Source organism: Lissotriton helveticus, assembly GCF_964261635.1.
Source record: "Lissotriton helveticus chromosome 1_1 unlocalized genomic scaffold, aLisHel1.1 SUPER_1_unloc_6, whole genome shotgun sequence".
Classification (NCBI taxonomy): domain Eukaryota; kingdom Metazoa; phylum Chordata; class Amphibia; order Caudata; family Salamandridae; genus Lissotriton; species Lissotriton helveticus.
Genome location: NW_027611703.1, coordinates 481,579 through 769,936, shown reverse-complemented (window position 1 = coordinate 769,936; position 288,358 = coordinate 481,579). Strand labels below are relative to the sequence as shown.

The 288,358-nt window shown below is 46.7% G+C and overlaps 2 protein-coding genes across 6 annotated transcripts; one reads left to right on the top strand and one right to left on the bottom strand.

Annotated features, from left to right (window-relative positions):
• The first annotated feature begins 76,032 nt into the window (after nucleotides 1-76,032).
• Nucleotides 76,033-268,684, top strand: LOC144806274 (uncharacterized). The gene is given in 7 exon segments (XM_078672667.1): nucleotides 76,033-77,968; nucleotides 77,970-78,066; nucleotides 196,500-197,302; nucleotides 198,532-199,298; nucleotides 210,051-210,115; nucleotides 265,485-265,869; nucleotides 265,872-268,684. Coding segments are annotated over 7 exon segments (5,094 nt in total). The 5' UTR covers nucleotides 76,033-76,832; the 3' UTR covers nucleotides 267,713-268,684.
• LOC144806292 (uncharacterized) lies at nucleotides 114,627-185,236 on the bottom strand. Of its 5 annotated transcripts, none has more exons than XM_078672685.1 (5): nucleotides 183,907-185,236; nucleotides 159,978-160,047; nucleotides 142,953-143,015; nucleotides 124,670-124,835; nucleotides 114,627-124,574 (listed from the first exon to the last, which is right to left on the bottom strand). In XM_078672685.1, exon 5 carries the CDS (start codon nucleotides 123,535-123,537, stop codon nucleotides 122,158-122,160), a length of 1,380 nt encoding a protein of 459 aa, XP_078528811.1. In that variant the 5' UTR covers nucleotides 123,538-124,574; nucleotides 124,670-124,835; nucleotides 142,953-143,015; nucleotides 159,978-160,047; nucleotides 183,907-185,236; the 3' UTR covers nucleotides 114,627-122,157. The 5 variants fall into 5 exon arrangements, with proteins under 5 accessions (XP_078528811.1, XP_078528814.1, XP_078528810.1 ...); XM_078672688.1 differs by having other exon boundaries at nucleotides 184,417-185,236; XM_078672684.1 differs by lacking the exon at nucleotides 183,907-185,236 and adding an exon at nucleotides 181,566-181,659.
• Nucleotides 268,685-288,358: the final 19,674 nt, after the last annotated feature.

Here is a 288,358-nt window from a genome sequence, read left to right as displayed (position 1 = left end):
AAGGGGGGACTCCAACGGCGGCCATTGTTGATTTAGAGCCTGGAGGGGCTCAGGGGGCAGTTCGAGTTGCTCTGCAAAGCCCACGAGAGGCTCAAGGCGCCAGATTTGTGTCAGAGCCACGGAGGCTCTAGGGGGGCATTTGTAATTAGGAGCCCCGAGGCTCCAGGGCCCCATTCTTGTGTTTAGAGCCCAGAGAGGCTCTTGAGGGCCAAGTCAGTGGCGAAGAGCCTGCGAGGCTCCCAAGTTGGCCCCCCTCATTGTCTACACAGCTGCCCAGCACTTCTTGGGCAGCTGCCATGTTTAGGCCACTGACATTGGGACACAGGGCGTCCTAGCCCCAACAAGGTCAGTTGGCCTATGGACAGTCACAGGTGGTGACCTATGCGAGTTGGCGCAATTGTTCTTTCGCTGCAGCTCTGAATGTGTTGTTTATGCATCATGTGCCTTGTTCCTTACACCTCTGAATGTATGTTATGCATCATGTGTTATGTGCTTATACCCCTACAGGTATTGTGATACTTAGGTGGTTGTTCTTGCTAGTACAGGTGGTGCTAGTGAGGTCCTAGTTCCCTGCACGACATTCTCCTAAGGTGGTTAGGGTTGCGTAGGTGGTACTTACCTATTACCAGTAGTTACTGGTTGTGTGCTACATTTTCTAATTTGTGCTACAGTGATTATTATTCTAAGTTCTAAAAGTGCTGAGTCCTGACAGTGGTCCAGGTGGCCCTGTCTTGTACATATCCCCTGTAAATTCTGCCCGTGCCTGTTGGCACATTGTAAAGTGTGTGTTTTCATTTAATGTGTTTTGGTGTAATACAAAGGCTATTTTTATATATAATCTTGTGTGGAGTTTCCTTTGTCGTGGGCCTTGGGTGTTGTTGCTGGGGTGCGAGCGCAAACACTTAACCTACATAGCCTCCGAGTTTAGCCTTGCCGCTCGCGCCACGTTACCTTGAGGGTGAGCAGGGGTTATCTTGGCGTGTAACTCCCTTGCCCTGACTTGGGAGTGGTGGTCTCTGACTGACTTTGGCGGAAGCCCTGGCCAGCCAGGGATCCCATTTCTAACAACCAACATGTCATAGACTTTGGAACCCAAAACCAGTTGGGAAACTCGGGTAGCTGCTTTTCAAAGACACTACAGTAGTGAACACACTTGGATAAACAATAACTAGCATTCAAATCATACATTTTAAATTATTTTTGGATTAAAACATTGAGTGAATAATTATACTATTAATGTTATCCCAGTTCTTAGTTCTAATATTCAAGGAGTAAGTTTTCATTACCTTACTCTATACTCCTACAAAAAAAAACTCGAGGTTATAGAAACTTGGGGACCCGAGTGTTCTTTCTATTTTCATCAGGTTGCCTTTATCCCATAGTTTTTTTACCAACTCACTAATATTCAAAGTGTTGACGTGTTTCGAACCCAACCCTTCAGAGTTCTCCCCAGGACCATGAACTGGGTGACACTGTAAATAAAAAAAGGGACATGGTGAGCTGCATGAATGTGGTGGAAAATTTGTTTCCTGTAAAATTCCCAAGAGAATGGCCTTCAAGCCATTGAAATATATCTGGAAACAAGACCAAAACCACATTTCGTCCTGACTGAATTTATCATTGATTTGGCAAGACTGGCCTGAAGGAAAAATCAAAGGGACTGGGATGAGATGTTCCTTCACCCCAGAGCTGGCGGTTCAAGGACAATTTTGTCTACAATAACAATATCTGTAGACACCATGTCATAAGCTGGCATCAATACAGAAATATAGCTAAACAACAGGAGAGTCAGGTTCAGTAGGCCACTCCTTTACCCCTATAAATTATGTAACAACAACATAAGAGTGACTAAAGGTGCAATGATAATATTTTCAAATAGCAACCATCAAAAATAAGATCAATAAAAAGCAGGAGGGTGTGGACAGGTGTGAGAACAGAGGAGAACATACTTACCTGAGAAACATGTCTTATAAGAATCGTTTTCTACCAAATACTAATTTGTTCAATGTCACTCTTATGCTGATGTTACATCAATACATAGATGACATTCTTTGCATCTGGACAGGAGAGGAACACTCCCTTGACCAGTTTTTCAATTGGCTGAATAACAGCTCTCCCGACATCAAGTTCAGTATGACCAAAAGTAAGAAATCTATCATATTCTTAAATGTAGAAATGCTGGGCATTCAAAGACAGATAATAGCAGCTTTGCACCGCAAGCCAACTGACAGGTGTTAGAAATGAGGGTATTTAGTTGGCAGAGGTAGGTACCTTTGTCTAAATAGGAACCCTTGATTCTAGTCAGGGTAAGGGGATACACTCCAAAAAAAAACCCTGCTCACCCCCTTGGGGTAGCTTGGCATGAGCAGACAGGCTTATCTCAGAGGCAGTGTGTAAAGCATTTGTGAACACATACAGTAATACAGTCAAAACACTACAAATGGACACCACATCAGTTTAGAAAAATGGCAAATCTGTATCTAAACCAACAAGACCATATACGATAAAATCCAACATACAATACTCTTGAAAAATAGTCCTTGTGCAAAATAACCTTTAAATTGCAGGAAAATCAATAAAACACAGTTCGTCTGACTCAGTAGCTTCTCCTGAGACTACCGCAATATTGAATACGACAAAGTCTAACAATTCCAGCTGACTGCATCAATACGATTCAGAAAAGGGGGTGGTGATGGACAGAGTATCTGGGCTTGATCCATCACCGTTTTTTAGCTCACTGCACCATCCCAGTTCAGAAACTGGCTATATGCAAATTAGTCTGTCCCTGGCAACGGCTGAAATGCCAGAAACCGGTCCCCGGAAGCTTGTTTCCTTTCCAGTAAAGAATTGGCTTGGTAGTTTGGTCTACCATGTTCCCAATGATGCACGGGGCATGGGACAGACTAATTTGCATATAGCCAGGTTCTGAACTGGGATGGTGCAGTGAGCTAAAAAACGGTGATGGATCAAGCCCTGATCTGTTGACTGGGTATGAGTGTTCTGATTAACTCAGATGCTCTGCCCATCACCACCCCCTTTTTGAATCGTTTTGGCCACCACAAATGTGGAAGGGTATGCTCTGATGTGAGTCCCTTGCTCACTGCACCATCAGGATTCAAGCAAGCCGGGCCGAAGACGGCTGTAAAGCCAGAAACCGGTCCCCGGAAGCTTGTTTCCTTTCCAGTAAAGAATTGGCTTGGTAGTTTGGTCTGCCCTGTTCCCATGATGCACTGGGCCAGGGACAGACTAATTTGCATATAGCCAGGTTCTGAACTGGGATGGTGCAGTGAGCTAAAAAAACGGTGATGGATCAAGCCCTGATCTGTTGACTGGGTATGAGTGTTCTGATTAACTCAGATGCTCTGTCCATCACCACCCCCTTTTTGAATCGTTTTGGCCACCACAAGTGTGGAAGGGTATGCTCAGATGTGAGTCCCTTGCTCACTGCACCATCAGGATTCATGCAAGCAGGGCCGAAGACGGCTGTAATGCCAGAAACCGGTCCCTGGAAGCTTGTTTCTTTTCCAGTAAAGAATTGGCTTGGTAGTTTGGTCTGCCCTGTTCCCATGATGCACTGGGCCAGGGACAGACTAATTTGCATATAGCCAGGTTCTGAACTGGGATGGTGCAGTGTGCTAAAAAACGGTGATGGATCAAGCCCTGATCTGTTGACTGGGTTTGAGTGTTCTGATTAACTCAGATGCTCTGTCCATCACCACCCCCTTTTTGAATTGCATCGATACGAGCCAGTTAACGCGTCAACAGACTCGGACACAGTACCTTTCTTGTTGTGACAAATACGTCAGTGCGAGACGGTCGGGGCAAATGTTGTGGTCGCGTTGTGAAGCGGAGCATTGCGGTGGGCGATGTCCTCATGATTCGGTGCAGGCAGTGGCTTATTGACGTAGTCTGGGAGACCAGGGCTTCGTTTGAAGGATGAGACGGTGCTCGCTGCGGTGCTGGCAGGTCACAGTGCGGCGACAAAACCGGTCAATGTTCGGGTCGGGTAGCAACGGAGTCAATGACGTCCTTGCAGCTTGTAGCAAAGCTTTGCGGAGTGCGCTTCCCTCACAATACGGTGCAAGAAGTGGCTCGTTGACGGAGCCAGTGAGACCCGGGCTGCGTTGTTAAGCGAATCGTTGCTCTTGGCGGGGCTTTCAGTACACGGGATCCTGCGACAGACTTGGGGACGGAGTCGGTTACGCTTTTCTTCTGTGGAGACAATCGGAGACAGTTTCCACGGATGTGGTGAGGACTTTGCTGTTCATGTGGCCACTAGAACTGGGGGCAAGCTCAGTTTCAAGCCCTTGGAGGTCTTCTTCAAGTAGGTGACAAAGCAAGCAGAAAAGTCCTTCTTCTCCTTTCCTTGGCAGCAAGTAGCCACTGCAGGCCAACCCCAGACAGCAAACAGCACAGGGTCAGTATTCCTCCTCAGCTTCTCCAGCTCTTCTCCTTGGCAAAGGTTCTCTTGAGTTCCCAGAAGTGATCTAAAAGTCTGGGATCTGGGCCCCTCTTTTGATATACAAAAATCCATTGTTCTCTGAAGGCAGAGAGTGTCTGTACCCAGCCAGAACCAGTTCTGTCCTCACTGGTGCAGCTTCCTGGCAGGAGGTGGAGACGGCATTGTTGAAGGCAGACCAGGCCCATTCAGATGAAAGGAAATCTCTCCCCCCTACTCCAAATGCAGCCCAGGTCTATTCAGCCCAGCCCTGACACATCAGACGTCTGGAGCCACTGCCCCTCTCCAGCCCCTGTCATCCAAAAGCCAGACATGCAATACACAACCCTAGCAGAGGCATACTGGATGGTTAGGCAAGAAAATACCTACTTACTAAATGTGGTATGTTCAAAAACAGAATGTAACAAGCATTGTCATAGCCAATAGGTCTCACTTTTGGGCCCTTCTAAGTATTTAGTTATGCAGCCCAATATCCTTGTTGCAACAACATTAACCGTTGCGTGGCTAAACACTTATAAGGTCCCAAAGCGAGATCAAACAGGGCAATCTGAGCCCTTTCATAAGGCCCAGGCATGTGGTCCTTCAATGTGCAATTCTGAACAGGAACATCTGGTAAGCCACTCTTCAAAGTGCAGGGGGAGGGTGAAACACAAATAATGCAGGCGAGGTCACAAAAGAAGCAACAGTAGATGAACAAACCCTGTCTGCGTTTGACTTTTACACTGATGCATTTAAAGGACACCTTCGCCCCCACCACCCTTGACTGTGCTGTGCCCAGAGAAGCGTGTGTGCCTTCTTTGTAATAGGATGCACTGTCCTTGCCGCCCTTTTTGAAAGGTTTAACGTGGTGCAAACAGGGAAAGTCCGCCCTATGCATAGTACTGCCCCCAGATAACCAAAAAAAGTGACCCACATTTGCAAATATGGCAGTTTTGAACTGGGACAGACATGTTGTATAGGTGTTTTGCAAGGTATGGGAAAATGCATGGATTCTATCTTGTTGCAGGAAATATTTGTGGTAATATTATAGAAATTCCAACAGTAAAACCTGGAGCCAGCAGACCATAAAACAGGCATACAGACATCCTAAAAGATCGGTTCATACCCATATCTATCAGATCAGTCCCTCTGGCACTGCCTGATTTGATTACCCTATAGTCCACCCCGACCCTAGTTATATACATAATAATGCAAAATTCCCCCAAAAATTGGTAGAATTATGCGAACTGCAGTGGCCAACATTTGGCGCCACATTTCAGTGTGAATGTGTCCTCCCGTCCAAGAATAGTACAGAGGCACAAGTGCCACAAACAAAAGTCACTCGTTGCCTGTGCCTGTGCCGTTCCTGTGCTTCCATGGTAAAATTGAGCCATAAGGGTGGAACTTCGTCTAACAAGCAATTTATGAAATTACGCAAAACTACGCCAGCGTAATGGGAATTTCGGTTTGGCCTAGCGTTCTACACCACTCAAAGTAAACTTTTCAATCATCAATTAGTTGGAGTGCTTTAGGGTACTTTAAGAAAGAGGCTAAAATACTTTCTTCTCTGGGGGCAGAAAGGGACGGCAGGGCTGGGGCTCCGCAGGTATCTTCTTCCCACAGTGCGACGTGAAACCCTGACTGTTTGACGGGGTGAGAAGTGGTGGGAGATGGTCTGGGTGCACTAATGATTCCAAAGCATGGATGGAAGCGCCGTCTGCGGCTGTGGGCCTTCCGTCGGATTACTTTCCATTTCTGCGCCTCTTCTCTGGTTTATGCGTGGAGAGGGTGCTGGGAGTTTAGGAAGTCTGCTCATTCTGCTTGTCGCATACACCTTCTACTACTCTGAGGATACATTCGTTTTCACTGTGTTCCAATCTTGTTGGATTAGGATGACATTATTTTAAGGCTGCGCTTTACTGCATCACACGCCACGTCGTGGCCTCCGGCCTTTGCATCGCTATCAAAGGGACTGCCTGATGTTGGCAGCTGCTGTTGATGATACAACCAGCTGTGGGGTCAGTTGGCCTCCTTGTGCAGGGCGCAGGAAGAGGCCTAAAGGCCACGACTGTGAAGTTTGGGCAAGCCAGCCACACCGGGAGCTTTCACACTCTGCTCTCCATTTCTAGAATTAAACCGAGCATTCAACTCGCTGAGCTACATCGCCAGAATGACGTCAAGATTTCCCAACTGGGAGCAGAGTGAAGAACTATAGAGCCGACAAAGAAAATGAACACTACCCTGTTAAATGTGACAACACGCAACTCTACGTCATGTTAAGCCAATGCGCTCGAAACACACCGACCGAGATAGAAGGCTGAAAGTAAACATCACTCTTTGCAAATGAAATCAAATAAACGGGGGGTTTTCTGCTAAAACTGAGATCCTGAGCAGCCACACTGGATGTATGACGTTAGAACGCATACTTTTACCACGCATACCTTTACAACGCATTTTTTACAACGCAGGATCCATTACAACGAAATACCATTACAACGCATTTTTTTACAACGCAGATACCTTTACAACGCATACCATTACAACGTAAGTATTGGTAAGTATATAATTTATTTTAAAGTGTAAGTAATTAATTTTTTTATAATTTAATTAAATTTAATTTTAATTTAATTTTATTTATAATCTAAACTTACCCTAAAAATACCCATTTACCCCAAAACCCAAACCTAGTCCTGAACCCTAAAAATACCCCTTTACCCAAAAACCCAAACCTAGCCCTGAACCCTAAAAATACCCCTTTACCCAAAAATCCAAACCTAGCCCTGAACCCTAAAAATACCCTTTATCCAAAAACCCAAACCTAGCCCTGAACCCTAAAAATACCCCTTTACCCAAAAACCCAAACCTAGCCCTGAACCCTAAAAATACCCCTTTACCCAAAAACCCAAACCTAGCCCTGAACCCTAAAAATACCCCTTTACCCAAAAACCCAAACCTAACCCTGAACCCTAAAAATACCCCTTTACCCAAAAACCCAAACCTAGCCCTGAAACCTAAAAATACCTCTTTACCCAAAAACCCAAACCTAGCCCTGAACCCTAAAAATACACCTTTACCCAAAAACCCAAACCTAGCCCTGAACCCTAAAAATACCCCTTTACCCAAAAACCCAAACCTAACCCTTAACCCTTAAAATACCCCTTTATTTTACTAAATGCGTTGTAAAAGTACATGTGTTGTAAAAGTACTTGCGTTGTAAAAGTACTTGCGTTGTAATAGTATCCGTTGTAAAGGTATTCGTGGTAAAAGTTTTTGCGTTGTAAAAAATGCGTGGTAATGGTATTGCGTGGTAAAAAATGCGTGGTAAAGGTTACATACCAGCCACACTTAATTATCAAAGCCCTGTTCTGTCGAGTCTGCTAAAGAAAGCAAAAGAAATGCGAGCAGCGCTTCAAAGGGATGGGCTAAAAGGGAGGGGGGAATGCAAGGAGCACCGGAGCCTTAATGAGCATCAGGAATGCCATATGGCACCTCTGCTCAAGCATGTGCCCGAGCACATGCACTGCAAGCTGTAGCCAGCAGCATTTTTTGGGTTGCATTTTCTGAAGCCCTTCTTACATGAGGTCTGGCCAGACCATCGCAAGCAATGGGTCAGGCTCGACCTAAAAATCACCCTCACTAAAAGATGTATTTTAACATTCTGAGTTCAGGCATACTAAACTTTATTTTCCCACCTTGTTCTCAGGGTCAGTTATGTTCATAGGATGTTATAAACATACTCCCCATTCAGTCCTATGGGAACAGGTAGCCTTGCAATTAACACTGGGCATAGCACTACGCATCGCTCACGGAGCATGTATAGTTCGTATTACTATGCACTACGCAAAATGCACGTAGCAAATAACACGTAGTGTAGCAGCAATATCAACAATACCCACAAATGCTGTGATAAAGCAACTTTACATGCTAGAAAGCATACACCCAATTCATAAAAATGAACTGTGAATGAAAATATTAGGCAATGAGAGAGGTGATGATTTTGAGTTCCCCCTAACCTAGAGGGAAAACCAAGCAGATGCCTTAAACACAAAGAGCATATCATACTGGTGAACGATTCAGTGGTGGTCCCTTCCTCCTGAGACCACCCCAAGCACAGTTATGGGCAAAAATACCAAACCAAAGGCCTTGCAAAGCATTATGGAACGAGATTAGCAGTGGGCAGTGACTATTATAGGGGTCGACGTCTCTCCTATCTCTTTAGATGTTTTCTTATTGGTCTCTACGACCGTGTAGTCATATGATCCCTCAGCGATGTTGTCCTCTTCGTTGCTGGAGAGGCACAGTTCCCGAAGCGACGGAGGTTGGCCTTTGCCTTGCATGTTGTAGTTGGCTCTTCTCTGCCTCTCTCTAACCCCGAGAGTCTTCGGGGTGAAGACGGAGCAGGCGTTGCAATCCTTGCTCTCGTGGTTGACGGGCAGGCAGAGGTTGCAAACCAGGTGCTGGTCCTTCTGCGCGTATTTGTGGTGGCAATTACGGCAGAATTTAAAAGGGGTTTTGTCCATTGCTGCGCTCAGGGGGCCCCCTGTGTGCGCATCCTCAGTTGGACGTCGAAGTTCTCGAAGATCTCCTCCTTCTTCGTCGTCCCGGCTCACTGGTCTTGTTTCTCGATTGTTAGACCTGACACCCTTGGCGTGGTTTTCCCCCATCTTTTTACCTCTGTCTCCTGTATTTTTGATGCTGTGCTGGATTTCGTTTTTGCTGGTTTAGATGCTTTGGACACTCTGCCACTGCTGATCAGTGCCAGAGTGTAAGTGTTCCCTATGTAAATTGTCATATTGATTGGGTATACCTGATTGGCATATTTGTTTCACCATGAAGTCCCTAGTAAAGTGCACTGTGTGTGCCAGGGCTGGTGATGACAGATGCTACTAGTGGGCCTGCAGCGCAGATTGCGCCACCCACATAAGTAGCCCTAAAATGGTGTCTCAGGCCTGCCAGCGCAGTGCCTGGGTGCAGTCAGTTGTCATATTGCTACTGATATTCTGAATCCTGTGTTAAGTTAGCGTAGGCTCATTTAATGTTTAAATGCCATTTTTCCTTTTGCTGCTTCTGCACACGTTACACAATTGTTGATTTAGCTCTCAACCTAGTAGTTTACTTGAGAATAATATGTTATTGCTTTCAAATCAGCTTTGCTTAATAAATAATGTCTGTACAGTGAGTGCTGAAGCTACAAGGATAACAAGACACAGATTGTTGTGAGAACTGATCTCCGCACCTCCATAGACATAACATAAGTGCAGCTCCTGCCAAATTCTGGCTTTGGGCGCGTTTTATATTGCAATGATCAGAGCACATACACACACTTGGTGCGGTTTGCATGCAGAGAGCTGTTGGGAGCAGATGTGATCTCTTCATACTAGGATCTCCAGGTATGGGCCCGCCCTGCTAAAAACCCAAAGAGACCTTCTTATATATTAACCCCTTCGGGGCTAATGACGAGCTGGGCTCGTCATCGCGCTTACCTGTCCTGCGCGGATGACAAGGCCAGCTCGTCATCAGCCCCACCCTCGGGGGAAGCGCTGGCGCTCCCCCCGAGGCTCTCTGATCCTCGTTGTTTTGCTGGGGGCGGCAGTGGAAGAGCTTCCGCTGCCGCCCCCGCCCCCCCCCATGGTAATCCCTGATGACGTCAGCGCGCACAGCGCGCGCTGACATCATCAGGGATTCCCAGCGCTCAGGAAGCCATTTGCTTCCTGACCGCGCTGGAAGAAGGTAGGTTTCTCGAGGCTGGCGGGGGTTTGGGGGCAGCGAAGAGGCATCAGGGGAGAGGAAAGAGATTTTCCTTTCCCCTGATGTCTCTTTGCAGGGCATTTCTGCCTCACGATCGCGCACAGCGTCGCGATTGTGCGGCGGAAATGCCCCCACTAGACACCAGGGATATACTTTTAGTTTTTAGGAAGTGACCCCTTGGGCAAGGGTCGCTTCCAGGCTGGCTGGCAATATGTTTTCGTTTTTCTGCCCCCCCTGGGGGGAAATCGGCCCGTTTTTTCGGCCGTTTTGCCCCCAGGGGGGGCAGAAATTCCCCACTAGCACCAGGGATATTGATTTTTGCCAAGATGGCGGCCATTGATTTTGTTTACGTTTTTCTGTCCCCCCTGGGGGCAAATCGGCCCGTTTTTTTTGCCGTTTTGCCCCCAGGGGGGACAGAAAATGCCCACTAGACACCAGGGATGTAATTTTAGTTTTTAGGAAGCGACCCCTTGGGCAAGGGTCGCTTCCAGGCGGGGTCTGAGTATGTTTTCGTTTTTCTGCCCCCCCTGGGGGGAAATCGGCCCGTTTTTCGGCCGTTTTGCCCCCAGGGGGGGCAGAAATTACCCACTAGAACCAGGGATTTTTGTTGGGGCAATGTGTTTGTTTTGGGAAGCGACCCCTTGGGTAAGGGTCGCTTCCAGGTGGACATGATTGTGTTTTTGTTTTTCTGTCCACCCTGGGGGCAAATCGGCCTGTTTTTTTTGCCGTTTTGCCCCCAGGGGGGGGCGGAAAATGCCCACTAACACAAAGTTTTTAGGAAGCGACCCCTTGGGCATGTTTGCTGGTGGTGTGTGTGGGGAGTGGTACTTGGCTGGCGGTGTGTGTGGAGTGGTACTTGGCTGTCGGTGTGCGCTGAGTGGTGTTTGGCTGGCGGTGTGCGTGGAGGGGTACTTGGCTATCTATGCACAGAGTGGTGCTTGGCTGGCGGTGTGTGTGGAGTGGCGCTTGGCTGGTGGTGTGTGTAGAGTGGTACTTGGCTGTCTGTGCACGGAGTGGTGCTTGGCTGGCGGTGTGTGTGGAGTGGTACTTGGCTGTCGGTGTGCGCTGAGTGGTGTTTGGCTGGCGGTGTGCGTGGAGGGGTACTTGGCTCTCTATGCACGGAGTGGTGCTTGGCTGGCGGTGTGTGTGGAGTGGCGCTTGGCTGGTGGTGTGTGTAGAGTGGTACTTGGCTGTCTGTGCACGGAGTGGTGCTTGGCTGGCGGTGTGTGTGGAGTGGCGCTTGGCTGGTGGTGTGCGTGGAGTGCTACTTTGCTGTCTGTGCACGGAGTGCTGCTTGGCTGGTGGTGTGTGTGGAGTGGCGCTTGGCTGGTGGTGTGCGTGGAGTGCTACTTTGCTGTCTGTGCACGGAGTGCTGCTTGGCTGGTGGTGTGTGTGGAGTGGCGCTTGGCTGGTGGTGTGCGTGGAGTGCTACTTTGCTGTCTGTGCACGGAGTGCTGCTTGGCTGGCGGTGTGTGTGGAGTGGCGCTTGGCTGGTGGTGTGCGTGGAGTGCTACTTTGCTGTCTGTGCACGGAGTGCTGCTTGGCTGGCGGTGTGTGTGGAGTGGCGCTTGGCTGGTGGTGTGCGTGGAGTGCTACTTTGCTGTCTGTGCACGGAGTGCTGCTTGGCTGGCGGTGTGTGTGGAGTGGCGCTTGGCTGGCGGTGTGTGTGGAGTGGCGCTTGGCTGGATGGTGCTTGGCTGGCGGTGAGTGGTGCTTGGCTGGTGGTGCTTGTGGAGTGGCGCTTGGCAGGTGGTGTGCGTGGAGTGCTACTTTGCTGTCTGTGCACGGAGTGGTGCTTGGCTGGCGGTGTGTGTGGAGTGGCGCTTGGCTGTTAGTGTGCGTGGAGTGCTACTTTGCTGTCTGTGCACGGAGTGCTGCTTGGCTGGCGGTGTGTGTGGAGTGGCGCTTGGCTGGTGGTGTGCGTGGAGTGCTACTTTGCTGTCTGTGCACGGAGTGCTGCTTGGCTGGCGGTGTGTGTGGAGTGGCGCTTGGCTGGTGGTGTGCGTGGAGTGCTACTTTGCTGTCTGTGCACGGAGTGCTGCTTGGCTGGCGGTGTGTGTGGAGTGGCGCTTGGCTGGCGGTGTGTGTGGAGTGGCGCTTGGCTGGATGGTGCTTGGCTGGCGGTGAGTGGTGCTTGGCTGGTGGTGCTTGTGGAGTGGCGCCTGGCAGGTGGTGTGCGTGGAGTGCTACTTTGCTGTCTGTGCACGGAGTGGTGCTTGGCTGGCGGTGTGTGTGGAGTGGCGCTTGGATGTTAGTGTGCGTGGAGTGCTACTTTGCTGTCTGTGCACGGAGTGCTGCTTGGCTGGCGGTGTGTGTGGAGTGGCGCTTGGCTGGTGGTGTGCGTGGAGTGCTACTTTGCTGTCTGTGCACGGAGTGCTGCTTGGCTGGCGGTGTGTGTGGAGTGGCGCTTGGCTGGTGGTGTGCGTGGAGTGCTACTTTGCTGTCTGTGCACGGAGTGCTGCTTGGCTGGCGGTGTGTGTGGAGTGGCGCTTGGCTGGTGGTGTGCGTGGAGTGCTACTTTGCTGTCTGTGCACGGAGTGCTGCTTGGCTGGCGGTGTGTGTGGAGTGGCGCTTGGCTGGTGGTGTGCGTGGAGTGCTACTTTGCTGTCGGTGCACGGAGTGCTGCTTGGCGGGCGGTGTGTGTGGAGTGGCGCTTGGCTGGTGGTGTGCGTGGAGTGCTACTTTGCTGTCTGCACGGAGTGCTGCTTGGCTGGCGGTGTGTGTGGAGTGCTGCTTGGCTGGCGGTGTGTGTGGAGTGGCGCTTGGCTGGTGGTGTGCGTGGAGTGCTACTTTGCTGTCTGTGCACGGAGTGCTGCTTGGCTGGCGGTGTGTGTGGAGTGGCGCTTGGCTGGTGGTGTGCGTGGAGTGCTACTTTGCTGTCTGTGCACGGAGTGCTGCTTGGCTGGAGGTGTGTGTTGAGTGGCGCTTGGCTGGTGGTGTGCGTGGAGTGCTGCTTGGCTGGAGGTGTGTGTTGAGTGGCGCTTGGCTGGTGGTGTGCGTGGAGTGCTACTTTGCTGTCTGTGCACGGAGTGCTGCTTGGCTGGCGGTGTGTGTGGAGTGGCGCTTGGCTGGTGTTGTGCTGGAGTGCTACTTTGCTGTCTGTGCACGGAGTGCTGCTTGGCTGGCGGTGTGTGTGGAGTGGTGTTTGGCTGGCGGTGTGTGGGGAGTGGTGTTTGGCTGGCGGTGTGTGGGGAGTGGTACTTGGCTGGATGGTGTGCGTGGAGTGGTACTTGGCTGTCGGTGTGCGCTGAGTGGGGTTTGGCTGGCGGTGTGCATGGTCTGGTGCTTGGATGGTGGTGTGGGTGGACTGGAACTCTGCTGGCGGTGTGTGAGTAGTTACTTTCTGTTGGTCACTACACACACTGCTAGTTGAGTGACACTCTACGCAGTCCATCATTTTCTGTAGTTGCTATGTCAGATATGTGGGCGTGTGAAAGTGATGGGCGGCTGGCGGTGTGAATGTTTTGTATGTGTCACACGTACAAAAGGTGTATGAATGTCCTTACTGCCCCTGTGTGATATGGGTACTGGTAGTAGCAAAAGACTGACTGGCACCAAAGTGGTCCGGCACTTTAAAAAAATTCAAAAAATTATCCAGTGTCTTGATGTTAAACCTCATCTAATCTCATTTGGTCTAAGCCCTAATTGATGGCCCATCTGGCCGAATTTTAATTTGGGGGGCAAATTTGTGTGTTGTTTTTTTAATTGTTATATTGTTTGTGAAATGTGGTAGTAATTTTTTTTTCTTCTCTATTTTTGTCTTGTTCCAGGCTTTTGCTGTTTGGATTGTTGTAGGTTGCGTGTCTGTTTGCAGCTTGTGTAGTTGCTTGTGCTTGGTAAGTGAATGTATTTTGTACTACTTCTCCTTGATGTTTGTCTTTTTGAAAAAGGTTGTACTTCTAGCAGTTTGTGTGGCTCTGTGTTTTTTTTTTCAGCATTAGTGTTTGATGTGCACTTTGTTTTCTATTGTCATTTCTTTTTTTCTTTCTAGTGGGATTTCATTTCTTTTCGCTGTGTCTCAACAGAGTAGGTGCTGGTGAGTGTAGCTATATTTTGTAAGAGTGAAATTGTTTTGGATTGTATTTATCTTTTAGTGAAAGCCTTACCTTGTTTACTTCTTACTTTGCACAGTGTAGGTTGTTGTTCACTTGTGTGTGCAGTCTTCTTGCTTTGTAAGGATAATGGCTAGTCGCAGGATTACTGCTCAGCAGGTTCTTGGTTTGCTTTTTGAGTCTTCCTCGGACCATGGTTCAGAGTCTGAGTCCGATTCGGACTCCCAGGAAGCGGCAGAAGATTCAGGCAGTGAGTTTTCTCTTCGCATGGAATCATCATCATCGGATGATGACTCTTCTTCTAGTGCTGATGAAGGGCCTATGGTACAGGAGGACATTGTGTTGCCGGTAGTGGGCCAAGAGGCACCTGTGCTGCTGCCTAGGGCCGCAAGGTTTCCTTTCTTTTTACGTCGGCAAGAGGCATGTGGGCTGGAGCCTGCACCCAAAAGGCTTCACATTGCTGTGGTGCGCAAAGGGGCATCTGGTGCTTTTCGTCTTCCTGCTCGTGTAGTGCAGCAAGAGGCATCTGGGGCTGTTAGGCTTCCCATTGGTGTAGAGCGGCAAGAGGCATCTGGGCCTGCTGGGTTTCCCGGTGGTGTAGTGCAGCAAGAAGCATCTCAGGCTGCTGGGCTTCCCGTTGGTGTAGTGCAGGAAGAGCCCTCTGGGGATGCTACGTCTTCTGTTGGTGTTGTGTAGCCAGAAGTATCTGTGGCTGTTAGGCTTCCCGTTGGAGAACAGCAGCAAGATGTTTCGGTGCTGCAGGCTGGGGTGGCTGCTCCCCCCGTTGATAGGGATGGCCTCTGGGTTCCCCCTGGCTTGGTGCAGCCGGCATTGCCAGAGTTCACTGGTGTTCCTGGGTGTAGAGTGAATACAGAGAATTTTCTGCCAATTAATTTTTTTCAGTTGTTTTTTGACGATGTGTTTTTGCAAGAGATTGTTGAGCAAACCAATTTATATGCAGAACAATATTTGAGGGCCAACAGTGCCAGCCTTAAGCCCTATTGTAGAGCAATCCGGTGGACTCCCACCAATGTTGAAGAGATGAAGAAGTTTCTGGGATTAACTTTTTTGATGGGCTTGATAAGGAAGTCATCAATTACTTCATATTGGTCCACTAGTCCCTTGATGGTAACAGCTATATTTCCAGCAGTCATAAGTCGTGATCGGTATACGCTTCTTCTTCGGATGATGCATTTTGCTGATAATAGTTTAGCGTTGTCACGCGATCACCCTGATTGTGACCGTTTGTTTAAAATTCGGCCTGTCCTTGATCACTTTGTTGATCGTTTTTCTGAGATTTTTGTCCCTGGTAAAGAAATTGCAGTGGATGAGTCTTTGGTGTTGTTCAAGGGCCGCTTGGTTTTTAGGCAATACATTCCTAGTAAGAGGTCACGCTATGGAATCAAACTGTATATGCTGTGTGACAGTGAGACTGGATATGTCTACAATTTCAGGGTGTACACTGGTAAGGAGTCCCGCATTAACCCTCCTGGTTGTCCTTCTACTTTTGGAGTAACTGAGAAAATTGTGTGGGAACTAGGTAGAGGATTATTTAACAAAGGCCATCATTTATATGTAGATAACTTCTACACTGGTGTGCAGTTGTTCAAGGAGTTGGCCAAAGTGGGCACTGTTGCTTGTGGCACAATGCGCAGTAACCGTAAAGGTTTCCCAAAGGAACTTGTTTGCAAAAGGCTTGTGCGGGGACAGTCTACGGCATTGCGATGTGGGGAGCTTTTAGCTGTGAAGTATTCAGACAAGAGAGATGTGTACATGCTGACTACTATCCACGATGAAAGTACTGTACCTGTGCCTGTTTGGGGTCAGGGTGCTGAAGTGCGCAAACCTGTGTGCATTCTAGCTTACAATAAGTTCATGGGTGGTGTTGACAGAGTAGATCAGAGGTTGGAACCTTATGCTGCTCTTCGAAAGGCTTACGTTTGGTACAAGAAGTTGGCTATCCATCTGTTCCACTTGGCATCATTTAATGCTTTCGTTGTGTACCAGAAGTCTTGTCCTGGGACGAAGATGACTTTTCTTAAGTTTCAGGAGTCTATAATAGGCAGCCTTGTACTTGTGCAGCAGGCAAGTGTTCCTAGATTTGGAGTGGTGGAGGAAGTGGCTAGATTGCAAGATCGCCACTTTCCTGAATCTATTCCTTCCACTACTGCTAGAGACTTTCCGACTAGAAGATGCAGAGTCTGTTGGCGAAGAGGCGTGCGGAAGGAGTCTCGTATATACTGTCCTGACTGTCCTTCTAAGCCTGCATTGTGTATGTCAGCTTGTTTTAAATCGTACCACACGCAAAAGAACTATTTGGAGTTTGATTGAGCTGTAAAGTGAATTGCTTGGTCTGCATTCTGTAAAACATTTTTAGTTTGTTTCAAGGATTGGCATTAGTGCAAAGTTTTTATTTTAAGAATTTGTGTTACCTGATTTGTAGGTATTTCCATTTGTTTAGTGCTATTTTCAAAAAAAGAATTCTAAATGTGTTTGTGGTTTGTGCCGGCTGGTGCTTGGCTGGCGGTGTGTGTGGAGTGGCGCTTGGCTGGTGGTGTTCGTGGAGTGGTACTTGGCTGTCTGTGCATGGAGTGGTGCTTGGCTGGCGGTGTGTGTGGAGTGGTGCTTGGCTGGCGGTGTGTGTGGAGTGGTGCTTGGCTGGCGGTGTGTGTGGAGTGGTGCTTGGCTGGCGGTGTGTGTGGAGTGGTGCTTGGCTGGCGGTGTGTGTGGAGTGGTGCTTGGCTGGCGGTGTGTGTGGAGTGGTGCTTGGCTGGCGGTGTGTGTGGAGTGGTGCTTGGCTGTCTGTGCACGGAGTGGTGCTTTGCTGGCGGTGTGTGTGGAGTGGCGCTTGGCTGGTGGTGTTCGTGGAGTGGTACTTGGCTGTCTGTGCATGGAGTGGTGCTTGGCTGGGGGTGTGTGTGGAGTGGTGCTTGGCTGGCGGTGTGTGTGGAGTGGTGCTTGGCTGGCAGTGTGTGTGGAGTGGTGCTTTGCTGGCGGTGTGTGTGGAGTGGCGCTTGGCTGGTGTTGTTCGTGGAGTGGTGCTTGGCTGTCTGTGCATGGAGTGGTGCTTGGCTGGCGGTGTGTGTGGAGTGCTGCTTGGCTGGCGGTGTGTGTGGAGTGGTGCTTGGCTGGCAGTGTGTGTGGAATGGTGCTTGGCTGGCAGTGTGTGTGGAGTGGCGCTTGGCTGGTGGTGTTTGTGGAGTGGTACTTGGCTGGAGGGTGTGCGTGGAGCGGTGTTTAGCTGTCTGTGCACGGAGTGGTGCTTGGCTGGCGGTGTGCGTGGAGAGGCGCTTGGCTGGTGGTGTGCGCTGAGTGTTTGGCTGGCGGTGTGCATGGTCTGGTGCTTGGCTGGTGGTGTGGGTGGACTGGCGCTCGGCTGGCGGTGTGTGAGTAGTTACTTTCTGTTGGTCACTGCACACACTGCTTGTTGAGTGACACTCCACGCAGTCCATCAATTTGTGTAGTTCCAGTGTCAGAAATGTGGGCGTGTGAAAGTGATGGGCCCTTGAATGGCGCTGTTTGCTGGTGTGAGTGTTGAAATTTGATGGGTCCGCGGCTGGCGTTGTGAATGTTTTGAATGTGTCACACGTACGAAAGGTGTATGAATGGCCTGTAAAGAGGTTGGTGCCTTGACGTGGCTTTACAGCTCACGAGCTGTGAGTCAGTGGTTCAGTTTATCATACTTGCAATTATACACAGTGTATTTCATTTTTGTGAAATTACTTGCGTATACAATTGTATGTACTGAATCATCACTCACCCTCGTGCCAAATCAAACCAGTATGTGTGTGTGCTTGCGGATTAGATGGGTGTGCAGTAATAATTGTTTTTTTTTCTCTTTCTGCATTAGGGTGTACCTTGTCCCTTATTGTGATTGTTGTAATGTGTTGCTTTTATTCCAGATGGTGTCAGTGGTCTTGTTTGTATCAGGTATGAAAGGTGCGTGAATGGCCTGTAAAATGGTTGGGGCCTTGTCGTGGCTTTACAGCTCACGAGTTGCGAGTCACTGGTTCGGTTTTTATGCATTTATTTATTGACAGAGCATTTCATTTTTTTGAAATATCTTGTTAATAAAATTTTATATACTGAACCATCACTTGCCCTCGTGCCAAATCCAACCTGTATGTGTGTGTCTTTGAGGAATAGATAGCCGTGCTTGAATGTTTGACTTTTGAGTAACTCTGTTAAGGTGAGGTACCCTTTTACTCGGGAGAACAAGGGGAACGCTGGGTGGTAGGACATTTTTGCCGGCACGGCGATCCCACGGCAAAATTTTAGGAAAAGTGCTATTTTTACCTAATTAAGGTTTGCAAGGAGTTCTGGGTAGGAAAACATTGGGGGACCCATGCATGCCATACCTCCCTGGACTCCCCCGGGTGTCTACTTTTCAGAAATGTGTGGGTTTGGTAGGTTTCCCTAGATGGCTGTCTCGCACGGGGCCAGAAACCCAGGTAACCCCTCTTGCAAAAGCTGGAGAATTCATGTCCACCAGCTTTTGCAAGAGGGGTTACCCGGGTTTTTGGCCCCGTGCGAGACAGCCATCTAGGGAAACCTACCAAACCCACACATTTCTGAAAAGTAGACACCCGGGGGCTTCCAAGGAGGTATGGCTTGCGTGGATCCTCCAACGTTCCTTTACCCAGAATCCCTTGCAAACCTCATTTTTTGCTTGGAAAAAATCCGTTTTTTCACACGTTTTAGTGTGGGCAAGCGTGGCATCACTGGGCTCACACAAATTACCTCCCACCCAGCGTTCCCCAAGGTCTCCCGATAAAAATGGTACCTCACTTGCGTGGTTAGGCATAGCGGCTGCTTTAGGAAAAGGCCCAATTCATACTGTGGAGACGAAAACATTACCTTTAGCCAAATAATCTTATTTTTTGAGGGGGTTACCTGAGCTTTTGGCCCGGGGCTTGGCAGGCATCTTTGGAAACTACCAAACCCAAACAGTTCTGAGAACTAGACACCCGGGGGAGTCCAGGGTGGTATGGCATGCGTGGGTCCCCCAATATTTTCCTACCCAGAAACCCCTGCAAACCTGAAATTTTGGTCCAAAAACCCACTTTTCCATACTTTTTTGGGTGGGATCTCGCTGCCGGAACAAATGTCCTACCACCCAGCGTTTCCCTTGTTCTCCCGAGTAAAATGATACCTCACTTGTGTGGGTGGGCCAAAGGCAAGTGACTTAGGCTGGGGTGCTTAATTTGTAAAACGTAAATGTGAGTAAAAACTACTTTTTTCAAAATTCATTTTTGGGGTGTTCTGCTTTGGGGCACCCACACAAGTGAGGTATCCTTTTACTCGGGAGAACAAGGGGAACGCAGGGTGGTACGACTTTTTTGCCGGCACGGCGATCCCACGCCAAAAAGTTTGGAAAAGGGCAATTTTTACCTAATTTTAAGGTTTGCAGAGAGTTCTGGGTAGGAAAACATTGGGGGACCCATGCATGCCATACCTCCCTGGACTCCCCCAGGTGTCTAGTTTTCAGAACTGTTTGGGTTTGCTACTTTGCAAAGAATACCACCGAGCCCCGGGCCACAAATTCAGATCCCCCCCCCCAAAATCAAGGTAGTTTTGCAATAAGGTAATGTAAATTCACCACCGTACGATTTGAACCGTTTCCTGTTGCAGCCACTATGTCTATCCACGCAAGTGAGGTACCGTTTTTTTAGGGAGACCTGGGGGCACGCTGGGTGAGTGGAAATTTGTTGCTCCACGCAGATTCCAGAACTTTCCACCACAGAAATGTGAGGAAAATGTGTTTTTTTGGTCAAATTTTTATGTTTGTAAGGGATTCTGGGTAACAAAACCTGGGGGTAGGCAGACGAGTCACCCCATCCTGAATTCCCCTGGGTGTCTAGTTTTCAGAAATGTATAGGTTTGCTAGGTTTCCCTAGGTGCTGGCAGAGCTACGGCGCAAAAACAAAAGGTAGTCTTTTTGTCCGAATCGTGCAAAATTTCACTGGGAAATTGAGGTGCGACCATGCTGCGTTTTGCGCTGTTTCATGTCGCAGCCACTATGCCTACCCATGCAAGTGAGGTACCATTTTTTTCAGGAGACCTGGGGGCACGCTGGGTGGGTGGAAATTTGTTGATCCACGCAGATTCCAGAACTTTCCACCACAGAAATGTGAGGAAAATGTGTTTTTTTGGTCAAATTTTTATGTTTGTAAGGGATTCTGGGTAACAAAACCTGGGGGTAGGCAGACGAGTCACCCCATCCTGAATTGCCCTGGGTGTCTAGTTTTCAGAAATGTATAGGTTTGCTAGGTTTCCCTAGGTGCTGGCAGAGCTACGGCGCAAAAACAAAAGGTAGTCTTTTTGTCCGAATCGTGCTAAATTTCACTGGGAAATTGAGGTGCGACCATGCTGCGTTTTGCGCTGTTTCATGTCGCAGCCACTATGCCTACCCATGCAAGTGAGGTACCATTTTTTTCGGGAGACCTGGGGGCACGCTGCGTGGGTGGAAATTTGTTGATCCACGCAGATTCCAGAACTTTCCACCACAGAAATGTGAGGAAAATGTGTTTTTTTGGTCAAATTTTTTTGTTTGAAAGGGATTCTGGGTAACAAAACCTGGGGGTAGGCAGACGAGTCACCCCATCCTGAATTGCCCTGGGTGTCTAGTTTTCAGAAATGTATAGGTTTGCTAGGTTTCCCTAGGTGCTGGCAGAGCTACGGCGCAAAAACAAAAAGTAGTCTTTTTGTCCGAATCGTGCAAAATTTCACTGGGAAATTGAGGTGCGACCATGCTGCGTTTTGCGCTGTTTCATGTCGTAGCCACTATGCCTACCCACGCAAGTGAGGTACCATTTTTTTCGGGAGACCTGGGGGCACACTGGGTGGATGGAAATTTGTTGATCCACGCAGATTCCAGAACTTTCCACCACAGAAATGTGAGGAAAATGTGTTTTTTTGGTCAAATTTTTATGTTTGTAAGGGATTCTGGGTAACAAAACCTGGGGGTAGGCAGACGAGTCACCCCATCCTGAATTGCCCTGGGTGTCTGGTTTTCAGAAATGTATAGGTTTGCTAGGTTTCCCTAGGTGCTGGCAGAGCTACGGCGCAAAAACAAAAGGTAGTCTTTTTGTCCGAATCGTGCAAAATTTCACTGGGAAATTGAGGTGCGACCATGCTGCGTTTTGCGCTGTTTCATGTCGCAGCCGCTATGCCTACCCACGCAAGTGAGGTACCATTTTTTTCGGGAGACCTGGGGGCACGCTGGGTGGGTGGAAATTTGTTGATCCATGCAGATTCCAGAACTTTCCACCACAGAAATGTGAGGAAAATGTGTTTTTTTGGTCAAATTTTTATGTTTGTAAGGGATTCTGGGTAACAAAACCTGGGGGTAGGCAGACGAGTCACCCCATCCTGAATTGCCCTGGGTGTCTAGTTTTCAGAAATGTATAGGTTTGCTAGGTTTCCCTAGGTGCTGGCAGAGCTACGGCGTAAAAACAAAAGGTAGTCTTTTTGTCCGAATCGTGCTAAATTTCACTGGGAAATTGAGGTGCGACCATGCTGCGTTTTGCGCTGTTTCATGTCGCAGCCACTATGCCTACCCACGCAAGTGAGGTACCATTTTTTTCGGGAGACCTGGGGGCACACTGGGTGCATGGAAATTTGTTGATCCACGCAGATTCCAGAACTTTCCACCACAGAAATGTGAGGAAAATGTGTTTTTTTGGTCAAATGTTTTTGTTTGAAAGGGATTCTGGGTAACAAAACCTGGGGGTAGGCAGACGAGTCACCCCATCCTGAATTGCCCTCGGTGTCTAGTTTTCAGAAATGTATAGGTTTGCTAGGTTTCCCTAGGTGCTGGCAGAGCTACGGCGCAAAAACAAAAGGTAGTCTTTTTGTCCGAATCGTGCAAAATTTCACTGGGAAATTGAGGTGCGTCCATGCTGCGTTTTGCGCTGTTTCATGTCGCAGCCACTATGCCTACCCACGCAAGTGAGGTACCATTTTTTTTGGGAGACCTGGGGGCACACTGGGTGGATGGAAATTTGTTGATCCACGCAGATTCCAGAACTTTCCACCACAGAAATGTGAGGAAAATGTGTTTTTTTGGTTAAATATTTTTGTTTGAAAGGGATTCTGGGTAACAAAACCTGGGGGTAGGCAGACGAGTCACCCCATCCTGAATTGCCCTGGGTGTCTAGTTTTCAGAAATGTATAGGTTTGCTAGGTTTCCCTAGGTGCTGGCAGAGCTACGGCGCAAAAACAAAAGGTAGTCTTTTTGTCCGAATCGTGCTAAATTTCACTGGGAAATTGAGGTGCGACCATGCTGCGTTTTGCGCTGTTTCATGTCGCAGCCACTATGCCTACCCACGCAAGTGAGGTACCATTTTTTTCGGGAGACCTGGGGGCACACTGGATGGATGGAAATTTGTTGATCCACGCAGATTCCAGAACTTTCCACCACAGAAATGTGAGGAAAATGTGTTTTTTTGGTCAAATTTTTTTGTTTGAAAGGGATTCTGAGTAACAAAACCTGGGGGTAGGCAGACGAGTAACCCCATCCTGAATTGCCCTGGGTGTCTAGTTTTCAGAAATGTATAGGTTTGCTAGGTTTCCCTAGGTGCTGGCAGAGCTACGGCGCAAAAACAAAAGGTAGTCTTTTTGTCCGAATCGTGCAAAATTTCACTGGGAAATTGAGGTGCGTCCATGCTGCGTTTTGCGCTGTTTCATGTCGCAGCCACTATGCCTACCCACGCAAGTGAGGTACCATTTTTTTTGGGAGACCTGGGGGCACACTGGGTGGATGGAAATTTGTTGATCCACGCAGATTCCAGAACTTTCCACCACAGAAATGTGAGGAAAATGTGTTTTTTTGGTTAAATATTTTTGTTTGAAAGGGATTCTGGGTAACAAAACCTGAGGGTAGGCAGACGAGTCACCCCATCCTGAATTGCCCTGGGTGTCTAGTTTTCAGAAATGTATAGGTTTGCTAGGTTTCCCTAGGTGCTGGCAGAGCTACGGCGCAAAAACAAAAGGTAGTCTTTTTGTCCGAATCGTGCTAAATTTCACTGGGAAATTGAGGTGCGACCATGCTGCGTTTTGCGCTGTTTCATGTCGCAGCCACTATGCCTACCCACGCAAGTGAGGTACCATTTTTTTCGGGAGACCTGGGGGCACACTGGATGGATGGAAATTTGTTGATCCACGCAGATTCCAGAACTTTCCACCACAGAAATGTGAGGAAAATGTGTTTTTTTGGTCAAATTTTTTTGTTTGAAAGGGATTCTGAGTAACAAAACCTGGGGGTAGGCAGACGAGTAACCCCATCCTGAATTGCCCTGGGTGTCTAGTTTTCAGAAATGTATAGGTTTGCTAGGTTTCCCTAGGTGCTGGCAGAGCTACGGCGCAAAAACAAAAGGTAGTATTTTTGTCCAAATCGTGCAAAATTTCACTGGGAAATTGAGGTGCGACCATGCTGCGTTTTGCGCTGTTTCATGTCGCAGCCACTATGCCTACCCACGCAAGTGGGGTACCATTTTTTTCGGGAGACCTGGGGGCACGCTGGGTGGGTGGAAATTTGTTGATCCACGCAGATTCCAGAACTTTCCACCACAGAAATGCGAGGAAAATGTGTTTTTTTGGTCAAATTTTTTTGTTTGAAAGGGATTCTGGGTAACAAAACCTGGGGGTAGGCAGACGAGTCACCCCATCCTGAATTGCCCTGGTTGTCTAGTTTTCAAAAATGTATAGGGTTGCTAGGTTTCCCTAGGTGCTGGCAGAGCTACGGCGCAAAAACAAAAGGTAGTCTTTTTGTCCGAATCGTGCTAAATTTCACTGGGAAATTGAGATGCGACCATGCTGCGTTTTGCGCGGTTTCATGTCGCAGCCACTATGCCTACCCACGCAAGTGAGGTACCATTTTTTTCGGGAGACCTAGGGGCACGCTGGGTGGGTGGAAATTTGTTGATCCACGCAGATTCCAGAACTTTCCACCACAGAAATGTGAGGAAAATGTGTTTTTTTGGTCAAATATTTTTGTTTGAAAGGGATTCTGGGTAACAAAACCTGGGGGTAGGCAGACGAGTCACCCCATCCTGAATTGCCCTGGTTGTCTAGTTTTCAGAAATGTATAGGTTTGCTAGGTTTCCCTAGGTGCTGGCAGAGCTACGGCGCAAAAACAAAAGGTAGTCTTTTTGTCCGAATCGTGCAAAATTTCACTGGGAAATTGAGGTGCGACCATGCTGCGTTTTGCGCTGTTTCATGTCGCAGCCACTATGCCTACCCACGCAAGTGAGGTACCATTTTTTTCGGGAGACCTGGGGGCACACTGGGTGGATGGAAATTTGTTGATCCACGCAGATTCCAGAACTTTCCACCACAGAAATGTGAGGAAAATGTGTTTTTTTGGTTACATTTTTTTGTTTGAAAGGGATTCTGGGTAACAAAACCTGGGGGTAGGCAGACGAGTCACCCCATCCTGAATTGCCCTGGGTGTCTCAGAAATGTATAGGTTTGCTAGGTTTCCCTAGGTGCTGGCAGAGCTACGGCGCAAAAACAAAAGGTAGTCTTTTTGTCCGAATCGTGCAAAATTTCACTGGGAAATTGAGGTGCGACCATGCTGCGTTTTGCGCTGTTTCATGTCGCAGCCACTATGCCTACCCACGCAAGTGAGGTACCATTTTTTTCGGGAGACCTGGGGGCACGCTGGGTGGGTGGAAATTTGTTGATCCATGCAGATTCCAGAACTTTCCACCACAGAAATGTGAGGAAAATGTGTTTTTTTGGTCAAATTTTTATGTTTGTAAGGGATTCTGGGTAACAAAACCTGGGGGTAGGCAGACGAGTCACCCCATCCTGAATTGCCCTGGGTGTCTAGTTTTCAGAAATGTATAGGTTTGCTAGGTTTCCCTAGGTGCTGGCAGAGCTACGGCGTAAAAACAAAAGGTAGTCTTTTTGTCCGAATCGTGCTAAATTTCACTGGGAAATTGAGGTGCGACCATGCTGCGTTTTGCGCTGTTTCATGTCGCAGCCACTATGCCTACCCACGCAAGTGAGGTACCATTTTTTTCAGGAGACCTGGGGGCACACTGGGTGCATGGAAATTTGTTGATCCACGCAGATTCCAGAACTTTCCACCACAGAAATGTGAGGAAAATGTTTTTTTGGTCAAATTTTTTTGTTTGAAAGGGATTCTGGGTAACAAAACCTGGGGGTAGGCAGACGAGTCACCCCATCCTGAATTGCCCTCGGTGTCTAGTTTTCAGAAATGTATAGGTTTGCTAGGTTTCCCTAGGTGCTGGCAGAGCTACGGCGCAAAAACAAAAGGTAGTCTTTTTGTCCGAATCGTGCAAAATTTCACTGGGAAATTGAGGTGCGTCCATGCTGCGTTTTGCGCTGTTTCATGTCGCAGCCACTATGCCTACCCACGCAAGTGAGGTACCATTTTTTTTGGGAGACCTGGGGGCACACTGGGTGGATGGAAATTTGTTGATCCACGCAGATTCCAGAACTTTCCACCACAGAAATGTGAGGAAAATGTGTTTTTTTGGTTAAATATTTTTGTTTGAAAGGGATTCTGGGTAACAAAACCTGGGGGTAGGCAGACGAGTCACCCCATCCTGAATTGCCCTGGGTGTCTAGTTTTCAGAAATGTATAGGTTTGCTAGGTTTCCCTAGGTGCTGGCAGAGCTACGGCGCAAAAACAAAAGGTAGTCTTTTTGTCCGAATCGTGCTAAATTTCACTGGGAAATTGAGGTGCGACCATGCTGCGTTTTGCGCTGTTTCATGTCGCAGCCACTATGCCTACCCACGCAAGTGAGGTACCATTTTTTTCGGGAGACCTGGGGGCACACTGGATGGATGGAAATTTGTTGATCCACGCAGATTCCAGAACTTTCCACCACAGAAATGTGAGGAAAATGTGTTTTTTTGGTCAAATTTTTTTGTTTGAAAGGGATTCTGGGTAACAAAACCTGGGGGTAGGCAGACGAGTAACCCCATCCTGAATTGCCCTGGGTGTCTAGTTTTCAGAAATGTATAGGTTTGCTAGGTTTCCCTAGGTGCTGGCAGAGCTACGGCGCAAAAACAAAAGGTAGTATTTTTGTCCAAATCGTGCAAAATTTCACTGGGAAATTGAGGTGCGACCATGCTGCGTTTTGCGCTGTTTCATGTCGCAGCCACTATGCCTACCCACGCAAGTGGGGTACCATTTTTTTCGGGAGACCTGGGGGCACGCTGGGTGGGTGGAAATTTGTTGATCCACGCAGATTCCAGAACTTTCCACCACAGAAATGTGAGGAAAATGTGTTTTTTTTGGTCAAATTTTTTTGTTTGAAAGGGATTCTGGGTAACAAAACCTGGGGGTAGGCAGACGAGTCACCCCATCCTGAATTGCACTGGTTGTCTAGTTTTCAAAAATGTATAGGGTTGCTAGGTTTCCCTAGGTGCTGGCAGAGCTACGGCGCAAAAACAAAAGGTAGTCTTTTTGTCCGAATCGTGCTGAATTTCACTGGGAAATTGAGATGCGACCATGCTGCGTTTTGCGCGGTTTCATGTCGCAGCCACTATGCCTACCCACGCAAGTGAGGTACCATTTTTTTCGGGAGACCTAGGGGCACGCTGGGTGGGTGGAAATTTGTTGATCCACGCAGATTCCAGAACTTTCCACCACAGAAATGTGAGGAAAATGTGTTTTTTTGGTCAAATATTTATGTTTGCAAGGGATTCTGGGTAACAAAACCTGGGGGTAGGCAGACGAGTCACCCCATCCTGAATTGCCCTGGGTGTCTAGTTTTCAAAAATGTATAGGTTTGCTAGGTTTCCCTAGGTGCTGGTTGAGCTACGGCTCAAAAACAAAAGGTAGTCTCTTTGTCCAAAGAGCTTAAGATTTCACTGGGAAATTGAGGAGCGACCACGTTGCATTTTGTGCCGTTTCCCGTCGTAGGCACAAGGCCGACCCACACAAGTGAGGTACCATTGTTTTCGGGAGACCTGGGGGCACGCTGGGTGGGTGGAAAGTTGTTGATCCACGCAGATTCCAGAACTTTCCACCACAGAAATGTGAGGAAAATGTGTTTTTTTTGTCAAAATCTGAGCTTTGCAAGGGATTCTGGGTAACAAAACCTGGTGGTAGGCAGTCGAGTCATCCCATCCTGAATTCCCCTGGGTGTCTACTTTTCAAAAATGTATAGGTTTGCTAGGTTTCCCTAGGTGCCGGAAGAACTAGGGTGCAAAAACTACAGGTAGGCACTTTGCCAAAAAAGGGTCAATTTGTAACTGCAAAATTTAGGTGTGAGCACGTTGCATTTTGCGCCGTTTCCTGTCGCAGGCACAAGGCCGACCCACACAAGTGAGGTACCGTTTTTATCGGGACACTTGGGGTAATTCAGATTTGTAAATCAACTGTTATTACCAATTGAGCTTTCTTGCATTTCTCCCTTTGAAGGAAAGATATTGTGTAGAAAAAAAAACTTTATGAAAAATGACCAATAATTCTCATGCTAGTATGAGTATTCCCAACTTTGAAAATGTGCAATTATATACTGTTTCTGAACTCTATAATTTGTACCCAATTCATACATACATAGGTGTCTTTCATGCAGATTATTCCATGTGTACATTTTCCAAGACAAAGTGCACTATACCCAGTAAATGAAAAAATACCATTGCAAGTTGCTGCTCAGTTTTAGGATCTGGGTTCGTCGGGTTCTTGGTGAAACTACAAGTCCCATATATCCCCACAACCAGGAAGGTCTAACGGATGTAACGGTATATTGCTTTCCAAGAGCTGTCAAAATTAGAGAAAGTTATAGGTGAAAACGTTAAGACAAAAGGCCGTTGTTTTCAACAAATTTTCAAATATTCCAATATCTAACTGTTAGTTTCTATAACGAAACCTTCATGGATTTAGACAAATTACCCCTTTCTGAATTCAGAATTTTGTCTATTTTTCGGAAATGTAAAGCTTTCCAGGATCCATTATTGCTTTCAAACTCATTTCTACCATTAACTGGAAGGAGGTGGAAAGCTCTAAAAATAGCAAAAATAGGCTATGTCCCAGAAAAATGCCAAAACTGAGTAAAAAATTTCGGTTCTCTGACAAAACACTGTCATTCCCTAAAAGCTGAGAAAATGGAGAATTCAGCCCCACAAACCCTTTTTTGATACCATATTCAGGGAAAAAGCCAGAGGCTTTCATTTGCAGCCCGTTTTTCCCATTTTTCTGAAAAAAACAAAAAAAACACTATATTTTGGTTAATTTCTGGGACCCCTCCAAGGGAATCCACAAACCCTGGGCGCCTTTAGAATCCCCATGATGTTGGAAGAAAAGGACGCAAATTTGGCGCGGATCCCTTATGTGGTCAAAAAGTTACAAGGGCCTAAGCGCGCACTACCCCAAAACACCAAAAAAAGCCTTAGCACAGGAGGGGGAAAAGGCCTAGCAGCGAAGGGGTTAATATAATATACCATTTAGGTAGGGTGAGAATTATGTGTGTGTAGCACTTATTCATTTCAGCATAATAACATGCTGTCACCGTTTGCTTTTTATGGACTAGTAACTATGCTGGTAACTTTGCTTCTGATAATATGTTTCCTTGTATTATCTAAGATACTGCGTTTGAGACAACGGCATTAGTAAATAAATATTTCAAATGTGCACGTGTCCTCATTACTCCACGTTCTGGATTGAAATGATTGTATAACAAAAGAGTGCTCATGTGTTCCACGTAACCTGAGGTATTGTGAGTTCATGTTCTGGTTTGTCTAAGCATTGGATGTTCTATTATGTCCAATGAGACACTGTAGCTAGCTCGGTAAGGGGTTTTTGTGGGTACTGAGGTGAGTTTTGGGTCACCCTAATTCGCGAGGTTCCAATCCTCTGTGCACAGTTCTGTGGGAGAACAGAAACCCTGCGACATGGTGCCCAATGTTGTCGGTAGTCTTATATCATGACACTTGAGTAGTTTATCATTCAATCTTTAACCCATTCACTGTCATTTCCGGAGAACGGTGGTGTCGGAAAAAAACCTACCTGTTATTTCTATAGGTCTTTTCAAGCTTGAATCTTTCTAAAACGGTTTCTTTGAATTACTACCCAGTTGTGCTACAAGGTTTACTTTGTTTTTCTGTGGTTCCGGTGTTATCATGGCACAAGCTGTGGACATCCCGCAACATAGTCGCATTGCGGTGCGTAACCATTTGCAGGCTTTCCAAGTCCCAGTGGATGGCTTGGCTGTGATTTTGGTGGTGTCTGCGGATCCGGCGTACCCGTTCGAACTGTTTTATTCATGGGTAACGTTTCCGGCTCTTGACGCAAATTCTGGTGTTTACCACACCTACACCCCCTCACCTGTACCGGCTGAATATACTCCGTACAGGGCACTGGAAATACCTATTGATCATTGGCAGCATCGCGTTTGGTTTGGTGGCGCCCTACCCCACTCATTGTCCGCTGCGAGGTTATTTCCTTTGTCCATTCCAGGCACTAATTGGCCTGCTTTGGCTGGATTTACTCCTCATCCTCAACACGGCAATTGTACCTTGGCGGAGGTTCACAGACTACATGTTGTCTCGATTGACGTGATTCGTGCATTAGTGCAATACATAGCTCGACATCTCCCGGGTGGACCCCCGGGGGGTCCGGCTGTCCGTACGGAACATGGCGGTTTAAAGCTCAATCCGGTGATGGTCAATTCAGTTTTTGGTCAACGCCCAGATGATCGGGATGAGTTCCCATTCTGGCTTGACGAGAAGTTTGACCAGCTGGAAGCTGTGTTTCCGAATTCTACTCCTGCTGATAAACATCGAATGTTGACGATTACTTTGCCTAAGGATTTAACTCCTGAACCCGTTGACTGTGAAAGTTGGGGGAAAACTTTTGCGGCTGTTTATGCGCGGTGTTTCGGCACCCCTTCAATGGCTGTACTGCCTACGATCATTAAACGTGTTCAGGATGATCACGGACCGGAAGCAGCGGTTGAGTTGGGTATGCGCCTGTGTGGCTCTTTTGAGATTGTTAGCGATCTCATACTCTCCAATGTTAAAGGGGATGCAGTGAGCTTTCAGGTGTCTAATGCTTTGGCAGCAATACCCGAGGCCGAAAGACCCCGCCAGTTGGCAAAGATTGGTCGCACAAGTAAGGGTCTGAAATATTTTGCAGTTAAGGAGAAGAAACAACCACAAGGACAATCTGCTGTGGCAGAGGTCCAACCCAAGTCCAAGAAACGAAATTGGCCTAAGAAACAGAATCAGGGGAAGCAACAAAAGCAGACTCAGGAGTCTTATCCTGCACCACAAGTTTCTGCTCCGACAGAGAGAGTTTATGAATTGCGCGATCGCACGACAATTAAATCACCTGATCGATTTCAGGTTTCTGATCAACGCTCTCCTCGTTCCTTTCAGGACTCATCGGCCCCGAAGACCGGTGGAGGAGGAGGCGGTAGAGGACGTGGTGGCCAACAAGGACGTGGCCAGCCCCGCCAGACAGAAGGCGCAGGCAAGCAGGAAGACTCTACGCCAAAAAGACCGCAGTTTGCAAAAAAGAAAGTCGCGGCTTTAACAGCTCATCAATATGCCACAGATAGTGAGAACGCGGCTTCGGAATCTGACGTGGGCTCTGACCTTGCTGGACAGCGCGGCGGAGATTACCATAGTGAGAGAGGCCCTGCGTCCACTACTGAGGGTGACAGCGACTGACGTTTATGTTGTGATTGAAACAGCTGACACGAGAGTGGCTCCCCCTGATAGACTTTTTGTAATCGTCCTGTTAATAGAAGGAGACATACAACGCACTATTAAAGGGGTATTTTGGGAAAACCTTTCATCTACGTATGACATTTTGCTTTCGGAGGCTGACTGGCCCCCACCTTTTGTGCTCGCAGCTCCGCGAGGGGAGGAGGTGATCCTCCTCAGTTTCGCGAACGCTGTCTCTAAGGAGCATGCGCAACATTTTGCAGAAGAGTGGGCTCTGGCACTCGCACCGGCTCTGTACCGCAACCAGTGTGGATGGGATAGATTGTCCCCGTGCCACGAAATTCCGTTGCGGTCTCAGCCGCAGCCTCAACCTCAATATCCCATTCGGCGAGAAGCAAAGGCTTCCGTCGCAGCGATCCTTGAACAATTGGAATATCAGGGTGTAATTGAAACGTGTGTGTCTCCGATGAATAACCCCGTTTTTACGGTTACCAAGCCTGACGGGTCTTATCGTTTGGTTTTGGATTACCGGCATTTAAACTCGCATTGCCGTAACTGTGCAGTACAGAATACTCACGGCTCTGCCTTAGTGGATAGTCTAGTGCGTAAGCATTTTAAAACAACGCTTGACATTTCCAACGGTTTTTATGCCCACAGATTGGATAGCTTCAGCTCCCAATGGACCAGTTTTACAAGCGCTGGAGTGCAAAAACAATTCCGGCATCTCCCAATGGGCTATAAGAATAGTCCAGGTATATTTACCGCCCGCATAGTCTCTCTCCTGGAGAGAATCGACCCAGATGCTTGTTCGTATGTGGATCACATATATCTCACTGACGACGAGATTTGGGAGCATCTGTGTCGTGTTAATTCTATTATTTGTAACTTTGCAGATATGGGTTACAAATTTAACTTTGCAAAATCGCACATTGCTGAGTACACAGTGTTGTTCCTCGGTTATGAGCTGAACAATGAAGGTAGAGGTTTGGCTCCTCACTTCTTGGAGAAATGCGCACAGCTGCGCGCTCCAACAACACTAAAAAAATTACAGTCTTTACTGGGCTTTTTAAATTTCGGGAGGACATACATTCCGGAATATGCCCAGCGTATCAAGCATTTGTATGCTTTGATACAACCAACTTTTTCCAAGTCATGCTGGCTGCCTGAGCACTCAGCCATTTTGCAATCTTTGCAGGCTGATCTGCTAGCTTCTAAATTTCTACTGACTTGTGATAACCACACTAACCTGGTGATAATAATTATTCCTGGGACGGTGGGTTTCACGTACCTGACTTTTAATGAAGGAGACACAGTACCTATTGCTTACAAGTCACACTTGTACACTTCAGCTGAAATGCGATTTTCCACTGTGGAAAAGGTTTTAACAGCTGTGCAGATGGCGATTCTTAAAGAACGTTCGCTGTCACAGGGAAAACGCATGTTGGTTGTTACACCATGCCCTCACTTGGAGGCAGTTACAAAAGCGAGTGTACCAAATTCGAAAGCTTTGCACCCTCGGTGGATTCAATGGGCTGCTTCCTTGACGTCCACGGATGTCACGTTTATTTTTGACGCCTCATTGCGGTCGCAGGAGTACTTGCAGTATGAATTCGTTCATCCTGCTCCTCTACAAATGCGACCTTTGGAGGATTTCCATTGCATCATTTACACTGATGGTTCGGCGCAGGTTGCGCATGGCTCTAAACACGCCTACGTTTCCGCATGCGCCATTGTGGTCAGTGCCATGGTGAACGATGAGTTCAAGTCCAGGGTAGTACAATCGCAGACTCTAGGGGACTGCACCGCACAATTGGCGGAGCTTCGTGCTCTCTTACTAGCGTTGGAGTACGCAGATCCATGTGTGACGACTCTTATTGTAAGTGATTCTTACTACTGTGTACAATCTTACAATGAAAACTTGTTCTTTTGGATTCAAAATGACTTTCGTGATTCCAAGGGTAGCACAATAAAACACAAGAAGATCTGTGTTCGAGTGGCAGAGCTTAAGGCGCAATTGCCGCTTGTTTTTGTGATTCATACTCTAGGCCACCAGCGTGTAGGAGTCCACGCTGTCGGTAACTCGCTTGCTGATGAGGCGGCGAAATTAGCAGTATCTAAGTATTTAGTTGCAGCAGTTACACGGTCCAAAAGTAAGATTGATAATGATATCTTGGCGGCAGTGGCTGCCACTGAGAAGGGAGGTAAACATCCTGCGGGGTTCCATTCAAAGTACACATACCACTTAAGTCCCGAAAAAGTTCCTTTTGTGACAATACCTGAAGTTGGTGAACGCTTGATTCCCAACTCGGATCGCAGGTCTGCCTCGATTACAGCGGCTCATGAAGGCGTGGCGTCTGCGCATGCGGGCGTCTCGGCCACTGTAACTCAATTACAACAGCGTTTCTGGTGGCGGGGACTGTACAAACAGATGCGCGAATATGTCCTTCAATGTGACATATGCCAGCAGACTAAGCCTTCTACTGCTGCACGTCCGCCACAGACACAGTTGTACATATCGAATAAACCACTAGGTTGTGTTTATTTGGATCACTGCGGTCCTTTTTCCTCTGACACTGCGTATAAGTACATCTTAGTAGCAGTTGATTCATGCACACGCTTTGTATGGGTATGGCCCCATCGCAGCGCTGATTCACGGACTGTCATCAGGGATTTGCGTGTCTTTGTGGGAATTTTTGCCTGTGGTACCTTCCATTCGGATCAGGGTCCTGCTTTCGCCTCTTAGGCGTACAAGGATGCCATGACTTCGATGGGGTCCGAGTCAAGTTTTCGTCTCCCTACAGACCTGAGGGTAATAGTGTAGTGGAACGAATGAACCGCGACTTAAAGCAATCTTTGACAGCCCGGGTTATAGGCACTGGCAGAAACTGGCTGACCCACCTCAATGGCGTGCAGCGTGCTCTTAATAATCTCCCTAGAAGGTCTCTGGGTGGGCGGACCCCATACGAAATGCTCTTTGGCATCAAGATGTACGTCCCTGACCTTGACGGTCTACACTGTGTGGTTCGCGCCACTTCCTTTGACGCAGATGAACATTGCAATGTTTTACAGAATCTACAAAAGACCAGAGACAGTCTTGCAAAGGAACATTTGCCCTCCACATCGGATGTTGTGCTGCAGATCCCGGTAGTTGGCTGGCTACCCCAAGTTGGAGAACTGGTTCGTGAGAAGATCGACAACAAGAAAGAATTTGGTCCTTCCTATCGAGCTCCAGTCCCAGTACTTGGCATGAAGGGTACAAGAACAGTCATTTTACCCCCTCTTCCAGGTCGTAAAGAAAACAGGTTCATCTCCATTGACAATGTCAAGGTACACAAAATGGCCGATTCTTCTTAGTATGACACCAGCAGTATCCTGTCCTTCTATGGTGAGAAATTCTGTGTTGGCTACTACATCGAATCCTGAACCTGCTGTGGCCATCAAATTACCTGCACTTTCCAGTCCTTTATTAAGTACTTTGCCTGGCACAGACCATGATGATATCGATTACACTTATCCCACTGACTTATCGATGCCTGACCTACAAGCCCGTTTGGCCACTGAATCGAGATTTTCATTTGACTCTGTTTCCCTTGCTTCAAAGAAAGCCTCACGATTTGCTGTTTATACCACGTTGTTTAAAAAACATTTTTTAATTCCCCTTTGGACATACATTTGGCTGACTCTTTTTTCAGTTTATCTTTTTATGTCAATTGGTTTTGTGTTTTCTTTTTTCCGGCTCATCAATGGACACTATGTCGAGGAAAGAACATGCATTACACATCTCAATGGAACTTTGGCCCCACTTTCCTCGTCACATTCAGCACACAGGCTGAGAAGAGACTTGACATTTGTTAACATCACTGCCTGGCCAGTCCTTGATGGTATTGTGTGGGATGCAGTTAGATTTCAAATTCATGGTCCTACAGAAGTCGTTAATGTTCCTAATGTCCTTTGAGTGAATATGGGGGATGTGGTGAAACAAAACATACGTTCTGATGACTGGGATGTTCATGCAGTAGAAAGTTTGTTTTCTGATTTGAAATACTATGCTGCCTTTGATGCTGAGGATTTATATTTAGAATCCGCTAATTATGGTGATTTGTTTTGCTTCCAACATTTTGGCAATCACTACTTACACAAAACATCTTCCAGGAGGAATTCTGTTAATTTTACACAGTGGGAACATTGCCCAGCACCAAAACAGGGCAGTTCTGAAACTTTTTTGAAAAAGTACACTTATTTCACTGACTTTAATCAGTCCAGTCCCGAGTCCTTTTATTTCAAAATTGCGAAGAGGCCAATGTCCAAGGTTAGACTTACCGATACTAAATTATTGTATTCAAAGTCCTTCCTTGATCAGTTAGTTACTGGAGGCTACGAACTATGGAAGGAAACAATTGACCTTAAATCAGTTTGGGGTTCAAAAGCCTGGCAGGTACAAGGCATAGAGGCTTTGCACCTTGCATGTCTCATCCCGAATCATATATTGTTTTTGAATGAAACAATTTCCCAAACCACTTGCTTTGGATTGGCTACTTCTAAAAAATTAAATACCCCTACCATCCCAGATTTGGAAGAATATAATGGTTGGAATAATGTTACTCAATTGTCCATTATTGAATTGCAGGCCCTTTTTCTTAATTCTTCCTTTAACATATCCAGTTTGGACCAAAGGGTTGGTTGCTTTGGCACCCTAGTGCTGATTCTTGTCAACACCATTTTTTGGGTTTATCTGATGGTTTTACAAAGGTAAGATCGGATCCCCGTTTTGACATGGTCCACACTGTCACTACTTATTCTGTGGGCAAGTTATGTCAGAATTGGCTGAAACATTCTACTTTACCTACAGTTAAAAGTCATCTTTCTAAACTGAATGAAGATGTAGATTTGAATGATTTCATAAAAGGCCCAGCTAGCGGTAGGTCAAAAAGGTGGATATATGCTATTTACAATGAAATCTGGAAAACATCACAGGTTGAGGCTGCGACACGCCTTAGAGCAATTGATCAGGCTAATCTTGAGAAAGTGCTTGCAGTAGTTGATAATAGTATTAACATGCTTTCATCCCGCATTTACACATTAGATAATATTGTGTCCTCAGTTGTGGATATTGTACAGGATGAGGTATCAGTGTTGTACCATGGCCAAAATCAATTGCGTTCAATCATGAAATTTGCGTGGACCTTGCAAACTTTGAAAGCTGGCAAGGTGTCATGGACGTACATGAACGTTTCATCTCTCTTTGCCCCTTTTAATTTGACTGACAAGCAGCGCTTGCTTTCCATTCGTGATGCATATTTTTCTATGTTGCATATTGAAAGATTAAAGTCATTGCCTTTTTCTGTGGTGGAAGCCACTGCTGCAACGTGGCTCATCCACGGTTTAATAACGCTGCCTTTTGCTTTGTATAAATTCACTAATTGTATGAGATATGTGGCCATTGGTCGTTATGAACCTTTAGGTTGCAGTTTCCTTCATGAGGTTTGGTCCCTTCCATATACTTACAGATGTCTGAAAGATGAACAAGAGGTTTATCTGAATGGGGAGGAGTGTACAGAGACACCGGAACATTCATTAATGTGTAGACACATACAATTACACGGTTCATGTAACCAAGACCGACCAAATTTAGCTTGTGTTTTAAAAGGCACCCCGGTTCCTGCTATCGTCCCCACGTTTACCTTATTGGGGAACGGTAGTTATTTACTTTTAAATAATGAAGATTGTTGTGGGTTAATAAAAGGTGTTCCTTATGTGGTAACTGTAACTGAACGTGTAGTTTGCTGCAGAAATGTTCTATACCCACCCACACATGAAAATAGGGAGGCTCTATTAACAAAAACACACTCAGTAGAAACTAATTCAGAACAACAGACTGAAATATTAGCATTGAAAATGGCGCTAGATAATGCGGATCGCGAATTCCCGACACTTATAGTGTCAGATTCATATTACTGCGTCAAATCATATAACAGCGATTTACAGACATGGATTCAAAACGGTTACAAAGATGACACAGGTGCAACAATAAAGCAAAAACTGCTTTGGGAACAAATAGTTCTGTTACAAAAAGAACTACCAAAGACTCACGTGACACACTCACTGAGTCATCAGCGTGATGGCGTTCACGTTGCAGGGAATTCATTGGCTGAAACAGCCACAGCGGTAGCAACTAATTCGGCTTCCGTAGTTCGAAAAAAGCGTACATTAAAATATGTTGACGGTGAAACAGTACTGGCGGTGAAAACGTCATTAAAAGGCGACTGCTCAGCGCTACCGATCAACTATCCACTCAATTATACACACATAATCGATGCAAACTCCGTCCCTTTTGCTCGAATCCCTGGAGTGGGGGATAGAGTGATTCCAAACATGGACAGGAGAAACTTGTTAATCGCAGACGCACATATGGGTGAGGGTCTCAGACACCTCAAACTAAAAGATTCTCTGGAAGAATTACAATCAAGGTACTGGTGGCCAGGCATGAGCCTGCATCACACCATGTTTGTAAAAAACTGCCCAAACTGCAACAGAAATCGCAGTGGGGAGAGAAACAGTGTAATACCTCGTCGTTTCACTCCAGAAAAAATCAAGAGTAAAAAGCAAGGATTGCGATTAACATATACAGGCTAGTTTCCACTTATAATGTAGATCACCAGCACTCGGCTGACGTCTGGACTGTTATACAAAGATTTGCGAGTCTAAATGGCATATACGCTAAGAGCATGCTACGTTTGATCATTGTTTTCACTCTAGCCTTCCAGCCTGATGGGAAACATGACCAAATGAGCATAGCACAGCGGGAATCTTCTCACTTCCTTCCTGAGGGATACGGGATGGTGTAAAGAAAAAACCAAGGCATAAAGCAATCTATAACGGAAAGGATATTAGGTTCGGGAGCTGGGTGGGTCAAACATCTAATAAGTGTCCAACGTAGTCTAAATAACTTGCCAAGAAATTCTCTGAAGGGATTCAGTCCGTACGAATTATTATTTGGAACTAGGATGTTAATCTCTGACCTTGACAGTCAAACTTCAGTGGTGAAGGAAAAAAGCTTTGATATCAAAGACCGTTTGGCTATTTTACAGGACTTAAATGAAACAAGAAAAGACCTGAGCAACATAAAGTTGAAACAACAGCCAACAACCACTGAAGAACCACCACCTGTCCCAGCAAGACCTGTCTGGATTCCAAAAGTCGGGGATCTAGTCAGAGAAAAGATCGCGGTAAAGAAGGAATTTGGGCCTTCTTACAGAAAAGCAGTTCCTGTCTTGTCTGTCAACGGGACAAGATCAGTTGTACTACCGCCACTTGCTGGTAAAAAGGAGAACCGAGTTGTATCCATCGACCTGGTAAAACCACAATCATGTGGCCGATAACAAATAGTAGGCCAAGTGGACTCCCAATAAGTAGCAGAACACCAAGGTTTGCTACCAGTACAGAGGTTCTAACAAAGAGGTTAATCACTTTCGAAACGCCTACAGAAGAACAACAAGGACTATGCAACAATGCAATGGAACTTAGACCTCTGAAAACCCAAATAAAAACATTTAGCAGAGACACACCAATCTACAATGAAGTACCAAATGATAATGCAAGAAACATTAATCCTGAAGCAATTGGAACTATTGACAGAACTGCATCCGGCTACTTCATAAACTTCGATGATTCCTCTGAAGGCTTCACTGAATCAAAGACACAGCCATCATCAAAAACCTTTAAAGATAAAGCTAAAGAACTTTTGAAACAACTGAAAGAAACATATCTGATTTCTCCATGGATCGAATTTTGGGTGGGTTTTGGTGCATTTATCCTCATACTTTGGCTCATCATGATACTAACATTGGGACGCTTCATTGAGGGAAAATATGCTAAAATGGACACAGCAAGTCAGAATATCAACTTGATCCTCAAACCACACACGTCGAGAAAAGAGAACTTTCTTCAGCCAACTTCACAGCCAATCCTATACCGGGTGGGGTAGCATGGGACAACACAGACTACGAAATCTATGGTCCGGTTGAAATCCTGAAATATCCACACCAAATTAAGATCTCTTTGAGTGACTTTGTAAAACCAAGCTCATTTGCTGATGATTGGGACTTCGAAAGCATTAATAATATGATGTCTGACTTAGTAATGTCTGCTAAATTTACCAAACATGATTATTTGCAGGGTTCGACAAATTATGATAGTATGTACTGTTATAACCACTATGCTAACCATTTTTTACATAGATCGGCACAACCTAGAAATGTTTTAAATTATAATCAATGGGAACATTGTGCAACCCCTCCAAAAGGAAGCTCAAGAACCGTTTACGACAAATATTCATACTTTTCAGGTTTTAACATAAGTAATGCTGAAACATTTTATTTCAAATTGTCAAATAAGACAGGGACAAAGACCATGATAACCAACACAAAATTGATATATTCAGACTCATTCTTTGAACAAATGAATACTTTTGGTTTTGATTATTGGGACAAAAATGTTGAATTGAAAAGTGTTTGGGGCACAAAAGAATGGCAAGTACAGGGTATAGAATCTTTGTTTAGAGCCTGCATGATCCCAGAACATATTATATTTTTAAATGACACTGTTCAACAAACCACCTGTCTTGGCTTAGCCAAAATCAAAGACTTAAATAAATCGTCTATTCCAAAACCAACAATGAACAGCAATAGTTCTACAGAAGAAGAGATAGACGTAAATTATGTATTAAACCAAAACAGAACAAATCCAGATTGGAAACAGTGGTTGATCTGGCCCACAGATACCAATAACTGTCAAGACAGATTCCTGAACAAAACACAGGGGTTCAAAATGACCAGGCCAGACCCTAGATATCCTCAAAGACAACACCCAGGGATAATAACCACCTACAGTGTGGGCAAATTATGCCTTCAATGGCTACAAACTTCCACACTGGCAGAAATTAAGCAACGCCTAACTTTACTTACTGATGGTGCTGACTTGCGTGATTTCACTATGGGACCACGCAAACAGCGTCAAAAGCGTTTCATAGCAGCCTCTGTATATGCAGCATACAATGAGGCCTGGAAGGTTACTCAAATTGAAACAGCAGAGAGAATACGGGAAATTGACCGTATTAATTTGGAAAAATCACTTTCTGTAGTGGACAATGGGTTAATGACTCTGTCCTCCAGAATTTTTTCTTTGGACAGCATTGTGTCTTCAGCAATCGACATATTATCGCAAGACTTACTGTTATTACAACACGGTCAGTCCCAATTGCGTTCTATTGTACAGCTTGGCTGGACGTTACAAAATCTGCACTCAGGCTATGTGCCTTGGCGTTTAATCAACACAACGTCACTATTCTATATCTTTAACCTTACTGATAGACAAATCAGTATGGCCCAAAAGGGAGCTGATTATACAATCCTGAGCATTGAGAAACTTGAGAGATTACCAGTGACAATGTCAGAACGACCTGTCAGTGAATGGATAATTCATGGGATAATAAATATTCCAATATCAACCTTCAGGTTTCAATACTGCCAAAAATATATACAGGCTGGCATGTACTAAAAATTGGGAAAAGGGTACATAAAAACAACATGGAACCTGCCCTATTCGCATGCATGTGTCAGTAATAAAGGACAGAAAGTGTTTCTTAGTGGCAATAATTGTGCAATGTCACTAAGCGGTACACTTCAGTGTAACGGAATTAGTTTGCATGGAGCCTGTGAAGGGAACTCAAATAACCTTTCATGTCACCAGCAAGGCGCACCTGCAACAGAGATTGAACCATTCTTTCAAAGACTCTATAATGGGAGTTACATTCTAATTGTAGATCGCAGATGTTGTAGTCTTATGCCCGGGACTCCTTATCTCGTAACTACGACTGCGAAGGTCAAGTGCTGTGGACACTCATTGTTCCCCAGCTCCTTTCCAGACAGGGAGGCAAGGGCATGGCCCAACTTGAAAATTACTTCTATTCGAATAGATACTTTAAGCAGAATGAAAACAGTGCTTCTTCAGACGCCGACAAGGCTCACGTCATCAAAAGAAACGTATGATCTCCAAGTCGCAAGGACGACTGCAGAGATACATTCATTGTTATCAACTAATTCCCCCATACATTTCGCAGAAATCCTGAATGAAATCTTAAATATTTCTGATACCAGCGGAGTCTCAAAAGTATTTAAGACAGTATTTTCGATGGCATTAACACCATTCAAAGCCATACTGGGTATTTTTCCAGATTTCGTCCATTCGATTTTTGGCGGACTTCCCCTCATTTTAGGACTGATTGCAGGAATCCTATTCCTAGTCCTTATATTTCGTTATGGCAAACCATGTCACAGACAGAACACCTGCGACAAGGGAAGAAACAATCCTAGCCATTGGATACCGGGACCGGATATCAAAAATCCTGGGACTATCCCGGCTTAGAGACCTGAACATGACTTGGTTTCTATCATTTCGACCAATGTGGCAACGATGTGTTTTACCTGTATTAAGGTGCCTGCTATGCGGAGAAGAATGCGTGTGAGACACCTGTCTGACGCTACAATCGGATGCGCCAATGGATGCAGAAACATTGTTGAGTCCAATCAAGGCTCACGCTTTGTGCTGCCCTCAAAGGCTACCAATCCTGATGACGGCATTCGTGGAAGCTTCACCACTACGATTAAGGGGTTGTGAAGTACAAGATGAAAGCAGCATCGATCAGGTACGACCTTCTGTCAGCAATCCAAATCAGAATGTCAATGGAGACAATCATGCGCACGAATGCATGGTTACACCTATTTCCGAGTTAGTGGAACTCTCCCAGGAAGCTGTTGACAACTTTTTCGAAAGCCTAAATGATATGATGTTCTCACCAGAACAGAAATAGCGACTTTTGAGCAAGCTCGTACACGGCGTTCCCTGAATTTGGCCTTCAACTTTAATAATAAAGTCACATGAACAAATTTCCCTCCAGTTCACGGACAGCAAATTTTTCAGCAGCCCCAAAATATTTTTGCATATTTTTCGGGACACTATCTTCTGCTTAAAGTAAGAACTATTCTTAGAGAACTAAGATTTCTTAATTTAGATAGCTTATAGACATTAGCTGCCCACTGGCATGTTCATAGTTATTATTATTCTGTGATGAAATGGTCTCGAACTTTTTTTCTGTATTAAGAGCCATTTCATGTGTAAATTTTCATATACAAAATAGCAATAATGTATACAAATGCGTGATTACTTTAGCATTATTCTACAGCTTGAGTGCATACTATACATATGACTGCATTTTTTCCGTATATTTGATAATTTCAAAATGCATTTATGTATTTTGGGGTGGTAAGGTATACACAATACTCTACAGTATGTTTTACTATGCATAGATTAGTAAATATGACCATAGTTAACGTGGAGTGGGTGTGATGTATTCCTATAGGTTCTGTATCGATCCCCCTATTCCTGACCCTATTCTGGTTAGCAAACTAACAAGTTAACTAGCAGTCAGCCCATGAGGCAGAAAACCCCCATGATGCAGGAACCGTTATCTGATAAAGCCACACTACGGCACAGGAACGTGTTATCTGATTAGGTCATAACGCTTGCCATCTAATTAGACAAGCGATATTCCTCCAGCCCCTGATAAGGCATACGGAGTTCTCATAACAAATCAAACCTATGACAGACCTGGGAAAAACCCTGCGGCCATTGTTTTGATTTCACCGAGAACTTCAGCAAAAGAATGTGCTAACGACCTGGTCGTATGACATCCTTATTGACGTATCTATGTCCATCCTTACGTCAATCTCGGCACCTTAAAGGTATAAATATTACCGATATTGCCCTATGCAAAGACACGCGGTGGTGACGAGGACGGAGCAGCCAGACTTGCCGAAGCCCAGAGCAGAGCAGACCCCGCTGGCGCAGCCCCGCCTTCTTGACGCGCTGAAATCGAGCAGCTGCCCATTTCTCCTGCCGAGAAATCCAGCTCCGGCGTTTCCGGGTAGCCCTCGCAGGCAGCCTGGAATATCGAGACCAGAGACGAGAGATACCATCCCTCATTCATCCTAAACTTCCAGGTACAGAACTGAATAACCCCTCGCAGAGAATTCTTTAGTCAGTCACTTGGCAAAAACAAACTTAACTTAAACTGTAACTTTCTATTCCCGCCCACGTATTAGACTTAGGTCAGGTACACGGGGTAGGCGTATCTAGAAACACCAGTTGAGTACGTTTAGTCAAATGTATATGTGTATGTAATATATTTTATTCATTTTAAACCTTCATATGGCTTAGAAACCATATCAATGTTTTTACAGTATTATTTTATACTTCTGCTTTTAATGTATGCACTTTACTTAACTATAAGTATTGCAATAATATCGATCCATTTCTCTTGTACGAGAAAAGAGACTGATCAATAAATAACATCTTTTTATTGAACACGCCCGTCTCTTCCTTTTCTCTACAATCTGATGAGACTAAGAATGCACGTACTGACTGAGTAAAATAAATTGCCTTTTGTTCACACGACTCTCGAGATACACTCTTGATTAGGGGAGAGCAAAGTTGTCATGTTCTATGGTTGTCAGAAACTAAATCCCTTCTTGTCTAATCAGGGAAGTTAATTCCTTCCTGAACATTCGAGAAAGTTTCTAGTGAACTCTGAGCCAGCTGGCAAACCCAAAACTTTAAGTCTAATATCGACAGTAGTAGACCTAGTTAACGTCTGGTCTAGGCCTATACTATTGAAGGTATTATTCCAATGCGCAGAGCCTATTGGGATAATAGGAACTACACTACACCATGTGACCGCGCATCCCAACCTTGAGAGCTGAGTTCAGCGGCATGAGCAGAATAAGGGCTCTTTTGTCCCAAAAAGAAGTGGCCTTGCGTTCGGCTCGTGAAACCTTCGTGCTTCACATTGCCAACACCCGTACAGAGGTTCAGGCCCTTTTAAATACTGATTTACCTTTACATTTCAGCGAGATGGTTCATTCTATCTTTAACGCGTCCTCCACAAATGGCCTGGCACATTTTTTTAAAATAGTTAGCAGTGGTCTCGTGACTTCCTTTGAAAAGATTTTTGGAGTCATTCCTGCTTTCTTTCATTCCATTTTTTCGAGTTTGTTTGGTGGATTCCCGGTTTTACTAGCATTAGCGGCAGGCGCTCTAGTTATTTTATGTTTCTTTAAATATGGATGCCCTTCCTGTGCAAGGCGCCGCCCAGCCCCTTCTGACGCTGTTTCGCAACCGGATGCTTGAATATTATGGCACACTGCCGCTCGCGACTTTAAGCACGGCATATGGATTATCGTTTTGATTTTCCTACTTCACCTTTGTCCAGCCTGTTTTTCATTGCCTGAGCTGTGATTTTGATTGGGCCATTGATTTGTGTCTCTGCGGACCGGTTTCTCCTGACGTCGATTTTAATCAGCTGATGAGTCCTATCACTGCTCACGAGTTGGTTTGTCCTGCGAAAGGATTATGGCCTTAGCAGCGATGCATGGACTAATGGGTCCCTGGAACGTATTCGCAGCAGCGCATGATTTCCTGGCACTAAGCTTTCTGGAAAACCCACCGAGTTGTCCTCTGATGGTGATAGAGGCTCCGGTACTAGAGGAACACGTATGTTCTTTTCCACTTTTAAATTGGATGGCTGAACTATTTTCGGATGAAGACGGTGATTTCATGTTAGAGGCTGTTGCTGCTTATTTGCATACACAGTCATACCCTAGACACTTTTGGAACTTCCGACCTGAATGGCATGCTGACAACTAGCCTTTCTTTAAATTTTTTTTTTTTTTGGGAAAAATTATATTAACGTTCTTAACTTACCAAGACTATTGGCTTGAACAGATATGACTTTTTACTGTTCTAGAAAAAAAACATTTCTCTTCAAAATGTTGCCATTTTCTCATCGAGTTGTTAAAATACAATGAGCTCGTATGTTATTGAACTCTGCTCTCATGAGATGGCCCTTCTGTTATCTTATCTTGTCCGTACTCGGATCATGGGGGGGTGTCATATTGCTACTGATATTATGAATCCTGTGTTAAGTTAGCGTAGGCTCATTTAATGTTTAAACGCCATTTTTCCTTTTGCTGCTTCTGCACACGTTACACAATTGTTGATTTAGCTTTCACCCTAGTAGTTTACTTGAGAATAATATGTTATTGCTTTCAAATCAGCTTTGCTTAATAAATAATGTCTGTACAGTGAGTGCTAAAGCTACAAGGATAACAAGACACAGATTGTTGTGAGAACTGATCTCCGCACCTCCATAGACATAACATAAGTGCAGCTCCTGCCAAATTCTGGCTTTGGGCGCGTTTTATATTGCAATGATCAGAGCACATACACACACTTGGTGCGGTTTGCATGCAGAGAGCTGTTGGGAGCAGATCTGATCTCTTCATACTAGGATCCAGGTATGGGCCCGCCCTGCTAAAAACCCAAAGAGACCTTCTTGTATGTTAATATAATATACCATTTAGGTAGGGTGAGAATTATGTGTGTGTAGCACTTATTCATTTCAGCATAATAACATGCTGTCACCGTTTGCTTTTTATGGACTAGTAACTATGCTGGTAACTTTGCTTCTGATAATATGTTTCCTTGTATTATCTAAGATACTGCGTTTGAGACAACGCCATTAGTAAATAAATATTTCAAATGTGCATGTGTCCTCATTACTCCACGTTCTGGATTGAAATGATTGTATAACGAAAGAGTGCTCATGTGTTCCACGTAACCTGAGGTATTGTGAGTTCATGTTCTGGTTTGTCTAAGCATTGGATGTTCTAATATGTCCAATGAGACACTGTAGCTAGCTCGGTAAGGGGTTTTTTGGGTACTGAGGTGAGTTTTGGGTCACCCTAATTCGCCGAGGTTCCAATCCTTTGTGCACAGTTCTGTGGGAGAACAGAAACCCTGCGACACAGTGGACTGCCATGTCCGCCTGGCCAGTGTCCCCACTGGCTGGGCCTAACCCTTCCCTGTCTGTACACATCAGTCACCCCTAGGGAAGGCTCAAGGTACCCCCCTGGGCAGGGTGCAGTGTATGGGTAAGGTAGAGCATGTACTAGTGCAGGTCACATGCTCTGGTAGTGAGCAGCAGCCATTTTGGGTGCTCACTGCGGTAAGGTTATCTTGCTCCATAGAATAACATGGGGAGGCTGGTCCCAATGGATACCAGCCTATCTTCTCATAGGAACAAGATGGGACATAAGTGATTGAAATCCCGGAACTCAGAATTTAATAACACATCTTTTAGTGAAGGTTGTTTTTAAATTCTGTGTTTGAGAATAGTACTTTTAGAAAGTGGCTGTTCTCTTGTCTAACCTTTCTGTGTGCCTGGGCCTGCTTGTGGATTGACTGGTTTGAGGATGACAGGGGCTGCTGAGCCCCCAGGAGGTTGTCTGAGTCAGCCCGTGGATGAAAGGCTGCATCTGCTGCCAGGGAAGTGGGAGGAGATAGCACCTGATAGTGAATAGGGCTGTGCCTGCCTGACCACAATGCTGGCTCCACCTCCCGCTGGGCGACTGTCACCTCTGTCCCTGATACTGCGAGAAAGAAGGAAGTCAGGAAAGCCCCAGTGCTCCAGCAACACCCAGAACTGGTTTAGGCCGGGCTCAAGGCCCACTTGCACAAAGACTTCAAAGGACTTCAAAGACTTTTAGGGGCATAAGAGAAGGACTCCTGACTACAGAAAATTAGATTCTACAATCAAGAGGAACCTCTACTGGAAGAAGGACCGCTGGAGAACTGAAGGAAGATTGCCTTGCTGTGTGCTCTAAGGGCTAACCTGTTCTGCTGTTCAACTAAAAGCTGAGAAGAAGAAAGGGACTTTGCTGTGTGCTGTGACCCTGCCTGCTTGAACCAACAAGACTTTGCTGTGTGCTGTGTCTTCAACTTGAATCTCCAAGGGCCTGAGAAGATCTGGCCTCCTGTTCCTGGAACCCAGGTTTAAAAGGTTCCTAAAGAAACTGAAGACGCTGTGAAGATCGTGCTGTTTTTACTGACTGTGGGATTTATGCCCAGCTATTGATCGTGGGCAGAGATCGGTGTGCTCATCGGCACATACTCTGTGCAAGGCTGGGGTCCGCGGTGCCTCCCTTCGTGAGCTCTGCCTGAAAACGATCCTGTGGCTGGGAGGGCGGTCTCATTGTGACCTGTGCCCTTGTAAATCCCTTGCCGCCTGATCATCGCCGCGGCCCGGGGGCCAGAAATACCCTCTAAAGATTGCCGCGCTCCCATTGGCCGAAGGAGCGAAGCCCCCTCACTAACGCCGCGACAGGATTGGCCCGTGCGCCGCAGCGTCATCGCTGTTGCCGTGTTGTGGTTGGCTAGCCAAAGGAGCGTCATCGCAGGCCTGCCCCGGGAGCCGCGCTGCCATTGGCTGACTCCCGGGCGTGTGTGGAGGCTTGCCAGGAACGCCGCGACCGGATTGGTCCACGGCGTCATCTGCGTGAGGGAGCTGTGTTAGCACACCGCAGCCGGGGAAGATCGACCCGACCTCGCCGAGGGAGCGCCGTGAGTGCCCCCCCTGCCCCCGGCCTGCCTGTCCCTGCTCGGAGCACCGAGCTAGCTCCCCGCCGCTCCTCGAGGATCAGAGAGCGGGCGGAGGGCTGCTGGGACCGGCCGGGGCTGGGAGCGAGTGTGCTCTGTGCGGCGCGGTGCGCCTGAAGTCACCCGGGGTGCGAGGCTACGCTGATCGGCATAGAGGAGTCCCAGAGATAACTGGTGAGGCGCGCTTGCAGCGCTTGGGGCTCATTACTCCTAAAGGCTGATTTTGGGATAACTCAGCACAATGGCATTAATTCAACCACTCGTTTTTGGGGCAAATATGAGATAAGTCGGTATCAGCATTTTTAGATACTGATTTAAGAGACTTGAGACAATTAGTGCTATAAAAACTTCCTAATGACAACTGCAACCATTAAGATTAAGTGCAACATATTCCTGAAGAAGTGATTATCGTGTATTGTTGATTTTTACTGCTGCAACTAGATAAAGTTATATTTTTTATATATACTTACCTGTGTGGTGTGCGGCAGCAGGCTGCAGACCAGGCAGCAGGCCGGGGGTCCAAGGAACATTTGATTTACTGGGAGGATGACTTACTTTATAGTGAGCCTAAGTTCGCTGAGCCCGGTGCAGCCCGTGTGCTGGTGGTACCCAAGCGCTTCAGGAACTTCCTACTGGGTCTGGCTCATGACGTGCCTCTTGCAGGACATCTGGGGCAAGACAAGACCTATCACAGGCTTGTCACCCATTTCTACTGGCCCCAGATGAAGAAGCACGTCTTTACCTTTTGTAAGTCTTGCCAAACTTATCAGGCCAGTGGCAAGAGCGGAGGGAAGTGCGTGGCACCCCTCCAACCCTTTCCTGTGGTGAGCACCCCTTTTGAGCGGGTGAACATTGACATCCTGGGGCCCCTGGACCCCAAGACAGCCTTAGGCGACAGGTTTATCCTGGTCTTGGTGGACCATGCCACCCGGTACCCGGAAGCAATCCCGCCCAGGACAGTCACAGCCCCCGTGGTGGGCCGTGCCTTGATGGGAATCTTTTCCCGTGTGGGGTTCCCCAGAGAGGTGGTCTACGACAGAGGGACAAACTTCATCGCTAGGTACATGAAGTCTCTGTGGGAGGAGTGTGGGGTGACAAATAAGTTCACCACTCCTTACCATCCTCAAGGAAATGGGTTGGTTGAAAGATTCAACCGCACACTCAAGGGCATGATTATGGGCCTGGAAGAGCCCATGAGGCGGAAATGGGACGTCTTGTTACCAGGCCCGTTGTTTGCCTACAGGGAGGTGCCTCAGAAATCCTTAGGGTTCAGTCCCTTTGAGTTGGTGTATGACCACCCTGTCAGAGGACCTCTCACTCCGGTGAAGGAGGGGTGGGAGAAATCCCGTGGGAAAACCCCTCAGGATGTGTTCAGCTATGTGCTGGCCATTCGCAACCAGACCAAGCGCTTTAGGAAGCTCGCTCAAGAGAACCTGGAGGCTAGCCAGGAGGAAATGAAGAGATGGTATGACCAGAACACTTCTCTGGTTGAGTTCCACCCTGGTCAGAAAGTGTGGGTGATGGCGCCGGTGGAGCCTTGTAAGCTACGTGACAAGTGGTCCGGGCCATATGAGGTGGTGGAGCGCAAGAGCGAGGTTACCTACTTGGTTAACCTGAAGACTCCCAGGCAGCCCCTGAGAGTGCTGCATGTGAACCGCCTCAAACCCCACTTTGAGAGGTCTGAAGTGACTATGCTCATGGCTACAGATGCTGGAGGGGATGAGGAGAGTGATCCTCTCCCTGACCTCCTGGCAGTCAAGGAGCAAGATGGGTCAGTGGGTAGTGTGGTTCTCTCGCCCACCCTGACCCCAGAGCAGCAGAAGGACTGTCGCCAAGTCTTGGGTCAGTTCGCCCCCCTGTTCTCCCTGACCCCAGGTGTCACCAAATGGTGCGTCCACGATGTGGACACTGGAGATAGTCTGCCTGTGAAACAGAAGTTTTACAGGGTGGCTGACAAGGTCAGAGCTAGCATCAAGGAAGAAGTTTCCAAGATGTTGGCACTAGGGGTAATTGAGCCCTCCAGCAGCCCCTGGGCTAGCCCAGTGGTCTTGGTGCCTAAGAAATCTGCTACCCCCGGTGGCCCCCCAGAACTCCGGTTCTGCGTGGACTACCGTGGGCTCAATGCGGTCACCAAGACTGACGCGCACCCCATCCCCAGAGCTGATGGGCTGGTGGATCGGTTGGGAGCTGCCCAGTACCTGAGCACCTTTGATTTGACTTCAGGGTACTGGCAGATTGCCTTAACTGAGGGGGCCAAGGAGAGGTCAGCATTTTCAACGCCAGAGGGGCACTTCCAGTTCCGTGTCATGCCCTTTGGGGATAAAAATGCCCCTGCCACATTTCAGAGACTAGTCAACCAGGTACTGGCAGGGCTGGAGCAATTCAGCGCGGCATACCTGGATGACATTGCTGTGTTCAGCTCCACTTGGGAGGAACACCTGCAACACCTCTCTGAAGTGTTGAAGGCTCTGCAGAAGGCAGGCCTCACTATCAAGGCCAGTAAATGCCAGATAGGGCAGGGATCAGTGGTGTACTTGGGACACCAGGTGGGGAGCGGCCAGGTGGCGCCCATACAGGCAAAGATTGATACCATTCTGGCTTGGAAACCCCCCAAGACCCAGACTGTGGTGAGAGCCTTTCTAGGTCTCACCGGGTATTACAGACGGTTTGTCAAAGGATATGGCACCATTGTAGCCCCTTTGACAGAGCTGACATCTAGAAATCAGCCCAGGAAAGTGAATTGGACTGAGGCCTGTCAAACTGCTTTTGACACCCTCAAAGCTGCCATGTGCACAGCACCGGTGCTTAAGGCACCTGACTTTTCCAGTGAGTTCATTGTGCAAACTGACGCTTCAGAGCAAGGCGTGGGAGCAGTACTCTCACAAATCAACGATGAGGGCGGAGACCAACCAGTGGCTTTCATTAGTAGGAGGCTACTCCCCAGGGAACAGAGATGGAGTGCCATTGAAAGAGAAGCTTTTGCTGTGGTCTGGGCTCTGAAGAAGCTGAGGCCCTACCTGTTTGGGACTCACTTCCGTGTTCAGACCGACCACAGGCCCCTCAGATGGTTGATGCAGATGAGGGGTGAGAATCCAAAACTGTTGAGGTGGTCCATTTCCCTACAGGGGATGGACTTTATGGTGGAGCACCGCCCTGGTACAGAACACGCCAATGCTGATGGTCTGTCCAGATTCTTCCGCCTTAGTGAAGAGGACTCCCAAGAGGTTGGGTAGTTCTCCCCACTTTCAGTTGGAGGGGACATGTGTTAGACCTGACACCCTTGGCATGGTTTTCCCCCATCTTTTTGCCTCTGTCTCCTGTATTTTTTGATGCTGTGCTGGATTTCGTTTTTGCTGATTTAGATGCTTTGGACACTCTGCCACTGCTGATCAGTGCCAGAGTGTAAGTGCTCCCTATGTAAATTGTCATATTGATTGGGTATACCTGATTGGCATATTTGTTTCACCATGAAGTCCCTAGTAAAGTGCACTGTGTGTGCCAGGGCTGGTGATGACAGATGCTACTAGTGGGCCTGCAGCGCAGATTGCGCCACCCACATGAGTAGCCCTAAAATGGTGTCTCAGGCCTGCCAGCGCAGTGCCTGTGCGCAGTCAGTGGACTGCCATGTCCGCCTGGCCAGTGCCCCCACTGGCTGGGCCTAACCCTTCCCTGTCTGTGCACATCAGTCACCCCTATGGAAGGCTCAAGGTACACCCCCCCCCTGGGCAGGGTGCAGTGTATGGTTAAGGTAGAGCATGTACTAGTGAAGGTCACATGCTCTGGTAGTGAGCAGCAGCCATTTTGGGTGCTCACTGCTGTAAGGTTATCTTGCTCCATAGAATAACATGGGGGAGGCTGGTCCCAATGGATACCAGCCTATCTTCTCATAGGAACAAGATGGGACATAAGTGATTGATATCCCTGAACTCAGAATTTAATAACACATCTTTTAGTAAAGGTTGTTTTTAAATTCTGTGTTTGAGAATAGTACTTTTAGAAAGTGCCTGTTCTCTTGTCTAACCTTTCTGTGTGCCTGGGCCTGCTTGTGGATTGACTGTCTGGTTTGAGGGTGACAGGGGCTGCAGAGCCCCCAGGAGGTTGTCTGAGTCAGCCCGTGGATGAAAGGCTGCATCTGCTGCAAGGGAAGTGGGAGGAGATAACACCTGGGAGTGAATAGGGCTGTGCCTGCCTGACCACAATGCTGGCTCCACCTCCCCACTGGGCGACTGTCACCTCTGTCCCTGATACTGAAAGAAAGAAGGAAGCCAGGAAAGCCCCAGTGCTCCAGTAACGCCCAGAACTGGTTTAGACCGGGCTCAGGGCCCACTTGCACAAAGACTTCAAAGGAACTTCAAAGACTTTTTGGGGTATACGAGAAGGACCCCTGACAACAGGAAATTAGATTCTACAATCAAGAGGAACCTCTGCTGGAAGAAGGACTGCTGGAGAACTGAAGGAAGATTGTCTTGCTGTGTGCTCTAAGGGCTGACCTGTTCTGCTGACCAACTGAAGCTGAGGAGAAGAGGAACTTTGCTGTGTGCTGTGACCCTGCTTACCTGATCTCCAAGAGACTTTGCTGTGTGCTGTGTCTCCTAAACTGAATCTCCAAGGGCCTGAGAAGAGCTGGCCTCCTGTTTGGAACCCAGGATTAAAAGGTTCCTAAGCTTTGCCAAGAACTGCTGAGGAGATCGTGTGGTGTTCAGCCCCAGCGTGTGTTTCTAATTGCCAGCTGTGAGGAACGATCGCTGTGCTCATCGGCACAGATTCAGGGAGAGGAGAGGCCTGCAGTGTTTCCCTGCATCCAGGATCCCCCCTGTCGATCTGCTGGTTAGAAACTGTCTCACCGCGACCTGTGGCCCCGAAAATCTCTTGCCGCCAAATCACCGTCGCGGCCCGGGGCCAGGAACACCCTACGAAGTTGCCGTTCGTGACCAGGAGCTGCAGCGGTGAAGATCGAAGCCGCCGCGCTCCCATTGGCCCAACGAGATAAGCCCCTCCAGTAACGCCGCGATGGGACTGGCCCAGCGCCGCCGCGTCACCGCTGAGGCCGCACACTGATTGGCTGCCGGCTCAGCATCATCAAGGGGGCTGGACCCGGGAGCCGTGCTGTCATTGGCTGACTTCCAGGTGCTCACGGAGGCTCGTCTGCCGAGCCGCGACGTGATTAGGCCGCTGCGTGGAGTCGACGCCTGAAGCCGGCGGGAGCTGTGTGCCGATTACCGAAGCCGGGAAGGAGTGCTTGACCTCGCCGTGGGAACCGCAGAAGTGATCTCTGCCCCTGGCCTGCCGTCCCCGCTTGGAGAGCCGAGTTAGCTCCCCGCCGCTTCCTGGAGTTCTGAGAGCGGGCGGAGAACTGCCGGGACCGGCTGGGGCTAGCGGGAGTCTGCTCCAATCAGCGCGAAGGCGCTAGTAACCACCGGTGAGGCGCGCTCGCATTGGCTGGGGCCTCACTAGTTCAAAGGCCTAATTGAAAAGTTATTAACACGCTGGCATTGCTTTAGATACTTGTTTTAAGAGCTGATTTGAGACAAGTCAGGAGCATTATTTTTTTTCCACTGAGTTAAGAGACTAGAGACTATTCTTATACATAAGAACTTCCTAATTGCGAGTAACCATTATGATTAAGTGCAACCTTTTCTTCAAAGAAGCAACCATTGTGTATTGTTGAGTTTTACTTGATGCAATTAGATAAAGTTATATTTTTTATATATACTTACCTGTGTGGTCTCAGTTTGTGGTGGATTGGGGATTATTGTTGTGTTAAGTGCATTTATTATACACATTTCTTTAGGGATAAGCCTGTCTGCTCGTGCCAAGCTACCTAGAGGGTGAGCAGGGGTTAACTACTGTGTGTAATTCTTCACCCTGACTAGAAGCAAGGGTCCCTACTTGGTCTAAGGTACTTACCTCTGCCAATTAGAGACCCCCAGATCGAACAACACCAGAATGCAAAATACCAACACTTCGCATCCAGGTAACCAGGGGAACGATCCCAGGGGACTGCCCTATGGATAAGCTGGTCAAAAACATTTGCCTACGCTTTTCCCCCGATACCACTGATACACAGGGTACTCAACAAGTACAGGACCAGCAACATGACACTGATCCTGGTGGCACCACAGTGGCCAAGGCAGACCTGGTACTCACAAATAATGGAAATGGCACAGGGACCACCCCACAAGTTCGGGAAAAGAAAAGACTTATTCTCCATGCAAAATGGATAAGTACTACACCCAGAACCAGAGATCCTCAGCCTAGCGGCATGGCTCCTGAAGACATAGAGTTTGCACACCTAAGGTTACCTGAGAGCGACCTGCGGGTGCTACCAGAGGCAAGGAGACCTAGCACACGAAGGTGCTATGTGGCAAAGTGGAAGAGGTTCACACAATGGTGCAGCAAGAAGAAACTACACAAGAAGATAAGAGAATCAACAGTGCTAAGATACCTCACGCACCTGCTGAAAGCAAAACTAAGTTCATCCTCGGAAGAGTACACCTAGCAGCGATAGTAGCCTACACAAGAGGAGAGACAAGAAAGAACTTCTTTACATCACAAGTAGTAAAGAGATTCCTGGAAGGGGCAAAAAGGATTGCACCACCTAAGAGGATGCCGCCACCGGCATGGAACCTTAATTTAGTCCTAACAGAGCTTATGAAAGTGCCCTTTGAACCCATCCATAAGGCCTCCCTACAAATGCTGGCAATGAAGACAGCCTTTCTGGTGGCTATCACCTCGCTGCGCAGGGTAAGCGAACTGCAAGCGTTGACACTGCAGGAATCCTACATTCAAATACACAATAATAGGGTGGTAATGAGAACTGACCCACACTTTATGCCAAAGGTGGTGTCTAGGTTCCACATGAACCAGACAGTACAAATACCAAGCTTCTTTCAGAAACCGTTCACAATGGCAGAGAGGGCACTGCACACTCTGGATGCTAGAAGAGCAGTAATGCATTACATGGAAAGAACTAAGGAGCACAGGAAGACAAATCAGTTCTTTGTGTCCTTCGCAAGCAGTTTCCTGGGTAGACCAGCAACAAAGGAACCATCGCTCGATGGATCGCAGAAACTATACAATTCTGCCACAAACAGGCAGGCCAAGAACTAGCAGAGGGGCACGAGCCTACTCTACCAGGAAGAAGGGAGCAGCAATAACCTTCCTGGATAACACACCCATTCAAGACATATGCCTGGCGGCAACATGGGCTTCAGTGCACACGTTCACTAAGCACTACTGTGTGGATATACAAATGAACAAGGAAGCACAAGTAGGACAGAAGGTTATTCAACATATATTCAACAACCAACGCTCATCTTCCACCCAGCCGCCACAAACATAACAAACCGCTACAAAGTCTATGCACAGCACAGTGAATCCTGAAAGATTCACGCTGCAAAATGAATAGTATCTTACCTGTCAGTGTAGTTTTGCAGCTTGAAGATCTTTCTGGATTCACCACCCACCTCCGCCAGAAAGATGAGGCAGGAGAAGAAGGTGGAAATAAAAAGGACTATATACAAACAGACAGCTAAATAGACAAAGCGGCAAAAATCATTTACTTGGAGGAAAAACTAGAAAACATTGCCAAAGGATTCACAAGCAGAACACAAAAACAAGAAATAAGAATCCGAAGATGGCGCCCAAAGGTGGGAGCTTCCGCAGGAAGCATGCCAACGTCACAGGAAGTACACCAAAAGGTGGGACGTCGACTCTCACCTGGGCTATGAAAAATAACAAAAAGACTACGATGCCGGACTCAACCACTAGACCACGGAATAATGCACAGCATAGTGAATCCAGAAAGATCTTCAAGCTGCAAAACTTCACCGACAGGTAAGAAACTATTTTTCTCTGCTCCATTGCTATCTTTAGCAATTTGTTGGTGGCCTTTATCAAAATTTTGGGCAAATATCACAATCCTTACAGCTGCATAATCAGTTCATCTGAAAGGAATTTATGTTGTTTGCGCTCTATTACATCCTTTTCATGGGTCTTGAGGTGTTCTTCAATTGGCTTAAGTATTTTCTTAACGCCTTCCTGATCTATTTCTTTCTCAAATTCATCCATTATGCCCTTGATTTTAGTTGTTAAATCTGTATGCTCTATCCATGCACTCTTGATCAGGATTCTGAGTATTTTCTGTCCAATCCTTCAGTAGCTCAGGTCTAGGATTTGCCAATGTGGGGATTATAAAGTTTCTCAGGCCTCTCGTTATTCTGTTTACATCCAGGTAATTTTGAAGTGATGTGGCTTCCCACCATTGACTGATTTCCCTTTTCCTAATTTTTTCCAGTGTAATTCCTCGTTGTTTCAAAGTGCCGGTTGGGCCATCAGCATCACTTATATCGGCGGCGCCGTCTCGTCTCACAGCTGACTTCAATTTAAAGATTCTATGAGTTGATGCTTCGCGTTTCTTTAACGCAGTATATGCCATGTGTATTGCATATACTGCGTGGCGTAGGTGTAAATACCTAACGCACCTTAGTCACTGCAGGTTAGATCCCTTCTGTGTGTCGCCGACCCCCGTGTGCGAGACAATGCACGCAATGTATGTATATATAAAACACTAGCTGTCACCAGTAGGTAGTTATCGTTAGGACCTAGTTTCCGTATCATTTTTTTTTTGTTTTGCTAATAACTTTGGCTCCATTTGACGAGTCTACAAAAGTTTTAAAGCTAGTTTACTATTCAATTCAGCTGCTGTCTGGAAAGCTTCGGGGGTCATTCGTCAGTAGAGGCCGAGAAAAAGGGCGGTCCCAAAATGCCTTTTCCCCATGCAATTTCCCATAGGGTTTTAGACATGACTACAGCCCAGACTGCTGAACAATATTACACCAAATTTGGCAGCAAGCTAGAGCTTGTTCCAGAAAGTTCTCATTTTGTAATTTGGTGCAAATCCATTGATTAGTCTTTAAATAATTAAAAAGAAAAAGATTTAGCAGCATGACCGTCTCGCGGCAGCACCTTGCAGCTCTCTCCTCCATGGTCAGCGGACAGCCCCGCTTCAGCCATGCTTCAGCCCCTGGGCCCCCTCTACATGCGGAGCTGCATGGGAGCCCCCAGGTAATTGTTGCACTTTGCATCCGGGTCTGCATGTGCTTATGGCAGAGCACGGATAGGGCACTGGGGCTGGCACTCTCAATAACCATATGCTTATTGGGAAGTACTTATTTGTGGTGCATGTGAACAGAGGTGAAAGGTGCCTGCTGCTTTTAGGGCTTGCAGTGACCTCTCTGCTCTGTTAGATCCGCTGTCCGAGTGCAAAGTAAATCCCTGCGTGGACAGGGTCAACGAACTGACAGGAGCGCAGTGTACGCTTCCTAGCAACCAAACTGACGACGTGGGCCACGTAGCGGTGCATGCACATCCCACAAACACAGAGGTTAGCATCCCACACCTAATCTTTGTGCTGACACACACAGGAACGAAAAAAAGTAATGAACAGTGCATGTTTCCTAGGCATCTAGGATCTGGGTAGTCACATATGGTTGGCTGTGACATTTCTGCTATAACTAGCAGTAGCTCCTTAATCATGCATGCATTACTAAACCGTGCATTCTCTCAATATGTTTTATTATTTGTTATAAAAGTCAAGCTCATTTCTTTTACTGTACCCTTGTGCATACTGCAGTACCTTGCATGCTCACTGTACTTTGCTGTCGTACACACTCCTGAGCAATACATGGTTCCTTGAGTGCAATTTTGCGCCGTGGCGAGCCACGCGCCCCTATACACCACTATTGTGACCACTCTGCTGAGCATTGCATGCTTCCAGTCACTTCTATGCACTGTAATTGGGCAATCACTGCTGAGCCAAACATGCTTCGTACACTGGGTAGTTGTACACACTGCTGAACCACGCGTGCTTCATCTTCATTTCAGTTGTGCCCACACTGATGAGCCGTGAATAATTTCTATATGGCACAATTGCGCACGCCCTTTGCGGCGCCTTTCTTAACCAGGCATTCTTATGATACTGTGCAGTTGTGCACACTGCTGAGCTGTGCCCTCAATGCATCCTATAGCCTACCGTGCAGCAATCTCTCTTGCCTTGCATGCTTCGTTTATGGTGCAGTTGTGCATAGTGTTCGGCTGTAAATGCTTACCGTGAAAATAATGTTTGCATACTGCTGAGCCATGCTTTCTTTTTACACAGTACAATGGTACACACACTTTAGTACCATACATGCTTTATATAGACTGCTGTGCTGCATGAGTATAAAGTTACGCCTTACATGCTTCCTATATGGTGCAGTTCTGCACACTGTTAACTCCTACCTGGTTTGCTGTACAGGTCAGTTGTGCACATTACAACACAATACAATTGTGCACACTGTTGCGCCATCCAGCTTTCAACTGCTGTGCATGTAGTTTCACACACACACACACTGCCACACCTTGTATGGTACTGATACAGCGCAGTTGTGCACAAGACTGTTGAGCTATGCTTGCTGTGTTTGTATCCTCTACAGCACAACTGTGTGTGCACACAGACGAGCCATGCACAAATTTTACACTATAAGTGTGTGCATGCATGCACAGAAATCGCCTCTCATTCTTCCTACATAGAGTATATTTGTGATGCTAGAATCCTGCTGGCTGCATGCAATGCAACAGTGTGATAGTGCATACTGCTGAGCCACACATCCTTCAGATACATTTGTGCTCTGATTGCTGAGTCATGCATGCCTCTTAAGGGTTTTTACAGACAGGCTGCTGAGCCATGCATTCTTCAGAGATATTTGTGCTCTGATTGCTGTGTCATGCATGCCTCCTAAGCGTTTTTGCAGACAGGCTGCTGAGTCGTTGCATTCTTCAGATATATTTGTGCTCTGATTGCTGCGTCATGCATGCCTCTTAATGGTTTTTACAGACAGGCTGCTGAGCCATGCATTCTTCAGATATATTTGTGCTCTGATTGCTGCGTCATGCATGCCTCTTAAGGGTTTTTGCAGACAGGCTGCTGAGTCATGCATTCTTCAGATATATTTGTGCTCTGATTGCTGTGTCATGCATGCCTCTTCAGGGTTTTTGCAGACAGGCTGCTGAGCCGTGCATCCTTCAGATATATGCACAACAAAAAATGGTCCAGCACACTTAAGTAGAACAGTGACAAAACTTGTATGTACATTCAAACGACCAATACCAAACACTTTAGAAAAAACAACGCCAAGTAGGATATAAAATACTTGTTGAGACACATGCTTTAATATTGTTCCTCAAAAAAAGAAAAAAAACACTGGAATTGATGCAAAATTACCTCTATGTTACAAGATCTGTTTCGCCCTGAAGAAGTCTGTGAAGGACGAAATGCGTTGGCAATGGCTACAGCATTTTTTATGAAGAAACAATAAAGAATGAACTTCTACAAGATCACTGATTCAGTCGTTTGAATGTACATACAAGTTTTGTCACTGTTCTACTTAAGTGTGCTGGACCATTTTTTGTTGTGCTTATATGTAAGGACATTTTTCATGTCTTTGGAGATTTAGGGGATTTTGAATCTCTGGTCCGTGGCACCTAAAAATCTTTGTATAAATATAGGACTTAAGATAGGTGCAATCTGTCTTAACCCCAATCCCCTGTAGCGCTTACTGAATTCTTCAGATATATGTGTGCTCTGATTGCTGCGTCATGCATGCCTCTTAAGGGTTTTTGCAGACAGACTGCTGAGCCATGCATTCATCAGATATATTTGTGCTCTGATTGCTGAGTCATGCATGCCTCTTAAAGGTTTTAGCAGACAGACTGCTGAGCCATGCATTCTTCAGATACACTTGTGCTCTGATTGCTGAGTCACGCATGCCTCTTTAGGGTTTTTGCAGACAGACTGCTGAGCCATGGATTCTTCAGATACACTTGTGCTCTGATTGCTGAGTCATGCATGCCTCTTCAGGCTTTTTGCAGACAGACTGCTGAGCAATGCATCCTTCAGATGTATTTGTGCTCTGATTGCTGCATCATGGAGGCCTCTTAAGGGTTTTTGCAAACAGACTGCTGAGCCATGCATCCTTCAGATATATTTGTGCTCTGATTGCTGTGTCATGCATGGCTCTTAAGGGTATTTGCAGGCAGACTACTGAGCCATGCATTCTTCAGATATATTTCTGCTCTGATTTCTGCATCATGCATGCCTCTTAAGGGTTTTTGCAGACAGACTGCTGAGCCATGCATTCTTCAGATACACTTGTGCTCTGATTGCTGAGTCATGCATGCCTCTTCAGCGTTTTTCCAGACAGACTGCTGAGCCATGCATTCTTCAGATATATTTCTGCTCTGATTGCTGCTTCATGCATGGCTCTTAAGGGTTATTGCAGGCAGACTGCTGGGCCATGCATTCTTCAGATATATTTCTGCTCTGATTTCTGCGTCATGCATGCCTCTTCAGGGTTTTTGCAAACAGACAGCTGAGCCATGCATTCTTCAGGTACACTTGTGCTCTTATTGCTGAGTCATGCATGCCTCTTCAGGGTTTTTGCAGACAGACTGCTGGGCCATGCATCCTTCAGATATATTTGTGCTCTGATTGCTGAGTCATGAATGCCTCTTTAGGGTTGTTGCAGACAGACTGCTGAGCCACGCATTCTTCAGATACACTTGTGCTCTGATTGCTGAGTCATGCATACCTCTTCAGGGTTTTTGCAGACAGACTGCTGAGCCATGCATTCTTCAGTCCCTGCACAATACTGTACTGCGCTAGCATTATCCAGTGCTTTCACACAAAGGGTGCAATTCGGGCCAATGTAGGCGGCGCATGTACCGATTTGACAAAGACATTCACCCACTCACAACGGTGCTAGAATCGCCTCTAAGCTTGGATGGTGCTTGCATTGCTTTTGTTGCAGTTTATCCAAGGGTGTTGCTCGCACCGGGACATGAGACAGGGCATTGTTTGTTGTGTGCTCCTGGAAGCCTTCAGTGGTATCCAGGAATAGATAACCACTTATTGCTTTGATTCTTCCTTCGAGACCTAGTGTATGCAATATTAATTATACATTAACAATAATAATAACAATAACTGAAATTAGTCTAATAACTGCAACAACAACACAAAGAGAGCTCAGTTTACACATCCTCCCATTCTGAACACACAATACTTTTTAAGTGCATTTTTTCGCCTAATAAGACTGACATTTTCGACACTGCTCCTATTTCTGGCCCCTTATCTGTTCTTCTTGTCCTTCTATTGAAGGGCAAGAAGAAAAGATAATGGGACCAGAAAACAAGCTAATGTTTATGCCTGGCATTCTCCTGGTTTTCCTCGTTTACCCTCTTCACTTTTCCATGTTCCTGTTCGCCTTATTATTGTTAGTATTATTATTTATTAAATTTGTAAGGTGCAACGGCTACCCAAAATAGGTTTCCCGGCGCCTGGACGAAGCAAAATACAGAGGAGTAGTGATGAAAGACGTTACTGGTCAAACAACCAGGTCTTTAAAGATTTGCGGAAGCTGGCATAGATGGTTTCTTTGCCAATAGTGATCAGGAGGGTGTTCCAGAGCATTGGGCAAAGATAAGAAAAGGACCGGCCACCCATCCTAGCAAGATTAAACCTCAGGACCGTAAAATGTTCAAGAGTGGCAGAACGAAGGTGGCATGTAGGGATGTAAGGCTGAGCAAGAGGCTGCAAGTATTGTGGAACGGAACCCCATTTGATCTTAAACATGTAGCTGAGAGCTTCGAATTTTATGCGGTTTTCCACTCTGAGCCATTACAGATCACGGAGATGGCCAGAAATGGAAGTGGAACTAGGGACTCTGCAAAGAAGTCTAGCTGCAGAGTTTTTTTACCAGCTGCAGTCTACGGGTCGCAGCCTTATTTGCGCCCAGAAAGAGGACATTCCCATAGTCCAGCCGTGATGTGATAAGGGCATGGACCACAGTTTTCTGGGTGGCATTAGGTAGCATCCAAAGGATATTCCCAAGCCATTTTAAGATGGTGAAGCAAACAGCTGTGACCTTGACTGCATGAAATGCATGGACAGGGAGTCATCGATGTGAACAGCAAAGTTACGGACATGGTTGGAAGGACGCGGAGGTGCACCTATCTCAGCGGGCCAGTGAAGCGGACCCCATAGATTTTTCTCCTTCCCAAGGATAAGGATCTCTGTTTTTTCCCCGTTTAGTTTCACATAGTTCTGGTTCATCCATGCTGCAATCCACCTGAGACCCAGCTGAAGACAGGATGTGGAGTAGGCGTCAGAGTGTGAAAGTGAAAAGATGATCTGAGAATCATCAACGTAAGTAAAAAGGGTCAGACCGGTCTGTTCTGCAATGTCTTTTTTTGCAAGGCTTTCGCAATAGCTTGATGTCTCTGTAACGTTGTATGAACTGAAAAGGATTTATAGAGCAGATAGCAGTTAGTCTTAAACAGGGAAAAAAAGATGGAAATAGAAATTCCATGCTATCAAGCCCTGAAAGCATCCATGACAGAATAGTAAGTCAGGTTTTAAGGCCTTACGACATGGGGTGTGAGCCTGAAGACTGGAGATGGAACGGAGAAGGGAGTTCCATAGCTTGAATATGGCCGCAGAAAAGGCGCTGGACTCCCCAACTTGCTTTTTGGTATTTAGGAACAATTACAAAATTTTGACTTGAGGATTGAAGCTGTCTGGAGGGAATATATCATTGAAACATGTCTTTAATATCTCCAGGCCCAGTGTTATGCAGTGCCTTGTGAACAATGCATAAAGTTTGATTGTAACAGGTTTGTCACAGGTAGCCAATTGAGCTTCAGAGTCTCTGCCAAAACTGATTGAGATTTAGGAATATCAAGAATCAATCTTGCCGCCGCATTTTGGACCAGCTGCAGTTTGGCTCTTACAGTCTTGTTGATAGCCAAGTGGAGCTCATTGCAGTAGTCTAACCTGGATGAGATCAGTGCCCAAGCCACTTGCTTATGTTTCGGGAGGGAAATGTAAGGATCTCTCCTTCTCCAGGTGCCCTTTCTTTTCCTTCCCTCGCACTTCTTCTTCCTGGCTTTCCCTCTCTCTCGTATCTTTATTGCTGTTCCTCGTTTCCGTCTTGTCACCCCCACTGCCCTTCCGGCCCATTGAATACGGACCACGAGGGTTTCAGGAGGAACTATGGCCGGTGAAGGCGACTTCTGTGTTCTGTCCTTGTGTATAGTTAAAGCTCTGTTATTATTATTATTATTATTATTATTAATGCAGTTTATAAAGCGCACGGCTACCTCCGACGGAGGTGTCCCAGAGCAAACAGCAGCAGCAACGGCATGACCAGGTGATTAGGTGGGCTTAAGAAATGTTTTCAATGCTTTCCTGAACAATCGTTCCGACTTGGCCTTCCGAAGATGTTCTGGCATAGAATCCCATAGCAAGGCTGTTCTTACAGAGAAAGCTCGTCCACCAGTCCAAGTTTCCTAAAACGCGGAGTCACCAGTAACTCCTGGTGGTTTGACCATAGGACCCTCGTTTGATACTATTTCCGAAGTCTTTGCGTAAGGTATTGTGGACCAGAGCCTCTGATTGCTCTGTAAGCCACAGTCAACGCCTTAAACTCAATTCGTCTTTTGACAGGCAGCCAATGTAGGCTTCGGAGATGTGGCGAGATATGGTGGCGGAATGGCACGTTCCTAATTAGCCTTGTTGCCTCATTTTGTATAGTCTGCAGTTTCCTGATTAGATAATCTGGCATACCCAAGTACAGACTATTTGCATAGTCCATCTGTGAGATGACTAATGCATGGACCACTGACTTTCTACATTCCATCGACAGAAGATGTAAAAATCTTCTCAAGGGTTTCAACTTCCAAAAACATGTAGAAGAGACCTGGCAGATCTGAGATTTGCCAGTTAGATTGGAATCAAACCTAAACCCAAGGTTCCTAGCTGATGTAGCCGGAGAAGGTGGAGGATTTAGCTCTTAAGGCCACCAAAGGTCAGGCTTGGGAGGAGAGGCTTGATTAAAAAAAATGACCTCTGTTTTATCTGCATTTAACTTTATGCAGCTATCAGCATACACCGCTTAACATTTATAAATACAGATTTTGAGTGTTCCCTGAAGGAGAACACAGCTGAGTGTCATCAGCATATCATATGACCTTTCCCCCCTAGTTGTTCAATGATTGGAGCTAAAGGGGCCAGAGATACATTAAAGCGAGTAGGGCTCAAGGCTGAGCCCTGCGGGATTCCACAAACTGAGGGGCTGGAAGACGACACGTGTGGTCGTAGGAACACTTTTTGGGACCGTCCCTCCAAGAAGGAGCGGAACCAACTCAAGGTAGTCCCCGACACTCCCAGGAGCGCAAGTCTTTCCAGGAGGATCTGGTGTGCCACAGTATCGAATGCTGCAGACAAGTCCAGCAGCGCCAACATCGCACAGCTACCCTGGTCCACCATTTCCCTTATAGTTTCTACCACTTCAAGCAAGGCCGTCTCAGTCCTCAATCCCGACTGAGAGTCATGCAGAAGATTGTGAGACTCTAAGAATTCGGCCAGTTGTTTTTGAACTTCCTTCTCAAGTATCTTAGCCGGTGGAGAGAGAAGTGAAATAGGTCTACAATTCTTTAGGTCTGCTGGGTCTGCATCTTCTTTCTTCAGGATTGGTTGTTCAAAAGCAGTTTTCTACCTTGCAGGATAGATGCCTTCTTTCAGAGAAGAATTCCAGATAAAATTAAGGAGGGGGTTCAGCCTGAAAGCAAGAAGTTTATAAAACCTAGGTGGGCAGGGATCAGCTGTTGAGCCAGACTTAAGTTTATAAAGTTCCAGCATAGAGGCTTCTTGGCTAAAGGGCGAAATTCCGACCTGCTCTCCACATGCTGGATCGAAGGCACTGTCTTGACTGAGAGACTTGCTGGAACAATCTTGGGGAAAGAAGAGTAGATAGTCTGAATTTTGTCCTGGAAGAAACTAGTTAACTCTTCACATAGACTAGCTGAAGGGGCAATCGTGCTCTTTAAGGCTTGTGGCTTCAGAAATCCCTGCACAATCTTAAAAACGTCTCTTGAAGAGTTGTCTGAGGCTTTTATTTGATCTGCGAAAAATTCCATCAGAGTATTGCGGTTTAGCCTGTGGAATCTTTTTAATGCTATTCTATATGTGTTCTTAGCCTCTAGGTCATACTTTTTCCGTCATAGACGCTCAAGTCGCTTACATAGGCTTTTTTCCTGGCGGAGTTCGAGTGAAAACCATGGAGCTGAAGTTTTTTTCCTAGCCGGTTTTGAGGTTTTGATGGGGGCTACTTTATCAAGGGCTGAGATAATCCAATCATCAAAGGCAGACGCATCTTGATTGGGATGTCGTATAAGTAATGGGAACGTTTCCTGTAATTCTGGACCCATACGCTTGGGTGTAACCTTCCTCCAATTTCTTCTCTCTTCAGCCTCCATACTGGACTGATTAGTGCAGACTAAACTAGTGAGGGTAAAGGGAACTAAATAATGATCCGTCCAGGTCATCGGTAAAGGATCTAGCACTTTCATGGTATGGTCGTTGGAGAAAATCAGATCCAACGTGTGGCCGCCTGCGTGGGTAGGTGCAGTCACCATTTGTGCTAGATTTAGCCCGTTGAGAGTGACAGCCAGTTGGAGGGCCATGCCATTGGACAGTTATCCTTATCCATATGGACACTGAAGGCCCCAAGAACTAGGAAATTAGAGTATTTTAAGGGAAATCTGCAATCATATCAAACAACTCCGTCCAATGAGAGGGCAGGGAGTCTGGGGGTCTGTAGAGGAACAGGCCCGCATAAGAGAAAGTAGGAGAGAATCTAATACTAAAGGAGATTGCCTCTAAAGATCCTGCCAACTCAATTTATTTTTACGAGAATTCCCAATCCTTTCTAAGTATTACTGCCAGCCCACCCCTGCCTGTTACCAGCACGATTAGCTGTTAATCAATCATAGCATTTGTAAAGCGCGCTACTCACCCGGGAGGGTCTCAAGGCGCTGGGGGGGAGTGGTCCGTTACTGCTCAAAAAGTCCGGTCTTGAGTTGCTTCCTGAAGGCGAGACGGTCCTTGGTTCACGGAAGGTGGGTGGGGAGGGAGTTCCATGACTTGGCTGCCAGGTAGGAGAAGGATCTTCCTCCGGCGGTGGCTCTGCGGATGCGTGGAACGGTGGCGAGGGCGAGGTTGGTTGATCGTAGCAGGCGGGTGGGCGTGTAGAAGGTCAGTCGGTTGTTGAGGTACCTGGGGCCCAGGTCGTTGAGAGCTTTGTGTGCGTGGGTGAGAAGTCTGAACGTGATCCTCTTGTTGACGGGGAGCCAGTGCAGATCTCTAAGGTGGCTGGAGATGTGGCTGTGTCTGGGGATGTCCAGGACGAGTCGTGCGGAGACGTTCTGGATGCGTTGGAGCCTTTTCTGAAGTTTGGCTGTGGTTCCGGCGTAGAGGGTGTTTCCGTAGTCGAGTCGGCTGGTGACGAGTGCCTGGGTGACCGTCTTCCTGGTTTCGGTGGGGATCCATCGGAAGATCTTACGGAGCATGCGCAGGGTGTTGAAGCATGATGATGAGACGGCGTTGATTTGTCTGGTCATCGAGAGGGAGGAGTCCAGGATGAAGCCCAGGTTGCGTGCGTGGTCCGTTGACTTGGGAGTGGAGCCCAGGGCGGGGGCCACCAGGAGTCATCCCAGGCAGAGGGTGATGATCCCAGGATGAGGACTTCCGTCTTGTCTGAGTTCAGTTTCAGGCGGCTGTTCTTCATCCAGTCGGCGACATCTTTCATCCTTTCGTGTAGGCTGGTTCTGGCGGTGGCGGGGTCGTTGGTCAGGGAGAGGATCAGCTGGGTGTCGTCGGCATAGGAGATGATGTTGAGGTTGTGTTGGTGTGCGATGGCTGCGAGGGGGCTCAAGTAGATGTTGAAGAGAGTGGGGCTGAGTGATGATCACTGTGGTACGCCGCAGATGACTTCAGTGGCCTCTGATCTGAACGGGGGAGGCGGACTCTCTGGGTTATTCCGGTGAGAAACAAGATGATCCATTCCAGTGCCTTTTCTTGGATTCCGGTGTTGTTGAGGCGCTGCATTAGGGTGCGGTGGCAGACAGTGTCGAATGCAGGTTTCCGTGAGGAAGGCGACGTCTGGTGATGTTGTATCGAGCAGGTTCCAGAGTTCGACGGCGTGTCTGTGGACGGAGTGGGTGTTGAGCAGGATGCACTTGAGGTGGTTGCTGCTGGTGCTCGCTTTGGCGTGTGCGGTGCAGGTCCGGAGGCAGCTGTATGTGCAGGCTTGGCAGGTGAAGGGTCCGTGGGTGAGTTTCGGGGTGGCTCGGTAGCAGGCAGGTGTTCGGCCGGCGTTGAGAGCGTGGAGGGTGGCAGCGTCGTATGTTCGTCGGGCGCATTGGCATTGTCGTGATCCAGGTGCTGGGCGCGGTCCAGGCGCGGATGGGCGTAGACGGGCTTGCCTTTGGCGCGCCCTGCTGCACGTGATCGCTGCGCGTACGTGCGTACTCTATGGAGAGTGGGGGGGTGGAGCGAGGGAGGAGTAGCTGGGAGGCGGGAGCGTGGTGGCGAGTGGGGAGGGGAGCGGTGAACAGAAGGAAACGGGGGTGGGGCCGTGGGGGAGCAGCGGCAGGGAGCGGGGAGGAACAGCGGGAGAAAACGGCGGTAGAAGCACAAAAAGAATCAGGGGCACAACAGTGGAAGCAACGAAAACGAAATCAGGGGCACAACAGTGGACGCGAAATACAGATACAAATACAAATACTGGCACAACAGTGAAGCAAATACAATTACTGGCAGCGGAGACCGGGCACACTCAGGATGGGCCACGCGGCAGGTGGAGCGACCGGCTCTGACGAGGTCAGGTCAGTCACCATAATATAACCATCCGAAATGGCCAGACCTACATCGGGCTTGGAACTTTCTTTTAACCAAGTTTCGATTAAAAACATGGCATCCCAAGAGTTAGCTTCGAGATTGAGCCAAATCTCGTCTGCATGTTTTGGCAGGGATCTGCAGTTGATTAAGCAGGCCTACATGTGAAACCACGGTATCTGTGGATGTACTATAGATGGCTACGGCGAAGCTGCAGCCATGCTCCTACTACCATCCTTCCCTTGCCATCTCTCCAAAGAAAAAGCGCAGTAATCACATTGTGGCCTCAGGTCATCGTTCCTTTCAGGTCGTTCAGTGATCTCTGTCAAGGGGCTGTTGTGGACGGATGTGATCATGTCTGTGATCCTTGAATACTAATCTAGCAGGCAGTAGCCCCTCTTGGGACATGGTCATCTTGTCTGCCCAGTGGGCTAAACAGTAGCAGGTATCAGAGCTTCCTGCCTCTTACCGACCCACTGTGTGTCGTAAGTTATTGCGTCGCTATCCCTAATCCCTGGCCATGCAAGATCGGGCTGAAGATTTAGTGGGAACGGCACCCCCAGAGCACTAGGACAAGTTAGGCTCCCATCCTGTGTGCCCCTGTAGAGACCCTAGAACTTGGAATTCTACTTCATTCCCTAACCGGTGCCAAAATCTGCCATGCCAGCAGGGGCGCAGCATCCAGGGGTGATATTTGGGGTGTTACATCTCACTAGTAAATGTATTTCAGCTAAATAGTTGGGCACAGGTACTTACAGTCGGGTATGGTGAGATGTCGGTCGCATTTCGACAGGAGTTTTTATATACACATCGACACAGACGTGCGCACACACTTTTCACTTTCTGTTTTGAAAGTCTTCAATAATGTTGGTTGTATTACAAAATAACGTGTTTTCTGTCACTCCGCATGTGTCTCCTTTCCATTGCCCCGTTAGCCCCTCTCATGCACCCTGCTTGTCGTATAATGTGTTTTAACATCATATATATGCTGTCTCCATTCATGGAAAATCTGCAGCTCACCCCCTTCAATTTTACTGCCCAATCTATGCTCCTGTCTGCCAGTGTCTCGGTATTACCTATTTACTTCAGTGTCAATGAGGTGTGTGCTGGTTTACGTGTGTGAGTGTCTTTTAGCCTGTGTGTTTGTTTATGTGTGCATGTTCGTGTGCATCTATTTGAATATCTGTTTGTGGGTGTTATGTTTTTCTATTTGTATTTATGTGTTTATGGGTTGTTAGGTGTCTGCGTGTTCATGTGTTGTGGTTGTGTTTGAGGATCAGTGCATCTCTTTATATGTGTATTTCTTTGTGGGAGCACTCTTTCTGCCTTTCTCAATGTAGATTACAGTAAATTACATTAGCACACACTCAATTTTCTATGTATTGAAAATCAATTAGTAGGATACCATTTTCAGTGTAAAAACTGTACTTGTAAATTATTATTTTTATCTGAAACACAGATTGTTTATCCTCCACTCCACCTTTTAAACACAACACGTAAACTAGAGGCATAGCTTCCATTGGTGCAGCAGGTGCAGTGGCACCAGGGCCCATTGAACCCTAATTATTGCTGTATTTCACAGTTCAAACAGGGACCAAAGACGGCATTTCTTTCCTTTCCTTTCACTTGGGCCCCTGACACACTGGCTACTGCCGTCATCTAGCCTTGCTGGATGCTGTATGAAAGAGTGAAGACCCTTTGGATATTGATCTACTCATGAAATACACCTGCTTTAGAGTTGGAAATGATTATCAGCCCCTCAGTGGCGGGAAGTTCCATCGGGGAGCATGGCAGTGCCTAACAGAACTGAATGTGAACACAGCTAATTACAAGAGGCTGTAGGTGCATTACAGGTGCCTGTATATTCTAGGCCAGGTCATAACGTTGGGAAAACTTTATGAGAAACGGCGATCTCCCATATGTGCTGCAAACAAGTACACTATCCCGCCAAGATATTAAGGCATAAAGAGCCTTGTTCCTTGGGGAAGTTTACTTGCGAACCATAGAGACTCGAAGAGAGAGATAGAGAGAGAGATAGCTAGAAAGATATTTTCACTGAAATAAGCAAAGGTTACAAGGACGATATGGGTAGGAAATAGCATAAAAAACCCTTTACCGGCAGGGCCATTTTTGTAAATCTTTCATTATTCGTGGTCAAGGCATATGCATGGTAAAGACTTGCGCGGTAACAGTGGTACGTGGTCAAGGCACAAGCATGGTAAAGACTTGTGCGGTAAAGGTGGTATGTGGTCAAGGCACATGCATGTTAAAGACTTGCGCGGTAATGGTGGTGCGTGGTCAAGGCATATGCATGGTAAAGACTTGCGTGGTAACGGTGGTACGTGGTCAAGGCATATGCATGGTAAAGACTTGCGCGGTAATGGTGGTACGTGGTCAAGGCACATGCATGGTAAAGACTTGCGCGGTAAAGGTGGTACGTGGTGAAGGCACATGCATGGTAAAGACTTGCGCGGTAAAGGTGGTATGTGGTCAAGGCACATGCATGGTAAAGACTTGCGCTGTAAAGGTTGTGCGTGGTCAAGGCACATGCATGGTAAAGACTTTCGTGGTAAAGGTGGTGCGTGGTAAAGGCATATGCATGGTAAAGACTTGTGTGGTAAAGGTGTTACGTGGTCAAGGCATATGCTTAGTAAAGACTTGTGTGGTAAAGGTGTTACGTGGTCAAGGCATATGCATAGTAAAGACTTGCGTGATAAAGGTGTTACGTGGTCAAGGCACATGCATGGTAAAGACTTGCGTGGTAATGGTGGTACGTGGTCAAGGCACATGCATGGTAAAGACTTGCGTGATAAAGGTGTTACGTTGTCAAGGCACATGCATGGTAAAGACTTGCGCGGTAAAGGTGGTACGTGGTCAAGGCGCATGCATGGTAAAGACTTGCGTGGTAAAGGTGGTGCGTGGTAAAGGCACATGCATGGTAAAGACTTGCGCAGTAAAGGTGGTACGTGGTCAAGGCGCATGCATGGTAAAGACTTGCGTGGTAAAGGTGGTGCGTGGTAAAGGCACATGCATGGTAAAGACTTGCGTGGTAAAGGTGGTACGTGGTCAAGGCGCATGCATGGTAAAGACTTGCGTGGTAAAGGTGGTGCGTGGTAAAGGCACATGCATGGTAAAGACGTGCACGGTAAAGGTGGTGCGTGGTAAAGGCACATGCATGGTAAAGACTTGTGCGGTAAAGGTGGTATGTGGTCAAAGCACATGCATGGTAAAGACTTGCGCGATATAGGTGGAACGTGGTAAAGGCACATGCACGGTAAAGACTTGCGCGGTAAAGGTGGCACGTGGTAAAGGCATATGCATGGTAAATACTTGTGTGGTAAAGGTGTTACGTGGTCAAGGCACATGCATGGTAAAGACTTGCGTGGTAAAGGTGGTATGTGGTCAAGGCATATGCATGGTAAAGACTTGCGTGGTAAAGGTGTTACGTGGTCAAGGCACATGAATGGTAAAGACTTGCGCGGTAAAGGTGTTACGTGGTCAAGGCACATGCATGGTAAAGATTTGCGTGGTAAAGGTGTTACGTGGTCAAGGCACATGCATGGTAAAGACTTGCGCGGTAAAGGTGGTATGTGGTCAAGGCATATGCATGGTAAAGACTTGCGTGGTAAAGGTGGTACGTGGTCAAGGCACATGCATGGTAAAGACTTGCGTGGTAAAGGTGGTATGTGGTCAAGGCACATGCACGGTAAAGACTTGCGTGGTAAAGGTGGTACGTGGTCAAGTGACATGCATGGTAAAGATTTGCGTGGTAAAGGTGTTACGTGGTAAAGGCACATGCATGGTAAAGACTTGCGTGGTAAAGGTGGTACGTGGTCAAGGCACATGCATGGTAAAGATTTGCGTGGTAAAGGTGGTACGTGGTCAAGGCATATGCATGGTAAAGACTTGTGTGGTAAAGGTGGTATGTGGTCAAGGCACATGCATGGTAAAGACTTGCGCGGTAAAGGTGGTGCGTGGTCAAGGCACATGCATGGTAAAGACTTGCGTGGTAAAGGTGGTACGTGGTCAAGGCACATGCATGGTAAAGACTTGCGCGGTAAAGGTGTTACGTGGTAAAGGCACATGCATGGTAAAGACTTGCGCAGTAAAGGTGGTACGTGGTCAAGGCGCATGCATGGTAAAGACTTGCGCGGTAAAGGTGGTGCGTGGTAAAGGCACATGCATGGTAAAGACTTGCGTGGTAAAGGTGGTATGTGGTCAAGGCATATGTATGGTAAAAACTTGCGTGGTAAAGGTGTTACGTGGTCAAGGCACATGCATGGTAAAGACTTGAGTGGTAAAGGTGGTACGTGGTCAAGGCACATGCATGGTAAAGACTTGCATGGTAAAGGTGCTACGTCGTCAAGGCACATGCATGGTAAAGACTTGCGCGGTAAAGGTGGTGCGTGGTAAAGGCACATGCATGGTAAAGACTTGCGCGGTAAAGGTGGGTCGTGGTCAAGGCATATGCATGGTAAAGACTTGCGCGGTAAAGGTGGTACGTGGTCAAGGCACATGCATGGTAAAGACTTGCGTGGTAAAGGTGGTGTGTGGTCAAGGCACATGCATGGTAAAGACTTGCGCGGTAAAGGTGGTACGTGGTCAAGGCACATGCATGGTAAAGACTTGCGCGGTAAAGGTGGTGCGTGGTCAAGGCACCTGCATTGGTAAAGACTTGCGTGGTAAAGGTGGTGCGTGGTAAAGGCACATGCATGGTAAAGACTTGCGCGGTAAAGGTGGTATGTGGTCAAGGTACATGCATGGTAAAGACTTGCGCGGTAAAGGTGGTGCGTGGTCAAGGCACATGCATGGTAAAGACTTGCGCGGTAAAGGTGGTGCGAGGTCAAGGCACATGCATGGTAAAGACTAGCGTGGTAAAGGTGTTGCGTGGTCAAGGCACATGCATGGTAAAGACTTGCCTGGTAAAGGTGGTACGTGGTCAAGGCACATGCATGGTAAAGACTTGCACGGTAAAGGTGGTACGTGGTCAAGGCACATGCATGGTAAAGACTTGCGCGGTAAAGGTGGTACGTGGTCAAGCACATGCATGGTAAAGACTTGCATGGTAAAGGTGTTACGTGGTCAAGGCACATGAATGGTAAAGACTTGCGCGGTAAAGGTGTTACGTGGTAAAGGCACATGAATGGTAAAGGCTTGCGTGGTAAAGGTGGTGCGTGGTCAAGGCACATGCATGGTAAAGACTTGCGTGGTAAAGGTGGTATGTGGTCAAAGCACATGCATGGTAAAGACTTGCGCGGTAAAGGTGGTGCGTGGTCAAGGCACATGCATGGTAAAGACTTGCGTGGTAAAGTGGTGCGTGGCCAATGCACATGCATGGTAAAGACTTGCGTGGTAAAGGTGGTACGTGGTCAAGGCATATGCATGGTAAAGACTTGCGTGGTAAAGGCATTTGTTGGAATGTATAACATTATAATTAGTCTATTCCTGCACTATCCCTTGACTTGAAACTAAACCCTGGGCCTTGATAAACTGGACACAGACAGCCCAAAAAAAAAGTGTAAAAGCACATGTAGTGGGAATGTCATGTCACATTGTCATCACATGCCATTTCCCCAGTGCATTGTACCATTTCCCCAGTTGTGTCCGGATAAATGGTGCTATGAACAGTATAGCGCTACTCGCCACCACGTTTAGAGGGTGATCCATTTCTCTTCCTACCCTGGAAGGGGAGTTACTCGAGCATTTTGTTGAAGTGAAACTCTAACTGTTTCCAGTGTCATAAAGAGTCTGATTGGCATCTGTGAATGCTCATTTACTCACAAGTTAGCGGTCATTCACAAACTGACAAGGCGAAGCATGCGAGCGCTACCTTTACTAGTGTGTGATTCTACACATGCAAAACATGTACACCTGGCAGCGATCATCTGACGAGTTTTGTTTTCTAACCTTGTTGAAAGAGCTGCTTAGTCCTCAAAACTCCAACTCTTTGAGCATAAATAAGATACGCTGTCAACAACTCTTCTGGGGACACAGACAAGCTCACTGACACCAAGAGAGAAACAGTAATAACGCTTATTCACCGGCCCTGGAAAACCCCCTAGTCCTGCTCATCATACAGACCCATCTCCCTCCTAAACGCTCATGCTAAACTATTCACAGGCATTCTGGCACACAACTTAGTCAGTTCATAATGGCCTTATGATTGCAAGCCTCAGCAGTGGTGAGATAATACTGTGCCGTTAATGCAATGGATGCTTTCCAACACTGAGAAGACACTGGACACAATGTCCGCCAAGGGCCCGATTTATATTTAGGTGGATGGTTTATTCTGTCATAAATGTGGCAGGTGTCCCGTCCACCCTATTAAAAGTGCATTATATCCTGTGTCAGTTGCAATAAAGCAGACGGGTTCTGTCATGTTTGAGGCAATAACCTCTCCAATAAACTCAGAATCAGGCCCCATGTCTGCAGCAAGTGATGAAGAAGGAGCAAGAGCCAGCATTATAGGAAGAGGGCCTAGGAGCAGATATAGTCCCAGAGGCACTGAATCACCTACCAGTTCACTTCCTCTGTTTATACCTCATTTGTACCTACCTTTGCGCCTGCTCTGTTTGTACCTCATAGGTACCTATGTGTGCACCTCATCTGTTTATACCTCACAAGCACTCACCTGTGCACCTTCTCTGTTTATAGCTCATAGGCCCCTTCCTGTGCACCTCCTCGGTTTGTATCTCCCAGGTGAGCTTCTGAAATGAAGCTTGTGAGCACCGTACTGCCAACCACGGCCTCTTCTCTATCAGGCCATTATCTGCTTCGGCTGTGTGCATGCTTCAAGTGTGTCCCCTGCCTCAGCTAACAATGAACCCTGTAGAGTGAGTACACAGACCGAGGGGAGTAGGGCGCTGAAGGACATGGAATGAGGTAAACCTGGATAAAAGAAATATGAGATGGGAGAAATGAGACTTCACCTGTGGACAGCAGACACCTCCTCTCGCTCTACCAAAGCCCTGTTGAGTCACAAAGCATTGTGGCCTTCAGACAGACAACAATGAGTCAAATATCTTGTAAAACTAGAAAAGGGAAAACAATTATTAATATGCACACATCTGTTGGATGTTTGATATTTCAGATAAATTATTGGTTGTGATGGATTCTCTATACATAACTGATATCATTAAATAATAAATGTCATGAATTAATGTTTGTTTGCCATATCTGTGTGCGCAATATAAAGGCGGGCCATTGAAATCAGCCCCTCATTCTGTTTCACAGAAAACCCTGGAAGGATCTGCTGATTGAAATACAACAGGATCTTAACTTTACCTACTTTAGGAAGAACTAAAGAATTACTTTTTAAGTTGTCTTTCAGGGCAGAATCAGTCAATAGTTCAAGGGAGATGGATATATATTACGCTGATAGAAAATCCACCTCAACTCGGGATAATGCTCCAGTCTTACAGGTTATAAGGATCCAGAAATGATTGAGCCAGGAGGGCTGTAAAATGTGTTGAAGGTGACTTAGGGCCTTATTACGAGTGTGGCGGTCTTCCAATGGGACTACCACAGCGGAGGTACCAGGCAGACTGCCAAGCCCATTGAGAGCCCGCCGCCGGATTATGACCTAAATCCAGGGTGGGTGGGCGGTGCAGCAGCGGTCTCGCGGCGGCTGTATTAGGCTCATTGGAGAGCCTAAACAGCATATAACCAACTTAAGAGTGCCTGCGGCACATTCCTGCACCATGTCATGCATGCCACACTGTGCAGGAACAAGGGTGCAATTCCATGGGGTGGCACAACATGTGCCCCCCGCATGCAACCCCAGGAGCAGAATCGGCCGGGGCCCTGTGAGGGCCTCCTTACCTGCATGTCCTTTATCCTTTTCATGGTGGGGTCCCCGCCAGGAAAGGGCAGCGGATATGCAGACCGTAATATGCTCGGCGATGTCGGCATTGGCACTGCCAACATATTCAGGGTGTTTGCAGACTGCCTCCACAGCGGGATCCTTGATCCTGGCGGGGGGGCGGTCCCACCACCACAATTATAATACGCCGATCAGTCTGCCAGGATGGTGGGATTTGGACCGCAACCCTGAGTACGGCGATCATTAGGGCCGTCGCACTCATAGAAAGACTCTTAATGAGCTGCAAGGTAAAGGCAGGAGTTGGCATTTGAGCTGATCCAGTGTGAACAGGAAAGCATTGTGGAAAAAGGTGTCTGGAGTTACCTCTGTCATATATACTTCCTAAAGAGCTACCTTTGTTATACACTTTCTGAAGAGCTACCTTTGTTATACACTTCCAAAAGAGTTACCTTGGTTAAATACTTCCTGAAGAGTTACCTTTGTTATACACTTCCTGAAGAGTTACCTTGGTTAAATACTTCCTGAAGAGTTACCTTGGTTAAATACTTCCTGAAGAGTTACCCTTGTTATACACTTCCTGAAGAGTTACCTTTGTTATACACTTCCTGAAGGGCTACCTTTGGTAGATACTTCCTGAAACTGAATTAACGGTAGCGCTTCCTGATTCCTCTCTTTTTCCACAATCTGTTCTGGTTAATTGAAATCTTGTCCATGTGTATCTACCCAAAACTGTACCTGTAGCACATGAGTGCTCTGTAGCTGTCCTTTTGTTAGTAATTTACTCTGGAACATTGGTAAATCACTGCCTTTTCAGAAGTAAATAAGATGTGACATGTTCAACCGCAGTTTTAATGAAATATCCATGTATGGTAACATGTTCCTTACTAAATTTCAAATATGGTAGAAAAGAGATGTCTTATCCAGCTGGTTAAATATTGTGTATTCACATTGTATTACATTTGCATTTAGTAATATTAAATTTCTTTACTTCCAACAGAAAATAAGCCTTAAATGCACGGATTGATTATGAATAATGAAGATAACACATAAAACCTGCAAAAATTATCAAAAATAAGGAGCTCCAAAAACATCAGTGAAATCAGAGGCAGAGGACAGATCCAGGAAGAAGCAGTCAAAGGCAATTCAGTGAGTGTCCGAGTCTGAGATCTGCACCTCGACACCCCAAGACGAAGAAATGACCTCAACAAAATTAAGGCAACAAAACTGACAAACCACCTGCTGTATAAACAAGCGTCCAACACCAGCTTTGATCATGAGGCCGGTATGAGAGTTGGAGGAAGGTCTCGTGTCTATTTGGGATCCATAGCTTGGAACAAACTCCCTCTTCAGCTTTGAGCTGTTAGTAACATGATAATGTTTAAAAAAAGGTTGACAACTTGGCTTTTTGTCCATGTTGAAAACAAACAGATTTGCTTTCTTTTCTGACCTGTGCTTTGCCCCGGGACACTCTTTGGAGTAGCTGTACACATTACAAGTCGCTTCATTATCATGATATTGCTAGAGCAGTGCTTCGCTATCTAAACTGGCAACAGATCACCATTCAGTGCTCTCAGTGTATTGCAAACACTTTCTAGCCAAACCGCAGGCACCAGGGAAAAGCACAATGAAGTGGAGCCTAACAACTAAGGCTAAAGGAAAGCGGAGTTCTGCTCTCTGAAGTACAGAGTATTGTCCCAATTTGCACCTACCGGAAGGAAGATTAAGCTTTACCCGCAAGCATGCAAAGCCCTTATCCAATCTAAAGATGCAATCACCCACAAGGAAGTCTTACTGATATTATGAATGTGGCAGGTATTTAGTGACTCTTGTATATTATTGTTAAATCGGAAATCAAGCGTCCAAAATAAATCAAGTGGTTTATTAACTATGCTGACCCTTCAGGAAACACGGTCAGGAGAAAAATTGTGCAATTGCACTGAATATGTCAAGAACTTTAGCCAATTAGAAACCATAAAAGAGCATCAGCGAATACAAACATGGGAAAAACCATACCATTGCACTGAATGTGTGAAGAGCTTCAGTCAGTTAACAGACCTCCGAAGACATCAGCGAACACACACAGGGGAAAAACCATACCATTGCAATGAATGTGTGAAGAGCTTCAGTCAGTTATCACATCTCCAAAGACATCAGCGAATACACACAGGGGAAAAACCATACCATTGCAATGAATGTGTAAAGAGCTTTAGTCAGATATCAAACCTCCACACACATCAGAGAATCCACACAGGGGAAAAATCCTACCGTTGCAAGGAATGTGTGCAGAGCTTCAGTCTGTTAGCACATCTCCAAACACATCAGCGAATACACACAGGGGAAAAACCATACCATTGCAGTGAATGTGTGAAGAGCTTCAATCAGATTTCACAGCTACACACACATCAGAGAATACACACAGGGGAAAAACCATACCAGTGCAGTGAATGTGTGAAGAGCTTCCGTCAGTTAGCAGACCTCCAAACACATCAGAGAACACACACAGGGGAAAAACCATACCAGTGCAGTGAATGTGTGAAGAGCTTCAGTCACATTACATATCTCCGCACACATCAGAGAATACACACAGGGGAAAAACCATACCAGTGCAGTGAATGTGTGAAGAGCTTCAGTCACATTACAAATCTCCACACACATCAGAGAATACACACAGGGGAAAAACCATACCAGTGCAGTGAATGTGTGAAGAGCTTCAGTCAAATGACACACCTCCACACACATCAGAGAATACACACAGGGGAAAAACCATACCAGTGCAGTGAATGTGTAAAGAGCTTCAGTCGGTTAACAAGCCTCCGGAGACATCAGCGAATACACACTGGGGAAAAACCTTACCATTGCAGTGAATGTGGAAGTAGTTTTACTTACTCTTCAATATTAAGAAATCATCAGCGAGCTCACAAAGGGGAAAAGAATCTTTTAAATCCTAAGCAAGCATCAGCGAACACACGCAGAAGAAAAGCCATTCAAGCGCAGTGAATGTGTGAAGAAATGTAGTCAATTATCAAGCCTATGTAGACATCAGCTTACACACACTCTGTAAATACCATACAACTGTAGTGAGTGTAGAAGTACCTTTAGGAAATCTTTTGCATTAAGGATTCATCCATTAATGCTCACAGAGAAAAATCCTTTCAGGTGCAGTGAATGTGTGAATATCTTCTGTCAGTTACTAAACCCACAAATACATCAACTAACACACACAGAGTAAAAATGGGCATTGCAATGAATGTCAGAAGTGATTTTGTTAATTGCAAACACACCTGGGGTAAACCTTACAAGTGTACTAAAAGTGTGAAAAGCGTTTATCAATTTCTAATCCTACATAGACTCAGCAAACACACACCTTCATTTAACTCACTTAGAAATAATCCTAGAGATGCAGTGAATTCAAAAAGAACTTAAGAACATTAACAATAATATTGACTCATCTGAGGACATAGACAGGAGCAGAACAGTGCCGTTATTGTGAGATGAAGGAATTACAGGAACAAGTATATAATTATGTGGGTTATTCAAATACCAGATGAATGAAGACTCGACTAGAAGAAATGAAGAAAACCAAAGATGTGTAGAATATTAAAAGTGTCTGTTCCCAGTGATTGTTCACTTCGGTACACATAGAAAAAACAACGTGATATAACAGGAAATCCACTCGGAGACTAGCTCAATGTGGAATGAAAGAAAAGAAACACTGGTGGCTTTTATTTGGCGATGAAGAGTTACAAAGAAAAACATCCAAGTGTTCCTGTTCATGCTACCTGTAAAAGTGTAGGGATGAATATGATTCTGCCTGCACACATTGCTATATTAGCATAAGTGAGTTAGTTGCGAAAACGCCATTTTGCTGCTTTTGCACATGACACTACATGTCTCTGTTTTTACAAAGACAAACTGCTTGCTTTTCCTTCACATGAGAATGATCTGTTTTTCACATCTCTAGACTCACACTGCGACCTCAAGTCTGCACAAAGTGTTCAAGGTTTAAATAACAATGTATGCTGTTGATGCAGGTTGATCGGCCCACGCTCTAGACACAACACGAACACAGCTTCTCATTTCTGAAACTCAGGTGCTTTTAATATTGCATTGCATGCATGAGACTGGCACTTGGAAAAAAACTTTCAATCAACAAAGAACTGTGCTGAGCTGGGATGTGATTCACTTCACCTGACTTTGGAGGTATGCGGTCCCCGTTTTAACCTAGAGATCCTCTATTATTATAATACCTAGCAAGGGGAGGGTAGTACACAAGGCGCTATAGACCTGGTTCCACTATCATTATAATATGATTTCTCCCTTTGTATTTTATGGAATTGTAACAATGATGATTGTATTGATTTTTTGCATATTTTTACTTATGTTAGCAAAGATACTGCATCTTAGAGCACGTAGTTGAAATAAACATTTTAAACTATACCTTGTCTCTGATTACTCACATTGTGGACATTTATGAGAATAAAAATGAAAGAGTGTTCTTGATTCCCACTATTCCTGAGAGGTCCCAAAGTCACTTGTTCTGGGTTGTCTAATCATTGGTAGCTTTGCTGTAGTACGGAGAATGAATGAGACACTGATGCTAGTTGGATAGGGGTTCTGGGCACTGAGGTGGGTTTTTGGTACACCACAATACACTGAGGTCCTGGTTTCCTGCGCATAGTTCTGTGCATGAGCAAAATCCCCGCAACATGGCGCCCAATGTCTTGATTAGTGCTTGTATCTGTCCACAATACCCTCACCACTGTTTCCGGTTAACAGGCGTGACGGATTAACCTACCTATACGAATGTGTTATAGGGTAATTCAAGCTTGAGATTTATAAAAAAGGTTCACGTTTTGAATAACTACCCTTTTTGTGCTGCAATTTATATAAATAGTTTTTCTTCTCTATATGCTTATGTGTGATATTGATATAGCTCAGCATAGTCAGGCAGCTCTCCGGCATCATCTGACGCAGTTTGGGTACCAGACGATGGTATGTCTGTTATCTTTGTGGTGAGTGCTGATTCGGCGTTCCCCTTTGAGCTTTTCTACTCTTGGGTCACGTTTCCTGCAATAAATGATCACACAGCGATTCCTATGAACTATACTCCATATAGGACACAAGAGATTCCAATTTCGGCATGGCAGCATCGTGTTTTGTTTAATGGCACCCTCCCCCACTCCATAACGCCGGTTCGGTTAGGTCCCTTGTCAATTCCTGGGGCCACTTTGCCAGTCTTAGCCGGGTTCACACCATATCCACGTTATCTCAATGCCCCGATTGACGACTTGTGTCAACTTTATACCTCTTTTGTTGGGGTACATAGGGCTTTAGTTCATTATGTTTCTTGCAGCGCAACAAGTTGGACCGGCCGGGATGCCAAATAGTCCCGTCATGGTTAATTAGGTTAATTCGGTAATGGGAAAGCACCTCCAAACTAAGTACGAAATGCCTTATTGGCTTGCTGAGAAATTTGACCAACTGGAAGCAGTGTTTCCTAATACCACTCCTGTGGAAAAACACAGGATTCTCACAATTAGCTTGCAGAAAGACTTATTGCCAGAGGTAACAGATTGTGAGAATTGGGGTAAAGTATTTACAGCAGTATATGCAAAGTGTTTCGGCATGCCGTCTATGACTGTCTTGCCCTCTGTGATCAAGCGTGTTCAGGATGAGCACAGTCCGGAGGCGGCTGTCAAGTTGAGAATGAGGCTCTTTGGAGTGTTTGATGTAGTTGCTGATCTCATCTTTCGTAATGTAAAGGGAGATGCAGTTAACTTTCAGGTGTTGAATGCTTTGCGCCTTGTCCCAGACGTCGTCAAACCCCGAGCGTTACCGAGAATTATTGCGGAGGCTTATAAGACCATTGGTCGCAATAGTTTGGATGTTAAGCCTTTTGCTAAAACGGCAACTCAACCGCAGACTCAGATGGCAAAGTCTACTAAAGACGACCATCCAAATTTTCCAAAACAGAATTGGAAGAATAAAAAACAGAGGAAGCAGCAATAGAAACAGGGATCACGTCCGGCGTCGCCGATACCAGTGTCTACTGAGCGTACTTATGATTTGTGCGACCACACAAGAATTAGGTCTCCTGATAGATTTCAGGTACCTGAGCAACGTTCTCGTCGTTCTTCAGAGGAAACATCGGGCACGCAAGCCGGTGGCGGAGAACACGGCAGGGGTCGGGGTGTCCCAGAAGGACGTGAGCGGCCCCGCCCCTCTGATGGTAAAGGCAAGCAGGACAACTTGCCACGTTAACGCCTTCATTTTCAGAAAAAGAAAGTTGCTGCATTAACCGTAAGGTATGCCACGGCGAGTGAGAACATAGCTTCGGAACCTGACATGGACATTAATGCTGCTCGACAGCGCAGCGGAGGTTACAATAGTGCGGCAAGCACTGCGGCCATATCTGAAGGCGACAGCAACTGATACTTTTATCAATCAATCAGAGTACTTGTAAAGCGCTCTACTTACCCGTGAGGGTGTCATGGGTTCTTATGCCATTGCAAGTTAATCCCTTTAATTATGCATGTTCTCGTATTGTGTGACAAGTACTGTTTATTGTGTGGCAAGTACTGCTAGTGATTCATTTGTAGCTAGCAATGTTTGTTGGTACATTTTCTTGCAGCTTGCAATGATTGTTACTGTTCAAGTTATATGCACGTGTAGAACTGAATACAAGAGCCTTTTCACTCTCACGTTTTGAACGGTTTCCTGAATACACGTGAGCAGGTGAAGGAACGCCCAAGCAAAGACTATAAATACCCTGCCCTCGCTCACAGTGATGCTTCGCTTCGTGCAACAGCATCACCGTGAGTGTTCCTGTTTGGCATCTGAGACCCGTCTGATTCAGTCCCTTTCTTTTGGTTCCGCTTCCCTCCCGTCTGGAATTCCTCCCGCTAGCTTCTGTTCCCGATTCCCTTAGAAAACCTCAGTTCCCGTATTCCCTTTAAAAACTTACCTTCCCCTTTTGTGATTCCTTCGTCGTCCTCCGATCTCCGAAAGGCACTGGAGGTTTCAGTTCCCTCGATCTTCAGTTCCGGTTGAGCCTTCTCTCGTCGATCTGATTTCCTGTGTAAAGAAGTAAGAGATCTGGTTACCAAGCAACTCAGGATCAAAAGACAAGCAATGGTAAAGACAAGCTTCTTATTTGTAAAAGACCTGAGAGCTGGAAAATCATTTTCTTGATAGTAAAACGGATTTTTGGAACTTGGCATATATTTAAAGCAAGTTTATTTTCAATTGTCATTTCTTATGAACATAGTTGATGGACAAATCAATATAGAAAATTGTTATTGACATTTCATCAGAGACAATAACTGTTTTATAAAAAAAAACCTAAACAGTGTTTTGAAGATTCTTTAAGTCATTTGTATTCAATGTATAATTTGGCATAGGAGAATTCATATGCAGGACAGAATTCGTATACAGGACAGATGTTAAACTTCCTAAAAGGAGGATATTGTTGTTGTTTATTTTTTTGTCTTTTATTCTCAGAATCCCTTTTAAGGAAAGCAGCACACACTTGTCAGGTAGGCCACGTTTGGTGTGAAATTGAATACTAAATCAAACACCAACCATTAACCAATGATTGCTGATATCTTGGTGCATTGTGTTGATTATTCATTTTATTTGCGTATTGACCTTTAAGGCATTAACCCAGAAGTATTGAAACCTTCACAGATATAGGTATGTAATAGTAATTTTAGCATTATTTCAAAAGAAAAGCAAAGTGTTATTTTGAGACTTGAAGGATCGTTGTTATTTTGTGAAGATACGAATGAACCTGAAGTCTTGAACACTTCAAAGAGAAACCGAGCTGCCATCTCAGGAAGAGATCCAGTGTTGTTTGTCTTGTTTCTCTATCCACTTCCCCTTTCCCTTGTGGATTACACAGTTGTGCAAGTGATTAACTCCTTGATGACTGATTAGTTCATAGGGGGGTTGGGAGCGTGCATCTCCAAGAAGGAAACAACAGGAACCTCGTGTGTGAACGCTTGACAGAGGGTCTCAAGGCACTTGGTGAGGGGGGTACTGCTACTGCTCGAAGAGCCAGGTCTTGAGGAGTCTTCTGAAGACGAGTAGGTCTTGGGTCTGCCCTATGTGGGTAGGGAGGGTGTTCCAGGTCTTGGCGGCGAGGTAGGAAAAGGATCTGCTGCCATAGGTCATACGTTGGATGCGGGGGACAGCAGCGAGAGCGAGGCTGGCGGAGCGGAGCTAGTGGGTGGGGGTTGGAAGCTGAGTCTGCTGTTCAAGTAGGCTGGTCTGGCGTTGTGGAGTGCTTTGTGTGCGTGGGTGAGGAGCTTGAAGGTGATCCTCTTGTCAACGGGGAGCCAGTGTACGTCTCTCAGGTGGGGGGTGATGTGGCTGCGGCAGGGACGTTGACGATCAGTCAGGTGGAGGCGTTTTGGATGCGTTGTAGTCGTCGTAGGTGTTTGGCTGGGATTCCTGCGTAGAGTGCGATGCCGTAGTCCAGTCTTGTGCTGATGAGGGTCTGTGTCACCGTTCTTCTTGTTTTGGTCAGGATCCACTTGTATATCCTGCGGAGCATGCAGAGGGTGTTGTAGCAGGAGGAGGAGACAGCGTTGACCTGCTTTGACATGGAGAGGTTGGAGTTGAGGATGAATCCTAGGTTGCGTGCATGGTCAGTGGGTGTTGGTGCTGTTCCCAGTGTGGTCGACCACCAGGAGTCATCCCAGCCTAAGGGGGTGGGTCCTAGGATGAGAACCTCCATCTTGTCCGAGTTCAGCTTCAGATGGCTGCTCCTCATCCAGTCGGCGACGGCCTTCATTCCCTCGTGGAGGTTGGTTTTGGCGGGGTGTGCGTCCTTGGTGAGAGAGAGGATGAGCTGGGTGTCGTTGTGGCGTAGGAGATGATGTTGAGGTTGTGATGGCGGGCCACTTGTGTGAGGGGGGCCATGTAGACATTGAACAGCATCGGGCTGAGAGATGAGCACTGGGGGACGCTACAGATGATGTCGGTGGCTTCAGATCGGAAGGGTGGGACTCGGACGCTCTGGGTTCTGCCAGAGAGGAAGGACGTGGTCCAGTCAAGGGCCTTTTCTTGGATTCCGGCTTCTAGGGTGCGTGTCTTTAGAGTCCGATGGCAGACCGTGTCGAAGGCAGCTGACAGGTCCAGGAGGATGAGGGCTGATGTTTCGCCATTGTCTAGTTGGCGCCTGATGTCATCTGTGGCGGCGATGAGGGCTGTCTCGTGCTGTGGTTTCGTCTGAATCCGGACTGGGATGGGTCCAAGATGTTGTTGTCTTCCAGGTGGTGGGTCAGTTGCATGTTGACGATTTTCTCGATGACCTATGCCAGGAACGGGAGCAGTGAGATGGACTGGAAGTTCTTGAGGTCCTTGGGGTCCGCCTTGGGCTTCTTGAGGAGGGCGTTGATTTTGGCGTGCTTCCAGCTTTCCGGGAATGTCGCTGTTTCGAAGGAGATATTGATGACCTTCAGTAGTTGGGGTGTGATGGCTGCGTCTGCTTTGTTGAATACGTGGTGTGGGCACGGGTCTGACAGAGATCCTGAGTGGATGGAGTTCATGGCCTTGCTTGTCTCGATGTCGTTGACGTTGGACCAGGAGGTCAGGCGGTTGAAACTAGTAGTTTTCACAGGGGAGGTGGAGTCTGGCATAGTCAGCGTGGTTGTGGTGTTGAAGCTGTCGTGGATGTCAGCGATCTTGCGGTGGAAGAAGATGGCTAGTGAGTCGCACAGTTCTTGTGAGGGCGGGATGTCGTTGGCGTTGGCGCTGGGGTTGGAGAGTTCCTTTGTGATGCTGAAGAGCTCCTTGCTGTCGTGTGCGTTGTTATCCAAGCGGTCTTTGAAGGAGGATCTCTTGGCTAATCTGATGAGGTGGTGATGTCTGCGGGTGGCGTCCTTGTGGGCTGCGTGGCTGTCCGGTGTGTGTTCATGGAGCCATATCTTCTCCAGTTTCCGGCATGCGCGTTTGGAGGTATGGAGCTTGACGGTGAACCAGGTGGCTCTCTTGGTAGTGTGGCTGTTGGAGGGTTTCTTGAGCGGGGCGAGGGAGTTGGCGCAGTCGTCGATCCACTGTCTGAGGTTGCTGGCTTCGCCGTCTGGGTTGGTGTGGACGGCGGGTGGGTTCTGGGCGAGGGTGGTGATCAGCTGGTCATAGGTGACTTTGCTCTAGCAGCGACGAGGCAGCTGTTGGGTGCGGTGGTGCGTGGTTGGTTTCTTGAAGGTGAAATGGATGCAGCGGTGGTCGGTCCAGTGGAGTTCGGTGGTGTGGTCGAAGTCGACGTGGGTGCCTGTGGAGAAGACAGGGTCCGGCGTGTGGCCGGCTGCATGGGTGGGTGCGGTGACAAGTTGTCTGAGGCCAAGGTTGGCGAGGTTGTCGATCAGGGTGACGGAGTTGGCGTCGTTGTCACAGTGGAAACTACTGACACTAGGTGGCTCCCCCTGACAGACTATATGATATAGTTCTTTTAATAGAAGGAGACATCCAACGTGTAATAAAAGGGATTTTTTGGGAACATTTGACCTCTACATATGACATTCTATTAACTGAGGCAGACTGGCCCCTGCTTTTCGTTTTGGCCGCTCCAAGAGGGGATGAGATGACCCACCCTAGTTTTCTGCACACCGTGCCCAAGGAGCAGTCAACAGAACTTTGCAGAAGAGTGGGCTCTGGTGCTTGCACCTGTGTTGTACCTTAGTCAAGTCGGGTGGGATAAACTTTCTCCCAGACACGATATTCCATTGCAGTCTATGCCACAGTCACAACCCCAATATCCCATGCGGCGAGAGGCTAAAGCTCCTGATGCGGAAATCCTTGAACAATTAGAATATGAAGGTTTGATTGAGACATGTGTGTCACCCATGAATAATCCTTGCTTCACTGTTACCAAACCTGATGGGTCGTACTGCCTGGTTTTGGATTATTGACATTTAAATTCACATTGTCGTACATGTGCGGTACAGAGCACCCACAGTTCAGCTCTCGTTGACAGTCTGGTGCGAAAAAGATTTAAGACCACACTAGACATATCGAATGGCTTTTTTAGTCATAACCTGTCCTCTGTTAGTAGTCAATGGACAGCGTTCACTTGTGGCGGCAAACAAAAACAATTTAAAAGATTGGCTATGGGCTATACAAACAGCCCAGGCGTCTTTGCCGCAGGTGTCGTCTCTTTGTTAGATGGCATTGTTCCTGATGCGTACTCGTACATTGATGATATTTATCTCATGGATGACAAATTAGGGCCGCATCTGTGTTGCAATGACCACATCATAGTTATGTTTGCGGGCTTTGGTTATAAATGTAACTTTGCAAAGTCACACATTGCGGAGTACATAGTGTTGTTCCTGGGCTATGAGCTCAACAATGAAGTTAGAAGTCTGGCACCTCACTTCCTAGAGAAATGCGCATGTTTACGGTCTCCTGCAACTCTGAAAAAACTACAATCCTTGCAGGGATTTTTGAATTTCGGGCGTATTTATACTCCCGATTATGCCCAGCGTATCAAACCGATATATGCTTTGATACAACCAACTTTTACCAAGTCATGTTGGCTGCCTGAACATTCAGCTATTCTGCCATTTTTGCAATCTGATCTTCTTGAATCTAAGTACTTATTGACTCATGATAACCACACTAACCTACTAACCTGGTAATAAGAATTGTGCCTGGTGCCGTGGGTTTCACGTACTTGACGTTTAATGAAGGAGACACAATTCCTATCGCTTACAAGTCACACTTGTACACTTCGGCTGAAAAGCGATTTTCTTCTGTCGGGAAAGTTTTGACAGCTGTACAGATGGCGATTCTAAAAGAGAGAGCGCTGTCACAAGGAAAACGCATGTTGGTTGTTACACCTTATCCTGCATCTGAAGCAGTGATGAAAGCCAGTGTACCAAATTCGAAAGTTATATATCCTAATTGGATACAATGGGCAACTTCGTTGACATCTCCGGATGTCACATTTATCTTTGACCCCTCATTGCAAACTCAGGAGTTCTTACAGTATGAGTTTGTTCATCCTGCTCCTCTGTCCATGCGCACACTTGAGGATTACCATTGTATCATTTAGTCTGACGGTTCAGCGCAACCGGCGATAGGATCTAAGTATTCTTATTCATTGGCCTGCGCAACCGTGGCTGGTACCATGGTGAATGGAGAATTCAAGTCTGATGTCGTGCACATGCAGACATTAGGTGACTGAGTGAGGGTCAGGAGTGAGTGAGGGCCAGGTCAGAAGTGAGAGTCAGGATTGAGTGAGGGTCAGGAGTGAGTGAGGGCCAGGTCAGGAGTGAGTGAGGGCCAGGTCAGGAGTGAGAGTCAGGATTGAGTGAGGGTCAGGATTGAGTGAGGGTCAGGATTGAGTGAGGGTCAGGAGTGAGTGAGGGCCAGGTCAGGAGTGAGTGAGGGCCAGGTCAGGAGTGAGAGTCAGGATTGAGTGAGGGTCAGGAGTGAGTGAGGGCCAGGTCAGGAGTGAGTGAGGGCCAGGTCAGGAGTGAGAATCAGGATTGAGTGAGGGTCAGGCTTGAGTGAGGGTCAGGAGTGAGTAAGGGCCAGGTCAGGAGTGAGAGTCAGGATTGAGTTTGGGTCAGGAGTGAGTTGCTCACGATTGTCACTTTTGTCTCATGTAATGAAGTGTTTGCTTTTGTAACATGCTGGCGTGTAATCTTCTCCTCATGCTTCAGTTCTGTTCCTATTGTGAAGTGTTGGGTCAGTGAGCCCTGCACACCAGGTCTGCCGGAGTGATAGAGGGGGTCTCGGGGATCTCAGGACGCAGGACTGTGGCTCTCAGCTGCATTCACCGCCTGACACCTCTGCACACGCGCTCTCTGCGTGAACATACTTCAGGCCTCATCTTGTTGCATCAGTCTTGTAAACACTCAGTTGCTAAGACTCATTGGATTGAGTGAGGGTCAGGAGTGAGTGAGGGTCAGGAGTGAGTGAGGGTCAGGAGTGAGTGAGGGCCAAAAGTGAGTGAGGGCCAGGTCACGAGTGAGTGAGGGGGTCTAGGGGCTCGCGGGGGTCTCAGGACACAGGACTGTGGCTCTCAGCTGCATTCACCGCCTGACACCTCTGCACACGCGCTCTCTGTGTGAACATACTTCAGGCCTCATCTTGTTGCATCAGCCTTGTAAACTAAACACTCAGTTGCTGAGACTCATTGGATTGAGTGAGGGTCAGGAGTGAGTGAGGGTCAAGAGTGAGTGAGGGCCAAGAGTGAGTGAGGGCCAGGTCAGGAGTGAGTGAGGGGGTCTCGGGGGTCTCAGGACGCAGGACTGTGACTCTCAGCTGCATTCACCGCCTGACACCTCTGCACACGCGCTCTCTGTGTGAACATACTTCAGGCCTCATCTTGTTGCATCAGTCTCTCTTGTAAACACTCAGTTCCTGAGACTCGTTGGATTATAGTGAACACCTGGTGCAGGTGACTTCTGCCTGTTATTCCCAAGACGTGACTGTGTTACCCTCTGTGGCCCCATAAAACATGAGGACGTTACAAGGAGCCCTGCCTCACCGCACCCGCTGCTACAACAACCATCCTCTCGGCGGCGTAGCTAGGGGGGGCTGTCCGCCCCAGGCGGCACAGTTGAGGGGGGCCGCGCTGCACTCGAGGGCCGTTGGGGTGGCATTTATCATTTATTTGGTGACACTCAGTGACAGTAGTGTCACTGTCCCCAAAAAAATGAAAAATTCCGCCGCAACCAGTGTTGCCAGATTGGGTTATTTTTCCCCCGCACAAATGGGAATAATGTTACGAGAGAAAAACGCATAAATAAAATCAATAAACCGAAGCACGCATGCGCACAGTGAGTGACACTCGCAGAGTGTGCAGCCAGATGGGGAAGCACGAATACACAGGCAGAACCTACCTGCATGAATCGACACCCCTCTGATGTAGGGGGTGTACAAAACGACGGGGTTGGAAATATAGTTAGAACACCGGCCCAGACAAGATTAATCTGCGACCGGAAGTACTGTCTTCGCTCTGCACATGCGCAGTGATGACGCACGGTCATGCGCATGCGCAGTTATGAGACGCGAGCGTGTTCTCGGAGTCGGTGGTTGTTATTTATACAATGGCGCACATTCCTTTCTGAGGCACCGCGCAGTGTGATTAATCTGCGACCGGAAGTAGTGTCTTCGCTCCCCACATGCGCAGTGATGACGCGCGGTCCTGCGCATGCGCAGTTATGAGACGCGACTGTGTTCTTGGAGTCGGTGGTTCCAATCGCGCACATTCCTCTCTTAGGCACCGGCAGTGTTCAGCCTCTTCATTTCTGAGGCCTGCAGCCTGAACTATAACATTTCAATGGATTCAATGTACTTATGAATAGGAATCCAATTCAGCTGCCAAATGTGTGACACTCATGGTGGCACTTTCTGAATTTACAAAAACCATCGAATGAAGTGCATTGGAAGAAAAAATATCAGAAATTTCTATATTTTGAACAATGAGAAGCTCTAAACATATTTTGAAAATGATGGGAAACGACTGAAAAGAAAGGTCACTAACTTACAACCTCTTTGTAATATAACTACATTTATAAACTAATTGCGGCAAAGAAGACACAAGAGAAGGAAGTTTGATGGGGCTGAGAGACACTTGAGAAGGAAGTTTGTCAAGCTAAGCATGTGTCTCACAGACACTTGCTTAGCTTGACAAGACCTCACTCATGGATCAACACTGTGCAGCAGACAAAATTTCGGGCACAAGACACGAAGCGCTCACGCATTCCCGGATACTGTGCCGACCCCTTCATTGAGTCCGAGTCCAGTGTGGTGCGAGACTGTGCTAGAGTGGAGCGTCCTTCATGAGAGTCGGAGATTGCGCACAAAGGCGCTCTCCTCTCATTTTCCGCCTCCTGTCATCCGGCCTCACCTCCCATCAGAACCATCATCCACACAGGTATTTGGGTGTCTCGAGAGAGTCGGAGACTGCGCATAAAGGCGCTCTCCTCTCTAGGCGCCCTACAGCTTCTTTGTCTTAATGATTGGGGAAAGTCTTCTCCTATAACGGATTAAACTCCATCCTTAGGAGTGTACTAGCTGTATGGTGTGCATGGTACTCAAGTACATCCCAGCAGAGTCTTCTAGGTACATCCTGGTTTTGCTTCCTGTAAGTATGAAGGGCATAGGTTTCGCTCTGCTTACTTGTATAGTGTGAGATTGTGGCCCTACTCATTCTGCTCTTGCTTTCTCATACATACAGGGATCCCAGAGGGTGCTCCAAAGAAAGCTACCAACTCCTGTGACGGAACAGGATACCTTTTGTTATTTTATCCCATTCCCTTTTTCCCCTGGGATACTTCTCTACCCATAGTGTGGTACTACATTGTGGTGAGAGTACTGTTTAAGGGACATTGGGAACTACTCTTCACGGCATTGTTCCTGCTGGCCGTACCTAAGGTTAGTGGCGTTTTATTCTTGGCGCTGCTGACACCCCTGACAGGGGGGAAAGTTTGTGGGGGGGTTGTTGTTTTTTTCCAGGCATTGTCTGTACTGCATTTCGGGCACGCGGTGGCTGCGTGGGACGTGGACTACGGCATGATGGGTTATTTCGCCTTACATGGGGCATAAATTCCTGAGTTGGAATGTGAGAGGGCTGGGTACATGCACCAAGAGATATTGGATTCTGTCCTCCGTTCGCAGGCACAAGGTTTCGATAGCGTGCCTCCAGGAAACTCACCTCACGGATGATGGGGCTCAAAAACTGGGGAGAAAATGACGGGGACAGGTTTTCCACTCTTCCTTTTCTACATATGCCAGGGGGGTCCTAGTGTGGGTAGCCCCGGAGTCAAGTAGTAAGTAAGTAAGTATTTATTTGTTGATTAATTAAAATCATTACAATTAAGAAAAGATAAAAACAACCAAATAAAACAAGCATATACAGTGGTAGTTAACCATTCCATCAAGATATTCATACATTACGCAAATAATTAAAATACATTGGACTTACTAAAATGCTTTATAATTGCCCCAAAAACTATTATAGCAGCATTTACATAAAATGACTTGTGTTGGCAGATACCGATATTAGCTGTAATTCATATAAGAACAATAATAAAATACAACATTATTACATTACACAACAATTAAAATACATAAGACTTACTAAAAGTGCCTTATAAATACTCCAAGAACTAATATAGCAGCATTTACATAAAGTGACTTTTGTTAGCAGTTTCAATTGGATATGCAAAATTTGACTATATTCCATATGCAAGCAATACGAAGAAGTGCAATATGCATGACTATATTAAAATATACTCCTAGTCCATTAAGCTAAATTAACACTTTGCATCCAATGATCCTTAAATTATGTTCCTTTACATATTTTATATCGCAATACAGTTATTTATCCGTTCTACTCCCTTGAGTTTCTTCTCTGCAATAATAATAAACTTAACAAAAAGATAAGTAAGTTTAATATTCTCTCCACTCAAACAGGTAATAATTGCTTGTCTACATGTTCTAATTCCTAATTCATTAAAGATCGATTTTAAGATGGATTTCCGAGCGTCTGCCAATGCTAGGCATAAGGTTACTATATGGATTATTGTTTCATCCCTTTGCCTACAAAGCCTGCAAATGCTTGATGGCCATTGATTTTCCCATTTTGGTATGCCATCCTTTGTCGGATATCTTCCCAACCTTAAGTACATACATTTATTCTTGAACCTTGGTTTTAAGTGATATGCTAAATAGGGTTGAGGCATCAGTTTACCAAAGGAATTAGCAATTGACCAGAAATGATTTATTTTCCTTAATTCTTTTTTGTCAGCGATGGCCGTTAATAGTGCGGCCATTTGATTCATTTCTTTTTTTAAAACTACTTTACTCCTCATTTCATTTTCCAAATTAGTGCAATCAAAATTAAATAAGCATTCAGTTAGGTAGAGCTGCCAGTTTTTTTAATATTCTCCTTCTGATATTTCGAGCCAACAAAGCTTTGCTAAAGATCTTTCCTCCGAGCAGGCTAATGATATTAAGGACTTCAGAAATGCCGATTGACGTGCCACAAATTGGTTTTTCAATCCAAATTCCAATCTTATGTTTGCACGACTGATATATTTAGGAATTTTAAAAACAGCTTTATAAGTTCTAATTTCTATGTAATCGAGCACTTTAGCGTCTTTACCCCGAAAGATGAGTGAGCAGTAGTCCAAAGATGGAATTAACTTTGCTCTCACCACCTTCATCAAATGTTCATAATTAGGGCATAATAATTAGTCTCTTAGTTTCCTGAAGGCAAATGCAAGAGAACAACCCTTGGCTTCAAGGTTATTAAAATGTTGTCTAAATTTTAGGCCGTCATCAAACGTAATCCCAAGGTATTCATAAGATTTCACGTTTTCAATTACCAGGCCGTTGAAATTCCACTCTTTAGTCCTGTTTACCTTTTCCCATAGTCATTATTTTTGTCTTTTTTGTATTAATTGTTAGTCCATTTAGTGTAACATAGCCATTAAAAGAGTCAATTAACCTTTTTAACCCAATTTCTGTTTGGCTCAATAAAATGGTATCATCTGCATATTGCAGGTACTTAATTTCTTGACTCTGAATAAAAGGCGAATGTTAATTACTATCTTTAAAATGGGCTGGCAAGCCCCGGAGTCCTGTTTGCTGTCCAGTTTGTGGGGGCTGACATCCATGGGGGGTACCTGCTCCTTAGAGCTAAGCTAGATGGCAGGGATGTCGCCATACTGAACTCCTACGCCCCGAATACTGATGACCCAGCCTTTTTTCAGTCCCTGCAGGAGGCGCTGGTCCCGGAACTGGAGGTACCGTTGCTTTGGTTTGGGGACTTTAATTGCGTTCTTGACAGGTTCCTACCCTGTGCAGGCACGAAGCTACGAATGACAGCAAAACTCCGGGAGGTCATGGGGAATATAGGAGCTCAAGATATCTGGTGCCAGAGGCACCCGACTCAAAAAGTATACACCTGCTTTTCCCCCACTCACAACACACATAGTCGTTTGGACAAGGTCTTAATTGCAAACCCAGAGGCCACCATGTCACTTGAGGTTACCCATCAGGCACAATTCCTTTCCCCTGTGGCATGTGAGGTGAATTGGGGGCCCCGGTGTGTCGTCCCTGGACCTGGAGGTTACCGACAGAATTCTTGAGGACTAGGTAGTTAAGCACCACATAGATACTGCTATTGCTGACTACGTGGACCTTAACTGCGGGGGGGTAGATCTCTCACTGGCCACGAAATGGGATGCCCTAAAAGCCGTGCTGAAGGGGCGAGCATGAACCTAACCTATGGGGTCCAGAAGCAGCTCCAACGAGAGGTAAAGGAGGCGGAAAGCCGCCTCTTAGACCTGCAGACCTCTGAGACCCATGACACTATAATGAGCGCGGGGGAGCATGACGCCCGGACACGCATCCACGATAATATGGTTAGGCTCAATAAATATACCCTCACACAATATAGGTAGCATCTTCATAGGGAGGGGGATAAATCCGGTCGACTCTTGGCCTGTATTCTTCGACGGGAGAGGGCCCCGGAGAGAATTGTGGCCCTGCACGGCCTACGGGGGGCTTAGTCCACTCAGAAGTGGGACTGCTGTGGGTCCTTCGGTCACATCTCCAGCGGGTGTTCGCTACGACCCCGTTGTTATTGAGACGTCTTATCTCGCTTACCTTCGGTAATTGGCCCTGCAGTCTCAACCCTAAGCTGGTGCAGGAGGACCTCGATGAAATCTAACACTGGGTGAGGTGTGCGCCGCTTTGCGGCACCTGCCGAAGGCCAAGTCCCCGGGGTGTGACGGATTCCCTGCTGAGTTTTATCAGGCCTTTGAGGGTACACTCCCCAAACTCCTACTGCAGGTTTATCTTGACGTGTTTGAGAGTGGGACTCTTCCACCGAGCATGACGCTGCGGGAAATATGCATGATCCTGAAGCCGGGGGGGGGGATGCCCACGAGCCTTCCTCGTATCGCCCGATCACGATGATCAATACGGATGTTAAAATCTTGTGTAAGCTTCTAGCCATGCGCTTAGCGCCGTACATGACTCACCTGGTCCATGAGAACCAGTGCGGTTTCATACCGGGACGTAATATGGCTATGAATCTGCGGAGGCTGAATCACATTCTACACGAGGTGCAGGGTCGGGAAGAGCAGATGGCATTGGTATCCATTGACCTCACCAAAGAGTTTGACACGGTCGATTGGGATTATCTTCTTGAGGTCCTCCGTACCATGGGGCTAGGCCCCAATTTCTGTCGCTGGATTTGCATCTTATATACAGCCCCTTGCGTCAGGGTGAAACTGGGGGGCGTGCAATCCGAGATATGTTGGCTGGCACGGGGTACTCGCCAGGGCTGTCTTAGATGTGTCGACTGCCATAAGTCCCTGATCTTTCCACTGGCGTGGTTGGATTCGGTACCCCTGGGAGACCTACCAGACCTCGGGCTGCGCTAGGAACATAAAAGACTCCGTTATCTTGGTATACGGGTGGCCCCGATGGACGCGCAGGCGTTAGTCCAGAATGTCGATCGTATAATCGCGTCCTTACAGCAGTCGGTGTCTTTCTGGAATTCTTTACCACTCTCGTTAATGTGAAGACTGGCCGTCGCCAAGATGGTGATGCTCCCTAGGACGTTGTATGTCCTTCAGAATTTACTGTGTCCGCTTCCACCACGAGTCTTCCGCACTCTCAATACGCTTCTCACGTCCCTGCTTTGGGCGTGCCGACGCAGTAGAGTGGCTCTTCATACCATTGTTTGCAGCTACGAGGAGGGGGGCCTTGACGCCCCGCGCTTTCATCTATATTATTATGCGGCCCAGTTACAACATGCAGCCTGTTGGTTTACAGACGCTGACAACTGGGTGATACGCCTCCTCTCTGGTAGGGTACATATCCAGGCGCTGCAGGTGGCCCTGATGCAAGATAGGGGGCAGACACGTCCCTTCCTTATGTTGTGCGACATACAGCCGCTATATGGCTGTGGTTTGTTGAGAGAACCCTACGGAGAGCACACTTTCACAGGGAGCTCCGATTTGGATATTGGCCCCCTTCATCGATATGGAGCAATATATGTCCTTTCATTCCTGGAGGAAGGGTGGCTGCGAAGTTCTGGCTGACCTTTACCCTAATAAGTCCTTCATTACCTATGAGCAGGCTGAGGAGACTTTTGGCATTGGACAAGGGTAGTAGCTACACTTCGAGGGACTCCAGGGGGTGGCGAAGGTCACCTGGTCCCAGTACCCGGATGCTCCACCACTGACCAACACCATGGACATCCTTCTTTCCTGCGGCAAGGGGCGTAGGCTGATTTCACTTCTCTATAAGACCATGAAATAGGATTCAACCCCCCCCCCGGTGCCACTGTCCCGGGCAGCATGGGAGGCGGATCTCGGCGCTCCGCTAGACCAGTGACAGTGGATGCGCATAGGTTACCTCGCACGCAAGGTCTCATGCAACGCAAGGTTTAAACTCACGCACTTCAACTTTTTACACTGCACCTACCTAACCTCAGTGTCTCTGAAGCGTATCTCAGAGGATAGGGGAGACGGATGCCCTAGATGTAATGCTGAGAAGGCGGGCTTCCTGCACTTAGCCTGGGACTGCCCTTTGGTTCGGCGATTCTTGGTGGGGGTGGTGGAGCGAATAGTCGCAGCGACAGGCCTTAGGATGGCACTCGAGCACCTGCATTGTCTGCTTGCACTGGTCCGGAATCCCAAGAAAAAGAAATTTCCTATAAACTCCTACAATTAATGTTGGTGTGCGCAAGGCGCAGGGTAGAGATCACTTGGATGGGGCAGAGGGCCTCGGAGGTCTCCACCTGGCTTAGAGATGTGCGGGAGTGGTCCCTGGCTGAGGAAACTCACATGCAATTCACTCTGAGGGATGAGAAGCTGCAGGACGACTTAATGGCCTGGCGCGTTATGTGTGCGTCGGGCTAGCAAAAGAGGAGCTCTCCTCATATGACACAACCGACAGTGAGAGTGGTGGGTGGGGCACACCCTTTGGGTTTGGATCTGATGGGGAGCAGGGGGGTGGATCTCAGTGATATTCATCATCTGTATCAGAAATGTGCCTGGTTTCTTCTCATGACACTATTATTATATGCTTTTGTATCCCTTACCCATATGTCAGTTCCCTCTCTGTTTCCGCCTGTCGCCCTAAGTGCCGCTAATGAGGTCGTCGATCTGCGTACATACACTGAATAGATGCCAGTTGTGTGTTATTGTTTTTAAGATGTATAAACTGAAAAATAAAGTTAAAAAAATGATATATCTCTACTACTGTCTAACGGTTGTTACAGCTCATATATTCTATACGAGAAAAACAACTGTTCAATACATTCTTAATGAAACGCCCAGACTGTTTATTCTGTGTATCTCTGAGACAGACTAAGTGAACACGAGTGACTGAGCGAAAAGTAGTATATTGTTTCCATGATTCTGAGGGATCAGGGTTGTCATGCTCTGAGGTTGCCAGAAACTATTCTCTCCCTGATAAGAGGAGACTCTAGCGGCACTGTGAGCTAGCTAATACAAATAAGGCTAAGATACCCGGTGGGGGTGTACAGAATCAGTCTGCCACCAGACCCACAGCTTATGTTATCCAAACGCGCAGATCCTCTATAGGACATATAGGATCTAAACGACAGCGTCAATGTCTGCTAACGACAAGTACATAAAAAAGGTGAATCATTAATGTTTACATTTTAACAATTTGCATTAAGGCAGTTCTGGTCAGCACGAGCACTGCCCAACTGAGTTGGAAAAAGAGACTTAGCAAACTCTTCGAGAAGCTTTTTATGAAGTTGAGGTTTCACAGTTGCACACATACAATTCCCCCTTTCTCTCCCTGTCAGCTAAGGGTACCCAGAGCACCTCTCTCCCCTTTACCTGAGCTGTCCTTGTTTTCAGCTCTGGTAGTTTGAGTGCTTCTTGTCTTTAATAGCTGTTTTTGCTGCGTTCTATGAGCTTTGACAGCAGTTTAATAAGCATTTGCATAGCCAATAGGTCTCGCCTTTGAGGCTTTATAAGTGTTTAGCCATGCAACCGTTGAGGTTGTTGCACCAAGGATATTGTGCTGCATAACTAAATACTTATAAGGTCCCAAAAGCGAGATCATGACCCATCAAGTCAACGCTGTCTCCTCCTTCTTCAACACCCTGCGCATGCTCCACAAGATCTACAGATGCATCCCCATCGAAACAAGAAGGATGGTCACCCAAGCCCTCGTCAGCAGAAGGCTGGACTACGGCAATGCCCTCTATGCGGGAACCACGGCCAAACTCCAGAAAAGACTCCAACACATATAAAACGCCTCCGCACGCCTCACCCTCAGAAACCCTCGCCAAAGCAACATCACCGCCCACCTCAGAGACCTGGACTGGCTCTCGGTCCACAAGAGGATTACCTTCGAGCGACTCACCCATGCTCACAAAGCACTCCACAATGCTGGACCAGCATAACTTAACGAACGGCCCACCTTCTACACCCCGAACCGCCAGCTTTGCTCCGCTGACCTCGCCTCCGTCCCATACATCCACCAAACGAACACCAGCGGCAGATCATTCTCCCACCATACAGCCAAGACATGGAACACCCTCCCCATCCACATGCGTCAGACCCAAGAACGACTGACTTTCAGGAGACCCCTCAAGACCTGGCTGTTCGATCAGTAGCTGCAACATCCCCCCCCCGCCCCTTTCAGTGCATTGAGACCTTCACGGGTGAGTAGCGAGCTTTACAAATGTTTTGAGTGAATGAAATGAGATTCAGTTCAGCCCTGCTCCAGCTTACCATTTCTGTACTTAGCTCCTCATCAAACAAAGTAAAATGACAAAAGACCGCGAGTAAAATGCGAATGTTAAAAAGAAAGCCTGGAATTCTTGAATGTGATCCATTCTTGTAATCAAAGGCAAATATGGGGACCAGGTGGCTGTTTTGAATGAAATCATTAGCAGTCTCTGCGAAATTGAACCAGATAGGAGTTTGTTCTGAGCCAGTGACCGTGAAAAATGTCAGGCACTCAGCTCCTATATCCGGTGGCTTCATCTCAGCAAACAAAATTAAAGGTCCGTTGGGGAAGGAAGGAAAACACGTTAGGACAGGAAACCATTCTCATTATCATTTTACAAAAAAGTGCCTCACACATCAAGGCTTTTGTTATTAAAAAACAATCCACAATTCCATTGGTGTTTATTATTTATGGTCCTCTTATGTCAGACAGCAGACAAAATGTGCATAATTTAATCGCTCCAATCCCAGTGAGTATCAAGTGCTGAGATGAACAGAGAAAAAAGAGAAAAAAAGTAACACGCACAAAAAACACAGGACACTGAAACCTGGAAGGTTCAACACAAAATGATCCTGGGTTGTATGTAGTGATTATATTCTGGTGTTGTCAGAGCTGGTCAGGAGGCTTCCCAGAGACAAAAACACCCCAGAGGGCTGCGAATACCAAGACAAGAGTTCGCATCTTACAGACCGCCAGGAGAAGAGGCGCGGGGTGAGGAGTTAAAACCCCTAAATCCCGACTTTGTAGAACAAGGATATATTGCACATGACTTCCCTTTCCCTAACCGAACACTAGCTGTATGCTCTGAAATACAGTGGTGGTTAACCACGGGGGCGGCGTACAGAATCCCTTATTACAGCCTCACAACAGCTGGACTCCACCATATGGGCGCTGCCAAAGCACTAGCCTTAAGTGTTTGGAAAGAAAATACAGCGCCTTGTCTCGGAGTGCTCGTACACCACTCTGTGTACATGCCATGGCAATCTCCCCTGCTTTAGGTATTTATATCTCAGACGCTCTCTAGTGGCCTGGGTGTTTCAGCGCTTTACAAAACCCAAAAGAAAATCTGTATTAACTCCCTATATGTAAGACAGTGAGGCTACCGTTACAGAGCTCTTGATCTAGACCCAGGGTAAGGAAATAACCCAAAAACTCTCTATGGACCACCAAAGGCCACCTTACCATCTGCAATATACAGTTGACCACCTTCGTGCAAAGAGCGCTATATATCCAGGCCCCCTCACACAAGAACATAAACACAAAGTCCAGTACATGGTGGTATCACTCTGCAGCGTGTGAATGGCGGCGGGGGGACGGTGCAACGGCAGGAGCTGCAGCAGCATAAGACAGGGACTGTGAGCACCAGTGGGTGGCGGCGCTGTGCAGGTGAAGAGAGTGGGAGCCGGAAGCAGTCTTCAAGCAGCACGGGTCCCCATACGCCTGATGCGCGCCCTACACCGCTGACCCAATATCTGTGACGGTGGCGGGCGAGTGCAGGCACGTGAAATAAACAAGTGGGAGGGGTGGAGGGAGTGCGTCGAGAGCAGGGACTGGGGCAGGCAGGTTGGCGATCTAAAAGGTGCTGTCCGTGACAGCGGTGGGTAACTGCAGGCCCACGAAATAAACAAGTGGGAGGTGTGGGGGGAGAGTGCACAGGATGGAAGTGACACCCTTGGAATGCATCGTAACGCGCGCCGGCGAAATAAATAGGTGTGCGGGGTTGAGGGAGTGTACAGGCAAATGTAAGCAAGCGTGGCCATGTTAATTACAAACATATGGCCCCTGCGCGCCGCTGCTCACTCCGGCAAGGTGGATGCCCCCACATGCACGAGTGTGTGGAAAAGTGCAGACCGATTTCTAAAGGTCATTTCCTAGGCAGCGCATTCGCGCTGCCTAGGCGAGACCTAAAAAATGAAAATAGGGGGGCATAGGCATGAAAGGAAAGCAAAGCAGGGACTGAGGGAGCAGGAGCTAAGTCTGAACAGGTCTATTGCGAAAAACACCAGGCAGGGTCTGATATGGAAGGCAACACTGTGTGTTCTGCAAGGGAAATCGGGGTGCTTTAGACAGGATGGGCTGTTAATTGCCTGACACTGCTAGGTAGTATGCAGAATCGGCTGGGAAGCATCACAATCAGATAAAAATACATTTCTAATAACACATGCTAAAGCTTAAGCTGAATATTTAGAGGACAGAGACACAACCAGGCGTCCTCCAATTGGAGCAGTTAGCTTATTGACTAAATGAAGATCTTTACTAAGGTGCATGAGCCATCCACGAACCATGTTCTTTGTTTCCTTTCGCTCGCACAGAACGACTTTACATGCATTCTGAAATTAATTAACCCCTTCAAGTGCAGGCCTTGCTGTTCTGTACACTTTTGAGAAGTGCCCTGGGGAAATGCTGAATGTAAGCCATGGTCAGTCTGGCTGGAGTCCAAGGGTTGCAGAGACAGTGCCAGAGGCAGACCCTTGGCAGGCATGGGGTCGCAGCTGCGACCTCTGGCGCCCCCTTAATGAGGTCCATGCGCTTGCGTTGTGCCTGTAAAATCTTTTGCATTTAAAAAAAAATCTTAAAAGTCTCCATTACTTACTATATGCTGGCTCCCACGTCACTTTTCTTAATTTGATTTGGCAATTTACAAATGCTTGAAGGCGTCAAGGCTCTAATGTGTTTAGTCTACTGGAGGGCAAGAGCATCATTCCTGACCTAAAGGACATTATAATAATCCACATTTGTAAAGCGCACAATCACCCGTAAGGGTCTCTAGGCGCTGGGGGCCGTCGGGAAGATTAAGCAAGCTATTGCCCAGAGTCACATGGTGCTGGGCTAACCTGCCGCCGGAGCCGGGGATCGAACCCTGATCCCCAGATTCCAGCGTCAGTCGCCCTGGCCGCGGCGCCACACCTCTCCCACATTACATTACATACATTACAAGGTAACAGCCAGGTCTTCAGAGCCTTGCGGAAAGGAAAATGGGTTTCCAGGCAGAAGGCGATGTACTGAGGGAGAGTATTCCAAAGCTTAGATGCAGCCGTAGCAAAAGCTCTCCCTCCCCATCTTGCTCCAGACGTCTAGGAATAATCAAGAGAATATTTCCAGCAGAACGCAACTGTCTAGAATTGACATACTGTTGAAAGAGATGCTTAACTCCCTTAGGGCCTGAATTGTGAAGTGCTTTATGGACAATGCATAAGGCCTTGAAGGCAATACGTTTCGTGGCTGGAAGCCAATGCAGTTTCCGAATAGCAGCAGAGACTGAAATATATTTAGGAAGATCAAAAACGAGTCTTGCTGCAGCATTCTGGACAAGCTGCAACTTGTCAATGGCTGTCTTACTAATGTCCAGAGAGAGCGCGTTGCAGTGATCCATCCTGGACATAATCAGTGCCACAGCCTCTTGTTTACACACAGGAAAAGAAAGAAATGGAAACATCTTCCTAACGGATTGACCTGAAGATTAAGGATCAGATTGTTATCAACGAGGACGCAATGATTTTTTGCAAAGTCAACAGCGCTGGGATGTTGCCCCAGCATTTCTGGCCACCAAGAATGGGTCCAAATAGATTGTTGGTTACCAATGATCAAATCCTCGGTTTTATCCCCATTCAGTCGAAGGTAGTCAGAGGTGCTTACCATTGGCTGTCTCCCACATGGCTCCCAAATCACTCATTCCCTTGCTTCCTATTGGTCAGCGCCTCCTCCTCGACCCCATCTTCCTTCTGGCCTTCGTGCTTTCGTTGCGCCGTCGACCCTGATAAAAGTACTGCTACTGGTGGCCAGTGTCCTTCCACTGCAGTCACTCTCGCTTAACTTTTCAACATACACTCTTATTGTTGAGTGCATGTCTCTGCAGTCCATCTTCTTCACCCCCACGTGCTGCTGTTTTTTTTTTTAACCCTCTTCCCGTCTTTCGCTCAAAAGTTAAGTGTCCCACTGCAGATATATGGGTGTTCAGTCCCCGTGGGGGCACAAACTGCCTGTCGGCATATGTATGAATTGGATGTTTGCTTATCCCGCACAATGGTCTTACTGCTTACACCAAAAGACTGGTGCCAGTAAGATAAGAACGTCATGCGTATTCTAGGCCGTGTATCTATATTGACGTACCAGGCAATTGAAGATCAATTGGGAGCTTACTTTCTCTGAGAGGTTAAGACATTTTCTTTATTTTTAGACAAAGCAGCACTGGCAGGGCTGTGCTACTCTGTTCTCCGAGCCCTGCTATCTGTGCCACATCCAAGTGGTTACACCCAGTGCCTTTGTTTTGGGTGGTTTACAATGATACCTCTACAATATACATGTTTATACTGATAGGTTATGAAATCAATCACCGAATTGTACTGAAACGGTGCATAAATCAATTTTATCTTTAAGGCATCTTTCGATCTTGCAAGTTGCCCACCAATGTTGTGTCTATTTATAAACAATGGCCATCTCGACTCTGAGGGACTAAGATTCCCATAAACAAGGTTACATCAAGCTGGCAAAGTAAGAGGAGGGATGGCTGCTATGAGCTCTGAAACCCAGCACCCTCTTTCTTCCGCTTAAGTGAAGGCGGGCGGGAGAAGCATGCTGTCCATATCCTTACAATTGGGCTGACATGTCCCTTTTTTCCCCACCATTTTTAAGTTTTCCATGTTTTAGTTCCAGTTCCTAAGCAATGCTTGTCCGGACCCGATTATCAACTTAAATATATTGTTATTGCTATTCATGAAGACGGAACTTATAATGGGGCATTTAGATACATTTGTAATCCATGTGTTAGGTGAAACAATATTATTAGAACAGTTCTTTAAGCACAAATGCAGGGCGTGAGAGCTGCAACGCACTCAAGAACAATTATCCCCAGAATGCAAATTAAGGAAAAGGCATAATATTTGGATTTTCGTACAGTGGTAGCATTGTTTTGTTTAGAGTACACATTTTGCTAATTAAAGGGAAATAGGGGAAACTTTGTATTGCACTTTGTTGCATCCGTGTTCTTTGGTGGTTTATTTCCCACATTTTATTTGTCCTTCTCCTCCCACCACCCACGACGGGAAACATTCTTTACAACGCAACTTTTACCATGCAGTGCCTTTACGTCGCAACTATTACAACACATGTCATTACAACGCATTGTGCTGGGGGGCGCTCTAGGATAGGGAATAGATTTAATTTACTATCCAACACCTTCCCTACTATCCACGGGGACTGGAGTTGGAATAGTAAATTAAACTATTCACTATCCAGCACCCCTAAGCGCTATGAGTTGTAACAGCATGCGTTGTAAAAACATGCGTTGTAATGTCATACATCCCACACGACAGCTTGGGAACTTTTCTGGGTCACACAAGATGTTTGGGACTGTTCCCAATCATCTTCTCCTTACCTCCTATCACATGCCCGGTCCTTAACCCATCTCGAAAGGGTGTTATAGCTCATCCATGATCAGATATCGGCAGTGAGTCATCCAATCACAGGACCCGCATGCACTAGAGCTGCGCGTGTCTTACCAGAATAAACCAGTGATCAGGGAAGTAGCACCTTCTCGCCCACAGCACCTTCCAGGCAGGAGGGGCAATAAGGAGCTGTTTGCACTCTTCTGCTTCACAGACAGACAAACAGATGTCCCTCTGCATCCCATTTGGTGAAGAGTTTTCCCTGGGCCTGTGATCAGAGTGACCATTAAGGGTTTTCACCCTTAAACTCCTCTAAGGGTTTAAACACATAAACTCTTTCGTTAGTTTAAGTTATTGTTTGTTATGTTTTTGTCATTGCAGTAAAAAGACACCATAACATTTTTCTCTGTGCTTTACTAAACACCTGTTTAAATTAATAAACTGACTGTGTCTACTTCTGTTTTATGAACTGTAAGTGTTCCAAACCTTTAGGCCTGTTGCCCCTCCTAGTTTATTGACCTTGGAGATACTTGTGTTTGTACAGGGCATTATCAAGCCAAAGGAGAATCTCTGGATTCTTTAAAACAGCTGATCACAGTTGCAGACACCTTATATATCACTGTTTTGCAAGCCAACGCTCTATATGTAGCAGTAACCTTTTTTCAGGATCACTGACATTTGTTTTTTTTTTATTCCTAAAGTAGAAACCCACACAGTGTTTTTTTCTTTACTTGAAGCTGCTTTGCACAACAGCTGCACTGCTGTGCAACATGTCTAAAAGCATTGATAAATCCAATAGATCTTGCTTAGGCAAAACCTATTGGCTTTGCCGTTGCTTGTTTAGTAAGCTTTCACTCGCCCCTCTTTTTTATTTTTGTATTATTAAATCGTTTTTATTTGCATTGAACAAGTTAACAATCCTGCCATGCTAGACAGACAGGTTCAGTTTACCCCGTTTACCGCGTCGGAATGTCCGTCGTGGTGCGGGCATTCCATTGAGCGGGCAGGGTGGCGGCGGCCAACGGTCGCGAGCAACACCCGCGAGTTAGTGCCGACGGAGCACGGAACGGGTTAATTAGCATTACATCAGCAGTTGAAACATCAGTCAAGCAAATGTAGATTTCGCCTATGAGGAACTCACTTCCCTCGCCCCTCTTTGACATGTTTTCTTGTGTAATACTGTTAAGAGAACAGACTCTCCTTACATGATTGGTTTAGTGGGGGGTGATCTGACCCGGCCTTCATGCTTGAGCTGCACACGCTGCCACTGACTGACATCCAATCCATACTTTATGGGGACCGCATTCCATCCCGACTGCCGGACATGACGCGTTCAGTGCTCCTTGCCTGGCGGGCGGCGCTGCGGCACACAAGTTGACCCGGTGCACCCCCCTCTGGCACAGCACCTGGCTTACGGAGGTGAGTGGCCTACAGGGCTTTCGCTCCTGGGATCTTACCGGATCTCTCAGCTGGGCGATGTGTGGGCGAATGACCATATGGCGTTCCTTTGCGGACCTTCGGACCCGGTATTCCCTGCACCAGTTCCAATTCTACAAATATTTGCAGCTGCGTCACGCCCTCCACGTACACCTCTCTGAGGGCACACGCATCCCTGAGCACAACCCGCCTGAGGCACAGATCATGCTTGGGGACCTGGGGAAGGTGGAAGTCTCCCGCATCTACTGCACACTAATTAATGATACCCAGACCACGCTCGACCGACTCCGACATCAATGGGTGGGAACTCTGGATGAAGTGGATTGGCGTGATGCCCTGATGGCCCCAGGACTATCACTCATTCCACCAGACTTCGCTTGGTCCAGCTATACTACCTGCACGCCACCTACTTGACCCCAGCCCGCCTTCCTCAGGCTGGACTCTGCCCCTCCCCTGCATGCACCAGGTACGGACATGATCCCGCAGACTTCTTCCACATGGTGTGGGCTTGTCCCAAATTGTCGCGGTTCTGGGGTGACATTGAAGAAGAGCTTACGGAGGTGCTGGGTTGGGTAGTCCCCCATGATCCTCGACATGAACTTGTGGGGATTACGGATGGGCTGGACGGATCCAGGAATGAAAAACTGTTTCTCACAACTGCATTAGCTGTGGCTAAAAGGGACATAGCTGCCTCTTGGATATGTCCGGAATCTCCGAGTGTTGGACGATGGCGGAGCGGGGTTGACTGGTGAGCCGCGCAGGAGAAAACATTGTATGAAACACGTGGTTGTCCTAGGAAATATCGCAGGGTGTGGGGGAAGTGGCTGGGGGGACGGATTTAGATTTATGGAAATGTTTACTTATACTATTTTGTAACCTGCCAGATTTGTACATCGAGAAAGTCTTACCTTTTGTATATACTTATGCTTTTATGCATTGTAATATGTGGCTGAATTTGTGTGTGAAAACAATAAAAATAGTTTATCAAAATAAGAGAACAGAAAAATACAAGGGACAGAGACAGTGGTCATGGATCCCCAATGTTGTCTTACACTTCCAGTTACCACAACAGTACAGCATGGCAGGATGAGATACCATTCGTTTGCATTCCCTTCTACCCCTTCATTATGTTCAATTTCTTCTCTGCTTGTAGCCTTATTCGTCCATTAGGAGAAAAACATTTTTGGTTGACTAGACTGACTACCTGTCTTTTAAAATGTTGTCAACCAACAATTTTCCCAAAGGCATTGTGGGAGGGAAATATGGCTTTCATGATTTGGTTCTTCCGTGAATTTTGCTTTTTATTTGGGTGTTAGGATATTGTTACGGTTTTATAAATCAATAATATAGATGAACACAATTCCAAAAGGGTAAGGAGTGGGGGCTGCGAGACAAGCATATGCTACTGGCAGGATCAACCAGGTAATGGTTGTCTCAAAGATGAAGCCATGCACGTGTAAGTACACACGGCCAGGACAGTGAAACTGCGAATGGCTCATTAAATCAGTTATGGTTCCTTTGATCGCTCCATCTGTTACTTGGATAACTGTGGTAAATTTAGAGCTAATACATGCCGATGAGCGCTGACCTCCCGGGATGCGTGCATTTATCAGACCAAGACCCATTCGGCTTTCAAAACTTTTCATGTTGGTGACACACCTTTTTGTGAAAAAAATTTCAGGGACACGGTAACGCGAGGAAGTGCAGCAAGCGAGCCCGAACCACCTATGGTGGGTTCAGGCCCCACACCCCACACACACCCCACACAACCCCCCACACATACCACCCCACAGACAAACCATCCCACACACACACACCCCATACAACCCCCCCACACACACCCCACACATACCCATACACCCCCTTACCCACCCCACACAACCCGCCCCACACAACCCACCCCACACAGACACACCCCACACACACAACCCCCCCCACACACACAACCCGCCCCCCACACACAACCCCCCCCACACACCCCCCCCCCCACACACACAACCCCCCCACACACAACCCCACACACACACACAACGCCACACACACACACACAAAAATGCAAGTGTCTGTCTGTAACACAACTGGTGCTCAGGTAAAGCGCTCTGATACCTTTGGCTCTAGTTTGCTCAACAAAAAAAGTTTGGCAAAAGCTGCATGGTAAAGCGTAAAGGATGTTTTCTACCATTATTTATTAATGTAATTGCTTTCTTAGAATTACTCCTTGAGGACCCCCCTTTCTCCCTCCCCCCAATCATACTTCTGCAGATGTCATCTAAAGCTCAGCCTCTTTTAGGCAATCTTTTATTCCCTTCAGTCCATCAGGGGTTAAAACATCTGAAATAGCAAGCAAGTATGAAACCACGGCATGACAATCCGTGGTTTCATCCTGCCTTCCACACTTGCTCAAACTGTGTGATCTTCAGCAAATCCTTTCATCTTATTCTCTGTCCATCAACACCTTTCCCTACACAGGCTAGGAAGTGCTTAGAAACACGAATTGGACGCCGAATGCTGACCCGGATGTAGCTTTTCTGCCTAACGTCTGGCTTTATCTGCAGGAGTGACACCTCCACTTTCATTGGCTTGATAATATTAATGTAGAGTGTTGAGCCAGGTTAACAACACGTTCTGATACACATGGTGACGGACTGAGTTCAGCAGCCACGTCCACGCTGGACCATCCTGCAGGAGATGCATCATGTGGTGCGTGAATTATTGCTCATAGGTGACTGACTAAGAGAAAGTAGATTAGTGCCTGTAAAAGCCATCTTCTGCATGCGTGGGTGACCCCACGCTGCTTCCACACTGGCTCGGTCAGTTTATGCACGTCCCCCCACCCTGCCCACACATGACATGCTATGGGGGCACTCTACATGCCCCTCACTGGCCATGATTGACCAACCCTGGCTGCCCTTTCAGGAGGGGTGAGGCGGGCAGCAGCACTGTATGGGCAATGACCCCAGAGTGTCCTTACAGGAGGACAGGTGGGGGGGGATTAGCAGTGAACGTGTCATGAGTGACCCCAAGGCTGCCCTTATAGGAGGGATGAGACGGGACCCTGTATGTGTTCAGTGGTCATGAGTGCCCGGAGGGTTGCCTTATATGGGAGATGAGGTGGGCATCAAAGGGTTTCAGCCCCCACCCCCATTGGCATCAATGGGTCATCCCCCTCACCCCCCCCGTCATGTGTGGCAGCCCGGGACCGCTCACAGCCGCACCCGAGCACTTCACAGGTCATTAAAGACCTTGCGCATTTTAATAGGGATTTGTTGTTGTTTCACCCCTTCTAAGAGCCCCTGCAGCTCGACTCTGCCGATTCCCGGCAGAAGTCATCTCATCGCGCGACACACCTACGGCTGGGGCGCGACACAGTAATGTGTCGCACCACACAGTTTGGAAAGCTGTGCTCTAGATAACCTCGGGCGGATCGCACGTCCCCGTAATTTGGAGCAAAAAATTCTTCAAGAAGGTGCGCCTAAAGGTCCTGAAAAATACGCTAGAAATCTGGTGCAAAGTAAGGACTAGGTGCGAGATAGGGTACTATTCAGACCATGCCCCATTTGGGATTCCCCGGGGACTCCTCTTTGTCTTAACCCCGTCGCTGCTCATGACGAGCTCAGCTCGTCATGAAGTACACTGGTCGCGTGCTTATGACGAGCTGAGCTCGTCATGAACAATGGGAAATATCGATTTGCAGCACAGGAGGAAAATATCCTGTAGCATTGAAGGTGTTAAAGATGGTTTGGGTGCCCCTATTAGGGAGGCTGGAGTCTCCATTTGGTCAGATCTGGGGGGTACCAATGGGATGTATTCGGGGGAAATACTTAAAGCTAAGATAGGCCCTGAGTTCTCCAAATTTAAGTTTCTACAACTGAAATCATGGTTTGAGGCAGAGAGCGGGGGTATAATGGGAGATTGGGAAACTGAGAATCTCTTTATGTCAGAACATCAGATTAAGAGATAGGTATCAATTCGGTACAGGAAAATGGTTGAAGCAGACGACAAAGACATTCCATCGCAGGCCTTGGTGTGGAGGCAATCTCCCTTTCAATCCATAATAGAGGAATTATTAGAGCCTTCCTTAAATCTTTTATACAAATATACTAAATCCGCCAATCTAAAGAAAAGCCATTTCTTTGTAACTAATCGTATCTATTATACCCCAGCTAAAATAGCAAAGTTTGCCCCAATACCCGAGCCGAAATGTTATAGATGCCTGGCCCCTAAAGCAAACGATATCCATGGTTTCTTTTAATGTGAAAAATTGGTAACATTTTGGGAAGGGATCAGAGGCTACCTGCGCAGGATTTTTGCTACCAACATCATGGTTAATGGGACTCTAGTCTTTTTTGCTGATGACCGCCTATCAACAAAAAACTTGGCTGTAAGAGATAGAGGATATTACTGTGTCTGATCCTATTAGCGCGCAGGGAGATCTGCCTGAAATGGAAAGACCCTAACCCCCCAAGAACGGAGGAATGGCTGAATTCTGCATTTGCAATGGCTCGCCTTGATTTAGCCAGTGTTGGTAACACCTTAAATAGCCTCTGGCAACCCCTTATCACCATGGGCAGAGAGCTGAGACTGTGTAGATACTGAAGTGCGAAGGCTCCCAGTCCTATGATTACACCTTAAACTCCAGTATAAGGAGTTGGTCTGGGGACCTAAGCATCCGCAGTTGGCCGGAGGGAGCCAAGGTCCACGACAACGGCTGTAACACTCTGCAAATGCTTAAAGGTGAGATGAGGACAAAAAAAAAGGAGTGGGGGCTGCAGCTTCTTGGTCTTGACAGGTGTAGTAATGGATTCCTTTTTCTCTCCACAGGTTTCTTGATGGATGGTGCCACTGGCAGTCTCCTCCCAAAACAAGCATTTGCAATGCAATAGGTCTCGCATTATTAACGTTTGAGCTATTGGCATTGGTAAATAATGCAACACCAATAGCTCAAACTTTAATAATGCGAGACCTATTGCATTGCAAATGCTTGTTTTAAATGTGAATAAAATGTTAATGTGGGTTAAAGAGCGACTGTGTGAATTAAGTTGACGAAAGCCTGCAGTTTTGGAGTTCTTCACAAACACTGCCATGTAATTCAGTATTGCATTACTTCACACCCCACCAATTGCTTCTGTTGTGCTATGGCTGTATGTCATGTGTGCATCTGCTAAATATTCACTGCCATTATTTCGCAGTGAAATTAAAAAATACACAAATAGGAAAAAAAAGCCAAACACGGGTACCAAATGTGGAGAGGGCTTTTAGTCAGCGTCGCTCTGTCCAGCACATCAGACTTACCATCACAAAAACGCACACAGTACGAACACAAGCAGCACACATTCCAACCTTGATGTCATGTTTACTCACAGCAAATTGCAGTTAGCAGGAGCATAGATAGTGTTTTCGTATCACACCTCAAGCCTTGAAAATGTACATCCAGGCTAAGCACATCGACAATATCAACCAAGCTGCTAGAAAACATTTTCTTTTTTTTTTTAAACAGAAATGCTGGAGCATTAATCCCAGATATTTGAGATAAACAGCCACTGAATAACCCTATTCCATTCAGAATCGCTGCCTATAAATGAAATTTTAAGTGGTTATCATAGTGATCTGGCCCTCCTGGACATATCTTGCAGTGCTACAGAAGGGTTTATCGAGGTCTACACTTCCCTCCTTAATAAATGGTGCATCAGGTATGTGGACCAACCGGAGACGCCAGCTGACATTATGAAAGAGGCTCCGCCTCAAAGCGTTCTCCATATATTCAAACACCTACTTGAGGCAGGCTTCCCGGACACTAAATGCCAATGTAGCTTCCAAGTAAGTTGTGATATGTTTATTTTTTTTAATCCTAAACAGAGCTACAATAGGTAACCTGCAACTCCATTTAAAATTGAGCCTTTTGCGGTGCATGCTAATCACCTGATCCAGGCAAGCAACTAATAAGTGAGCCAGAGCTAACTTTGAGGGACAGTGGCACGCGGTTTACCCGCTCTCTCCTATTCGTCATGCAAAAGCACTTACACAACCGTCATACCGAGAAGAATTAGACACAAGATGAGACAGACAGCTTTGTGGTTGTACACAAAGAAAAAACGTGGATTGAGGACTTAAAAGCTCTTATGGAAGAGCATTCCAGAGTCTCACCCCTTTACTAAAACCAGCAGTAAGAGTGTGAGGTTCACAGGCAGCGTAAAAGGCAAGGCAAGAGTGGCAACCCAGCGGGCAGCCATGAACACCCACCCAAATTCGATGGATATGAGGTAGAAAGACCCCAGTGGGGCACACCAGAACTCAATGGCGAGGGCACCAGGCATGGCGCTCACCTATGTCGTGAGGGTCGGAGCAGCAGCCAGGGCCAAGAAAGACCCAAACAAGAGCCCAGGAGAGGAGCAAGGCCCGTTACGATCACCACCTCACGGAGATCCGCACTAATCAGCTCGGCGGTCAGGCTTGTGTAGCCAGAGAGTGCCGGGCAGCACAGATGCAGGACTGGTCAGGAATAATACCCAACAGCCAAGCCACGACAGGCAAAGGCAGTAGGAGGTACTTCCTACACTGATGCACCCCTGCCTCGTCCAGGATGCATCATTGTAGTAGCTCCAGCAAGCAGGGTGCTCCGGAAAGCTAGAGCGGGTGGGGCGGGTGATCCAACACGCTCCGTCTCGGCCCACCTTAGTCCTGTGTCAGCTGAGGCGTTATAGCAGGTAGCTTGGCACCCAGTGGGGATCAGCAACAAGGCTTGGTGGTCGGCATAGAAGTTCCAAGCTGGACTTTCTGGACTGGCTAGAGTGGGTGGGCGGGAGACACAACAAGCTCCAACAGACCCCAACCTTGTCTGGTAGCGGCGTAGGCGGTGCAGCAAGTGGCATGGCGACCAAGATGGGGGTCTGCACAGGACCCTGTGGCCGGGGTGGGTGCAAATCCTGCTCAGCCCAAACTGCCTTAGAAATGGGTGAGCATAGAAGAAGGGGGTACTTCGCTCTCGTCGGGAGCGCGGGAGGCAAGGAGGAGGGGTGTTGCCTCCAGTGATGGAGAGACAAAGCAGCGTTTAGCCGTCACAACCCCGGAAGAGAGCAATACCAGGGTCGGTCGGAGGGAAGAGGACGAGATCTCCACCAAAGAAAGATCGAGGTCCGAGGTCGTCATGATGACGTTGGATACTCAGTCATGGGGCCATGGGAGGGGACAAAAGTGAAACACAACAGGAAATTCAATGAAGAAGAAGCGCGAGCGCGCGCCACTGTAAGGCATGTGTTTCTATTATCGCGCCCGTGTGTGCACGCTAATAGAAACCACATGACTGTCTATTGGTGTCTATTACGCACACCAAGCGCGTAATAGACACCAATAGGCCGTGGGCGGAGCAACGCGCCCGCCTTTGGCCAATTGCGTGCAGTCTTTTATAAAAAGACGCACGCAAAGGCCAATGGGGTAGCACTAAACAAAAAAGCACACACACAAGCGTTTTACAGTCCAAAGTGACAGCTGAAACCCCCTTTTTCGATTACAAAATGCCTAAAAATAGGGACAATGCAAGGTGTAAGCTGCTCTATTTTTTACTATTTTCTCCCGTCACCAGGTCACCCACGATGAAGGATTCCAAACACTCTGTGTCTCTTTTCTCTCTGGTAGGAGTGTCATGGTGCACCGGTGGGAGTGCCCAAGGTTATTAAGAAGTTCACAGATAATGATGCGCCCCACCTTGCTCAGAGCTCTCCTGAGCTGCTGTGGGCTGCAGCAGTATCTTTGGCAATGTCTACCATTCGGTGGCGAACCACACATAGTGGATCTCTTCTGCCTTGCTGCGGTCCTGCCGATTCTTCTCCTCCAGTGTATGTTGGGGGGTAAAGAGTTCCATAGTTTGGCTGCTTGAACAGAGAAGGATGTGCCACCCATGTTTTTTTCTGGTATCTTAAGATTTTGAGGCAAGATGCCCCTTTAGAGCAGAGGTTCCTTTGTTGAATGTGTTTGGTGATTTTATTCCTAATGAAGAGCGGTCCCATTCCATGTACTGCTTTGTGGGTGATACAAAGTAGCTTGAATGTGTATCTTCTGGCAACCGGTTACCAATGCAGGGCTTTCAAGGCAGGTGAGATGTGGTCTCCCGGTTTGATATGCAAGAGTAGTCTGGCAGCCGAGTTCTGAATCCGTTGTAGTCTTTTCATGGTCGTTAAATGTGATCAAGTCCTTGGGCGAGGACAACTAGGGGCCTACAACTTCTTCTTAATTCTTTTGCCCTTTTTATGAAGGACTTGAACCTTTCGTTTAATCATTCCAATTCGTTCATTTTTGCAGGTGGGACCTCGTAAAGCTAAGCAGTTCACCTTTCGTCAATACCGAAGACCAATGTTTTCTCATCTTTAGGAGTTGTGTAACGATTCCTTGAGTTGGTGCCCTTTACTGACTTGCAAGAAAGGGGATATAGTGAAAGCTTTTGCAGCTGTTCTTAACTTTGCCAGCAGAGTGGAAGGGAAGCCAATAGGGGCTCTTTTGAAGATATATGAAGCCAAATATATCTCAAAGGTTAGTTATGGGAGTGAGATATGCGGTCACATTGGGGTAGGGGCAGTGCAAAGTGCTGAAAACTCTTTCCTGCGACGTGCCCTTTCTGTCCAACAAAGCAACCCATTTTATGTTGTGCACGAAGAGTTGGGGATTTCTTTCCTCTCAGATGTACTGGCTTTCCGTCCCCTGTCTAATTGGCTTAATATTTGGGCTTATTAACCCCTCCCATGCTCATGACAAGCTCAGCTCGTTATGAGCCACGGTTCCCGTGTGCTCATGACGAGCGGAGCTCGTCACGGCCGTTAGAATGCTCACACGCGGGGATTATTCCCCTGCTGTGCTGAGCGTTCTATTGAAACGGGCGTGGCCGTGACAAGCTCAGCTCGTCATGAGCACACAAGAACCGTGGCTTTTGACGAGGTGAGCTCGTCATGAGCACCGGGGCACTGTGCGCGCCCCTCCCCTCCCCCAGCACAGCAGGGGAATATGCCCCGCAGCCAAGGGGTTAAGAAAATACACTTGCAAAGATGTCCTACGGGAATGCCTTTCACTTGACCATGTCTCAAGCATCCGATGGCTCCAGTATATAAGAGTTGGTCTCTCCAGGGTAGGTAGAAACTATTTGCTAACCATGAGCGCATATGTAAGAGGGACCTTTCTCTGGTCAAAGAGTGTTTTTTAAGAATGAGCTGCTGTGAAAGAGAGGGAAATGAGCTGTGTAAGTCTAGTGTGCGTAAGTACATTGTGTTAAAAACTGTACCAACCACCGAACCTTATCTTCTAGGGCTTAAAAGCATCCATGATCGCTTTCTATTGACCCTGTTTCGGGCCAACCTCTTCCATTACCTCTTGGCACACCCTCGTGGCTCCCACAGAGGCCTGTGCCTCATGCCCTGTGGCTGCAACGGTGAGTCTCCCCAGGACATGATGCACTTTTTAAGGTTTTGTAGTTTTTATGCAGTCCCTAGAAAGTTATTTATTATTCCCATTCTCAAAAAGCGGGTTTTAAGAGGGTGAAACCAGCTCTGATCTTTTAATAACTGCTCTAATGACACTGTTTTGCATATGCTTAACTTTTTAAGGGTCGCTATTAGACTCAGGTCAAGCTGCGATTAACTTCTGTACTGTAATTCATGAATTTTCATCTTGTGTTCTGACTAACTTGGACATATTATATTTTTTCAATCTGTAACTTGGAAAATGTTTTATCATTTTATGTATGACTTTTATGGTTTTCTTTTATAAAACCGAATAAAGTTTGTTGATAATAATCACTAGGGGATTCATTTACAGGGTAGCATGGTATCCCTCACAATAACTCCAGGAGTCACAGTTGGCACTATGTACATAAGTTGTTCCCCCCTACTTCCAACCTTACATATACCCCCAATCACCTGTTCAAACCTCTCCCTGCTGATGCCTATGTGGTCCTCCGTCATCCCGCAGACCATATTTTTGGCCCCTTTGAAACTGCCCATACAATAAAACTGCTGCAGTTGTAAATACATATCAACTACCATTTGTTGTGTTTGAAACATTTTATTGAATAATAAGATCTAATAATCATAAGCTGATTATTAAAGCAAAACAATCAGTTTCTATACACATGAGACAAAAGTTGTACATAAATATCAACATACTGTAACACAGCAAAGTTATGTAGAGCACAATTCTTAATTTTGGGCAATCTTTAAAGTTCAACAATAGAAACGTTCATGAAAAACAGGAAAGGAACGAAGGTGGGATACAGTGGTTTCATTAATGTAATGCTTCCTACATATAGAAAACCAAATTCTAAATATTTTCCTTAAGCAATAAAGTCCGCACATTAAAATACTAAGAAATATATTGAACAATGAACATTTCATGAGTAATTAGAATTCAATTTGAATATTTTAACCTCCTCAGCATTATTTGACTCATGATTACAACCTGAATGCTTTCTGGAAAGGAACCACCTCATGGGGTTCAAAATCACATCTTTTGCAACAATAGGATTAAAATGATAAACTTAAATTTAAATTCAATTTACTGATTTAGGCCTTTTTGGAGATCAACAATTTTAAATATATACAAAATCCACACGCTTTTGCTAAATTGTCACCTAAACTTGAATTCAATCCACCTTTTGATTAAACATTTCCCATTCCAGCAAGCATCACAGAACCACTTGATGTTATCTTCCTAATTAGTGATAATGTTTCGGATGGCAACAATAATAAATATGTTTAGAATGTTACCTCCGAAAGCAAAAACATGCCATTTCTGAATCATGGTGCACAATAAAATGTAGGAACAGAAAGGCATCTTTAGGTGTACCATTCATTAAGGTTTGACCAGGCTTGACACTAGAATTCCTGAACTTTTGGATTTAAATGTCATATTTTAAAAGAGTTCAAACAGACCCAGCACGAGCTCCGTGAAAAATAGAAGATGACTGAATTGTACTTAGAGAAAATGTGCTAAGTAATCTATTGATGTAAAATACAGTGGTCAGGCAATGCTTGTGGATCTAATCTATTCAGATTTTAACTCCATAGTTTGTTCAATAAGTTGACTGAGCATAATACTTGAAGGTCCATCCCTCAGATCAGTTCTATTACAGTTTTAGTTGCAATAACACTAATAGAGATCATTGATAAATAGATTTTAAAAGCCATGGGTGGGATTGACCGTTGCTCTAAATCTAGATTATTGTCAGCAATAGAAACCAGTACAAACAGATCAAATCTGAAAGGATTGAATATGTTTATTATAGTGGTTTGGAGTAAACTCAGAAGACACACATTGTTCCTGAAACTCAGAAAATGTATCTACAGATTATGATTACATCCTATTTTATGTCCAGAGACTGCTTTAGCTGCTTTCCTGTTTATGTGACAACATTTGCAAATATATTTAACAAAACATTAAAGCTGGATGTCAGAAATTCTGTCTTTAAGTATTGTATAAGAGTTATGTGTGATGGTTTTTATTTGATCTGAAGCAACACTAACACTAAATAGGTACGTGCACTGGTTATCATTCAACTAACATTATTAGTAAACTTAATTTGAAGGAAATTGAGAAAAAATGGCCTCATGTACCAAGGGTTTTATTGTTTAAAAAATCCACTGGTTCGATAATTCACAGAGTTTGTAAATGCTAACCCCCTTTTTTAAATGTACTAAGCCCATTTAACAATTCAGAATTTGGAAGGGAAATGTTAATAGTGTCCCTTCTGAATATTTAATACATTCTTAAGGTATGTATTAAGCTTTGAAACCATATTTGGGCTGAAAACAGTAACAGGAGTTAGTAACCCAAGAGGACATTTGTAAATTTGAAAGTAAAATGGTGTGCATTAAAAAATGTCTTTATTTAAAAGCAATCACAGACACAGTAATGTGCTGACTCTACAAGCAACCACTTTTACCAAATGGATTATTAGTGCATGAACTTCAGTATTTCCTATATTGCTAATATTTTTGTAATGTTGTGTAAATATTTGTTCCTGTTATTTCCCATTTCAATATTGTCATGAAATGTACCTATTCTTTTTGTCAAACATATTGAAATATCTTTATCACAATTTTTGGGGCATTCTAAAAAGTGTTTTCACTCTCTAACTTGAAGCTTCCTAAGGAAAATACTGATGCGCAGTTCCTGGTTTCTCACTAAACAAGCACAATATTGATTTGAGATAGGTGGTTATTGTAGTCATACGCACTAGGGGTTAGTTAAAAAAAATATATATATAGAACTTCCTTTATCTTTAGAAATAATAAGTGCATAAGTTTATGTTCCATAATTTCAGATAATTTACAGCTAAAGATATCAGATAAAGATCCCCTAATTTCGTATATCTTGTGGTATCAAACATCTGCTAGAATTAACAGACTTCTCTTCTAGAAAAATCCAGGTTTGAGAAGGTATTAAATGCGATTATCAACTTTCTGTTATTTTAACACATTTTCTCAGTGCACAGAGTATTTTCCCAAATAGATCACAACATTTCATGCAATGGTCAGTGCTTGAACGTACAATGAAGGGGTAAAAATGTATTTCTACCACAATCAAGAAACCCTTGGGTCTCTGAGGATTACTGTTTCAAATGAAGACCTAGCTAAGATGAAATATCCCTTTAAAAGGACGATTTCCCTCACCCACCATAGTTGGCATGCTTCCTTATTGGGAATCGCCATGCACCGGGATACAACCCCCTCACCGAGAGGGAGGAGTTCAGGCATGTTTTGTCGAAACGAAAGATATACTAAATCCCAAAATAATGAGCTCAGGGTAGTGTGGGCAGCAGAGTGAAAGTTAAAACTTGCTAAAGGGTATGTGGTTTCGATTATTTGTACGCCCCTGGGCCAGGATTAAAAACAGGGAACTGTGGGAGATATGCACTGTTAGAGTCAATAAGAGTACAACATGTTTCAGCCTATTAACCCTCCAAAGAGGTGTTTGCGGCATTCTTCAGGACTTAATCAAAAGTTCTGCTGCTCAATTACTAACAAGCATTGGCATAGCCAATAGGTCTCGCCTTTGAGGCCTTATAAGTGTTTAGTCATGCAGATCCAGCAACAATGTAAAATAATTTCTATTAAAAAAAGAAGACTATAAACTAAGCTAGATGTGACTTTGTAACTGGTTAATCGAACATTTCTGGAGGTTTAGTATATATAAACAACTCCTTTTTTCTATGGTGTGTCATAAAATTGATGCTCTTAATTTTGGTAAAAGTACATAATGTCAAAAAATTCAATACTGCTTTTAAATCAATTTACTTTTGAAAGCTTGAAGTGAAAGACAATTCTAAGTAGCATTTGCTTATGAGTAGACGCTAATGACTATTTCCGGATGACAATGTAATTAGCATTTTTTGTATAAGCTGTGTTAAAAGTATGGGTAGGGAAAATGGCTATTTTGGCCAAAGGCTCCCCTTTCTATATGCATGCTAGTTCTAATTTGTACACAGAATCACAAGTTTTTATGTGGTACACTGTAATGCTAGATGAATCGATTTTACCCTTATGATAAGCAAGGGATGACGATGAACCGTTTTTTCGTCCCTGGTTTTAAACGGATTCATGTTGGAGCAGACGAGGTGTTGGTTGACTTTGCCTCAGAAAATGGTTGTTTCCCGCGTGCTGCTTTCATGCGACTTAAATCCCTTCAGTGGAAGAGGCGGCTGCATGCCTGCAGATATGGCCAGATCAGTACTTGGCTGTTTCGGTTCTCCAGTTGGGCTAGAATAGAAGCTGGTAAGGGCAGGGGCTTAGCTTCCTATTAGTGCAGCAGGTGCGGTGGCACCAGGTCCCAGATGCCTTAAAGGCCCACTGATAACTGCTGTTTGTCACAGTTCAAACAGAGGCCTAAGGGGCCCACAGAACAATGATTATTGCTGTTTTCCACAATCCAAACAGAGGGCAGGGGTCACATTTCCTTTCTTACCTTGGGACCCAGGGCACACTGGCTAGGCCACTGGTTAAGGATGCAGAGGAGAAGAGGTGGCAAGATAGATGGATTATTTAAACAGCTCAACAATGACTTCTTGCCTGGGTATTAAAGTATTCATCGCAATTAAAGACTGAAGCAGGAATAAATCTCATAATAAAGGCCTATGTACAAATGCAGCTCGATCAGACAGGTCGGGAAGGCCTAATGGCTTTGAACTTGATAAAGCCATATTAATCACTGGTCTTGAAATACAAATGGCAGCATTAGGCACGCAGAGGTGTACTCTACGTAATCTCATTATGTTCAGGGTACGGGAGGGTGTTTAGGGAATAAAGCACATTGACAAAAACATTTCCGCCACCTTAGATATTCAATCTTCCTTGTCCTACCCTAGTATACAAGTAGTACCACATTCTTTGTATACCTGAATTAAATAGGCACCGAAAATGTACCATATTTAAAGACCCAGTTCAGAATTACATGGAAGGTGCACTGTCCCAGACTACACAATGGTGCAGTCTTCGGCGGGTGCTGTCATCCCACACAGGGGGGAGTACACCAGATTATGCTGGAAAAAGCATCTGGTGCCCCAACGTAGGCGCAGTTGTAAACCACCAGTCTGCTTACATAGTAAAGCGCCTGGCAGCTATGAGATGAGGTGGCACGTTTCCCCTGCAGGTGGTTGGGGTCTGTCACCATCCTGTCAGGTGGGGGTACACAATCAGTGCGTCTCCTTACTGCTTGTCTCCCTCGGCCACGCAATTTCATCACAGATCTCGTCCCCTTTTGGCTACAGTAGGGTTTTTCAATACTGCCAGCTTCGGACCCTGCTGCAAACCCAACAGGTCTCCCCGTTCTTTCATGGCCATGGCACATAAAGGCAACGTCCAGGACATCATGCCACTGCGTGACCTGCCTATACAACTGGTGCAGCTGCAAAACCTCTTTGTGTCCTGCCAGACACTGACTCACCCTATTGTAGGCAGTATCCAACATATTCTCCAATGAATTAGATTGGGCCAGTGGCAGACCCATCTCCCTATTCCACCCAGACTTAACAGTGGTGACGGATGTATCACTTCTGGGATGGGAAGGCCATATGGGAGACATAAATTAGGGAACCCTCGTCAGCGGCAGAGACCCAACTCCACATCAAGCTGTTGGAGTGGCGAGCATTTCACTTGGCGGTGAAGGTCTTCCGGCCCACCATCACCGGAGGGCTGGTGCAGCTTCTCACAGACAAGACAGTCAATGACGATGGTCTCATTAGGAAGTGTCACATTTGAACTTGTTTGACAGCGAGCCGAGGATTCACCTGCTGCAGTTGTTTGGTCTGACGAACGGGCGCTGGAACTGCTTAGTTGAATTTGACTTCCTCCCAGGACGCTGCCCCGAGATACAGAAGAATCCTTACTGGGTTGTATTGAATATAGTTGAGAAGTATATTGGAGAGGCGGGGATCTACCATCCTGATGAGACCATGGTAATTAACTGGAACAGTCGAAATATTAACTATACAGGGACAATTTCATATAAATTAAGTCTTCCAAGAATCGCCTTTGCTTAACTTGTATTGTACGAAAGTATTTTCAGCCCTGTTATTGTGAACAAAATGTGGATCGGACTGTTTTATCATCATATCACTTTCATCTTGAGCACTGCGCAGTCATCGCTCAATGATTTTATATATACACTTGCTGCTGAGAATACAATTAGAATTTTTGGAAATGAAAAGGCCTCATCTGAATTCTAATCATGATAAAAATTGTGAATTAATATCTGCCCAGGGCCTGCATATGTGATACAGACCTGTGAGATAATGAACTCACAGACCCCTGTATTTGTTCACAGTGCACATGGGAAGTGCTTCTATGCGTCTACGCTTGTCACTTCTGGAGCAGGATGATGTCGACACTGAGCTGCATGATGTCTCCTACTGCGTGCAGCAGGACTGCTTTAAAGTTTGAGGGTCCAGTCTGGCGTGTGGGGAATATTCACAAGGTGAGGAATCTGCAGGTAAAGGAGTATCCATCAGAAAGAGCGTTACCAAAGGCAAGTAACTGGTTTGTTATGTTTTCCTGCTGTTGTATATTATCTAATTCTGGGTGGTGAACTCAGCGGAGCTCGCAGGGTTCCTAAAAACTCTGCTCCATGGAGCGTAGCAAGGTTTTTTTCAATGCTCACGCTCTTTAACGTCATGTGCTGGAGCAAGGCAAATCCACCACCTGATGAGATTTTTCCTTGCTCGAGCTCGCCAAGGTCTAGTTGGCGAGCAAAATCAACCTCCTGCCGAGATTTCTCAAAGTTGGTCGTCGGATTTCTCAATGCAAGTGGTCGCGGCAGGTCACAACCACTCGCGTTGAGATCCCTTCCTTCGCATTAACAAAGCTGCAGCTCAAGTAGAAGCTGCTGCACCCTCTTACGCTGCACATGATGCCTTTCGCGATTATTTTTACTGGGCGGGACAAACACCCCTGGATCAAAATAACCAAGAAGGGCATGACCCTAACGCACTCCGCTGCTCGTGGAACTCTGAGTAGAGCGCCAGAGTTTTTTTGTCACTTCGCTGAGTTCTTCATTGAGGAACTCCACCTAAGCTTAATCTTATCATGAAAATATAGATATCAGTCATATGTTAAGAAACAAGGGTGAGTAGAAACATTTTGGGTGGAGTAAAATTGAAAACATTAATATTGTGATTTTTGTGGGCAATTAGTTGATTTTTGCAAGCACTAACACTTCTCTGTGTCAAGTAAAGACCTTCATGAGTTTTGTAACTTTCAAATACTCAAATTGCGGATTTTATTGCAATTAAAAAAATTTCAAGGCCTGAAATTTCTTTGGAGGTTGCATGCGGGCAACCTAAGTTATCCTGCAAGAGTTTCTTGATGAATCCTATTGCAACTACAATATGTGCTCTCTCATGCAAAGTCAGGTTGTTAGAAGCTTTTCTGCAACTCAAGATACGCCTTACTTTTCACCTGGTTTGGACGCATTTTTCATGTTTAGTGAGGTCTCCTTTCTGAGTATAACGTTTCTGGCTTTCCCCTCCTGTATAAGGCTTTAGTCCAGTGTGAATTCTCTCAAATGAAGTGACATTGTATTCAAGACTAAACCTTATCTGACATTCAGAACACACATAAGGCTTTTTTCTCCCCTGTGAGTTCGCTCATGACAAGTGAGAAGTAATTTGTAGCCAAATCTTTGCTTGAATTTCGAGCACTCATAAGGTTTTTCCCCAGTATGGGGTCTATCATGAAGCAGACAGTCTTTCAGATTCAAGCTTTTATGGCATAATGATTTTCTCCAGTGTGGAGCTTCTCATGGTGAGATAGCGTTTTTCTCTGCAGCTTTTCTGGCATTCAGAGCACTCATAAGGTTTTCATCAGTATGGAGTTGATTATGGGTAGCGAGGCTGTGCCTATCAAATAGGAATTTCTGGCATTCACCGCATTGGTAATGTTTTTCTCCTCTGTGCGTCTGCTCATGTAGAGTGAGGTTGTGTTTAAAATTGATGCTTTTCTGGCATTCGGAGCACTGAATTATTTTTATGGTTTGTTTTCTTATGGCGCTTGTAACCATCTCTACCTCTGAATCTTTTCTGACATTTAGAGCACTGATAATTTTTTTTCTCCAGTGTGGATTCTCACATGTGCAGTGAGATTAGATTTACAGCTGAAATATTTTTGACATTCGGAGCACTGATAAGGTTTTTCCCCAGTGTGGATTCTTATATGCTGAGTGAGACTGCTTTTGTCACTGAAACATTTCTGGCATTTAGAGCACTGATAAGGTTTTTCCCCAGTGTGGATTCTTATATGCTGAGTGAGATCGATTTTTTCACTGAAACATTTCTGGCATTCAGAGCACTGATAAGGTTTTTCCCCAGTGTGGGTTCTTATATGCTGAGTGAGACTGCTTTTGTCACTGAAACATTTATGGAATTCAGAGCACTGATAAGGTTTTTCCCCAGTGTGGATTCTTATATGCTGAGTGAGATTGCTTTTTACATTGAAACATTTCTGACATTCAGAGCATGGATAAGGTTGTTCACCTGTGTGGGTTATTGTATGTTGAGAAAGACTGCTTCTGTCTCGGAAATTTTTCTGGCATTCAAAGCACTGAAAAGGTTTTTCCCCAGTGTGGAATCTCAAATGTGCAGTTAAAAGTGATTTAAGTTTGAAATGTTTTGGGCATTCAGAGCACTGATAAGGGTTTTCCCCAGTGTGGATTCTTGTATGTTCAGTGAGTCTGATTTTGTAACTGAAACATTTCTGGCATTCAGAGCACTGAAAAGGTTTATACCCAGTGTGGGTTCTTGTATGCCGAACGAGCCTGCTTTGGTCAATGAAACATTTCTTGCATTCAGAGCACTGAAAAGATTTTTCCCCAGTGTGGGTTCTTATATGTTCAGTGAGTCTGATTTTGTAACTGAAACATTTCTGGCATTCAGAGCACTGAAAAGGTTTATACCCAGTGTGGGTTCTTATATGCCGAGTGAGACAGCTTTGGTCACTGAAACATTTCTGGCATTCAGAGCACTGGTAAGGTTTTTCCCCAGTGTGGGTCCTTGTATGTAGAGTGAGTCCTTTTTTGTCACTGAAACATTTCTGGCATTCAGTGCACTGATAAGGTTTTTCCACAGAGTGGGTTAATGCATGTCGAAATAGGCTTGGTTTGTTACAAAACCTTTCCTGGCATTCAGAGCACTGATAAGGTTTATCCCCAGAGTGGATTCTCATATGTTCAGTGAGATAAGATTTACGGCTGAAACTTTTTTGGCATTCAGCGCACTGGTAAGGTTTTTCCACAGAGTGGGTTAATGCATGTCGATATAGACTCGGTTTGATACTAAACCTTTTCTGGCACACAGAGCACTGATAAGGTTTTTCCCCAGTGTGGATTCTCATATGCTTAGTGAGATAAGATTTACGGCTGAAACTTGTTTGGCATACTTTGCACTGAGAGTGGTTTTCCTCAGTGTGCATTCTGTCAAATTCTGTGAGATGAGATTTATGGCTGTATCTTTTTTGGCACGAGTAACTTTTTTCCCCAACTTAGGTTATTTTGCTTCGATTGAGGCGGTTTTGAACACTGAATTTGTTCTCACAGTCTATGTTTTTATAAGGTGTATACTTAGAGTTAATATCTCTATTTAGTTTTCTCTTGCTTATATGCCACGGTAAGAGTGAACCCGATTTTAGAGTCAGGCTTGTTTATATAATGTTCAGCATTTATCTCTAAAATAAATTGTGTGTAATCTTCTTAACACTTGAATTGAGCAAAATATGTCTGGAAGCAGCCCTGTAACACCTGTCGAAATGTTTCTAGCAGATAATAGTCTTTAGGTTATAGCCTCTCCGGCAGCAACTTATTTTGTGACTGAAGATTTTCTCAAATTTATTTGTATAGGTTCTTAGCAATGCAGTGATAAGGTGTTAGTCTGATATTCAATAATTAAACTGATAAGTACCTTTTTGCACTGACGTAATGGCAGTAACTGAGGGCATTAGAAAGTGCACAGTACTATTGTGGATCACCAGTTGCAGAACATCGGTTCCTTTTACCCTTTCTTTGTTTGGTGTAAGGTTAAGATTTGTAGTTCTGAAGACGAGGATGTATTTACATTACCTATAGCGCAACTGTGCTCATTTAATCGATTTTTATCTTTAACAGTTTTACATATCACTCACGCACAACAGATAATGTTGAGGCGATTTACATAGAATTACAGAACAGTACACAATAAAAAGGAAACAATCTGAGATGGTTATGAACACAATAAAGTGGTGAATTTTTAAGGTTTTCGCAAGAGTGAGCAGAGTGGGTCAAGGTGTCATATCCCGAGGCAGATAGTCTCAAACTTGCGTAACTGGTTAAAAACGGTTGTTGAACAAAGGTGATTTTCCAATCTTTCGGCTGTCAACGTGTCAGCTTCGAAGTCTTCTCTCAGCGTCTTTTCTTTGATGGTCTGCAGAAGAAACCTTTTGTTATAACTTTCTTTTATGCAGTGTGTGCTTCCTCTCTGGAATTACATGATGTTTTAGATGAACGTTATTCTGTGCACAGATATGGCTTTGCTCTGGGTTAATGAAATGCTAAATTAGAGACTTCACTTACATTATAGTCCTTGCCTCAGCTCCCATTTACTTGCCACACCTAGATTCTGGAAATTGTTTAAACGTAGAATTCTGGATGTCCTTCAGTTTTTCAAAATAATCCTTATGGCACTGACTTCCGTTGCCTGGTGCTAAATCTTGCTTTCTTCGTCAGTAATTTCAATCACCTATAGTATTAAAATTAAATAGTTAATACATGAAAATCTCCAAAAATATAATTTACAAGCCAGATCAATGCAGAGTTGCAGAATTTTGAAAATGTTGAGCTGTTTTTCAGACAGAGCAAAGTGTAGAATGGTAGCTTGAGAGTACTTGGATGTAGGAGTGAGTATTTATAGAATTTTCAACATTTTATTAAGCTCACAAAGGATACATGCACCCTATGGACTTGTATTATAGAATCCCAAAGGCAGAAATTAAAGTCAAATGCACTGGCACCAAACAGATATTTAAAAAAGGATACTATTAATTAATTTTTAATGTCGATTTCTGGGACGGGAATTTCCCCTCCATGGATAACATGCATTTTCCCCTGCCTGAGTTACCACCTACTTGTATCTGGTATCCTGACTTTTGAGCTCTGGCCTCTGCCGCACGCAAATCTATTGTGTATTGCGAGGACTATGCCTAGACATATCCCTCAACTATGGTTCAGAGTATGAATCAAGGGCAATGAAATTAAGGAGCACTTTCAAGTGCTCATTTTATTCCACCTGATTATCAGTTGTTAGGTGTTTCTGCACCTGGATGTACCGGGTGTAGAAAAACAGGACACCATTTTTTTCCAGACAGGAAAATTAGACGGGAAAGACGCACAAGACTCTGGATGCATAAGAAGCAGCCAAGACTTATGCTGTTTTTTTTACAAACTGGGGGAAACACACAATTCTTCCCTTTGTTAGACATTTCTTTACCCTTCCCTCCCCTGATTCACCCATAGCCCCCCCACCAACAACATGCATATATCTACCACCTGCTTAAATCAAGTGGTAAATAAAAGCCCCAAAACATTATGAAATAATGAATGGCATGTGGTTTAACAGGCAGAAGAATCTGTTCCTTGTGGCAACTCCCCAGTCAATGGCGTCAAACTGATAATTGCACATTACTGGGATAAATATACCACAAAACAATTACATGAGATTTTGCTGCCACCCCAGTATTGTGCAACTTCTAACAAGGGACTATGAGAGGTCTTGGACCGGTCTTGTGACCTGGAGGGTCACACCAAGTGTGCCCTTGTTTAAGGCAGAGGACTGTCATGGGTTTAACAGCTAGAGCGGTGGTGGCAATGCACCCTGTTGTAAGGATCAATAGCCTGATGAGATCTTTGCATCATGGTCAGTGGAGTGGCTTCCTACTGACACACCCATGTAATGCTCCATTTCTATACCTGTGCCCAGACTTTGCCCTAACATCAAGGGCGTGTTTAGGGTGTTGGTGTGCGTAGCATAAATGCAATGTGAGAGTGTGACAGAGTAAACAGCATCTCCTGCCTGCCAGTTGTGTACACAAGTGGGACCATCTATCCCTCTTTTATACCCTAGTTCAAAGTCCTCTGTTACCAAGGAATAAAGTGCTCTACAAAGTATAGCCTCTTCCCCTCTAGGGGCATTTAGGAGTATCATGAATATAGTATAGGTGCAGTTCTGTCACTCCAGTCACCCCAATTAGTATATGCTCGGTCGTAGGCGCCTTATCCTTCCACAGGATGAGTCAGTCTTGTCTGGGTCTCTTTCCTGTTTCCGGATACTTGAATGGCACGCCTGAACACTCGAGAGAGCAGTGACCCACCAGCAGGCTAAGGGACAACGTTGGGATGACTCTTTCTTTGATGCCACACAAAGCACAAAATTATAAATATTTGTGTTTTAGTTCGTTTGCATAGGAAAACAGTGCAACAGAATAGACTAAAAAGACAATGGCATCCCTCATTAACTCGGAAGATTGTAAAGATGCTTTCAGCATACCATCTAACAAATGGCAAGGATCTCCTACAGGAAATCACTTCAGCTCGGGTATCAATTTTGACAGGTCATCACACAACATTTTCATATACGTAGCTGAATCACTGCAAATACAAACAACATCTTTGTTGGAAAGAACCTTTTTTGCAAAGCATTGCAAGTGACACTGCGTTCCATGTTTTTCAAAAGTCTGGTGTCATGTTTTCACTACTATCCTAGATGTTTGGTGATAGCTCTCTTTATACATATACCTGTCACTATACCTTGCATTGAATGTTCAAAGCCGGAGGTGTTGGCAATTCACCTACTATCAATAGTGACCCACTAGATACTGTGGGCTGATGTATTGAGGATTTTTACCCATTCTCTGTGGATAAATGTGATGACACATATTAGGAAAGATTGTTATGAAACCAGCCATTTTACCTATCAGTGAAAGCAACCAAAATATCAAATAAGATTTTGAGATTTCCTGACTCTCTACAGTTTATAAAATAATCAAACGAGACCTAAAACATGCTTCTAAACCCTGCATCTTTAGACCAAAGACCACAAAACTATAAAATGCAAAAGGAAGAAGAAACAATATTTTAGTGGCATCCCTAAACCACAAGACTCAAACAGAATAATGTTAGCCCAGTCTTTCTTACTGCTAATCTTGTATAACAAAGTTACATTGTATTGGCCCCTTCAGGATGAAAAAGAATTACTCTTACACTCTCTTTTTCCGTTCTTTTAATGGCATTTTGTTTGTGGTTGTGCAGGTCTTTTTTCAGTGTTTATATGTTTTCACTGGTGATGGATATTTCTCTTTCAGTGGGGTTTTATCAGTTATTATAGGTTTAAACCTATAACCCCACAGCCTAAACATGTGTAAAGAGCAAAGGAGACAAGGAACATCCCTGTCGGACGGCAAAGACTCGGTAGACTGTATTATTGACGCGCATGCTCGCTAGAGGAGCCACATACAAGAGCTTAACAGCAGCGCCACTGGTTCAGAAAAGGAATGACCCCAATTAAATTTGTCCTGAAGGTGTAACCATATCCACGGCTAAAACACCGAAACGCGTCGACGCTCTACGTTTATAGAATCCAAGTAAAGCCTGGGGGTTTCCATAAGTACCCCAATTTAGGACATTGGAAGCCTCACACAAGTGGTTTAAAGGCTTTTGGATCTGATTATCCTGTAGCAACATTAGTTGATGTATTGAAAATAGGGGGTTTACTTGCCTGTTATTTACAATTAGTCCTGTGTGATTAGGTTGTGATAAATGTTTTTCATGCACACTGTATAATTTTATTATATTGATGAATGCTTTATTAACTTTCACTGTAAACTATGAGATGTTTTTATTTACTGTCTTTCAGGAAAACAGTTTTTTCTGAAATTTTAACATTGAGCTTGGTTCCTTATGTTAAGGAAAACACCATGTTAAGTAAGAGAATTTTTTAATAAAGAAAGAGTGTAAACGTTACATTTTAGTTTGTGGACAAATTCTTAAAAAATACAATTAAGTCATAGTCAGGTGTCAATGAGGTTAGATAACTAATTTCCAATAGTTAATCCAGGGATATTTCTTTTGACTTTGATTGTCAGCAAAGGAATCCCCTATTGCAGTGTTTCCCAAACTGTGGTCCTTGACACATTCCCAGGGGGTCCGCAGGCAGCAGTTTTAAAAGCACTGCAAAGTTTCCTGTATCATTACCAGTTTTCGAGCAAGAATAAAAGTGTCAAGATAACACCAGTGATTAATGTACCTGCAGGAGAGAGATTAGAGTTTTGTCCAGTGGCATCTTTAACTTATCTAATGTAGCACAGAGGGTTAATATGCCTACTGCAAAGAATGTGCACCATGCATTAAAAAAAATGTCATGTGCATAGGTCAGTCGGTTACTTACTGCTTTTGTCAGTAACTAATTTTTCTTCCCAGATTATCATACCCTGGTGCATAGTAAGGTTTTCATTTACTATTCTTTAAAAGCGAATAAAATTCAATACGTAATGATAAAGGTGTTGTAGACTGCACCATTGTTTCCCAAAATCTTTTGGGGGAGAGCCTTACAAAGCCCCCTCTGTAGTGGCCAGACTCATTCACTGCATTTGGTATGCACCGTATGGGACTGGTCTGAAAACATTTTCTAGGGCTGATTTTGGTTTCCAGTCTGGCCCCAGCAGGAGCAGGAGCCTCGTACTGCAAAATAAAACCAGCCATTTAAAAGTTAGTCACTGGGATGCAGCACTAATCTCCTGATTAAATTATTTTGTTTTTTGCAAATTCTTTCAATATAATTTATTAAGAGGGATATTTACAACAGAAGTGGAGGAGCGTGTCATTAGCCTCCTTGGCTTAACGACACGCTCTGCCACTTCTGAAAAGCAGGGATGCACCATAATTACAAGAATATGGTGCAGCCTGGGTTTCCCCTGCGCTGGTGCTATATTTAGCCGGGTAGCGCCAATGCAGGCACCCTTGCACCATAGTGCAAGGGCATCTGTGTGCAGGGGATTTCATTTCATTTCATTCATTCATTTTTCCTCGTTTCACCAAGTTAAGACCAGGTGTTTCGTGGTTTTAATTTTGGCGCAGTCTCCTTACGCTGCCCCTGTAAATGGGAGGCAGCGTAAAAATCAGTGGAGAAGTGTGGCTCACTGGTTAGAAGAGGCAGACCCGGACGCTGAGATCAGACCCGGGACCAGGGTTCAATTCCCGACGCAGCAGGGTCATGAGCCCAAAATGTCCACGGACTCGGTAATTCTCGCTTCAGTGCCTACTCGAATCACAGGTTCACACTCTGCAACTCTGGGCAATAGCTTGCTTAATCTCCACTATGGCCCCCCGCGGCGGGATGCCTGGCTTTCACCTTGGGGATACCCAGTAGGGGCTATCTCACAGGGAAAAACCAGGACGGGTTCCCAATGCAAAGCGCTTTGAGACCTGGTGGTGATATTGCGCTATATAAAAACCCATCCATCCATCCAATGGGTGTTGCAGTGGAACGCCCACCGCAACGCCCACCTCTTTCACGCTAACTATTGTATGAAAGGGGGCGTTATTTGCAAGGCAGCGTTAAGCCATGGTAAGTGCCTCGACGCTGCCTTATAAATAAGGCGAAGCCCCTATCGCCATGGGAACATCACAAAAAGTGACATTCCCGTGGGGATAGGGGCTTGTAATTATGTGTGCACATGTGTGTTTATTCTGTGCGAATTAATGTTTGAAATTTAAATTCTACAAATTGCTTGGGGGTCCCCGGCTTCCAGTGGTGATTTAATGGGGTCCCCAGGAGTCAAAAGTTTGGGACTCACTGCCCTATTGCATATGGTACTCCATTAAGGTGTCGGAGATTTAAGCGCGTTCCCTGGTGTGGCATAAAGCCCGTTTGATCAGGATGAACCACTGTTGCAATTACTGTCCGCAGGTAGATCGCCAGGGCGTTCGCAAGGACCTTAGTCTCAATATTAAGCGGGGAGATAGGTCTATAAGACCCAAACTCAGTTGCTGGTTCGTCCTTTTTAGGATGACCGCCACCTCAGATGTTCTTTTGTCCTCCGGGAGACACCCTAATTTTCAGGAAGTCTGAAACATACTCTTGAGGTACTCCCTGATTTTATCCATCATGCTTTTATAAAATTCTAACGGGAGCTCATCAGGCCCCGTCGCTTGCCCTGTTTGCAAGTTTCCTATTGGCTTATTTATTTAGTCTACTGTCAGGTCCTGGTCTAGTGCGTCTCAGTCCTCATTTGTAAACATTGGCAGGGTCAGGTCTTTCAGGAAGTCTCTCCCAGTATTTCTGTCCCCTTGTTGTCAGTGTCCTTAATGATCCATTTCCGTCCTTTATCTCGTCTCTCTAACCATGTAAGCAACTCATTGGCTTTATCACCGACATCATAGAGACAATGCTGGGTAGCCAGCGCATGAGTGCACGCTATTTTTCATTAGTGCTCTTAATATGTGCTGCTTCAGTTGATGGTGTAATGGGAGAGAAACTGATTCCCCACTTGCTAGGCTGTGGGGTTTTAGGTTTAAACCTATAATAACTGATAAAACCCCACTGAAAGAGAAATAGCCCTCACCAGTGTAAACATATAAACACTGAAAAGACACCTTAACTACCACAAACTAAATGCCATTCAAAGAAAGGAAAAGTGTGAAAGAGTAATTTTTTTTCTTCCTGAAGGGGGAAATACAATGTAACTTTGTTATACAAGCTAGCAGCAAGAAAGACTGGGCTAACATTATTCTGCTTGAGTTTTGATGTTTAGGGATGCCACTAAAATATTGTTTCTTCTTCCTTTTGCTTTTTTCAGTTTTGTGGTATTTGGTCTAAAGATGCATGGTTTAGAAGCATGTTTTAGGTCTCATTTAATTATTTTATAAACTCTAGAGCATCAGGAAATATCAAAATCATATTTGATATTTTGGCTGTTTAATTCTTTCACTGAGTAAAATGGCTGGTTTCATAAGAATCTTTCCTAATACATGTCATCACATTTACCCACAGAGAATGGGTAAAAACCCTTAATACATCAGCCCGCAGTTGTTTCTAGTGGGTCAGTATTGATAGTAGGTGAATTGCCAACACCTCAGGCTTTAAACACTCAATACAAGGTATATTGACAAGTATATATATTAAGAGTGCTATCACCAAGCATCTGGGATAGTGGTTAAAACATGACACCAGACTTTTGGAAAAACAAGGAACGCAGCGTCACTTGGAATGCTCTGCAAAAAAGGTTCTTTCCTAGTTCAACAAAGATTGGAATGATAGTGTTTGCATTTGAAGTGATTCAGCTACGTATATGAAAAAGTTGTGTGATGACCTGTCAAAATTGATACCCGAGCTGAACTGTTTTCCTGTAGAAGATCCTTGCCACTTGTTAGATGGTATGCTGAAAGCATCTTTACAATTTCAGAGTTAATGAGGGACGCTTTTGACTTTTGAATCCATCCCGTACTACTTGAGAGTAGGCTAGGTGACACCATTAGGTACTTTGGCAGTGCAACATGTTCCATGTTAGAGAGCATGCCACTTGGTAAGCAAACCAATGTTGAAGAGCAATTCAGGAACGTTTATTCTACAATGTATGAGAAATGGCTTGCAATAATGCATAGAAATGTCCCTTCACCACCAATTGCATTTGAAGTCAATGAAACCTCACTGTGGTACTCTGTACACGTTCTAGATCCTTCAGTAAAGGGGAATTTCCTCCGTAGTTGCAAAAGTGCTGCTTCATTTTTAACCGCTTCAATAACTCTGAGGGCAAAAGCCCCCAGCTCAATGCAAATGTTGCAGAACCTGCCCTGAGAATCGCAATCTTCAAGCACACCAGTATTGGCATGGAAATCTATGTCAGTGGCCAGAGTTAGAAAATTGTGTACCGGCTGTTTTGGCGTTGCCCGCCTCAAGTACCAATGTTGAGAGGGCCTTTTCACAGATACAAGTTTAAATGGGAAGGAAAGAGCGAGCATGCATGACCGAAGACTCATGGAAGAAGTATTGTATGGTGTACTACGATAAGTTTAATTTGCAAAAATGTTGACCTTATATACACTATACATACACTGTCTATATACCATGTTCTATCAGTGCAGAAAGCAAGCAATAATAAAAGCAAACGTTCCATAAACACCGGAAAAACACTTTTTCTTTTGTTTTCAGTGGCGCGAAAATGTGTAGCCACTGATAACAACTGTTTTTGAAGGTATTGAAATCTCTGAAAAAAAAACCTCCAGAATTTACCAAAAATAGAAACTGAAAACAAGAAAGCCTAGGAATGTCTGTGTCCCTGGTAGTTCCTGATGCGTGAGGTGTGCAAGCTCGAGTTTGGTATGTGCGGACTCGTGTGACTGAATGCTGCGCAATGATGTGTGCGGCGTGAATGTGTCTAGTGTGGAAGTGCCACTTCTAGACATGGGTGTGCGTGCGCAGTGAATGTGCTGGCACGTGATTGGCTGGAGCTGGCTGGCGAGCCTGGCTCCAGGAGTCTGGATGGGTCTGCCCCGTAGGTGAATGGAGAAATTAGCATGCTGATGTGAGGGAGGGGTGCACCTGGGTCCTGAATAGGGCTGAGCTTTCCTCACAAAATGCTGGCTCCACCCCCTGTGGTGCGTCTAATGTCCCTAGCCCTGCCAGTGAATAGAGTGAGGGGCTGAGCACATCAAGAGTGCTCACAAACCAGCTGCGACTGGTTTATCCCCTCACCCTGAAGTCAGACAAAGGAATACTGTGTATAAAAAGGGGCTGTGTCCCCTTACATGCTGTTCTCTTCTTGGATCCTGTTGCTGAGGGGGGCTGCTGCTGGGCGCGAGGAGGACCGCCACTAGGGAGTGCCTCCCTGCCTAGGAGGACCCTGTGAGCTGGCTCTGGGCCCAGCCTTGCCCCCCCACACCCTGAGAGACTCTTGCTGAACTTTGGGGGCCTGAACTTTGCCCTTTAGCACCTGGGAGCGCTTTATTTTTCTCTAAGCGCCTGGGAGCGCTGTATTCAATAGCGCCTGGGAGCGCTTTATCTTTTCTGCTCTGCTAGCGCTGGGGAGCGCTTCAAGGGCTAGGGCCGGTGCCAATCCGGCCTTCCTAGCTTGTTGTGGCCGAGCTGAGCGGCACGGGTGCCCACCCCGCTCATTGCCGCATTTGTTGCTGCCCCCACCCCCCCGGACGGGAGCTCGCTCCGTGTCACGGGGAAAGAATTGCCGCCGCCGCCCGGCCGGAAGTCGGGCAGGCCGGGGGCGGGACAACAGGACGACCGGAAGCCCAGGCGGGAGCCTACCCCGCACTGGGATGTGTGTGAAGAGGGGTCCGGAGCCTCGGAGGCTCTCCGCCAAAACCCGTCTCCTAGCAGGGCTCTCCCGAGGACAGAAAGAGTCCTGCCACCACACAAAGGAGCCCGGCGAGGAGGAGCTGACGCCACGAGTTGTGGAGAAGTGAGGCTCACTGGTTAGAGGCGGCAGACCCGTAAGCAGAGAACGGCCCGGGACCAGGGTTCGATTCCTGACGCGGCAGGGTCGTGGACCAGGGTCAGCGGACTCGATAATTCTCGCCTTGGTGCCTACTCTAGTCAGAAACCACACTCGGCAACTCTGGGCATCAGCTTGCCTCATCTTCACAACGGCCCCCCCAGACTGCCGGGGATGCTTGGTCGCACCTTAGAGATACCCATCAGGGACCATCTCTCAGGGTGAGCCAGGACGGGTTCCCCAGCGGTCGAAGCGTGGAGATACTCCTCCGGGAGTCGATTCCTAGCGCTATATAAACCCGCAATTAAATTAAATTAAATTAAACGAGGAGCCGCCGCCTCCCAGACAGCCGGTGAGTGCGGGCGTCCCCGGGGTCGCTCCTCCACTCGATGCAGTTCCCTGGGCCGATACTTTGACGAGGCGTGAGGAGCTCAAGAGCCTTTTTAGGCGGCCGAGCCCCCCGAGTCAAGCGGGGGCAGTTGTGGTATGCGCAGAGCGGCCCCGGTTGGCAGCGGCCCGCTCCCACGCTGGTTGGTGCAAGTATTCACTTGTGACAAGCAGGGACCCTCTCCTCTAAGTCAGGGCGAAGGATGACCCCTTAGAATCACCCTTGCTCACCCTCTAGGTGCGTGGCATGAGCAGCCAAGGCTTTTCTCCAGGGGTTGTTAGTTAAGCATTTGTAATAACACACACAGTAAACATACCAATCCCCCCACAAATGGACACCAGGCTGTAGTTATATAAAAATAAGTTCTCTTTATGTAAAAATATATATGGAGCCAAGTATTTATCACAAGACCATCAATAACTCTTTTCTTAGCCACAAGGTTGTAAATAGGCAAGTGTTCTCTCTGTTTTAATGGCTGCTTCCTTTAAAAAGGTGTTCTCTTTGGTTTCCAGGTACTCTAGGCCAGTCTTAGGTCAGCTGGGCGCTTCGTAGCGCTTCTAGGCGCTCTGAACGGGAGAAATCGGCACACCCTGTTAAGGCTCACGCATCTAGCGTGAGCACCCGTACGCGGCATACAGTTCACTTAATACACTATGGAGCGTACAGTCAGGCAGTTCCTATGCGAAGCGTACGGCTTTGAAAATGAAGGGCACGGAGCGTACAGGCTTGCAATGAAAGGTACGCAGCGCTCAGCAAGACAGTTCATATGCGAAGGGTACAGGGTGAAATGCTTCAGTTCGCGGCGTACAGTCTCCTCATGGCTACACGGAGCGGATGGCGAACGGGGAAATAAAACGTTGCGGGCCCCGAGCCAGGTGTGAACGAGACGTACCTTGGGGTTAATCTTTGTGAAGGCGGGTGCGGGCGCACAGCTGCTTTTTAATGAAGGGCGAGGCGGCGTCCGGGGCTCCCGAAGCTTCAAGGAGTTTGGTCACTGGGTCTGGTGTGGACGTCAGGCGGGAGCGTGGGGGGGGCACACCAGCGGGCCTCTGACGGCGGTGATGCAGCGATTTCCCTCAGCGGGAGAAGAGCGGCTCGGCGGAGCGGGGCTCTCCCTCGGTGGGGACGGGGAAACACAGTTCGATCACGGCCTCGAGGAGGGGCTAGGGGGCACCAAAAAGTCACGGCAGCGAGCCTCCCAAGGCGAGGTGACCCGGCTATTTCCCTCAGACAGGAGAGAGCGGCTCGACGGAGCGGGGCTCTTCCTCGGCAGGGACGGGGAAACACAGTTTGGTCACGGCCTCAAGGAGGGGCTGGGGGCACCAAAGGTCACGGCTCCGGCGGGGCAGAAGTCCTTGCAATTTACCGGCAGATGAGCAGAGAGCAGGTTGAGCCAGATGGTTCTGTGGCTCAGGGCAGGGGGCAAGCTCAGACAAGCCCTTGGAGAAAGTTTCTAACACAAATCAGCAAAGTCTTTTCAGCAAGTCTTTTCCTCTCCTTCCTCAGCAAGGCAAGCAGCAGGCCAGTCCTTCCAGCGTCTTCTTCTCCTTCTAGTTGGGCAGAGGTTCTTTGTGGGAAACAGGATTCTGATTTACAAGGAGCAGGGCTCCTACTTTTATACAGCATTTTCTTTGTTCTCACAGGCCAGGGGGGCCTCTGCATAACTTCATTCAGTCTCTGAGCACTTTGTGGGTGTACTCTGGTTTCTGCTTTCAGTGTGAGGGGCAGGCACATCAGACGCTACACAGGAGGTGGAGCCAGCATTGTGTGGACAGGGGCAGCCAGGAGTACCTTGTTGACAGTGCTTCGCCCTTCCTGGGCCAGGTGTCGGCTGAGTCATCAGTCGCTCCCCAGGGGGCGGAGCCAGCATTGTGGTGGCAGAGCACAGCCCTATTCAGAGTCCAGGGGCACTCCCACCTCCCACCAAGGTGTCATCCTGGCATTCACCACCTGTCATCCCCCTGCCCTGTCACTCACATAACCCAGACAGTCAGATACACATCCTAGCAGAGGCGGGCTGAAATGGTTAGGCAAGCAAATGCTAACTTTCTAAAAGTAGCATTTGCAAACACAGGATATTAAAATAAACTTTACTAAAAGAAGTATTTTATTATTCTGAGTTCAGGCATACTAAACTTTATTTTCTACCATGTTCCCTGAGCCTGCTGGGATTATAGAGTGGAATAATTCCAGCAGCCCATCTTGGCCTAAGAGAACAGGTAGCCTTACAATAGTGAAAAACTAATTTGGCTGTAATTCACTATTAGGACATGCCACACTTATCAGAGCATGTCCTACCTTACACTCACAATGCACCCTGCCCTTGGGCCTACCATAGGGGTGACTAATATGAAGTTAAGGGAAGGTTTAGAGGCTGGCAAGCGTGTGCACTTGCCCAGCCAGCATGACAGTACCCGACTGCACGCAGGTTCTGCAGTGGCAGACCCTAGACACATTTTAAAAGGCTGCTTCTGTGGGTGGCACAACCAGCGCTGCAGGCCCACTAGCAGTATTGGCATTTATAAGCCCTGGCACTCCTGGTGCACTTTACTGGGGACTGACAGTAAACCCAATGAACCAATCAGGAATATCAATCACAGTTATACTTTACATAGGGAGTACTTGCACTGCGGCACGGATTGGCCGTGGTGCAGTGCCCTGAGCAGCGGACACCAGCAAAAACATCTGAGGCACATCAGCAAAAAGTGGAAGGGAAACTCACGCCAAGGTGCCAGGTCTAACACGAGCATTGTGCCTAGAGTCCAGAGGGACTCCCACGCGAGAGGCTCAAAGTGCCACATCTGTTTTCCAAGCCCACGAGAGGCTCAAGGCGCCATTTGTTCTCGAGTCCCCAGAGGGGGGGACTCCACCTATCAGGGGGCAATTTGTTTGCTTGGAGCCCACGAGTGGCTGAAGAAGGCCCCATTGATCTAGAGCCCAGAGAGGCTCAGGGGGCACATTGTTGACGAGCCCCGAAAGGCTTGTGGCGGCATATTTATTTGGCACACCCTGAGAGGATCTTAGGGCCACATTTGTTCTCGAGTCCCCCGAGTGGGACTCCAACGTGTGGGGCATATTTGTTTTAGAGCCTACAAGGCTCAGGTGACATTCAGTGATTACGAGTCCCCAGAGGGGGGATTCCAACCCCGTGGACCTTGTTATCAGAGTCCACGAGGGACTCCCACGAAGCAGCCTGTGTTCAGGGCCCACGTGGCTCACACCTCGTTTTGGGGGCACAGTTGTTTATTTCAGAGCTCCCTTGTTTCCACAGCTGCCCAGCACTTAGTGGGCAGCTGCTACGTTTAGGCCCCCCTGACTTTGAGAGACAGGGCTTCCTAGCCCTAGAGAGGCCAGTTGGCCTAAGGACTGCCACAGGTTGTGGCTAATGTGATTTATGCGCAATTGTTCTTTCTAACACCGCTGAATGTATGTTATGCATCATGTGTTTTTCTCCTACACCTCTGAATGTTGTGATGCATCATGTGTAATATTCCTATGTCTTTACCCCTAAATGTATGCTGATACTTAGGTGGTTGTTTTCTCCTAGTACAGGTGTTGCTAGTTAGGTCCTGGTTCCCTGCGTAATATTCTCTTAAGGTGGTAAGGGTTGCGTAGGTGGTACTTACCTTACCAGTAGTTACTGGTTGTGTGCTCTATGTTTCATTTTTGTCCTACAGTGATCATTATTCAAAATTATACAAGTGCATATTCCTGACAGTGGTCCCTGTGGCCCTGTCGTGTACATATCCCCAAAATTCTGCCCGTGTTTGTTGGCACATTGCAAAGTGTGTGTTTTTAGGTCAAAGCCTGGCGTTCACTGCGCAAGCAGTGTCGCGCAGGTGAGAAATTTTGATCTCCAGTATGGGGCTTTAACCCGCCTCTTCTTCCATTGGCTAGCTCCATAAATGGAGGCTAGCCATTGGAAGAGAGATGTGGCAATCATTCTCAGAGCAGATTCGTGGGCGTTCCGGTGTTTTTTTTTAAGCTCCGCCCCCTGTGCCTCGTCATGAAGAGATGGGTGTTTCCCTTTTTTTTTTGTTCATGATGTTTGCGGCCGCCATTTTTTTCATGAAGCTTGGGCGGGCGGGTCGTAATTCCAGTCACTGTACAAACGCACCGCACTGAGTGACTTCCCGCTCTGTGGCTGCGCCCAGCTGCTTTTGGCCCTTTAAACTCCTGAAAGCTTGTTAATCCCGCTGTGGCCAGGCCCTGCACGGCCGCTCCCCTCCCCTCCCAATTGGTGACACCGCCCGGGCGAGTGGCGCAGCCCGCACCGGCCCGAGCCCTGCTCTGTAACTGGAGATAGACGGACTGAGCGCTGCTGCCGCCTCTCCCCGGCTACTGGACACTGTAGCGGGGCTCCTCTTATCTTTGCCCCCTGGCTGGTAGTAGCTTTTACGTTAATGCACAGAGGTTGGCCACGCTGGATTCTCGGGCATCCGGACTACAAGGTTTACATAACACGCTCTACTCCAACAGACAGCGCCTACTCTCTTGCCAGCTTCGGAAAGCAGAAATCGGGAACTTTTCAAAATAAGCGAAATAGAATACAGTTATGTTGATAGTGGATAGTATTACTTTTTTTTAGAGAATAAAGAAGTTCTCCGGCACAATAGCGCCCATTGTTTACATAACATGTACAAATCGGCATTTAGTTTGTTTTTGAGCTCGCGGTGCTCTCAGGATCACGCAATGTGTAGAAGTGGGGGAGCCGAGATTGTAGCTTTTCCATTACTTGTTTTTCTAATGGCACCTGTGGGGCAGTTTCTGTGGGTGCCATCGCGGTTATTTTGGTCAGCCAGGGGGCATCTGGTTGTGTAATGCTTCTGTGAACCTAGATAAGAAGATGCATCGGACTGGCCACAGAGGTGCGGGCTTGGGCAGAGCTGGGGCTGCCTCCTCAGGGGCCACACCAACGGCCGCCTCGACCTCCTCTGCTACGGGCATTTCTGGCGGGCCACGGTCCTCTCTTTACTGGTAGAGTGAGTCAGTCGGCTTATGAGGATGTGGAACAGGAACTCATTATCTCACGTTTTCCAGTACAATGCTAAAATAGCTCATTTTTATTTTAGCATTCTTGGATTTGTAGTCCTGTTTCCCCTACAATTAAAATCAAGACTACGTGTCCCAGAATGCAAAGCAAATCCAGGATTCGCTCATCTAGTCATGCAAGAACTCAAGAAATTTGAGATCTCAATTTGTGTAAATGACCTACAAAGACGTTTATATAAGAACCATTTTGGACAATTTTACTCCCTACGATTATACTCGCAACAAAAACAGGAAGTCCATAGTTTGTCAGATATGCGAGGGGGGAGGTGGGGTGTGCGAGAAGGTGCTCAGATTCACGAGAGGAAAGAAAGCGCCGCACGGTGCCTTTACTGGCACCTCCGCCATCCGCGGGGCGCCCCTTGAATCCATCACACGGTGCTGTTAAAAGGCGTCACGCGTGAGCTTCTGCATGTTTTCTATGGTGCAGGGTCCAAAGAGGCTCCACATGCAAGCTCCAGTCACGTGACATTGGGTGGTATTGCTAGCCCTAGGTGTTGTATTCGAGGATGGTGTGTTGAGCGAGTGAGGTTTGCAGATTTGGTTAAATTATTGTTTAGTGCCCGATACCGGCGCCTAAACTACATGCGTATAGCAACTTGTGACCCCCCCCCTTCACCTGCATGTGTGTTGTTACTTCTCCCTATGCCAGTGTTTGTGACTCAACGACGATGGAGTCAGCCTGAAAGCAGACGTGTGCTGCCCTCACTGTTCCGATCTTACCTTCCTATCTTGGAGGGGCGGGTTAGATGATCAGGCTGCACCTCTTTTCCGACTGCAGACCTCCTAAGAATCTTGCAAAATACTGACTGCTGACAAAATGCAGTGGCTAGCCTTTTATTCAATGTGTTAAAAAAATGCACCCGATAGACATGTTTCAAGGATCACGGCTAGAGTCAGGGCACTTGCAGGTTATGTATTTTTATGAAAGCAAGAGCTCTGATTGTTCAATTTTCCCAATTTGTTTTTAAAAGTTGCTGTTATTTCCTGTTTCGCATAATACCTCTGCTGTCCTTGGGCATTTTGCTTTTCACCTGCATTGCAGTCGCACGCAAGCCACGTCTGGAGAATGGAATGTAAACAAACCAACCCATTAGTATGTAAAAATGGATCTCTTTAAATGCAGTGTGTGTGTGTGTGTCATGCATGTGATCCACATTGAACTCATCTTATGTTTCCTATCCTAGCTTATTGAGTGATACTCGCTTACTGCCAGCCGGGCCAAACCGCACTTGTGTCTTTAGACACGGTGGAAGCATGAAGGGCCTGGATCCGGCGTGCAGCTACTAGGTGTGTGTGTAGTGATGAATTCAAAGGGCTGTGTGTGGTGCTGATCGTGGTAAATTGTTGCAGTTCATTTAAGCGATGATGAGATGGGAACGCAGTGTTTGCCAGAGAGATGCAAAGCAGCAGCCAGAGCAAGGCAGCTGTATTCTAATTCAACCTCAGCCATTCCGGTGTTATGAGGCAGCGCCGTAATATGCATTTTTGTACCCCCTTCCCCCAAGCCTGGTTTTGCATTATTGCCCCTCCACCTCACGCCTTGTCGCATCAGTGTCCCACCCCACACTCCCCCGGCATGGTTTTGCATCAGTCCCCCCACACCCAACCCCCGCCTGGTTTTGCCTTAGTGCCCTGCCCCACCCTACGCCTGGTTTTGCATCAGTGCCTCTGCCTCCCCTCCATCACGGCTGGTTTTGCATCAGAGATTTGTGTCTACTTTTCTTTCCTGAAACGACACTCATTTATGAGAGACAGAGTCCAACCCTATAGTATTGTTTTAACGCTGACAGGTGCATGTGCATGTTTAAGTTATTTTACTTTAACTCACACGTTAAAATGTATTCTGATTCCAAATATAACTGCAGAATGTTTCCTTCACAACATTATCCTTTGCAAAGGGGCCTCTGTGTGATATCTGTACAACAACAAAAAAGTCACCCAAGGCAGTCTAAGGGTCACCAATCTGAAAGGTATATAGGCTGAAAATGCGCAGAAAGGAAATATCCAAACCCAAAAATAAAATAAATATACCCAGACGTAACGGAAAGGAAAGATGTGACTTTCACCTAGATGTGATGAAAAGTCAGCTTGAAGGAACTGGGAAATACTCAGGGTTGTACAAAGAGGCATACCCTTCCTCATTTGAAAGAACGAATGTCACTGTGAGCACCTCAGAGCAAGATTTGTGTGAGTCGTCCAAATATGAAGCGAATTTCAATAATCTTAATGGAAGCAAGTGTTAGAGCTGGCAGCAGTCATCTTTTGGCAGGAGAGTATGTGGGAGATGTTTCAATTATATGGTTTGCTCGGGCGAGGAAGTGTGTCTTGAATGATCACATACTAAAAGGGTCTTGTGTGTGCGTACTGTAATCCACGCAAGTTGCGTGTTGGGAGCAATTCAATTAGGCCGATAGCAATTTGTATAGTTGGTAGGCATTGACGAGCAGAGTAAATTAGTGGTCATGCACGGAAAAGATTACAAAGTTTGAGACCAATAAGTTTATTCATAAGACTAATAATAATAAGACTATTTTGATGCAACTCGAAAAATTTTGCACACCATGGTAATTTACATTTGGATTCAAAGGTAAGTGAAAGTGATCGGACGGAGGCAGAGGGGAAAGCACGGGAAATAGAAATAAGCAACTTAATGACCTGTGACGGAGGAGACAGATGGCGGCTGCGCGCGTGAAGGCTCGTGTGAACGCAAGCGTGTGGCCAACCAGTAGCACTTTGAAAACTCACCTACTAAATGTCTCTCCGAACAGCACATGCGCTAGCTCAGCGAGACCTAAAAAGTGTGTTACAGGCGACCAGGTGTCTCTTGCCCCTGACTTCTGAGGACGTAATGGTCCATAGTTAGCAGCAGCAACATTGCAAAGTGTCAAAAGCCTGATTTAGAGTTTGCTGGCCGGGTTACTCAGACACACACATGACGGATATCCTGGCCGCCGCATTACTAGCACCACTGAATATAAATATGGGAGCCTGGTTTCTTTAGTACTTTCTATTTCTCTTGTTTTTATTATCTTTATTTTACTCCTATTGCTTTTTCTGTTTCTCTCTTTCTGGTTTATCTTTCTTTAATTTCTTAATTTAAGAATGCTTAGCCTCCTAAAGCATTTTATTTATTCATTTGTATTTTTTCTTTCCTGTCATCGGGAGAACTGACAACAACAAGAAATCCTGAGATCTACAACATTATTTGAAAAGTGTGGAAAAACCACTACCAGCTAATTCATCCAGTAAGAAAAGATAAACAAGGTGAAACAGAACTAGTGACTAAGCCCAACAGCCCTAACTTTTGGGCATTTCCCTTTTTTTCCCTCACTCACCCAAGGGTGACATGCTTCATCATTTGAGATTCTCCTCCCAGAGGAAAAACCTAGTTCCTCTGGGGGCTACAACCCCCTTTCTGAAAATTAGGAGCTCAGGGATGTTTTGTTAATGGAGTTGGATATACTAAATCTACAAATGAAGAGCTAGTGGTGTGAATGAGGGTGCAGCGCAAAATAATACAATTGTGAGGAAGTGCAATTAAAACTGGCTCAAAAAACGCTAAAAAAGCCTTTATTGTGAGGCGTTCTTGGCCAGGATTAAAAAAGCAGTGCACCAGCAGTATAAATTACAAACCGCGATGGTGAAGGAGAACTAGTTGGTCAACATGTTTTAGCCATTCTGTCTAAGAGGAGGCTAGGCTTTCTTCAGAACCTGTGATGCTGCTGCGACCAAAAGTGAAAGTGAGTGTGAGAACGTAAAAGGATAGAGGGACAAAGAAATTTTTGTCTTAGTGTGCCTGTTTCATAAAGAAAAATACCTATAACCAAACAAACAACATTGTTAATGTCATGATCATGGGTATAATAGATGTACAGTTGTGTTTCACACATGAAAAAGAGAAAGAACAAAGGAATTGACTCACCCGTAATTACTAGGTAAGTTACCGCACCTCTACCTGGCAACCGCTCAGAAAAGGGGCACTGCTCTAAAAAAAAAGTGGTGGTAAACAATTTGTGAGAATCATGTCTTTTTATCACAAGGGGATGTACCAAATGTAACAGTCACCTTAAAAAGCAAGTGTATAAGGAGCTATACTTGAAAGAGGGAGACTAACACGGTAAAAAAGAAGAACAAGCATTTACCATGCAATAGGTCTCGGGTTAATTAAGTTTGAGCTATTGGCATTGCTAAATATTGCAACACCATCTGCAACAAAAGTCTATAAATTGTAGGCCAAAAAAATGTGTATTTATTTTTGTAGCAATGGTGGCATGCTGCGCTTTAGATGAATATGTTTAAAAGTTAAGTGCGCCATACTGCGATTGCTACAATAGGTAATTGTGGATGTGATAACAATTGATGTGTGCACTGATGCTGGTGGTGTGTGTGCCTGGTAGAAGTGTGCACTGCCGGCTGGTGGTGTGTGCGCCTTGTAAAAGCGTGCACTGACGGCTGGAGGTTTGTGTGCCTGGTGAAAGCGTGCACTGACGGCTGGTGGCGTGTGCCTGGTGAAAGCGTGCACTGACGGCTTGTGGGGTGTGTGTGTGTGTGTGCCTGGCGAAAGAGTGCACTGACAGCTGGTGGTGTGTGTCTGATGAAAGCGTGCACTGACAGCTGGTGGTGTGTGTGTGTGTGCCTGGTGAAAGCATGCACTGACGGCCGGTGGTGTTTGGGCCCGGTAAAAGCATGCACTGATGGCTGGTGGTGTTTGGGCCAGGTAAAAACGTGCACTGACGGCTGGTTGTGTTTGTGCCCGGTAAAAGCGTGCACTGACGACTGATGGTATCTGTGCTTGGTGAAAGTGTAAACTGACGGTGTGGTTGTGTGTGTGGTTGTGTGTGTGGTTGTATGTGTGGTTGTATGTGTGGTTGTATGTGTAGTTGTGGTTGTGTGTGTGGTTGTGTGTAGTTGTGTGTGTGGTTGTGGGTAATTGTGTGTGTGTGGTTGTGTGTGGTTGTGAGTGTGTGGTTGTGTGTGTGTGTGTGGTTGTGTGTGGTTGTTTGTGTGTGGTTGTTTGTGTGTGGTTGTGTCTGTGTGTGGCTGTATGTGTGTGGTTGTGTGTTTGGTTGCAGTTGTGGTTGTGTGTGTGTAAGTGGTTGTGTGTGGCTGTGTGGTTGTGGTTGTGTGTGGCTGTGTGTGGTGTTGTGTGTGGGGTTGTGTGTGGGGTTGTTTGTGAGTGTGTGTGTGGTTGAGTGTGGTTATGTGTGTGCGGTTGTGCGCCTTGAGCTGGGAATCCTTTTAAATAAAAGGAGAGGCACGTGCACTAGTGCAGTATGCGCCTCTGGGTATGCACACAGACACACCCATACAAACACACTCTCGCATCACATACACACAAACACACATACAGACTGTGCTGGGGCAGGGCACATTTGCAGAAAGTATGGACACATGTCAACCTATCGGTTTTTTCTTTGGGAGTACTAGGTTCCAATAAAGCTTCTCGATTGTTATTTAAAGCCTGTTTAGAGGACTTCTTCACTAACTTCTTCGGATACTGTCTCTCCTGCAGTTGTTTTGTTAGCTGGGAAGCATGTTCCTGATATTTATACGGGGACGAACAATTCCTCCTTAAACGCAAAAGCTGTCCAAATGAAGATTATCACGCAATGCTTGAGGATGAAGACTATCATACATCAAGAGGAAGTTTCTGACCATGAGCTTTTTATAAAGTTCAGTACTCAGACCTCCCTCCCAGGGTGAAATCAAGACATCCAAGAAAGGTAAGCAGTTGTTTAACCAAGTTTTGAACTCAATGAGACATGTGTATGTGCTGCGCCAGACTATAAAGACATTGTCAATATACCTTTTCCACACACGTATGTGGTCTCTGTATGGATTATTTATACTGAAGATGTGTTCCTGCTCAAACAAATGAACATACAAATTGGCCAGGCTGGGAGCAAAAATGCTCCCCTTTGAAGTACCATACACCTGGAGGAACAGTTGTTCTTCAAATTGGAAGAAATGTTCTTTCATAGCTAATCTGGCACAGTTGATAATGAAGGAGACCAGCGTAGTAGAGTTTGGAGGATTATCCAGCAGAAGGGCCTCAACGGCAGTGAGAGTTTCATCTTGTGGAATGCACGTATAGAATGACTCCACATCGAAGGAAACAATGTAATCCTCTTCAATATCGAAACTGAGATCACTCACCAGGGTAAGGACATCTTTAGTATCTTTCAAATAGGTGGGCATCTTCTCCACAAAAGGCCGCAGAAAAAAACTGCGATAGAGGTTCTAAAAGTGATCCTAGGCACAGATATGCTTACTAGTAGGATCTTTTGAATTCTGCATGAACCTATTACTAATGGTCCTAGTTGTAGATGTCCTTTAGAAGTTAAATATAGGTTTCTGATGTGAGTTAGGGTGGGTATGTGTGAGAATGTGTATGAGAGAGAGTGTGTGTCAGTGTCTGTCTGTCTGTGTCTGAGTGTGTGTGAGTACTTGAGCGTAGAAAGACGGCTCTCAATATAGTATACCAAAAAGAGGTATAGTGTGCAGAGTCCAGTGGGAGAGCAGTTAGAAGTATCTGAGGGGAGTGTTAAGCATGTGTTGTAGACACAGTGGCAATAAATGACACAATAAATGGCATACACTGTTGTACACACAGTGGCAATAAATGGCACACACTCAATGAATAAATCAATTTATGAAATGACACTTGGTTAGATTTATTTTGCGGAACCACAGAATTTCATCTTACGTAAATATGTTTTGCAATAGAAATACTGTTCAATATAAAAAGTGAACAATTAGTACAATTTCCAGACTTTGCAATGATAACCTATAGGGTGAAGCAAACATTCAACATACGTATAAGCACCATCTACTTACAAGACCATTCTTCGGAAGTTAAGGTCAGTATTGGACAAGGTTCAGTTCAGAACCAACAGTGCACCACCAGCGGCACGTGGGCGCCCAGGTGCAAGTCCAAGGTTAGAAACCCCATACAAACTAAGGGGGACTGGGGCAATCGGACAGAGGATGCTTACAGGTATGTAACAGCGGCTTGGGGGAACTAGTCTCTGGTGGTTGAGGCCAACATTGACATGGCCCACAGCAGCACCATGACTACACCACACCACCAGCGGCACAGGGACGTCCGGGTGCAGGATGCCAACACAGCATCAAAGACAGGCTAAAGTGGAAAAGGTCTGCAGGCTCAGGCCAGTCGAAAGAAACCAAAAGCTGTAATGGTAAGTTTTGATTCTCGGGGACGTAACAACACTTTTTGTCCTCTTCACCAAAGCCCAGGACGGATGGTTGCAGGGGTGCCTTTTTGGTGTCAGAAAAGGCATACCAGAGCAGGTCACGGTTGAGTGGGTCTCCTTGCAGAGGCTGCAGGTAATGTTGAGGAGTCCAGAAGAGGTCAGCTCATGGTGGACTCTTGCTCTAGACTGACTGGAGGCGATCCTCTAGAAAGGAGCTAATCCAGCTAAGGGCTGAGGCGTGAATGCCAGCCTATTTGACGCGATCCACCAAGATACCATGGTCGACCGTGTCAAAGGCAGCCGAGAGATCCAACAGCACCAAGGCGTGAGGAGTACCCCTGTCAGCCTTCTCTTGCAGGGAGTCCAATAACACCAGAATTACGGTGGGCAGGCCGAAACCCAGCTTGTTGTGAGTCGAGATAGTTGGATTGTTCAATAAAATTGGGCACTCACTTCACCACATGAGCCTGCAGTACCTTTGCCAGGTACGGGAGCAAGGAGATTGGGTGGTAAATCAACAGGATCTGGTGGTCTGCCCTTGATTTCTTCAGAAGGGGAACCACAATTGCCTCTTTAAAGGCCTTAGGGACACAACCCTAGAATAGGGCCTCATTCAGAAGAGAGAAGGCTGGACCCGGGAGGCCGGTGAAGGTTTCTTTTAGGACGTGTGGTGGGCAGCAGCCCGTAGGGGGTCCAGATTTTACTTTAGACAAAAGGTCCAAAAACACCTGTGTACAGTAGTTCTCTGCAATCTTCTCTGCTGGTGCAGATCGGTAGTGCCTGGCTCTTCTTAGGTCATCAGGAACTGAAGTTCAGGGACTGGGGATGCCATCTAAAAACTAGGGCGTTACAAGGAAGTGACATGTAGTGTCCAATGGGCCCTTTGCCTGGGTATCTAGGCTCTCTAACATGCCCACCTTATGTGAGAGAAGGACACATTCCTAGCCCTAACTGGACAAGTCCCACCATCTTCATGATGATGGGCACTGAAAAGTGTACTTGACCTAGCCTCCAGCCTCGAGGGGTGGAGTTGGCAGAGGGGGGCCTATTCTATCAAAGGTTTACCGCCTTTCCTGCCACCAACAAGGGGGAGAGGACAGGATGGAGGCCAGCTCCTTCGAACAGGAGAGGCTGGGGTCGCATTACAAAGGAGGCAAGACCTTTGAAGCTCCCCACCACGGATGGCTCTTCCTGTCCAGGGCAGACGTGAACACCTCCACCCAGAAAAGGCATTGTTCTCAGCCTCAGAGTACGCAGGCACTCTCCCCTAAGGTCAGAACACACTCTGGTGGTAGCAGGCTGGCTCAGGCCAGTCAATGACCACACTAAGGATTGGTAGGTTTCAGGGGACCCCTCTAACGGGCCATCTGTGTGCAATTTGTAATAAAATTGACACTGGAATCAGTGCAAGTTTATTACGTTGAGATGCTTGGTGCCAAACATCACATATTTCAGTGAAGCCATCATGGAGCTGGCGAACTCATAATGACGAGTGTCCAGCCTATGTACGTACTATGACTTCCCTGGTCACTTACAATATCCAGGAATTGACCAGGATATTGCAGGGGCATCAGGGGCATTTCATGCAGATATGCCCTCACAGGGAGAAGAGGATGTGGTGCAGCATCCAGAGCTGCTGACTCGGGAACTGGGGATCTGGGTTCGAGTGTCTGCTTCAGCGCAACAACCTGTGATTCTGGGCAAATCACTTTATCTCACTGTGCCCATAGACAGCGTCTGGAAACCCTTGCGGGTGATGAGCCGCACTATATGAATCTGCGAACTTTAAATTTAACTCACTGCCTGAGATATGAGAAGACACCCCTCTAGCAGTGTTCATGGGTATGGCACACAGGTCGGCTCTTCAGTTTTGTCTGCACTGAGACACTCAGGCTGCTGTGGCAGTATGCATGTGCTTGGTGAGGGATCCCTTAGGGACCCTCTTTAACCACAAGGAATTTGGTACCCGGGGTAACTCTTACTAGGAACTTATATGTGAGCTAAAGGGGTGCCAATTGTGGAAATGACGGGAACAGTTTAGGGAAGGAGATCTGGCACAGGGGGCCTGGTTGGCAGGGACTCTGTGCACTTCCAGTCGAAAGCACAATATTTTTCAGGCAAAAAGTGGGGTCTAACAATGCCCAAAAGAGGCACGTGTATTCATGACACCCTCCCCCCACAAATGAAAGAGGATGAGACTAACCTTCCTCTACAGAGTCTTCGTCGTCCTCTTGGTGGACAATGTGAGTAATACAGGGATACAGGGCCTGGCCCTTACGTGGCTTACGTCTTTCCAAGTGGATCACACTCAAGCTGTACGCTTTGCCCAATTCTCTATCTCTAAAGTCAAATTGACTAGTGGGGTGCCGCAGGGCCCCTCCCTGTCACCGAACCTTTTCAATCTGTATCTGTATCCTCTAATTCAATCCTTAGGCTAAAGAAGAGTATGCACTTTCAACTACGCAGATGATCCTCAACTGATCTTGGAAATCGACAAGTCTGCAGCCTCCGTTAGTAACTTTCAAACTACCATGTGACATACTGGTAGTTGGATGAACAGTAACCACCTGAATTTAAACCCAGACAAAACTGAAATGATCCTAATTGGTGGGTCCTGGAACTCTAATTTTTGGACGACTTAGTTGGGAAACCCCACCCCTACCATCTAGATAAACTAAAAGCCTTGGCGTCACAATTGACTACGATCTGTCTATGAAATCCCAGATTGGGACGGTGGTCTCTAACTGCTTTTTTCAGCTCTGGAAGATCAGGAAGATGAACATAAGTTACTTACCTGTAAACTGTGGTTCTCCAATATTGGTATCTTTGATAGATTCACATGCTTGAATCATTCCCCGTCGTCGAAGTGCGAGTCCCACGGTACATAGAATAAATAGCAATATAGCAATAGCATAGCTAAAAGAACAATAGGAAGCATTGTAACATAGAAGTTAATCGGAAAAAATGTGTCACTTTAATAACTTGTCCAAGTCATTAAATATGGTCCAAACTCCAGCCAATCAGGCAACAGCACCCTCTGGAACCTTATACTTAGAGGCTCAGGCTCTCAGATTTTCAAGCACAAGTGTAGCATAAGAGCCAAGGAGAAGAGGGGAGCCTCTGAGGGAAGGTGGGTGGGTTGCATGTGAATCTATGAAAGATACCAATACTGGAGAACCACAGTTTTCAGGTAAGTAACTTATATTCTTCTCCAGTATTGGGGTATCTTTCATAGATGCACATGCTTGAATCAGAGTAGACAGCAGTAATTCGAGAATTGAGCATTAGTAAACCATAAGTACATTGTAAACAGAGTACGAGAGAATACATATACGTATATTACAGTATAGCAGTAAACATGGGCACATCTGCAAAAGCAGAAATATATACATATATACAATGTGTGCAGGAGGAGGTAAGAAACAGAGTCTCACCTTACTTAAAAAGAATATGTAGCACCGCTTGCCCCACAGCAGTGTCAGCATTGTTGGCAGCTTCCAGACAGTAGTGCTTGGTCGCAGCTCTGCAAATCTGATGAAGAGGCACACCAGCAAAGAGAGCAGTAGAAGAGGAGACTGCTCTAGTAGAGTGCGCTTTAATCGTTGCTTGAAGTGTCTTGCCTGCTTGCTGATGGCAAAAGGAAATTGCACTAGATATCCGACCTGCAATAGTCTGCTTAGCAACTGGAGGTTCTTTATGCATCCTGACGTAGGCTATAAAGAGCTGATCAGTTTTACGGATACTGGTTGTTCTTTGCAAATAAAATTTCAAACATCTCTTAACATCTAGAGAATGTAAAGTCTTTTCTGCTGGAGACTGTGGATTAGGGAAAAAAGTCTTTAAGATGACCGGCTCATTTCATTGGAAATCAGATGGAATTTTAGGAATAAAGGCCGGATTAGTGTGGAGCACCACAGGGTATTTGGTGAATTGAAGAAAAGGTGGTTTGATAGTAAAAGCCTGTATCTTACTGCCTCGCTGAGCCGAAGTAAGAGCTAAAAGCAGCAATGTCTTCCAGGAGATTAATTTCAGATCAACCCTATGAAAGGGCTCAAAAGGGGACTTCATGAGTTGTGCCAACAAAATGTTCAGATGCCAAGGAGGAGGCGGGCGTCAAATTGGGGGGAACATCCGAAATAAGCCTTTGAATTTTTTTTGAATAATTCTTGAAGAATAAAGAGAATTGGAGCCATCCTGCCAGAATCTGTAGATTGCGGACAGAAAAACCTTCAGAGTAGAGTGAGAGAGGCCTGATTTTGCTCATGATTGATTGATTGATTGAATAAAATTTATATCGCGCAAAACAATAACCCGAAGGCATCAAGGCGCCTACCAAACTTGATCAAAACAGTGACTTACTACAGATACGCTTGCACAAAGAGGTATGTTTTTAGAGCCTTTTTAAAAGTTTGGAGAGTAGGCAGGGATCTTATTTCCAAAGGGAGGGCATTCCACCACTTCGGCGCAAGAGTGGAAAAAGCCCTACCTCCCCATTTCACTTTCATGAAGCGGGGAACAGATAGCAGGAGTTTGCTCGAAGACCGCAGGTACCTTACAGGAATGTACCTAAACAGGATAGATCCAACACCGGTACGATTATTTCTAGCCAAAGCCCTGTAGGTCATACTCAAAATCTTAAAGTGGATGCGAGACTCAACAGGAAGCCAATGCAACCGCTTTCTAGCCGCTGTGACTGAAGTACATCTCGGAAGATCTAGAACAAATCTGGCAGCGGCATTTTGGACCACCTGTAAGCGCTGCAGCAGGGCCTTATTTATGCCCGCATACAGCGCATTACAGTAGTCCATCCTGGAACCAATAAGGGCAACAGCAAGTTGTTTCCTCGCCTGCAAGGATAAATAGTGCCTAATCTTCCTTAGGACATGAATAATGCCCCAGCAGGAGGAGATGGTACGACTAACCTGTTTGCCCATATCAAGGGAAGGGTCAATCACCACTCCGAGATTTTTTGCGGAGGAGGTAGGGGTGGGACAGACACCTAATGAATCTGGCCACCAACACGATGACCAGATGTCCTCTTTCCCTCCGAACACCATCACCTCAGTCTTCTCTCCGTTTAGTTTAAGCGTATTCAAGATCATCCATTGACCGACTGCCTCCATACAAGATCTAAAATTGGAGGCAGTCTGAGTGCTAGCCTGGGAGAGAGAGACGAGGATCTGAGTGTCATCCGCATAGGAGACTATCTCCATCCCATAAGAACTAATAAGCCTGGCAAGAGGGGTCACGTAGATGTTGAATAGGGTCGGACTAAGTGCCGATCCCTGAGGGACCCCCCATTGCACAGGATGGGATGGAGATAGGAATTCCCCCAGCTTCACTCTTTGAACTCGATGAGTGAGAAAGGATGTGAGAAGATCCAAGGCAGTGCCTCGTACACCAATCTCATTGTACGAAAAAAGGCAGAAGCTGCTCTGGCGTAGAGGAACAGGGTGAACAATTGAAGCTTCACACTAAAGACAGAACCGTTTCCACTTGAGTTTGTAGGTTTTGATAGTGGAGGGTGCTCTAGTGTTAGTGAGGACCACCCTGCAGTTGGAGGAATAATCAAATTGGCAAACTCATAGTGTGCAGGCGCCAGGCTGCCAATCGCAGAGAAGTTGGATCCAGATGGCAGATCATGCCGTGGTTCATAGTAAGAATATTCGAAATTGGGCGCAGCCAAATTGGATTGCACTCTGACAGGAGGAGGAGCTCTGTAAACCAGAATTGGTGAGGCCATTTGGGGGCTATGAAACGAATACGGCAGGGTTCTTTCGCATTTTCCAAAGCACCGTTGGGACTAGAGGAATCGGTGGTAAAGCGTAAGCATACATTTTTGAACAGTTCATAAAAAACGTATTCCAGCACGATTCTGGGTGGGGAAGCCAACTTGCATAGAATGGGCATTTGCGCTTCAGGTTGGTCGCAAATAAATCCAGATTGGGGCGTCCGCAAAGCTGAAAGATGCGGTCCAGCGTCGGCTGATGAAGTTCCCACTTGTGGTTTGACGAGACCGACCTGCTCAGGATGTCCGCTAGAAGTTGAACACTCCCGGAACATGGGCTGCTGTTAAAGTGATCAGATGTTGAATCGCCCTATCCCAAATTTGCTGAGCTTGTAGGGATAGCAAAGTGGATCTTGTGCCCCCTTGTTTGTTCACATAATGCATGCTTGTTGTGTTGTACATTCGGATCAACATTGAAGCTCCTTGAATGAAGGTGCAAAAGGACTTCAGAGCCAGGAATATCACCAGGAACTCCAAAAGGTTTAAGTGCCAAGTTGGTGGGTGTCCCATTTCCCCGTGACTGTGAGGACTTGAAGATGCGCTCCCCACCCTTCGAGGGAGGCGTCTGTCGTGAGGATGAAACTTGGAGCATCCACTACAAACAAACAGCCTGCTGAGATGTTAGGTATGCAAGTCCACCATAGCAATGCTCTTCGTATCTGGGACGTGATGTTGATGACATTGTCGAAGGACGCGGAGACTTGTTGCCACTCGTTGTCGAGTTCCTCCTTTAAGGGTCTCATTTTGAGGCGACAGTTGCGAATTAGGGGATTAGGGGAAGACAGCATCCCCAGAAGCGATTTGAACTGTTGAACAGAAACTTACTATTTTGTGCGCAGGAGAGTTGCCAGTTTGGAAATCCGCTGTTGCCTTCCGTTTGAGACAAAAGCCCTTGTTTGCTGTGTGTCTATGATGACCCCCAGATGGGCAGGTGGAGGAACTCTGGGGGGAGAATTTGAAGGAATTTCACAAATTTCAGAGTGTGGCCTCTGGACACTATGTCCAAAACCCATCTGTTAGAAGGGGCGATCCTAGAGGGCCAGGTTAGTCTCTCCCGACCACTCCGTGAACCACTTCTCCCACAAATAATGCTGAGTCTTAACGTGAGGTCCTCTCCGGGGAGGACTTCGAGTCAAGGATCGTACACACTGAGTTCACACCCCACTTATGAACAGACACCACACTGTTGCTTTCAATAAGTAAGTTCTTTATCAACAATAGAGATTTAGGCAAAATGTGATCGAGGGATCGTAAAGTCTCAGTGATGAGGAAGAGGGAAGCGGTACAGTCTCAATCTTTAGGCCAGCACAAAGCGTACCATGCGCACAGCTCTCAATCCTCGAGCCGGGGGATACGGAAGATGGCGACCGTACTGGCTGTTCTACTCACTTCTTCTCGAACCCGGTCGTATTGGTAGCGTCGATGGTCCAGCCGGACCAGAGTACTCCTTGAGCCGCGACGAGGTCAGCAGGGCTCGATTCGGAGTGAACAGAGTGTCTGTCAGTTCTTGAGGAGCCGCAAACATGTCAGCAGGGCTCAGGTTGTTCAACGAATGTTCTTTAGAGTTCAAGGATGAGCCGCAACGAGGTCAGCAGGGCTCCGAGGTTCCAGTTCCTTCTTCATGAGGATGAGCCGCGACAGAGTCAGCAGGGCTCGATAAGTTCCAGGTTTCCGGTCTTCTCCCCAAGGGTTGAGCCGCGATCAGATCAGCAGGGCTCTCTTGTCTAGGATACAACTGCCCGCTAGTTCTTGGACGAGCCTTGATATAGCGCAGTGCCCCTTTGATGTCCGGACCCTTGCAGGTGGGGATCCCTTGCCTCAGGGCTGGGCGTTGGAGGGTTCTGCTGGCTCTTTGATCCTTTAGAAGATGTGCCCGGGGATTCCCAGACGCCCAGCAGGGTCTTGAGCCAGTTCTCGGGGAGGCCAAAGGTGTGATCGAAACCAGCCCACAGGGGAAGGCCAGAGGTGTGAGAGAAACCAGTCTCCCAGGGGAGGCCGGAGGTGCAATCAAAACTCCTTGTCTTATCTCACTCAGGAAGCCCTCTACCCCCCAGCCGGGCATGGCGCGTCTGAAGCCTAAGTTTCGCAGGGCCTTATAATCAGGTATCAATAAATACTGGGAACTGCTGTTATATTTCCTCTGACGTCAAGACTGGTTAAAAGCTACTTCTTTTCAGCAAGAAGTACAAACAAAGATTATTGACATGCCTTACGACGGCGAATTACGTTTTGGCCAGCACATTGATGACGACCGCCGGGCAATAAAGAAAGACACTGACCCAGCAAGTGCTCTCGGAACTCTACAGTTTAAAAAGCCGCCCTTTGGTGGTGCGAGGGGTCGTGTCTCCACTTTTTTTTGGGGAGGTTACAACCAATACCGGCAGGACCAACCCTTTCAAGGCCAACTGCGCTACTCCTCCTCCCTGGACCAGCAGTCATTTCGACAACCGCAGGCTGTTTCTTACAAGCAGTACAGAGGGAAATCCTCCTTCACAGGTAGAGATTCCTCAAAAAAGCAATGATCACTGCCAACCGCTCTTCCCATCAATCCGACCAAATTTGGACGGCGGATCTCCCATTTCTTCTCCAATTAATCCACAATAATCAATCAATCAATCAATCATGCCATTTGTATAGCGCACTACTCACCCGGGAGGGTCTCAAGGCGCTTGGGGGGAGGGGTATGCTACTGCTCGAACAGCCAGGTCTTGAGTTGTTTCCTGAAGGCGAGATGGTCCTGGGTCAGACGAAGGTGGATGGGGAGGGAGTTCCAAGTCTTGGCAGCCAGGTAAGAGAAGGATCTTCCTCCGGCGGTGGCTCTTCGGATGAGTGGTACGGCTGCGAGGGCGAGGCTGGTGGATCGTAGCTGGCGGGTGGGCGTGTAGAAGGTCAGGCGGTCGTTGAGGTACTTGGGGCCCAGGTCGTGGAGAGACTTGTGTGCGTGGGTGAGGAGCCGGAACGTGATCCTCTTGTCGACGGGGAGCCAGTGCAGGTTCCTCAGGTGGCTGGAGATGTGGCTGCGTCGGGGGACATCCAGGATGAGTCGGGCGGAGGCGTTCTGGATGCGCTGGAGTCTTTTCTGTAGCTTGGCTGTGGTTCCGGCTTAGAGGGCGTTTCCGTAGTCCAGTCGGCTGGTGACGAGTGCCTGGGTGACAGTCTTCCTGGTCTCGGTCGGGATCCAGCGGAAGATCTTGCGAAGCATACGCAGGGTGTTGAAGCACGATGAGGAGACGGTGTTGACTTGTCTGGTCATCGAAAGGGAGGGGTCCAGGATGAAGCCCAGGTTGCGTGCGTGCGTGGTCGGTTGGCTTGGGTGCAGTGCCCAGGGCTGGGGGCCACCAGGAGTCGTCCCAGGCATAGGGCGAAGATCCCAGGATGAGGACTTCCGTCTTGTCCGAGTTCAGTTTCAGGCGGCTGTCCTTCATCCACTCGGCGACGTCTTTCATCCCTTCGTGTAGGCAGGTTCTGGCGGTGTCGGGGTCTCTGGTGAGGGAGAGGATCAACTGGGTGTCGTCGGCGTAAGAGATGATGTTGAGGTTGTGCTGGCGTGCGATGGCTGCGAGAGGTTTCATGTAGATGTTGAAGAGGGTGGGGCTGAGTGAAGATCCTTGCGGGACGCCGCAGCTGACTTTGGTGGCCTCGGAGCAAAACGGGGGGAGGCGGACTCTTTGTGTTCTTCCGGCGAGGAACGAGATGATCCACTCCAGTGCCTTCTCTTGGATACCGATGTTGCTGAGGCGCTGGACTAGGGTGCGGGGGCAGACCGTGTCGAACGCAGCGGAGAGGTCCAGGAGGATGAGGGCCACTGTTTCCCCCTTGTCGAGCAGGGTCCGGATGTCGTCGGTGGCTGCGATGAGGGCGGTCTCGGTGCTGTGGTTGACTCTGAAGCCGGACTGCGAGGGGTCGAGGGATCCGTTCGTCTCGAGGAAGGCGGTCAGCTGTCTGTTGACTATCTTCTCGATGACTTTAGCAGGAAAAGGGAGGAGTGAGATGGGGCGGAAGTTTTTGAGATCGGTGGGGTCCGCTGTAGGTTTCTTCAGGAGGGCGCTGATCTCGGCGTGCTTCCAGCTCTCGGGGAAGGTGGCGGTGTTGAAGGAGCCGATGATGATGTTCCGGAGTTGGGGTGCGATGGTGGAGTCGGCCTTGTTGAAGACGTGGTGTGGGCAGGGGTCGGTCGGTGATCCGGAGTGGATGGTGTTCATCGTGCGGGCTGTGTCTTCGGTGGTCACCGTGGTCCAGGTGCGAAGGGTGGCGGTGGGGGGTGTTGGTTCGACGGTTGGGTGCGTGGGTGGGGCGCCGAAGCTGTTGTGGATGTCGCCGATCTTGCGGTGGAAGAACGAGGCGAGGGAGTCTCAGAGGTCTTGTGACGGAGTGATGTCGTTGGTGCCGGTGCTGGGGTTGGAGAACTCCTTGACGATAGTGAAGAGCTCTTTGCTGTCGTGGGCGTTGTTGTCCAGTCGTTCCTTCAGGGATTTCTTCTTGGTGGTGTGGATGAGCTGGTGGTGCTTGCGGGTAGCGTGTTTGAGGGCGGGCATGTTGTCGGTGGTCCGGTCGAGGAGCCAGGCTTTCTCGAGGGTGCGGCAGGTCTTCTTGGAGTCCTTGAGGTCGTCGGTGAACCAGGATGCCTTCTTGCTTCTTGGTCTGCTGGGAGGGTTCTTTAGTGGTGCAAGGTCGTCGGCGCAGGCGGTCAGCCACTGTGTGAAGTTGCGGGCTGCTTCGTTGGGGTCCGTTGTGTTGGCGGGTGGGCTCTGGCTGAGGGAGGTGGTGAGCTGGTCTGCGGTGATCTTGCTCCAATTCCTGTGAGGTACCTGTTGCGGGTGGTGGTGGGTCGTGGATCTTTTGAAGCTGAAGTGGACGCAGCTGTGGTCGGTCCAGTGGAGTCCGGTGGCGTGGCTGAAGGTGATGTACTTGCTGGAAGAGAAGACGGGATCAAGCGTGTGGCCGGCGTAGTGGGTGGGGGTGTTGACCAGTTGCTTGAGTCCGAGGTTGGCGAGGTTTTCCAGCAGGGCGGTGGTGTTGCGGTCCTTGTTGTTCTCCAGGTGGAAGTTGAGGTCCCCGAGGAGGATGTAGTCAGTGGACGGGAGGGCGTGCGGGCTGATGAAGTCTGTGATGTCTTCGCTGAATTGTGTGCGTGGTCCCGGGGGTCCTACAGATATACAGTAACTACAGATCGATGGTGTTGGACCTGGCCTCGTGGCGTGGTTCCCCCATTCCTCTGCACCCCGATAGCCTAGCCCCGCACCCAGAAACCCCTGGTCGTCCCGTCCCCTGTCCGCCCCGCTCCCTACTCGACCCTACCACCAGACGACCATCTCCGCATTCCGCCATCCCTCCCCGGTACCGGGCGCCCAGAACCTGCATCAACCTACAGGGCCCCCGTCGCCATTACCCCTCCCGAGGTCCCTGACTCCCTAGGCCTTTCGTTGGATCCCCACCGAAACCAGGAAAACAGTCACACAGGCCTTCGTCACCAGCCGTCTGGACTACGGAAACACCCTCTACTCGGGAACCACAGCCAAGATCCTGAAGAGACTGCAGTGCATCCAGAATGCCTCAGCACGACTCATCCTGAACATCCCCCGCCGCAGCCACATCTCTACCCACCTGAGAGACCTGCACTGGCTCCCAGTCAACAAGAGGATCACGTTCCGACTCCTCACCCACGCTCACAAGGCTCTCCACGACACAGGCCCGAAATACCTCAACAGCCGCCTCACCTTCTACACACCCACCCGCCAGCTCCGTTCCGCCAGCCTCGCCCCCGCATCCGTCCCTCGAGTTCGGAAGTCCACCATCAGAGGAAGATCCTTCTCCTACCTGGCGGGGGACGCTACTGCTCGAACAGCCAGGTCGTGAGTTGTTTCCTGAAGGAAAGATGGTCCAGGGTCTTCCGTAGGTGAATGGGGAGGGAGTTCCATGTCTTGGCCGCCAGGTAGGAGAAGGACAAGGAGCCTTGTGAGCGTGGGTATGGCATGTATGTCTGCAACATGGCACTGTTTTAAAAGCAAAAAAAATGCTTTTGAAAGGGTTTTCATTATTTATCACCAACTTCTAGTTGGTGGTAAATAACGACTTCTTAAACCCCTGTAGCACTGATTTAAGTCCAACCTACATGTCAAAATACATATTCGGTAATTTTACAGAGTCGGTATTTTACCGAATCAGTAAAATTACCGATTCTGTATTTTAACATGCCCCTACATCCCAAAATCAAAATACCGGTCGGTAACGGCCGAAATCGTCCGTTACCGACCGGTATCTGCCTTCCTACATCTGGCCCACAGTCTCTAGCTGCAGCTAATATCAAGTGCACATACTTTCAAGATATCATCTGATGACTACAGTCTCACCCACATCCTTCATCTAACTTAAACTCCCCACTAAGCCCACTTATCATTCACGCCACACTCTCTACCACTGACCTTACTTCATACTTTCCTCTAAGATCACCACTTTGGGGAACACGCTGCTACTTCACTTACTGCCCCTCATCTCTCTTGTATCTCTTTGCTGAACACTCTCACTTTAATTCTTTTTTTTTCACCTATAGAACCGATTGCAATTCTCAAATCAGCCAATCCATCTTGCACACCATCTGACCTCTTCATGGGCATGAATGTTAAACACCTTTTTGGATACAATTCTTAGCTGAACCTCACTACTAAATCTCTCCAGCTTAACTAATATCTATTCACTGCTTCAAAACTACTATTGTATTATCCCTTCTCAAAATCCTACTTGCGACGGTTTCTCACATGGCTCAGTTAGACCCAGGGAGAAACGCTGCCATTTTAACATGGACACGTTCGACAAAGTTGCCTTTTCTTTCACATGATGACTTTTGACGCATTTGCATCTGTGAAAGTGAAGGATTCGTTTCCATGAAAACTACTTTGCTTACGAATTCCACTTCGTAAGAACACTATCACTACACCTTGACCAACTCATAAGGTCTGAACATACATTGTGCAGATGGGACGGTTTGTTATTCGTCCATGAGGCGAAGCAGCTATCAATAGATCATGGACAAAGGCGGCCTGACTAAGGTCTCGGCCTGGGAACAAGAATGCTTTTTGCTATCAATAAACAAGCATTTCTAGGTTGGGGTAGAGGAGCACTTGCTGTCATTGCAAGGTCACTCCCTGCTAAAACCTCAACTCAGCTGCTTGCCAATCACTCTGCGAGGAGGGATGTCTAACCTGTGAGCAAAACGGGTGTCAGGAAGGCCCTGTAGTAGACGAGGGGTTAGAGGATAAAGAGTGCCATGCCATCCCTTCATATCCCCTCCTATATTCACAGTCCCCTGTTACAGTTGGCCGTTTTGCTGCCAGCATGAAGTGGAGAGAGGGGAATCGGCAGGAGGCCCCTATAAGCCAGAGATGAGGACAGATTTCAGACGATACATGATTCAAGAAGGCGGGGCGGAGAGCCGGTCGGGTAGGTCAGTAGTTGGTCCAGCTACACGCAGCAAGGGAGCGCGAGGCAGAGAAACCAGCGAGGAAGACTAGAAAGACGGAGAAGACCTAACAACCTTCCGAGAGAGAGAACCGGAGCCCAGGGGAGGTCACAGTTTGTCCGCAAACGGAACACCCGAACCTGGCGGAGGAGGGAAAGCTGAAGCAGAAGGAGACCAGACCTCAATGAAGGACGCGTAGTCACTACGCCACGGCCCGGAGGGACGTGGCTCTTCCAGGTGCATGGGCGTCTAAAGGGGTTTTGGAAAGGGGCTCAGTCAGAGAGGGATGGGAGGGGAGGCAGAGGGGTGAAAGGGACCCAGGGAAAAGGAAATAAGTGAGACGGAAAAGAAAGACAAGAGCAGAAATCATTGGCTACTCTTTTTCTTTTTTGTTACTCCAACCTCTACCCCCTTCCTTCACATTTATGCATAGCTATTATTTATCCTTCACATCCTCCCTTGACTAAACCATAAAGCAAAAACACTTACCTGAGCCTTTTCCTTCTGTCCGAGGGACGACGGTGGCCGAGGCTCACCTAAGGGACTGAAGTGGAAGATTCTGTGGGAAAGAAGAATACAAAAGAGACAATCAATTACTGTGATTTCCTGTAATACTAAAAAAAAGTGCATACTAAGAAATTATTCTATGCACTGTGCTCCTTCTTGACCGACTCTTCTACATACTTGGTGTAGAATGTGGGCATAATTCCATTCGTCCAAGATAATGGAAAGCCTAATACAACAACTAATTCGTGGTCAAGAAAAATTAGAATGGGCCAGAGAGAGACAGATGACGACGGCCCAAGTGGCTTCGCTCATCCAGCAGGTTGAATGCATACATAAGGTTGCTGACGGTCCAACGCACTCAACCACGAGCCAACAGAGCCACCAAGGGGTACATGCAGGGCACCCCAACATATCCCTCCAGAAATATCAACCGGGCGAGGACCCGGATGTCTTCCTTACGAATTCCGAAAGGGCTGCCCGAGCTGTGGATGGCCGGAGGGGAAGTGGCCTTTCTTTTTACCACCGCTATTGACAGGGAGGCCCAGGCTGTGTACCAGGTGGCTAACCCCACAGGAAACACTCCTTACAAGGACATTAAGATTGTCATATTGGACCATTTGGGAATGGATCCCTAAGCATATCGGTCAAGATTCAGAAAGGAACGAGTTAACCCTGCAGATAACCCAAAGACAATATTTTTAAAGTTAAAGGCGGCTGCGGATACATGGTTAAGACCCCAAGAGAACAGCAAGGAACAAATATTGGTGGTCATTTATCTGGAGCAGTTTCTTGAGGCCTTACCAACACCCACACAGAGGTGGCTATGTCAACAGCCACATCTCTCTGTGGATCAAGCTGTGGAGATGGCATCGTCCTTTGCTCGGGCCCAACCAAAGACACTAGCTTTTGAACCTGATAGGTCCTCACGGTATTAATTATATCAATGAGAGGGAACGATGGGCTATGAAGGTCCAACATACAGGCCCACAAACTAGTGTAACAAGATTAGTATGAAGTTCCTGAGGGGGAATAGTAGAGAAAGAAAGGGGAGCAGGTGGAAACTAGGTATGTATTGCGAGGATCAGTGAACCCCAATGTCAGTGCAAAACCAAACAGGGAGGAAGGGTTCCTCCTATTCTGAAAAAGACCCTCACACACCCAACAAGCCTGTGTCTTGCTTCATCATTGGGCCTGCTCCTACTCGGGTCGGCGGTGCAATACCCGATCAGGCACCCTGAAAGGGGCCTACTTAGCGGAGATCCCAGACTGGAAGGAGCGACGGGGTAGGCTACACGCTGCCTGGACTGGTGTAACCGACACTACTCTATAAGATCTCCAGGCCCATAGGAATGAATGGGGAGGCATTCCTTATTACTGATTCGGTAAATACCAAATCGGTAATAACTAATATTACCGAATCAGTAAAATTTACTGATTGTTTACCTACATTCTATTTACTGATTCCTAAATAGAGAATCGGTAAAATTCGGTACTTAGGAATCGGTAAATAGAAATAACCTACATCTAGCCCTAAATGGGAAATTGGCTACTATTCTGATTTTACACCTACATAGGACTCCCCGGGGACACCGCCCTGCCTTCAAGATGGTTTAGCTGGCCCCATTAAGAGAGCGGGAATTTCCATATGGTCTGATCTGGGGGATGTAAACGGAATCCATCTGTGGGAATTCTTAAGAGCCAAGATAGGTTCTAGTTTCTCAAAGTTTAATTACCTACTACTTAAATCTTGGTTTGAGGCAGACAATGGGGGCATAAGAGGCATCTCGGATATAGAGATCCTCTTTCAATCTGTCCAGCCATTCAAGAAAGAAATTTCCATCTGGTATAAAAAAGCTTTTGGATGCAAATGATGTAGGAATTCCACCACAGTCATCGTCTTAGAACCAATCCCCCTTCGAATCCATGATGGGTGACCACCTAGAATCATCTTTAAAACTATTGTATAGGTTTATTAAACGAGCTAGTCTTAAGAAAAATCACTTTTTTGTCACTAACCGCATTTATTATACACCCGCCAGAATTGCTAAATTCGCCCACTTCCTGAGCCAAAATGTCCCAGATGCATGGCACCTAAAGCCAATCATATCCATATGTTCTACGAGTGCCCCGAGTTAGAGCGGTTTTGGAAGGGGGTACCTAAAGCCAATCATATCCATATGTTCTACGAGTGCCCCGAGTTAGAGCTGTTTTGGAAGGGGGCACCTAAAGCCAATCATATCCATATGTTGCACGAGTGCCCCGAGTTAGAGCGGTTTTGGAAGGGGGTACCTAAAGCCAATCATATCCATATGTTCTACGAGTGCCCCGAGTTAGAGCTGCTTTGGAAGGGGGCACCTAAAGCCAATGATATCCATATGTTCTACGAGTGCCCCGAGTTAGAGCGGTATTGGAAGGGGGCACCTAAAGCCAATCATATCCATATGTTCTACGAGTGCCCCGAGTTAGAGCTGCTTTGGAAGGGGGCACCTAAAGCCAATGATATCCATATGTTCTACGAGTGCCCCGAGTTAGAGCTGCTTTGGAAGGGGGCACCTAAAGCCAATGATATCCATATGTTCTACGTGTGCCCCGAGTTAGAGCTGCTTTGGAAGGGGGCACCTAAAGCCAATGATATCCATATGTTCTACGAGTGCCCCGAGTTAGAGCTGCTTTGGAAGGGGGCACCTAAAGCCAATCATATCCATATGTTCTACGAGTGCCCCGAGTTAGAGCGGTTTTGGAAGGGGGTAGGAGACTATCTGCGCAACATCTTCAAAGTTAACATTGAGGTTAATGGTTCATTGGTGTTTTTCGTTAATGACGGTCTTTCCACAGCAGACTTAACACAGACACACAGAGGGTTGTTGTTATGTCTGATTTTGCTTGCCCGCAAGGAAATATGTATAAAATGGAAAGATCCCCACCCTCCTAAAACAGAAGATTGGCTAAAATCCTCACTTGCAATGGCTCGCCTTGAACCTGCAGGAACCAGTGATAGATCAACGAATATTTGGCAACCTTTTATCACCATGGGCCGAGACTTGAGATTATTATGACATCTAAGGTAAAAATCAGCTGGTCCTATGATTAATTACAACAAAACCCCCAAAAAAGGGGCTGGTCGGGTGACCTAAGCAAGTGCAGGAAGCCTAAGGGTGCCCAGTTCGAAATTGATGGCTTTGAAAGATCGGCAGCAGCTTATTGATGAGATAAGGACAACAAAAAAAAAAGTATCATAAACATGTCACATATATGCAATTTCTCACACCTCGGGATCATAACATAACATCTGTTAGTGCAGGTGTGTCCAACACAGGCCCTAGAAGACTGGATCCAGACATATTTTCAGGATATGTGCATGAGCTAGATATATAAATAATTAATTAATATAGCAAATTGGCAAGGTCCTGGCTCTACTTGGTCGCCAGGGGCTATTAAAACATTCAAAAATATTGAGCAGAGTTTAAGAGCTGTCGTGCAGCCTCATGGGAAGTCCAAATCTGCAAACAGTTCTTTTAAATGTCAGCACTTCTCTAGTTGAAGTTTTGCAAGAGATACTTTACATAATCCGCACCATGTGCAACGCCCTCTCCATGTTTTGTTTGCCGCGCTGGCAGACCCACTGTCTGTATCAACAAACGAATACTGCACAGAGGTATAATCACAAGGATGACGTCACTAAAAAATACAGGCTGGCCCGTTGCTATGCTTTCACACTGCACGCAGATTTTAGCAGCAGTTGCCTGACCAACATAACGCTCGACCATCCTGTTACATGACCTCCCCCAGCACTGCGTTTCCATCTCCTATTACACGTACCCACTCATTCCCTGCCCATTACTCGCTAACATGCTGCAGCTAATTCTTGGCATTAGGCAGACTTCACTTACCTACTTCCTTGTGCAGAGGGTCCAACGAGGCACGGCAGAGCACGGTGGCCAGCAAACACGCTGTTGCAATATCCCACATTGTGTGCGCGGCGCCCCTGGCACCTCATTACGGCACACCAGGGTGCCGCGGTGCACAGTTTGGGAACTGCTGGCCTAAGGTAATGCAAGACCAGGCTCGCTTGATTTTATCCCCAAGCTCATTTACATTCCAGGATAGTACCCTCAACGGGAGACCGGATGGTCGGGAGGCCTGTGCCTGGGGATCCCCGTCACTACTCTCCGAATTTGTGTGAATCATAAGCATCCTTGAAGTTTAGCACTCCTTGGGCTCTATGTAATGCAGTTTTCATTATGTCTCCAGGTCTAAATCCTGTTAAAGCACCTTTTGTCAAACGTCCTCCTGAAACTAAAACTAAAACAATTAACTGTGCCCAACCCGGTGTTGTGGCGTCTTGGGCGTTTTCAATTCTGTGAGCGTGATGGAAGATTTAGGACCTTTTGCTGACGGGGCCCCGATATACAGGTAAATGTTGTGGACTATTATAAAATAGTTATCTGAACTATACAGTAAGAGCATTTGGTGGAGAGAAATGAGGAGATAATTTCTGGATATTTTGTACTGTAGGAAGCGAGCTGTAGGAATTAGTTATGCGACCCTCAGCTTGCCGACAGAACGAGAGAACGTTGGTGGCTGCTCTGACCAGTATTAATAGCGTGATTTCGCAGGTATGCCTGACTGGTATGTGTTTTACATGTGTTGTGTGAAATGAAACAACCTAGGCACTATGGTGTAACAAAATTGTAAACCAAAGGAGTAACAGAGAGGTTGGACTGCACAGGAATCAGTTTCTAACATTTATTGATAATCATATTAAAAAACAGACTAAACTTAGGACAAGTTTATCTGGATTAAAACTTCAAAAAAATACATCACAATACATAAATTTTAAAACAAAAAATGAATCAATTATCAATATATACAATGTCAATAAAGCAAGAAAAAGTTACAAATATAAAAAGTGGCATAAATATTGTTTCTCGACGCGCGTTTCGGCGACCAGCGCCTTCTTCTGGAGTAGCCACAGTATGTTCTAAAAATAAAAAAAATGAATTTATTATCTAAAACCTAAATTGGAAAAAATATACATAAGTAAATCCAGTCCATGGAGAAAGTTCATAGAGACAAAGGTCAAACTTGGACATGAGGCCCTTAAAAACACAGTTCATGAAAACAGGGATAAGATTAGGACAGGATGTCCTTAAGGTCTATTTCAATTGTTGGAGGGGCGGAAGATTTCAGAACCAGTTCCTAGGTTTTAATACATGATAATAATTTTAATCTCATTGTATCATTGTGTATTAATCACTTACTAGACAGTCACTTGGATAAATGTCTTCAACTGATCAAAATTGGAATGGTTTAAGTGCACAATGATATAATGAGATTAAAATTATTATCATGTATCCCTATTTTCATGAACTGTGTTTTTAAGGGCCTCATGTCCAAGTTTGACCTTTGTCTCTATGAACTTTCTCCATGAACTGGGTTTCCTCCCCAGTTCTGAAATGTACAAGGAAATGGAAAACCCGTTTAAGGGTTTATATCGCTGATGTATAATTGTCTAACACAAGAGGTTACGAGGTTGTTACAGGTTCAGGTTATTTTTATGTTATAATTCAATGTATTTACTTATGTATATTTTTCCAATTTAGGTTTTAAATAATAAATTCATTTTTTTAATTTTTAGAACATACTGTGGCTACTCCAGAAGAAGGCGCTGGTCGCCGAAACGCGCGTCGAGAAACAATATTTATGCCACTTTTTATATTTGTAACTTTTTCTTGCTTTATTGACATTGTATATATTGATAATTGATTCATTTTTTGTTTTAAAATTTATGTATTGTGATGTATTTTTTTGAAGTTTTAATCCAGATAAACTTGTCCTAAGTTTAGTCTGTTTTTTAATATGATTATCAATAAATGTTAGAAACTGATTCCTGTGCAGTCCAACCTCTCTGTTACTCCTTTGGTTTACAATTTTGTTACACCATAGTGCCTAGGTTGTTTCATTTCACTCATTTTTCCCTGACCTAGGACTGGTTCATTCGTTCCTTCAGGGGGTCCTTGATACTTAATCACATTTTTACATGTGTTGTACCACACTCGAGGTAGAATCAGATACAGGATGAAGCTTTGTGATGAATGACTCCTGCCTCCCCTTTTTCATTATCACTTTAGGATTAGAGTTGTTTTAGGATTCGGCCGATGTGGGTATCTCTGTACCCCCGAAGTATAAATTTGTCTGTGAACTCGAGAGTGAAGTCTTCACTCCAGGTACTTCTTTGGCTGCCCTTTGGTTTAAGTACCTTTTCTATGCCCCCGTGTGTCATTGGGTTTAACACCGACTTGGTGGTAATTGCACCATACACCCAGGCTTGGGTGGATATTTGAGTGGATGAGTGTAGAGTTTTGCTTCACGTGTGGCACCATCTTGATCCACTCCCCTTTTTTGGCTCTTTCTGATCTCACGTGGTCTCTTGACTTTCTGAGCACTGCATGGGCACTGATGGGATAGGGAGATTTTTTCGGGTAGAATAGAATGTATAGTTATGCTTTTTTCATTATAATTGTAGATATGGTTATACCCTTGTCCTGATGAAGCCGAAAGAAATGATTGGCTGAAACGCGTCGACAAACATATGAGGAGTCGCATTAATTAGAATTTTGCCTTAGAGTAAGGGCGCCTATAGAGTAATGAGACAAGCGGTGTTATACCTCAGGCGTGCAGGGGACCTCCTCAGAGTGTATTGCTCAGAGTAAGGAGTGTACATTCATTTTGGATATAATTAGGTATTGTATATGTAGTATATATTGTGTATATGTATTGTGTTATATACGTAATTGTTATGTATATGTGATTTTCAGTATTTGATCATGTCCTGTATATATTATGTTTAATGTATGAGTAATTGATGTTTTGTACTCAGCCCGTCATATGACACATGTATTTGTTAGAATCATGTATATGTAGATTTTCAAAATACTAAAAAACGTCAGGGTAATTGATGGTACCATGAACAAAAATAAATGATTGATTGGTCCTTCCGTACTATTTTTCTTTGCTATACATCTTTGATGTTATATGCCCAGGTATGGGGGGTGATTTGGGCATACCCCTTTTATTGTTGTTGTTTTTAAAAAAAAGACAGCACGCAATTGGCCCCAGGTGGGGGCATTGCTCCGCTCATGGCCTATTGGTGGCTGTTACGCGCAGCAGCGGCATCTGGTTTAAATTATAAACATCTGTTTATAATTAGCACACGTTCGCTTTGCTGCCAGCCTCCCTTGCCCCCGCTCCTCTGTGCTGCGGGCGCACAATGGTTTCGATTCCGTGCTTGTTAATGTACCTTCGATATCCCCTTTCACCCTTCCCTCCTAGCTGCCTCCTATAGTCCCATACTGAGACATTAAATAAGTAGATGTGATAGGACTTATTTCAGAAAATGAACTGGTGTACTGTCGCTATGTAATGTTGTACATGTTTTTGTGAATGGACTCAATTGTTTGCAATTATTTTTCTCACATTTTGGTGTTTTTATATTTTTTTTAAGTGTTTATTGATTTGAATGTCTTGTAGTGTTTTAAATTTGGACATTTTTGAAAATCACAAATGTGTAAAAATATATGATGTAAATAGATGATGATGACAAATATAAGTACCTAAGAATTAACTTGTTCAGGTACTGAGTCTGCCAAAATAACAAGCATTTGCAATGCAATAGGTCTCGTAATAGGAAAGTTTGAGCTATTGGTATTGTAAATGACAATTTTTTTATTTAGGTTTTGTTTTTGAAAATAGCTAAATTAATAGCTTTGTCATTTACCATGCCAATAGTTATAACTTTCGCAAATGTGACACCTATAGCATTTGTAATGCAATATGTGTTGTATGTACGTGACTTACATGTATTGATATTACAAATAACAATGGTTTTTTTTTTTTTTTAATAATTAATACTTTTTTTTTTTTAAACAAATTTTTATTGTTGCTCTGGGCGAATCATTTGAGAATATAGAGGGACACGGGCTGGCGTCAACATTCAGCCAGTATCCGTCAGTATCGCAACTTTTCTTTTGCTATTAGGATTATTGATATATCAAAAACGACAGTGCAGTTTCAACCAAAGCTAGTGACGAATGTCAATAAGTAAGAAAAAAACATCCCCCCAAAAAACAGCTCCTACCATGCCTGCACCCCCCACCCCAAGATTTGTCTATCATATGCTGTGAAAGTTACATCCATCGGAGAAAAAACAGGGTCCCACAGTAATACATTTAACAGGCCCAAGCTCCGTCTCCACCTTTGGGGGAATATCAAACATCAAGTATAACAAAGTCCACCTTCAGACCCCCTGTGTGTTCACTCTAGTCCGTGGTATTGCCTCCACTTTGACCACACCCTTCGGAACTTTTTGGGGCAACCCCTGGCTTTATATGTCACTCTCTCGGCCGCCATATAGAGGTCAAGCCCTCTCCTCCATTCCTCCAAGTCTGGCGGTTCGGCCACTCCCCAGCGTCGAGCAATGTCTCTCTTGGCCACTACCAGTGCCAGCACCAGGAATATGGTCAGAGGGCGGGCCAAGTCGACTTCGGTCGTCAACCCCAACAGAGCTAGTTTTGGGTCACGTGGTAAAGTAGTACCCAGGACTTCATCCAATTCCCCGAATATGTCCTCCCAGTATTCCTGTATGATTGCACAGCCCCAAAGTATGTGGTAGAAGTTCCCCTCCGGCTGGTGGCATCTAAGGCATGCAGTGTCCAGGGCCTTCCCCATTCGGTATAGTCGCACCCTGTCGTAGTAAGCTCTATGCAACACCTTCAACTGTATGAGACGGAGTCTGGACTTAATCGCCACCTCACGCGGGTGCATAAGGACCATCTCCCAGTCCAGGTCCTCCATCTCCCCCGTGTCTGCCTCCCATTTGTTTCTCAGGTCCTGTAGGGTTCCCAGTGTGTTGTTGGTTAGCGTTCTGTACGTGAGGGACACCGCTCCCCTTCCTATTTGCTCTTGCAATAACCTACCCTCTAAAGGGGCGTACTCTGGGATGTCTGCCAACACGATGTTCTGCGCCCTCCAAGCGTGCCTTAGCCGTGTGTATTTGTAGTACTGAGTGTTATGTAGGCCAAAGTCTCCCTGTAAGGCTTGGAATGTTTTCAGTTCACCCCTGGCAATCACGTCCCCTATGTTCGAAATGCCGATGTCATCCCACTGCCGAAAGCCTGTCAGTTTGTTAAGTTCACCCAACCACCTACAATGCCATAGTGGCGTCTGTCGAGTGGGTCGTTTGTCCCATCCCATGCGTTTGGTTGCCTTAATCCATGCAGTCAACGTGATTCTGGTAGCAGGCAGAAGGTGCTTCCCCCTCGGACCTCCGTATAAATAGTAGAGAATGTTCGTGTGAGACCATTTTGAACGTTCTAGTGCATAAGTGGGGTGATCAATAGCTGCATGCAGCCATTCATTTATTGGGGCAAGGTGTTCCGCCCAATAATACGCCTCCAGGTTGGGGAGGGAGATCCCTCCACTGTACTGGTGGCGTTGCAGTGTGGCCAAGGCTATTCTTGGGTGCTTCCCCAACCATAAGAACGCTCGTAGTTCCGCGTGGATTTTAGGCAGGGTCACAGGAGGGAGCGGGTAATATTCGTTCTGCAGCGCATAGAGGAATTTTGGAAGCAGAACCATTTTATATAGCGCTGCGCGCCCTAATAGGGTGAGCGGGAGGTGCCTCCACCGGTCCATCTCTAATTTCGCACTTGCCATGATGCGGGTCACGTTATTATGAAGGGAAAGTGTCTCGTCTAGCGTAATAAACACCCCCAGATACTGAAATCCCTCGGTTGTGTGAATGAGGAGTTCCGGCAGGCACTCCCCTCGCTCTCGGCCCTGTGGGTCATAGAGAATCGATTTATGCCAATTAATGGTATGACCCGCTCTGGCTCCGAAGTCATCCAGCTCTTTGAACAGGGCCGGGATCGTGGCATCCGGCTCCGTCACAAACAGCAGGACGTCGTCCGCGTATAGCGAGATTTTTTCCTGTGTGGCTTCCGAGTCCCCCCAGGTGAACCCCCTAATACCCTGGTTCTGTCGGATCCGGATAGCTAGTATTTCTATCGTCAATGTGAATAGAAGGGGGGACAGTGGGCACCCCTGGCGTGTTCCCCTGTTGATGTGGAATTCGTGGGACAGTCGTCCATTTTTAATAATTAATACTTAAATAAAAGTTATTGTAATTTATAATGGCAAAAGCTTAAACTTTTGTAAATAACATTTGTGAAGATTATGTTCAGTGTATTTTATTGTGACGAAAATCCAAGAACATATGTCAAATATTAACATCTTTTTGTTACATTTGTAATAAAGCTTGAAACATTGAGATAACATATTTGAACCAGTTGTTGTTGAATGGTTGCACAGATTGATGCTGTGGTGGAGATCAGTGATGTTGTGGTGCCACTGAGTGATGCTGTGGTGGTGCTGAGTGATGCTGTATGCTATGCTATGTTTCATTTTGCTATCCTATGTTTTGTTTTGTTATGCTATGCTATGCTGTTTTGTTATGCTATGCTATGTTTTGTTATGCTATGCTATACTATGTTTTGTTATGCTATGCTATGCTCTGCTTTGTTATGCTATGCTATGTTTTGCTCTGCTATGCTTTGTTATGCTATGTTTTGCTCTGCTATGCTTTGTTATGCTATGCTATGTTTTGTTGTGTTTTATTATGCTATGCTTTGTTTTGCTATGCTATGTTTTGCTATGCTATGCTATGTTTTGTTGTGTTGGTATGCTATGCTGTGTTTTGCTATGCTATTATGTTTTGTTCAGCCATGCTATGTTTTGTTTTGTTAAGCTATGCTGTTTTGTTGTGTTTTGTTATGCTATGTTTTGTTATGCTATGCTATGTTTTGTTTTTCTATCCTATGCTTTCTTTTGTTATGCTATGCTATGTTTAGTTTTGCTATCCTATGCTTTGTTTTGTTATGCTATGCTATGTTTTGTTGTGTTTTGCTATGCTTTGTTGTGTTTTGCTAGGCTATGCTATGCTATGTTTTGTTATGTTTTGCTCTGCTATGCTTTGTTATGCTATGTTTTGTTATGTTATGTTTTGTTATGCTATGTTTTGTTGTGCTATGTTATTTTTTATTATGCTATGCTTTGTTTTGCTATGCTATGTTTTGTTATGCTATGCTATGTTTTGCTGTGTTTGGTATGCTATGTTTAGTTTTGCTATCCTATGCTTTGTTTTGTTATGCTATGCTATGTTTTGTTGTGTTTTGTTATGCTATGCTATGTTGTGTTTTGCTAGGCTATGCTTTGTTATGCTATGCTATGTTTTGTTATGCTATGTTTTGCTCTGTTATGCTTTGTTATGCTGTTTTGTTATGCTATGCTTTGTTATTTTTTATTATGCTATGCTTTGTTTTGCTATGCTATGTTTTGTTATGCTATGCTATGTTATACTGTGTTTGGTATGCTATGCTGTGTTTTGCTATGCTATTATATGTTTTGTTATGTTTTGTTAAACCATGCTATGTTTTGTTGTGTTTTGTTAAGCTATGCTGTTTTGTTGTGTTTTGCTATGCTATGCTTTGTTATGCTATGCTATGTTTTGTTATGCTATGCAATATTTTGTTGTGTTTTATTATGCTATGCTTTGTTTTGCTATGCTATGTTTTGTTATGCTATGGTTTGGTATGCTATACTATGCTATGTTTTGTTATGCTATGCTAAGCTTTGTTTTGTTATGCTATGCTATGTTGTGTTTTGTTATGCTAAGTTATGGTATGTTTTGATATGCTTTGTTATGCTATGTTTTGTTATGTATGCTGTGTTTTGTTATACTATGCTTTGTGTTTTGCTATGTTTTGTTATGCAATGCTTTGTTTTGTTATGCTGTTTTATCTTATGATATGTTTTGCTGTGTATTGTTATGCTATGTTTTGTTTTGCTATGCTTTGTTATGTTTTGTTATGCTATGTTTTGTTATGCTATGCTATGCTTTGTTGTGTTTTGCTATGCTATTTCTTGTTTTGTTATGCTAGGTTTGGTTTTGCTATCCTATGCTTTTTTTGTTATGCTATGCTGTGTTTTGCTATGCTATGCTAGGTTTTGTTATGCTATGCTGGTGAGGGTGTGTGAGGGTGTGTGAGGGTGAGTGAGGGTGTGTGAGGGTTAGGGGGTGTGAGGGTGAGAGGGTCGTGAGGGTGAGTGAGGGTTTGAGGGTGAGGGGGTGCGAGGGTGAGGGGTGTGAGGGCGAGGGGTGTGAGGGTGAGGGGGTGTGAGGGTGAGGGTGTGTGAGGGTGAGTGGGTGTGTGAGGGAGTGTGAGGGTGAGTGAGGGGTGTGAGGGTGAGTGAGGGGGTGTGAGGGTGAGGGGGTATGAGGGTGAGGGTGTGTGAGGGTGAGAGGGTCGTGAGGGTGAGTGAGGGTGGGTGTGAGGGTGAGGGGTGTGAGGGTGAGGGGGTGTGAGGGTGAGGGGGTGTGAGGGTGAGTGGGTGTGAGGGTGAGGGGGTGTGAAGGTGTGTGAGGGTGAGTGAGGGTGAGTGAGGGGGTGTGAGGGGGTGTGAGGGTGAGAGGGGTGAGGGGGTGTGCGGGTGAGGGTGTGAGGGTGACTGAGGGTGTGAAGGTATGGGTGTGTGAGGGTGAGGGGGTGTGAGGGTGAGGGGGTGTGAGGGTGAGGGGGTGTGAGGGTGGGTGAGGGTGAGAGGGTTGTGAGGGGGGTGAGGGTGAGTGGGGGTGAGGGGGTGTGAGGGTGGGTGAGGGTGTGAGGGTGAGTGAGGGTGTGTGAGGATGAGGGGGTGAGGGTGAGGGGGTGTGATGGTGAGGGGGTGTGAGGGTGAGGGGGTGTGAGGGTGGGTGAGGGTGAGTGAGGGGGTGTGAGGGTGAATGAGGGTGAGAGGGGTGAGGGGGTGTGAGGGTGACTGAGGGTGAGGGTGTGAAGGTATGGGTGTGTGAGGGTGAGGGGGTGAGGGGGTGTGAGGGTGAGGGTGAGAGGGTTGTGAGGGGGGTGAGGGTGTGTGAGGATGTTGGGGTGAGGGTGAGTGAGGGGGAGGGGGTGTGAGGGTGGGTGAGGGTGTGAGGGTGGGTGAGGGTGAGTGAGGGTGTGTGAGGATGAGGGGGTGAGAGTGAGTGAGGGTGAGGGGGTGTGAGGGTGAGGGGGTGTGAGGGTGAGGGGGTGTGAGGGTGGGTGAGGGTGAGGGGGTGTGAGGGTGAGGGGTGTGAGGGTGAGGGGTGTGAGGGTGAGGGCTGGAGATGGAACGCCGCCCCCAGCAGAGGAGCCAAGATTTGCTGTAAAACACCATAAAATATATTAAAAAAATAAAAATAAATATAAAACTAACAAGGGCTGCATTGCTAGCCCGTTTGCAAGGCAGTTGTCTTTCCTCTCTTTGCGAGCTTGCCCTTCCGGTTCATTGTGCCCTTGGTGAGGGGGGAGGGGCGGGGCTGTCCGCGCGGGAGACGGAACCTGAAAGCCACCGAGACAGCAGCGCTATAATGTTTCATAAAAGAAGGCCACATGAATCACCCCTGGGGAGCCGGAGTGGGAACGGGATGAGGTCAGCGCACAACAGGCCTTTTAACCTTGAACATTGCATCCTGAGGTGGAGACAGACACGTTTATACTATCTTGTTGCCAGAGCCTTTCAGAAGGAAGAACAATTTCAATAAAATCCCCCGTTTTGTTGTGTAAGCATTATACAATAGCCAGATTGCTGGTGCCTCCTGCTGCTGGCGCGCACATTTCTTTAAAATATGCTTTGGGGGCTGAAAGACATTTTTTTTTTTGGTATGATTGTCGTCTTTACCGAGTTGCTTTTTCTGGCCGAGAGTCACATGGGTATTGTCTGATGCTGGGGTGACTGGCAATTCAGAGCAGCTAGCGAACAAAGGCTACTTGGGTTGTAATCACAAGCTCTAAAATGGCTCATCATTCTCTGTGACATTCGCATGTCATAGTTTCCTATCTATGTGTGGCTGGTACAGCCTTTCATCCGCTTAAGGTCGATAACATGAATACTTTTTTTTTGGTATGATTGTCGTCTTTACCGAGTTGCTTTTTCTGGCCGAGAGTCACATGGGTATTGTCTGATGCATCGTGGTTGCCTCATAAATGATATCTCAGCGAATTCATGGCTGTTTGTAGCAAAAGGAGATATCCTGATTCTTGCGAAAGAAAAGAACAAGTCCTTAATAAAAATAAGAAGTGGGCAAAGAGGTGTCACGAGGGAGACGGGAGAGGAAGGAAGAAGAGGGAACGTGGAGGGAAAGTGAATGCAGCAGGGGGCGGAGCGGAGCCCTTTGAAGCACGGCCGCCGTGAAAGAAGTGTGTGTTAATTAGGGGGAGGAGAAGTGAGGCCGAGTGCGCTGGGGAAGCAACAGATGGCTTTATTTGAAGCTCTCGGAGGCAGGCGGCTCAGATAAAAGCGCGGTCACGAGAACTCATGCACTCGTTGAAATCCGCTTTGGTTAAAGTTTTTGGGTTCACCGTAATAGGTCTACGAGACCTAAAAAGCAGCCACGTAAAATCGAGACCAGGTTCCTTGTTTTTGATTAGATAATATAGTCCCCGAAGCACCTCATCCCGGTAGAAAGCCTCAAAACAACTACGATGCCAACGCCACTGTAACAGCTCAAGCCACAATAAGTCACATCGGGGGCAGGTATAGCACGAAGGGGCTATCATGCCCAGGTCACACAGGCCATCCCCTACAGGGGAGGATATCCCTTCTAAGTGAGGAGCGCGATTATTAACCGCAACCTCCATTACTCATCAGTCCTTCCTCAAAAGCCACCCTACGGCGCAATTTTATATCAATGGAACAGCTAGCTCTGCTGCCACTTGAGCAAACCCAAACAAATTTGTTTCGGCTGTTAAGCTAATCTAAGAAGCGGGTTGCATTTTCCAAGATGCCATGCCAGATAATGAAGACATCATCTTTGTATTTGTACCACAGACGTAGCTCCTATGTAAAGGAGGTTATTATTCCATTTGTCTTGTTGTTCGAATCGATGTACATAGAGACAGGCTATGCTAGGCGTGAAAGTGCTTCCCATGGAAGTTCCATGTAATTGTGAGTAGATGGTATCTTTAAATTAAAGAAGTACCTTGTTAGGGCGATGCACGCTAGTTGTATAGTCCACTTGACTGGTGCTTCAAAGGCCACAACCTTTCATTTAGGATGTCTTCAATGACTCATAGGCTTTCTTCTCGGTGAATGCTTGTGTATAATGCTTCCACATCAAGGCATATCATAAGTTTGAAAGTTACATCAAACTCTTGATCTGAGATGATATTCAACAGGTTTTTTTTGTGTCTTTAACGTACCACCTCATTTCTGAGACAAGCGGCCATGAAAACCAATCCACAAATTTGGAAAGGGGCTCGAGAACAGAACCTATGTCAGAGATGATAGTGCGCCCATGTGGAGGCTCTGTTTATGTCTGTTTTAGAAATATAAAAATAGGGTAACTTAGCTTTCATTGTAATAAAAAATTCAGCTTCCTTTCCAGTGATCCATCTTTCATTCTTGGCCTCTTCCACCAAAACATGTATCTCTTTCTGAAGTGTTTCAGTTGGATTAGTTTCCAACACTTTGTCATTTCAGTGTCTCCTAATAGGGTAAGGTATGCCTCTCTGTGGTTATCTGCTGACTGAATCACAATGGCGCCTCCTTTATCCGCGTGTTTTATGACTAGTAGAGGCTTCTTCTCAAGATCTTCCCAGGGCTTTTCTTTCAATCTGTGTAAGATTATTGTAATTGGCTTTCCTTATGTCTACATTCTCAATCTGCTTTATCACAGCATCTTCAGGCCAAAACTTCAGGGGGGATACAACCTGGTTGGGAATTCATAGACAATTCTAAGTTCAAATCTGTGTACCCTTGACTAAAGTACAAGCTAAGGTTTATTCTTGAAAAAAAGCCTTTAGTGTTATATTGCGGAAATTAAAATACTTGCCCGGGATCACATAATTTGAAACCAATTTAGGGGTCAAGAGCACTATAATTAGGTTGAGTAGATTATTTGAGTCACTAGACCTGCAAGGCTTTTTAACATTTTTAGGATTTGTCGAGCCCTGTGTGGGACCTGACTGTACCAAACAGGATGTGAGAGGCCCCAAAGTGGATAATCTCAGCTGCCTGCTCATAAATTATCTTAGCTACTTAAAGTAACTACAGTCTACTAACTCGGAGTGCTGCCCAGCCTGCCGCAGCACTGGGCAAACCTCAGGAGAGTGAGAAGCTGAGGCACACAGATGTCATTTTTTTAAAAGGCTCCCTAAAATAATTTCAATCAATTTTACTGTAGGCAATATGCCTGATCAATTTATTAAGAAAAGATATGCAAAAACATATGGTCAGATGTATTTATTATGAAAAGCATATATTAAAGAGGCTAAGGATATAATACAGGGGAATTGCTATTAAACTGCATTAAAGCCTGCAGAGAGGTATTTATTACCACAATCTCACACATCAGAAGACACGTATTTGTCCTAGTGATCAACTTTTGTAATAAAAATGGTTTCAATGAAATAGGCTGTAATTGCTGTGGCTTTACTCAAGACAGTTTTAACTACAGCTGTTATATTACAAGTGACTTACGATTAAAAGTTATATATTTGTCCAAAACAAAAACATGTCACTTAAAATGCTATACATAGATTACGTATGATCAAAATCTAATTTTGATCTTGTATTGTTAGCATTGTATCTATTCAGAAGCACCAAGCAGAGGACAGAATTGTTCCATTTAAAACAAGAGTTAGCGAAAGAGACGGTGAACATCTCTGTCTTTTGGTGCTTGAGAAGAAGTGATTGTAAAGGGCTGCAGGGTGTGCAAGTAGACGCTTGTGTGGGGGATAAAACTGTGCAGGCAGCCACGTCGGGCCTGTGCACTGAAGCACGATAAGAGAGTAGGCGTGATCTGTATCCACAAAAAGTGCACTTCAACAAACTGATTGGGAGGTCAGGAACAGCACCAGCCCTCACTGCACAAGCTTCTGCTGATTGTAAATACAAGAGCTTGGCTTTAAAAAGAATATTTGCAGCAAGCCCCAGGTCATGTCCCAGATCAGCCAAATTAAAAGATGCTCATGTGGACACACTTGTGTCAAAAACATCATTTATAGATGCGGTCAGCAGTATGTGGTTGCAGTGGCCCAAAAGAAAGGTAAGAATGTGCAACTTGAGATTCGCCGACTACAGCGGCATTCAGAATCATGCCTGAAGCCTCCAAACACAACCGTGGCGGTTATCAGCTGATTAACGCGCCAATCCCTAATGCGAGGTTTCATTCTTGGCTACTCGACACCCAACCTTCCGGTCGCCATTTCTCGGGTCAGCATTCCTCGCTGCCGTGGCTCCCTACCTGCCTCCTCTGCCCCTCCAGAGCCCCCAATCAAATACACTCGGCAAGATCTGTTGTCGCAGGATCCACTACCCGCTGACGAACAGTAGTTCAACTACCTCGACTCCTCCGGACCCCCATAGAGAGCACTACCTCAAATACAGCAGCCCCGTCACGAAGATGATCCTAAATCCATAGGATTGAAACGTCGTCGACTCACACAGCGCGATTGACGGCATATCTATGCAACCTTTGTGAATCAAACCGTGCTGAACCACACAGTCACTTGTATATATTACTTCACCTGCTCTCACTACGCGCCGTTCACTGTTCTCACCTTGTCACTTGCGTTGCCACGTTTATGTGTCACAAGCACAATGGTGCACAAAGTCCAAGTTGGGCTGCCATTGCCCTTCATCCTTATTGTGCTGTTACAACTGCACATCCCTTTTTCTAAATATATGATGCCATGTGCACTTTTGAAAAAAATGTAGGAGAGTCTCCCGTTTTATCCTTCCTCGTAATGGTTTCTACATACCAGTATATCTGACTCCCCTAGTGTTACCTTTTGAGATATTGTTGTCTTTTATTGTATGAAGCTTCCAAAAGCCGGAGCCTGAGGAATTGAACAGTTATGAGTAGCGGGCTACTAAAATTAAATTATTTAAAAAGTCTTTAGTCTACAGACCCAGTGAGTCCACGGCCACGGACGACAAGGAGTCTCCAACAGCCTGGTCGCAGGGCATTGGATTTATTTAGGCATTTTTCGATAGCGCATACTTTACCCAGAGGTGTCAGAGCGCTTTAAGATAGAGCAAAGTATATAGGATTAGATATTGTGGTAACACATTTACAGAGTATAAATTCGCTAAAAATTACACCCTGCAAACTAAAGTTAAAGCGATTAGGGTTCCAAATAAACACATTCCACAATTGAAGCGTAAGAACAAACTAGTCTCCAGTGAGGAACACGAAACAATTAGAGTTATTGGTCGCCGTGTCTTTGGAAGAGTTTTAAAGTCCTTTCGGAAGAAACGGAAAGAGGTGGCGGTGCGGAGGTACAGAGGGGCGAGCTCCAAACTCTGGTTGCACGACCAGATGTCTCTTTGTCATGACTTCTGAGTAATGTTGCATAGTTAACAGCAGAAGCATTGCAAAGTATTAAGAGCCTGATTTAGAATTCGGTGGTTGGGTTATTCCTGGCCGTCGTATTACAAGTGCCATTGAATATAATATACCGCAGTCATTTTACTATCGTCCGTCTATCTATTTCTCTCATTTAGTTATCTTTCTTTTACTTTTTGCTATTTCTTATTGCTTTTTCGGTTTCTCTCTATTCCTTTCTTCTTACCTTTCTTTGATTCCTTAACTTTGGCCACACAGGCACTGGCGTTGGTGCACGCCAGAAATCGAACTCAGAGACACATTGGCGCCCGCTCCCTGTATAATGCAACCCCCCCAGGCGAGGCGGGTTTGCTGTTTTGACCCGCCCCCACATTCACAGACCCCGCCCAAACTCACAGGCCCCACCCCCACAGCCCCTCCACGGGCCCCGCCCCAGCATTCACAGACCCCGCCCAAACTCACAGGTCCCGCCCCCACAGACACAGACCCTCCACCCCCCAGGCCTCACTCACACAGACCCCTCATTCACAAACCCCGCCCAAACTCACAGACCCCGCCCAAACTCACAGACCCCGCCCCCAGGCCTCATTCACACACACCCCTCATTCACAGACCCAGCCCAAACTCACAGACCCCGCCTCCACCCACAGACCCCGCCCTCATAGCCCCCCCCCCAGGCCTCACTCACACAGACCCCTCATTCACAGACCCCCCCAAGCTCACAGACCCCGCCTCCACCCACAGACCCCGCCCCCACAGCCATAGCCCCGCCCCCAGGCCTCACTCACACAGACCCCTCATTCACAGACCCCCCCAAACTCACAGGCCCCGCCTCCACCCACAGACCCCGCCCCCGCAGCCATAGCCCCGCCCACAGGCCTCACTCACACAGACCCCGATTCACAGACCCCCCAAACTCACAGGCCCACCCCCCACAGACATAGCCCCGCCCCCAGGCCTCACTCACACAGACCCCTCATTCACAGACCCCCCCAAAACTCACAGGCCCCGCCTCCACCCACAGACCCCGCAGCCATAGCCCCGCCCACAGGCCTCACTCACACAGACCCCTCATTCACAGACCCAGCCCAAGCTCAGAGACCCCACCTCCACCCACAGGCCCCGCCCCCACAGCCATAGCCCCACCCCTAGGCCTCACTCACACAGACCCCTCATTCACAGACCCCCCAAGCTCACAGACCCCACCTCCACCCACAGGCCCACCCCCACAGACATAGCCCCGCCCCCAGGCCTCACTCACACAGACCCCTTATTCACAGACCCCCCAAAGCTCACAGACCCCGCCTCCACCCACAGGCCCCGCCCCCAGGCCTCACTCACAGACCTCTCATTCACAGACCCCCCAAGCTCACAGACCCTGCCTCCACCCACAGGCCCCGCCCCCACAGCCATAGCCCCGCCCCCAGGCCTCACTCACACAGACCCCTCATTCACAGACCCCCCCAAGCTCCCAGACCCCGCCTCCACCCACAGACCCCGCCCCCACAGCCATAGCCCCGCCCCCAGGCCTCACTCACACAGACCCCTCATTCGCAGACCCCCCCAAACTCACAGGCCCCGCCTCCACCCACAGACCCCGCCCCCACAGCCATAGCCCCGCCCACAGGCCTCACTCACACAGACCCCGATTCACAGACCCCTCCAAGCTCACAGACCCCGCCTCCACCCACTGGCCCCGCCCCCGCAGCCATAGCCCCGCCCCCAGGCCTCACTCACACAGACCCCTCATTCACAGACCCCCCCAAGCTCACAGACCCCGCCTCCACCCACAGACCCCGCCCCCACAGCCATAGCCCCGCCCCCACTCACACAGACCCCTCATTCACAGACCCCCCCCAAACTCACAGGCCCCGCCTCCACCCACAGACCCCGCCCCTGCAGCCATAGCCCCGCCCACAGGCCTCACTCACACAGACCCCGATTCACAGACCCCCCAAACTCACAGGCCCACCCCCCACAGACATAGCCCCGCCCCCAGGCCTCACTCACACAGACCCCTCATTCACAGACCCCCCCAAAACTCACAGGCCCCGCCTCCACCCACAGACCCCGCAGCCATAGCCCCGCCCACAGGCCTCACTCACACAGACCCCTCATTCACAGACCCAGCCCAAGCTCAGAGACCCCACCTCCACCCACAGGCCCCACCCCCACAGCCATAGCCCCACCCCTAGGCCTCACTCACACAGACCCCTCATTCACAGACCCCCCAAGCTCACAGACCCCACCTCCACCCACAGGCCCACCCCCACAGACATAGCCCCGCCCCCAGGCCTCACTCACACAGACCCCTTATTCACAGACCCCCCCAAGCTCACAGACCCCGCCTCCACCCACAGGCCCCGCCCCCAGGCCTCACTCACAGACCTCTCATTCACAGACCCCCCAAGCTCACAGACCCCGCCGCCACAGCCATAGCCCCGCCCCAGGCCTCACTCACACAGACCCCTCATTCACAGACCCCCCCAAGCTCCCAGACCCCGCCTCCACCCACAGACCCCGCCCCCACAGCCATAGCCCCGCCCCCAGGCCTCACTCACACAGACCCCTCATTCGCAGACCCCCCCAAACTCACAGGCCCCGCCTCCACCCACAGACACCGCCCCCGCAGCCATAGCCCCGCTAACAGGCCTCACTCACACAGACCCCTCATTCACAGACCCCTCCAAGCTCACAGACCCCGCCTCCACCCACAGACTCCGCCCCCACAGCCATAGCCCCGCCCACAGGCCTCACTCACACAGACCCCGATTCACAGACCCCTCCAAGCTCACAGACCCCGCCTCCACCCACAGACTCCGCCCCCACAGCCATAGCCCCGCCCACAGGCCTCACTCACACAGACCCCGATTCACAGACCCCTCCAAACTCACAGGCCCCGCCTCCACCCACAGACACCGCCCCCGCAGCCATAGCCCCGCCCACAGGCCTCACTCACACAGACCCCTCCAAGCTCACAGACCCCGCCTCCACCCACTGGCCCCGCCCCCACCGCCATAGCCCCGCCCCCAGGCCTCACTCACACAGACCCATCCAAGCTCACAGACCCCGCCTCCACCCACTGGCCCCGCTTCCGCAGCCGTAGCCCCGCCCCCACTGCCTCGAGGCCTCGTCTCCCTCACCTCTCGTGCGTTACTCTGTGAGGAGCGGCCCTGAGGGGACGACGGACCACAGACCGCGCGCGGGACATGAGCCGCCGATGACCTGCAGCTGCGCATGCGGAGGACACGCATTGCGCATGCGCAGGATTTCCACTGCTGATGGCCGCGCATGCGCTGAGGATAGCGAAGCACATCAAACTGTACGAGTGTGTCACTGTGTATTGAGCAACACCGCAGAGAGAGCACGGCCAACAGAGACGGGACAGCAGAGTCCAACCGAGAGGGGTGTAATGTTATGAATAATTGTCCATTTAGTTGTTGATTATCTTCATGTGAATTTATTAAAGATAGGGTCACAGGAATATAAATATACATAAATAAGAAACTTAAGTATATAAGTAAGGAACCCCACCAGGAGCAGTCTGTATCTCGCTCAGCCCTTAGATCAACTGACTCTAAGCTCATTAACATTCTAATTCATAACATTCTAACAGACACATAAGTAGGCTGAGCATTACATTACATTATCTCTCTTTTTATAATGATAAAAGGAGAAACTGAGATGAGAAGATAAAATAGTGAATGGAGGGAACAATGAAGAAGACTGGAAAATTAATTAAGAGGGACTGAAGGCACTAAAGACAACTCAATGAGAAGATAAGGTAGTGAATATTTTTTTTTTATTGATAAAAGGAGAAACTGAGATGAAAAGATAAAATAGTGAATGGAGGAAACAATGAAGAAGACTGGAAAATTAATTAAGAGGGACTGAAGGCACTAAAGACAACTCAATCACTCATCTCTCTTTTTCCAAAAACAAACAACTAAAGTACTCCCACAATACGAACAGGAAGCGACTCAGGTACAAAGATCATGAAAGCTGGCCGGGCTAACATGAAATAATACAAGAGTACAATCTGAAAAGAAAACATGACACCGTATAAACACCACATAAGTAGAAGTGGGGACACACCATGAAACAATATACACACAAAATGTTAAACACATTAAATAGATGAGTACACACCACATATGTAGATGTGACACCATAAAACAGTATGAAAAATTAGGTGGGGACACACCACTCAGATGAGGACACACCACATAAGTAGATGTGGGGACACACCATGATGTGGGGAACACACCATAAAAACAATATAACACACAAAGAAATGTGTGTAACAGTATGAATGTATGTTAAACATATTAAATAGGTGGGGACACATCACACATAAGTAGCATAAAAACAGTACAACATGTGCATAAATTGCAATACATGAAATGTACCTGAGGAGCTTAAAAGCTTGTACCAGTGGAGCTTAAAAGCTTGGTGTGGTTAAGAATATAAAGATAATGTATTTGCATTTCTAAATGACCACACCTAATACATTTCATCAACTTAAAGAAAAGTGTACAGTCAAATACATTTGTATTTCAAACAACCTGAGGAGCTTAAAAGCTTGTACCTGTGGAGCTTAAAAGCTTGGTGAGGTTAATAGTACACAGACGAATGCATTTGCATTTCTAAAGAACTACATGTAATAAATACTATCAATTTAAAGAACAGTGCATAGTCGAATGCATTTGTATTTCAAAGAACTTGAGGAGCTTAAAAGCTTGTACCAGTGGAGCTTAAAAGCTTGGTGTAGTTAATAGTAGACTGACGAATGCATTTGCATTTCAAATAATCAATTTAAAGAACAGTGCATAGTCGAATGTTTTTGTATTTCAAAGAACTTGAGGAGATAAAAAGCTTGTACCAGTGGAGCTTAAAAGCTTGGTGTGGTTAAGAGTATAAAGATAATGCATTTGCATTTCTAAATGACCACACCTAATACATTTCATCAATTTAAAGAAAACTTGGTGTAGTTAACAGTGCAGTGACGAATGCATTTGTATTTCGAAAGGACCACACGTAATAAACCACCGAAAATTTAAAGAACAGTGCTTAGACGAATGCATTTGCATTGGTGTGGTTAAAAGTGCATTTGCACGGGAGATTAACTATGACTGTAAAATCATTTCATTTTATATATGCCTACAAATCAAGAAAGGTTTACAGTAAAATACTTATTCTGAAATCATCGTAAAATTTAAGTCATTAAGTACTTATGAATAAAGTAACTGTAAATATAATGTAAGTGTAGAGCAGGTAAAGGTAATAGCATCTGCATAATCGAGGTAACATTTAACGGAACTTTCGACGTCTGCATTATCAAACTCCATTTCGCATAAGCATATAAATTCATCATTGAAGTGCAATGATGGAAAATAACCATTAGGTGGCAGTGTTGTGATAAATAAAAGTACTGATAAACAGCAGATCGTCGTGATGAGTTTCCAGAGAAATTGAATTCAGTACCTGTGGAAGATCTGCGCTCTAATTTTCCTTTCGAAAAACAATGGATAGAAAGTACGTCAGTAATTTGTGGAATACAAGTCTGGAGACACGGTGATAGCGGGCCTATCGCTGCGATGAAAATGCAGAAATGCGATAGACAATTTTATTTTAAAAAAAAAGCGTGCCTATCGCTGTATTGAGGAAGTTGAAATGACATAGAGATGAAAACATGAAGACTGTAAATGAGGTGATAAATCTAAAATGGCCGCACGTCGACGTAAGAGATGCTGGGTGGCTCTCGGTGTTAGTGTGCTTCAAAAAGTTCCAGAGGTGATAGAAAGGCTGACTCACGTCATAGAGTAGGATGACGAGATCAGCTAGGCACGGGAGACAGGTGAGGTTGTAAGTTCTCAGTGCGTGCGCTCGTTGTGAAGCTCAAGTGTAGTTTGAATTTGCATAGCGGTTAAACTGTCATTTAGTATGGACAAACATGAGAAAGATATTAATTAAAAATAAAATGTCAGCGCTCACCGGATCTTATAGGGAATGAAAGTCTGGTGCTCCAAGAAAATCTGTTGCCTCGGAAGAGGTGTCAGCACACACGAAAGGACACTCTGGCAGTTGCCTTTGAGAGGAGAGTGGGTTCACCTGAGAAGCGGTTCTCTCTGAAACTGTCATGTCAAATAGACATTACATTTGCCGATTTTGACAATCTCCTTTCCCGCTATACAGATTTCCTTTCAGTTGGTAATGAGAGTCCCACATGGGTTTTCCTACCTTTATCAGATCAAGCATGCAATCTGCTTCGTAGTATGAGTCACTGGTATAAAGGTACTGTGGGTAGAAGCTGAATTGCTGAATAAACGCAATGTGAGCAGGTTATGTGCTTGAGAAACAAAGCTGGTTACTCACATGCCTTTTATGTGAAGAATACGTCAGGGTGGCAGTCAGGCAATTTTAACAGCAGCTGAGGAAGCAGGATATGTTGATAATGGCACTTTAGATGTTGAGGACGACCGTTGGCAGGTCACTGGTGGGGTTCTCGGTGCCAGTAAGCTTGAGCTGCTTGGAAGGTTTTCTTTGTTTCAAAGATCCTTGTCTTTTATTATTTTAATCATAGCTTCTTTCCGTTCCGTTTCGTTTTCCTTTTTAAAGTCTCTTGTAATTGACACGGAGGTCCGTTTAAAAACGTCGCCAGATGTAATGTTATGAATAATTGTCCATTCGTTGTTGATTATCTTCATGTGAATTTATTAAAGATAGAGTCACAGGAATTTGAATATACATAAATAAGAAACTTAAGTATATAAGTAAGGAACCCCACCAGGAGCAGTCTGTATCTCGCTCAGCCCTTAGATCAACTCACTCTAAGCTCATTAACATTCTAATTCATAACATTCTAACAGACACATAAGTAGGCTGAGCATTACATTACAAGGGGACACAACCGGGACCGTCCACACGGTCTTCCCTCAAACACGGTAAAGCCCCAGGATTGAACTAAGAGGCAGGTTAAAGAGGGCTCGATGGGTTAACAACTGCGCATGCGCGGAGGACAGACGCTGATTCCCACAGCACAGTGTGGGTTAAAGAGGGACTGGTTGATTAAACAACTGCGCATGCGCCGAGATCAGATACTGCATCCTGCACGGAGTTCGGGTCAAAGAGCCCGTGGATGAACAACTGCGCATGCGCTGATGACACTCTACACGAGGCGCCTCGCGCTCCAACAGTCAGTGGCGGTTTGTCTCCGAGGGCGTCGGCGCTCTGCCCGACTTATACTCAACAATAAGTGCTCAGCTCATATATAAAAACAAAACCTTTACAGCAGTCTAGTACTACTCCTCTTATGATGTATAATGCTGCTAGAACTCAGAAGTTGATGAGTGTACAGACCACGAGCATTTGACATCTTCACCATTCCAAGATGGCGCCCGTTTCCATTGCGTAGTCCTTCGTTTATTGTTATGTCGGGATACCGGAAGTCACCCCATGAAACGGGCTGAGCTCTTCTACAGCGGCTCCTCTGCTGATGTTTGGATCCTTTGCTGAACTCTGCCACGGTAGAAAGGTGAGACTGAGATCACAGGGTTCATGTCGGTTGAGAGCTTCCGGGTCATCACGCTGAGGATTCATGTTTCATACCAGAGCGGCTCCCTGTGGGTCACTCGGACTCTCGAGGTGAGATCCGCGCTGACCATAGACCCAAGGGCCCTTCCTTCACGTAGAGCAGGCGCATGTGACTGTCAGTGTTTGCATTAAAGAATGATGCCTTGATAGACTTGATAGACTTCAACAGTTTGTGGCAGGGCTCGGTTAAACACGGCTTTGAAAGGAGGTGTTGTGATGTAGGTCACAGAAATGCAATAAACGAGTAAAATAGAAAGTGAAGTATTTTATTAAATTAAGCGAGCTGACGAAAGGTGAAGGAAGAAGCCGACTCCGTAACAGGGGCGTGGCTCTCCTATAAACATTTACTGAACATTCCTGCCTACGTCATTATCATGACCAATGGGAAGGGAGAGAAAAGGAGAAAATAAACTAGACATGCAACATCTCCCTTTTATCAAAAGGCATAAACAGTATTCACATTAATTCATAATCTTTGAGGCCAATGGGTAATTTGGATATTCTTCCAAACCTGGTACAAGTACCTTCCCACCCTCCAAGACATTCATTTTTCTCCTCATTGAAGGTACCAGAAGTACTTGGATTTTGATCAGACATTTTCTTACTGACATCTATAACTTCTGTGGTAATCTCCTCATCTATACTCCGTTCTATCTCGTCACCAGAACTACTCAAATCATTTTCATGACTTTCAACATTGTTGTACACATCATGGAATCTTGCATATTCTCTGTGTGGCATAGACACTTGTAGATCTTCATTATCAGTATACATACACCATGACAATTCGTTATCCAACACTTCCTTGTTTCTTTTCCCTTTGAACCATAAATCAACTTGTTCTTTGCTTAAATGTATAGCATCACTTTTGTTCCGCCAACCCAGGAATCTCAAACAAATGGCACTATCTGTGACTTCTACCACCTCTTCAGGGTCATAATACTTGGACACTCCTTTGACCTGGTTCTCATGTTTTCTGATAAGTGCCCAATCTCCTTTGCAAAACTCCTTGTAAACTGCTTTGTGCACCTTGTCATGATATACTTTGGCTTTGGATTGGTTGTCACAAATCTTTTGCTTGACTTGAATTTGTTCATCACTTAAGGCTACTGGCTCTGGCAAACATGACTCAAAATCTTCTAATTTCGGTACCATCTCGTTATCGCACCTCCTCCCCCTCATCAAAAAGAATGGGGAAAACCCAGTTACACTGTTCGGGGTGGTATTATACGCGAACACTCTGTCTTGTATGAATCGCTCGACTGGAATGTTGGAAGACAAAGCCAATTGGATACCGTCTTTAATGAATCGATTGACCCTTTCTATCTCTGACCGTTAGATTTAGGTGAGTAGAATGGAGTTTTCTCTTGTCTAATACCGTGGAAGCTCAAAAATGCAGTCATTTTACTGGACGTAAGTTGCTTTCCGTTATCCGATATGAGTATTCGTGGGCTTCCTTCCACAGAAAAACAATTGTCCAAAAAGTCTATGACTGTGTCCGAGTCGATGGTTTTAACAAACCTATGGTAAATCCATTTGCTGTAATAGTCGCGCATGACAATGAGAAATCTGGATCCTTGGTTCAAAACTTGGAAAGGTCCCGCCATGTCAATGGCTACCTTGTACCATGAAGAATTAGGAATGGACACCAACTACATCTCTTGGACTCTGGGTTTCCAGTGCTTGTCAGATCTGATACATTCAATACATTTTTCAACAAATAAATTTACATCCAAATCCATTTGGGGCCACCAATATTGTTCTTTTAGTCTTTTTTTTGTCATGGTGGCACCTAAGTGAGCACTGTGAGCTATTTCAATAAGCTTTTTCTTTAGCTTACATGGAGGAACCACCAAATTAATTCAAATTCTCTTCCCCATATATACATCTTCAATTTGTCCACTGCCAACACACAAGCTAGAGCTTCACGTTCAATTGTACTGTCATTTTTTTCAGCTTCTGTTAGTCTGCGTGAAATGAACGCTACCGTATGCATCTGTTTGTTAATTTTCTGGGTAAATACTGCGCCTATACCTACTGAACTGGCGTCTACAGTAATTATATTGGTTCCCTTTGAGTCAAATGGTTTCAATGTAGGAGCCTCTACTATACATTTTTTAATCTCTGTAAAGGATACTTCATGCTGTACATCCCACTTAAACTGCTCACCCTTGCGTAAAAGAGATCTTAATGGTTCCACTAAATCTGCGTAGTTTTCTATGAACCTGGAGTAGTACTCGCTTAACCCTAACAAGCATTGGAAATGCAATAGGTCTCGCATTAGGAAAGTTTGAGCTATTGGTATTGTAAATGACACTTTTTTTATTTATGTGTAGGTTTTGAAAGTAGCAAAATTAATAGCTTTGTCAGTTACAATGTCAATAGTTTTAACTTTTGCAAATGTGACACCTATAGCATTTGTAATGCAATGTGTGTTGTATTTACGTGACTTAGATGTATTGATATTACAAATAACAATGGCTTTTAATTTTGTAAATAATTAATACTTAAATAAAAGTTATTGTAATTTATAATGGCAATAGCTTAAACGTTTGTAAATAACTTTTGTGAAGATTATGTTCAGTGTATTTTATTCTGACGACAATCCAAGAACATTGCATTTGCACCTACACACACAGAGCCACACACATGTAGATGTGGTGGTGGTGGATCTGGGGGATATGGTGGTGGTGGATGTGGTGGTGGTGGATGTGGTGGTGGTGGTGGATGTGGTGGTGGTGGTGGATGTGGTGGTGGATGTGGTGGTGGTGGTGGTGGTGGTGGTGGTGGATGTGGTGGTGATGGCGGTGGATGTGGGGGTGGTGGTGGATGTGGTGGTGGTGATGGTGATGGTGGAGGTGGTGATGGTGGAGGTGGTGATGGTGGAGGTGGTGATGGTGGAGGTGGTGATGGTGGAGGTGGAGGTGGTGGAGGTGGTGATGGTGGAGGTGGTGATGGTGGAGGTGGTGATGGTGGAGGTGGATGTGGTGGAGGTGGATGTGGTGGTGGTGGATGTGGTGGTTGTGGATGTGGTGAAAGTGGTGGTGGAAGTGGTGGTGGAAGTGATGGTGGTGGGTGTGGTGGATGCGGTGGTGGATGCGGTGGTGGTGGATGCGGTGGTGGTGGATGCGGTGGTGGTGGATGCGGTGGTGGTGGATGTGGTGGTGGTGGTGGATGCGGTGGTGGTGGATGAGGTGGTGGTGGATGCGGTGATGGATGTGGTGGTGGTGGTGGATGTGGTGGTGGATGTGGTGGTGGTGGATGTGGTGGTGGTGGTGGATGCGGTGGAAGTGTTGGATGTGGTGGTGGATGTCATGGTGGATGTGAAGGTGATGGATGTGATGGTGGATGTGGTGGATGTGGATGTGATGGTGGTGGTGGTGTTGTGGTGGTGGTGGATGTGGTGGTTGTGGATGTGGTGGTTGTGGTGGATGCGTTGGTGGATGAGGTGGTGGATGAGGTGGTGGATGCGGTGGTGGTGGATGCGGTGGTGGTGGATGCGGTGGTGGTGGATGTGGTGGTGTTAGCTTGTAGGTGATTTAAAGGTAAAACAAACCCTCGAAACATAGCTAGGAAGGAGTAGATGCTCCCACAGTATATGCAATGCAATGGTTTTGGATAATGTACACAGATGAAGAGATCGTGAAGTGTTGGGGGTGGGGGAGACGTTTTTGGGCTTAGCCCTACTGACCGGAGGAACTGAATATCCGGAGGATGCAACTGACTGTATAACTATAAGCGTTTTATGCTAATGCTGTCCATGGTTTGTGATAAACCAAATAAATCTTGTAATAATAAAAATAATACTATAATATAATGTACAAATGAAAACAGCTATAAGAAAAACGTGCACGTTCTAGTGAGTTGCTGTCCTGTTTCCTGTGCTGCAGATCACCATCGTACACCCTGAACTCGAACGCAGAGCATCTAACAAAGGGTAACGCAGGTCGGCGAAGTTCCTCGTTCAGCAAAGTGCGCGAAAATTGCCGTACAATTCCATTTGCAAACATGTTTACCACCGCATTATATGTATTATATATTTCACGAATGCGTGCAAATAGGTTCTCCCTTTGGTACAACGAGCACCAGGTGTATGCATACGTTTATAAACAGTAGACGCATGACTACATCAACAGCTCCCTGAGTTACAGATTAATATTTTGAAATGTAAAGCCAGGCGTACAGAGCCGTAGGGGGCGAGACCTGTTGATATATAAAACTATTGGTACAATCATCACAACAACGGCACCCTGGCGGGTAGAAAGGGTGTAGCTGGGTAGAACGAGATGCCCATCTAAGCGCTAGGCCCCGCACCCCCTCGCTCCCCGTCTACCAGCGGGTCCACGTGCCCCACATTTCAAATGTGAAAGCCGGGCCCGGAAAAAAAAACACGTTGTGTGATAGATAGCGCAGAGACAGTAACAAGTGGGAGGGAATAGCTCTCGGCATTGCTGGGTGGGCGGGGGAGCAGGAGTCTGTGGTGTGAGAGACAAATGTTGGTGTGTGAGGCTGCCTTTCAAGTCGGGTGGGGGAGAAGGTAGTCTAAATGCGACAAATGGTAGTCTGGTGCGAGGCGGGGGAGGGGGAGCAGGGTAGCAAGCGGGAGTTGGAGAAATAAGTATGGTCGGGGAGTTTGTTCGCATATTCGCAAAGGAAACTGCAATAATATATTTTCAGTAGTTTAATGTGTCACTTTGAAAACTGAAATTTAAAATATGCTGTACGACACAGATACATTCCTTATTGATTGTATGAAACTCCAACTGTGCAATAAATAAACCCTTTCCTAAAAATGTCTCCGTGTTGCTACCTTGCGTGTCAAAGCCATTTAAAGATCAACTAATTATTATCGTGAGGTGCGGAGGATGTGTCGTTCTTTCACCACACCCGTTTCATTTTAAATAAAAGTAGTTTAAAACAAAACACAGAGGAGCTCGACCAGAGAGAGAGAGATGCCGAGACATTTCGAATGCATACAATCGAAAGGTGTCAGTTAATGGAGGGAACATACTGAGCAAACATAAGATCTTGAAGAATGAATATACAGACGACCTCTGCCTCCTGCACCCAGCACCGTAGCTAGGAAAGCTCCTGTATCCCCGACTGCACAGCTATTAAGATAGGTGGCTGCGTGTATGTGTTAAAGCTCCTCCTCCCAGAAGCACACTTTCGGGCTTGGGACAAATTGCTTGCAATTTGCATTTATCTGTTGAAACAGCAGGGTCAAATAGCCGCAATTGAAAACAGAAGGGCAAATACAAATATTGGTTCCTAAACAGAACCAAAAAGCGCGTTTACACGGTCTTTTGAGTTCATGCGAGTGATTTGGGCAAGAGCGAGGAAAAACAAGCATTGGCCGCGGGGCCGGGAGCGATGACGGATTTTGGATGGGGGGAGTATTGCCAAGCACTTGAGAGCTAATAGAGATTTTATTACAAAGCCAAACAAAACTGTACCGCAAGTCACAAAAAGAACAAGCTTTCACTTTGTAAATAATACACCCCACCCAAATGGAGATCAGGACTTCAAGGGAACATACAATACCAGGGCTTTGGGGAGAGGAACATTTTCTTGCGTAGTGCTGTGCATTTTTGCCGCTTGGGCTCTCCGTGTCCTATAGAAAGTACAGGATCGCTCGAAAATAATTAAAGCACGCTGTCAAGGTTGAACAGCAATTGTTGAAACATCTGAATGCGCTTCCTAGGTGGGTATACACACATACACAACTTGCAACCAGTCAATTCAGCATCTAAACAGAGAAAGCACCAAGTATAGATTGCGGGTGCACATTGTCTGTTACCAGAATGCAGCCGAACGTTATTAAGAAACCGCAAAACCCTGCGATGAGGACGGGTACTCCTTACGACGAAGGAAGTCGGCAAAGCAATTCACCGGCCACGGTGAGTGACACACGCCTTCCTCTTGACATACACTGAGAGTGCAGACGGTGTATTATGAACGCGTTAAAAGCGGATATGGAACACAAGAATAAACAGAAGGGAAAATAATGTGATGGGGACCGAAAATAATGACCATAACCCTGCGATGAGGACAAGTACCCTTTACGACGAAGGAAGTCGGCAAAGCAATTCACCGGCCACAGTGTGTGACATGTGCCTTCATCCCGACATACACTGAGAGTGCAAGCGCTCGTGTATAGAGTAGCGGATGGTGTATGAATGCGATAAAAGCGGATATGGAAGAACGCTACATTAAACAAGACGGAGGGATTAAACAAGACGGAGGGAGAGAAGGGGAGGGGGGAGGAGAAATGCGACACGGCGGGCAGGGGAGGGGGCGGAGCGGGGAGAGGGTGTTAAAGCAGCCGGCTGAGGGAACTGATGTGCACGCGCTTTTAAGCTCAATGCGCATGCGCATTGAGCTTGAATTTCACGGGCACTGCAAGGAATCGCCACGATTCCTTGCAAGTTGGTTAAAGACTGTTTAAGCCCCAATAGTCTCGCAAGCTCGATGCGCATGCGCATCGACAGGCGAGACCTAAAAAGGACCTGAGCGCATCCCTGTCTTCAGGTTTGGGTGCTTCAGCAATGGCTTTGATTAAATTCATCTTAGGTTTGATACCTTCTTGACTGATCACATGGCCTAAATATTCCAATTCAGTTTTTAAGAACTCACACTTTTTTTTTGAAACTGTCATGCCCCTCTCTTGTAACTTACCAAGTACTTTTTCCAGCGTGGATAAGTATGTCATCCTGGAATTTTTGTACTCCAGACATCTGCCCAAACATATTTTCCATGAGCTTTTGGAAAACGCTAGCTGAGGATGCTAACCCAAATGGCAATCGTACATAACGGTAAGCTCCAAGGGGTGTGATAAACGTGGTCAATTCTTTTGATTCCTCATCAAGCCTGACTTGGTGGTATGCTGATCTGAGATCAATTAAGGAAAAACATTTTGAACCTGCTGTGGCTGCAAGGATTTCTTGTATTCTTGGAAGAGGGAAACAATCTACTAGAATATTTTTATTAAGTGACCTCAGATCACACAGGCGGAATTCTCTATTCCCGAAACCCATTCAGCAGAATCTGCTGGTTCAATGATTCCTTCATTTACCAATTTTTCAAGGACCAACTTTAAATCATTCTTGACTGATAGAGGGAGTGATCTTACCCTATGTCTTACCGGTACTGCATCCTTCTTGAGAACTATCTTGTGAACAAAACCTTTCACACAACCTATTCTGTCCTCAAAAAGTGACTCATACTTACTTAGAATGTTATTTACATTTTCATTTTCACATGTTATAGAAGAAACATTAATGTTGGAAACAAATCCATCATCCAGTATGATGGGGTCTTCTGCTCCGGGCTTCAAGATTATTTTGAGTTTAGCTAAGTCTCTCCAACCAACAATGTCCCTGCCTCGCTCTGCAACATATATATTGGTATAGATACTCCTGCCTTTAATGTTCAAAATATCTACAAAATAACCAAATATATTAATGTCAGATTCACCGAAGGCTTTAGGATTTACATCTGACTCAACCAAATCAACTTGTGGCCAATAAAGCAGGAATTTTTTGTCAGACACAATTGTAATAGGTGAACCCGAGTCCGCCATAATGTTCAATTGTACTTCTCCCACAGTGGCTACACCTAAAAGGCCTTTTATGTCTTTGTAATCTTCTTGTATAGTAATTACAATGTTAGAACACATGTTCTCATCAAACTCTTCTACGCAATTTATTTTAAGTTGGTGTAAAACGTTTCTGGCCAAATGTGCCACAAACCCCGCAAAATGCCCTACCTTTAAACATCTTGTGCACTTCTTTCCCAAAGCCGGGCAATTTGAGGAATCTGCCTTGTGGTTGTGAGAACCACATTTATAACATACAAATTGCAAAATGTTAGTATTAGCATGTGGCTTACTCTTGTTGCTATATAAATTTCTTTTTTTATCATTAACCAAATATACATTTGCATTTTTGTTTGCGGTTCCCGTTATTTCCCTTGACCCTTCCACTGATCTTTCGATACCCATGGCAATGTCAATAGTTTCAGATAAAGTGGGTCTCTTACATGCCAATAGTCTCTCCTGAATCTTCTTTTCATAACAATGAAAGACGAATTGGTCGCGTATATATTCGTCCACTCTATCATTATAATCACATTTCGTTGCTAGAACTCTCAACGCTGCTATGTATTCCTCCACATTCTCATTCTCAGATTGTTTTCTCATTGAGAAACGGTGTCTGCCCACCATTATATTTTCCTCCTCATCGATTTGTCGTTCCAATCTTTTAACTGCTTCCTGAAATTCATCTAATGGTATGAATTGACCTGATGGTGGTTCATACTCGGGCAGACTATAACAAATTTCTTGGCCTGCTACGCCTAATAAACCTACTAAAATAGCTGTTTTCCTTTCTGCGTCGAATCACTTACCATTTATGGCAATTAAATAGTTTTCAAAGGCCCTGTACCAGTTGCGCCATCTCATAACTGGTTTGCCAGGTTCATTTAGAAATACTGCAGGAGCATTGAAGTTCGATTCATTTGCCATGTTATCTAGATCTGCAGTCTCTTTCTTAATGAATAGAGCAATTTTGAATGGTTAATAAAACAAAATCCTTGAAAGTATATACTTTTCTATGTGTCACATATTTCTTTTACTTTAAGAAGAAGAGAAAATTGCAATATATATATATATATATATATATATATATATATATTTTTTTTTTAAATCAGTCACATGTGAAATAACGTGAAAAGGTTACTCCAATGTAGGATTCAAAAAGAAGTAGGTAAACTCGCACTGTTTAAAACGAGTAACGTGAAGAATCTCATAAAACAGTCACTCGGTTGCAATTTACCTTGCTTTCCCGACGCTATGACTTTCTGACAAGAGGCAAAATGGCGTCGCGTCGAACACGTTGATGACGTCTTGACGTGAACAGCTGACGTTGCCTCTCAGCTGTGTGAATCGGAATGGCAGTTTGCGCGAAGAAATTGACAGTTGAACTGTCAGCTCTCACTGACGCTACGATCACCTCAGAAACTGCTCTCTGTAGCGGAAAATACGTACACTTCAACTTGTGTAAACTAAATATGATAAAAAATACATCATAACTTGCCTCTTCAATATTAGCAATCCGTCGTCTGCATATCACGGGGACTTCACGTCTTCTTCGGTACTTGCCACGACGTGATGTTAACACTCGGCAATTACCGTTTTCTCGAATTAAATGGAAATTGAAAATTAGGCGAGTGTCATAACCTCCAAACATCAATAAATACTGAACTTGCCTTGAAGTTGTGGTTAAGACGCTCCGACCGAACTCTTTGCGCAAGCTCGCTTCACGAAAATTCGTATCCCGACCTCGTTGCCAAATATGTTGAGATGGGGGCGTGGCTTAGCGAGGTGCAATGGCGGTCGCAGCTTTCTAGAGCTCCCGCTTGCCCGCGACATATTTGCTCATTTATCCTGATCACCGAGCCTCTACATCACACCCAGAGTGAGGCGACAACTGCTGTAGGTGCCTGAGTTCCTCCGGTGTGGTTGGCGGTGCCCCGGGCACCTTGAACGCGGCCGGGAGACAGCGAGGGGAGTGCGGCCCAGCGCACGGCCGGAAGGCAGGGGACTCGATTTTGGCGCACCCGAAGTGGGGAACACCAGTGTGGCGTGACCGCCCTGTCGCTTTCCTGGCACCGAGATAGCCCAGCGGGACGCACAATAGTCGGCGCATATCCCTCGAGAGCCCAGCGGGACGATTGAGGATCCGGAGGGGCGTGAGCTCGTCCTACTAGACGCTGCGGCCTGGTGGAACCAGCGAAGCCGGGGGCCTCGAGTTTCGCGACTCCCGCCCGGGGCTCGCTGTGGATTGCGGCCGCCTCCGGGGCTGGACGAGGCCTCAGCGCTGGGATTGGCGGGGAACCTCCCTGCTGCTCCCACACAAAGAACGGCCCTGAGCACAGTGGGACGACTGTCAGTGGGCCCTGCAGCAGACGACGAATAGTGAGTACCCGCGTCTGGGCCCCCAGACGTTCATGGCGGTAGCAGCCGGACTTACAGCATACGGGGGGTGCAACAGAGGACTTGCGGGCCGCTGGCGGTGTGGGGGCAGATCCTGAGGCCTGCCTTGACCTACCTTAGCCGGGACACGGGATCAGAAACACGGGGGAACACACCCGGCAGTGGGAGAGATCGGCTGGGTGAGTCCCGGCAGGACTGCACAGACGAGATAGGAGACCCCATATTGTCATACCTGTGTTGACTGTCGGTGGCCCATTGGCGGTTGGTAATCATGACCCGAGGAGGAGGCGGTGGTCCAACCAAGCAGCCGACCATAGATAAATACACGGGACCCACTGGAGGCCCAGGCCCATCGGGTGGTGGACAACAACAACCCCCCTCAGGGGGGGGGGCGGACAATACAGCTCTTATGGCCGCCATCACCCAGTCCAGGGATATGCAGGACGCCAAAATAGGCGCGGTTGGTGTCGATGTTACTTTGATTCGCCAGGATCTACGGAACGCTGTAGCGCGGATTACCGAAGCAGAATCCAGGATCTCGGTGGTGGAGGATGATGTGGGTTCCTTGAAGAAACGACTGGCAGTAGTGGAATCTGTGCAGAAGAATCTGGCGCTTAGGGCTGAGGATGCGGAAGGACGTGCTCGTCGTAACAACCTCCGCTTCATCGGTTTTCCGGAACGTTGTGAGAAGGGGAACATGGAACAGTTTCTTGCTCAGTGGTTGCAGAGTTGGATGCCTCCGGAGGCCCTGTCCAACTGTTTCATCATCGAACGTGCACATCGCGCCTTGACCCAGAGGCCTCCGGAGGGTGAACGGCCCAGGGCGGTGATAGCTAGACTGTTGAATTATCACGACCGAGATGCCATCTTGCAGGAAGCCAGGACCAGGGATGCTCTCCTCTATGAAAATCGAAAGATCATGATCTTCCCAGACTATACTAAGCTTGTGCAGCAGAGGCGACAGTCCTTCATGGATGCAAAGGCGAAGCTGCGGGGTTTGAAACTCCAATACTCGTTGCTGTACCCGGCTCGCCTGAGGGTGATCTTCCAGTCCAAAACGCTGTTTTTTGATTCTCCGGAGGATCTCTTTAAGTGGAAGGATGAAACAGTGGCGCTCAGGCCACATGCTCAGCCGGGATTGAACCCGGGATCTTCGAGGGGGCCGTCGCAGGAACGGGGAGATCGACCGACCAAGAGTAGGAGAAATCGGAGGTCCCGCTCACTGAAGCGGTCGGCCTCTGTCTCTGATGCACAGGAAAGTGGCAGAACTGAAGACTCAGACCAATCTGGGAAGTGACACTGATGAACTCAGGTACTCTGTGTTCCCTGTTTGATGGTGTGGTTCCCGGGGATTGGAGAAGTGGCGGCTGTGGCCCGGTGAACTAGATGCTTATTTGATGCCTCAGCGTCATCTCGAGACTGTGTTATTGGACTTGAGTGGGGTGGTGGGAATGGCTCGGGGACCACAGATTGGGGGCAGTCCCTCTCCTACGTCAGTAGGAATTGTTTGGGGGGGGGGTTGCGACAACTGGGTTTCCGGGAGTTGGGATCCATTGGCATGGTTGGTCTTAGGCCCTCTGCTTTGGGCTTGGGATTGCCCATGCCGCGACAGATGCTTCATAGTTGTGTGAGGTATAGGGGGGGGAGTTGGGAGGTGCGGGTAGTGGGTACAGAGTTGGTTGTGGTGGGGGGGGTTTGGGGTACGTGGGAGGGAACAGCTGTTGCTTTTCTTGTGGTTTTCGAGTTTTGGGGCGGAAGAGGGGGGTTGCACGTGTTTTATATGAGGATACAGATGTTGATGCGTAGTGGGTGGTGTGGGCGCAGAGGGCCTTCATGGCGGGTTCCACCTGAATATGGCTGATATGGTACACAGACTCCCAGTGGAGTCCCTACGAGTGGTTACATGGAATGTCAGGGGAATGCTGGACAAGGTGAAACGTGGGGCGGTCCTCCGCTGGGGAAAGAGAACCGCCGCAGATGTGCTTCTGCTTCAGGAGACTCGTATGATGGGGTCGAAGGTGCTCAGCCTGCAGCGGTTTGGTTATCAGCAGGTCTTCCACGCTGGCTTTTCCAGGGGATCCAGAGGGGTAGCTGTTTTAATCCATCGTAGGGTGGCCTACAAACATGAAAAGACGTGGGCAGACCCGCAGGGTCGCTATTTATTTGTCAAGGGCAAGGTGGGTACAGAACCCGTGGTCCTTGGGAGTGTCTATGCCCCCCCCCCCCTACAGTGGGCCCTGGCTGAGAAACTGTTCCAAATGTGGGAGGATATCCTAGAGTCCCTGGCGGTAGTTGGGGGAGACTGGAATGAGGTGATGGACGTGTGTATGGACCGCCAGAGGCGTCAGGAGCTGAGTGAGCCGGCCCCCCATTCCCCCCCCCCCTACTAGGCTACATGCAATGAGTGATGGAATGGGCTGGATTGATACCTGGCGACATATGCACCCTACAGCGCGCGAATATACGTTTGTATCTGCTGTACACAGTTCCTTTTCACGCTTGGATTATGTGTTTGTTCCCAGGGCGTGTATGTGCAGGGTGCGAGCAGCGGAGATCTTGCCAAGGGGACTGTCTGATCATTCCCCAGTGTCAATTGAAGTGGACCTTCTTAGGAAACGTCAACCTTTCAGATGGAGGATGTCCTCGTGGCATCTCCAACAGCTTGGTTATGTCAAGCATCTTCGGGAGGTCGTAGATCATTATTGGCGAGAGAACCTAGTGGATGATATTGACGCGGTGGTGGTGTGGGAGGCCTTGAAGCCCACTGTGCGAGGGGTGGACATTGCGTGGAACACTGCGGCCCGCCGTGGGCGTCGCGAGGCGATCACGGCGGCTGCGGCACTAGTAGAGACACTGGAGCGGCGGAGTCGAGGAGGAGGGGATGAAGTTGGCATACGGCTGCTTCTTCAGGCACAGCAATCCTATGCGTCGGTCTTACTAGACGAAGCCAGACAGGCATGGCTGGCCAGGAGGAGCAGGATATACCAGTGGGGTGATAAATCGAGCTCCCTGCTCCATAGACTATGCCAATATAGCATTAAACCCGACACACTGCCTAGTCTTATGGCTGAGGATGGGGTGGTCATCACCGATCCTACCGAACTAGCAGCGAGCTTTGCCACCTACTTTGCGACGCAATATGCTCCGTGTGATCGCTTATCAGTGGACGAAGTGGCTAAATTTATTGATGACTTGCCCCCAAAAGCAGTGTCAGATGAGGCCAGGAAATCCCTAGATGCTCCTCTTATGGCGGAGGAACTGGGGGAGGCGCTGGGACAGCTCAATGTAGGTAAGGCCCCCGGGCCGAGCGGCTACCCCTGTGAATTTAAAAAACAATTTCATACGTAACTAGGGCCCCATTATCGTCGTGCGCTTGAGGCGGCACGGGCACAGGGTAGGCTGCCTCCTGATTGGCGCCATGCCGAGGTAGTAGTTTTCTCGAAACCGGGTCGACCCCCCGATAGACATGACTCATATCGCCCCATCTCGTTGCTTAACATAGAAGCCAAAATACTGGCCAAAGCTCTAGCGAATCGGTTGCTTCCGTATATAACGGATCTGGTACACCCCGACCAATCCGGCTTTATGCCTCGCAGGGCTACGCGCCACAATATTCGGCGTGCATGGGCTGCGATAGATGCTATGGGGGCCACAGGTGAGCAGGCAGCTTTGTTGCTTGCTGATATCAATAAAGCATTTGACTCGGTGAGCTGGACGTACCTATTCGCGCTCCTGCCCCGTCTCAATCTGGGCCCGGTATTTCTGTCCTATATTAAGCTGCTCTATACGGATATCACGGCTGCAGTGCGTATTGCCGGGGCGGTGTCGGAGACCTTCCACATTGGCCGAGGAACCCGACAGGGATGCCCTTTATCCCCTTACCTATTCGCCCTTGCTATGGAGCCTTTGGCCGCCTGGGTGCGTATAGATGCGCAGATGCGAGGATTTGTGTGGCCCCGGGGCCTCTCTGATAGAATTGCGTTGTACGCAGATGATGTCCTTTTCTTCCTCACCGACCTGCGACGCTCAGGGCCGCGGGTTTTGGAAATAATGCAGGTCTTCGGAGAGGTCTCGGGCCTCTACCTCAACTTAGGTAAATCCACCCTGTGGGTCCTTGGGGGTGGTGCGGTGGCGGATCCCTGGACATTGGACCTGCGGGTAGCGGTTGGTGGCTTGCAATACCTGGGAGTGTTCCTATCGGAATCAGTGAACCTCACATGGGAGCACTCCGTGCTGCCGGTTTGGGAGCGGGTGCAGCCTGACGTGAAAACTTGGTCTCGGATGCCTCTTAATATATTTGGTCGATCCGCCATTTTCAAGATGGTGGCGCTTCCACGCCTCCTATATCAGCTGCAGAACTATCCCCATCCAGTCCCATCCTCATGGTTTCGGCAGGTGAACTCGGTCTTGGGACGGTTCCTGTGGGCTGGGGGGTCCGCCAGGGTGGCGCTGCGTACGTGCTTCTAATCCACATACTGTGGAGGACTCGCCACCTCAGACCTCATGTCCTACTATCAAGCTGCTCACCTGCTCATCCTCAATGACTGGTGGTTAAGCGATAGGGGTGATCCGGCCTACGCGTTAGAACGCGTGCTGATGGGTGAAAATACGCTTCACGTGCTCCTCTACTCTGCTCAGCTACGGCGGGAGTTGCCTAGAGTCACAAAAACTGTCTTCATTGTTTGGCGTCAAGCGTTGCGACGCATGGGCTGGTGGGGTAGGCTGACTGCGGAAACACCGCTGTGGCATAACGGTCGACTGCCTGCACTGGCCTCCCTGTCGGGTTTTGATGGATGGGACGCGATCGGGATCTCGTTACTGGGACATGTGATGTCTGGAGTTGCCCTCAAGTCGTTCCAGGAACTCAGTACGGAGTTCCACATGCCACGGACCCAGTTCTTCCGCTATCTGCAGCTTCGGCATGCGCTAACACCCAGCATTGCCGATTTGGACTCGCTCCCCGAATTCAGCCCTATTGAGGCGAAATTGTTTATGGGCGATCTCGGAGACAAAAAAGTATCCCGTATATACCAAACGTTGGTCACTCACTGCTCTTCCGACCTCCTTCCCCTGCGGACGGCCTGGGAGGTGGACATTGGTCCCATGGACGAGGATGATTGGCGGGAGGCTCTGGAATCCCCGCAAGGGACTGCCATCGCAATGAGGCTCAGGTTTATCCAATTCAAAATTCTCCACAGGGCTTACTATACCCGCGAGCGATTATGGAAAGCTGGACTGATTGAATCGCCGGAATGCCTGCGTTGTGGGGTGGAGGTGGGCTCGCTGCTCCATACTGTATGGCTGTGTCCAAGAATAGCTGGTTTTTGGAGAGGTGTGTGGAGCTGCCTGTCTGAAGTGCTGCACTGGGACCTGCCCCGCACCCATCGTTTAGGATTGCTTCATATTCTTGAGGGAGTGGGGGGGAATATTTATAAGCGCCATCTACTGCTACTGGGGCTTGTCCTGGCCAAGAGAGACCTAGCACGGGCTTGGAAAGACGAAAGGGCCCCTCCTCTGTGTGCATGGAAAGCAGGATTAGATTTCTGTATGGGTCTGGAGCGACCGATATTTGAAGCGCGAGGATGCCCCCACAAGCTATGGAAAAAGTGGGCCGATTATAGGGACTTGCCACTGGATCCCCCAGTCGAATCTGAGGAGGAGCTCTAGACTTCCTCCTTTGTATAGGCCTGCGACTTGCGCCATGCCTGCCACATTATGCTCATACAACGTGGTTTCTTCTTCACACATGCACAGGGTTAGGGAGGGATAACGGGGAGGGATGGGCTGTGGGTGGTGGGAGTTTGGGGTGGGGTGGGGGGTAGTTTCTCATGTACATGTTTTGCCATGATTCTAGATCCGACTCAGATCCTGCAATATACAATGTATCCAAATGCTTGGTGGTTCCCCCTGATTGTGGGGTGCCACATTGATTGCCTTGCTTGCTTTATTCAATAAAAAAATCTGTTGTGAAAAAAAAAATATGTTGTGATGTAGGTCACAGAAATGCAATAAACGAGTAAAATAGAAAGTGAAGTATTTTATTAAATTAAGCGAGCTCACGAAAGGTGAAGGAACAGCTGTGAAGGAAGAAGCCGACTCCGTAACAGGGGCGTGGCTCTCCTATAAATATTTACTGAACATTCCTGCCTACGTCATTATCATGATCAATGGGAAGGGAGAGAAAAGAAGGAGAAAATAAACTAGACATGCAACAGTAGGTTTCTTTGAAATAACCAGCACTCTGGAACTTTACAGAGATGGATTTTCAGACGTTTAAAAATATCCTTTATTTACAGAAAGTTATACTGGGACGGTATAGGTATTTATTTCTCAACTTCATGCTTGATACACTTGGGGCTCTAAGGTTTGGGACTTATGACCCCTAGACTAGAGCATGCGACATGATAGCCATCATTCGGACCAAATCACAGACACGTGTTTTCACACTTGAAAGTACGAAGGATTTTGTGCACCAGGGCTATAAGGAGGTAATTTTAACATTGGAGTTTTATCTGGATTCGCTCTCTCCATCGTACACTGTATCTTAGAATGCTTTTTAGGTCTCGCTCTCGAGACGTATTGTCGCCCAGTTGTCTCTCAAGGGAGACAGAGCGGTGCACGAGCCTACCAAGGTCTGTGGACGCGCTTACGCAGGCGGGCCGAAGGCACACACACACGCGCAGACACAAACACGCGCAGACACACACGCTCACACACGCGCAGACACACACACACCAAGCCCCACTTACCGCATCGGCGGCCTCAGCCGCCACTCCTGACTTCTGCTGCCACCGCTCCTCTGGGCCATCCACTCCGCGGGCTTCTCGCAAAGACGGAAGTCCCTCCCCACGACAGCCGTAAGCGTGCACATCCCGAAACCGGAAGTTCGTGAGAGTGCAAGCGCACAGCTAGTTTAATTTTTTTTTATGTAGCCGCTAGACGAGGGATGGGGGCATACGACAGTTTGTTGACTCCAATAAGAACCGATACGTAAATACCAGTTGTCTAAATCTATTGCTAGGCATGGATCCATTATTAATGAGGCCTGCAGCCTCAGTAGCGCTCCTTGGATGGTTGAAGTGAGTGTTTAGCGGGGAAGCATTCTGTGAAGAGCTGCGCCTGACGATGATACTGCCTGCCTTAAATCGAGCAGGCGGCTGGGGCTCGTCCTGGGAGTCACCGAACAGGCGGATGCTGTGGAGTTGAGTCAGTGGGATGCCTCCAGAGGTAGGCTAGGCGGCAGGCAATAGTGAGACATCTCATATTGACTTTTCAATAATGTAGGACCGCTGATAGCCCTGGCTCACCGCACCTGGCCCCGGCCTTCCTTTTGCGCCAAGAAGGAAATGCTGAGCTGTCATTGTCGTGTCACTCCGCAGCCACCAGCGCCACCAGTATTCAGCGCCAGCAGAGTCGCACGAGTATTCAGGGCGTTGAAACACAGCTGTTATATTAAGCAAAATAAATAAGATTGTGTGCTCATGAACCACAACTGGTATAGTAAGCAAAATAAATAAAACTGTGTCCGAGCGTTCAAATGAAAAGCTTCTTTGAAACACTCAACCAATCACGACTCGATTTGCACACCACTGACAATAAGTACACACTTGTTGTGATTCTTTTATTTCACCTCATGCCTTTGTCGTACACCTCTCTAAACTCCCTCTTTATATGTAATTGTTGTTCGCGTTCATCACTATCTCCCACTTTCTGTTATGTTGGGTTTCTCATAATCGTTCTTCCTCTTTTCTGCCTTTCTATCGCTTTCTCGGAATCAGTCTGGTGAGAAATTAAGTCCGATTACCAAAATTAAACCAGTGTTTTCTTGCACAAAGTAAACACGGTGTCCTGCTCCTACAACAACACTGCATTCTCCGCCTATTCGGAGAATCTGGCAGATTAGATCTTGTTAGCAGACAATGACACCCCCCTCCAATTTACCACTAGTGCACTGCAGGCTTGCATCGCCACACCAGTGCAAAGCATGTGCACAGGTTAGCTGACCTAGAAATGAATAGGTTTGCACTGTTGGCGTATGGTAAACATTTTGCATAGCTCACTACGCGCAAATATCGATTTTGCACTAGTTAGTCCTGAGAAGCGTCCGTTCAAAGTGTTATTGTACTGGTGCAAAGTGCACGTGCTCGCGGTCCTATCCCCGCACCCTGTATCCTGCTGCACATTCTTTTCTGAAGGACAGGACTGCAGGGCATTTGCAGTCGTGTGCTCTGGCAGTAGCTGGAAGCAGATGCGCGGTTTGAGCATCCAGAACTGACGCCTCTGCTGGTCCTTGACAACCACGTAGAAGGCAGATGCGATTGAGCGCTTGTGTCTTAGTGCGCGTGAATTAGAATACTATGGCGCGTGGTGCCCAACTCGTCTCTGCCATCCTAGTGTTACCCAGAGGCGAGGCTTGGGGCAGCAGGTGCAGGGGCACAAAGGATACTGATTTTTACTGTGTTTTATGTTTCAGGCATGTTGCAAAAACGTTTAAGTCAGAGGGCAGGAACTTCATACAAGAGCCACTCAATTGAGATCTTTATTTCATGTTGGGCCCTTAGGTTACAGAAACAGACCGAGTTCAGACGAGCCTTGAAGACCTGGCTATTTAAACAAGCGTACGGTTAGAGCAATACACCATCTGCCCCTCCACTTACCATCTGCCATCTGCTTTCTTCAGCGCCATGAAACCCCTGGGTGACCGTGCGCTTAACAAATTCCGTATAGAATAGAATAGAATAGAAGATATGTTCCCTCAGAGCTTCATCCTTCATGTAACTGTCTGTCTCCTAGCTATACCCTCACATAACATACTAATACATCATTCACTCTCAGCATTTCTGACACCAACTTAGACATCCAGGAAACGGGGAATCACAGAATGCTACTGATGGGTATCTGCCCAATGCCACAAGATCAATGTTGACTAGTGAAAGCCTTCTGCAAAGCGTAAATCCTTTAATGAAACTTTTCTATAACGTTTACATTTTACATCAGCGAGTTTAAATGTCAACATTACTGATTAATACAATGCGCTACATAATTAGATCAGCGTCGTCCCCTCAAACTTCCCAAAACTATTGATTTAGGGAACATCAGGAAGTAGTACATTTAAAAAAAAAAAACTCATGAACACTGCAACCCTGAACCATTTATTTATTTCTCTCTCAAAGCTTCCGTCGGTCACGGGGGTGGTGAGGACGGTAAAGCAAGATGTTTAAACTTCATTTTGAATCAAGCATCATGGTACAACAATAGCTCTAATTAATTTGTCGGTCTGTATAAACGGTCTTCCAAAATGTATGCAGAAAAGTCGGCCACCTAACCAAGTCCTACACATCCCAACTACGAGCCCTGCTAAACCATACCTCTATAATTAGTTTTGTACTTTTGCATGTAAAATGTGTAGAAATTGCTGCCATGAACCACCTAAAAGCTGCATTATTTCTCAGAAAAAATGAAGACCTCCAGACGAGACAACTACAACCCTCAAGTGAACTAACGAAGGTGCATAAAATACACTGACTAGACATATCGACTGCACACTCTAACAAGCATTGCTCAGACCCTCCAGCTTATCGCGATTTCGCGATTTGCAAAAAAATCGCGAAATCGGCCGATCTGTGCAAATGCCGCGATATTTGCAAAAACGCCTGCGAAATCCGCCATTTTGCCGTGAGCCAATGGAAAGGAGGGTGTGTCTGTCTCCGCCGTGACTGGGGGCGAGTGGCTGAAAAGCTTCAGTGCTCCGTACATCTCTTTGTGTTTGCCTAATTACCGTAATCACCCCAGTTGGTGGCAGTAGCCCGTCTGCCCTCTCTCTGCTCGTGCACCCGAATGGGGTCTGACAATTACTTTCACAACTGTTCTGTAAGTCTTTTGGTGAATAGCAGATTTCATAGATCATATATACTGGTTTCAATTAGGCACGGTGAGCTATCAGAACGCTAGCTACTACAGTTACTGCGAGGGTTAACTCTTGGATGGGCTCCAGGGATGCATGTCTGGTTAATTTTACGGAGGGAAGTGTGCGCGCGGTTGATTAAGCACCATGGTTTCCTCTTTTTCCATAACCTCCAGACCCCCGCAGCCTCCGTGTTTACTCTTTGAAATAAAAAAGCTGCTGCTGTTTTTTTCCTTATTTTGAGAAGGGCTATTTTGGGAGGTGTGGTGGGATTGTTCGTGCCTCTGTGTGTGCAGTGAGGGAGGAGAGTGCTGAGCACGCCGAACCCCCTCCCTCTGCATCTTATTCTTCTTTCCAAATGATTGCAGGTTTTCTCAATACGACTTCCAATCTCTTTTCGCTATCATCCGCTGACAGTCACTCGATCATGCTCTACCCTGTCAGTGTCTCTTTCTATCATTTAATAACTCCGTATCTCTCCCCCATCGTCTTTTCCCTCTTCTTTTGATGCTTTTTTAATATATAGCGACCACGACCGAAGATATAAGAAGTAGAACGCTATAAGTGATCACCAGTTTCGTTAAAAAAAAAATTGGGTAGGGATGGAGAGATTAAGTTATGTGCCCTGAATCACAGGATGTTGAGCAGACGCCGAGACTCGAACCTGGTTCGCCTGTCCCAACATGGGCAGCTCTTGCCGTTATGCCACATCCGCTCCCCCAACATTTTCTACAATCAAAGAATACGATCACCTGGTGTTTTAATTTGGAAAGCTACCTACTTATATTTTGTTCTGTCTTTGAAATATGATGCAAACGTGGCTCCATGTTTCCAGGCAAGCCAAAACACGGAAAACTCCGAATTTCATCGGAAACGGACCGGAAGGAAAGTTATGACACCCGAGCCCATCCGTGCGCCTGTAAAGATGTGCGACGTGTTGCGGCCATAAAGTATTTTTGCTTTGTAGCACCTCGAGTACTGTACTCCAAGGTGCCCGTTTTGACGAGCGCGGGCACGTGAGGTTGGGTACCTATATATAAATATTGATGGCATGCCCATGTAGAAGGGGGCACTCGAGCCTTATGCGGGCCTCAAGCTGTAGGAAAAGGGAATTACTTAAACCCACAATCAAGAGTGTTTCTATGGAGGAATGCTTACATTAGTATACATACATAGCTTCATGTTGTTAAATAACTAAAAAAACAAAGATTTCTGTGTTTGTTGTAGGAAAAATGGCCAAATAAAATGCCGCAAAATTGCCGCTAAATTTCCATTTTTGTGCCGCTAAATTTGCTAATCCATGCCGCTATATCCTGGGGGGTCTGATTGCTATAGACAATAGGTCTCGCCTTTGGAACCGTATAAGTATTTTTCCTACTTTGCATTTCATGGTTTGCTTTTAATTACCTCAGGGTACCTCGTGTTAAGGTAGTTTTCGTGTGTTGCGTTAGATTGCCTTGTGCCTTAGCCTGTTTGGAATTGTCTTGATTTTTGTGCTGAAATGTGAGGCATATATTACTTTGGTTTATTTTCTGTTTGTTTCCCTTTTGGTGCCCTGCTTTGTCGTGTGTTGTCTTAGTTTGCCATGTGTTGTTTTGTTTAAAGTCTTGTCATAGGTTCTCTTGTGTTGTTTTACTGACTCCATTAGTTGTCTGTGTTTGCTGTGTCGCTTTACTCAAGGCCTGCAATGCCTTAGGTTGCCCTGTGTTCCCTTAGCTTGACTTGTTGCTCTACTTTTCTATGTGACGTCTCTCATCGCTCAGTTCTTTCTGTGCCATATGCGACAAATTAAGCTATTGACATTGTAAATGACAATGCCATTTATTTATCTGTTTTCAAAACCAACACATAAATAAAAAAATTGTCATTTACAATGCCAATAGCTCTAACTTTGGCAAAGGCGAGACCGTTGAATTGTAAATGCTTGTTTTACATGTATCGTCTCAACAAGGTTAGGTTACTATTGTTTGTATACCCAACATAGACAACCCCCTTAGTTTATATGCCCTGTGGCCGTATTTAATTTTAGAAAAAATAATACCAATGACTGACAAGGATGTGACTTCTATTTAGACCATGGTTCTGTACCTTTTATTTTTTACACAGCCTTGATAAAGTCGCGGGATCACACCCTGTAGCGACGAAATACTCGTTGGTTGTGGCCGAGAACACCAGAATAAAACGCGAACAAGACAAAAGAAAGAAAGAATTGTGTATATTCTGTGACTCATTTACTGTACTTGTTTTTAACTTGGAGGGAAACCACATCTTTCTTAAATACGTGTGCTGGGGAGTTGATTTTCTCAGGGGTGCAGAGGAGGTGAGGCCTGTCCAGGGGTGCAGAGGAGGAGAGGCCTGTCATGGGGTGCAGAAGAGGTGAGGCCTGTCCATGGGGTGCAGAAGAGGTGAGGCCTGTCCATGGGGTGCAGAAGAGGTGAGGCCTGTCCAGGGGGCAGAGGAGGTGATGCCTGTCCAGGGGGCAGAGGAAGTGATGCCTGTCCAGGGGGCAGAGGAGGTGGAGCCTCTCCAGGGGTAGGAAAGGAGGTGAGACTTGTCCAGGGGGAGCAGAGGAGATGAGGCCTGTCCAGGGGGAGCAGAGGAGGTGAGGCCTGTACAGGGGTAGCAGAGGAGATGAGGCCTGTCCAGGGGTGCAGAGGAGGTGAGGCCTGTCCCGCGGGGTACAGAGGAGGTGAGGCCTGTCCAAGGGTACAGGGGAGGTGAGGCCAGTCCAGAGTGGTGAAGAGGAGGTGAGGCCTGTCCAGGGGTTGCAGAGGAGCTGAGGCCTGTCCATGGGGTGCAGAGGAGGTGAGGCCTGTACAGGGGTAGCAGAGGAGATGAGGCCTGTCCAGGGGTGCAGAGGAGGTGAGGACTGTCCCGCGGGGGTACAGAGGAGGTGAGGCCTGTCCAATGGTGCAGGGGAGGTGAGGCCAGTCAGAGTGGTGCAGAGGAGGTGAGGCCTGTCCATGGGGTGCAGAGGAGGTGAGGCCTGTCCATGGGGTGCAGAGGAGGTGAGGCCTGTCCAGAGTGGTGCAGAGGAGGTGAGGCCTGTCCATGGGGTGCAGAGGAGGTGAGGCATGTCCAGGGGTTGCAGAGGAGGTGAGGCTTGTCCGGGGGGTGTACAGAGGATTTGAGGCTTGTCCAAAGGGTGTAAAGGAGGTGAAGCATGTCCTTTTCAGGGGTGGGGTGGTTGCGAAGGAGGCGAGGCCTGTCCTAGAGGTGCAGAGAAGGTAAGTCCTGTCCATGGGGAGGAGAGCAGGTGAGACCTGTCCAGGGGGAAAAGAGGAGGTGAGGCGGGTCATGAGGGGTGCAGAGGAGATGCCTGTTCAGGGGGAGCAGAGGAGGCGTGGCTTATCCAGGGGGTGCAGAGGAGGTGAGGCATGTCTTGTCCATGGGGGTACAGAACATGTGAGGCCTGTCCAGGGTTCAGAGGAGGTGAGGCATGTCCAGTCAAGGGGGTTAACAGCAGGTGATGCCTTTCCGGGGGTACAGAAGAGGTGAGGCATGTCCTGTCCAGGGCGTTAAGAGCAGGTGAGGCCTGTCCAGGGGTGCAGAGGAGGTGGTGCCTGTTCTGGGCTGGGCGTGCAGAGGAGGTGCGTCATATCTGGGAGAAAGTTCCCCGTAGCACCGGAGTCCAGCATCACGCCCACTCCTGAAAGAACTCTGTCTTGAAATCCTAGGTTCCTCGTCAGAATAAGGTGTGGAGCAGAAGATTGTAGAATATTGGCCACTTGATGAGAAATTGGCGTTGTATCCTTGTTAGCAACCACCAGCCCAACTCCTTCTACTAGTGGTGCAGAGAGTTTTACTTCTTGAAGGTTTTTGGCTTCTTGGGACATTTCTTTACAAAATGTTCACTCATCGATGTAACAGAAAAGCACACCATTACTAAATTTCTTCAATTCCTTCTCCACTTTCTTACTCTCTCACTCTCTCTCTCTCTATATATATATATATATTTTCTTTCCCAGAGAGCCTATGGCTTTTGCTCCTAAAATATTTTATTCATTGGTAACCTGCATTATAAACAACATTTTCGCACCCTTTAACTCTGAGTTTGTTTATTCTTTTTCACTCATTCGTTCATTCACTCACTGCCTTACTTTCTTATCTTCTGAATTTCTCTTACTTCTCCCTTAGAAACCTTCTGGAGCCTCCGTCATCAACCAAGCAACGAAGAAATCAGGTACAGAAGTATTCAATGGGTAAGTGTTAATTCTTCTCTTTATATTTCTTTTTTCCTATTCACTTTAAATTGGTATTTCTCTCTAGTTCTAAATTACCGAACTAACTAACCGACGCACCAAAGTGCTCGAACATGCGCCTAAGCCTGGCAAAAAATTTCGCTATTTCCATCTAACTAGACTACAGAAAGAATATCACTAATCTCTAAAAAATCCATTGGTGCCTCGGTTCTAGAATCAACCGGCGCACTTCAAAGCTGGTCTAGACCTCGCGCCCGTGTCCAGGAACTCAGGACTAGACCGGCAACTTCCACCGCTGTCCTCCCTGTTGGTAGTATAGGGGAGAATGATTCAGAAAAGGGGGTGGTGATGAACAGAGTGCCTGAATTAAGCAGACCACTCTTACCCAGTCCAAAGATCAGGGCTTGATCCATCACCGTTTTTTAGCTCACCGCACCATCCCAGCTCAGAACTTGGCTATATGCAAATTAGTCTGTTCCTGTCCCAGTGCATGATGGGAACAGGGCAAACCAAACTACCAAGCCAATTCTTGTACTGGGAAGGAAACAAGCTTCCGGGGACCGGTTTCTGCCATTTCAGGCGTCGTCGGCCCGGCTTGCTTGAATCCTGATGGTGCAATGAGCAAGGGACTCACATCTGAGTATACCCTTCCACGCTAATGGTGGACAAAATGATTCAGAATAGGGGGTGGCGATGAACAGAGTGCCTGAATTAAGCAGACCACTCTTACCCAGTCCAAAGATCAGGGCTTGATCCATCACCGTTTTTTAGCTCACTGCACCATCCCAGCTCAGAACTTGGCTATATGCAAATTAGTCTGTTCCTGTCCCAGTGCATGATGGGAACAGGGCAAACCAAACTACCAAGCCAATTCTTGTACTGGGAAGGAAACAAGCTTCCGGGGACCGGTTTCTGCCATTTCAGGCGTCGTCGGCCCGGCTTGCTTGAATCCTGATGGTGCAATGAGCAAGGGACTCACATCTGAGTATACCCTTCCACGCTTATGGTGGACAAAATGATTCAGAAAAGGGGGTGGTGATGAACAGAGTGCCTGAATTAAGCAGACCACTCTTACCCAGTCCAAAGATCAGGGCTTGATCCATCACCGTTTTTTAGCTCACTGCACCATCCCAGCTCAGAACTTGGCTATATGCAAATTAGTCTGTTCCTGTCCCAGTGCATGATGGGAACAGGGCAAACCAAACTACCAAGCCAATTCTTGTACTGGGAAGGAAACAAGCTTCCGGGGACCGGTTTCTGCCATTTCAGGCGTCGTCGGCCCGGCTTGCTTGAATCCTGATGGTGCAATGAGCAAGGGACTCACATCTGAGTATACCCTTCCACGCTTATGGTGGACAAAATGCCCGGTTCCGCGCTATAATCGCCTGCGACCTTTTGCGAGCGGGTGATCTTTGCAATGCACTTTCAATGGCAGATACTGCGAGACAAAGAAGAGCTTTAATTACTTTTTGATACACCCTGACACCTGTCCAGGGGGTGCAGAAGAGGTGAGGTCTGTACTGTGCTAAGGAGGAGAGACCTGTCCTGGGCTGGGGGTGCAGTGGAGGTGCGGCCTATCCAGTGTAGAAGTAAACCTCAGCTAGGTCTACCAGTGCAAGAGGTTTGCCCTTCTCTGCACAAAGTCCTCAGACCATAGGAAGAAGTTGGCACAGAAACTGGAAAATAGAAAAGTATAGTTTATTAACCTCCGGAGGTGGTACTACGGTCCACACAACACCCTTCAGTATTGTATGGAGTAGCACACCGAACTAAAGCACATGGCCCTTTTATACACTAAGAGGGGGCTCAAAGAAGGCGGTACAAGACACAAGAATGAGTTTTATGTACATATAAGGACATTTTAGAAGCACAATCGGTGAGTGGGCAGAGTTAACGGTTCTCGACCTTCGAAAACACATTCCTATCTGGAACTAATTACTAACAGCTGTAGACTCTACTGGGCATGCGCTAAAACAGGAGATACTAAATATAGCCTGTCGCTGGGCAGATTTTGAGCGCAGTTAACAAGGAAGTAGGACAAAACACACGGTGAGCACATGGCAGCATATGAAGGACAAAATGGCTGCCACAAATACAAAATGGAGTCGACTGAATTGTTACGATAGTTGCCAAATACAGAATGTCTTCTGCTAATGCTTAATCTAATTGCTGTTAAATTACAACAGACGACCCTTTCAGCATTAGCTGAATACATTCGACTTCCTGGGATAGTCTAAATATTCATCCTGTATACCAATTTTCATTGTTTCAGCTACTTCTTTGCTAAAATACTTTTTACTTTCATATCTGCAGTATTTCTCCTAGCTGGTATACAGGCAGTAATGCACATAGAGCATAATATTGGACCACATTGCACACATATACAACATGTAAAGATTATCGCAATTATGATACACAGCACAGTCAATATTTTCCAGCCCCAAGCAGAAACTAGAGTCCAAAACCATCCCGCAAAAGTCCAAGTACCATTTTCTGTATGAATTTCTGAAGCAATCTTATGGAGTTTATTTATCGCATTATACAATGACGGTGTGTGATCAGGGATGAACACACAACAACTACTACCAATGATGCGACATGAACCACCTCGGTCAGCAAGCATAACATCTAGCACCATCCTGTTCTGGAGTGCAACAACTCTAGCAATTTTCAGTTCTTCAGTAATATTTCGAAGTGCTATAGCTGCCTGATTTGTAACAGCTTCCACAACCCTAGTCAATCGTCGCACTTTCCTACTATTTAATGCAGCACCTACAAAAAAAACAGTCCTAGATTAAAGTCCACATATTGCTGTAACGTAGTATCTATTTCATCTACATCATCTGTATTCAAAGTCCTTTTATACCGATTCATAGTAATATTACTAAACAATTTAAGATCTCGATGATATGATGCAGGTGCTAAAAATACAGGGGGCAATAAAAACGATACATAACATACACCCGACCACCCAGCTGGTAGTCGGTAATACCCATAGCTGCCACATACAAAGTATGTATTATGTGAAGCTAGGAAAGAACTATAATTTATTCCATCTATATTAAAAACGGTAAAGCAGTCCCTTATTCCAACAGGAATCTGTCCAACACTTTGTACACATGTTGGCTTTAGTCTTTGTAACAGAAATCACAAAGCGTTCACTTTCGGCAGAGTCTCTTGTGATGCTGAAGACATATGGCGTTGAAATATTGTTCGGTCGGTATTCCTCCCATTTAGCTCCATTAGCTTGAGGGTACCCATCCTTGTCTTGATAACACTCTTTATTCAAACGGAAAAGAAGTCCACCTACTGTAGGCTTTCTGGTTGCAAACAAGAGAGCGAACCAGGCTCGACAAGAGCCATTATGTGAGAAAGGAAGAGGTATAAAAGGTGTTCCTCCTTTCTTTTGATGAGCAGGCATCATCCCACATACCCAACAATTGGTTGAGTTTGTAGCATTATGAGTATGATGCAGCATCTGAATAAAAGTGTTGTTGAGATAAGATTGACGATGCTTCTGCTCCTGATACAGGAGCGTAAAGAAGAAGTGCTCCTCCGGTATTGGCGTAGTAGTAACAAACAACTCACGAGCAGGAGTTGTCTTCTCAACAGACCAAGTGATTGTTGACATAATCACTAAAGCAGCAATAAACCCTATAGCACAAAAAACCTTCTTTCTCTCCATTTCAATAAGAGCACTAGACAATTCTTCCAGAAACTAAAGTAGTCGTCAGAGCTCTTACCCCTGGGTAGCCGTTAATTTCTTCACCACGGGCCAAGACGGGTGTCACTACTCTAATGCATGGCTGACCCCCCCTTGCCACATGGGCTCTCCGTTTCACTGACCCAGGGAATGCTCAGACAACTTTCACAGGTACTGCAAACTCCTTCCTCAGCCTCAAATTATATCTCGATGCTCCAGGGATTGTCGGGTCCGGGAAGAACTCCTCAGATCCGTCAGGTGTCACGGCGTGGCCTTTCTCCGCAGTCAAAACCTTTCGATGGTCGGTCAACACAGCAGGCTCCACCAAGGCAGGACGTACTCTCCGGCAGCGAGTACTGTGGACCCAGTTCTCCGATTCGTGACTCGAACCGCTGTCCTCGTAGCAAGTAATACTTGCTCTGGTCCGCGCCACCTCGGCTCCAGACTGCTCGACCTCTCGAATGACTTCACCATGACGAAGTCACCCAGTCGGAGTTCATGGCCTTCACCTTTAGATCTATCAGGAAGTGCTTCTCGAACCTGTTGATGAATAGAAACCAAGTTATCAATTAATTGTGCAAATAGTTATTCATTAAGACACAAGGTACATCATAAATAGAACTTGGTTTAGGAACTCCCGAGATATTCATTGGCCTCCCGAACACAAGCTCGTAGGGCGTGAGACCTGTCCGGGAATGCGGTACTGATCTAATAGACAACAATGCCAGTGGCAACGCATCTGGCCAAGTCAAAGAAGTAAAAGCCTGTATTTTCGCTAATTGTGGGGTACGCCTCAATCCACTTACTAAAGGCACATACCACCACCAAGACATACTTCAGATTATTACAGCGTTCAAGCTGAATATAACGCATTTGCAAAACTTCAAAAGGTGCAGTTGGTGTAGCAAACCCTCCTGCAGGAGTTAGTGTCCCTTTTCCAGGATTAAATTGCAAACAAATCATACATGATTGTACTACTCTCTTAGCTGTGCTACCAATTTCTGTATGCTCCCAAACTTGCGTAAGCAATTTCACTATTGCTGAAGCTCCAACATGTGCTAGCCCATGTGCCATCTGAACCATAGGTTGTACAAAAGCTATGGATTCCATTTGCTTATTTTGCCAACAACCTTCATCATCAAACTCTCCATCTTTAGACCGTTGCTCCCGTTCTTTCTCAGAAGCGGCTCTCTGTATCTCTAATACTTCTTGCCTAGCATTGTGTCACCGCTCAGCTTGCAACTTCACTACATACATGGAAGTAGTGCTGGGCTGCATCGCAGTCTCACGTGCCACTCGATCTGCAAAGGCATTACCTTGTCCCACCTTATCTGTAACTTTCTTGTGAGCACTACATTTCACAATAGCTATTCTTTAGGTCTCACGACCTATCAATGCGCGCAAGCGCATTGAGCGGAGCGAGAATTCAAGTGCTCGAAATCCTAGTGAAACCAAGGGCTTATTGCACTGCGGTTTTCATTAAGTTCACGTGAATCACGTGAGCAAACAAGCACGTGCATCAGCCTCCCTCCTACTCGTACTTTCAGTTTCTCCCGCCCCCATCCGGCCTCACTCCAAGCGCATCGCGCTTTCGCACACAGGCATTCCGCCTGCCACACTTCTCCTCCCTCGCATTCCCACCCCCCCACCAGGCTCTCCCGCCCCCATCCGGCTTCCCTCAGGCATTCTGCCTGCCACACGTCTCCTCCCTCGCATTCCCACCCCCCCACCAGGCTCTCCCGCACCCATCCGGCATTTGCTTTGCTTTCTTGTTTTTTTTTTATCGTGTCAGCACGTTAGGTTTTGCTTTCACCGTCGCCGGCTTCCCTCAGGCATTCCGCCTGCCACACTTCTCCTCCCTCGCATTCCCACCCCCCACCAGGCTCTCCCACACCCATCCGGCATTTGCTTTGCTTTCTTGTTATTTTCTTTTTTTTTAATTATCCCGTCGTCTCCCCACCACTACGCCCCGTCCAACCACGTTTACCTGTGCCAGCCGTGCCTGTTTCAAATGCTGCGTCCCTCAAAACAACAAACAGCAGAACGGAGTGCGTGGCCGGCAGATACAAACGTTTCACCCGTGGCCTGTTTGCGTGACTTTCAGCAACAATCCGTCGGAAATTGAATTAGCGGCGCAATGACATTTTTTCTAATCGCACCCAGTACCGGGAAGGGCGGCATAAAAAGAACCATTTAGGCAGAGACAGAGCAGCACCATTATAAGACACCTTACCTTTCTCTGCCACTGCTCAGGTTTCAACATGCGCACTACATTCAGTTTCTGCTGAAAAACAGGACATGCTTACAGAGTAGGCTCTGACTCACCGCGCTTCACAAACAGAGATCCTGGCCGGGTTTCTCTTCCAGGGTGAGGTCGGAGCATTAAGTGTTACGGGACATTGTGTCTGGGAGCTGTAATCCTGCTACTTCCTGGTTTACAAGCACGGGAAACTTCAGGGAGGGAGTGAAAATTACCCTTACTCTGAAAGCCTGTAAAACCGCTTATTTGTGTCATGCCTTTCTCAGCTAAAGGCGCGCACTTTTGTGAGCGATTGTTGTAGAACGCACTTAAACTGAAGCGTAGTGTGTACGTTTGATGGACATGGGATTGAAGAAATCGTTCATCCAGATAGAGCAAGGGAAGTATCTGTTTTATATGAAGTCGTGCCTTTATTGCAGAATTTGTACAGTGCTTACTACTACTATGTGCGGCACGGAAGCGCTTCCCCCGTGGGTAGCACGCTATATCGTGCGAGGTGTTTGGTTAAGTGCAGGGCACAAGTCCTAAAACAAGCATTGGCATAGCCAATAGGTCTTGCTTGTGGGACCTTATAAGTATTTAGTTTTGCAGCACAATATCCTTAGTGCAACAACATCAACTGTTGCATGCCTAAACACTTATAAGGTACAAGGTTTAGCCGTGCAACAGCTGATGTTGTTGCACCAAGGATATTTTGCTGCAAAACTAAATACTTATAAGGTCCCACAAGCGAGACCTATTGGCTATGCCAATGCTTGTTTTGGGTATGTCAACGGAGTCAAAAGGTTATGCACTAATTCTCCGTGCATTATCTGCATCCCATGTGACATCAGAAAGCCTCTTTCCTTCCAGAGCAGGCCAAAATCTTGCGCCACTCCAAAAGCATAGCGGCTATCTGTATAAATGTTCACACACAAATCAGTACTAAGCTCACATGCTTGTGTCAAAGCTATTAGTTCCGCTGCTTGAGCTAACTTCTGTGGTATGCGAGCTGTCTCCACTATTGTGTGAAGTGTGGTAATTGGGTATGCGGCTGAAGTTGTACCATCTGGCAACTTCAGAAAAGACCCATCAAACCACAGTTCTCCATCTACATCTAGAAGGGGAGTATCTTGTAAATCAATACGAACCTTTGTCTGTTCTTCAGTCAGGAATATACAATCATGTGTTTCTTGTGCCTCAGGCTGAGTCACTGGAAATGGCAAAAACGTGGCTGGGCTTAGTGTTGCACATCTCTTCAGTGTAATGTGAGGAGCTAACAGCGTCAGCTCATATCCTGTCAGACGAGCACTAGTTAAATGCTGCGTCTTTGTTTGATTCAAAAGGGCATCAACAGCATGGGGTACCAGCACCAACAGTTTATGTGACAAAACTATCCATTCACTCTGGCGTATTGACACAGCTGTTGCCGCTACTGAGCGAAAACATCGAGGCAACGCTCGAGCAACAGGATCAAGTACTGCTGAAAAATATGCACCAGGAGGTTGCTTATCGCCATGTGTCTGCACTAAAACTGACAATGCACATCCATCTCTTGTGTACGTACAATGTAAAAGGCTTCGTGTAATCTGGAGTACCTAACACTGGTGCTGAACATAGGGCTTGTCATAACTGTCGAAAAGCATTCTCACATTCATCTGTCCATGGAAGGGATATTGGAGTATCCTTTGTCAAGAGTGCTAACAAAGGCTTAACAATGTATGAAAATCCTAATATCCATTGCCCACAAAAGGAAGTAAGACCAAGAAATGCACAAACTTCTTTCTGTGTAGAAAGTACTGGTGTGTCTAAAATTGCCTGAATACGATCTGATGTGAGTGCACGTCCCTCCTTAGACAAAAGGTGACCTAAATAGGTTACCTTTGGTATACAATATTGCAATTTCTTTCATGATACTTTATGATGATGTGAAGCAAGGAAGGAAAGCAAAGACAGAGTGCATTTTTCACATTGCTCAGGGGTATCGGCTGCCAACAAGATATCATCGACATATTGTATGAGCGCCACACTTTCAGGCAGAACAAAAGAATCTAGTTGTCATTTCAATGCTTGGCTGTAAATACTAAGACTCTCGGTATAGCCTTGAGGAACTCTACAAAATCTATACGATCGATTATTCAAAGTGAAACCGAACAAATATCGGCTATCAGGATGAATAGGGATCGAAGAGAAATCGTTCTTCAAGTCTATAACAGAGAACGTAGTTGCAGTTGGAGGAACTAGAGTAAGAAGTGTCGTGCTGTCAGAAACCACTGGGTATTGTGGTACCACTATCTTATTCACTTCTCGCAAATCAATTATGAATCGATAAATTCTAGTGTCAGTATCTTTTTTCAAAATAGGGAGAATCGGACTGTTGCAGACATTAAATGGCAACAACCCCAACTTCAATAAGATCCTGTACAATTTGTGTGAGTGCTTCCTCGCCCTCCTGTGAAATTCTATATTGAGGCAAACGTGGTAACACAGCTCCCTCCTTTACACTAATATGCACCAGTGGAATAACCATCTGTCCCGCTTCTAATCATGTAGTATTGTAATGGTGAGAAGGTGCGCCATTAACAAAGTGATGCGTCTTTAGACACCCTACCGCTACCTGTCAGCGGTCAGCTTTAAGGCAGCAAGACAGTGAATGGTATTCAAATGACGACACCCAGCTGCGGCGCAACACACAGGGGAGTTTCAAATGCCACCTGAGTAATCTGAAATCTTGGTTTGGCCCAGGAGCCACGGCCGCCATACGCGCTTCTGACATGCTTTCAGGTAGCCTCCGCTTACGCACTGCAGCCTGTCGAGCGTTATTGCAGCCCGTGTTCTGCTGCGCAGCTTTTGAGGATCCTTCATAATTTATACAGGTTGGTTTCACACGGACTAAAATACTTCTTGCTTACTGCAAAAAAGGGGAACATGACTAGCTCATGACCGGCCAAGCCCCTGTAATTATGCTGGCTGCTGTTGCTGCACTTTGTTCGTGTCTGCGCCAGAAATTACCTGACAGAATTTCCAGTGGGCAAACTCGCTGCTGTGTTCGAAATAGGCTACAATTGGAGCCTGGATTCGTTTCCCGGACCCAGTCTGACCCTCAACCAAGGCCAGGCAGAAAGCATATTCCAGCCTCAGTGAAAGCAGTTCCCCCTTATTTCCTCCGTATATTTCAGGAGTTTGCCACTGAAGTAATTTTATGGTCGGACTTGCTAGAAATAAACACACCTTCCCTTTCAAAGAAACATCACCTCCTCCCAGCTGCCTCGTGTGACCCTCATTCCTTTCCAGAAGGGAAGACTTGTTCTGCCTCTGACTCCCCAATCCAGATCGGGGAAAAGTTGCGTTTTCCCGCATGATTTGGCTCGTATTGGAAGGCCCCTCTATCCCTGATGTCAGGGATCAAGTTGGCAGTGTCAGGGAAGGACATTAGCACGTTTCATTTCCAGTAGTCTTGACTGCTTTCCTGTGGCACCAGATGGGAGGCTATAGAGGCCTTGGCCTGGGCAAGGTTCACCCTCGCTGTGATGGATACCTTACTTGTGCTACTTCTTGCTAAATCAACATTTACGGAGAGTATTATTTTTTAAGATGTCATTATCTCCAGCATCACATGTGCTCAGGAAAGGTTTATATATGACATATATATTGTCCCAACAGTGAGTGCTTGTCTATTCTGCTTTGCTGTTAGTAAATGACAAAATGTTCCCTTTTGCTGGATTTGATGCCCACTGCTTCAGGAAGAGACAGGCGCTAACAGGTAAAACGCCACAAGTACAAACTTACAGCTGTTTAATTTACTTATTATTTCAAAGCAAGAATAAGGCCTCCAAAATAAAAATGAGTATTTTCAAACCTTATCTACAATCACACACTGAGGTGACGTCAGGACGAGTATTATTTTGCTACAACAAATATCTGGCCCTAATTACAGGAAAAAAGAATATATGTAGAATAGATTGTTGGCCTGGCTGTTGAAATGTGAGATAAGACATGCACCGCTTATTTATATGGAACTGGTACTTCCACTGCTCTGAAGCTATTTCTTAAAGCTGAAGTTGTATTTCACCTAGAGAAAATGTAGTGTTATGAAACCACTGGATGTGCTTACATTTTATCCACTTTTGTCCGATTCCGAAAAGCTCCCCTTGAACTTGGGATAATGATTTTGGAGCGTATTCTGAGTGGTCTGGCTTGGTTATTTCTATTTTATTTTTGGGTTAATTACCCCTGCACAATTACCATTTTTACTGATTGTTGAGTTAAAACAATGAAACAAAGTGTGTTTCTACTCACATTTTCACTTGCTGAGAGCAAGTGGAAAATATATACCGAGATGAACCTGGAATTAAAGGATTGCACGCTGTTCAATCACCCCAAACTGGGCCATGTTTGTTTTATTTCTGGGAAGAGGAATGTGACAGAGGAATGAAAGAAATACCTGATACTAAAATTGACACCAAGACAGTTTATTCATTGGCTTCATCCCAATTAACCTCATGACATGATGGGGAGCCACGGCCAACTGCCAATTAGGTCAAGGGAGCCACAGGTTGAATAAGTTTGGGAACCACTGGGCTAAGGGAAGGTGTTCCATCGAACCCTATCGATGTGATGGTTATGCCAGACAGGGGAGCCCTTGGAACCAATTGTTTAGACAGAGCGCTATGAGTAGCTCCTGTATCGCCAGAAACTGATCAGTAGAACCCAAAACATGTGCTGTAACATAAGGACCCCTCTGATCTACTGGAACTTCAACTGATTCCATACCCCATCCTAGGCAAACCTATGCATAAGCAGAATCATGTAAATCAGGCTGCGCATAATCAGACATTTGATATTGATTACGTCTGTCAAAAGTATTGAACCCGTTCTGTATTCATGCATTAGAATCAAATCTAGCGCGATCATTTGTATTTCCCCTAGGCCCTGAATATCCCGCGTGATTTCTCATTTGTCCCCGACCACGTTTATACTTCTGTGAGCGCAATGCTGGACACTCAGCTGCCCAATGCCCAAATTTCCTACAATACGCACATTGATCAACGGCCAAATTCGAGCGTAAGAAGAACCATAAGAACCACGTCCACCTCTATCGTTATCCATAGAAGGCGGACCATATACTTGGGCTAACATGACCTTTGTTTTTAACTCCTTAGACTTCTTATCCTCACTACCCTTCGCTTCTAATTCCTGACGCTCGTAATATATGAGCCATCGCCAAGAGAGATGCAGGTGAAGAGGTAGTCCAACAGCTTTCACTAGCTTTCAAACTACTAGCCACTCCTGGTAATAAATTTGCAACATATTTATCTACAAACCAATGTCGACCCGTATCGTTAGTTAGCAACTGTCCGCTAAAATCATGAAAGGCTTCCTCAAAGCGCGTAAAGAAATCTGAAACCGATTCATCTACCTTCTGCTTACACAATGCTAGAACAGTCCATTCAATCTTTTTAGGGGGGGATAATCGTTTTTAACTTAGTTAATATCGCGGCGGGAAGATCTAATATTAATCGACATCGCTTTTTCGCAGGTTCCACTTCCTCGTCCTCTTGATCTATCTCCTTCCATAATGCCCCAAAAACTGCACGATCATCAATTTTACACACGGACCTCCACATATCAGGCGGTAATATGAACCCGAAAAATAAATCAATGTCAGCCAAAGTCGTAGTACAAGAGTTATTAACACCCTGAAACTTCCTCATAGAAAGTGGCTAGATTTTTCCGCGGGTCAGGTAATGCTGCTTTAAGTGCCATTACCTCTGCCCTATTCCAGGGAGTGTATGCCCAATTATAAATAAAATAGCCTTTAGCATCAGCAGAACTCTTATCATCACTTGTACCCGTTCCTTTAGGAAGAACATCTAAGGGCGCTGCCTCTCGCATAGGCTTCGCATGCACTATCATGGTCTTATCTGTTTCAAAGATAGATGATTGCTTTCCGTCAGCCGAAACCGTCCGTGCAGCTGCATCTGCTTTCATTTTCTCCTCTCGCATACGGATCGCATCAGTTCGTACTTTGAACAACCGCCTTATCGCATCAGCCACCTGGGGGAGAGTAAAAACACCATCACGCATTTGCTTACAATCGGCTGCTACAAAGCTACAAAGAGGGGGCTCAAAGAAGGCGGTACAAAACACAAGAATGAGTTTTATGTACATATAAGGACATTTTAGAAGCACAATCGATGAGTGGGCGGAGTTATCGGTTCTCGAGACCTTCGAAAACACATTCCTATCTGGAACTAATTACTAACAGCTGCAGACTCTACTGGGCATGCGCTGAAAGAGGAGATACTAAATATAGCCTGTTGCTGGGCAGATTTCGAGCACAGTTAACAAGGAAGTAGGACAAAACACACGGTGAGCACATGGCAGCATATGACAGACAAAATGGCTGCCGCAAATACAAAATAGAGTCGACTGAATTGTTACGATAGTTGCCAAATACAGCTTGTCTTCTGGTAATGCTCAATCTAATCGCTGTCAAATTACACCACCAGGAGGGGTGCAGAGGAGGTGAGGCCTGTCCAGGGGGGGCAGAGGTGAGGCCTGTCCAGGGGGTGCAGAAGAGGTAAGGCCTGTACTGTGCTGAGGAGGTGAGGTCTATCCAGGGTGCGCAGAGGAGAGGAGGTGAGGTCTATCCAGGGTGTGCAGAGGAGTTGAGGCCTATCCAGGGGGTTGCAGAGGAGATGAGGTGTATATAGGGGTGCAGTTGAAATGAGATCTGTCCAAGGGGTGCAGAGCAGGTGAGGCCTGCCCAGGGGTCTGGTGGCTCAGGTGACTAATGCGCCCATTGCAGGGGTCTGTGTTCAACCTCATATTCACAGGTTCAAATCTCGGCGGGCCCACTCAGCATTTCATACATCGGATGTCGATAAAATGAGTACCATTGAGTTGGGTAACAATGAACATCTGTTTTTCAGCGCCAAGAGACCTATTGGTGAATGTGCGCTTTTACAAATACACATGTTATGTTATGTTATGTTACAGAGGAAGTGAGGCCTGTCCTGTAGGGGGGGTGGGGTGCAGAACAGGCTGTGGGTGATGCAAAGGAGGTGAGGCCTATCCAGGGGATACAGTGGAGGTGAGGCCTGTCCAAGGGATGCAGAGGAGGTGAGGCCTGTCCAAGGAATGCAGAGGAGGTGAAGCCTGTCCAGGGGTTACAGTGGAGGTGAGGCCTGTCCAAGGGCTGCAGAGGAGGCGAGGCCTGTCCAGGGAGGCGCAGAGGAGATTAGGCCTGTCCAAGGGGGTGCAGAGGAGGCGAGGCCTGTCCAGGGGTGCAGAGGCGGCGAGGCTTGTCCAGGGAATGCAGAGGAGGTGAAGCCTGTCCTACGCGGGTAGGAGGAGATGCCTGTCTTGTCTTGGTGGGGTGATGCAAAGGAGGTGAGGCCTGTCCTGTGCTGTTATGAAACCTGCCATGGTGGGGTCGGAGGAGATGCCTGTCCTGGTTTGTCCTCTGGGTATGAGTGTTGTAATTTGACAGCGATCGATGTTAGCATTTAGCTGAAGCCATCTTGTTTCCGGCATTCATCTTATCTGCCATGTGCTTACCATGTGCTCTGTCCGTCTTTACTGTCATTGACCCTTGTACTCTGCTTATGGACTGGCTATATTTAGGCTTTGCTACTCTGCACATGCGCAGAAGAAACTGTACCTGTTCATACACATGTTCTAGTCTGTAACTGTCAGGTTATTTTTACTGGAGTCCGCAAACTGCTAGCTCCTTCTTACTGTTGACTGTGCATATCTGTATGACCATTTATGTATGTGAACTCTCCACTGTGAACTTGTACCGCCTCCTTTTGAGCCCTTGTGTGGGTATAAAAGACCCATGGTCCTTCTACTCCTTGTGCTACTTCATACACTACCAAAGGGTGGTGTTGTGTGAATGTAGTTCCACCTCATGAGGTTAATAAAGCTTTTGTTTTATATTCCAGTTTCCGTGCCAACTTCTATTCTATTGGTTTGAGGACTTGTGCAGAGCAGGGCAAACCCCTAGCAGTGGTAGGCCTTGCTGAGGCTCAGCACAACATGAGGAGTGTCGACCACCTCAGCCACTGCTCTCACCAGCCAGAGATGCTCCTTTAGAGGCATATCATTTTATTTTAAGAGTTCATTGTCAGACCTGGAACCATTGGTGTGGGTCTCCCTTCCATTTTTGCTGTCGCCTCATGTATTTTTGCTGGTGTTAGATGCTTTGGGCACTGTACCACTGCTGTCCAGTGCCACAGTGCAAGTGCTCCCTATTGTAAATTGATGTATGAATCAGTGGTTCCATGTTTGGCTATTTGGTTTACTTGTCAGACCTTAATCTAGTGCATTGAGTGTGCCCAGGGAGTGTAAACTCAAATGCTGCTGGTGGGCTTGTAGCACTGGTTGTGCCACCCAGAGAAGCAGCCGTGTAAAATATGCCTAATGTCTGCCATTGCAGAGCCTGCGTGCAGTCTGGCACTGTCATGCTGACTGGGCAAGTGCACCCACTTCTCAGTCCCTAAACCTTCCCTTTTCTTCATATCAGTCACCCTTATGGTAGGCCCAAGAGCAGAGTGCATTGTAAGTATATGGTAGGACAAGCCTTGATGTGTGTGGCATGTCCAAATAGTGAATTACAGCCATTTTCGTTTTTACACTATTGCATGGCTATCTGTTCTCCGTAGGCCAGAATGGGCTGTTAATCATTACATTTTATAATCCTAACAGACTCAGAGAACTTGGTAGAAATTTGAGTTTGGTATGCCTGAACTCAGAATAATAAAATACATCTTTTTGTGAAGTTTATTTTAATATTCTGTGTTTGCAAATACCACTTTTAGAAAGTAGGTGTTTGCTTGTCTAACCATTCAAACCTGCCTCTGCTAGGTTGTGTATTCCTATGTCTGCTTTTGTGAGTGGCAGGGCTGGGGAATTCCATGAGACAGGCTGAGTCACCCAGTGGTGCATAGAGAGATCTGCATCTAGATGGGAGGGAGGAGTTGCACCTGAACCTTAAATAGGGCTGTGCCTGCCTTCCACAATGCTGCCCCCACCCCCTAGGGTGCGGCTGAAGTCTCTGCCCTGCACCCTGAAAGAAGAGAAGGAGTCCTGTAAACAAAGTGCTCCAGGACTGTACTTGCCTTCCATAATGCTGGCTCCACCTCCTGTGGGACGTATGATATGCCTGCACTGTGAAAGGAAAGGAGAAGTCTGGTTAACAGAGTGCTTCAGAACTGGTTTTGACTGGGCAAAGGCCCCTCTCCCCTCGGAGAACAAAGAATTTTAGGGTATAAATATTGGGACCCTGATCTCATGAAATTAGATCACTTTGGACTACAAGAAGAAACTGAGGAGATGAACCTCAAGAAACTGGGGAGAGACTATTCCCAAGCTGAAGTGCTGCTTGGGGGATTGGCCTGCAGTGGTTGCCTTACTGCCAAAGGAAGGAGAAAGGAACTTTGTGTACTTTGCTTTCAACTTTTGAAGGATCTCCAAGGGCTTGGAAAATAGCTTGCCTCCTGCTGAAGTCTCATGGACAATAGACTTCACCCCCCAGCTCCCCAGAGTTCTTTAGGAAGTGCCTGCTGCTGTTTTGGGCCTTCTGAAGAACTACGTGTCGCAGGGAGCTGGAAGCGCGACTCAACGAGAAGAAGCATGTCGCTGGGCCTGCCGTTGCAACTCCGAAGGAGGGTGTCACAGCTGGAACTGTCGCACTGCACCGCATTGGAGAGAAGCATGCCGCAACGAAGAGGAAGCATGTCGCCGTCGCTGCCCTCACAACTCCGAAGGAGGGTGTCGCCGCTGTAGTTGTCGCACTGCACCGCATCAGGAGAAGAATCTCGCAACGAGGTCGGAGCGTGTCGCAACGGCAGGCACAGCGACGGCAACTCCGAAGGATGGTGTCGCCGCTGGAACTGTCGCTTTGTACCGCATTGACCAAGAGCACCTCGCATCCCTGAGAAGCGCGCCGCCGTCGGAGCTGCTGCCGTCGCATCTTGGATGTCGCATCAAGCGGAAGCTTCACGCATCATGGGAGAAGAGTGTCGCTGCTGGAGCTGTTGCTGTTGTATCGTAAGGGTGTCACCGCTACAGTCCACGCATCGAACTGAGGACTTCTCGCATCCCCGAGAAGTGTGCCGCATCTGGGAGATCTTCACGTCTTTATTTCTTTGTATCTGAACTTTGCCGCATTTCCCATCGCTGCGACATTGCTTGTTGTGGAAGCGCAACGCAACCTAAGGTACATTGACGCATCTAAGAACTTAACTGAACTAAGCCTAAATCTACTGTTAGATTTGGGGGTCTCTGGTTGGCACAGGTAAGTACTTGTGACAGCAGGGACCCTCTCCTCTAGTCAGGATAAGGGGATTACCTTCTTAAAATAACCTCTGCTCACCCTCTAGGTAGCTTGACGCGAGCAAACAAGACTTATTTCAGAGGCTTTGCAAGTTAAGCATTTGTGACCACATACAGTAAACCAGTGACAACACTACAAATGGACACCACACTAGTATTATATCAAAAATAGTTATCTTTATATAGAGACTTAGCACAAGACCAAATAACGACAAAAATGAGCCACAATACTATTAGCAATAAAGAGTTCTTGTTGAAATGCGTATTTTAGAATTCTGTGCGCTTCGTACCCTTCGTCCGGCTCTCACGGTGATGAAAATACCCAGAAAGAGTCTAACAAACGCAGCGGACACTCTTGTCCGATGCGTACCAAAATGCGGTGCAAGTCGTACATAGTACCTTTGCTTTGATTAGTTTGTCACGGACGATGCGTTGAAAAAAAAACGTATGCGGCGATGTCCTCCTGTCGCGGTGCGAGCCTGTGCGTTTCTTTAGGGGACTGTGCCTTGTGCGGTGCGAACTATTCCGTTGCGACGTACGAGCCGTACTTTGGGAGCTGGAGTCGTACAGTCCTTGAAAGCGGTGCGAGTCGGCGACTGAAAGCAGTGTTTCCAGCGGTGGTTTGCGAGGTGGATGAAGTCCAATGGTCCTGGGACTTCGTTCAGGGGGCAAGCTCACTCACAAGCCCTTGGAGATCTTTTGCACAAGTTGGGAAATAAAGTCTTTGTAGTCTTTCTCCTCTCCTTCAGCAGCAAGGCAACCACTGCAGGCCAATCCCCCAAGTCAGGGGCAGTACTCCTCCTTCAGCTTTCCCAGTTCCTTCTCGTCGGGCAGAGGTTTCTTCTTGTCAAAGCAGGATCTAATTTCTTGGGAGTAGGGTCCTAATATTTATACACCTAATTCCTTTGTTCCTCTGGGGTTGAGGGCCCTTTGCCTAGCGTGAACCAGTTCTTGAGCACTTTGTTGACATGACTCTTGACTTTTCATTCACGGAGCAGGGCAGAGACATCAGACGCTCCACAGGAGGTGGAGTCAGCATTGTGGTGGAAAGGCACAGTCCTATGCAGAGTCCAGGTGCACTCTTCCCACCCATCTGGATGTAAATCTCTCTATTCACCACCGGGCTGCCTCAGCCTGTCTCCTGGAATCCCCCAGCCCTGTCACTCACAGAAGCCAGACAGCAGATACACATCCTAGCAGAGACGGGCTGAAATGGTTAGGCAAGCAAACACCTACTTTCTAAAAGTGGTATTTGCAAACACAGAATATTAAAATAAACTTTACTAAAAGATGTATTTTATTATTCTGAGTTCAGGCATACTAAACTCGAATTTCTACCGTGTTCCCAGAGTATGTTAGGATCATAGAATGTAACAATTCCAACAGCCCATTCTGGCCTATGAGAACAGGTAGCCTTGCAATAGTGAAAAACGAAAATGGCTGTAATTCACTATTAGGACATGCCACACACATCAGGGCTTGTCCCACCTTATACTTACAATGCACCCTGCCCATGGGCCTACCATAGGGGTGACTGATATGAAGCAAAGGAAAGGTTTAGGGACTGGCAAGTGGGTGCACTTGCCCAGACAGCATGACAGTACCAGACTGCACGCAGGTTCTGCACATTTTACAAGGCTGCTTCTGTGGGTGGCACAACCAGTGCTGCAGGCCCACTAGCAGCATTTGGATTTACAAGCCCTGGGCACTCCTGGTGCACTGTACTGGGGTCTGACAGTAAACCAAATAAGCCAATCATGGAGTCCAATCAATATCTACATTTTATACAGGGAGCACTTGCACTGTGGCACTGGTTGGCAGTGGCACAGTGCTCTGAGCAGCTAACACAAGCAAAACACACGAGGCACAGCAACAAAAAGTGGAAGGGAGACTCCCGCCAAGGTGCCAGGTCTAACATCTACCATCTTAAAGTAATCATAGTGTGTATTTTTTGTCATTGATGGTCTTGTGGTAACTCTATATAAAGTCTACTTATGTTTGATAGAAAACCTGTGTGGTGTCCATTTGTAGTGTTGTCTCTGTGTTACTGTATGTGGTCTCAACTGCTTAACTTACAACGCCTCTGAAGTAAAGCCCTACTGCTCGTGCCAAACTACCAAGTGGGTGAGCAGGGGTTATTTTGGGAGTGTAATCCCCTTATCCTGACTAGAGTAGAGGGGCCCTATTTATCACTAGTACCTACCTGTGCCAACTAGAGACCCCCAAATCCAACACTCATAATCTGAGTTTTTGAAAAGTATCCGGAGTTACCATTGAGCCCTAGATGGCTCATGACAGAGGCACACATCTCCAAGCAAGGAGTTTATTTTTTTAACCACTTTTTTTTAGTGAAGTAACGGAGACTACAACTCCCAGAATGCACTTATGTATTACATGAAAGTACAGGCATGAATATTTGGGGGATCACTCTACGGAAATATTTGGTACATCCCAGGGCATTGTGGCAGAAAAGAGTAGAACAGTTAATGTGCAAGGACTTTCATTCTCAGCCTCTTTCTGCAGATTGTGAGTCCAGTGAGATCTGGGGAATCTGAATCTCTCTCAAGGAGATTTCACACAGTTTTATCAGTTTCATGGAGAAATGCAATAAAAAACAGGGGGTGCAAGTCCAGCGCCCCAGTCTCTGATGTCCTTGGATCTTTGTACTGGCCCTTGCCTGGTCCTGCAAGAGAGGACGAACCGGGTGTTTAGTCGGGCCTCTCAAAGAGAGCGAGAGTGGGCTCAGTATCCTGGTCCACCAGGCCCCGGCTCAGCATCCTGGTCCTCACCTTACTCCGGCTCATGTCCTGGTCCTCACCATACTCCGGCTCATGTCCTGGTCCTCACCAGTCTCCAGCTCACATCCTGGTCCTCACAAAGCCCCGGCTCATGTCCTGGTCCTCACCAGGCTCCGGCTCATATCCTGGTCTTCACAAGGCCCTGTCTCATGTCCTGGTCCACCAGCCTCTGGCTCAGCCTCCTGGTCCACCACAGGCCCCAGCTCATATTTGGTCCACCAGGCCCTGGCTCACATCCAGGTCCCCACCAGACCCCGGCTCACGTCCTAGTCCTCACAAGGCCCCGGCTCACATTCTGGCCCACCAGACCCCGGCTCACGTCGTGGTATTCACAAGGCCCTGGCTCGTTTCCTGGTCCACCAGGCCCCGGCTCATGTCCTGGTCCTCACATGGCCCTGGCTCACATCCTGGTCCTCACAAGCACCTGGCTGACATCCTGGTCCTCACAAGGCCCCATGTCACGTCCTAGTCCACCAGGCCCCGGCTCACGTCCTGGTCCTCACAAGGCCCCTGCTCAAATTCTGGTCCTCACATGGCCCTGGCTCACATCCTGGTCCACCAGGCGCCGGCTCACGTCCTGGTCCTCACAAGGCCCTGGCTCACGTCCTGGTCCCCACCAGGCCCTGGCTCACATCCTGGTCCCCACCAGGCCCTGGCTCACATCCTGGTCCCCACCAGGCCCTGGCTCACATCCTGGTCCCCACCAGGCCCTGGCTCACAGCCTGGTCCCCACCAGGCCCCTGCGCACGTCCTGGTCCTCACAAGGCCCTGACTCACGTCCTGGTCCTCACAAGGCCCTGACTCACGTCCTAGTCCCCCAGGCCGGAGCTCACGTCCTGGTCCCCACCAGGCCCTGGCTCACATCCTGGTCCCCACCAGGCCCTGGCTCACATCCTGGTCCCCACCAGGCCCTGCCTCACATCCTGGTCCCCACCAGGCCCCGGCTCACGTCCTGGTCCTCACAAGGCCCTGGCTCACGTCCTAGTCCCCCAGGCCGGAGCTCACGTCCTGGTCCTCACAAGATCCTGGCTCATGGCCTGGTCCACCAGGCCCTGGCTCACATCCTGGTTGCCACCAGGCCCTGGCTCACGTCCTGGTCCTCACAAGGTCATGGCACACGTCCTGGTCCTCACTAGAGTCCGGCTCAAATCCTGGTCTATAACAAGCCCTGCCCACATGCTAGTCCTCACTAGACTCCGGCTCACATCCTGGTCCCAACCAGGCCAAGCTGCAGAGGGAGATCAACTGGTTTTTGACCCACAATGCCACCTCAAACAGGAAGCAGACATATGCAAATCAGCTTTAGACTCCTCCCAATAGGAGCAGTCCAGCCTGAAGAGCCAATCCAGATTCTTTCTGAACCGGAACAGAAGCAACCCAAGACTGGTTTTAGCCTATTTGGGCCTCGACTGTAGGGTGCGACTTCATTCCAGCGGTGCAGCACGCACGGGACCCACATCTGGGCTCTGACTGTAGGGTGACGCTTGATTCCAGTGGTGCAGCGAGCTCGGGACCCACTTCTGGGCCCTGACTGTAGGGTTCAGCTTGATTTCAACGGTGCAGCAAGCACAGGACCCACATCTGGGCCTTGACTCTAAGGTGCGGCTTGATTTCAGCGCTGCAGCCAGCACGGGACCCACATCTGGGCACACCTGTCATGTTTAGAAATAAGCAAAATGATGGGTGGGATGTTTGAGTTCATCCCAGGCTCTGGTTATTACTCTGGGACACATCCCAGCCCATCCTTATTGTTCTTGCCCTCTGTTGCACCCCAGCCTGCAGCCAATCAGAGTGCTTTAGACAACATTACTTCCAGATGTCTACTCCAGTAGTCACAGCAGTTCTAACTCTAAGGATTGGTCTGTTCCTGATGTTCACCAAACTAACTGAGGCCACGGTGAACAAGCAGCTCACCAAATACCTTGAGTCCCACCAACTTCTGCACAAAGTCCATCCAGGGCTCCAAAAGAGCTAAAGCCACGCGGGATATTAGAGACATTATGTATGGGGGTTGGGTGGTGGGGACTCTGATCTAATTAGATCTGTCAGCAGCCTTTGACACCATCTCCCACTCCACTTTACTCCAGAGATTGGAGGTGGTGGGTCTTTGGGGAAAGTGCCTGCTTGGTTCTTATCCTTTTTGATAGATCTGACCCAAGCGGTGGCCTCAGCTCACTTCAGATCAACCCCTAAGACAATTCCCCCTCCCCCTGCTGGTTTTGAGCCCCAATCGTTTCAATCTTTACATGGCCCACTTGGCCAGCCTGATCGAGTCATTCGATATCACCTCTACTCAAATATACACAAATCATTAGATTAGAATTAAATACAGATAAAATGTCCAGTAATTTCAGGAGCTGCCGCCAGCAAGTCGCTGATTGGATGAGCTCAAATCCCTGGCACTGAACAGTGAAAAAAATGGAAATAGTGGTATTTGGGTCCAGAGCTTCATGGCACAAGGGTGGAGGCCGTTGTCGTTGGGAGCTCTGTCCACCCCATTCCCTCAAGTCAGCAAACTGGGAGTTTGGGTGAATTTGCATCTGTCCTTAAAAGGATACATTAATATCATCTGCTATTCAAGCTTCTGACTGCTGAAAGTTATCAGAAAAATACTTTCGTTCATCCCTGCTTTATCTAGGAAGGACCTGGTTCTGGTTCTGATTCTATTGAGAAGGAATTTCTGCATCTCTTTATACGTAGGCATATCTGAATATCGGCTTCATAGATTGCTGCTGCTACAAATACAGCAGCTGGGCTGGTTCTGAGGTTAAAAAAATCAACGTCGATCTCCAACAAACTGGTCAAATTGTACTGACTTCCTGTCCTGAAAAGATGTCAATTTAAAGCACTTTGGGGCATATGTATCAAGCCCTTTTCCCATTCGCCTTTTCCTGGCCCGTTTGTGAACGGGAAAAGGCCTTTTGGGATGTATAATCCCAAAAGGGCATCGCAAATTAGAGAATTGCAAAATTTGCGGTTCTCTATTTTGCAATTGCATGCAATTGTATGTAAAAGTGCAATTTGGCCGTAAGAAATCGTAAGAACTTCAAGTTGGTGGTAATTTGCGATTTCTTTGAAAAATGCCATGTAGCGCACATACATGCCCTTGGGGCATGTATGTGCGTCACATATTTACACATACATATTTCAGGGGTGCAACAGGGTATCCTTTTGACACCCTGGCACCCTTGAAATTGCATTCTCAATTTGCGAATGTCTCCCAATCCATTCCCATGGGCCTCCTAGCGCATAGGAATGAATGGGAAGATATTCCTTAATTGCGATTCGCAATTGAGGAATATTAAGGAATCGCAATTATTATTGCGATTCCTACATACATAGCATTTTGCGATTCCGTAATAGCAATTCGCTAAAAATCGCAATTAAGGAATCGCAGAAGGGCTTGTTCATACATATGCCCCAAAATGTCATAAACTCTCTACCGTCAGAGGGTTCATTCTCATTTGTCCTTTCTTTTTGCCTGGTATCAGCTGGCCGAGGGGTGAGATCCCATCATGCTTTGCTGCATAAAGTCTCTAAGTTTATAAAAATCAGAACAGTTGGCTGCTCTCTGCCTGTGGTGACTGCAGGTACCTGGAATGGAATGCCCTCCCACCTGCCCTGTGCAACTAAGAAAACATGAGTTCTTTCAGGAAACAAATCAAAACCTTTCAGTTCGTGTTCAGGGGCTGTGGGATTTTGATACTTATGTGCTCATACTAGCGCCAGGACACTTCTTTCTCGAACTAGGTGTGTAGCGCTATATAAATTGTCTCTCACATCCCATCATAAGCCATCGATCTCTGAGTCACAGATTGTTGCCGCTATAGACGCCCTAGGAGGAGGAAAGGCTCCGGGATCTGAAGGTTTGGTGTAGAGTTTTACAAACAAATACCAGCTGCATACCTGCTGGAGGTGTATGCCGAGGCATTGAAGGGCGGTGTGTCGCTGGCGCCTATAAGTGATGCAGTCACATCAGTGCCCCCTAAGCCTGGAAATACCCTTTAAGTGATTATCTTATTGCCCTCTGCCACTGGGTAACAATGACAATACATTTCTGCCTGAGGTGATGCGACTCGGCTATCCCTCCTACTAGAGAAAATAGTCTCCCCTGTACAGTCGGGATTTGTCCGATGTAGATCTACAGCGGTTCATCTACAGACAGTATTCGCAGTTCTGCATCGGGTAAACCCAGACATGAAGTCAGCTGATGCCGATAAGGCGTTTTACTCCCTGGAGTAGCCTTTTATGATCGAGACGTTTAGGCGGCTTGCTATGTCAGGGAGTTTGAGATCACGTATGAAGCGACTAGACACACAGCCTATGGCCTGCGTTTATGTAAATGGGCTCAACTCAGACGCCATTCAGATCGCCTGGGGCACTGGGCTTAGTGTTATAATTTCTGATGTCTTTGTCTCAAACTGGAGGGTCACTAATTTGAATCCTGGTTGGTGCACTTGGGAATAGTGACTTGTATATTTACAGTGCTATGACGTCCCTGCCCGTGAGAGACAGAACTTTGAATATGAAAGCCAATAGTTTAAAGAAAGAATTAAACAAAATATACAATACGCTACACAAATTATAGGATGAGCTGTACAGAGTATAAGATCAGTCGAGCATAATTTGCAAAAAGAGAGAACGTGTAAATTCTTACTGTGCTATCAGATGTTACATTTTTAGTAACCGCAATCATACTGTAGCTAGTGTTAACCTTTTTTTAAGGTTTCCATGAAAATACTGCATTAAAGAAGTACTGGGAACACCCTCACAGTAATCTTAAAAATAATAACTTTTTGTTATTGTGATTCTTCAGGTTTGTCGCGCCCTCGGGTGGTCTGCTCCATTGCCAGCACTCATTTAGTGCAGTTCGGTGATGCCAGCACAACTGGAACAGCTTGGAGGGCGCACACAGCTCAGCTATTGAAGTCCTGCTTGTTTGGTGCTAGGTGGCAGGAGCTGCCAGGCAGTAAGGATCCTGTAGTGAGTGTCCACATGCCAGTTTGTCAATCGTGTTCGCAACCCAACCATTTCAGCTTACTACGAATCTTTGCTGCCACCACACAAGCAAACTGACCCAAGGGATACAAATTAACCATGGCGGCTCTGGGCCATTGCTTACATTTACGGCCCCACCCAGGTCTCTGGTCCTCTGGAAAGCTATCTAAACAGAGGACATGCCCTTTTGAGAAGCTAGTAACCCCTGTAGTGCTCCATTTTACGCAACTAACTCTCACCCCAATGGCCGCCTCAAATGGTGCGATGTTTGTGTGAAATACGTTCTGCAAATTCCTGAAGCGTGCATAAAGCACAAGCCCGAAACCCATCAACCTATATCTTCCAGGATCAACACCTAACGAAAAGAACAAACGCAGAACTCAAATGTTTTGATAGACCAATGTCATAGTCACAGTTTGATGCGCTGTAGTCGTTCACCGTATTAGCAGGTCTTTTGTGATTAGACGCTCCTACCTGGAGACGGTTGTTATGTGGTCACTATTAATAAGGGTTTATTGTCCGTCATTGTGGATACACTGTCTACATTGATACTTCTGCTTTTCCTTAACCTTTGTGTTGTTCTAAAAGTACCAGTAACCTTTATAAGGCAAGTCGGTAAGCTTTATAATGTTGTCTATCAGTTGTCGCTTTATCCCCTTCTTGTAAAATATGCAAACCAAACTTGAAATAAGTACACTTTGTTGTGAGAATAGCTATTGTTGCTGCTGATTTCTTTTAATGCAGCACAGCAATGTCTCTATTCTAAATCGAACCTTGATTATTCGAATAGTATTGATTTAATTCCAGAGTTTTTTTTGCAACATTAAGAGTTGAATCGTTTTATCCTGTTAGAGTCCTGTCCTTCGTCGTTGTTTTCTAGAAAGCAGCCTTTAGAGATGCTGATATTGAGTGCGGAGACCTGCAGTTGAATAGCTTTGAACGAGTGAATGAAATCCATGCTGGTGGTTTGTGCTTGGAACATGCCTTGCTGTTTATTTCTTCCATCCAGCCTCCTTCGAGGTACATACATAGTCAGATCAGTGAACAGAGGCACAGAAAGAGTAGGATTCACCTAGTACTAAACAGTTTAAGTCTGATGAACGCAGAACTACCTTTTCCAAAGGTTATTACTTGGCCACGTTACATTCTGGTGACTAGTCCATGAGAGTGGGCGCTGTGTACCCCTCCCCCCACCAGAGGCAATGTCTATGTGGTAATCAAACTCTCGTGTCATCGGTAGGCTAAGGGTAAGATTTATTCACCACTCACCCAACTGCACCAGGAACGTAACTGCTGGGAACACTCCTGGCAACGCATCAACAACACTCCTGACAACGCATCAACAACAACATTCCAGGAGCCGCTGGAAGGAATCTTTAGTTAAAGACGCATCACCACAGTCTGGGCCCATTTTTAAAAGCACAGTTTTACTTACAACTTTAGGATGGTAGTAAATACCCCGATCTTGGACATAAATGGGGGGGGGGAGGCATAAATTTACTTAGTGATTTCTGAAGCTCAATATTTTACAAATTGGTAAGTCAGGGTTAAACACAGAGTCTCCTGGTTGCACAGTTTCCTAGTGCAGTAAACCACACGTGGGGTGGTGGAGATCGTGAGGGAGAGGCCGAGGGACTACAATCCCAGGATAAGGACCTGTATAGTGGCCCTGTCGAGAAGTAACATTTGGTGTTTATTTCCAGCATCTTTAGGTAAAGTGGTGAAGCCGGGATTAGATGTTATGTCTCCCCTCGGCCCCTCCTAGGATGATTGGTCTGTGTGTAAAGGCGCTTTCGTGTACTGCGTACGTGTGAGGTGCAGAGCCCATTTCAGGTGTCTCCCTTGTATCTAAGTAACCTCTAAAGTTGTGTGCTGTTCCATAACGTTAGTGAATCTCTGCAATCTATCCTCTCACTGCATGCCCCGTCGCTGCTTTTTAGAGTCACTCCTCGTATTGAAATTCTTTGTAAAGCAGATGACCCTTTTAGGAAAATGTATAATATCTCTGACACCCCTTGGTACGTAATATCCCATACCTGGCCTAAAAAAAAAACAACTGACTCTGCATGATTTACTGTATGGTAATACTTCCTTGAAATATTACTAATTTTGCCCATGCTTCAGTCCATATGAAGCTAGTCTTTGCCCTCCCACCCTCTTGTCCACAAAGTACACTACATCCCGCCAGGTATTACATGCTCACCTGCATCAGATTCTTCTTGTGCCTGGCCCGTGTTATTGCATTGTTTGCATCAAATTCTACTGGTGCCTGGCCTGTGTTATTGCATTGTTTGCAACAGATTCTCTTGGTGCCTGGCCTGTGTTATTGCATTGTTTACATCAGATTCTCCTCGTGCCTGGCCTGTGTTATTGCATTGTTTGCTTCAGATTCTCCTCGTGCCTGGCCTGTGTTAATGCATTGTTTGCATCAGATTCTTCCAGTGCATGGCCTGTGTTATTACATTGTTTGCTTCAGATTCTCCTCGTGCCTGGCCTGTGTTATTACAATGTTTGAATCAGATTCTTCCAGTGCATGGCCTGTGTTATTGCATTGTTTACATCAGATTTTCCTCGTGCATGTGACAGAGGGGAAACTGGAGGCCCTTATGAGCCCCCTTTGAGGGTATGGTCACGTTTACTGTGATCTGGAGTACCGTCTCAATAATGCACTGATGAAAGAGGAACAATGAAGTGAGATGACAATATTTCACGTTGGAGTGGCACTTTATTACACAAAAACATATGTATTTCAATAAAATGTATTGCTAAAGAACACGCTTAAGAAAACCAGGCTTTACTCTGTCATGGGTACATGCTAGATGAAGATTGCTTGTAAAATGCTACGAGGCAAACAGAAGTGATTAATTATTAAAATGCGAGATTTGATTAACTTGAAACTTTAAGAAGACATTGAAAACCAGTTCAAGACAATATTTCGTTGTCACACAAGTCTCCTGGAGAGAATCATTTTAGCAAGTTTAAGCATTTCAGAAAAAACAAATACCAGAGGCTAAGATCCTTAAGAGGCATAATTGAATTTAGCTGAGTTATACAGAATACATTTTTATCAGGCCTAGTGCCTTAAAGCACCTAACTAGGAAGAGTAACCCTACAAGATCTAATGCTGCTAAGGTACCTTAAGAATATAAGGGATTGGGTGTGGATGGAAAAATCCTAGGTAAAGTAAAGAATTTTAAGAGAGATAGAGGTATTATCTTATCTGGGAAGGCATCACCTGATAGAATAGGCTTGGCAGTCCCAAATCAGATAAACGGTCGACCGGAGAATCTCGCCAAAGTCAGCTGGAGAGTTCTGTCTTCTGATTGTGATGCTGAATCTTTTATACCTGAAATTGCAGAACTAACACTGTCCTGACGTATTTTCTGACACAGGTGGCTTGACCGCATTGTCCTAGGACAGTGGGGTGTGGTCAGGTGTCCTAACGGTTGGTTGGCCATGCTTGACCGCAGAACATAAACTAAGAACATATTGTCCTGTACAAATTTCAAAAAATGTATGTGAGAGCGGAACTTACGCCAGGTGCTAGTATTGCAAGATGTTGCAGCTTATATTTCGGCAAGCTAAGTTTCAAAACAATATTTCAGTAAAAAGTCCCAAGGTGTGCCAACTTGTACCAGTTGGGTTTGTGTACGTGTGTGGGCGTTGGTTTTGATGCTGTGGAAAATTACTGTACTTCGTGTTAGCCCAATTTACCACGTTGTTTTCAGTGAACCAGAAATGCATGTTTAACATTATTGTGGGCCTAGTGCATTTTGTTATCCTAAGGCATGTCTTTTTGGCCTTTGCCTTGGGTCTATAACCCCAGAATTCAGGGGATTTGTGGAATTTAATTTGCTGATCATACATAGCAAATGGTGAGGGTTTTAAAGCATTTTTCAGATTCTCCTGGGTGGGGCCATATAGCACTTTTATACTACCAAGGTAGATAATAGATGCTCTTTTTGGTGATCAGATGGTAGAGCGTGATTTTAACCCTTCATCATCTCCCCCTCTTGTTCATTTATGAACACACTCTTAACTGAGTATCTCGGTGACCCTTTAGCCAGTGGGGGTACCCAGGGCATGTCGGTAACATAACACTTAAAGCTGCCTTGGAATTGCTCTTGTTTCTTGGCTCTTTTTCCATCTGGCCTAACAAGTATTTCGGCGCATTCTGCACCTGATTCATTAAGCAGGCGTTCGTATTGGGCTGCTGCAGGGCTCTTGCTCAGGATGTCCCTACTTGGGGGAAGTGAGGGAGCTGTGGGTATGCTATAGTGAGTGCCAGGTGCTGCTAATTCGCTCATTTCTAATTGCATTCCAGTCCCATCCCTAGGAGCCCGATCCATGTCTTCATACTTCGCTACCTGGTAGATCCCTGTGCTCGCATAATTCATCACTACAGCTTTGGTACTTAAGCTTTTAATACAGTGACTCACAATCTGAAAGGCGCAACACAGAATTATCATAATCCCAACTATGGGTATCATTAATTTAAAAATTGCTGTTAGCCATGAAGGCATCCAGTCAAAATCGAACCAGTCCGTTGGAATAATGTCCGCAGGGGCACCTCCTTCATCGGTCATTTCTTTTCCCAATTTTGTCAACTCCTCAATGGCCCTCGCTATTGATCCGTTATCCTCATCGTTTCCTGGTATGAAAGTGCAGCAGGATTTTCCGATTTGATGACACAACCCACCATCTTTGGCAGTCAGCATGTCGAGGAAGTAGCGATGTTCCAAAACCATTAGTCTTAAGGGGCGCAGTTGTTCCCTGATTGTATTTAGTCTGTCTCTGGTGCTGTTAATGGCTTTAATGACCTCATAGCGAGTTACTTCCAGCCAACGGGCATTTGCATTCATTTGGAATATTGGAACTACCCCTCCGAAAAAAAGTTGTGCCTCGTTGAAGAGGCGGAATTCTTCTGGAACTTTACCAAGGGCTTCTGCTGCGAAGTACGTCGCTGTTCACCGGTGGCGGTGAAGGAATGTCACGTCGCCTGACATAGGGTGTGACAGTATGTGGGAGGCATTTGATGCCGGCACAACCAGATGTACTTCATGCAGAGTCACCAAAGAGCACAGTCCGAGCCACTGAGGAGGTAGGTGGAGATATAGGCGTTCTCCACAAGCCCAGTAGTAGTCCATTAATGCGGAGGTGCCAAACTGCATGTCAAAATTGAAGATAGTTGTGTTACAGTCTGTGTTACGCCCAACAGAGACAGAGCCATTACCTTTGCATCACGGCTGCTGTATTCACGGAACAGCTCGGGGGTGTCTTCTTCTTCTTCGGCAGTGGACGGGAAACCGCTGTCTTCATTCAGGGGGACCATGGGCATGCCACTTTCCTCTCTCAGTCCATTGTTTGTTGATGCGGAGGCGTAGGATTGAGGCGGACGTCCTTCCGATGGATCCATGCCTTCCTCTCGGCTATCCGGGCGGCAGTTGGAGAGGAATCAGTCACTGCAAAGGGTCCGTCAAACTTGGGGTCCTTCCAGTGCCTGACGTGCCTCCGGACGAAGATCAGAGTCCCAGGACGAATAGGTGGAAGTTCTGGATCGATGGAGCTCTTCTCCTTCCTTTTGGACACCTGGGCAGAAAGGAACTGCGTAGCGCGGGTTAGTGTGCACAAAAAATCATAGAGCTCAATCAATCAATCAATCACAATAATTTTTATGGCTCGCTACTCACCCGTAAGGGTCTCAAGGCGCTGAGGGGGGGGGGGGGTGGCTACTGCTCGAACAGCCAGGTCTTGAGTTGTTTCCTGAAGGAGAGGTGATCCCGGGTCAGCCGTAGGTGAGTGGGGAGGGAGTTCCAAGTCTTGGCTGCCAGGTAGGAGAAGGATCTTCCTCCGACTGTGGATTTCCGAATTCGTGGGACGGAGGCGCGGGCGAGGCTGGCGGATCAGAGCTGGCGGGTGGGTATGTAGAAAGTGAGGCGGCTGTTGAGGTACTTCGGGCCCATGTCGTGGAGAGCCTTGTGTGCGTGGGTGAGGAGTCTGAACGTGATCCTCTTGTTGACGAGGAACCAGTGCAGGTCTTTCAGGTGGGCAGAGATGTGGCTGCGGCAAGGGATGTCCAGGATGAGTTGTGCTGAGGCGTTCTGAATGTACTGGAGTCTTTTCTGGAGTTTGGCTGTGGTTCCAGCATAGAGGGTGTTCCCGTAGTCCAGACGGCTGGTGATGAGGGGCTGGGTGACCGTCTTCCTGGTTTCTGTGGGGATCCATCGGAAGATCTTTCGGAGCATGCGCAGGGTGTTGAAGCAGGATGATGAGACTGCGTTCACTTGCTTGGTCATCGTGAGGGAGGAGTCCAGGATGAAGCCCAGGTTGCGTGCGTGGTCTGTTGGTATGGGTGCGTTGCCCAGGGCAGGGTGCCACCAGGAGTCGTCCCACATGGAGGGAGATGTTCCGAGGATGAGGACATCCATCTTGTCTGAGTTCAGTTTCAGACGGCTGATCTTCATCCATTCTGCGATGTCTCTCATTCCTTCCTGGAGGTTGACTTTGGCGGTGGTGGGGTCGCTGGTGAGGGAGAGGATCAGCTGGGTATCGTCGGCATAGGAGATGATGTTGATGTTGTGTTGGCGGGTGATGGCTGTGAGAGGGCTCATGTAGATGTTGAAGAGTGTGGGGCTGAGTGAGGATCCTTGCGGGAAGCCACAGATGACTGCGGTGGCCGCGGATCGGAACGGGGGAGGCGGACTCTCTGTGTTCTTCCGGCGAGGAATGAGATGATCCACTCCAGGGCCGCTCCTTGGATTCAGGTGTTGCTGAGGCGCTGTAACAGGGTGCGGTGGCAGACGGTGTCGAAAGCAGCTGAGAGGTCCAGGAGGATGAGGGCAGCCGTTTCTCCGTTGTCGAGCAGGGACCTGATGTCGTCCGTGGCTGTGATGAGGGCGGTCTCGGTGCTGTGGTTTGCTCGGAAGCCGGACTGTGAAGGGTCGAGGGATCCGTTGGTCTCGAGGAAGGTGGAGAGTTGTCTGTTGACGGTCTTCTCGATGACTTTGGCTGGAAAGGGGAGGAGCCAGATGGGGTGGAAGTTCTTCAGGTCCGTGGGGTCCGCGGTGGGTTTCTTGAGGAGGGCGCTCAGCTCGGCATGTTTCCAGCTCTCCGGGAAGGTGGCGGATGCGAAGGAGCTGTTGATGATGTTCCGGAGTTGGGGTGCGATGATGGAGTCTGCTTTGTTGAAGATGTGGTGTGGGCAGGGTTCGGTGAGGGAGCCGGAGTGGATGGTGTTCATCATGTGGGTGGTGTCTTCAGTGCTGACAGGGGTCCAGTTGCAGAGGGTGGTGGTTGGGGGCGCTGGTTCGGTGGTTGGGTGCATGGTCTGTGCGCCGAAGCTGTTGTGAATGTCGGCGATCTTGCGGTGGAAGAACGAGGCGAGAGAGTCGCAGAGGTCTTGCGAGGGAGGGATGTCGGTGTTGCAGGCGCTGGGCTGTGAGAGCTCTTTGACGATGCTGAAGAGCTCCTTGCTGTTGTGGTAGTTGTTGTCCAGTCTTTCTTTGAATGCTGTCTTAAAGCTCAGCTTTAATAATTTCAGAGGATGATTGGCTCTCTGTTTTGGGCCTGGTGGAGGGTACGGTTACATTTATAGATCGTCCGGTGACAAGTTGGTGGGGCGTGAGGTGGTGATCCAAGCTTGGGGAGTTTCTTAGTGAGTAGTGGGCAAGTGGGAGGCAATAGAGCCATTTTTTACCGATGGTAGCGCTAATTTTGCTTATTTTATTTTTGAGCAAGCCGTTGAGGCGCTCACAAATGCCATTGCTTTGGGGGTGGTAGGCAGATGTTAGTTTGTGTCTGATGCCTAGCATTGTGGTCAGAGAGGAGAAGATGGCATTTGAAAAATGACTTCCGTTGTCTGTCCTAATGGCGTCCGGAATTCCAAAGCAGGAAATGACGTCACGGAGTAGGAATGTGGCCGCTGCTTTGGCATCGCAGTGGACGCAAGGTCCAGCTTCGATCCAGCGTGAGAATTGGCATACCACCACAATGAGATATCGGTAATTTTGGCACTGATCAATCATGTCGACATAGTCAAGGTGGAGTTCTTTGAAGGGGCCAGATGGTTTGGGGATGGTGGAAGTGACTGTTTTGAGTGTTGGGTTTGGTGAATACTGTTGGCAAATAACAAAATAACAAAGCGTTGTATTAGTTCGTGGGCATTGGGAATGAACCAGTCTGCTTGCAGCGTTTTGGACATGTTATCTCGGGTGACATGTGCGGGAAGGTGGAGTTGGTCCAGTGCCACCTGCAGTAAAGCTTGTGGCATGACAGGCTTCCCAGACATTGTTTGCCTGTAAATGAAATCAGCAGGGTCCTGCTGTACTCCCCTCTTCTTCCATAGCTCTTTCTCTTGATGTGGTGCACTTTCTTGTATTTCTCTGAGATGCAGTTGGGCAATGGAATCGTATTGCTGTGTGTTATCCATTGGGCTGAAAGCATTTGTGTCAAGAGTGTACTTGTTGTCTGCGTGCTGTGCTGGTGCTACACTATCTTCATTCGTGTTTATCTGGTCTGCTGGAGTTACACCTTGGGCGAGTAAAATTGGGGTGCTCCGGGGATCTGGCGTGATCAAAGGTAGGGGGGGTGCGACTGCCGCTCTGTCTGCCCAATCTGCCAGAGCATTATCTCTTGAGAGAAAGTCCTCAGGTGTAATGAAAGGCACGGGGGGTCTGGCTGCCGCTTTGGCTGCCCAATCTGCCAGAGCGTTACCTCTGGAGACAAAGTCCTGTCCATTAGTGTGCGCCGCACATTTGAAAACCGCTACCTCAGTTGGAAGTGTAAGGGCCTCACTTAAGTGTTCCAGCAATTGTTTGTGGCACACAGGTGTTCCATCTGATTTGAGAAAGCCGCGCCTCTTCCAGCGCAGGATGCTTGAGTGTGTTGTTGTGGTGACATAAGCAGAGTCTGAGTACACTGTGATGTGGTCATCAGTCCCGTGGTACAACGCGGAAATTAGTGCCACTAATTCGGCAGCTTGGGCTGAGTAGTGTGGAGGCGATGTAATTTGCTGTACAATGTCTAGGGAATCAGAGGAGTCATGCTGTTGGGTCCAGACTACTGCAGCTCCTGTGTACCTAATCCCTGTCTCCTGGTCAATGGTAGAGGAACCATCAACCAAGTATATAGTGCTGTCTGGCAGGGGGTCCACTTTTGCAACTCCTGACTCATCTGGAGAGTATGTGGCACAGTCATGGGTGTCGTCATCTGAGACTGCAATGGGATGGGCAAAGAATGTGGCAGGATTTACCGTGTGACATTTGACAACTTTCAGAGAGGGTAATGACAGTATGACTTCGTAACCTGACACTCTTTGTGTAGTTAATGTTGTCTTGGCTTTCTGAATTATAGCAAAGACAGCATGCTCTGTGTACATTGTTAGCAAGGATCCCATGACAATGGGGGTGCTTTTATCTACAGCAAAGGCTGCAGCAGCAAGAGCTTGTTCGCAAGGGTAATGGCCTTTCATGACTGAATCTAGCATGCCGCTGAAGTAGGCAATAGGCTGTGGCCCATGGGGTATTTCTGAGTAAGGACAGCAGTCATGACCTGACCATTGCAGTGGGTGAACAGGTAAAATTATGTTGTGTAGTCAGGTGTGCCTAACACTGGTGCGTTTGTTATTTCATCTTTGAGCTGCTTAAAGGATGCTGTCATTTCAGGTGTCGAGTCTATTTTGTTGCGTTTGTCCTTGGCTGCTTTGACTGCCTTCAGCAAGGGGGCAGTTATCGTGGAGAAGTCAAAAACCCATTGATGAACATAATTAATGAGTCCAAGGAATTTTTCCATTTCCGTTCCAGTTTGGGGCTCTGGGGTGTTTCTTATGGCTTCAACTCTGCCTGGTGTTACTCGTCTCCCTGATGCTGATAGTACCTGGCCTAAGTAGTGCACCTCTGTTTGGCAGTACTGAAGTTTATTTTTGTCCACTTTATAGCCTCTGTGAGCTAAGGTGGTAAGCAGAGAGATGGTGTCTGTTCTGCACTGCTGTTCTGTGGTGCTGCAGAGCAAAATGTCGTCGACATATTGCAGCAGAGTGCTGTCACATTGGAAATTAGATAAGTCTTCTTTGACAACTTCGTTAAAGACGCTAGGGGACTCACAGTACCCCTGAGCCAATCTTCTGTATGTCATTTGCACCCCTTTGAACGAGAAAGCCAATAGGTACTGGCTGACTGGGTGAAGGGGGACGCTGAAAAACGCATTTTTCAGGTCAATCACGGAAAAGTATTGTGCATTCGGGGGAACATTCGTGAGGATGACAGAAGGGTCTGGAACGATGGGAAACTCTGGTATCACTATGTTATTTATCGAACGCAAGTCGTGTACTAAACGCCATTGATTGGTCTTACCTTTTCGAACCGGAAAAAGGCAGGTGTTACAAGGCGATACACAGGGGTATATGACTCCCTGATCCAGCAAGGCCTGTATGGTAGGGGCAATGCCCTCCTCTGCTTCCTTAGAGAGTGGGTACTGTTTAATTCTGGGTAGAATTGCGCCTGGCTTCAAGGTTATTTTAAATGGGGTGGCAGAGCAAATAAGGCCTACATCATTGGGTCCAGCGGTCCACAGATGCGGCGGGACTTGAGCCAAGTCCACTTCGCGCACTGAATCATATTTTTGTGGGGTAGTGGGTGTTCTCTTTTCCACTGTCACCGAGAGGGGTACCTCATACTCATAGACGATCTCTGTGATGGGATATTCATCAGGATCACCAAAGAGCTGTTCATCTGAAATGTCCCTCACTTGGTGTTCAGGCTCGATGAAGATTACACAGGCCCAGGAGCACATATAGTCGTCTCCTGCTATGAACGCCCCGTATGTAGGTGTAATGTGAAGAGCGTGTATGCCTAAGATCATGTTTCTGTCTGATGTCTGGGAGGTCTGGGAGTGTGGACGGAAGAGGAGCTCTTTTGGGAGCTGGACAGTGCGATCGTGCAGGTCTGGTGTGTTGGCTACAATGATATGTACCACAGTGGAGAACGCTTGCTCATCCACGGGGCGAGCTCTTATTTGATCCTTCAAGGAAGAGTCAATAGTGAGTGCCAACATCCTTGCTAGGGGTGTGCCTGGTATGGAACAAACCATTGTTCCATTCTCATGGAAGTGAATGGTCATGTTCAATGTTGCCATGAGGTCTCTCCCTAATAGGTTAACTGGAGAATGTGGCGAGCACAGCAGTGGTTGCTCCAGCATCCGGTCTCCTATTTGTAGGGGTACTGGCTTGGTGAAGGGGACCCTTGCTATTGCCCCAGAGAATCCCTGTGTGTCCGCTACTTGATCAGAAATAGGCAGATGTCCGCCTGTAATGCAGGAGTACATGGCGACTGTGTCAATGAGGAAGCTATATGTTTTGTTATTTATCGTGACCAGGATGGTGGCGTCATCTTCACCGCTCATGATGCACTGGGCACACAAGAGTTGTCTGTTGGCTGTCCTAGCAAGTGTATCTTCCAGCTTGGTATTGTTGGATAGTGCCTTGTGTGAGGGTATTGTTGGGGGTAATCACCACTCCTCCTTGGGGTGCGGTGTTTTGGGCTTGAGGCATCATTTGGTATGTGGATATTTGCTGGTGCGGCAGCAGGGGGGCTTGCATCTGCTTGGGCTGCATAGTTTGCGGTGGGGCAGGTTGAGCATAGGCATACAATATCTTGGGCTGTTGTGAATACATCGGGTCGTTGTTGTTGGAATTGTTGTGGTGCTTGTTGGATGGGGCCCATGGGTTGTTGGCCTTGCTCTCGAAGTCTAGTACGACATTCTCTTAGCATGTGGCCCGGTTTGTGACAATAAAAGCAGGTGTGTGGCCCTGCCTGTAGTGTGGCCCTTTGCTGTCCCATTCCATTTCCCCTTCCCTGCATGCCTGTGTTTCGGTAGGTGTTATTTCTGTCATTGTTGTAGTGCTGTTGTTGGTCAATTCCGTAAGCAGGTAGTGGTGCTACGTATTGTACAGGGGGCTGTTGTTGCACGTACTGCGCTGTAGGCTGTGGTTGGGCCTGTACATACTGTATTGCTTGTTGGGGTGGGGTCTGCACGTACTGTACGGCTGGCTGTGTTTGTTGTTGTGTCTGTGCCTGTACATATTGTATGGCAGGCTGCTGCACTTGTTGAGGAGTAGACTGGGTATTGGTGGCGAGTGCGGTTTGAGCGGCCTGTGGAAAGGTGGTGACTGCCGTCATTTGGCTGACAGGTGCAGCTAACATGACATTGTCTAATGCATCTTTTTTCTTATTAAGCTTCTGCTGTACCAGTTTTGCAGCTGCATTTTCAATAGCTAGCTGTCTACTTTTTTCCTGTTCTATTTTCTTTTTGCAGAAATGTATGATGTGGTCTTGGATCGCAGGCCATGGTTTTGCCTCCGTGGCTACTACCCCATCTAGTTTTTCCTGCACGTCTTCTGGCAGTCCTCTCTTGACCATGTGGTAAAAAAGCCTGCTGTTTCCTCCAGTTGTATTCCAGGAGTCACCTAACTCCTGGTGCCATTTTTCTTTCATTCTGGAAATAAAGTTAATCGGGTCCTCATTTGTTTGCATTGTCAGTGACATGAGAGACCCAATATCTGGAATGTCAGGGTATTTTAGTCGCAATTTAGTCCAGACTGCTGCCCTTATTTTGTCGAATGGTTCTCCATCATACTTGGTGTCGTTCATAGTTATTAACCCTCTACGGATACTTGTGAAAATTTCTTCTGCTTCCCCTCCCATGAGGGAGATAAGCAAACTTTTCATATCGCCTATCCCTGGGGTGGTGCCTGTAGTATTTTTCTCTAGGGCCACTATCCATTTGCTGGCGCCCTCCGCGAGGGGCGGGAGGTTCTTTTTAATGGCTTCCTTCTCTGCGTAAGACCAGCAGTTATAAATTGGGGTGTCCTTTGACCTTTTGTATAAAAGCGGCATCTGGCGGGTAATTCCTGCACCTTGATGCTTTGGTCTTGTGGTGTCATATTGCCTGGCATATTTCTGCCAAAATTTGAGACTGGCTCGCATATAGGCATAATCTCAATCCTCATTCCCTACACCCTGCAGGATACATTCTACTGCTGTGGATATGTGCTGAGGTTCGAAAGACCCTTCTCTTGGCCGCGGGGATCATCTGCGGGGCCAAAGACTCTGTCCATCCGGCCAGACCGTCTGTGAAGGGGTTGACAGCATAATCTGAATCCTCACCTTGTGTCACTATTTTGTTGGAAGTCAGGCCATCGTCCCGCAGGTCACATGGTCTGCCGAGGAACATGCCATTACCCTTTTTCGCTCGAGTGTTGCGCATGGAAGCAGTGCCTGTGACATCATAGTGGATGTCCTCTGGGTGTCCGTGTGTTCCCAACACTGTAAGTCTTTCTACCTCTGTTGTCCTAGTCCTCCTTTTCCCCCCTGTATCACCTGAATTTGGGAATTCCTGATGTTCGTAGAATGGGTTTGTCGCATTTGGGGCGCGTGGCTGGCTAGATGAGTCTACCATGGCTGTGGCGGATGGTGGGGCAAACGGATCCACCACAGGTGCAGTATGTCGTGGTGGTGGTTCTGGGTGTGTGGAGTGGACCTGTGCTGTTGTGGTAGTCGCATGGGTGTGGTCTAGTGCAGTTGTCTGAGGGCAAGGGGAATGGGCGCTGTGGCACAGTACTTCCATCAGTTCTTCGTTGTCTCCCATGTCCCGAAAGGGACCTGCGCTTGGCAAAGGTGTGGATGGGAAGTAGGCTGTCTGCTGTTTACTATGGCCATGTTCCCCAGTCCCTCCTGTATTTTCAAAAGGGTTTGTCTGTACAGTAAGTTGTGGTGAAGTGTTCATTATTGTTTGGTTACTGGATGGTTTAAAGTGGGCAATCTTGAGGGTCTCAGATAATCTGTCACTCATTTGTTCTAACTTTAATGAGGCACGTCGGACTACCTGAGATATGTCGTCGTGTTCGGGGTTGCGTGGCATTTCTCTGATGAACATGTCTGTTCGGGTATCCCCATTTTGACTGCACTCTAAGCTTTATTGAAGTCTGCGGCCGTTCTCCATGTGTCATAGTGGACTAGATACGGTGCCGGAGGGCCCTGTAACTCCCTGTCCCTATTCTGTGGTTGGACAGAGGAGAATGTGATCAGTGGTACACCTGCGGTTGTGCCGCAAAATGGCATGTGGTCTCGGGGGGTGGCCTCCTGCTCCTGGAGTTGTGGAGCATTGGCATCACGGAGGCCGTTGAGATCAGGGTAGTGGGGGAGTGCATGGCGAAGCGAGGCGGATGAGTGGTGAGATGACGTGCGTGAGTTGTTTGATGGTGCAAGGGACACATTGTCGGAATCTTCCTCTTCCTCCTCAACAGGCAGGACTGCGATGGAAGTGGGGTTCAGTCGTAGCGTAAACTGCACATTTATTTGTCCTGGTAAACCTGGCACCGTGGCGTGCAGTGTTGGACTAGTACCAGTGATAGGTGTTACAGGTGGGGGAATGTCTGGGGCTGGCACTGTGACGGTGTGGGGGCTGGCACTGTGACGGGCATGGGTGCCGGCACTGTGACCGGTATAGGTGGGCCACTGCTGGTGCCGGGTGGTGCCGATGGGGCAGCACTACCTTCAACGACAGGTTGAGGGTGTTCGGATGTGGTAAAGAGGTCACTTGGGAGTTGACTGTATCCAACAGTTGCCATATTATTAGTCGTACACTGTAGGTCTAGTTCTTTATTTTCGGCGGATGCAATTGCGGGATACATGCCATTGGCGTGGTATGGTGGGGGCGCGGAAGGGGCAGTGGGCAGGGTAGCAGTGTGCTCTTGCGTATTGTCTTTAAAGATACGCCAAAGGTCCAGGGTGGCTTTCCTTTTGTGTAATTTAGTGCCGGAATATTTGGTGTTTAGGAAGGTGGTGGCGTGCTCAAGGGTAGTTACGTCAAAGCTTCCTTCTGAGTGCCATGGATAATTCATGTTTCTGGTCATCGTATGAAGCTCCCTACAATGTTTGAGTATGCGTTGTTCCTACCCACCAAACATTTTCAGGACATGCTGTAGTGGGGTCGCCATGATGAGATACTTGAGTCTCTCCGGAGGTGTGTGTTCTGTGACCCTTCAATGGGGGCCGGTGCGGTCTGTGCTGTTCTAGAGATCGGGTACTAGTTCACCTGCTACTGCCTCAAGGATACGGTCATATATTGTGGTCTGTAGTATAATATTTTGGAGGGAGTGCACCCAGGAAAAAGAAGCTGGCCCCCAAAGCAGGCGTCAGCTATTTTAGAGAGGTGTGGGTGTCTGGAAAAAACGCTTGATAGGATTGTCGGTCCTCTCCACCCTTCAATGTCCAGGATAAAATATATATAAAACCCAGCAGGTGTTTGGTATATAGTGGAACTCAGTATCCTGTTTATTTTATTTATTTATTTTATTCTCTTATAGAGCGCCTGAATAGACCCCCGAAGGTGTATCTCCGCACTTTGCCAGTGGAAGGAACACAGATTGTGCCATTTCGTGTTCAGAAAGAGTGATTGAGTGGATGGATAGATGTTTAATTACTTGGAAAAGATAGGTCTTGAGGGTTTTTCGGAAGAATAGATGATTGGTGATTTGTTTCAATGTCTGGGGCAGAGAGTTCCAGAGAACGGGTCCAGTGTGGGCCAGGGCACGTCCTCCCTGTCTGGATTTTTTAATTCTGGGCACTTGCAGTAGCTGGAGGTTGCTGGAGCGTAGTGAGCGCCCTGGGGTGTAAGGTAGGAAGGCCTTTGTTAGGTATTTGGGCCCTGAACCTGTCAGGCATTTATGAATGGTACATAGAGTTTTGAATTTAATGTGTTGCCGCACTGGAAGCCAATGTAGTTTAGCCAGTAGAGGGCGGGAGGGAGTCCTAGGTGGAGCGTTGAGGACCAACCTTGCCGCAGTGTTTTGGACTATCTGCAATTTGTTGAGTTGATCTTCATTAGTTGATAGTAGGAGACCATTGCAGTAGTCCAATCTGCTGATGACTAATGCCTGGACCAAGGTTTTTCTGTGTCTATCAGGTAGATATGGGAACACCCTTCTCAACAGTCCGATGGCCCTAAAACATGTGCCGGCAACTTGGTTAACATGGTCTTTAAAAGTCAGGGCTTGATCAAATAGCACTCCCAAGTTTTTCACGGTCTGTTTAGGATTAGGAACTGGTCCAAGTTCTAGGGGCCACCATTCGGGGGACCACAGTGTCACTGCCTCCCCGAACAGCAGCACTTCCGTTTTTCCTACGTTACACTGTAGGTAGTTCTTGGCCATCCACTCTGATACTGCCCTCATCCCATCTGCAAAAGATTTTTTTAAGGCAGGTGTGAAGGTTTTGAAAGGGAACAGAAGTTGGGTGTCATCGGCGTATGACACCGGGATTAACCCAAAGGATCTCACTAAGTCAGCCAGGGGAGCCACGTACACATTAAATAACGTGGGGCTTAGGCATGAGCCCTGTGGCACTCCCCTGGTGAGCTCCCTAGAGATGGATTTATGGGAGCCCAACCTGACTTCTTGAGAGCGCCCAGAGAGAAAGCTCTCCATCCAGGACAGAGCTGCCCCCCCCCAGTCCCACATCTTGCAGACGACTGAGAAGCACTTCGTGTGATACTGTATCAAAGGCAGCGGATAGATCCAACAGCACCAGAATCATTGATCCTCCCCCGTCCAGTGTCATCCTGATGTTATTGGTCACTGCTAGGAGGGCCGATTCGGTGCTGTGGTTAGGCCTGAACCCAGATTGTGAGTGGTCCAGGCCTTCCGTTGCCTCGATATGATTTGATAAGTGGGTATTCACGTGCTTCTCAGTCATCTTAGCGATGTGCGGCAGGAGGGAGATAGGCCGAAGATTTGAAAGGTCTGTCCAAGGGGAGGCTGCTTTTTTCCTTATTGGGTTCACCACAGCTGTTTTCCATTCCTTTGGGACTTGCCCTTCTGTCAATGAGATGTTAATCACTGACTGAATGGACGGTCCTAGGAGGGAGATCAGAGGGTCGACCATTTTGGCAGGGAGGAGGTCATTGGGGGACCCAGATTTTATGTGGCTGATGAGAGGTGGCAGGTCTAAGTCACTGACTGGTGGAAAAGTCAGTAGAGGGTTTTTATTTTGTGAGGGTGGGTCTGTAGGAAGGGGGGGCGTGATTTCTGCACCTCTAGAGGCCATGATTTTATTGTAGATAAGATTAATTTTGTCCTCAAAGAACATTGAAATCTCATCACAAAGTATTTGGGAGAATTCGGTCATGTTCATGGGGTCACTAACGTATTGGCGATGCTGTGTGTTCTGTACAGAAGGGTGGGTGTCTTCACCTATGTACTGTCACCCTAAACACTGGGGAGGTTGGGGAATCTATCTTTTATGAGTTCGTCTCCTACTTCACAGAAAACAATGTGCGTAAGTATTAGCCTTAAGTCCAATTCGTCAGGTCCCCGATATATACCTGTAGCTGAGAAGTCAGGAAATTCAAGATTATGGCGGGCGAGGGCAAGAATAATTTTACTCTGTATAGGGTTTCGGGGCCGAGAGGAAGTAAAGGTGGTGGGGATTTCTAAGCCTGGGGATAATAGACGGATATATATGTGTATCCACTCTGGTGTTTTGAGCGATGATACGCCTACTATTCTTTTGTCAAATAGTGCCTGAAGCGCCTGCATTAGGCTTGTGATAGAATGAGGTGTGCACCTGAATGAGGGTGTACTATTTGCGTCTGTTTTTGAAGGTATTTGGTGCTGGCTCAAGGGGGCAGGAAAATGCTGGTGCTATAGAGTAACCTGTCTGGTGTGGTTATAGTCAATGTTGAGTGCTGAAGTATTGTGAGAAGAACCGTGCTGGTGAGGGGTGTCAAATGGATAAAGCAAGACGGACGGCCGTCAGAAATGCCCACAACGTTATTGTTGATCAGAAATATTGTGATATTGTCACGGGTATTATCGTTCATTCCCCTACATGAAGTTGGAACAATGGGGTAAGTTGTCAAGGTTAGGTAAGGATGCAGGCCCTGCGGGGTCTTGCAAGTAGTCCGACAATAGTGCTCTTAGAAGAGGTGTTGTATCGTCCTCAGACTGTGAGTGGAAAGAATTAGCGTCGGAGACTGAGGGTGTAGGGGAGTCAGGACCTTCACCTTCCAGAGGTGGGATGGACGCTGCTTCAGATAGAGCAGCTGACTGTATGGAATCTACTGAGGAGTCTTTGTCAGTGATAAAGATGGGTGAGTTGGCAGGATGGTTAGGGTAACCTAGGTATTCACGGGGTAGAAAGGCGGGGGCAGAAAGGGTGGAGGAATTAGAGGCTTCTTCTGCGTACAGCAGGTCAGGGCGGGTAGTGTCTGGAGATGGCGGGGTGAGAGATAAATCTGGGAGGGCGTTATATATGTCGTTCAGAGAAATCGCAGAGATGCGAACTTGGGTGTTTTGAGTGAAGTTGATGCGTAAAATCGCCGAGGCGGCTGTCAGTATTTCTCGGAACTCGTTATCAAGGGGAGTGATTTGGTCAGTGGTGGTATTATGAACAGCCTCAGGAATACCGTTAATAAACTGGACATTACAATGGATAAGGCGTGGTGGGGCATTCGACATCACAGATATAGGAGGAGGCAGAGCATAACTGGTGTAGGGGGGGCAGAAAGAGCAAGGGGTAGGAGAAAATACAAATTCTCCCCCCTCTATTTGGCAATCAATTGCGCAAGCAAATGATAGACAAAAACAGGAGGATAGCAAGGAAGAAAAACGCGATGCAAGAGTAGGGAGTGGAGTAGGAGAAGGCTATGTTACCTGGCTGGGGGTACAAAAATATAAGGAAATATTTGTAAGTATGCAACCCAGACACCGGGGGGGTGGGTGGGGGACAAGGAGCTATTGGTGGGAGGGGGGGGGGAGGGCAGTGGCGCAGATGTTATCAAAAGCACAAGCAATGTTATCAAAAAGCAGAAGCAATGAGACTGATGACACAAAGCACGACACAGTAACACGGAACAGGAAACAAAAACAGTGAAAAAATATATGTTTTAAACGCAAATACAGAAAGAGCAATAAATGCTGATCAGGTAAAAAGGATGCATCCTAGAATAAAGAAGCAATGATATGGGAGGGGGAGAGGTGGTCGGGAGGCAAGTGTGCCGATAGAGTGTAGAGAGGGGGTGGAGGAGGTGGAAGTGGGAGGGAGGTATTGAGAGAGAGAGTAGGATAGAGGGATGAAGAACCCAAGAGAAAAAGGTGGTCAGGAGGAGGAGGGGGTGCGAGGCAGGCGTTCAGTAGCGTGTGTGGAAGAGGGAGGGGTGGGGCGCCATGGCAGGAAATGAGGGACTGTAGCAGAAGCTGTTCTGCAAATAGCACAGGGCACTTCCTCTTTTTGTGCGCGCAGAAGAAGTGCTGTCAAAGGCTGTCGGCACTGCTTAATGACAAGTGGAAGTGCAAAATAAACAATAACACCCAATACATGTAGAAATAAATCATGAAGAGCATTTTTCAGATTCTCCTGGGTGGGGCCATATAGCACTTTTATACTACCAAGGTAGATAAGAGATACTCTTTTTGGTGATCGGATGGTAGAGCGTGATTTTAACCCTTCATCACATGGCCTGTGTTATTGCATTGTTTACATCAGATTTTCCTTGTGCCTGGCCTGTGTTATTGCATTGTTTACATCAGATTTTACTTGTGCCTGGCCTGTGTTATTGCAGTGCTTGCGTCAGATTCACCTAGTGCCTGGCCAGTGTTATTGCATTGTTTCCATCAGATTCACCTAGTGCCTGACCTGTGTTATTACATTGTTTGCATCATATTCTCCTCGAGCCTGGCCTGTGTTATTGCATTGTTTGCATCACATTCACCTAGTGCCTGGCCTGTGTTATTGCATTGTTTGTGTGAGATTCTCCTAGTGCCTGGCATGTGCCGTAACAACAACAAATTCGTAGAGAAGTGGTACCAAATATTAAATAAGTGCTCTTTGGATCTTATTTTTATTAATTGTGGAGGAACTATCTCATATTTTGAAAAACCTGGAAGAAGAATTGACAGTCATCAACAAAGATTTAACTAAACATGAGAATTTACCAGAAATGTTGGATGATATCAATAAAAAACTAAAGAAATATGAAAGGGAGATACATGAAAGGAAGATCAAAAAGTATCGCAGAGATACAATTGATTATAAACTTGAAGAAGTTTATACTTGGGCAGAAGTATATTGCCAAAGAAAATGGCAACAGAAGACACAAACAAGCTCATCACAAGAAAGCGTAGTCTCAGATTCTGATGTAGCCCAAAACAGACCACCACTGCATGAAGCAGCAAGTACATCTGCAAAAGGGAGCAGCACACAAGGTACAAAAGGAGGAAAGGCGACTTTTTTATCCACAAGCCCGGCAGCGAACAATGCAACAAACATAGAAAAACCCGTCGGGGCAAATCAACAGAATCCGAAAAAGCAAAGAGATCATTGAGGAGCACAGTCAAGATGACTTAACCGCATGCGTGCGGGCGGAATTCCGCTCGTACGCGGAGATTTTCAAAAGCGCATGTTACGTGACGAGCTGGGCTCGTCATCAGCGTTGCAGGAGGCTACCTCATGACGAGCCCAGCTCGTCATCAGCGTGGAAGGGGTTAATTATCAACATATCAAGTCAAGAACTTACACATGACCAAATTAAAGTTCTCAACAAAGGAATATCATTTTGTCCTACATACAGCAGCAATATTGCTGAAACTGAAATTGCCATTTTCAAATTTCTACGTACATTAAGACTCAAATACTTTTTCAGCATCTTACCCATCTCAGAAGAAAACAGTATGAGCTTAGAGTATGTTGAATTCAAAAGAAAGAGTACTTTCTGCGCACCTTCCTCCCACAAAACCATCGATATTTTTGAACGCTTGGTTAAAACAAATTGCAATAAAATCAATTTTGGAAAACCGAAGAAATCCAATTTCACAAAGGAATGGAATATCCTTAAGAATTTGGCAAGGAACTCTAATATCACCTTTCAAAAGGCAGATAAGGGCGGCGCCCTAGTTGTAATGGACTTTGATTTCTATCACAACAGTGTGTTGCAACACGTACAAGATCAAGGAATATATATGAAACTGGAAAAAGACCCCACTGAAGATTTTCAAAAGATTCTGAGAGAAATTCTAAAAAGAGCCTTAGACATGGGATGGATCAGCCAAAAGACATATACATTTTTGGATAACCAATATCCTAGACGTCCACAAGTTTACATGCTCCCAAAGGTACTTAAATGTTTAACATCACCGCCGTTTAGACCCATAGTGTCAGCATGTGGGTCTATTTCTGAATCATTGGGTTAATATGTAGATCATTTTTTACAGCCGATGGTACAGGATTGGAAGACCTACATTAAAGATACTACATCTTTTTTTAACCATTTGGAAACTCTTCCAAAAAAAGACATGATGAACTGGTTACTATTCACAATAGATGTAACTTCATTATATACTTCAATCCCTCATAACGCGGGTATAGAAGCTATAGAGTGGTTTTTGCTGAACAACTAGTGTGCTGGAGCCAATAAAGTTTTCTTGTTAGAATTGACGCATTTTGCTCTGTACCATAGTTATTTTGAGTGGGAAAACACTTTTTACGCTCAATGCAATTGAACTTCTATGGGCTTTGCTGGAGCCCCCACATTTGCGACGATGTTTATGTCAAAATTCGAGCAAGAGCATATTTTTCAAGAATCAACCTGGACCGAACATCTAGTATCATTTAAACGATATATAGATGATATTTTCTTAATTTGGAACGGAGAAGAAACTCAGCTCATTGAAAACATCCAGAAGTTGAATGATTGGTACCCTCACATCAAATTCACACACACCATCAACAAAAATTGTATTCATTTCCTGGATGTGCTAGTACAAATCAAGGATTACACCATCAAAACCAACGTGTACACAAAACCTACAGATCGAAATAGTGGTTTACATTTTAACAGCTTTCATCAACTAGCTTTGAAAAGACAATTACCTTTTTCACAATTTTTACGTTTGAAACGCATCACTAACACAGAGGAGGAAGCCAATCAAACCATTGATCAGTTTGCTGAAAAGTTCATAAAAAGAGGATATCCTGAAACTTTAATTAACGAATCAAAACAAAAAGTACAAATGATGGAAAGATCAACTCTTTTAATACAACAAGAAAAAGTGGAGAAGCATTTCAACATATGTGTGTTTTGAAATATTCGACTGAAGCAAACAAGTTAAAAAACATCATCAAAAAACACTGGCATCTGATTGAAAACAAAACTGATCTAGAATGCATCAACAAAAATAAAGTTATTTTTGCTTTTCAAAGATCCCGCAATCTAAAGGAGTTGTTATCTAAGAAAACCACTGAAAATACTACCACGAAATTCAAAGGGATGCAAATTTGTGGTAATTGCACGCATTGCAACAATGTCATCAGAGGGCAACAACTAACTCACCCCTCAAAAGGTTTTACAATTGAGTTGAAACACACTAGCACTCGTGACTCGAAGAATGTGGTGTATGCCATTAAGTGCCCGTGTGGCAAGATATATGTAGGTATCACCGAAAGGAAGATAAAGGTTCGAATCACAGAACATAAAAGTTATATAAGACTGAAGAATGTCAAATCAACGGTGGCTATGCATTGGCATGTAGTTGGACACAACGTTTCACAATTAAGATACACTGTACTAGAAGCAGTGAGAAAAGATCTGGGTACAGACCCACATAAACAATTACTAAAGGCTGAATTCCTTTGGATCAGAAAGTTGAATACTTTACAGCCGTTTGGGTTGAATGACCGTATTGAATTATCTTGTTTTTTATAATGTCACACAGAACGTTTTTTCAGATCATACTGTTATTTAGGATTTTGACTTGATAACTTACTGCAGAGGTGTCCCTAATTCATAATACCATTACTATCTAGCATTGTTCTATTTTCACTTTAACACATGATTTAACTACTGATTCAATCTACCTATCGATTTCAATTATAATCATGTCAATTTGAGAATTTTCTATCAACTTCAACAAAACGGGTTACATCTCGATAGTGCAGGTTACTTTAAATCACTAAGCACATGACTATTTCACGAGGCTCCAGATCACTACACATGATCGCGCCAGGACGCTATTCACACAGCGCAAGAAAGTAGTGCGTTTGTTACCGCTTGCACAGAACGACGTGCAGCGTGTGCGAGAGAGTTTAATTTCGTGAAACTCAAGTAAGTCTTGTAATTTCTAGCGTAAACCTGATTTGTTTTAGAGCATGACTTGTCAGCGGGGTAAAATTAGATCCTGTGAGTAATGGGTATAGTTATGTATATAATTTTTTCACATATAATTTTCTTAGAGATACCATGAAAGACCATTCTGGTGTATTGATCTGTTCTTTGATTTAACTCGATGAACGATGCTGAAACAATACATGTACGTGGATTTGATCTGAAAAGGGAGATTATTGCTTGAAATAGACAGGATGTGTTTAAAATTTAATGTAGATTTTGCTGTTTGGGACTAATTCGTTTTTCGTTTTCATTTTTGTAGACCCCTGAGGAAGGGTCCTATAAGTGACCCGAAATGCATTGGGTATAATTCATTAAACTGATTTAATCTATTGAAAGAACAAAGAAATCATGAAATAAATGATATAAATAAAGGAAATTGATAAAATCATCAGCTTGTGCTGAGTGTCGATAACACAGGGGCTGCACAAATCCAAGCCCAAAACATCTTGAGGTATACCGTAAGATGGATGACGGAAAACCTGTTAAAGATCAACCCGGATAAGACCGAGGTATTGGTAATTCCATCTACCACCTCACCGTGGAGTGATCTGTACTGGCCTGCAGAGCTTGGACTAGCCCCAAAGCCAAGTGTGAACGTAAAGAGCTTGGGGATCAAACTAGACTGTGATTTGTCAATGTGCAGCCAAATATCCTCCATTGTTGGAAGCTGCACGAATATCATCAGACAATTGAGAAAGTTAGCCCCCTTTCTCTCTCAATCTATGATGCGCTCAATTGTAGCAGCAACCGTCATCTCACGGATTGACTACGGGAATGCCCTTTATCTTGGCCTCCCAAAAATGCTGACTGACAGAGTCCAGGTCGTGATGAACGACGCCGCATGATTGATCTTTGGATTACCCAGAAGAACGAAGGCTTCCCCTCTACTACAAAATCTTCATTGGCTCCCGGTTAAAGAGAGGGTTGAATTTAAGAGTCTATGTATAGCTCACAAAGCGATTTATGGCCATGCTCCTGCCTACATTAAAGACCGCCTGGAAGTATATAACCCAACGAGAACACTTAGATCATCGGATTCCCAGTTACTGGTTTGCCCCCGCTACAAATTAGTAACCAAGGGAGGGAGAGCCTTCTCCGTTTTGGCCCCCCAGCTATGGAATAAGCTGCCTGAGGGGCTACGCAGGAAGGTGAATCTTTTGCGATTCAGGAAATCATTGAAAACACTGCTGTTTGGTAAAGTCCTGAGCGCAATGTAAACTGGTAGCTGTGTCTCTCTGAGGTGTTGAGCCAAGTTATTGTAATAACATCGATTTTCAAGCGCTTAGAGACCTGCAGGTGATTGGGCGAGTTACAAATCCAAATTAACAATAACAATAACAAAAAGACAACTAAGTTTTTATTTTTCAAAGACATGGATAAGGAACCAACAGTTCCCTGAAAATAGTGCGCACTTTCATCAGGACGGGAATTTTCCCAACCAGATCTGTTACTATATTTTCAAGGCACTCTGACCAAGTGTAACGAATGGAGCAGCACTAAAACGATTGTTTGATTATTGACTGAAAGTATAGTGTGCACAGAGCACCTTCAATATAATTGCATTGTTTGCGTCAGATTCTCCCAACGCCTGGCCTGTGTTATTGCATTGTTTGCATCAGATTCTCCCAATGCCTGGCCTGTGTTATTGCATTGTTTACATTAGATTCTCCTAGTGCCCGGCCTGTGTTATTGCATTGTTTGCGTCAGATTCTCCCAACGCCTGGCCTGTGTTATTGCATTGTTTGCATCAGATTCTCCTCAAGCCTGGCCTGTGTTATTGCATTGTTTGCATCACATTCACCTAGTGCCTGACCCGTGTTAATGCATTGTTTGCATCAGATTCTTCTCGTGCCTGGCCTGTGTTATTGCATTGTTTGTGTGAGATTCTCCTAATGCCTGGCCTGTGTTATTGCATTGTTTGTGTGAGAGTCTCCTAGTGCCTGGCCTGTGTTATTGCATTGTTTGCGTCAGATTCTCCCAACACCTGGCCTGTGTTATTGCATTGTTTACATCAAATTCTCCTCGTGCCCAGCCTGTGTTATTGCATTGTTTGCGTCAGATTCTCCTCGTGTCTGGTCTGTGTGATTGCATTGTTTGCATCAGATCCTCCTAGTGCCTGGCCTTTGTTATTGCATTGTTTGCGTCAGATTCTCCTAGTGCCTGGCCTGTGTTATTGCACTGTTTACATCAGATTTTCCTTGTGCCTGGCCTGTATTACTGCATTGTTTACATCGGATTTTCCTTGTGCCTGGACTGTGTTATTGCATTGTTTGCATCAGATTCACCTAGTGCCTGACCTGTGTTATTACATTGTGTGCTTCAGATTCTCCCAACGCCTGGCCTGCGTTATAGCATTGTTTACATCAGATTCTCCTTGCGCCTGGCTCAGTGGTTAGGAGAAGCGTGGCTCAGTGGTTAAAGGCGGCAGACCCGGAAGCTGAGATCGACCATGGACCAGGGTTCGATTCCCCGCCTCGGCGGGTCTCGGGCTCAAAATTCCACCGACTCGACAATTCTCGCTCTGGTGCCTACTCAACTCATGGGGTCACACTCTGCGACTCTGGGAATAGCTCGCTTAATCTCCACTACGGCCCCTCGCGGCGGGATGCCTGGCTTTCACCTTGTGGACACCCTGCCGGGGTTTCTCACAGGGGAATACCAGAACGGGTTCCCTAAGCAAGTGCCGGGACGCTTACGGGCAGCTGTGCGCTTTACAAGTCCAGCACATTTACATTTACATTTACATGTGTTATTGCATTGTTTGCATCAGATTCACCTAGTGCCTGACCTGTGTTATCGCATTGTTTACATCAGATTTTCCCAACGCCTGGCCTATGTTATTGCATTGTTTACATCAGATTTTCCTTGTTCCTGGCCTTTGTTATTGCATTGTTTGCATCACATTTTTCTAGTACCTGGTCTGTTATTGCATTATGTGCGTTGCTTTTGGTATGTTATTATTCTAATAGTTGCAGCTTTTCTAAAAAACATGCACCTTTTATCCCAATCAAGTGCATCTGACTGCAAGGACACTGCACTCTTCCTGCAGTAGCAATCTACTTCCTATTTATGTAGCAATAGTCAGCCCAGCATGCCTGCCAGAGATGTCGTAGGGTCAGAAACAGTACATAGGTAAATGGGTATGATGCAAAAGTGTTGAGTAAGATTTTAATCGAAGAAGCTGCTGTGATAGACGGCAAAACATCCATGTCGAAACATCAGCAGTAGGACAATGGTTCATGGAATGATAATGGTAGAGTTATTTACACTTCTGTGCGGCGCTTGTCACTTAATGTTCTTTTCTCCCACTCTCATGAGATGGTTTTACAAGGCAACTCTTAGCTCACTGAGTGTGGAGCTTCCACGAATCCCAGAGACAGGCCGTTCCAAAGACGGTAACAGAGAAGGTTGAAAGATCTGAGTCTTGATCCTGGCAGATGGACGGGTGATCCCTGAGGGGGTGTAGTTGGTCTGTGTGTTGCCACGTCTGTCCAGGGGGGTGTAAGAAAATGACAGCAATTTGTGGAGGGCCCTCTTTTGGGTGAGAACCACCCAGCTTCATGCACTACGGACTACAGGGTTTGTGTCTGCGCAGGATGAGTTACATTCTGATAGCAAAATGGAGGACCTTGTCCAAAGAGGATCGATGTTACCGAGGATTAACATCTTCAGTTACGACAGATAAAGTCCATTTACCTCGAGGTGCTTGAAAAGCTTTCTACGCTCTGCTGGTGCAGGCTGGCTGTTTATTCTCTAGTTGGCATTTGCCAGGGGATGTTCAGGTACAGTGGTTGAATCAAACCTTGGAGCAGCACTTGTAGCGTTGACTCTTGGAGTCTTGTAGTGTGTGCTGGATGCGGTAGAACTGTCTCAATGCTCTACGGAGCCCAGAAAATCCAGACTCTCCTTAATCTCAGAGCTCGACCTCTGTGGCTTGACCAGTTGAACTGCAATAAAGAAGATGACCTGGACCAGTTCCACCTCTCCCGACCTTTGAACTCATCATTGAGGAAAGAAGCCCTTGGCTGGAAGGAAGATCTGCACAAGGCACATCTGACAGAAGTCCTGCCTGGAATGAAGATCTGCACAGGGCACAGCTGACAGAAGTACTGCCTGGAAGGAAGAGCTGCACAGGGTGTAGCTGACAGAGGTCCCTGCCTGGAAGGAAGATCTGCACAAGGCACAGCTGACTGACGTCCTGTCTAGAAGCAAGATCTGCACAGGGCACAGCTGACAGAAGTCCTGTCTAGAAAGAAAGATCTGCACAAGGCATAGTTGACAGAAGCCCCCGCCTGGAAGGAAGATCTGCACAAGGTGCAGCTGACAGAAGTCCAACCTGGAAGGAAGATCTGCACAGGGCACAGCTGACAGAAGCCCCTGCCTGGAAGGAAGATCTGCACAGGGCACAGCTGACAGAAGCCCCTGCCTGGAAGGAAGATCTGCACAGGGCACAGCTGACAGAAGCCTCTGCCTGGAAGAAAGATCTGCACAAGGCACAGCTGACAGAAGCCCCTGCCTGGAAGGAAGATCTGCACAGGGCACAGCTGACAGAAGTCCAACCTGGAAGAAAGATCTTCACAAGGCGCAGCTGACAGAAGTCCAGCCTGGAAGGAAGATCTGCACAAGGCACAGCTGACAGAAGTCCAGCCTGGAAGAAAGATCTTCACAAGGCGCAGCTGACAGAAGTCCAGCCTGGAAGGAAGATCTGCACAGGGCACAGCTGACAGAAGTCCAGCCTGGAAGAAAGATCTGCACAAGGCGCAGCTGACAGAAGTCCAGTCTGGAAGGAAGATCCGCTCAAGACGCAGCTGACAGAAGACCCAGCCTGGGAGAAAGATCTGCACAGGGCACAGATGAGAGAAGACCTGTCTAGAAAGGCAGATCCGCACAGGGCACAGCTGACGGAAGGTCTGCCTGGTGGTGACCTCAAAGCAGTGAGAGAACCACAAACCACAAGATCCTTGAAGCCCAGCTAGCCACACTGGACGCAATGTACACCAAAGGCCTGATTTAGATTTCAGCGGATTGTTTATTCCATCACAAATGTGACAGGTATCCTGCCCGACCCATTAAAAATGCATTACATCCTGTGGCAATTATAATAAGGCAGACAGGATATCTGTCACGTTTTGATAATGCCTTGGTGTAGTTTGCAGAGTTTACCCCGCAGAACTCCATGAAGTGTCAGGGAAACTCCGCCGCACTCTGCAGCCTTCCGCAAGTGGCAGAGTTTGTCAAGTTGCGCTGCTCTCACTGATTTTTAGTGCCAGGAGTTTAACCCCCACTGTAAAATCAGCACGAACAGCACTACGCGTCGTGTCAGAGGGCGATGCTGCTTTCTGCCACTCTAATTGATATTCTAATCGAATGGCAGCTTCATCAACGAGAATGGCAGATTTTAACACTCTGAGTGGTCGCGACCTACCGCAATGAGAAATCTCGCCAGGAGTAGGTCTAGCGTGTTATATTTTACCACAAGCGCTCGCCACCTTACCGGTGGCGAACCGCTTGAGAAAAGAATTCCGTTCTGCATGGAGTTTTTTGCGAGTTCTGCCGGCAGAGCGTAATTCTTCACCCAACCCTAGTTTTGAGGCAATAATCTGTTTGACAAACTCCTAACTAGGCCCTTTGTCTGCAATAAGTGTTGTAGAAGAAGTGAGATCCATGGCCTTGTGAGTATGAGACAGTTATATGACTTCTGATGAACCCCACTGAGTGAGTGTGCAGCCAGAGGGCAGTAGGGTGGCCGAAGGACATAAAATTAGGTAAACTTGAATATGAGAAATATGGAAAGGTAGAAATGCCGCATCACCTGTGGATAACTGACACCTCCTGCCACTCTTCAAAATGCCCATCCGGTCACAAATGGCATCCTGGGCCCCAAAAGGACAACATCATGCCAGATGCCATGTAATGTTGGAAAAGGGGGGAAAAGAGTAATAGGCACACATCTGCTCCGGGGATATATCAGGTAAATTAGTGCTTGTGATGGATTCTCTATAAGTAGTAAATGACTGATATCGTTGAATATTAAATTATATGACTCAACGTTTGTTTGCCTTATCTGCGCTTATAATGTAAAGGACGGGCCTTACAGTGAACACCTCGCTCTGTTTTACACAAAAACCCCAGAAGGAGCTGCATCTTAGAGAACTTTATCTAACATAGGAAGAACTAAAGACTTGCTTTTTAAAGTTGTCCTTCAGGGCCAGAAACGGGTGCTGTAAGCTACACTAGTTTCAGGGAGATGGACAGATGTTATGGCGATAGGAAACACCCCTCAACTCACAATAATGTTCCAATCTTCCAGGTTAGAAGAAACTAGAAATGCTTGAACCAAGGGAGTTGTTGAAAGTGTCAAAGGTGACTTTTTAACAGCGAGGTAAAGACAGGAGTTGGTATTTGAGATGATCTTAAGTAAATCGGAAAGAATGAGAAAAAGTGTGTAAGTGGAGTTACTTTTGTTGTATACTTCGTAAAGAGTTACGGGAAATTTTACAGCCCAGCCTGATCCATCTCTTTTACTGAACTCTATTGTTGTTTAAATGAAATCTTGACCATGTGCGTCTATCTTAAGCTATACCTCAAGCACTTGGGTGCTACGTGAGCGCCCTTACTTTGCTCAGTTACTCTGTAAACATTGGTAAATCACCTCTTTTCCAGACATTAATAAGATGTCACCTGATTAACAGAACATTTAGTTAAATATCTGTGTATGATGAAATATTCCTTGCTAAGTTTCAAAAGCAATAAAGAAGAAGGGGGAGACTTACTAAGATTTTGCACTGTGTTTGCATCACAAAAGAGGCACAAAATGGCGCAAAATCTTTTTTCCTAATTTCCTTTCCAGCGCTAAACTTGTTTAGCACTGGAAATAATGTTAAAGTAATGTGACACTGCGCATAGCATTGTTTCGCATTACTTTGTGCCATGGGGGCCTGCCAAGGGTGGTGCATGGGTGTTCTCGTGCAACCACAAAACTAGGTGCAAGGAAGGAGAAATGCTTTCATTTCTTCTTCCTTTTCTGACTTTGCATGTGTGCTGCACTCTGCAACACGTATGAAAAATGGTAAAAGCTTTCCCTCGTGTCGAGGCATAGTAATTTGTACAGGAAGGGTGTCCTTCCTGTACAAAACCCATGCTGTACTCACAGACCCACATACCCTAGTGCTCTGGTGCTAAGGTGTGTGCATGGCGCAGGCGCTCTGTAATCAGTGCCGGCGCAAGGGAAAGTAAAGGAGAGAGCCATATCTCTGAAAATATGGTGCTCACCTGTTCCCTTACTGTTACGCCACGTAGCGTATCCTCACGGGGGAGGGCTGCGTTGCATTGTGTGGAGTGTCTTTTACAACCAGTTAAGCATTCTGAATTCTCATTCCATTATGTTTCCATTTAGTAATTTTAAATATCTTTACATCCAACAGAAAACAAGCCTTGAATGTGTGAAATGACCATCAATAATGAAGCGAAGGCTGTAACTCTTCAATAATAGCAGAAATAATGAGCTCCAATATTCAGGAAAACATCAGCGCAGTCGGCGACAGAGGAACCTGCACACAAACTGACAGATCCCGGATGAAGCATCGAGGGCAGTTCAGTGATTGTAAGAGTCTGAGCTGTGCACCTCCACGCCACAAGACGAAGAAATGACCTTGCTAAAATTAAGGCAACAACAATAACAAACCGCCTCCTGTTTAAACAAGTGTCCAACATCAGCTTTGATCATGGGATCGGTATGATGTGATTACCGCAGTGCTCTGTTTTCTAAGATGATTATAAGCCATCATTCCGTGCTCTAGGGGAATTGTAAACTCTTTCTGGCCAAACCACAGTAACCAGAGAAGAGCACAACAGAGCGGAGCCAGACAACTGACGGGTAATGGAAAGAGGAGCTCTTCTATCTACAATACAACAGACTGTCTCGATTTGCACCGCCCAGAAGGAAGATACATCTTTACCCGCAATCGTGCATAGCCATAATCCAATCTAAAGGCACAATCGCCTACAAAGAAACATTCTACGTATTAGGAGTGTGGCAAATATTTGGTGGCTATTGTATTTTATTGTTAAAACAGAAATCAAACATGCAAAATACTGTGCACATATAAAGTGTGTGAGAAAAACACAAGTGCTTTATCATCCATGTCGGCCCATCAGGAAATGCAGTCAAGGGATGTAGACAAATATATACCCGACCCACAAACACTAACCAAGAAAGAAGAATCATACACATGCAGCAAGAGCTTTCGTTTGACATCACTACGCAAGCTTCATCAGCACACATACACAAGACAAAAACCATTCAAGTGCAGTGAAAGTGTCAAGAGCTTTGGTCAGTTATCAACCCTACGGATACATCAGCGAACACACACGGGGGAAAAGCCATATCATTGCAGTGAATGTGCAAAGAGCTTTAGTCACTTATCAAACCTCCAAATTCATCAGCGAACACACACGGGGGAAAACCCTATCATTGTAGTGAATGTGACAGTAGTTTTCATGGCTCTTCAGCATTAAGGAATCATCAGCGAACTCACACAGGAGAAAAAACCTTGAAATGCAGTGAATGTGGGAAGAGCTTTAGTCGATTATCAGTGCTACAAAGTCATCAGCGAACACACACAGGGGAAAAACCCTATCATTGTAGTGAATGTGACCGTAGTTTTCACGGCTCTTCAGCATTAAGGTATCATCAGCGAACACACACAGGAGAAAAACCATTCAAATGCAGTAAATGTGGGAAGAGCTTTAGTACCTCATCAAACCTCCAAACACATCAGCGAACACACACAGGGGAAAAACAATTCAAGTGCAATGAATGTGTGAAGAGCTTTAGTCGATTATCAGTGCTACAAAGTCATCAGCGAACACACACAGGGGAAAAACCCTATCATTGTAGTGAATGTGACCGTAGTTTTCACGGCTCTTCAGCATTAAGGCATCATCAGCGAACACACACAGGAGAAAAACCATTCAAATGCAGTAAATGTGGGAAGAGCTTTAGTACCTCATCAAACCTCCAAACACATCAGTGAACACACACAGGGGAAAAACAATTCAAGTGCAGTGAATGTGTGAAGAGCTTTAGTCGATTATCAGTGCTACAAAGTCATCAGCGAACACACACAGGGGAAAAACCCTATCATTGTAGTGAATGTGACCGTAGTTTTCACGGCTCTTCAGCATTAAGGTATCATCAGCGAACTCACACAGGAGAAAAACCATTCAAGTGCAATGAATGCGCAAAGTACTTTAGTCGGTTATCAGACCTAAAATGTCATCAGCGAACACACACAGGGGAAAAACCATTCAAGTGCAATGAATGTGCAAAGTGCTTTAGTCAGTTATCACACCTTCAAAGTCATCAGCGAACACACACAGCGGAAAAACCATTCAACTGCAGTGAATGTGGGAAGAGCTTTAGTCACTTATCAAACCTCCAAACACATCAGCGAACACACACAGGGGAAAAACCCTATAATTGTAGTGAATGTAACAGTAGTTTTCGCGGCTCTTCAGCATTAAGGATTCATCAGCGAACTCACACAGGAGAAAAACCATTCAAGTGCAGTAAATGTGTGAAGAGCTTTAGTCAATTATCAGTGCTACAAAGTCATCAGCGAACACACACAGGAGAAAAACCATTCAAGTGCAGTGAATGTGACAGTAGTTTTCGCAGCTCTTCAGCATTAAGGTATCATCAGCGAACTCACACAGGAGAAAAACCATTCAAGTGCAATGAATGTGCAAAGTGCTTTAGTCGGTTATCAGACCTAAAATGTCATCAGCGAACACACACAGGGGAAAAACCATTCAAGTGCAATGAATGTGCAAAGTGCTTTAGTCAATTATCAGCCCTACAAAGACATCAGCGAACACACACAGGGGAAAAACCATTCAACTGCAGTGAATGTGGGAAGAGCTTTAGTCACTTATCAAGCCTCCAAACACATCAGCGAACACACATAGGGGAAAAACCCTATCATTGTAGTGAATGTGACAGTAGTTTTCGCAGCTCTTCAGCATTAAGGATTCATCAGCGAACTCACACAGGAGAAAAACCTTTCAAGTGCAATGAATGTCTAAAGAGCTTTAGTCAATTATCAGTGCTACAAAGTCATCAGCGAACACACACAGGGGAAAAACCATTCAACTGCATTGAATGAGGGAAGAGCTTTAGTCACTTATCAAACCTCCAAACACATCAGCGAACACAGAGACTCCGGAAAGAACTTAAGAACATCAAAAATAATACTGACCCATCTGAGGACATAGACAAGAGCAGAACAGTGCAGTTATTATGAGAGGAATGAATTACGGAAAAAGATTCAATTCAAATTATGTGGGACATTGAGATGCCAGGTGATAGAAGACCGGACTAGCAGTAAAGAAGGAAAACAGATAATAGTATTTGCAGAGTTATAAAAGTGTTTGTTTCCAGTGATTGTTCCCTTCCGTACACATAGCAAAGCAGCATGATGTACCAGGATACACAGTGGGAGGCACGCACAATGTGGACTAAAAGAAAAGAAAAATTGTTGATTTTTATTTGGTGAAGAAGAGATACAAAGAAAAACATTCAATCGCACCTGACCACAGCATCTGTGAAAGCAACACTGAACAATACCGGGACTAACAACGATATTTTCAGCTAACTTGTCGGATTAGTGATAAAACCTATAAACCAAACACACCCAGAGTGGACATGTTGTCAGGGATCTGGAGATGAGAAACTTCATTGGTAAAATGTAGATATTACTATTAACAAATGCCACTGCAGTATGTGTAATGAACTAAAGAAAAGCACAGGTGTTCAAGAAATAACCTGTTTTGAGATATAAAAAAGCATATACCTTGTTTTTAAGTAATGTTTGCTGCATCTTTTACACTCTGTTATCGGTTGATGGATCAGCTCGTGCCTCGGCCTTATAACTAAGTGTGACCCGTGGCTCCTCTCCGACATGGCTCACCCTATTCATTTTGTGACTTGCCAAACTCTACTTTTTACCAGAATTGAGCCATTGTAAGCAGTACACTCTGTTTGAAGAATGTGGTGAAATAGCGAAATCCCACATCAAAAGTATATATGTGACTGGACAATCAGTTGCACTCCCAGCAACTAGTCTTCCACACTTGATTGTCCCTTGTCCTCAAATCTTCTAAAGGATTTGTCGTATGAATGCCAGAAGTGGCAGTGACATTCATGAAGCTAACGCTAACAGGAGTGTGTGGGAGACAGAGAGGGAGAGATCCAGAAAGCGAGAGAGACAAAGAAAGGGGGAGAAAAAGAGAGAAATGGAAGGAGGGGAACTGCACGTTATTTGTACTCACCTAAAAATAGAAGAAGCAGCCAAATACATGTCAATGTGTGACATCACCAGAGAAATGGACGGAACACCTGTGAATTTATATGTTTATTTTTAATACCTATAGACCCATGTCATGCCAATAAACAGCGCACAAGTAAGGAAAATAGTGAAGGAGCCCATTATCATATGCAAATCACAGTGACGTCACATGTAGTGACATCACAAGAAGTGATATCAGGCCCTTATAATAATTTTCACGTGAAAGGTCGACGGCCTGTTTTAAAAACAAGAAACATAAAATAATGTAAAAATTATTTTTTGGTTTTAGTTTTTATACATCATGTATTTTTCCCACCATTTGTTTGTAACTAAACTCGGAAATGACTGAGTGTAAATATTTTTAAACAGAAATGTGAAACTTGGAAATTACATTTTTAAACAGTTTTCAGAGTATAAATAAAATGTGCTTCTAATTTGCGTTTGTTTCCTGATGTTATTCTTTATCCAGCCCCTAAGCCCCAATGTGTTTCACATTTACAGTGTATTAAGCAAAAGAAGGGCTAATTTTGTCAAGTTCTCTGTTCCTTCCTTGCGCCACTCACACAAACACTCAGAGGCCTGTGTCTGCAGAGTTGGGGCACAAAGTAACAATTATCAGTCGCAGGCTAAGGAGCTAGATGGAACTGAGTCAAGTTTCTAGATAATAGTGTGGGGACCCCTTCAAACTGTGGCTACCCCCGACTTGTGCCGTGCTGATTAAGCAATAGTGAATTTGACTAATTTATGATGAATTGAAATGAGAGAGAAAGAGAAGAGAGCGAGGTGCAGGATATATTAAAGTAAATGAAAAAAGAGACACAAGACTTTACCCGTTTCTGTGTACAAGTTGTGCTGTGCGTTGTGAACAGGTTGTCACCCCCTTTCTATGTAAATGAGCTTCTGTGACCAGACACCCCAGGCTCCCATCTCTTCTACCACGGATGATAATGTGAGCACTGTAAGGTAATCATAAACTAGGGCTATATTGAGAAATAATCGGCTTCCAGGTCTCACAGCTGTGGATATGTAGTTCTTTTATTAGTTTTTTTAATTTACTTTAGTTTGCTGCAATTCTCAAGGTTACTTTTTCTCAGTATATCGCTTTATATCGCTCTTTGCGCTTCATCAGTTAAACGTGACGTTTGATGTAGGATTTGTTGTCAGTTTCCCTAGACCATGTCCCAATCCCTTTGTCCTCGATTTGTCGGCATTTGTGTTGTCCACACACTGGTCTAGGATGGGCCTTCTCAAGGTTGAAGGCACGGTAATAGGAATAATAAATCAGACCTATTTGAAATTCTATGTAAACAAATGCGTGCCTTTCAGTTATCAGGCACCACCAGACACATCTACACATGTAATTGAGCACCAGACTAAAGTGACTCCTCCCTATATATAAGGGGGGAGAAGGTGTGACGTCCTGTGTCATGATATTCTGGAATGTGGGGATGGTTGCTAGGCCGTGAGCTGGAATAGAGACATTTGTCCGTTGGTCTTAGCTTGATGATGGATGGGGTCTCTGCATCTGTGATACTTAAATAAACCTTTCTTGACCCCCACCGTATGATCTACTCTGATTTCTGGAGGGACACACTTCCACAGACGACCATGTTAAATCTAGCTTCGCACAACCCACTGAGCATTCCTGCAGGTGTGGTACTTGATTGCAAAGGTTTATTGTCAGCGTTATTTACAGCAGATAATAAAACAATCACAATTCTTGTTTTTTTAAAACGACTTAAGCTCAGTTCATACAAATACTACACTTTGCGCATAATCCATGATCTGACGTAAAATGCTAGTGCAAATAGATGACGTATATCACTTTTAAAACCAATCAATTAGATAGAGCGGTCATTAGATCTTACAAAGCGTACCAGCTAACAAGCACATACATAGGTGCAGATACCGGCATCTCCGTCTGCTTGTTGCCTACTCAGAGCAAGTAAACCCCTAGCAAGCCTGACAGCTGTCTTATAAACATCAGAAATAAAAGAAGAGCACAAGCCTGCTGCGCAGACGTTACCTAGTGTGTTAAAAAAACAAGGATTGTCCAAATAGTTTGTATTGTTGACAGCCGGGTGGAAATTAAACCCTTAGATATGGGCCAATAGACGGCCAACACCTAAGCGAGCATTTTATAAAGTGCAGGTACAAGTAGAAATGTGCAACAATACCTCTCGATGCTCTGTCCAGTCTATAAGGTTCTCCAGTGCCTTTCATGTTGGAGTCGAGCTACGCCCCAGTTTATGAGGGCAAATATGTCAAAGGACGACCACAGCCCCCAGAGATGAACGGAAAATCTCAAAACCATCACTACAGTTGGTTTATGGTTTGAGCCCACTTCCTTCGCTACTGTCTATAGCAGGTCTGCATATACGAAGCAACTGCCTGGCAAATCTCCATACGATCAGTTCTAAAACATAAGAAAAGTACTGCACTGCAGCATCTCAGATTACATGTTAGAAAAAGTGAACGTAGGTAATACCTTTGGATTTTAAGCGGCATATCACACAGAAGCATAAAATTCATAAATGACTGAGTGCCTCCGTATGTAAGGGGACACGTTTCAGATCCAACTCCAGGGGCTTTACTCATAATTTAGTAAAGGCCCGCACCCGAAGAGTTCCTAATCTGAACATGAGATATAAAGCCATTTTCTCAGCAGGGAACAGCAAGTCCAAGACCTGCTCCAGGCACGGTTCACATTTTACTTTCTGGTAATTAGTCTGAAGGATGCCTTTCCTGGCTTCTTGCTTGCTCCACATGAATGCCCAATATTTCTATTTAACCAGTTCTAGTGTTGCCTTATTCATCAGTTCCAGATGATTCTCTTTCTCTACTCAACTAGTGTATGTTAGAATGTTCTCAGCGTGCTTGAACTGGGGGTAAACCATTGTAATCCTGCATCGTCGCAGTTCCTGCGAGACCATTCTATATGATGCAAAGTATAGATTTGACCACACTCGCATCCATTATCTTACGGGGTGAGATCCTCCATTGAACCCCAGCTCAGCTCTTTATACTGTCATTGAGGTTCCAGGATCCAGGTTTAGTACATGTCACAAGAAGATGTTTCCCAGTTTAAGAAGAGCCTGAGCTTTCGTAAAATCCCACAGTTCAGCACCATAAAGGCAGACCACCCGTGCATTTGTCTTGAATGCATCAGTGCTAGTTTTATTGGTCTCTTGCTGCTTGAGTTAGCAAAATGTAGAATAGTGGCGTCAAGTTTGTTTCCGCCTTCGCCACATGAGCTTTCCAATATAAATGGTCATCCATTCGTATGCAGAGGTAGTCATGTTTTAAGTCGCTTAGTTGGTTTACCATTAATCCTGAATGTCAACAATACCTTTGATTTATGAATAATTATCATATATTTTTCTCTTTATTGATTATTAACTTCCGTACCTTACAGAATAGCTCGAAGCCTTCCAAAAGTTGATGCATTGAATTTTCAGTACGCGCTAATATTACTGCATCATCTGCAACCAGCGGGATTGGAATATTTTCCTTCTCCAATATCGGAACATCAAGACGAAGATTCCCGAGAGAATTCAGTTCCACTGATGTGAATGTTGAATAAAGCTGGGGCAAGTACGCAACCCTGCCCAACGCCAATGTTTATTTCAAACTTCTCTGTGCATTCTTCTTTTACACCAAATCTTACTCTGGAATGATTGCCGCGGCAGATCCTTTCGGATAGTTAAATAGTTGCTTGGGAACCTCCTTCCTCCAGAAGACTCAGAAGGACAGAGCGGCGACAGAATCGAATGCTGTTTTTAGGTCTCTTAAGACCAAGTAGAGCGGGTAGTTTCCAGGGACACAAACTTCATTCAGATCATGTGCAACCTCAGAGCCTGGTCGATTCTACTTTAGCCTTTTCAGGATCCAGCCTGAGAGTTAGAGGCAATATTGTCCTCCTCTGTCCAGGTCTCGAGTCGTGACTGTAAGGGTTTCCCAAAGATTTTCCAGATGTTGCCTAATTGGGAAATTTAGCCGATAGCTGGGGGGTCATCTCTCCCCCCCTTTCTTTTTTTTTTTTTTTAAAACCTTTATTTCGTAAAAAAGAGTACAGTTACAGACCTACAACCACACAGGCCGGTGAGTTACATGCAATAACAATATCAACTCTATACACAGCTCATCAGCCGACGGCCCGAGGGTCCGGCAGCGTAGAAGCACGATGTTATCCGGAGCCCATGGCAAGAGAGGATAAATAAAGGTTTCCATTTTTTACAATGTATAAACAACACAAAGAAAAACATGAAAAAGAGTCGAGGCAAAACCAAGCAATATAAGGACTGTTACGTACGGTAGGGGGAGACAAATGAGTAGCAGGCATCAAGAAATCACGGGAGAGGGGAGTGGGGACCGAGAGTGAGCAGTGCATCACATATAACAGGAAATCAAAGTACCAGAACGTACAGTCAAGGAGATCGTGGAATGTCAGGGTGCTCAGCGAGGGGAGGAGCACAGATCTCTCCTCGATATGAATTCCATTGACCCCATATCTTGCCCCACTTCTTCGGCCTACCACGAGATATGTACACGATTTTTTCTCTAAACATGCACCAGTCCATGTTCTCCTCCCAGGTCGAGACCGACGGTGCCCTATGAGATCCCCACAATTGAGCAATATCTCTCTTCGCAATCATGTTACCCAGCTTGACCCACTGAGTCTGAGCAACCGTACAGTCATTCTGTTCCCATACATTCAACAAACAGCGTCTGGCCTCAGGGAGCAGCTCAACACCTGTCACTTCACCCATGACCGCATGCACTCGATTCCAGAAAACCACTACCTCCGGGCATTCCCATATAATGTGGAGGAAGGTAGCAAGCATACCACAGCCACGCCGACATGACCCATCCACAGAACAACCCATATGCACCAACCGTGGACCCGTGACATAGACACGATGCAGAATCTTCAGCTGCACCAGTCGGAGACGCGCCGGAATCGCAACTTCTTTAGGGGAGGATATTGCAGCTTGCCAGTCCTCGTCGTCCAACTCCAGACCATCACCAATCCACGCATCTCTTAGCTGTATAAGGAGGTCCGAACGGGCATTAATAAGTGTTTTATATATAAGAGAGATAGTGCTGTCAGGGACATGCCCATCCAGCACTCTATCCTCCAGGGGTGAAGACTCAGGAATCGTAGTCCCAACAGGGAAGAACGAATCGAGTGCGTGGCGGACCTGAAGATTTCAAAAATATTCCCTGTCACTCAACTTATACTCCCGTTTCAGTTCGTCGAAAGTTTTGACTCTGCTGGTGGCCCAAAGATCGCCCACTTTGCTGATACCGATAAGGTCCCAACTATCGAATCCCTTCGATGACCACAGACCACCCAATCTCTCAGCAGCATACAGGGGAGTTGCCCTAGTCAGTTTATCCATCCAGCCCGTGGCCGATGTTGCACTGCCCCATACCCGTACCGCCACAGCAGTGGGGCCCGTCCGATTCCTCCTGGCGGTTCTGGAATAGAGCGCTCTATTGTAATCACCCCCCGGCAGTTGCCACCTGTCCATCTCATAGGCGGGATTCGGGACAGGACCATACATGGCGTTATTGATGGCACTCAACTGAGATGCCCAGTAATAACGTTTGACATCAGGCAAAGCTATACCACCGTCATACCACGGCAAAGTCAATTTTGCCAATGCTATGCGGGGCTGCCCGTCCCAAACCAACTTCCTCTGGAGGCCCTCAATTTCACGGAAATAGCTGGCCGGAACTAGATTGAGCGTATTCTGAATGGCGTACAGGAACCGGGGAAGAGACATCATTTTAAACAAGGCCGCTCTTCCCAAAAGGGACAGAGGCAATCCACACCACGCCGCAACATCCAACCTAAGCCGGACAAGCGGAGGTAGTAAATTCCGCTGATAGTGCACCGTGGGGTCCATCGAAATGTAGATCCCCAAGTACTTGAAGCCAACTTCGGAAACAGGTATAGAGCAAATGCGGGGCAGAGAGGTTGTCCACCCCTAAGTGGGTAAATGCAGGACTTAGCCCAATTGATAACCAAACCAGAGTTCCTCCCGAAAGAACTGAGGACGTCAAACAGAACACCCAACGACTTACGGGGAGACGTGAGATACAACAATATATCATCGGCATAAAGCGACACACGATCCTCGAAGGCGGGGGACCACCGTATGCCCTTGAGCGAGGGCTCCCAACGGAGCCACGCGGCAAGGGGTTCAAGAGCAAGTGCAAAAAGGAGAGGCGACAAAGGGCAGCCCTGCCCCGTGCCGCGCCCAAGAACAAAAGGTTCCGAGGCCCTTCCGTTGACCACCACCTGAGCCAGCGGTTGCTCATATAAAAGTCTAACCCACCCAATGAACTTGGGGCCAAAGCCAAACTTGGCAAGGGCAGCCCACAGATATGGCGATTCCACCGTGTCGAAGGCCACCGAGGCGTCAAGTGAGACCAAGATGGCCGACTCCTCAAGAGACCCCGCCCTTGCCAAGACACCATGAAGACGTCGAAGATTGAGCGCGGTATTGCGGTGGGGAATAAAACCAGACTGATCCGGGTGTACCAAATCGCCGATCACTGTAATCAGCCGGCTTGCCAAGAGCTTCGCAAGGATCTTGGGCTCCACATTCAAAAGCGAGAACGGCCGATATGACGAACAGAGTTCACGAGACTTGCCATCCTTGTGGATGACCACAATGGATGCCAGTCTCTGGTCCCGGGGAAGGAGCCCGAGATCTCGCGATGCCAAGAACATCCGGCGAAGATACGGCGCCATTTTGTCAGGGCTCAGCTTATACAGCTCGACCGGTATGCCGTTCGGGCCCGAAGCCTTGCCCGAACGAAGCGAACGGATAGCGAGCGCTACTTCATCGGTGGAAAAATCTGCCTCCATAAGCTCCTTGTCTGAGTCCGACAGACTAGGCAACGCTATATCGCGGAGCAACAAGTGCGAGTCCTCCTCCTGTCTGCCAGAGACCGGCGCGTAAACCTTCTGAAAGTGCTGGGCAAAGACCTCCACTATCTCGACCGGGTCCACCACTCGCGCGCCATCCACTCTCTCAATAACAGGCACCACCCGACTCAATCTATCCCTCTTGTCCAGCCAAGCAATCAATTTTCCCGCCTTGTCACCCACATCATACAGACGACCTTGCTGCTCACGATTCATTGCCCTAGCCGCATCAGTCACCAGAGCTCTGTATTCCTCCTGGTCGGTCTACTCTACATCATGCGGTGCTACACCAGAGATAGTCTGGTTGCCATTGAGAGGTCGCGGCCACCCTGCTCTACATCTAGGGTGGATCCCTTATGCGGCCCGTTATCGTGTGGCTGCGGATGCTTTACGCTGGCTGCCCCCGTAAGCAGGAGCTGCGGGGACGTCCTGCGCACGCCCCTAAGCCCGTCGCCAGGTATTAGCATTTGGAATCTTAACGCTAGGTCGCTTGTCAAGCACCATCTTGACATTAATGACCTGCTAGGCAGGGAGTTGCCTGACCTATTCTGTGTAACAGAGACCTGGCTGCAGGATGCTGACACGGCCATTGTCAATCTGGCCTTCCCGCCGGAATACTCGGTATTCACCTTGAATAGGACCTCAAGAGGCGGGGGTATTGCTCTTGCCGTCAAGTCCTGTTACCCTACTACATGGCATGGGCAAAAGATCCCGGGTTGCGAAAGCGCCCTGTTTAAGGTCGCTATTACATCCAACTTCACCCTGTCGGGACTTGTAATTTATAGGCCCCCGGGGAGTGAAGTGGCCTTTAGAGCAGCGTTACCTGAGGCTATTAGCAATCTGGCTACGGGGTGCTCCAATTTTACCATCATTGGAGATTTAAATCTGCACTTTAACAACTCCAGTAGTCCCTCAGTATCCAGTTTCCTGGCAGACCTTGAGGCGTTACAGCTGAATCAGTTGGTGACGCAGCCCACACACTCAGGGGGTCACACCCTTGACCCGTTTTTTACCAATCTGACGGAAGTCTGTGTCACCAGCTACACACCTCTGGCATGGACTGATCACTATTTGATACAGTTCCACTGCCCTATCGTGGCTAGTCCTTCTAAGCCAGTGGTGTGTTCTGTTCCAAGAAGACGCTGGAACAAACTTAAGCTGGATAAGTTCTTTCATCTCTTATCAGCTGACCCGCTTGACGTCTTAGGTCCGCCGGACCAGATGTACGACAGGTTTAGCGACTGGGTCTCCAGGGCCTTGGACACCCTCATCCCCTTGGTGACCTGTAAAACTGGATCTGGCAAGGCCAACCCCTGGTACGACGACTCTCTGCGGGCTCTGAAGGTTTCTTGCAGGCGCGCAGAGCGGGCATGGCGCAAAGCCTATTCCAGCTCTAAGAAAGTCTTATATCAGGCAACAGTGAAGGTGTACCATCGGGCGGTGTGTAGAACTCGTGCCGCTTTTTATGCGACACAATTCAGGAACAGTTCGAACCCGGCAAAGGCTATCTTTAAGGTATTGAAAGACCTCACTGCCAAAAAAGTTACAACATCACACCAGAGCTCTGTGGAGCACTGTGAAAAGTTGGCAGAGTTTTTCCTGGAAAAGGTGAATGCCATCTACCGAGCCTTTCCTGTGGTCGTTCCCTCGGCGATTACATCTTCTAAGCCACCACCATCTGAGGGACTATGTTCTCTACCTTTGTTAAACTCTGATAGCCTAGGCACTTTGGCCCGCAGAGTAAAGTCTGGGTCCCCTGAGGATCCACTTTGCCCTGAAGTGTTCAAGGACCTTGCGGCACATGACATCTCTCCGCTTTGTTCCTTGGTCAATGCGTCACTTACATCTGGCGTAGTTCCACTGAAGTGGAAGCGAGCCATGGTTCGTCCGATCCTGAAGAAACCTAGCCTGGATGGGAGCAAGCCGGAGAGCTATCGGCCTATTTCACTCTTGCCGTGGCCGGCTAAGGTGATGGAGGCACACGTAAATGCCGCTCTCTCGGAACATCTCCGTCGAGCTGATATACTCGACGCCACGCAGAATGGGTTCAGGGCAGGTCATAGCACGGAGACGGCTCTGCTTTACATGGTGGAGCACCTTCGCTCCGTGCTTGACGCGGGACAAACGGCAGCGCTGGTGCTATTAGATCTAAGCGCTGCCTTTGACACCGTCTCGCACCCTATCCTTCTGCAGCGTTTAGAGGAGGCTGGTGTTACCGGCACTGCTCTCGACTGGTTCCGGTCGTTCTTAACCAACCGGGCCTTTAGCGTGACCGTCCCACCTTATCAGTCAAAATTCCTTCCGTTGAACCTGGGCGTCCCCCAAGGCTCCTCGCTGAGTCCTACGCTGTTCAATCTGTACGTAAGGCCGCTAGCTGAGGTTGTCAAACAATGGGGTATGACCATGGTGTCATATGCCGATGACACCCAGCTAGCGGTCACGATCAGCGGGGACGCTGAAGTCGACGCTCCTAGGTTTCAACAAGGACTGAGGGCGGTCGCTAGCTGGATGACGCTCAATTGTCTCCAGCTAAACGCTAGTAAGACCGAGGTGATGGTATTTGGTAGGCAACCGGAACTGTGGGGAGAGAGATGGTGGCCGGAGGAGTTGGGTCCTGCTCCCATCCCAGTCGCCGAGCTTAAGAACCTCGGGGTCTGGTTGGACCCTTCCCTTACGTTTGCATGCCACACTAAACGCACGGCTGCTTGTTGCTTCGGCATCTTGCGTGGGCTCCGTCCTGTGCTAAAGTTCTTCGATGCCCCCACTCGGCAACTCATGATCCAAGCTACCGTCATCTCCAGGCTGGATTATGCTAGTTCTTTGCTGGCCGGGTTGAACGTAGCTGAGATCGGGCGCCTGCAACGGATCCAGAATGCAGCAGCGAGAGCGGTGGTAGGCCTTCCAAGATTCTGTCCTACCTCCAGCACCATACGAGCGCTGCATTGGCTCCCGGTGGCGCAGCGGATTCAGTTTAAGGTCCTCTGCGTCGCCTATAAGATCTTGAAGGGGTCCCCGGCAACGATCCTTACGACCCTCATGGCCAACTACATCCCAGCACGACCCTTAAGATCGGCAGACCTCGAATTGGCCGTGGTACCGCGCTTTAAGCGAGGCAGGGCCGGTGGACGCTCATTTCGAGTGCGGGCCGCTGCTTTGTGGAACTCCTTACCCCCGGCAATTCGCGCTATGAGCGATTTGCTTTCTTTTCGTCGCGCCGTGAAAACATTTTTATTCCCTTAGTTATTGTGCTTGTGCTGTTTTTATTTAGTTGTGTTGTGTAGCTGCCTTGTCGGGCGCCAGGACGCTCCTTAGCTGGAGCATCTGTGCGCCTAATAAAAACCACATAACATAACATAACATTCAGACTGTTTAAGTGCCAAGGAGTGCAAGTCCTCAGCCGTAGTCCCAGACCCCATCCGTTCCTCCAACTCAGTGATGTCATTTTCCAGGCCCACCACTTCCATAGTTCTGCGCTTCCTCTCGCTGGCAATCAAAGATGGAGTCTGACCCCGGACCACAGTTTTGTATGCCCCCCATAAAGAAACAGGGGAGGACACCGACCCTACATTTTCGGCAAAGTAGAGATCCATACACTTAACCACTTCCGTACCAATGTTGGGGTTGCGAAGATGCCATGGATTAATTGGAGCGACCCGACCCCCGGACTCTAGCCGCACGTCAATAGTAGAGCCAGAGTGGGGAGTGGTCTGAGATCCCTCTAGCCAAATGCCTAATTTCCCTCACAGAGACCATCTGTGCCGCTGGTACAAGTATGTAATCGAGTCTCGAGAGACTACCATGCGCTCCCGAATAGAAGTTATACTGGAGCTGTCCAGGGTGCAGCTGCCTCCAACAATCCACTAAACCCAACGTGTACAAAAAATTCCTCAGCCATAGCTGCGACGTGGGGAGGGTTCTGCGAGGGCTACGATCCTCTTCCCCACTGACAACTGAATTAAAATTGCCACCCACTACCAACAGACCATCGGGGAGCCCCAGGACCACCCCGCCCAAATCAGAAAACGTGGTGGATTGTAGACCAGGGGGAACATACACAGACAAAATGGAGATCGTCTTCCCCTCCCAACGGCCCACAACAGCGGCATAGCGGCCCCTATCATCCAAAACCATGTAATCTATTTCGAGGGCGAGGGAGTTTCTAACCAGGATGCCCGCCCCCCTCGACCCAGTAGTAAAGCCAGAGTGGGCCACCAAACGGTAGCCCCGTCTATTCAACGCATGGCACGTATTTCCTACGAGATGAGTCTCCTGGAGTAAAACGATATCCGGGGAGTGTCGCTTCAAATACTGCAAAACTATCCCCCGTTTTATCCTATCCCCGAGACCATTAACGTTCCAGCTCAGCACCCTCAGCCCCCTACCCCCATCCCAGAAATGAACAAACAGTCCCCCCGCCACGAAACAGGCACATAGGATAAAATACCGACCAAATCGTAGCCTCGAAACAAACAAACAAGAAAAGACCCTTCCACCACCCCCCAAGAACCCCTCAACACACATCCCCCCACCCTGCACCCCTGCGGTAGACCAAAAAGCCACCCCAACTTGCAGTGTGCCTGTCGCTCCATTTAACTAACCTACAAGAAGAGAGAGAAAGAAGTCCCCTGAGGAGGAAGAGTCCCAAATCCCTCCACCCCCGGGTATCAACACCATACAAACATAGCTATCACAGAGCCACTGCAGAGCGTCCATAAACTGGCTCGCCGGCGCAGACTCACTACTCCTGTTCTTCCAAGCCGCCCTCGGCGCCCCTCGAACTCTCCGGGCTGGCACGGTGCGTCGTCAAAGTGTCCAACCAGTCACTGGCCACTTCAGGGCGGTCGAAAAAGAATGTACGTTCGTTATGTTCAATCCTCAGGCGGGCCGGAAAAAGCATGGGGTACTTCAATCCCATGTCCCTGAGATGTCTTTTCACCCCCGTAAAGCCCATACGTTGCTTCTTTACCACCTGTGTAAAGTCCGGGTAAAAACTGATCGACACATTCTCAAACTTAGTGGGACCATTGGCACGCGAGGCCTGCAGGATAGCGTCTCTGTCTCGGAAATTAAAAATCCTGGCTATTATAGGCCTCGGAGCGGCTCCAAGCTTGGGCTTCCCACCTGGAATTCTATGAGCACGTTCCACCGCAAAAAGATTACTAAGACCCTTTGGTGCCAAATGGTTCCGAACAAGGTCTTCCACCAGAAGATCCGCAGGCACGTCTGTGGAGTTCTCCGGAACACCTACGATGCGAATGTTGTTGCGCCTGGCCCGGCTCTCGAAATCATCCAGCCGACGGGCAAACAAGTCTCTGGCCGTTCGAAGATTGCGGACCTCGGCTTGGAGATCCGAGACGACCGAAGTCAGGCTTGCGGTCTTGATGTCCAGGGATTTGACCCGCTCATTGGTTTTCCCCAAGTCCGTCCTGATAAGGTTGACCTCGATTGCCACCATGTCTAACTTAGTAGCTAAAGTTTCATACTGCTGGCCCATAGCAGTCCGGACACTGGCAATGGCGCCCATAACATCCTGTAAAGTCGGATCCTCAGTCGCGGGAGGACCGTCACCGGTCTCCTCAGGGATCTTGCTTGCTCGCCCTGGGGATCCCTTCGGGCGAGTAAAGCGATCTATGGTCTGAGAGTGGGCAACCCCTCCTCGGTTCGGGCCTCTGGTGTTGCGCTTCTCGGCATCCGCCCTGCCCGCCATGATGGGCAACGAGCTCCGGCGGGACCTTTGGGATCTGGTCAGAATGATTCCCTCCGTGGCAGGCCTGCAGAGTCGAGAGGTCGAGGATCAACGGCCAGTGTGGGATTGACGACTAGACCAGGGCAGCAGTGTCGATCAGCAGCGAATCGGCGCCAACAATGACCAAGAGCGAAACCGAAAGTACCACAGGGGCAGCGGAAGTATCTCTCAGCCGTTGTTGTTCACTTGCCACCTGGGTACCTTGGAAACTCAAGCCCCCCACAGGGCAGTGCGATCTCGCGTGAGGAGCAGCGCCAGCCAGCCACCGGGTCCATAAAACTCTCTGGGGGGATCCAACAGCGCGGGACGCGCGTGGGCCAAGGGCGGGCCCGTCCTTGCCCGTCGAAGCCCGGAGGAGGCTGGGCTGGGCCCCCCCTCTAACAAGTGGCCCTACATTATACCACCTCTATAACGACCTTCAGGTACAGATTTTAATTATAACTTTCTGTTGATTCGTGTGAAGCGGGATTGGTACTTAACGTCGTGGTGGAGTGATTATCTGACGCATTTATAACGAGGGAAGAATCATTACTATGCCATGAGATAGAACTAACAGGGAGGCGGCTGTCTCTAGACCCCCTATCTCATTCAAGGCGAACCTCATTAGGATTACATAATCCAGCAGGTATCTCCCCAAACTTAACCCAATCCTGCTCATCACCTCATAACTTGGGGACTGTACCAGTGGTCTCGGATTTGTTGGCCCTTGTACATGATGAGCCGCACTACAAAGGGATATCTCTAACGGGCCAAGCATAGCCTCTAGAACCCGGGCTTCCAATTCTTCTATTGGGGGCACAAAGGCTAAGCCGAGGGCAAAGGCATCCGTGAACCGTAAGAAGGGTAAGGGTCCATCAAAACAAAAACTTCAAAAGGAATCCGAGTGTGACTCCCAGACCAATACAGCGGTAAAGAGTTGCTCTGTAAGTACTCAGACCATGGATGTTTAATTGTCTACGCAATTCTGCCCAAGGAGGACGGCACAGCCATTAATGCCATTAATATGACAGTATTGGACACTGCCCTTGGTCGGATCAGGGAATCTAGAGACAAAAATGTTGCTTCATTGGACGGCCGTTTAAAGCTTCTGGAAGGTACATTGATTGATTTGTCTGGGTGCCTGGAGTCTTGTTCCATTTCCGTGATCTCTTTGGTGCCCAGTGAGGGGCAGAGCTCTGGCAATGCCCCATACCATCAACTTTCACTATCGGCCTCGGCCACATCAGAGAAACTGCTGGCAATGACCCTGGCGATCGAGGAACTTTTGAGAAAAATACAGGGTGTAGGCACAAATAACATACCGCCCAGTTGCTTAGGGTGTCTAGGGAGCACATCAAATGGTGGAAATATAGCCAACCCCCATATGGCGGACATCTCACAACCAGCCGTGCAATCTGGGAGGGGTGTTGGACATACGAGTCATTTTAATTTAGATTATAATAAAGCGCCATCTGATATAGCACCCGTTATTAACCAAAGACTGCCCAACCGGGAGATCACATATAGGGTAAGGGGCAGGGTAAATGAAGAAGGCCTGACCTTGAATCTACCTCCAGAAGCCACACCATATACAATAATATTGGCAAATGTACCACAATCCACGTCCAAATCAATTGAATCCTGGGAGACTTTACATAATAAGTCTCTTTGCACGCTCTGGTTTAAAATTGGCTTAACTGATGCCCTATTAGGCGAATTTAAAATGACAAGGAGAGTGGTATGGGTGGGGAAATGTGATAAGAGGCTCCCGGGTGATTGCATAGTCCTCACTTTTAGAACACCAAGTTAACACAAGAAATGTTGAGCCTACAGGGTTCCCTCTATGTGACCAATCATGGAATAAATGTACTCCCGTTGGGTTACTTGTATCCCCCCACTAACTACCTCCGACACGCAGGACAGGAGATGCAACTCCCAGCCCATTTCATGAATAACAGGCACCACACTCAATTTAGCATACCTTTGACTAATAGATTTGAGGCCCTTTCTTCCCTGGATGATAACGATTGACTCAGTAACATTAATAGCAATAGGGTACAATGTCAATCAATAAGAACAATCTCGCAATGTACAGCTTTACTTGTAAATACTGAACAACCCGACATTAGGGCAAGAAACGCCGCTAATCATTGTAACAACTGTAATACTCTGAGTGAAATTACTCAGTCGAAGGCCAGCATTTCTTATAGTGAAACACCAAATAGCTCTGGTGGCCCCAACGTAGTCCCTGCCCCCACTGATTGTATATCACAGTCTGGGCCTAGAATGAAAGAAATAGAGATCCTGTTCTGGAATGTGGCAGGTCTTAAGGCTAAACTGTCTAATGCTGCCTGGCTGGAATTCATCCATAATTTTGACATTATAAGTATTTAAGAAACTTGGTCTGATAACATCTTACATATTAATGGTTTTAAGACATTTTCCAGTTCAGCGCTGCCATCAAGTAAGGGAAGGAATAAGGGCGGCCTTTGCATCTATGTGTCTTACAGGTTAAATTCTCACAAGATAGACCTCATGAAGTCTAAAACCTATTATCAGGTGTTAAAAATCAACTTAGATAAAAAGTATTATTTAGTCTTGTCAAATTGTTATAATAATATGCCCATTGCGGATACATGACAAATCTTGATGCATTTGCAGAGAGATTTGGACAAGACCCAAAGAAGTTCTGGTAAAGACTACTGTATAATCTGGGGCGGGGATTTTAATTGTGGACCGTGCCCATATATCGAGGGAGATGTTTGTGGTGTAGATCCAGATGATGCAAATGATGCGTCCCATTTCTTGCACACTGCTTCTGGAGATTCATTTAATTTGCTAAAATATTCTATGGATTTGGGATTTGCAAATAGTGTGTGTTCGTCCCTAATTCCTTTTAATAGTACCTTTAACGGAGGTGGCTTGTTTTCAGCCATAGACCATATACTGGTATCAAATAGATATGCGGACAGAATACACAATTTTAAAGTACATCCTGTTGCTTTTAGCGATCATTAACCGATTAGCGTCCTTTTAAAACTCCCTGCCAAAGCATTAACAAGTAAAACATTGGCAACACACCTGGCAGGAGATGTTGCTATTGATAGACAAAATGGTTAGACAGTCAAATGGGCGGCTGTCAATCAATCTGAACTTTGTACGCACCTCTTAACCATCTGCAAAGATGATTTTACAGCTTATCTCGACGAAAACACTAACAAAACAGATATTCCTAGTTCTTTTGGGAAAACAATTCAGACTATACAAAACAGACTACGGGCAAAAAGTAAGAAATGGGCTGACAAGAGAAGCGGTTGGTTTGTTGCCAAATGTTCCCAAACCCATGCAGCCTTGATAACCTCCTTACATAAACCCATAAAAGATCGAGCAGATATAAAAAGGGCAAGATTAGCCTATAAGATATCTCTTAAGGAACGCAAGGCAAACATAAAGTCCGAATTATGGCAAGATCTAAAACGAGCATCAGCCTTGAAAGAAACAAAAGGTTTCTGGAAGGCAGTGAATGCCCCTTTCCTTGCCTCGGGTAACCTGCCTAGTATCGAAATAGAGGAGGATAAATGGGTGTCCCATTTTTCTGGCCTTTATAATAATCAGGTGGATCCGCAAAACGAGGCGGCCATACGTTTAATCCCTCCAAACCATCTTCCTATTGAAATCGACTTTGATGCCCAGGATGTAATCTTGGCCATCAATGAAAGTATGGAGGGCAAAGCCCTAGGCTCCAATAGCATACCAGTGGACTTATTTAAATCAGATCCACTGCAATGGGGACCCCTGTTAGCCCTGGTCTTAAAAGCTTGCTTGGCCCTGGGATTTACAGCCACTTGGACGGAATCGATACTGGTCCCTATTTACAAGAAGGGCAATCGTGACGATCCGTCCTGCAATAGACCAATCTCATTACTAGATTCTTTTGCAAAGGTGGCTGGGCGTGTTGTTTTAAACTGCCTCCAGTTATGGGCAGAGGAAAACTGTATCATTTCTGAATTACAGTATGCCTTCCTGCCAAGGTGTGGGAACCACTGCACAATGCTTAAACCTGAACTTACTGGTTGGAAAGTATTTAAAGGCTAAAAGGGGGAATTTATTTTTATGCTTTGTTGATTTGAGTTCAGCCTTTGACTGTGTTAACCATCAGAAGCTATGGAGCATTTTAGACGCCATGGGGGTTGATCAACTCATTCTTAACTTTTTAAAACAGTCTTATTTACATGCTAGGGCCCGGGTGCTCTATGGAAGGGGTGGTGAACTCAGTAGGACCCTATCGGTAAAGAAGTGGGTGAGGCAGGGGTGCGTGTTGGCACCCCTCCTGTTCACTCTTTATATTAATAACATGGGAGCAAAATTAAGTAATGATTGTCAGGACTTGCCATGCATAAACGGATGGCCAATAAGAGCTTTATTATATGCAGATGATGCCGTCCTATTGGCTCGTACCCCCATTGGCCTACAAAATGTAATTACCAGCTTTTCTGCCTATATGCTAGATCTTGACCTTCGTGACAATATAATAAAAAAAAAAATGAAATGCTGTAAGCCCAGTACCAAGTGCCTGTGAATTCTTTATTGAAGACAGGAAACTCAAATTCACAGCTCATTTTTCCTACTTGGGCAATGTATTTGAAAAAAGGGGTCTGTGGTCTAAAGCTATTGAATCCAGGAAGTTATTATTTTGTAAAGCCACTGGTGCCATAATTAATTTTGCCAGGAAATTGGGGAGGTGCCCAGTTCCAGATTTAATAACAATCTATAAAGCCAAATGCATTCCTGTTGCCATGTATGGAGCAGGCATCTGGGGTCATGCCAATGCCGAGTGCCTGCAAATAGTTGAAAATAGGTTCCTGAGATATCTTTTAGCTGTACCCAGTAGTACAGCTGCATTCGTATGCCACGCTGAGCTGTGGTTGCCTTATCTCCTAGACTTAATTAAACTGTAGCCCATCTTGTTGTGGCATAAAGTTTGGACTGGCACTTCTACTGGCTTGAACAGGGACCTGATCAATGATTGTCTGTCCCTTGATGGGGCTGACCGAATTTCCTGGTTGACCCATGTTAAACATTTTTTAGCGAGGCAAGGCATTCCTGAATATTTCTCTAACCCTGACAGCTTGAACAATGTTACTAGAAATAGTTTAAAATCACTATGTCTGGACTATTTGGATTCCATTAATCTATCTAGCAACATTGTAAAACCGTCAGTGAGTACACACCAACTACTCTTGACTCAACCAGGAATACAACCATACTTATTAAACACTGCAGGAGCCTATGATAGATTGCTATTGACCTGCCTACGCCTTTGCAGCTTTAACACTAGGGTTACCTTCCCAAAAACTAATGACTGGTCACGCACCCTAGGTTTATGCCCGTGTGATAACATCTCTGCTCAGTCGACGATTCATGTTATGTGTTTTTGCAAGTTTTATTCTATGCCCAGAAAAAAATGGACGCTTCTCCTGAGGCTGCAGGGGGCTCTATGGCGACACGGACTACTCGCCCCAGACACCAGCGGGGCTCTGCGCAGCGAGGCAGCCCCTCCCTCCACCACCAGGATCTTTAAATACTGTTCGCGCCTCCCGCTTCGCGGGAGACGCTTCGCCTGAGGCTGCAGGGGGCTCTTTGGCGACATGGACTATTCGCCCCAGACACCAGCCGAGCTCTGCGCAGTGAGGCAGCCCCTCCCTCCACCACGAGGAGTATTTAACTAATTAACATCTCCCGCCCCACGGGACGTGCGTGGGCGGCGCCAGTCTAAGCCCGGGCAAAGGGCGGGACGCCTGTGGCCGTCCGAAGATGGAAGAGGACGGGCCGGGCTACCCCTCTGACATTTGTTAGCAGCAATGGGTAAGAGAAAAAACCAATGCCCTGGGGTGCATGAGGGTAATAAAGCTAAGGTGGCTAGAAAATCAGAGTCAATCATTACATATCTGACATCTGCGTTGGGGGTATTATCGGAGGAAATTGCTGATGCCGAGAAAGAACTGGGCTTGGATATCGCTAATTCACCACCTGCACTAGCAAACAATCAGATCCTCTCTGTACCGTTGGAGCCGAACATCGTAATAACGAATGGCCCCTCTGGGGCGGAGCCCCGGCTAGGCCTGTCAGATACTCTGGTAGTGCCAGAGACATAGGTGAACAATAGCTACGCTGGACCTGTTAGACAATTACCCCCTAAGCAGATGACAGCGAAAAAAACTATGAGAAGGCAAAAACCTGTAGACGCGACCCTTTGTTCAGACTCTAGCTCCAGAGAATATCTTGGGAAAATGGTGGAGGAGCTGTACATAGCGCGATAGGAAGCAGCTTTTGAGGCTATCGCTAAAGACATTGTGGACACCTTAAATACATGTGTTGCAGGACTGCTAAAAAAATGAGAAAAAATTGATTTCTTTATTAACCAGCTCACATGTCACGGGGGGTGTTCGGTCCAGACACAAGCCTTTAGTGGGAACAGGGATAGGGTCGATATTTCAAACAGGGAGTCCAAGGTTCCACGGGGGAAAAGCCCGGATAAGTTACATGGAAGTTTGTTGCCTGTTACCTTTAAGGAGGGGGGGAATCCCAATCCCGGAGTAAGTAACATCAGGAGTAATATTAGGAGACCGGGTCCAGATAGAAATAGGCAGACCATTCAGCAGGGCCTGACCTTGGAGTTACCACCAGAGGCTGCCCCTTTGGTGGCTGTTTTATACAGGGGTTCCCCCATTAAGGCACAGCGCAAATTAATCTACCCATGATCTTATGAACAAGCCAGTCTCTGGTGTGCACAACATAGTAGCAGAGGCACAGATATAACAGATTCTATTATTATGGCAAGGAGGGTTAGATGGGTTGAGCGGGGCCCAAAAAGTATCTTGGGGGACTGTGTAGTGGTAAATTTCAATAATCGGGCATGTGCGGAAAGATTATTCTG

Excerpts from the sequence above, each read along its gene's own strand:
- LOC144806292 (XM_078672685.1), bottom strand. The coding sequence starts at position 123,537 with ATGCACACTGAGGAAAACCACTCTCAGTGCAAAGTATGCCAAACAAGT.